This window comes from Heterodontus francisci, chromosome 26 (genome assembly GCF_036365525.1).
Source record: "Heterodontus francisci isolate sHetFra1 chromosome 26, sHetFra1.hap1, whole genome shotgun sequence".
NCBI lineage: Eukaryota > Metazoa > Chordata > Chondrichthyes > Heterodontiformes > Heterodontidae > Heterodontus > Heterodontus francisci.
This window is the reverse complement of record NC_090396.1, coordinates 20378907-20667264: the sequence shown is the minus strand read 5'-3', so window position 1 is coordinate 20667264 and position 288358 is coordinate 20378907. Positions and strand designations below refer to the sequence as shown.

The window sequence follows — 288358 nt, the reverse complement described above, 5'->3', positions numbered from 1 at the left end:
AGTAAGGAGGGATGATATCTTAGAAGGTTCCTCAAATGAGGCCATATGGGTAGAACTTAAAAACAAAAAGGGGGCAATCTGTGAAGCGATTTCTTAAGGTCATTTTCTTGGTGCAGACCGCAAGCGGCAACTTATCGTGGTGGGATTTGCACTCCCGACCTCTGGGTTGTCCAGTACTGTCAACCACTGGGCTACCATACTCTGTGGATTATGATGTATCTAGGTAAATCACTGATAGAAGGAAGCAGGCATCCTAACAAGCCCTGATGTGGCTCCGTGGTGGCGTGCATTCTGCTCCATTCACATTGTGTGGCACCAAGGTTTACTGAGCCCAAAGCACTTGTTTTCCAGCAAAGGTTGATTTCAAACAGCATCTCAGTGTCCTTTTAGTGAACTATCAACAACAAAGCAATGTCCAGCATTTATGAAATCTTCAGTCTTCCAATGAATCCATCACCACAATTTAAATATGAGTCCTCAAAAAAAAAACTTGACAAAAGATATAGAAGCATCTTCATAACAAGAGGAGCAAGTGGAAATAGGTTCTCAATTACCTTGGCGGCACCACCTTGTGAGCATGATCCCAGTACCAGTGAAGCTGGACCAAGAGGTAACCAGAGGGCTGTACCACACTGGAGCTCTGGACAGGCATTGGGGGTACAGAGGAGGTTCCATGTTCCACACTCTGTCAAGCTGTTAATGTTAGAAACGTGGTTGTGGCTCAGTGGGTAACATTCTCGCCTCTGAATCCGAACGTTGTGGGTTCCAGAGACTTGAGCACAAAATTCAGGCTAATGCTCCAGTGCAGAACTGAGGGAGTGCTGCACCAGTGAAGGTGTCGTCTTTCAGATGAGACGTTGTGGTGAGGCCCTGTCTGCCCTCTCAGGTGGATGGAAGATTTCTCATGGCACTGTTTTGAAGCAGAGCAGGGGCAATCTCTCCCATGTCTTGGCCAATATTTATCCTTCAACCGACATCACAAATACATGTTTAGTCATTATCACATTGTTGTTTGTGGCAGCTTGCTGCGCACAAATTAGCTGCCACGTTTCCTACATTACTACAGTGATTAGACTTCAGTGACTATAAAACACTTTGGAACATCCTGAGGTCATGAAAGATCTGCTAGAAATGCAAGTTCTTTTATTTTGTTATTTCTGTCTGTCTTACTTTCTCACTATTACCTTCTATCTTATGTCATTTTATTTTTTCAATCACTCTCTCTCACTTTCACTCTTCTGTTCACTTCTTTTGAGCCTTCCTTTCTCCTTTCCTTTATCCCTTCTTTCCTTCCCCTTTCCCTCTCTCTCCTTTCTCTCTCTTTCCCAACAGCACTGAAGGCTGTTATGGTGGTGAGGTAATGGGAAATGGTCTGGCTCGCTCTCTCTCTTTTCTCTGCACCTTTCTTTGACTGAAGGAGTGTGAATTAAAGGACTCCTATGTCAGTTTATAGTTCCCAGCCCTCTGGCTGACAGATGAACCTTTGAGGACAGAGTAGGCTGTGAGAAGCCCCTGTCAGAACAATGGGCAGCATTTATCCATCTCATTGCAGCTCCAGACTCAGTAACCAAGCTCAAGTCCAGGGATGAAAGTATCAAAGGCGTGGAGCGGGGGTGAGGGTGGGGGGGGAGGGGCCAAGGCCTGTGAGTGACAGCCACAATTAATGAATTGTTAAAGAAAAGAAACAGAATTAACGGTGAGAATTGGCCACAACCTCTGAAATCCTGGTATTCTTTCACAGCACTAACCATGAATGGTTATCACTCTTTCACTGCTAATCAGAAAGGATGAAATATTTTATTCATCAGGTGACAAAGAAGGTTTCAATCTGTAAAAATGTAAAAATGAATCGAATGCATCATTTTCCGACAGGTAAAGCCAGAGAAAGGAATTCTATTCAAACGCTCACCGTCCTGGCATTATGGAGGGGAAGGAGCAGTTAGAGGAAGGACTACTTTGTGCTCAATTGTAGGACCTTCGCAGTCAGACTAGTGCAGTTTGTCTAACTCAACAAAGACCAGGGATCAAACATGAGACCTTGCTGGTCTATATGGGTCAGTATGGCACTGCATAGTTCCTTTACCTTCTGAGGCAATGGGAAAGCATAATAGTTTTCTATTTAAATAAGACCAGGTCAGGAATGTTGTAAGTAAGCACCTTGGGATCTTTTAGTACAGTAAAGGTGCTATATAAATATAAGTTGTTGTTGAACTCTTGGAGATTGTGAGATGCTGCTTAACTTCACTGTTTCATTATTCATTCACCTATTGAGGAAAAAAAAGATTTGCATTTATCGAGCACTTTTAACAACCTCAGGACATTCCTAAGTGCTTTACAGCCTATTAAGTACCTTTGAAGTGTAGTCACTGTTTGTAATGTAGCATATAAGTGGCACACAGCAAGATTCCACAAACAGCAATGTGATCATGGCCAGTTAATCTGTTTCAATGATGTTGGTTGAGAGATAAATATTGGCCAGGAGACTGGGGAGAACTCCTCTGATCTTCGAGTTGTGCTGCAGGATTTTTTACATCCACCTGAGAGGGTATACGGGACCTTGGTTTAACATCTCATCTGAAAGACAGCACCTTTGGCACTGCAGCTCTCCCTCAGTACTGTACTGAAATGTCAGCTCCGATTAATTGCTTTAGTCTCTGACGTGGCACTTGAACCCACAACCTTCTGACTCAGAGGCGGGAGTGCTGCCACTGAGCCATGGCTGACGCCCCAAAGTTGGAATATAGAGGGTGGTGTTTTGAGGCTCCAGCAGTGGAGCCTCACTAGATGCAAGTATAGGTTAAAGATAGGTTTATGACATGATAACCCTGTTTTCTCCAATGTATGCTCACCACTGGTTGCAGGGCCTCTGGAATTTACCACATTGGCTATGCTGGGAAACTTGCAGGTCACTTACAGTGTTCATTCCTAACCAGTCAGTGACTCCAGTCAACAAGAACAAATAAAGCAAGAATTCAGGGACGGGGTCATTTATGCACTTGCAGTGGACACCCGTGCTTGTAGCAGAGCAACAGAGATCCCCCCCCCGCCCCCCGCCTTTATGAGACATTGGAAGTCAGCGCAACAAGATGTCATCTCAGGGTTGGTAAGGGTCAAAGAAAAAAAAGCAACAGCATTTTGTTTTGGTACAAAGTGCCATTGATTCCTCCTGCAATGTTTGGGCCTTCTTAAGGCCCAGAACGGGGCCTGCAGCAGGTCTCAGGTGCTGCTGGGCACATCAGGTAGCAAGCTGGACCTTAATCTTGGGGTGGCCTGGCAGCACCCACCTCACCCAAAAGTCAGATATCAGGGGGCGGGGCAGTCCACAATTTATTGGGGAACCTGTGAGGGGTATAAACCTGATGGCTCCAAGCCCACCCTCTGGCAGGGCTTGTTCCACAATCAACTACTTCTCATCCTCTCACAGACCAAAATTTCCAGCCTTATATTTTTCAGTCTACAGATAAATGTTGCTTATTTGATCTGGCATCAGTGTGAACTCGCCGTATCAAAACAAGCAAGTTCTTTCTATTGAATGCCAGAGAAAATATGCCCCAAAGGCTTGGCAAGAGGCTGCTCTTGGTGCTTGCCACAGCTACATGGCAAGGAAAGAAAATCACTGCACTTATTAAATGAGTAGAAGCATTTTACAGCATGGAAATAAGTACAGACATGACTTGGGGGACAGAAGAGCTGGTCAGATGATCGCCTGTTACAACCTGCAGTTACAACTGCATTAAGATAAAGCAAGAACACTTAAAGCGGTTGGTTTACAATCAGGCAGGATCCACAGAGATAGGCTAGATACTACTGCGGTAATTTGGGTTTGGGTGAAACAAGCATATTGCAGACTTTTGGCCGGCCGCCAAGGCATCTCAAAGGACACCTTCCATGAGGCCTTTTGACTTGTGGCTTTTGCGGTTTGCTGAGTGTGAATGATGGGTTTCTTTTCTGATAAACTTCTGTTTGTGCCGTACTTCTCATAGGGGAGATTTTACATTGATATGGGAGTGCTGGGTAGGATTGTTAATTGGACAAGAAAAAATGGCGGGCCACATTTGATTGTCTCATGACAGAAAACGGACCCACAAAGTCAGGCTTATATAAGTACCTTGAACTTCGAGACACATCACAGGAGTGCAATCAGAAGGAAATTAGCACTGAGTCAAAGAAGAGTTTAGGACAGGAGCGGTGAAGGAAGTGAGGATGGGCAAGGGTCCAGAATTGGACGAGCGCAGAGATCTTGGAGAGTTGTAAGATTGGGAGCAGTGACAGCGATTGGTGAGGCCATGAAAGGATTTGAACACAAGGTTGAGAATTTTCAAATCAAGGTGTTTGGTGACCGGGCACCAATGTAGGTCAGCGAGTGATGGGTGAGTGGGACATGGAGCGAGATAGGATACGCATTCCTCTGGAATTTGTAGCTTTCTGCTTTTGCAGAAAAAAAGTCAAATGTTTTGAATTCCAAAATTGTTTCATTTTAGTGTTTCTTGTTCTTGAGTAGTTGGTTAAATTGTTGTGGTAAAGAGGAGTCTCACCCTCAGGGTCTGTCCCAAGCCACACGAAAAACATTAGTGGCATGAAAAGGCAGTTTGGCCCATAAAAGTTGTTGTTTCTGGTACATTAACTTGCCCATCAGGGTATCCCGTTGAGTAATCTCAATATTTTGTTTGCACAGCCCACCTGCTCGATTAGTTCAAACATTTCTCACTCTTTAAAGAGTAGAGACGATTCTCTTAATATCTGTTTACATTTACTTTACGCTAATTTCCATTGATGTCCTTTGAAGTAATATTTTTGATTTCTTTCATTTACACCATTTTACATGCTCTATAATTCATTGGAATATCTTTTTTAACCACTGTGCACCTTTTCACTGCATTACCTTTTTTCTTCACAGTTCAACTGTTTATATTTTGGGTTAAATTAGAGGGAGTGTCTATTGCTGGATCCCTTTGAAAGAGGGGTGTGTATGTAGTTGGTCCTCATTTAATGCCATTAAACCACCCACTCTGCCCCACCCCATGACAGTGGGAGGTTTAAACATTTAATAACGGGGAATATGTCACCAACTTGTTTCGTACGCATGCGTTTGTTACTGTTTTTATGATGGTGGAGCACCTCATTAACATATTTAAATCAGACTCCCACTGTAAAATCGGGTCGTAAGCCAGGTGGGAAATGGAAGCAAAACATTATAATGTGGTCCTGTTGTTAAATTCAGCAGCACCTCCACATCCCTGGCTTTGCCAGGTTTTCCCCACATTCCTCCCTGTCCCCTGTAAAAATCAGGGCCATAATTTTGGCTTGGATTAATGGCAGAGGGTAGCCAGTCACCCTCAGACAGGGTCAGCGAGCTGTGCTTTCAATTGTTTATTGTAATCTGTCTCCCCCACATTGCCAGGACACCTGTTCCATTGCACCCTCTCTTCGCCAGGTCGAAGATTTAAAGTTAAAATGTCTCCATTTATTTCTTCCGTCTTTTGTTTGCTTTATTCTTGCACCACACTGCCCCTTTCTATCTGTTTATCTCTCACCTTATACCTCATCACTTTCTCCGCATTTCACTGGGTCCCCTCTTTGTTTATTTGTCTCATTTTTGTTTCTCTAGTATTGTTTTGATTGGGCTCTCAGCTCTCTCTCCCCTGCATCCCTCGAGCCTCCATCTCTCGCAATCTACCAGGGGGCTTGGGTGGCAGCTAAGGCCCTCACATGACGCAGGCCCAGCAATGTTCCCACTGTGGCTTCAGTCTTATTTTGCATTGGCCTAAAAATAGGAGCCTTTATGTCAGAAATAACTGAGAACCGCCACAAACAGGACCAGAGGAAACAGTACGTTCCTGACACTAAGCCACGGGGTTACCTCACACACTAAGTATGGCACTGCGGCCTACAAACAGCTGAAACAGAGCAGCCTCTTGGGGTGAGTTTAATCCAGTGGTATCCAGGTTTTCCCTCATGTGCTATTTATCACAGCCCCTTGGGTGTGGGGGGATCAGGTATAAAGCCAAAATCCATGTTCTCATTCATTGGAGTTTCAGCCTGGATTTTGTGCTCAAATCTCTGGAGTGGGGCTAAATTGAACCTATGACCTTTTGACTGGGAAGTGCTACCCATGGAGCCAGGAGAGTAGAGATTATCGTGCTGTCACATGTTGACAGGCGGCACCCTGTTGCAAGTGTGTGTAGTTTCGGAGGTACAGAGCCGTGACGATCTGTGAATTGTGGTCACCTGTTTCAGTCTCTTTGCGTTGTTGTTGAGTTCATTGTTGCTTGACATTGCTTTCATTCCGAGTTGGCCATGGTGCAACGTGTAAGCAGTGCTTCTGGTTAAGTTTTAACTTGTTTTATTTGAAGTGGTGCCAATTCTCCGCTGCGCCCCCACCTTTCCTCCTGCCTCTTCCCCTGCCTCCCTCCCCCTCCCTCCTCCAACCTATCTACCCTGCAGGTTTCAACACAGACTCGATCAGTATTTGAGATCATTACACCTGGTGGCAAGATAATCACTTTACATGAAGCATGTTTGGAAAGGAAGTGATAGTTGTCAGTGGAGATTTGATGTTGCATTGAGAGCTTTGGCACTCCCGGATTCATTTCGATATTAATCATTGGTTTGTAGAACCTTCAGGTGAGACATTGGGCTGAATTTTATGTTCGTGGTGGGTTCTCGACGACAGGCCAGAAAGCGGGGGTGATCCCGCCTCAGCCGTTTGCGGGACCCCTGGCGCCGCATTTTACAGAGCTCAGGCAACTAATGTTGCCATTGGGGCTGCCATCCCTTTAAAGGATTGTTGCTCGCACCTCCCCTCCCTTCCCCCAAGAGCTGCCATTCAGCAGTCTCAGCACTGTGAGTGGTGGCCACTGCTGGGACTGCATCTGGAAGAAAAGGAGGCTGTGGAGAGATGCTACTCTCCTAACCAGGAAAGTGGGGTCTAGGGGTGCCGTGGCCAATCAGGCAGGCCCTGGTGAAGGGGTTGTGGGGGGAGGATGAGGGCAGGGTGGCTGCTGTGGCAGGGGTGGCCATTGCTGCTGGGGGGGCCCCTCCATGGGCTGAAGAGTGCCTGAATTGGAGGGATTTTCAGAAGGCATTTGATTGGTTCAACACAAGAGGCTGCTAGCTAAAGTGGAGGCACATAAGACTGGAGTTAGCCTTGTGGCACAGAGAGAAAGCTGGCCAGGACATGAGGAGAATGTCGGGATAAGAGGGACTTCCTTTGACTGGCAAGGAGGGACAAGTGGTGTCCCTCAGGGCCCGGGGTGCAATCACCAGCTTGCCGCATTATTTGAGAATAAAGAGGGGAACGCCCAAGTTTGCAGATGATGCTAATTTAGGGAAGCCAGGGCGTCACAAAACCGCAGAATGACGTAGATAGAACTGGGCAGAAATATAGCAGAAGGTAATTTAATGTAACAAAATTGCGAGGTTGTAAAATGTGAACGGAGTATAATCAAAATTGTGAAACACAAGGACCGATAGATAAATGTTTTCGCGAAGGAATTATCTGACCTTTCTTTGGGGAATCACCGTCAAGTCATTAATGACTCTGACAGGGCACAAGAAACCCCCAGAAAGAATAATGGGGCGCTGGGCTTCATCACAAGAGGTTTGGAATATAACATTGAAGAAGAACCACCACACTTACACAGAGCACTGGTTAGACTTGAATACTCGGCTCAGTGTTAGACCTCCCACCCCTGGAAAGTTCTGCAGGTCTTGGAGTGAGCTGATTCACTAGGATGGTCCCTGGGATTAAGAGTGTGAAGTATGATGAAAGTTTGAGGAATAGATTATAGACTGCCCAGGAGATGTGGGGGTTAAAGGATGACCTAATTGAGATATTTGGAATAATTCCCTCTAAAATAAGCCCACACCTTCCATTACCTCATCATGGTTGAATGTGTTTGCATCCTGAAACTGTCAGAAGCACAGTCAGCAATTCCTTCTCCTTATTGTAACTTCCCACCTGGCTATTCATTCATTCACTTGCCTGACTGCAATGCTTATTGCTGATGATGGTCTTGTCAACAATGCCCACATCCCAGGAACAAATACAAAGGAAACAGCAGGGGTGGGAAATGGTGAGTAACTTGATGGGCACAAGGCCATTGAAGGAAAAGTGAGAGCACAGTTTAGCAGGCTGACAGCAGCAAAGGAGTAATGAAGGATGGAGGGCCAATGAAGAGGAGTTTCAGCGTGATGAAGTCACCACTAGGCTGTACTGAAGCTGTGATTTCCCAAGGGAAACATTGAGCTCCCAGTCACTGTGCCCATCAGGAAGACAGCAAACTCCTTCGCTCTTTCAGCTGTTGATGAGCTCCTGATCTCGGCTACACTGTTGGGGAGATTCAGAGTTTCCAATCAAAGACATTCTGACAGGGAGGGAGGGATATCAGAGGCCAAGTGCTGCTGGGCCAGGCTGCTACAATCGCTAGCAATTAGCTACAGAATAATATCAACTTGCATTTAAATTGTACCTTTAACATAATAAAACTTCCCAAGGCACTTCATGTAAGTGTTATCAAACAAATTCTGACACCAAGCTACCCAAGGAGATAATAGGACAGTTTTTTTTTTATTTCTTTCATAGGCCAGCATTTATTGCCCAACCCTAAATGCCCTTGAACTGAGTGGCTTGCTGGGCCATTTTAGAGGGCAGGTGAGAGTCAACCGCATTGCTGTGGGTCTGGAATCACATGTAGGCCAGACCAGGTAAGGACGGCAGATTTCCTTCCTTAAAGGACATTAGTGAACCAGACGGGTTTTTACAACAATCGACAATGGTTTCATGGTCACCATTAGACTAGCTTTTTAATTGCAGATTTATTAACTGAATTCAAATTTTCACCATCTGCCATGGTCGGACCCATGTCCATGTCTAGGCCTCCAGATTACTAGTCTAGGCCTCTAGATAACTAGTCCAGTGACATTACCACTACGCCACCACCTCCCCCAATGTGACAAGGTAGGTGCTCAGGAGCGTTTTATAGGAGGAGAGCAAGGCGGAGAGGTTTAGGGAGTGAATTCCAGAGCTTAGGGCCTAGGCAACTGAAGACACGGTGGTCAATGTAAGGATGAAGGAAGTCGGGGATACCAAAGAGCCAGAATTGGGGGAATGCTGAGGGTTTTTTTTTTTAGAGATACAGCACTGAAACAGGCCCTTCGGCCCACCGAGTCTGTGCCGACCATCAACCACCCATTTATACTAATCCTACACTAATCCCGTATTCCTACCACATCCTCACCTGTCCCTATATTTCCCTACCACCTACCTATACTAGGGGCAATTTATAATGGCCAATTAACCTATCAACCAGCAAGTCTTTGGCATGTGGGAGGAAACCGGAGCACCCGGAGGAAACCCACGCAGACATAGGGAGAACTTGCAAACTCCACACAGGCAGTACCCAGAATTGAACTCGGGTCACTGGAGCTGTGAGGCTGCGGTGCTAACCACTGCGCCACTGTGCCGCCCAGTGTTGTAGGACTGGCGGAGGTTACAGCGATCAGGAGGGACAAGGCCACGGAGGAATTTGAACATGAGGATTACAGTTTTAAATTTGAGGCATTGGTGGACGGGCAGCTAATGTAGGTCAGTGAGTGTTGGGTGAACGGGACTTGGGTGCGTGTTCGGACAGAGGCAGCAGTTGTTAATCTGAAGAAAGCAGGGGGCTGAAACTAGGGGATCGCTGATATCGCAACATCACACAAAAGAAACCATTTTTTTTTTAAAGTTCGCATTTGTTGATAATTTTCCACAACAAGCATCATCGCCTGTTTTAACCCAACATCCTTTAAAAACTCAGTACCGTTACAGGATGTATTGTGTTGTAATTTTTGACAGTATTCAAGTCGCTCAGTAAATAGAGGGGGTGTCAGTAACAATGCCAGCTAATTGAGCCTGTGATCTTTCTGTGGTGTTGAGTGAGTGAGTGAGTGAGTGCCAGTGAATGCTGGAAGCTGGGAGAGTTCAGTAGCGAGTGGCTGGGTGTCGGGAACATGTCGACAATTTGTCATTGCACGGTTGGTCTGTGAACAATAAGCCCTGATTAGACCGGTTGGAACAGGAGTTTGCCACGGGAGTGAAGCATGACAGTGGAGGGGTGGGGTGGTTTGTACAGCACCATTGTGAAGAGTGATACCCAACCGCAAGGTGAAGTGGACCTGTGCCCTCAAGGGGTATTTAATTGGGCAGGTTTCCTGATTGTGAGCTGCTTTTGGCAAATTTTTCCCTCCTCTCTTTCAGAGGGCTGAGGAAGAGCTTGGCCAGCCATAACCTGTTCTTTGACATGCCACCTAAATGGGCAATGCCCAGCTGTGTGCCTATATAGTGAGTGGCAGGAGGCTGATCGACTGCCAGGGGCACCACAGCTGAGCCCGATGCTGCACTCTCCAGTAGCAGACACTGGATAATGAACAGGTTGATCTCTCTTCCCGCAACTCAGGAGCACCAAAGACTCCTCAACTGTCGTGCCAGTCAAGATCATTCAACTCAGCACATAATGGACATCTAATTTTACTTGTGCGCATAATCTAGGCTGATGCTGCAGTGCAGTATTAAGGAAGTGCTGCACTGTCGGAGGTGCCATCTTTCGGATGAGACGTCTGCACCTCGCAGGTGGATGCTACAGATCGTACAGTACTATTCGAAGAAGAGCAGGTGATTTCTCCCCAGTGTTCTGGTCAATATTTATTCCTCAACTGACATCTCTAAAACAGATTATCTGAATTTCGTCGTTGTTTGTGGGATCCTGCTGTGTGCACATTGGCTGCCATGTTTCCTACTTTAGCAACTGTGACTACAATTCAAAAGTACTTCACTGGCTGTAAAGCACTTAGAGACATCCTGAGGGTGTGAAAAGCACAGCATGAATGCAAGTCTGGAACTAGGGGTCATAGTCTCAGAATACGGGGTCAGTCATTTAGGACTGAGATGAGGAAAAACTTCTTCACTCCGAGGGTTGTGAATCTTTGGAATTCTCTACCCCAGAGGGCTGTGGATGGTCAGTTGTTAAGATTGAGATTGATAGATTTTTGGGCAGTAAGGGAATCAAAGGATATGGGGATAGTGTGGGAAAGTGGAGGTGAGGCAGAAGATCAGTCATGATCTAATTGAATTGTGGAGCGGGCTCAAGCTATCTTATGGCCTACTCCCATTCTAGTTCTTATGTTCTGTTTTAAATTTGGGATGTTTTTCTTCTGTATGGAGGTGCATTTACCCACTGAGCCATCAGTTTAGCACATCACAGTTTACTCTGAAGTCACACATGCATGATGAAGAAGTGGCTCTTTTAAAACAAACACGCACTCATGTGAAAGGGAGCTTTTTGGCTGCTGTGGAAATCAGTTGGAAAAGTCTCAGCTCCAGGCAGTTTTTACAGGCCCTCAAATCCAGGGGAGTAACTTGTGCTGTGGATCTTATCGAGCAGCCAGTGTAAGGATCGTCGGCTCAGCACTGATAGCAGAATGAGCAACACCTTATGAGACACTGTCTGTGTCTGGGGAGATAAGTACCTGAGTGTGTATAGATGTGCAACAGCAGGACTCATTCTGACATTGTAGCTGAAACTCGCAAGGCAGTTCACGGGGAGAAAGACGTAGAGCAGGCGTGGGTAAGTGGGGAGAGGCGACTGAGGAGCGGACTTTAACAATAGGGAGGGAAGGAGTCAGAGTGAGAGTGCTATGTTGGAGCCATGGCTGACATCTGTTAGCGAAGGGGTACCAGAGAGTATCAGACAGCTGAAGGCTTCCCTAATGGGTGAGCAACGTAACATTGGGAGGCTTGAGGCACAGACTGGGATGTAGGGTTGGAGAGGGTTCCCAGGATTAGGGTGAGACTGTGGATGGATTTTGGATTCAGTGCATCGGGACACAGGCGGTCAGTGGAAAAAGGACAACTTGCATTTATATAGCATGTTTCAGTTCCTCACGGTGTCCCAAAGTACTTTTCGGCCGAGTAGAACTTTTAAAGTGTGGTCACTCTTTTTATGCAAGGGTGGCAGCCAGTTTGAACAGAGCACGATCCCACAAATAGTAGTGTGATAATGACCAGGCAATCTGTTTACGTGATATTGGCTGAGAGATAAATATTGACCAAGACACCGGGGAGAATCCATCCTCTCTTTTTTGAAATAATACTGTGGAAATCCTTCACATCCATCTAACAGGGAAAGATGGGACCTCAGTTCAACATCTCATCTGAAAGACAGCACCTCTGACAATGCAGCACTCCCTCAGTACTGCACTATGTGTCAGCCTGGAGACCTTTTTAGATCACTCACACACCTGAACAGTGTGTAGGAGAAGTTATCAATCCAAGCCTGTACCCAGGAAGTGGCAGAAAATCTTATGCCATGGAGGCTGCTCGCTGACTGCAGATAAGAAGCAGGATCGGCTGCCAGGATGTCTCGCAGAGATCCCGTGATGGGGGAGGGGCGAGTATGGGGCGGTAAAAGCCTAAACCTTCCTCATGAGGTCTGGAGGAGCTCTCCTGCTCATCCTGGCCCTATATGGAGGCCCATTTGGGCCTCTTCCATTCTCAATCCACTTCACTGCTGGGTTAGGCCTGTTGGGAATCTCCATGTTGCTTCACGCTCAGGCTGACTAGGAAAAATTGCAGTTGGTTTCTGATGATGCCAATGAGGACTCTGCCACCTTCTGAGTGGGTGTTCTTGCCGCCTGTTCAGGCAAGCAGGTGAGAAAGCAAACTTGTTAGCTCCTACTAGCTCCAGGCTGGGTAAGTAATTTGGGCAATTTTAACTGCCCATCCGTCTGATTTTGACCAGGTGGTTCGGAGTAGAATCACCTCCTCTATCTATCACTCTATTGCACCATTGTACTTTCTGGACGCTATTTTAGCCCTATGACCATGACTGACCCTTCTCTCTGCTTTATCAACGTACTGAAATTGAGACCCATCACATTGGTCTTCTACTCTGTGGCTCATTTCTTTTTCAGGGCCTGCAGAAGTCATGACCTCCTTTAGACTTCCCTTCCTCTGACAATCTAGACCCAAAGCTGACATGACCTTGTGTCCCTCGCTGCCTGAGTTAGCTCATCTCATCGCTGCGACAGGGGGTATTTCTAACTTTCTGCTGTAGTGCAGGGTGGGTGATTATGGCTCCATTACTTGGTAAACACTTCTTCCCATTTTCATTTCCTTTGAAGTCAATGGAGATAAAAGTAAGGAGAGCTGTTTACTGGGGCAGTCGGGATATAACCCGGTTTACATTGTTGGTAAAGATTAAAAATTCCCGCACTCTGTTTCTCTGTGGTGCTTTCCTGCTGTGGGCCTCGGCCTTTTGATGGGCCTCTTGCTAATATAAAGAATTTAATTCTGATGCGCACGTGAGCAGTTCCTTCCCCATTGTTGCTGATACTGCAGATTCTACCAGGGAGAAGAGTTGCAGCAGCGCTGGTTGTGTAATAAAACTAGGGGCCATAAATATAAGAGCGTCGCTAATAAACCCAATAAAGGATTCAGGAGAAACTTCTTTACTTAGAGAATGGTGAGAATGTGGAACTTGTTACCACATGGAATAGTTGAGGCAAATAGTATTGATGACTTTAAGGGAATGTTAGTTACGTACTTGAGGGAGAAAGGAATAGATACACTGGGGTTTGATGAAATAGGGTAGGATGAGGCTAGTAGGGAACATAAACAGCAGCACAGACTAGTTGGGCTGAATGGCCTGTTTCTGTACTGTAAATTACATGTTGTTCTCTTTAATTCTCTACCACAATGCCCATGTTTGCATCTTGTCCTCACACAGCACTTGAACCCAGCTCACCATTAGAGTACGAGACCGGCAGCTTGTGTTTGAGAAGCCCGACAAGAACATTTCACAATGTGAAGAGGTGCCTGCGTGACCCAGACACATTGATGATGGGTGCCTACCTTGCAGGGCTGCAGGGTTGAATGGAGACAGTCCAGTCCCTTGTTCCGTGTTTGCATACCCAGGCATGCAGCAGCACTTCCATAGCAGCACTGAGAAGCATCCTTTCATCAGAGCCTGGAATGTCGGCAGTGAGCTGCTGGCTGTCTGTCAGAGCATTCATTGCACCGTGGCAACCCGTACTTTGATTCCATTCACACTTTTGCACGTGGTGAAGCTTTCACTACACTCAATGTTCGCTGGGTGTAATATGCTTGCTCCTCAGAATGTGCCTCACAGCATTTATACAACACCTGATCTCAACAGCTGCTTAATTTTAAATGTGCTGTTTAAATGCATCATCGTGGTGTTCAAATCCCTTTAGTACCTCATCCCCACACTCCCCCCAATCTCCGTAACCTCCTCCAGTCCTGTGTGAGTTCTGCGTTTCTTCAGTTCTGGTCTCTCGTGCACCCCAACTTCCTTCATCCCACCATTGGTGGCCCTGCCTTCAGCTGTCCAGACCATAAGCCCTGGAAATCTCTCCCTAGCCTGCTCCACCTCTCACTCCTCCTTGAAGACGTTCCTCTGACCAAGCTACACTGTACTAACGTCTCCTCCTTTGGCCCGCTGTCAGTTGTGTTTTGATAACGCTCCTGTGAACGTCTTTGGCACTTTTTACCAGGTTAAAGGTGCTATATAAATGCAAGTTATTGTTGTAAACATAGTGAACCATCCCAAGGTGTTTCACAGGAGTGTAATCAGACAAAAACTAACATTGAGACAAAGGGGGAGACACTGGGAATGATGACTAAAAGCTTAGTCAAGGAGGTGGGTTTTAAGGAGGGCCTCGAGGGACAGCACGGTGGAGAGGAAGAAGAAAGTGCCTCTCACCCAGTAAATTAAATAGGTTTTGAAATGCGATTACTGTTGTTATGTAGGCAAACAGAGCAGCCCAGTTACACACAGTAAACGTGATGAATGTCCGTTTTAGTTGGCAGTATTGGTTGAGGAAGGAGCATTGGCCAGGGCATCACAAGAAGTGCCTCTTGTTCTTCGAGTAAAGCCATGGGATCTTTTACATCCACCCGTGAGGACAGGCAGGGGCTTTGTTTAATGACTCACTTGAAAGACAGCACCTCCAACAAAGCAGTCTGGATTATGGATTCAGGTCCTGGAATGGGGTTTGAACCCACCACCTCCTGACGCCGAGGCAAGAGTGCTACCCACTGAGACAGGTGGATCACCTTTCCTGCTGCATGCACTGTGTGTTGGATAGTGAAGCATCTAGCTCAGTCAAACAGGGTGCTAGTCTGGAAATACCAAGCAGAGAAAACAGGAAAGCGGCAATCAGTTTAGAAAGGATTAACATATAAAGAAGATTAACTTTTGCAATATAATTCACACACCATTGATAATCTGGAAAGAAGCAGCAAATTAATATAAAATACTGAGAAATTCTTCAATAAGATGATGAGGAATGGCAGAAAGCTTTGAAATGATGAGCAAAATACTGGTGCTTGTTGAGGCCAATTGGTCAAATTTACAGATACCGAAACTGCAAGGCAATGGATTCAGTGAAGGCAGTGAGGAATTAGAGGGAGAGCAGGATAAAATATGCACGTGGGCAGAAGAATAAGCTGAAATGTATTGTATGTAGGAAGGAAGCAGAAACAACTCCATGAATGTCATTGAAATAACCAAAGAAACAGCCCCAAAAAGAGACCCAAGACTCTTAGTAACTTTGATAGTGAACGTGTCCAATTAATGTAAAGCAGCAACTGATAAAGCCAGTGTTAGAGTGTTGAGATGCACAGTCAGAAAATAAGTTGGAGGAAGTCAGGACCAAACTGCACAGTGCTGTGCTCAAGGTACTGGTACTAGTTCTGATCATTGAGCCATGAGGGAGAGATTTGAGATGCTAGTGACAGTACACAAAGGAGCCACTGATCACTGGTGTTGATGAGCTGAGCAATGTGTAAAAGACTGGAGAGACTTGGGCCTTTGATCGTGGGAAGCAGACATAAGTGAGGTGATCTTACAGAGGTCTCCACAATAGCAAATAGAACAGAAAAAGACAAATCCGGAAATTGACTTTCAATGAAACTGCGAGAGCAGGACTGATTCAAATTAGTGAAACGGTAAATTTAGGACTGATCCCGGGAAATTCCTCTTCACACAAAGAGCGATCAACGAGCAGAATAAACTTCTGAGCAGAGTTGTGGAAATGAAAACCCTGGAATCTTTTACAAAAAAACAATTGGAGGCTGTAATCAGGCATCTCTGGCTGGATGAGCTAAGATGGGTGAAATCTTGACTTTTTTTCTTTCTGTTATTTTAGCAGGATTCTGTTAACCTGTTTAATTCTGAATGGGCTAAAATAGCAAAGAGTGTATTTCAGAAGTGTTTGTTCACTAACACCCAATCTGAAGATTCCAAGGCCAGGGAAAATAGATAGCCCTGCTTTGATGAATGAAGACACCAATAAGATGTGCAAGGGCCTCAGACCCACATGCCTGTATTAGTTTGTGACTCTATTTGTCATTGAATTGTCTGTGTGTGTGCTCTGTCTGCAGGTTCTCAGCCTTACACCATGCTGCACTTAGTGGCAGCACGGAGCTCATTTCATTGCTACTGGAAGCCCAGGCGATGGTGGACATCAAGGACAGCAATGGTTAGTATTGTTCATTTGTTTTATATTCTTCTCATCCTCATTTGTAAACACTTCCATGGCTTTGCCTCTCTCTATTCCTGTAACTTCTTCCAACCTTACAACCATCCGAGTTCTCTGCACTCCTGCAATTGTGGGCTCTTGCGCATGCCCAATTTTCATTGCTCCACCATTGATGGCTGTGCCTTCAGCTCCTTCAGCCTGAATCTCTGGAATTCCTTCCCAAAACCACTCCACCTCCTTAAACCTCACATTCATCAAATTTATTGTGCATAAATTGACTCCATTGTTTGTCTACAACAGTAACTGCTGTTACGACCAGGTGAGAAAGGTGTTTAGGGGTCCCTCTCAGCCTTCACCTGGTCTTACCGTAACACAGTTTTATTTTTAAACACACTGTGTTTTTAGCTCCCCCTTGGTGAATCCTTGTTCACCGCTTTCCAATTATAAGACAAAGAAACCAGCACAAACAGGCTTTCTTAGATTTAAAGAAGAAAGGTTGAAATTTATTAAACTTAAACTCTAATTCGGTTAACACCTACAGATACATGATGCGCCCACGCTAGCATGCATACGCGATACACACATGCAAATAGAGACAGAAAAGAGCGGAAGAAAAAATAAAGTGGAAATGTTTGAGGCAATATCTGAGGAGTTTTTGTTACGGTTCTTTGAGATCACTGTGGAGTCCTTGATTGTCGGTAGATCTTGCTTTTCGTTAAGGCCCAGTATTCTTCTTAAATCCTGTTCGCTGTAGGAGACTTTTCTCTCTTGGGGTTCATCTGTCTTCAGTGGATTCAGAGGCTTGTGAGAAAGAGACAGGAGAGAGATCTTCTCAGTCCAGGAGCAAACCGTCTTTTTTTTCACTTCAAATTCTGTGGCTAGCTCAAAAGACCTTGGAACAGCTAGTTAGTCATGTGACCAACTGGTCCAACCAGTCCTGGCCCCTGTGGATTGCATCACCCCAGTAGGCCCTGGAATGCACTTCCCCACCCCCTCACTGTCCGGTGAGTAACATCCATTGTGGGTTGAATATGTCAGGGAATGGTCCTTTGTCTACACAAGCACCGTCTGTTAGTATGCAAATGTTTTTTTCCAGCCACAGCTGATCTGTTCAACAAGTCATTTCCTCGCTCCAGCAACAGTTAAAAATCAAAGTTCAAATGACAAAACCAATGTGCCTCATTCTTGGCAGATGGGGGCCTGGATGAAACTGCATTTAAAAATATTTAATTCATTGGATAGAAGGCACATTGCAACATCTTGTTCTAGCTCTTCACCTTGCTCTCCTCTAAAACCCGCCTACTTAAACAACACCATGCATTTATATAGTGCCTTTAACATGGTATTATGTCCCAAGGCACTTTAAAGGAGTGTTATCAACAAAATTTGACACCAAAGCATGTAGGGAAATATTAGGACAGGTGACCAATGCCTGGTCGAAGAGCCAGGTTTTAAGAAGCATCTTAATGAGTGAAGTGAAGAGGCGGAGAGTTTTAGAGAGGGAATTCCAGAGCTTGGGGCCCAGGCAGCTGAAGGTATGGCCACCAATGGTAGAATGAAGAAAATCGTAGATGCACAAGAGGCCAGAATTGGAGGAGGACAGGGATTTCAGAGGGTTTTAGGGCAGGAGGAAGTTACAGAGATAGGGCAGGGTGAGACCATGAGGTATTTCAAAACAAGAATGAGAATGTTGAGATTGAGGCATCGCCACACAGCGAGCACAGGGGTGAATAGGACTGGATGTGAGTTAAATGCAAGGCAGCAGAGTTTTGTTTGATAATATTCCTGTGAGGCACCTTGGGATGTTTTACTATGTTAGAAGGGCTATAGAAATGCAAGTTATTGCAGTTTTTTTTTGCCTGTTAGATTTTCACCATTGGAGCTGGCTGCTGCACTTCCTCCTGAATCTGGGGGTGCGGGGGTGGGGCGCAGGCGGGGCGGGCGCAGTGCAGTGGGGGGGATGCAGTGACATTTTCTTACTTATATAGGAAGATAGGAAGAGAGTAGACTGTTGAGCCTTGGACCTGCAGCACCATTCAGTTAGATCATGCCTGCTCAGTGACTCAACTCCATTTACCCCCCTTTGATCAATGTCCCTTGATACCCTTACCCAACAAAAGTCTATCAATCTCAGTCTCGAAACTTCTAAATGTCCCAGCTTTCACAGCCTTTTTGGGGGAGTGCGTTCCAGATTTCTACTGGCCTTTGTGTGAAAGAGTGTTCACCCCTGACTGGCCTAGCTCTGATTTTAAGATTGCACTCCCGTGTTCTTACTCTGTTGTTTGCTGACAGTGTGCCTTTGCTTCTGTTTTATGTTCGATGAAGGAATGCGACCCTTGCACTATGCGGCATGGCAGGGGAAGCTGGAGCCTGTGCGTTTGCTCCTTCGCGCGGGAGCGGTGGTGAACTTGGCCTCGCAGGATGGGCAGATCCCATTGCACCTTGCAGCACAGTACGGACATTATGAAGTGGTAAGTAAGAGTTTCCCCTCTGCTCCCACCCTCTAATGTTGTCATTAGGCTTCATTAGCCCAATGGTGCCAACACAACATAGGAAGATCATTCTTGGGCCAATATGGCCGTCTTGTGTTGTGTACTGTCAACTCATCAGCAAAGTTGCTCCCTTCACCATCAGTGTTGGGCATTAAGCACTAGTATTTCACTCTAGTGTGAAGTGATGCATTTAAGGGGAAGCTTGATAAATACATGAGGGAGGAACTAATAGTAAGACATGCAGTTGGGGTGAGATGAAGTAGAGTGCAAGTGTGGAGCATGAGCCCTGGCATAGACCAGTTGGGCCGAATGGCCTGTTTCTGAGCTGTACATTCTGTGCAATTTTAGTGCTGCACTGTTCAAATGCAGGACAGAACCCACCCCAGCAAGTTTGGAATGACACAGACTATAATCTCACTGCTGGGTGATCGTCACACTGCAAGTGCATGTAAATGCTATTTGGACATGGTTGAATGAAATTCATGGATGGGGTGGGACCAAGGGTTTTCAGCCACAAGATCATGGATTCAAATTCCACTGAAGTTCCAACAGCCTTCCGTTCTCTTGAGGCAAATAAATAAGCATGGGAGGACGACGGAGTCCATGTGCAGTCACTGACTATGGCATCAACTGGCCATCCTGCCGCTGGCCCAAGACCACAAGAAGAGAGATTCAGTAGTTGAGGGGGATGGAAGAGGTAGAGATGAAACTGCATCCACAATTGTCTTTCCTTGTTCCCTTCAGACTTTTCTCATTGGAGTTGTCGCCTGGTGAGTGTAGGTTGTGTGAGCTGTGCAGTCTTTTCTTCTAAATTCAGGGTGCCAGTGTTGGATCGGGGGTTTCAGAGGCTGTTTAATATTGTCACTGGGACCATGGGTTTTTCATGAATTCGCCTCACCTTGCCTTCTATCTCCCCCATTTCCTCTGTTCTTGCCTTCGGCCCACAGGTTCGGGCTGGATATGGTTCCATGGGCACAGGCTGCCCTCTGGTACCCCACCATTCTTCATCAGAGGACACCCAGACACTGAGTCTCAGCAGGTGGTTGGAAAATGGGATGGGACGATTGACCCCCAATCCTCAGGCAGTTGATGCACACAAGCACATTCCAACCTTTGCCCCTGGGTAGGGGTCAGATGCAAGAGGCATTGCTGATTGACCTCTCCTTACTCAGGGGCCACTTCATAGCACATTCAGCCATTGCTGACTGAAAACAGTTTACCCAGCATAGATGGTGATTCAGACTCACTGGCTGAATCCCACAACAAACAGGGCACCTAACAACTGGCCTTCATTTTCTTTCCAGAAAGGACGTTCGAATGTGAATGATGTATTATCTGTGTGGTAGAAACGTCAGGCCAGCCTGTTAAAGGATCTGTTGATGCTCTGTGACATTTTTTGGGCCATTCCAGGGGACATACTGCCCTGTGAATGGCTGTCTGTGGCAGACTGGATTCATTTGTGGGGCATCTGATGCCAAAGTTTTCATGGGACAATGATGTCAGGGCGTCGGGATTGTACACTCCACATTACTGGCACAGTGAGGACTTCCTGCAGGCACCGTCCCTTTAAATTTCCACCCCCCAACTCCTCCGAGTAAGGATAAACTCAGGCCTCACACTTATAGTGGGCGAGATTTGAGTGTTTGATGAGAGTTGTTGAGTAATTCTAAAGTTTGTTTTAAATTGCATGCTATTATCAGAACCTCCCAGACAACACAGGGACATGGCCTGCCAGGGCTTGTTTGTTTTGAAATGAAGCTCTGTGTTTAAAGGCGATTGTCGACTTTCATCCAAAGCATGAAAACAAACCTTTCTGTAACCCAAGGTCATGAACGGAAAGGCAGACACTAATTGCACAAGAGGAGAGAGTATAGCAGCTGACGAAATTGTTGGGCAAAGGTGAACAGTGTGATATTCCAAAGAGGGGCAGAGCAATGAGACATCAGGTCCAGGAAAGAACAAGGAAACAGGACTTGGGGCTGCGGATTCAGACCAGAGACACTGCCAGTGTAGGGAGGGAGTGTGGGAACAGATACACTGCCAGTGTAGGGAGAGTGGATCAGGCACACTGCCAGTGTAGGGAGTGTGGGACCAGGGACACTGCCAGTGTAGGGAGTGTGGGACCAGGGACACTGCCAGTGTAGGGAGTGTGGGACCAGGGACACTGCCAGTGTAGGGAGTGTGGGACCAAGGGCACTGCCAGTGTAGGGAGTGTGGGACCAGGAACACTGCGAGTGTAGGGAGTGTGGGACCAGGGACATTGCCAGTGTAGGGAGTGTGTGACCAGGGACACTGCCAGTGTAGGGAGAGTGGGAACAGGGGCACTGCCAGTGTAGGGAGTGTGGGACCAGGAACACTGCGAATGTAGGGAGTGTCGGATCAGAGACACTGCCAGTGTAGGGAGAGTGGGACCAGGGACACTGCGAGTGTAGGGAGAGTGGGAACAGGGGCACTGCCAGTGTAGGGAGTGTGGGACCAGGAACACTGCGAATGTAGGGAGTGTGGGATCAGAGACACTGCCAGTGTAGGGAGTGTGGGACCAGGGACACTGCCAGTGTAGGGAGTGTGGGACCAGGGACACTGCCAGTGTAGGGAGTGTGGGACCAGGGGCACTGCCAGTGTAGGGAGTGTGGGACCAGGAACACTGCGAGTGTAGGGAGTGTGGGACCAGGGACATTGCCAGTGTAGGGAGTGTGTGACCAGGGACACTGCCAGTGTAGAGAGAGTGTGACCAGGGACACTGCCAGTGTAGGGAGAGTGGGACCAGGGACACTGCCAGTGTAGGGAGAGTGGGACCAGGGACACTGCCAGTGTAGGGAGTGTGGGATCAGAGACACTGCCAGTGTAGGGAAGGAGTGTGGGAGTGGGAACAGATACACTGCCAGTATAGGGAAAGTGGATCAGGCACACTGCCAGTGTAGGGAGTGTGAGACCAGGGACACTGCCAGTGTAGGGTGTGGGACCAGGGGCACTGCCAGTGTAGGGAGTGTGGGACCAGGAACACTGCAAGTGCAGGGAGTTTGGGACCAGGGACACTGCCAGTGTAGGGAGTGTGTGACCAGGGACACTGCCAGTGTAGGGAGAGTGGGACCAGGGACACTGCCAGTGTAGCGAGTGTGGGACCAGGGACACTGCCAGTGTAGGCAGAGTGGGACCAGGGACACTGCCAGTGTAGGGAGTGTGGGATCAGAGACACTGCCAGTGTAGGGAAGGAGTGTGGGAGTGGGAACAGATACTCTGCCAGTGTAGGGAGAGTGGATCAGGCACACTGCCAGTGTAGGGAGAGTGGATCAGGCACACTGCCAGTGTAGGGAGAGTGGATCAGGCACACTGCCAGTGTAGGGAGTGTGGGATCAGAGACACTGCCAGTGTAGGGAGAGTGGGACCAGGGACACTGCCAGTGTAGCGAGTGTGGGATCAGGGACACTGCCAGTGCAGGGAGTGTGGGACCAGGGACACTTCCAGTGTAGGGAGGGAGTGTGGGAGTGGGAACAGATACACTGCCAGTGTAGGGAGAGTGGATCAGGCACACTGCCAGTGTAGAGAGTGTGGGACCAGGGACACTGCCAGTGTAGGGAGGCAGTGTGGGAGTGGTAACAGATACACTGCCAGTGTAGGGAGAGTGGATCAGGCACACTGCCAGTGTAAGGAGAGTGGATCAGGCACACTGCCAGTGTAGGGAGTGTGGGACCAGGGACACTGCCAGTGCAGGGAGTGTGGGCCCAGGGACACTTCCAGTGTAGGGAGGGAGTGTGGGAGTGGGAACAGATACACTGCCAGTGTAGGGAGAGTGGATCAGGCACACTGCCAGTGTAGGGAGAGTGGGACGAGGGTCACTGCCAGTGTTGAGTGTGTGGAATCTGGGACGTTGCCAGAGTAGGGAGAGTGGATCTGGGAAACTGCCAGTGTAGGGAGGGTGCGATCATGGACACTGCCAGTGTAGGGAATATGGGATATGGGACACTGCCAGTGTAGGAAGTGTGGGATCTGATACATGGCCAGTATAGGGAGGTTGGGATCAGGGTCATTACCAGTGTAGGCAGAGTGGATCAGGGACACTGCCTGTGTAGGGTGTTTGGATCGGGAACACTGCCATTGTAGAGAGTGTGGGACCAGAAACACTGCCAGTGTAGGGAGGGTGGATTAGGGACACTGCCAGTGTAGGGAGGGTGGGATCAGGCACACTGCCATTGTAGGGAGAGTGGATCAGGCACACTGCCAGTGTAGGGAGTGTGGGACCAGGGACACTGCCAGTGTAGGGAGTGTGGGATCAGAGACACTGCCAATGTAGGGAGGGAGCGTGGGAATGGGAACAGATACACAGCCAGAGTAGGGAGAGTGGATCAGGCACACTGCCAGTGTAGGGAGAGTGGGACGAGGGACACTGCCAGTGTTGAGTGTGTGCATCAGGGACATTGCCAATGTAGGGAGTGTGGAATGTGGGACATTGCCAGTGTAGGGAATATGGGATCAGGGACACTGCCAGTGTAGAAAGTGTGGGATCTGATTGCCAGTGTAGGGAGGGTGGGATTAGGGACATTACCAGTGTAGGGAGAGTGGATCAGGGACATTACCAGTGTAGGGAGAGTGGATCAGGGACACTGCCAGTGTAGGGACTTTGGATCGGGAACACTGCCATTGTAGGGAGTTTGGGACCAGAGACACTGCCAGTGTAGAGAGGGTGGGATCAGGGACACTGCCATTGTAGGGAGGGTGGATTAGAGACACTGCCAGTGTAGGGAGTGTGGGATCAGGGACACTGCTAGTGTTGGGTGTGCGGGATCAGGGATACTGCCAGTGTATGGAGTGTGGGATCAGGGACACTGCCAGTGCAGTGTATGTTGCCTGAGGGACACTGCCAGTGCAGTGTATGTGGGCTCAGGGACACTGCCAGTGCAGTGTATGTTGCCTGAGGGACGCTGCCAGTGCAGTGTATGTGGGATCAGGGACACTGCCAGTGCAGTGTATGTGGGATCAGGGACACTGCCAGTGCAGTGTATGTGGCCTCAGGGACACTGCCAGTGCAGTGTATGTGGGAGCAGGGACACTGCCAGTGCAGTGTATGTTGCCTGAGGGACACTGCCAGTGCAGTGTATGTGGGAGCAGGGACACTGCCAGTGCAGTGTATGTTGTCTGAGGGACACTGCCAGTGCAGTGTATGTGGGATCAGGGACACTGCCAGTGCAGTGTATGTGGGATCAGGGACACTGCCAGTGCAGTGTATGTGGGAGCAGGGACACTGCCAGTGCAGTGTATGTGGGAGCAGGGACACTGCCAGTGCAGTGTATGTTGCCTGAGGGACACTGCCAGTGCAGTGTATGTGGGAGCAGGGACACTGCCAGTGCAGTGTATGTTGCCTGAGGGACACTGCCAGTGCAGTGTATGTGGGAGCAGGGACACTGCCAGTGTGCAGGAGTGTCAGATTCGGGATAGTGCCGGTACATTTAAGTTCCAGAATCAGGGACGCATCATGTTGGGCAGGGCTGAGATGAGCTTCTGACCACATATCAGCACCATTGCAAAGACCACTTGTTTTTACCTCCAACTTTGCTCCTGCCTCAGCTCATCTGCTGCTGAAACCCTCATCCTTGTTACCTCAAGACTTGGCTATTCTAACACAATCCTGGCTGGTCTCCCACATTCTAACCTCCGTAAACTGGAGGTCATTCAAAACTTTGTTATCCGTGTCTCGTTTGCCCTATCGCTCCTTCTGCTCGCTGACCTACAATGGCTCCGAGTTAATCAACGGCTCGGTTTTCAAATTCTCATCCCTGTTTTTAACTCCCTGCATGGCCTCACCCTCCCTATCTCTGTATTCTCCTCCAGCCCCACAGCCCTCCGAGATATCTGCGCTCCTCTAATTCTGGCCTCTTGCAAATCCCTGATTCCCACCATTGGTGGCCGTGCCTTCAGTTGCAGAGGCCCTAAGCTCTACATTTCCCTCCCTAAACCTCGCTTTCCTCCTTTAAGACATTCCTTAAAACCTACCTCTTTGACCCAGCTTTTGGTCATTTGACCTAATATCTCCTTTTGTAGTTCAGTGTCAAATTTTGTTTGAAAGCGCTGATGTGAAGCACCTTGGGACTTTTGCTACATTAAAGGCAGTATATAAATGCAAATATTTATTGTTGTTGTTTGGCTCTAAGCAGTGGGTGGGAATGTCCTATCAGGCCGGCATTGCATTGGTCGGCAGTACCAGTTAGGTGCTATTTGGGAAAATATTGGGATACTCTATCGCCTCAAATCCAATTGCGGAATTTTTAAGCACCTTTTCATTCCTGCGTACACATCAGTCTCACATGGGCTAACGGAAAGGGTTAAACAGGGATACTTCTGCCATTGTTATAAATACAGATCACATTGAGCCACATCAGTACTTGACAGATGGCTGAGGAAACAGCTCAGCTTCAGCGCACTCATTAATCTTCATCGACGTGTTTTGCTCACTTCCAGACCCCTCAGCGCTGGGGAAACAGAACTCTTCGGCTCGCACGCCAGAGTATTTCTAAAGCTCCTCTCGATCTTTCATACCCTGAGGGCCACATCAAGCAAAACATTAAAAAGCAATGATTCCCTCCCTCTCAGGGTTGCAAAAAAACTGAGCCACTCACTGAGTGAAAGCTTCGTCGCCTCACATGGAGCTTCCCTGAGCTGCTCGTGTACACCTCCTACTGTCTGCCTCAAGGACTGCATTGGCAGGGACAAATTGTGACCTGGTTGTTCATGGTTTTTTTTATTTGCTCATTACGCAATCTTTTCCTGTCCTCATAATCCCAAGGATCAACATAAGAAAGCGGGAGAGGATGGCAGGGCCTGGATATTATCAAACGACCAAAAAGAACCTGCATTTCTATAGCACCTTGCCACGAATTCAAAGCATCTCTGATGCCCTCTGCGCAAAGAATCCATCTGCAGCGCAGTGACTGTTGTTATGTACTTAAATACTTAAGTCTATTTTCCTGTCAGCAACTTCCCTTAGGCAGCAAAGAGATGAGTGACCAGGCCGGTCAGAGACTTGAGCACACGATCCAGACTGACACTCCAGGGCAGTAGTGAGGGAGAGTTGCGCTGTCAGAAGTGTCGTCTTTCGGAAAAACGTTAAACCGAGGCCCCATCTGTGTTTGTTGATCTGGATTTTGGAAACCTCATGACACAATTGAAAGAAGAGCAGGGAGCTCTCCCTGGTGTCTTGGCCAATATTTATCCCTCAACATACATCACTAAAACAGATTAACTGGCTGTTCATCTTTTGCTGTTTGTGGCATCTTGCTGTGCCCAGATTAGCTGCCACATCCATCTATATAGTAACAATTGCATTTCACAAGAACTCAGCATTTGTAGACCTTTCTGAGAGACAAGATAAGCAAATGCAAATTTTTCTTCCTTTCATCCAAAGAATAACACCACTGACTATACTGCACTCCTACACTGTTGCATTGGAGTCTGTGATTGGACAATAGCGCACTCCATTGGTGTTGCACTGGAGTCTGTGATTGGACGGTAGGGCACTCCTACACTGTTGCACTGGAGTCTGTGATTGGATGATTGTGCATTCTTTCAGTGTTGCACTGGAGCGTGATTGCACAATACTGTTCTCCTTCAGTTGTGAGTAACTGTGTGCCTCAGTCCTGGGGTGGGACTGAACTTTGACCTCTTGAAGGAAAGACCAGATTGCTACAAACTTTGACAAGCTGGCCAGGAGTTATTAACTGAGTTGTAGATTGTATTTCATTCTCTCATAATCATACCAATCCAAATAAAGACTGTTTAGAAATCTCTCAAGATATGTATGAGATGTGGAAGAGTCCACAAAGCATATTCAAAGGTTTTGATGAGTTTTTTGACTTGCTCAGTAATGGAATTGCAGGTCAGTGCAGTGAATCTGGGAGAAAGGCTGAAACGAAGGATTCTGTTATCTGTGTATAGGGAGGGGAGTCGGGTAGGGGGTTGTCCACCTGGTAATATCAACATTGTCCTTACTTTGTCTCGCAGTCCGAGATGCTTCTACAGCACCAATCCAATCCATGCATCGTAAATAAGGCCAGGAAGACACCACTGGACCTTGCGTGTGAGTTTGGCAGACTGAAGGTAAGATTACTCACTCTGTGTTTATTAACATCTTGTAGTCCTCTGTAAATCAGGACCTTCCATGGATGTCACAGGTCAAGTTGTGGCTCCCATGTCAACTGAAAAATCGGATACTGTTTCACAAATGGGGCAGGTTAAGTAGCTCTAAGAGCACTATTTGGAAGCGACTAAGTATTGTCATCAAGAGGAGTTGCTGTACAAGTGTGGGGATTTGGAGCTAGGATGATGACGCACAATCAGTGTTAGCAAGGAACGCGAGTGGGCATCAGGAATGAGAATTGTGGAGAGAGCGGGCATCGGGATTGGGAAGTACGGAGAGAGCGGGCATCGGGATTGGGACGTGCAGAGAGAGTGGGCATCGGGATTGGGAAATGTGATATTGGGCATAGAGGTCAAGCATGTCTAAAGGTGGGCAGTTCACATCAGGCTCAGTTTTGAGTTTTATTTCCCTGTTGTAGGATTGTCCACAGAATCTTAGAACCTGAAAAGATAGAAAGCTCAATTTTGAGCTACTTTTAATCATGGACATTGATCCCTGTGCTTCAGGTCTCAGTTCAAGATGGATGAATTTTGTTTTTCTTTCAATTTTATCCCCTTCGCTTGACATCATCAGAGTGGCCCAGGAGCAAGGAACACCTTACTCAGGGCTGCTGGGAAAATTGCAATTTTGAAACCAAAAATCAAAGAAATGAAATGAAGCATTTTCACCCTATTTTGCAAGTGGGTTGGCGGCAGGAACACTGAATTTAAGCATTCTCCCTTTGGATTTCACTGTCCCATTAAGTGGCGTACAATCCTGTGAATTCTAATCTAATGTGAACTCCTCAGTGTAAGCTCTCATTTCTAGTGCTCTCTGTACAGAGCACTACACTCCAAGAGTGTATGTCAGGAGTGATTCCAATGCTCCCTGTGGGAAAGCGACATTCCTAAGGAACTGCAAATGGCTGTAGGGCAGCTATTTGCAAAGTCAGGTTAGTTCCTGCTGCTTCTGCAGGATGGGGAGTGCAGGGCTATCCGTAATGCATCACGATTTTTGGCAGACTGCTTTTGCCCATAAACCGCAACGGAGGTCGGCCCCAGGACACTGGTAACAAGTACGGTAACATGGTGACTATGTTACTAGACTAGTACTCCAGAGATCACAAGATCAAATCCCATCATGGCCATTTGAGAGTTTCAGTTCAGTTTTTTAAGACTCAGCTGGCTCACTAGTGTCCTTTAGGGAAGGAAACCTACTGTCCTTACCCAGTCTGGTCTATATGTGACACCAGTCCCACAAGAATGCAGTTGATTCTTAACTGCCCTCTGAAATGATCTAACAAGACACGCTCAGATTGCAGCACAGGAATATAGGAGCAGGAGTAGGCCATTCAGCCCATCGAGCCTGCTCCACCATTCAGTACGATCATGGCTGATCATCAACTTCAATGCCTTTTTCCCACACTATCCTTATATCCCTTTATATCATTGGTGTTTAGAAATTTGTCAATCTCTACTCTAAACATACTCAATGACTGAGCTTCCACAGCCCTCTGAGGTAGAGAATTCCAAAGATTCACAACCCTCTGAGTAAAGAAATTTCTCCGGATCTCTGTCCTAAGTGGCTTCTCCCTTAATTTGAAATTATGTCCCTGGTTCTAGACTCCCCAACCAGAGGAAACATCTAGCTGCATCTACCCTGTCTATCCCTTGAAGTATTTTGTAGGTTTCAATGAGATTACCTCTCATTCTTTGAAACTCTAGAGATTACAGGCCCAGTTTCCCCAATCTCTCTTCATAGGACAGTCCCACTATCCTGGGAACAAGTCTGGTGAACCTTTGTTGCACTCCCGCTATGGCAATAGGTAAGGGGACCAAAACTGTGCACAGTACTCCAGGTGCGGTCTAACTAAGGTTCTATACAATTGAAGCAAAACTTCATTACTCCTGTACTCAAATCCTCTTGCGATAAAGGCTAATGCACAATTAGCCTTCCTAATTGCTTACTGCGCCTGTTAGCTTTCAGTGACTTATTGACAAGGACACCCAGGTCCCTTTGTACATCTACACTTGCTAATCTCTTACCATTTAAGAAATACTCTGCACATCTGTTCCTCCTACCAAAATGGAAAGCCTCACATTTTTCCACATTATGTTCCACCTGCCACGTTCTTGCCCACTCGCTAAGTCTGTCCAAATCCCCTTGAAGCCGCTTTGCATCTTCCTCACAACACACATTCTCACTTAGTTTTGTGTCATCTGCGAACTTGGAAATATTACATTTGGTCCTCACATCCAAAGCATTGATATATATTGTGAACAGCTGGGGCCCAAGTACTGATCCCTGCAGTACCCCACTAGTCACAGCCTGCCATTGCGTTTATTCCTACTCTCTGTTTTCTGCCTGTTAACCAATCCTTAATCCATGCCAGTATATTACCTCCTTTCCCATGTGCTTTAATTTTGCTAACCAACCTCCTGTGGGAGACTTTATCAAAAACCTTCTGCAAATCCAAGTATACCATGCCCACTGACTCCCCTTTATCAATTCTGTTAGTAACATCCTCAGAAAACTCCCAACAGGTTTGTCAAACATGATTTCCCATTCATAAATCCATGTTGACTATGCCCAACCAGATCATTATTATCCAAGTGTTCATTTATCACATCCTTTAGAATAGATTCTTACATTTTCCCAATGACTGATATAAGGCTAACAGGTCTGTTGTTCCCTGTTTTCTCTCTCCATCCCTTCTTAAATAGTGGGATGACATTTGCTACCTTCCAATCTTTAGGAACCGTTCCAGAATCTATAAAATTGTGGAAGATGATCACCAATGCATCCACTATCTCCATAGCTACCTCTTTCAACACTTTGGGATGTAGAATATCAGGTCCTGGGGACTTATCAACCTTCATGCCCATTAATTTCTCCAATGCAACCCTCTTACTAATACTAATTTCCTTCAATTCCTCATTCTCCCTAATCCCTTGGATTTCTAATTCTGGGAGATTTCTTGTATCTTCCTCAGTGAAGACAGACACAAAGTAATCATTTAGCTTCTCTGCCATTTCTCTATTCCCCATTATAAATTCTGCTGACACTGCCTGTAATGGACCCACGTTTGTCTTAGCCAAACTTAGTTTCCTTTTTACATACCTGTAGAAGCTTTTACAGTCTGTTTTTATGTTTTTTGCTAGTTTACATTCATATTCAATTTTCCCATTCTTTATCAGTTTCTTGGTCTTTGCTGTTTTCTAAAATCCTCCCAATCTTCAGGTTTACTACTATTTCTGGCAACTTTATAGGCCTCTTTTCTTTTAATCTTATACAATCATTAATGTCCTTTGTTATCTATGGTTGACTGCCTTTACTTTTGGGGTTTTTGTGCCTTGAAAGAATGTATAGTTGCTGTAAACAATGTACTAATTCTTTGAAGACTATCCATTGTCTATGCACTGTCATACCTTTTAATGTATTTTCCCAATCCACCTCAGCCAATTTGCCCCTCATACCTTCATAATTTCCTTTGTTCAAATTTAACACCCTGGCTTCAGACTGAACTACCTCACTTTCAAACATAATGTAAAATTCTATCCTATTATCAGCAGTTTAAGAAGAAACCCCGCCACCATCTTCTCAGGGCGATTAGGGATGATTAATAAATGCCTGCTTTGCCAGCGATGCCAACAACCCTAGAATGATTTTTTTAAAACTCCTCCCTGAATCTTCGGAACTCTGTCACACTCTGCTCACTTTGTCCAGTGCCCCACAGTCCTGTCCACTGTGGTCCGCCTCATTTAAATTGAGAAGACTGCTGTTCAGTCAGTGTGGTGAGTAGAGGTCACCCTCATTGCTCTGTTGTGAAAGAGGGAATTTTTTTTTTTAAAGGCTGTTCTTGAGGAAATGAGTGTAACTCAAGATAAGGATTTGAATTCCTGCAATGTACTACACTTTCCTGGCGAGCTTGCTTTGAGATTTATCAAAGCAGTAGTCTCAGAGTAGAACTAACTGTCGTTCCTGACAGCAGTCACGAGCAGTTTGAATAAACTGGGTAAATGCTATGGGGATTTCGGCATGGCCAAGATTCCAAGAGAGGCCAGGAGATGAATATTAAAGAGCAATCAAACAAAAGCTCTGATCTAGTGGAATGATTCAGTGCAGTAATACACATAGGCACACACTGTCAGTGTCTGACTGTCAGGCAGTGTTGGATAAGTGAGTGAATTTGACTTCATTTTGACAAATTTAAATAAAGAAGGCGCAATCTTCACAGAATAAATGTGCCTCATACATTTCATCTCTGGCATCACAAGAAAGACTCACAGTGAATGGGATGCACTGCAGTTTTTATATAAAATAGCAAGCAACAAGGTTTTGCTGACAAGACCGTGATGTTTTGACAATGTCATAGCTAAGGTGAATAGTGGAACTGTCTTATAATCTTGATTTTCAGAAAGCTCTTGATAAAAGTTCCACATAAAAGACTTCTAATGAAACCAAAGCCAACAAAATCAAGAGTAGGGAATTGAGACTGGTTCAAGGTGATATTAAAAATAGGAAACGCAGGGTGCTTCTGAGAGGCATAATGGCAGACTGTGGCAAATGTTGAGTGGAGCTCCGCAGAGATTGGTCCTTGATGCCCTAATGTTTTAATCTATGCAAAAATGGCCTGACGAATAAACATCAGATGTTAGTTTGTCAAATTTGCTAATGACATTAAAATAGGGAGAGCATAGGAGGATATAGAACTGGGCAAATCAGAATTTGCTATCTTATTTTTAAAAATTCAATCCCTTATCCCCATCACCATAGCCTGGCAATTTTCCAATGTGGAGCGCCAGAGAACACCAGTACCTAACTAACACAGTAATAATGGCCCATTGTCAAAGTTGACCTGGGAATGGCCTGATCAGTGATGATAATCCAGGAACAATGTGGCCGATGAATAACAGGGGTTGGCCGATCATTGAAGAATTGTTGCATAAACTTGATTTATTCCCTTGATGATAGGAGATTCAAGGGTGATCTGATCAAGGTAGTTAAAATGGTAAAAGAATTCAATATGGTCGATAGAGAGAAACTATTTCCTCTGACGGAAGGGGGGGAATCGCGAATGAGGGGGCGTATTTTAAAAATTAGAGCCAGGCTGTTCAGGAGGGAAATCAGGAAGCACTTTTTCACACCAAGGGTGGTGGAAATCTGGAATTCTCTCCCCCCAAAAAGGCTGTGGATGCTGGGGACAATTGGAACTTTCAAGATGGAGCTCAATAGATTTTTGTTAGGTAAGAGTATCAAGGGTCCAGAGCTAAGGCAAAACGGAGTTGAGGTGAAGATGAGCTGTGATCTAACTGAATGGCGGAGTAGGACCCCGAGGGATCGAATGGTCTACTCCTGTTTCTATTTTCTTAAAATAATCTGGGAGCCACCTGCTATTGACAATTTATTGGGATTGCCATATCACTCCACATCAGCCAGTAATGGATCATCACTGACAAGGTTTGTTAGCGGCATTTGATGAATGTTATCTCTGCAGTGTCTCCAACCTTTCTTATTTCTTCCCACTATCTACTACCATCTCTATTTTATGCATATTGCCGCCCACAAAGCCATTAAAATGAAGTAAAGTTGCATTCCTTGGCCTATCAAACACAGCCTGATTAGGCTGTTATCGGTGTTACAAGGATGGAAGGGGAAGGCATCATCAGCCCATCAAATCCCCATTCTTCCACAGATCAGACACAGTTTTCCCGGTCTCGGATTGTCCCTAGTTTATATCAGTTCCTGGAGCATACCATCAATCTCTGTGAAATGTCTCCATCAAAAGTGATAGATTGAGACACTGGAGTTTAATTCAAACCTTAATCAGGCCTCTATTGACAGCTATCGTACTCTAACCTCTGAGTCGCAAGATTCTGGGTTCAAGTCCCATTCCAGAGTTTGAGCACAAAAGGCAAGGCTGGCACTTCAGTGTAGTACTGAGGGAGTGCTGCACTGTCGGAGGTGCTGTCTTTTGGATGAGACATTAATCTGAGGCCCCATCTGCCTGCTCAGGTGGATGTGGAAGAGTATTTTGAAAATGAGCCCCTGTGTTCTAGCCAATATTTATCTTTCAATCAACACCACAAAAAAAAATTATCTGGTCATTATCACGTTGCTGCCTGTGGGAGCTTGCTGTGCGCAAAAATTAGCTGCCGCCTTTCCTACATTACAATAGTGACTGCACTTCAGAAAGTGCTTCATTGGCTGTAAAATGCTTTGACATGTCCGGTAGTCGAGAAAAGTATTATATAAATACATATCTTTCTTTTCTGATCGTTTCTCTGACCAGTCTCTTTCCACAGATGCCTGTTCAATGCATTCTGCCACACTGGAACCAATTTACTCTGTGCAGTATATAATTGTATGTGTCTAGCAGCCTCCCCACAGCCTTCACTTCTCGTCCTGATAGTTTTTCATCACTCTCATTACTTTTCAAAATGGCACTGACTCACGGCGGACTCTGGTTCCACAGACGCCGAATGTGCCCTGGTAATTTGCCGGAGTTTGTGTGCTCAGTGTGTAGACTGCTCATGCCAGCAGGCTGTCTGACCATGTGTACATCATGACCCAGTCTGACTCATTCCTCAGTCAGGGCACATGTACATTCCTGGAGGTGCCACTGGCTGGCGTTTGTGAGTTGGAATCCTGGTTGGTCTCCCTGTACCATTGAGGGCATCTGTAAGCCTCGGACTGCTGTCAGGAGGCATGCAGTGAACTCGCTGCAGAAAAAGCTCGGGATCTTCTTCATTTCAAGACTTTGTAGAGTATTGCGCAGTACTGAGTCTTTTTGGTTTAACTGCTGGTGCTCAGATACCTCAGGCACATAACTTACTCCCACTGCCCCTCTACTTTTCAACATGGCCTTCGAGTCTCTAGGTTAGGGAGTGGGAGATTATCTAGAATTCTCATCACTGCCCATTGGCTTACGCTAGGAAGTGGCCTTGTGTGGGTATCAGCTGAGATTGGGTTGGGCTGGGGATGTGATGCCACTGCAGTTAAATAGCCCAGTAACATTCGCTGGCAAAGCTCACGGGTGAATAATGCTCACCTGGGGCTAGGTATTGGAGGGCAATTGGGGAATGTCGCACCAGTAAAGGGGCAACCCCAGCAGGAGAGAAGAGTAGGGAAGGAAAGAAGAGAGAGCAACATTGCTCTTTATCTAAATGGTAGTCAACCATTTAGCCCAACACCAAAGAGCATGGCCTGGATCAGACTGAGGTAAATTTACTGGCCTTCCTATGAAAGGCTTGCATTTATATAGCGCCTTTTACAAACTCAGTACATCCCCAAGTGTTTCACAGCCATGAAGTGCTTTTGAGCTGTAGTCACTGTTGCAGTGTATGCAGCAGCCAATTTGTACACAGCAAGCTCCCATAAACGGCAAACACAATCTCTTAATCTGATTTTTAGTGGCATTGGTTTATATATCGACCAGGACTCCAGGAGAACTCCCTTGCTCTTCTTCCAGTTCTGTATTGGAATCATTTACACCAATCTGAGAGGGCAGATGGGGCCTCATCTAAATGACAGTACCTCTGACAGTGTAGCACTCCTTCAGTATTCCACTGGAGTGTTAGCCTAGATCTCATACTTGAGTTCCTGGAATGGGACTTGAACCCACAACCTTCTGGCTTATAGGAGAGAGTACTGCCGCGATGACCATAGAGCACTGTGGCCTTTACAGGGGAATGAGTGAGGGTTAGAATGTCAAGACGTACGGTGGCAAATACTTAAGGAAGAGGTTCTGGGACAGGAAATAGCCGTGACTGACTTTTTAAGCTGGGATCTGGCAGGTTTCAGCTGTGGTGCTGGGGTGAGGCTGATATTGAGCCCGAAAGGCAGCAAAAGGGTTTGGGGAGTGGGGGGGTGGGGGGGGGAGCGTTGGCAGGAGGCTCAGTCCCCATCTTGAGAGAAACATAGCTGTCAGCCCGTCACAGTGGCTGAACTGCCTTCCCAGATGGACGAGAGATCACAGTGACAGGGGAGCAGAGACATTAATCAAAACTCAGTCAGCAATACCATCTGCAAATGCTGACTTAAGCTGCAGATCCCCCAGGTTCCCTTTACCACCTAAATCAGAGGCTTCATTAGCAACAGCTAGGCCCTGTTAGATGTTAAAATTCAGTCAGGCTCCATATTGGATCCAGTCTGGAATCACTGAGCAGGCAGAATCTCTGGAATGGAAGTAGATAATCTTTGGAGGATTTTCAATGGCTCTCACACATTCATCTCTGCTTTGCATTGCTCCCCAGGTTGCTCAGCTTCTGTTAAACAGTAACATGTGCGTCGCCTTGCTGGAGGGTCAGTCCAAAGATAGCACCGATGCCAACTTCACCACACCACTGCATTTGGCTGCAAAGAACGGGCACAAGGATATTATCAGGTATGGGCTTCTTATCTTAATGCCTGCCCTTGTGTTGCTGAACTAGTATGGGAGGCTTCTTGCAACCCCAGTCCTTTGGGGTCAGCGGTTGTGACTGAATCACAGGCTCAAACTCACTCTTACATAGAATTACATTGAATTTACAGCACATAGCCAGGCCATTCAGCCCAGCAGGGCTATTCTGATGTTTATGCTCCACACACACCTCCTCCCACCTTACTTCATCTTGCCCTATTTGTATATCCTCTGCTCTTTTCTCTTGCACGCACTTCCCTAGCTTCCTTAAGCTTTGGAATTCCCTCCCTAAACTACCAACTCCACTCTCTCCCTTTAAGACACTCCTTAAAACCTACCTCATTGGTCAAACTTTTGGTCACCTGGCCTAATATCTCCATTGTTTCAATTTTTGTCTGATAGTGCTCCTGTGAAGCACCTTGGGATGTTTTACTACGTTAAAAGTTGTTGTTCCCCTTGAATGCATCAGTGTTTTTCACCTGAACTACTCCATGTGATAGAAAGTTTTGCATTCCAACTGCTCTGAAAGGGAAACAAGAGAGTGGGGATCCAGAGAGTAGACACATTAATTACTGGCCCCACCCTCCCACCCCGACTCCCGGCTGAATTTCCAGTTGTAGATTGCATCTCTATGCGCAGGGCCAGGATCCTGGCGGTCTGTTCAGCTCAGGGATGCTGAGCGACTGAACGATTGCCCACAGTCCTCACGCTATCTCCACCTTCCCACTGGTCAGTGGGCACCAGGGGAGAAATCGGGATAAGAGGAGATGGTCTCGACACGGCAAATATTAATGTTCTGCTTTTGAATGGAGTTGATACACTTGTTCTCGTAACTTCGTGCCTTTGCTTTGGACAACAGCGTGGATGTTTTGAAGGAATTACAGGTTGGTTGACAGCGTGACAAGCTGAACTCTACATCCGTGGCCGTGGCCACTATTATACCCTACTGCACGGATGGCTGGTCCCATCCGGTTTTTAGGGGCTTCCACATCCCATATGATGAGGAGGGGCCATTTATCTACTGGAGACAAGTATCCCACTGGATGTCAACCCAGAATTCAGAACCAGAGTCTCCACTAGCAGGGACAGTCTGCAGGAGTTTTGGGGATGAGGCGGGGGGTCAGTTGAACACTGCACCTTCTGACTCAGAGACAGGAATGCTACCTCTGAGCCAAAAGCTGGCTCCAGTGAAGTTTGTAACCACTTTTTGTTTGAAATGAGCTTTAGTGCCAAAACTACAGACAGAAACTGCCTGTGGAATTCTTCAATACTTGTGCATTAATATTTATGCAGTGTGAATCTAAGGCAGCGCACTTTGCCTGGATGCCCCAGGGTTAGATACAGAGTAAAGTTCCTGCTACACTCTCCCCATCATACACTCCCAGGGCAGGGACAGCACGGGTTAGATACTTCTGCTGCATTGGATTCGTGGCGCTGGTTTTCTCGGTCAAATCTAGAGATCGGAAAGTGATGGGAGATGTAGAAGGAGCTCGACACTATGCATCTAAAGCCCGAGCACTCAACATTGCAACCACAGTGCTGAGCATCCTTGTCTTCATAATCTTCATTGCGTTGGCATCCGTTGGCATGTTTCAGGTGATGAAAATACAACAACAGCAACAATGCCATGATTCCTTTGGAGGTGGGAAGTGAAGCAAATCAATGATGGCAGTGTCTCACTGTCCTTGGTGGGAGCTGTTATGTGACCAAATTCTTTTCAACATCTTGATGCAGTCTTAGTCTATTATGGCTTCCTTCTATCTATAACGTCTATATAGTGCTGATATGTTTAAAGTATTCATTTCACAGCAATACAGATTTCTTTTCTATAAAATTTGGCCAAGGTGTGACCTTGATTGTATTAATAATGCAATTGATAACAAAAAAAAGGGTTAGATACAGAGTAAAGCTTGCAAGTGCCTGTGTGTGTGTGTGTGTGTGTGTGTGTGTGTGTGTGTGTGTGTGTGTGTGTGTGTGTGTGTGTGTGTGTGTGTGTGTGTGTGTGTAAGTAATCATGATGTGTTAACCTCATTCCCTGCCTGTCAAATCCATCAGTCTGTTTGTTACACCACCACCCCCCCGCCCTCCCACTGCCCCACTGATGTATGGGTCAGAGTGTTAGAGCGATGCACTAAATCACTTGGACAGTGCCCAGAGTGACACCCAATCCCCTGAACAGACATTGATTTTCCCCTCCCTGAGTTTGAGAAGCTGACACAGAACAGGCTACTGAGCTGGGGCTGCCCTCACTGCCAGCCGTCCTCTGTTGTCTGTCAGACGCCTGTATCTGATTGGGGAGCGGCACTGATCTCTCGCAGTGAGTTAAACAGGTCAGTTACCACGCTTCACGCCCAGTTTCCTGGCTGATGAGCCATTAAATTATAAACAGATTTACTGTCGGCCCGACTCCTGACAGTCAGAACATGTCCTCATTCAGCACGCCCTCTGGCTTTCAAATACAACTAGTATTGCAGTCATGAACAGGAATGGTTTCCTCTGGTTGCTATCTGGTGTGAAATCGGACGTGTGCACTTTTTGAGCTGATGAGTTGAGTACAAACAGGGCCCAGTAGGAATCATTCCAACAAATGTCCTGTTACCCAGCACACAGAGTAAGGCTGTTAGCTATCCTGTGTGGCCAATGTATCCTTAAACAGTGAGTCCAAGCATCACAATGCACCGTCCCTGCCTGCTTGATTATCCCCAGTCCCCCTAACTCTCTGCTTCTCGTTGCTGGGTTACAGTTCCATAGAAGCCACCACCTTCCAGTATTTCACCCGCATGCCAACCAAGGTAATGAGTATGTATTAGCTATTTGGCTGTGGAGGGCGTCAAGATGCGCCCTCACCCTGTGTGCCCTTCCCAGCAGTGGGGGTGGGTACTGCATGCCAGTCAGGAGCAAGGGCACTGGCTGATGTTTCTCTTCCTAACTTGGGGGCACGAAGGCCCATTGCAGAGCCTCCTACAACTGCCCTGGGTGGGATCAGCAGAGGCTGTGGGAACTGTGTGACTCACTAGCATTCTAGACAGGGCTGTTACCAACTGTGCCCATTAGATTGAACACTTGGTGTCCCAGGGAGGACGGGCAATGTTTAATGCGCGACAGAGATGGAACTGCCTAATCGGACTCAAAGAGCTCTGCTAGTCCTAAGGGCCAGCATTGAGTGCAGGGCCATTCACTCGCCGTGGAGAAGCTGGGATAACCTCGCCTTGCAGTAATGTTCACTTGTCCTTCATTTGCTGGAGAGCAAGAAACGGCGAGGGAACAGCATTGAAACTCAGCATCCCACTACGAATCAGTGTGAACTGAGAACATTGCCGTCTTTGAGTCAGCAGCTGATGGGTTCAAGCTCCGCTCCCGGACATGAGCAGGTAATCTAGTCTGGCACCTCAGTGCGGTACCGAGGGAGTGCAGCTTTGTCCTTGATATGAAGAGGTCGATGTGAAAGCTCCCACGGCACTATTTCGAAGAAGAGCAGGGGAGTTCTCCCCGGTGTCCTGGCCAATATTTATCCCTTGACTGACATCACATAAAGACAACTCAATTGGTCATTGCTCTCATTTGCTATTTGTGGGATCTTGCTGTGTGCAAATTGGCCACTGAGCTGGCTTCCATAACAAGAGCGACTACATGTCACAGGTAATATTTTTAGATGTGAAACACCTTGGGATGTCCTGAGGATATGGGGTTGAAACTGGTATTTGCCAGGAGTGTGAAATTGGGCTCGGGCTGAATCGGCAACTCCCTCGCTCCACGCCCGATTTTACTTTCCCATTGGCCCTGTCCGGGTGAAGTGACCTTTTGTTGCAGCCAGTTCAGCTGACGTGACACAGATCAATTGAAGTGTGTTCCTTTTATATTAAAGTAGCTTAAAGGATCTGGTAGGGTAGGTAGAGAAAAACAACTTCCTCTGGTGGCAAAGTCCTTAAAATGAGAGCTAGGCTGTTCAGCGGTGATGCCAGGCAGCACTTCTTCACACAAAGGGTAGTGGAAATCTGGAACACTCTCCCTCAAAAAACTGAGATTGGTAGATTTTTTTTTTAAAGTCGAATGGATTCAGGGATATGGAACCAAAAAACCCCATGCATTTATATAGTGCCTTTGATAAGCTCAGGATGTCCGAAAGTGCTCTAAAGCCAATAGAGTACTGTTGAAGTGTGTAGTCACTGTTGTAGGAAGTGCGGCAGTCAATATGTGCACAGAAAGATCCCACAAACAGCAGTACACTAATAGCTGGGTAATCTGGTGGTTGAGGGACAGCTGTTGTCAGGACACCGAGAAGAATTCCTCTGCTCTTCTTCAAAATAGTGCCACAGGATCCCTTTTATCCACCTGACTGTCTGACAGGGCCTTGGTTTAACGCCTCACCCAAAAGGTGGGGGTGGGGGGAGTGAGAGTGGGGTCGGATGCGGTCAGGGTGAGAGTGGGGTCGAAGTAGGGGTGAGGGGTGGTGCTGGGAGTTGGACGGCCTTAGTCCTTGGCTACATCTACCTTCTGCATGCTGGCAGCAGACTCAGTGATCCCGTGGCTGGCCCACTGAACACACAGAGACAGTTTAGTGCATCAGGTGCCCAAAACTGCCCAGTTAAAGACCCAAGTTGGCATTCTGGGATGAATGGAAGGAGGAATCTTGATGTTCCCAATCCTTGCTCTATGGAGAGCGGAGCCAGATGGGTTAAAATAAGCTGGCAGTGGCTGGTAAATCATTACTTTGCCCGAACTTGATTATTTAGTCACAGCAAGGCATAAAACACCTGAGGAATTTTTAAAAGACTGTCTCCAAGGGCTTTCACTCTGTGCTAAGTGTGCTCTTGTTTATTTGCTTCAGGGGAGCTTTAATGGGACTTGTAATATCAGTCATTAACTAGTAATGAGATGAGAGATTCACGACTTTACGGAGGTGTCCCTTTAACCGAGAATGCTGATTAAAATTGCTCCATTCATAATCACCAGATGTCCTATTAATAGAGTGTAGGTTGTGGGTCTGACTGGAGGAGATCGCCCCCTTGTGTATAAAAACCACTCTGCATGCAATAGACACCAGGCACCAATCCTGATATGAGATCACCCTCTATTAGTAGCATTTATCACGCACATTCCACGTCTATGAGGCAGACAATCTGGTTGTTAAACACACTGACAGGGTGCAGATTATCTCCATGTGTTAAACATGTGATGGGGTGTGGATTATCACTGGCTGCTGGTTAAATCCTCGGTTGTTGGAACGAAACTCATTTTCTGGTTTACAGGCAACAATAGTCCCAGAGTTTGGATGTACTGTACTACGGTCAATTTGAAAGGCCAGTGATGCAGGTAGAAAAAGGGAACATGCTAGTGCCACATGGGAACATGTTAGTGCCACACAGGAGCATGTTAGTGTTACGACTTCTCTGCAGGATGCCCTTGCATACACCTTCTTCGGGGTCCCCTTACACTCTGTCTCTGTGGGGACTCCCTGCACCCTCTCCCTGCAGGATCCCCTTGCACTCTCTCTCTTTGGGGTCTCTGAACTCCATCATGATGTAATTCCCCAGATACTAACTCCATGGAGCTCAACAGAGTCCAGTTAACCCTGTCACTCTTTACATTCCAGGTTGTTAATCAAGGCCGGGATTGAAGCAAACAAAGTGGCTAAAACAGGGACAGCTCTGCACGAGGCAGCACTATGTGGAAAAACTGAGGTGGTCCGATTGCTCCTCGACGTAAGTCTGTTTACATAAGGTTAATTCTGGGCGAGGAAAACAAATCAGCAGTGTGTGTCCTGAGTGCAATAACTCTCTTGACAGTTGAGGTCAAAGGAGAGGAGCTCTCAGTCTCCTATCGACTCTCTAAACTCCTGACCTCACTGAATGCTGGCTGTCTCTTTCCTGATGGATTATAGAGTCATTTACGGCACAGAAGAGGCCATTCAGCCCATCGAGTCCATGCCAGCTCTCCACAGAGCTATCCAGTCAGTCCCACACTCGATCGCTGTAGCCCTGCAAGTTTATTTCCTTCAATTGGCCAGACAATTTCCTTTTGAATTCATTGATTGTCTCTGCTTCCACACCCTTGTGGGCAGTGAGTTCCAGGTCATTACCACCTGCTGTGTAAAAATGTTCATATTCCCCTTGCACCTTTTGCCAAAACCTTCAATTGGTGTGCCGTAGTGCTTGTACCTTTTGTTAATGGGAACTGTTTTCTCTTGTCTAAATAATCTAAAGCTGTCATAATCTTCTACACCTCTATCAAATCTCCCCTCAATCTCCTTTGCTCCAGGGAAAACAACCCCAACTTCTCCAACCTAACCTTGTAACTAAAAATCCCCCATCCCTGGAACCATTCTGGTAAATCTCCTCTTCACCCTCAAGGACTCTCACATCTTTCCTAAAGTGTGATGACCAGACCTGGATGCAATACTCTAGTTTTGGTATAACCAGAGCTTTATAATAGTTAGGCATAACTTCCCTGCTTTTGTACTCAATCCCTCTATTTATGAAGCTCAAGATCCCATTTGCTTTACTAACCACTCTTTCAATATGTCCTGCCACCTTCAAAGGGTGATGCGCATGAACCCCCAGGTTTGTCTGTTCGTGCACACTCTTTAGAACCGTGCCATTAATTCTGCATGACCTCTCCCTATTCCTTCTGCCAAATGCATCATCTCACACTTGTCAGTATTAAATTCTATCTGCCACCTCTCAGCCCATTCTGTTTGCCTATCTATGTCCTGTTGCAGGACACTGTCCTGTTTGCCACACCTCCAAGTTTGGTGTCACTGGCAAATTTTGAGTTTCCACTCTGTATTCCAAGATCCAAGTCATTTATACATAGCAAAAAAAGCAGTGGTCCCAGCACTGACCCTAGGGGAACACCACTGTCTGCCATCCTTCAGTCTGAAAAGCAACCATTTACCATGGCTCACTGTTTTATGTCCTTAAGCCAATTTTTTATCCAATTGGACACTGACCCTCCTATTCCATGAGCCACAATTTTGTTAACTAGCTTTGTATGTGGTACCTTATCAAATTCTTTCTTAAAATCCATATAAACAACATCCACCTCATTCCCTTCATCAACCTTCTCTGTTACTTCATCAAAAAATTCAATTAGATTAGTCAAGCATGATCTGCCTTTTACAAATCCATGCTGGCTATCCTTATTTAACTCCAACCTCTTCAAGTGCCTGTTGATTCTGTCTCTGATTATTATTTCTAAAACCTTACTCACCACTGATGTTAAATTAACTGGTGTGTAGTTGCTAAGACTGTCCTCACACCCTTTCTTGAATAAGGGTCTCACATTTGCTGCTCTCCAATCATCTGGCACCTCCCCCATATCCAGGGAAGATTGGAAGATTATGGCAAACTCCTCCGCTATCTCCATCCTCATTTCCTTTAGGATGAGATGTAAAAGCTTCATCGACGGATCACTTCACCTGACTGTAACTCTGCAACTACTTCTAGCCCCACCACGCCCTCCTTCTGTGTTGTCCAGTCCTCTGAATCTGGCCTCTAGTACATCTCCCCTCCCCAATTCCCATGCTCTACTTTTGTCTTTTAGTCACTTCAGCCTTGCTTTCTGGAATTTTTTAAATTCATTCATGGGATGTGGACATCACTGGCTAGGCCAGCATTTATTGCCCATTGAAGACATTTAAGAATCAATCACATTGCTATGGGTTAGGGCACATGTAGGCCAGGCAAGTATGGCAGGATTCCTTCTCCAAAGGACGTTAGTGAAACAGATGGGTTTTTGAAACAACATCGTTTCATGATCACATGGTCACTATTAGACTAACTTTTAATTCAAGTTTCACAGTCTGTTGTGGGATTTGAACCCATGTCCCCAGAGCATTAGCCTCGGCTGCTGGATTGATAGTCCAGTGATATTACCACTATTCTACTGCCTCCCCTTGATCATTAATGAAAGAGGTTGGGTTTTTAAGAAAGATTTGCATTTCTACAGTGTCTTTCAGGACCGCGACATCCCAAAGAACTTTGCAACAACTGAAGAACTTTTGAAGTGTAGTCGCTGTTTTATTGCAGGAAAAACAGCAGCTAATTTTGTGCACAGCAGGATCCCACAAGCAGCAATGTGAGAACGACCAGATCTTCTGCTTTAGTGATGTTGGTTGAGGGATAAATGTTGACCAGGACACTGAGGGAGAACTCTCCTGCTCGTCTTTAAAATCATACTGTAGGAACTTTGATGTCCATTTGAGAGGGCACACAGGGCAGATTTATTATAATTCAGTGTCATAACATGTTCTGGTGGGATTTAAACTCTTGATCACCGGGTTGTTACTCCAGTACCAATCAGTAATGATAATATGTACATAAACCAGAATGTTCGCTACTGTGGTCTGAGATTTTGGCAACTGTGAAACACAAACTATATTTTGTTCAGAAGACTTCTGTGCATTTGTCTCACGCTCTCTACCTTGAGTTCTTCTCTCACCATATTCAGTTTGACTGCTGGGGGGGACGGGTGGGTTGGGGTTCGGCCTCAACATTTATCCCAACTTCTGCCTTGAATCCTCTCTGCAGGCTGGCATTGACGTCAACATCAGGAACACTTACAACCAAACAGCCCTGGACATTGTCAACCAATTCACCACCTCCCAGGCCAGCAAAGAGATCAAGCAACTACTGAGAGGTAAAGAGGGATGGGGGCAGTGCCAGGCGCTGGCAACAAGGGTAGGGGCGCGAAATGAAAAGTGCTGTGCATTTGTTGGGACTGTGCTGCTGCATCTCTCTTCCCCCATCTCTCTCTCTCTCCCTCATCTCTCTCTCTCTCCAGATGATGGGAGTGTGCTGCTGGGATGCAAGGTGTATGCTGCTGGGTTGATGGGAATGGACTGCTGGGATGATGGGAGTGTACTGCTGGGATGATGGGAGTGTACTGCTGGGATGATGGGAGTGTGCTGCTAGGTTGTGGAGAGTGTGCTGCTGGGCTGTTGGGTGTGTTCTGTACAGTTGCCAGCAATTTTCTGCTGGGGTTTTAGAAACCTGCTGGACTCTTAGAGAGTGCTGTTGTTTTGGGTAACAAAGTGAGGACATGTTCCTTCTGTAGTAATGTACAGAACTATAAACAAATAACAGAAATTCATATAAACCATCAAACAAAGGTAGCGGGTAAATCGCGTTAGTACCAACTGTAAATGGTAAGGATTATCTTAACCATTCCAATGGGGGCTGTGCTATAGTGTAGGTGCTCAGTGTGTCGGCAATATTGCACTGCCTATGACTTCATACTGTTTCTCATCATCTGAGACTCTCTTCCTAACAGAAGCCTCTGGAATCCTGCAAGTTCGAGCCCTTAAGGATTATTGGAACATTCACGACCCCACGTCACTCAATATCAGGGCTGGGGATGTTATCATGGTAAGTAAAGCCGTGAGTGTGGTGAGAAAGGAACAGCAGGATTGTTGCAGGTGTAATTACTTGTTAATATGAAAGAGACAATCTAGCCATCAGCCCACATGGTTTGAACAGCAGTGCTGCTGTACTGTGTCATCTGAACCAGAGGAAAGAATGTGTGTGTTTATGATGTTGCTCCACATTGTGACCTGATGAGTGGTTCTCCCCTGTGTATGTTAAAGGGAATAACAGCCCCTGTGCATATTAAAGGGAATAGCAGCCCCTGTGTATATTATAGGGAATAGCAGTTCCTGTGAATATTACAGGAAATAGCAGCGCCTATGTATGTTAAAGGGAATAGCAGCCCCTGTGTATGTTAAAGGGAATAGCAGCCCCTGTGTATATTATAGGGAATAGCAGTTCCTGTGAATATTACAGGAAATAGCAGCCCCTGTGCATGTTAAAGGGAATAGCAGCCCCTGTGTATGTTAAAGGGAATAACAGCCCCTGTGCATATTAAAGGGAATAGCAGCCCCTGTGTATGTTAAAGGGAATAGCAGTTCCTGTGTATATTATATGGAAAAGCAGTTCCTGTGAATATTACAGGGAACAGCAGCCCCTGTTTATGTTAAAGGGAATAGCAGCCCCTGTGTATGGTAAAGGGAAATGCAGTTCCTGTGAATGTTACAGGGAACAGCAGTTCCTGTGAATACTATAGGGAACAGCAGCTCCTGTGTATATTATAGGGAACAGCAGTTCCTGTGAATATTCTAGGGAATCGCAGCCCCTGTGTATATTATGGGGAACAGCAGCTCCGGTGTATATTATAGGGATCACAGCCCCTGTGTATATTATAGGGAATAGTAGTTCCTGTGAAGATTATAGGGAATATCAGCCCCTGTGTATATTTTCGGGAATAGCAGTTCCTGTGAATATTATAGGGAATAGCAGCCCCTGTGTATATTATAGGGAACAGCACCCCCTGTGTATATTATAGGGAATAGCAGTTCCTGTGAATATTAAAGGGAACAGCAGCCCCAGTGTATATTATAGGGAACAGCAGTTCCTGTGAATATTACAGGGAATAGCAGCCCCTGTTTATGTTAAAGGGAACAGCAGCCCCTGTGTATGTTAAAGGGAATAGCAGTTCCTGTGAATATTGCAGGGAATAGCAGCCCCTGTGCATGTTCAAGGGAATAGCAGCCCCTGTGTATGTTAAAGGGAATAGCAGCCCCTGTGTATGTTAAAGGGAATAGCAGCCCCTGTGTATGTTAAACAGAATAGCAGCCCCTGTGTATGTAAGAGGGAATAGCAGTTCCTGTGAATATTACAGGGAACTGCAGCCCCTGTGTATGTGAAAGGGAATAGCAGCCCCTGTGACTTTATAGGGAATAGCAGTTCCTGTGAATATTCTAGGGAACAGCAGCCTCTGTGTATATTATAGGGAATAGCAGCCCCTGTGTATGTTAAAGGGATATCAGCCTCTGTGCATGTTAAAGGGAATAGCAGCCCCTGTGTATATTATAGGGAACAGTGGTTCCTGTGACTATTATAGGGAACAGCAGCCCCTGTGTATATTATCGGGAATAGCAGTTCCTGTGAATATTATAGGGAACAGCAGCCCCAGTGTATATTACAGGGAACAGCAGTTCCTGTGAATATTATAGGGAATAGCAGCCCCTGTGAATATTATAGGGAACAGCAGCCCCAGTGTATATTATAGGGAACAGCAGTTCCTGTGAATATTATAGGGAAGAGCAGCCCCTGTGATTATTATAGAGAACAGCACCCCATGTGTATATTATAGGGAATAGCAGTTCCTGTGAATATTCTAGGGAATCGCAGCCCCTGTGAATGTTAAAAGGAACAGCACCCCCTGTGCATATTATAGGGAATAGCAGTTCCTGTGAATATTATAGGGAACAGCAGCCCCAGTGTATATTATAGGGAACAGCAGTTCCTGTGAATATTATAGGGAACAGCAGTTCCTGTGAATATTATAGGGAATAGCAGTTCCTGTGAATATTCTAGGGAATAGCAGCCCCTGTGTATATTATAGGGAACAGCGCCACCTGTGTATATTATAGGGAATAGCAGTTCCTGTGAATATTATAGGGAATAGCAGTTCCTGTGAATATTATAGGGAACAGCACCCCCTGTGTATATTTTAGGGAATAGCAATTCCTGTGAATATTCTGGGGAACAGCAGCCCCTGTGAATATTATAGGGAATAGCAGTTCCTGCGAATATTGAAGGGAACAGCACCCCCTGTGTATATTATAGGGAATAGCAGTTCCTGCGAATATTGAAGGGAACAGCACCCCCTGTGTATATTATAGGGAATAGCAGTTCCTGCGAATATTGAAGGGAACAGCACCCCCTGTGTATATTATAGGGAATAGCAGTTCCTGTGAATATTATCGGGAACAGCAGCCCCAGTGTATATTATAGGGAACAGCAGTACCTGTGAATATTAAAGGGAACTGCACCCCCTGTGTATATTATAGGGAATAGCAGCCCCTGTGAATATTATAGGGAATAGCAGCCCCTGTGTATATTTTTGGGAATAGCAGTTCCTGTGAATATTATAGGGAATAGCAGCCCCAGTGTATGTTAAAGGGAATAGCAGACCCAGTGTATGTGAAAGGGAAGAGCAGCCCCTGTATATATTATAGGGAACTGCACACCCTGTGTATATTATAGGGAATAGCAGCCCCTGTGAATATTATAGGGAATAGCAGCCCCTGTGTATATTTTCGGGAATAGCAGTTCCTGTGAATATTATAGGGAACAGCAGCCCCAGTGTATATTATAGGGAACAGCTGTTCCTGTGAATATTATAGGGAATAGCAACGCCTGTGTATATTATGGAGAATAGCAGTTCCTGTGAATATTCTAGGGAATAGCAGCCCCTGTGTATATTATAGGGAATAGCAGCCCCTGTGAATATTATAGGGAACAGCACCCTCTGTGTATATTATAGGGAGTAGCAGTTGCTGTGAATATTATAGGGAACAGCACCCCCTGTGTATATTATAGGGAATAGCAGTTCCTGTGAAAATTATAGGCAACAGCAGCCCCAGTGTATATTATAGGGAACAGCAGTACCTGTGAATTTTCCAGGGAATCGCAGCCCCTGTGGATATTATAGGGAACAGCACCCCCTGTGTATATTATAGGGAACAGCAGCTCCGGTGTATATTATAGGGATCACAGCCCCTGTGTATATTATAGGGAATAGTAGTTCCTGTGAAGATTATAGGGAATATCAGCCCCTGTGTATATTTTCGGGAATAGCAGTTCCTGTGAATATTATAGGGAATAGCAGCCCCTGTGTATATTATAGGGAACAGCACCCCCTGTGTATATTATAGGGAATAGCAGTTCCTGTGAATATTAAAGGGAACAGCAGCCCCAGTGTATATTATAGGGAACAGCAGTTCCTGTGAATATTATAGGGAATAGTAGCCCCTGTGAATATTATAGGGAACAGCAGCCCCAGTGTATATTGTAGGGAACAGCAGTTCCTGTGAATATTATAGGGAATAGCAGCCCCCGTGATTATTATAGGGAACAGCACCCCCTGTGAATATTATAGGGAATAGTAGCCCCTGTGAATATTACAGGGAACAGCACCCCCTGTGTATATTATTGGGAACAGCAGTTCCTGTGAATGTTGCAGGGAATAGCAGCCCCTGTGTATATTATAGGGAACACAGCCCCTGTGTATATTATAGGGAATAGTAGTTCCTGTGAATATTATAGGGAATAGCAGCCCCTGTGTATATTTTCGGCAATAGCAGTTCCTGTGAATATTATAGGGAACAGCAGTTCCTGTGAATATTCTAGGGAATAGTAGCCCCTGTGAATATTACAGGGAACAGCAGCCCCAGTGTATATTGTAGGGAACAGCAGTTCCTGTGAATATTATAGGGAATAGCAGTTCCTGTGAATATTCTAGGGAATAGCAGCCCATGTGTATATTATACGGAATAGCAGTTCCTGATAATATTAAGGGAACAGCACCCCCTGTGTATATTATTGGGAACAGCACCCCCTGTGTATATTATTGGGAACAGCACCCCCTGTGTATATTATTGGGAACAGCACCCCCTGTGTATATTATTGGGAACAGCAGTTCCTGTGAATATTATAGGGAATAGCAGCTCCTGTGTATATTATAGGGAACGCAGCCCCTGTGTATATTATAGGGAATAGTAGTTCCTGTGAATATTATAGGGAATAGCAGCCCCTGTGTATATTTTCGGGAATAGCAGTTCCTGTGAATATTATAGGGAATAGCAGCCCCTGTGAATATTATAGGGAACAGCAGTTCCTGTGAATATTATCGGGAATAGCAGCCCCTGTGAATATGAAAGGGAACAGCAGCCCCAGTGTATATTGTAGGGAACAGCACCCCCTGTGTATATTATAAGGAATAGCAGTTCCTGTGAATATTTTAGGCAACAGCACCCCCTGTGTATATTATAGGGAATAGCAGCCCCTGTGAATATTATAGGGAACAGCACCCCTTGTGTACATTATAGGGAATAGCAGTTCCTGTGAATATTATAGGGAACAGCACCCCCTGTGTATATTATAGGGAACAGCAGTTCCTGTCAATATTAGAGGGAACAGCAGCCCCAGTGTATATTATAGGGAACAGCAGTTCCTGTGAATATTATAGGGAATAGTAGCCTATGTGAATATTATAGGGAACAGCAGCCACAGAGTATATTGTAGGGAACAGCAGTTCCTGTGAATATTATAGGGAATAGCAGCCCCCGTGATTATTATAGGGAACAGCACCCCCTGTGTATATTATAGGGAATAGCAGTTCCTGTGAATATTAAAGGGAACAGCAGCCCCAGTGAAAATTATAGGGAACAGCAACTCCTGTGAATATTATAGGGAATAGTAGCCCCTGTGAATATTGCAGGGAACAGCAGCCCCAGTGTATATTGTAGGGAACAGCAGTTCCTGTGAATATTATAGGGAATAGCAGCCCATGTGTATATTATAGGGAATAGCAGTTCCTGTGAATATTAAGGGAACAGCACCCCCTCTGTATATTATTGGGAACAGCAGTTCCTGTGAATATTATAGGGAACACAGCCCCTGTGTATATTGTAGGGAATAGTAGTTCCTGTGAATATTATAGGGAATAGCAGCCCCTGTGTATATTTTCGGGAACAGCAGTTCCTGTGAATATTACAGGGAATAGCAGTTCCTGTGAATATTACAGGGAATAGCAGTTCCTGTGAATATTCCAGGGAATAGCAGCCCATGTGTATATTATAGGGAATAGCAGTTCCTGTGATTATTAAGGGAACAGCACCCCCTGTGTATATTATTGGGAACAGCAGTTCCTGTGAATATTATAGGGAATAGCAGCTCCTGTGTATATGATAGGGAATAGTAGTTCCTGTGAATATTAAAGGGAACAGCAGCCCCAGTGTATATTATAGGGAACAGCAGTTCCTGTGAATATTTTAGGCAACAGCACCCCCTGTGTATATTATAGGGAATAGTAGTTCCTGTGAATATTAAAGGGAACAGCAGCCCCAGTGTATATTATAGGGAACAGCAGTTCCTGTGAATATTTTAGGCAACAGCACCCCCTGTGTATATTATAGGGAATAGCAGCCCCTGTGAATATTATAGGGAACAGCACCCCCTGTGTATATTATAGGGAATAGCAGTTCCTGTGAATATTATAGGGAACAGCACCCCCTGTGTATATTATAGGGAATAGCAGATCCTGTGAATATTATAGGGAACAGCAGCCCCAGTGTATATTATAGGGAACAGCTGTTCCTGTGAATATTATAGGGAATAGCAGCCCCTGTGTATATTATGGGGAATAGCAGTTCCTGTGAATATTCTAGGGAATAGCAGCCCCTATGTATATTATAGGGAACAGCAGTTCCTGTGAATATTTTAGGCAACAGCACCCCCTGTGTATATTATAGGGAATAGCAGCCCCTGTGAATATTATAGGGAACAGCACCCCCTGTGTATATTATAGGGAATAGCAGTTCCTGTGAATATTATAGGGAACAGCACCCCCTGTGTATATTATAGGGAATAGCAGTTCCTGTGAATATTAAAGGGAACAGCAGCCCCAGTGTATATTATAGGGAACAGCTGTTCCTGTGAATATTATAGGGAATAGCAGCCCCTGTGTATATTATGGGGAATAGCAGTTCCTGTGAATATTCTAGGGAATAGCAGCCCCTGTGTATATTATAGGGAATAGCAGCCCCTGTGAATATTATAGGGAACAGCACCTTCTGTGTATATTATAGGGAATAGCAGTTCCTGTGAATATTATAGGGAACAGCACCCCCTGTGTGTATTATAGGGAATAGCAGTTCCTGTGAATATTATAGGGAACAGCAGCCCCAGTGTATATTATAGGGAATAGCAGTTCCTGTGAATATTAAAGGGAACAGCAGCCCCAGTGTATATTATAGGGAACAGCAGTTCCTGTGAATATTATAGGGAATAGAAGCCCCTGTGAATATTATAGGGAACAGCAGCGCCAGAGTATATTGTAGGGAACAGCAGTTCCTGTGAATATTATAGGGAATAGCAGCCCCCGTGATTATTATAGGGAACAGCACCCCCTGTGTATATTATAGGGAATAGCAGTTCCTGTGAATATTAAAGGTAACAGCAGCCCCAGTGAAAATTATAGGGAACAGCAGCTCCTGTGAATATTATAGGGAATAGTAGTCCCTGTGTATATTGTAGGGAACAGCAGCCCCAGTGCATATTGTAGGGAACAGCAGTTCCTGTGAATATTATAGGGAATAGCAGTTCCTGTGAATATTAAGGGAACAGCACCCCCTCTGTATATTATACGGAATAGCAGTTCCTGTGAATATTATACGGAATAGCAGCTCCTGTGTATATTATCGGGAACACAGCCCCTGTGTATATTATAGGGAACAGCACCCCCTGTGTATATTATAGGGAATAGCAGTTCCTGTGAATATTATAGGGAACAGCAGCCCCAGTGAAAATTATAGGGAACAGCAACTCCTGTGAATATTATAGGGAATAGTAGCCCCTGTGAATATTGCAGGGAACAGCAGCCCCAGTGTATATTGTAGGGAACAGCAGTTCCTGTGAATATTATAGGGAATAGCAGCCCATGTGTATATTATAGGGAATAGCAGTTCCTGTGAATATTAAGGGAACTGCACCCCCTCTGTATATTATTGGGAACAGCAGTTCCTGTGAATATTATAGGGAACACAGCCCCTGTGTATATTGTAGGGAATAGTAGTTCCTGTGAATATTATAGGGAATAGCAGCCCCTGTGTATATTTTCGGGAACAGCAGTTCCTGTGAATATTACAGGGAATAGCAGTTCCTGTGAATATTACAGGGAATAGCAGTTCCTGTGAATATTCCAGGGAATAGCAGCCCATGTGTATATTATAGGGAATAGCAGTTCCTGTGATTATTAAGGGAACAGCACCCCCTGTGTATATTATTGGGAACAGCAGTTCCTGTGAATATTATAGGGAATAGCAGCTCCTGTGTATATGATAGGGAATAGTAGTTCCTGTGAATATTAAAGGGAACAGCAGCCCCAGTGTATATTATAGGGAACAGCAGTTCCTGTGAATATTTTAGGCAACAGCACCCCCTGTGTATATTATAGGGAATAGTAGTTCCTGTGAATATTAAAGGGAACAGCACCCCCTGTGTATATTATTGGGAACAGCAGTTCCTGTGAATATTATAGGGAATAGCAGCTCCTGTGTATATGATAGGGAATAGTAGTTCCTGTGAATATTAAAGGGAACAGCAGCCCCAGTGTATATTATAGGGAACAGCAGTTCCTGTGAATATTTTAGGCAACAGCACCCCCAGTGTATATTATAGGGAATAGCAGCCCCTGTGAATATTATAGGGAACAGCACCCCCTGTGTATATTATAGGGAATAGCAGTTCCTGTGAATATTATAGGGAACAGCACCCCCTGTGTATATTATAGGGAATAGCAGATCCTGTGAATATTATAGGGAACAGCAGCCCCAGTGTATATTATAGGGAACAGCTGTTCCTGTGAATATTATAGGGAATAGCAGCCCCTGTGAATATTATAGGGAACAGCACCCCCTGTGTATATTATAGGGAATAGCAGTTCCTGTGAATATTAAAGGGAACAGCACCCCCTGTGTATATTATAGGGAATAGCAGTTCCTGTGAATATTAAAGGGAACAGCAGCCCCAGTGTATATTATAGGGAACAGCTGTTCCTGTGAATATTATAGGGAATAGCAGCCCCTGTGTATATTATGGGGAATAGCAGTTCCTGTGAATATTATAGGGAATAGCAGCCCCTGTGTATATTATGGGGAATAGCAGTTCCTGTGAATATTCTAGGGAATAGCAGCCCCTGTGTATATTATAGGGAATAGCAGCCCCTGTGAATATTATAGGGAACAGCACCTTCTGTGTATATTATAGGGAATAGCAGTTCCTGTGAATATTATAGGGAACAGCACCCCCTGTGTGTATTATAGGGAATAGCAGTTCCTGTGAATATTATAGGGAACAGCAGCCCCAGTGTATATTATAGGGAATAGCAGTTCCTGTGAATATTAAAGGGAACAGCAGCCCCAGTGTATATTATAGGGAACAGCAGTTCCTGTGAATATTATAGGGAATAGAAGCCCCTGTGAATATTATAGGGAACAGCAGCCCCAGAGTATATTGTAGGGAACAGCAGTTCCTGTGAATATTATAGGGAATAGCAGCCCCCGTGATTATTATAGGGAACAGCACCCCCTGTGTATATTATGGGGAATAGCAGTTCCTGTGAATATTAAAGGGAACAGCAGCCCCAGTGAAAATTATAGGGAACAGCAGCTCCTGTGAATATTATAGGGAATAGTAGCCCCTGTGTATATTGTAGGGAACAGCAGCCCCAGTGCATATTGTAGGGAACAGCAGTTCCTGTGAATATTATAGGGAATAGCAGTTCCTGTGAATATTAAGGGAACAGCACCCCCTCTGTATATTATACGGAATAGCAGTTCCTGTGAATATTATACGGAATAGCAGCTCCTGTGTATATTATCGGGAACACAGCCCCTGTGTATATTATAGGGAATAGTAGTTCCTGTGAATATTATAGGGAATAGGAGCCCCTGTGTATATTTTCGGGAACAGCAGTTCCTGTGAATATTGCAGGGAATAGCAGTTCCTGTGAATATTCCAGGGAATAGCAGCCCATGTGTATATTATAGGGAATAGCAGTTCCTGTGATTATTAAGGGAACAGCACCCCCTGTGTATATTATTGGGAACAGCAGTTCCTGTGAATATTATAGGGAATAGCAGCTCCAGTGTATATGATAGGGAACACAGCCCCTGTGTATTTTTTAGGGAATAGTAGTTCCTGTGAATATTAAAGGGAACAGCAGCCCCAGTGTATATTATAGGGAACAGCAGTTCCTGTGAATATTTTAGGCAACAGCACCCCCTGTGTATATTATAGGGAATAGCAGCCCCTGTGAATATTATAGGGAACAGCACCCCCTGTGTATATTATAGGGAATAGCAGTTCCTGTGAATATTATAGGGAACAGCACCCCCTGTGTATATTATAGGGAATAGCAGTTCCTGTGAATATTATAGGGAACAGCTTTTCCTGTGAATATTATAGGGAATAGCAGCCCCTGTGTATATTATGGGGAATAGCAGTTCCTGTGAATATTATAGGGAATAGCAGCCCCTGTGTATATTATGGGGAATAGCAGTTCCTGTGAATATTCTAGGGAATAGCAGCCCCTGTGTATATTATAGGGAATAGCAGCCCCTGTGAATATTATAGGGAACAGCACCTTCTGTGTATATTATAGGGAATAGCAGTTCCTGTGAATATTATAGGGAACAACACCCCCTGTGTGTATTATAGGGAATAGCAGTTCCTGTGAATATTATAGGGAACAGCAGCCCCAGTGTATATTATAGGGAACAGCAGTACCTGTGAAGATTCTAGGGAATCGCAGCCCCTGTGTATATTATAGGGAATAGCAGCCTGTGTGAATATTATAGGGAATAGCAGCCCCTGTGTATATTATAGGGAATATCAGCCCCTGTGTATATTATAGGGAATAGCAGTTCCTGTGAATATTACAGGGAATAGCAGCCCCTGTGTATGTTAAAACGAAAAGCAGCTCCTGTGTATATTATAGGGAACAGCAGCCCCTGTGTATGTTAAAGGCAATAGCAGCCCCTGTGTATATTATGGGGAACAACAGTTCCTGTGAATATTATAGGGAAAAGCAGCCCCTGTGTATATTATAGGGAATAGCAGCCCCTGTGTATGGTAAAGGGAAATGCAGTTCCTGTGAATGTTACAGGGAACAGCAGTTCCTGTGAATACTATAGGGAACAGCAGCTCCTGTGTATATTATAGGGAACAGCAGTTCCTGTGAATATTCTAGGGAATCGCAGCCCCTGTGTATATTATGGGGAACAGCAGCCCCAGTGTATATAATAGGGATCACAGCCCCTGTGTATATTATAGGGAATAGTAGTTCCTGTGAAGATTATAGGGAATATCAGCCCCTGTGTATATTTTCGGGAATAGTAGTTCCTGTGAAGATTATAGGGAATATCAGCCCCTGTGTATATTTTCGGGAATAGCAGTTCCTGTGAATATTATAGGGAATAGCAGCCCCTGTGTATATTATAGGGAACAGCACCCCCTGTGTATATTATAGGGAATAGCAGTTCCTGTGAATATTAAAGGGAACAGCAGCCCCAGTGTATATTATAGGGAACAGCAGTTCCTGTGAATATTATAGGGAATAGTAGCCCCTGTGAATATTATAGGGAACAGCAGCCCCAGTGTATATTGTAGGGAACAGCAGTTCCTGTGAATATTATAGGGAATAGCAGCCCCAGTGTATATTATAGGGAACAGCAGTTCCTGTGAATATTATAGGGAATAGTAGCCCCTGTGAATATTACAGGGAACAGCAGTTCCTGTGAATATTATAGGGAATAGCAGCCCCTGTGATTATTATAGGGAACAGCACCCCCTGTGTATATTATAGGGAACAGCAGTTCCTGTGAATATTATAGGGAATAGTAGCCCCTGTGAATAATACAGGGAACAGCACCCCCTGTGTATATTATTGGGAACAGCAGTTCCTGTGTATATTATAGGGAACACAGCCCCTGTGTATATTATAGGGAATAGTAGTTCCTGTGAATATTATAGGGAATAGCAGCCCCTGTGTATATTTTCGGCAATAGCAGTTCCTGTGAATATTATAGGGAACAGCAGTTCCTGTGAATATTATAGGGAATAGTAGCCCCTGTGAATATTACAGGGAACAGCAGCCCCAGTGTATATTGTAGGGAACAGCAGTTCCTGTGAATGTTATAGGGAATAGCAGTTCCTGTGAATATTATAGGGAACAGCAGCCCCAGTGTATATTATAGGGAACAGCAGTACCTGTGAAGATTCTAGGGAATCGCAGCCCCTGTGTATATTATAGGGAATAGCAGCCTGTGTGAATATTATAGGGAATAGCAGCCCCTGTGTATATTATAGGGAATATCAGCCCCTGTGTATATTATAGGGAATAGCAGTTCCTGTGAATATTACAGGGAATAGCAGCCCCAGTGTATGTTAAAACGAAAAGCAGCCCCTGTGTATATTATAGGGAACAGCAGCCCCTGTGTATGTTAAAGGCAATAGCAGCCCCTGTGTATATTATGGGGAACAACAGTTCCTGTGAATATTATAGGGAAAAGCAGCCCCTGTGTATATTATAGGGAATAGCAGCCCCTGTGTATGGTAAAGGGAAATGCAGTTCCTGTGAATGTTACAGGGAACAGCAGTTCCTGTGAATACTATAGGGAACAGCAGCTCCTGTGTATATTATAGGGAACAGCAGTTCCTGTGAATATTCTAGGGAATCGCAGCCCCTGTGTATATTATGGGGAACAGCAGCTCCGGTGTATATAATAGGGATCACAGCCCCTGTGTATATTATAGGGAATAGTAGTTCCTGTGAAGATTATAGGGAATATCAGCCCCTGTGTATATTTTCGGGAATAGCAGTTCCTGTGAATATTATAGGGAATAGCAGCCCCTGTGTATATTATAGGGAACAGCACCCCCTGTATATATTATAGGGAATAGCAGTTCCTGTGAATATTAAAGGGAACAGCAGCCCCAGTGTATATTATAGGGAACAGCAGTTCCTGTGAATATTATAGGGAATAGTAGCCCCTGTGAATATTATAGGGAACAGCAGCCCCAGTGTATATTGTAGGGAACAGCAGTTCCTGTGAATATTATAGGGAATAGCAGCCCCAGTGTATATTATAGGGAACAGCAGTTCCTGTGAATATTATAGGGAATAGTAGCCCCTGTGAATATTATAGGGAACAGCAGCCCCAGTGTATATTGTAGGGAACAGCAGTTCCTGTGAATATTATAGGGAATAGCAGCCCCAGTGTATATTATAGGGAACAGCAGTTCCTGTGAATATTATAGGGAATAGTAGCCCCTGTGAATATTACAGGGAACAGCAGTTCCTGTGAATATTATAGGGAATAGCAGCCCCTGTGATTATTATAGGGAACAGCACCCCCTGTGTATATTATAGGGAATAGCAGTTCCTGTGAATATTAAAGGGAACAGCAGTTCCTGTGAATATTATAGGGAACAGCAGTTCCTGTGAATATTATAGGGAATAGTAGCCCCTGTGAATATTACAGGGAACAGCACCCCCTGTGTATATTATTGGGAACAGCAGTTCCTGTGTATATTATAGGGAACACAGCCCCTGTGTATATTATAGGGAATAGTAGTTCCTGTGAATACTATAGGGAATAGCAGCCCCTGTGTATATTTTCGGCAATAGCAGTTCCTGTGAATATTATAGGGAACAGCAGTTCCTGTGAATATTATAGGGAATAGTAGCCCCTGTGAATATTACAGGGAACAGCAGCCCCAGTGTATATTGTAGGGAACAGCAGTTCCTGTGAATGTTATAGGGAATAGCAGTTCCTGTGAATATTATAGGGAATATTAGCCCCTGTGAATATTACAGGGAACAGCAGCCCCAGTGTATATTGTAGGGAATAGCAGCTCCTGTGTATATTATAGGGAACGCAGCCCCTGTGTATATTATAAGGAATAGTAGTTCCTGTGAATATTATAGGGAATAGCAGCCCCTGTGTATATTTTCGGGAATAGCAGTTCCTGTGAATATTATAGGGAATAGCAGCCCCTGTGAATATTATAGGGAACAGCAGTTCCTGTGAATATTATAGGGAATAGCAGCCCCTGTGAATATTATAGGGAACAGCAGCCCCTGTGTATATTATAGGGAATAGCAGCCCCTGTGAATATTATAGGGAACAGCACCCCCTGTGTATATTATAGGGAATAGCAGTTCCTGTGAATATTATAGGGAACAGCACCCCCTGTGTATATTATAGGGAATAGCAGTTCCTGTCAATATTATAGGGAACAGCAGCCCCAGTGTATATTATAGGGAACAGCAGTTCCTGTGAATATTATAGGGAATAGTAGCCCCTGTGAATATTATAGGGAACAGCAGCCCCAGAGTATATTGTAGGGAACAGCAGTACCTGTGAATATTATAGGGAATAGCAGCCCCCGTGATTATTATAGGGAACAGCACCCCCTGTGTAGATTATAGGGAATAGCAGTTCCTGTGAATATTAAAGGGAACAGCAGCCCCAGTGAAAATTATAGGGAACAGCAGTTCCTGTGAATATTATAGGGAATAGTAGCCCCTGTGAATATTACAGGGAACAGCAGCCCCAGTGTATATTGTAGGGAACAGCAGTTCCTGTGAATATTATTGGGAACAGCAGTTCCTGTGAATATTATAGGGAATAGCAGCTACTGTGTATATTATAGGGAACACAGCCCCTGTGTAGATTATAGGGAATAGCAGTTCCTGTGAATATTATAGGGAACAGCAGTTCCTGTGAATATTATGGGGAATAGTAGCCCCTGTGAATATTACAGGGAACAGCAGCCCCAGTGTATATTGTAGGGAATAGCAGCCCATGTGTATATTATAGGGAATAGCAGTTCCTGTGAATATTATAGGGAATAGCAGCTCCTGTGTATATTATAGGGAACACAGCCCCTGTGTATATTATAGGGAATAGTAGTTCCTGTGAATATTAAAGGGACAGCAGCCCCAGTGTATATTATGGGGAACAGCAGTTCCTGTGAATATTTTAGGCAACAGCACCCCCTGTGTATATTATAGGGAATAGCAGCCCCTGTGAATATTATAGGGAACAGCACCCCCTGTGTATATTATCAGGAATAGCAGTTCCTGTGAATATTATAGGGAACAGCACCCCCTGTGTATATTATAGGGAATAGCAGTTCCTGTGAATATTTTCGGGAACATGAGCCCCAGTGTATATTATAGGGAACAGCTGTTCCTGTGAATATTATAGGGAATAGCAGCCCCTATGTATATTATAGGGAATAGCAGTTCCTGTGAATATTCTAGGGAATAGCAGCCCCTGTGTATATTATAGGGAATAGCAGCCCCTGTGAATATTATAGGGAACAGCACCTTCTGTGTATATTATAGGGAATAGCAGTTCCTGTGAATATTATAGGGAACAGCACCCCCTGTGTATATTATAGGGAATAGCAGTTCCTGTGAATATTATAGGGAACAGCAGCCCCCGTGTATATTATAGGGAACAGCAGTACCTGTGAAGATTCTAGGGAATCGCAGCCCCTGTGTATATTATAGGGAACAGCAGTTCCTGTGAATATTATAGGGAATAGCAGCCTGTGTGAATATTATAGGGAATAGCAGCCCCTGTGTATATTATAGGGAATAGCAGTTCCTGTGAATATTATAGGGAATAGCAGTTCCTGTGAATATTACAGGGAATAGCAGCCCCTGTGTATGTTGAAGGGAAAAGCAGCCCCTGTGTATATTATAGGGAACAGCAGCCCCTGTGTATGTTAAAGGCAATAGCAGCCCCTGTGTATATTATGGGGAACAACAGTTCCTGTGAATATTATAGGGAAAAGCAGCCCCTGTGTATATTATAGGGAACAGCAGCCCTTGTGTATGTTAAAGGGAATAGAAGCCCCTGTGTATGTTAAAGGGAATAGCAGCCCCTGTGTATGTTAAAGGGAAAAGCAGCCCCTGTGCATGTTAAAGGGAATAGCAGCCCCTGTGCATTTTCAAGGGAATAGCAGCCCCTGTGTATGTTAAAGGGAACAGCAGTTCCTGTGAATGTTATAGGGAATAGCAGCCCCTGTGTATATTATCGGGAACAGCAGTTCCTGTGAATGTTACAGGGAACAGCAGTTCCTGTGAATATTATAGGGAACAGCAGCCTCTGTGTATATTATAGGGAACAGCAGTTCCTGTGAATATTATGGGGAATAGCAGCCCCTGTGTATATTATAGGGAATAGCAGTTCCTGTGAATATTAAAGGGAACAGCAGCCCCAGTGTCTATTATATGGAACAGCAGTTCCTATGAATATTATAGGGAATAGCAGCCCCTGTGTATATTATAGGGAACAGCAGTTCCTGTGAATATTATCGGGAATAGCAGCTCCTGTGAATATTATAGGGAACAGCACCCCCTGTGTATATTATCGGGAATAGCAGTTCCTGTGAATATTATAGGGAACAGCAGCCCCAGTGTATATTATAGGGAACAGCAGTTCCTGTGAATATTATGGGGAATAGCAGCCCCTGTGTATGGTAAAGGGAAAAGCAGCCCCTGTGTATATTATAGGGAACAGCAGCCCCTGTGTATGTTCAAGGCAATAGCAGCCCTTGTGTATATTATAGGGAACAGCAGTTCCTGTGAATATTATAGGGAACAGCAGCCCCTGTGTTTGTTACAGGGAAAAGCAGTTCCTGTGAATGTTAAAGGGAACAGCAGCCCCTGTGTATGTTAAAGGGAATAACAGCCCCTTTGCATGTTAAAGGGAATAGCAGCCCCTGTGTATGTTAAAGGGAAATGCAGTTCCTGTGAATGTTGCAGGGAACAGCAGTTCCTGTGAATATTATAGGGAACAGCAGCCCCTGTGTATATTATAGGGAATAGCAGTTCCTGTGAATATTATAGGGAACAGCAGCTCCTGTGTAGATTATAGGGAACAGCAGTTCCTGTGAATGTTATAGGGAATAGCAGCCCCTGTGTATATTATCGGGAACAGCAGTTCCTGTGAATGTTAGCGGGAACAGCAGTTCCTGTGAATGTTAGCGGGAACAGCAGTTCCTGTGAATATTGTAGGGAACAGCAGCCCCTGTGTATATTATAGGGAATAGCAGCCCCTGTGAATATTATAGGGAACAGAACCCCCTGTGTATATTATAGGGAATAGCAGTTCCTGTGAATATTATAGGGAACAGCAGCCCCTGTGAATATTATAGGGAATAGTAGTTCCTGTGAATATTATAGGGAATAGCAGCTCCTGTGTATATTTTCGGGAACAGCAGTTCCTGTGAATATTGTAGGGAATAGCAGCCCCTGTGAATATTATAGGGAACAGCACCCCCTGTGTATATTATAGGAAATAGCAGTTCCTGTGAATATTATAGGGAACAGCAGCCCCTGTGAATATTATAGGAAATAGCTGCCCCAGTGTATATTATAGGGAACAGCAGTTCCTGTGAATATTATAGGGAATAGCAGCTCCTGTGTATATTATAGGGAACACAGCCCCTATGTATATTATAGGGAATAGTAGTTCCTGTGAATATTATAGGGAATAGCAGCTCCTGTGTATATTTTCGGGAACAGCAGTTCCTGTGAATATTATAGGGAATAGCAGCCCCTGTGAATATTATAGGGAACAGCACCCCCTGTGTATATTATCGGGAATAGCAGTTCCTGTGAATATTATAGGGAACAGCAGCCCCAGTGTATATTACAGGGAACAGCAGTTCCTGTGAATATTATAGGGAATAGCAGCCCCAGTGTATATTATAGGGAACAGCAGTTCCTGTGAATATTATAGGGGATAGCAGCCCCTGTGTATATTATAGGGAATAGCAGTTCCTGTGAATATTCTAGGGAATCGCAGCCCCTGTGTATATTATAGGGAACAGCACCTCCTGTGTATATTATAGGGAATAGCAGTTCCTGTGAATATTATAGGGAACAGCAGCCCCTGTGTATATTATAGGGAATAGCAGTTCCTGTGAATATTATAGGGAACAGCAGCCCCAGTGTATATTATAGGGAACAGCAGCCCCAGTGTATATTATAGGGAACAGCAGTACCTGTGAATATTCTAGGGAATCGCAGCCCCTGTGAATATTATAGGGAACAGCAACCCCTGTGTATATTATAGGGAATAGCAGTTCCTGTGAATATTATAGGGAACAGCACCCCCTGTGTATATTATAGGGAATAGCAGTTCCTGCGAATATTGAAGGGAACTGCACCCCCTGTGTATATTATAGGGAATAGCAGTTCCTGTGAATATTATAGGGAACAGCAGCCCCAGTGAAGATTATAGGGAACAGCAGTACCTGTGAATATTGAAGGGAACAGCAGCCCCAGTGTATATTATAGGGAATAGCAGCCTCAGTGTATATTATAGGGAACAGCAGTTCCTGTGAATGTTACAGGGAACAGCAGTTCCTGTGAATATTATAGGGAACAGCAGCTCCTGTGTATATTTTGGGGAACAGCAGTTCCTGTGTATATTATCGGGAACAGCAGCCCCAGTGTATATTATAGGGAACAGCAGTTCCTGTGAATATTATAGGGAACAGCAGCCCCTGTGTATGTTCAAGGCAATAGCAGCCCCTGTGTATATTATAGGGAACAGCAGTTCCTGTGAATATTATAGGGAACAGCAGCCCCTGTGTTTGTTACAGGGAAAAGCAGTTCCTGTGAATGTTAAAGGGAATAGCAGCCCCTGTGTATGTTAAAGGGAATAACAGCCCCTTTGTATGTTAAAGGGAATAGCAGCCCCTGTGTATGTTAAAGGGAAATGCAGTTCCTGTGAATGTTGCAGGGAACAGCAGTTCCTGTGAATATTATAGGGAACAGCAGCCCCTGTGTATATTATAGGGAATAGCAGTTCCTGTGAATATTATAGGGAACAGCAGCTCCTGTGGAGATTATAGGGAACAGCAGTTCCTGTGAATGTTATAGGGAATAGCAGCCCCTGTGTATATTATAGGGAATAGCAGTTCCTGTGAATATTATAGGGAATAGCAGCCCCAGTGTATATTATAGGGAACAGCAGTTCCTGTGAATATTATAGGGAATAGCAGTTCCTGTGAGTATTATAGGGAATAGCAGCTCCTGTGTATATTATAGGGAACACAGCCCCTGTGTATATTATAGGGAATAGTAGTTCCTGTGAATATTATAGGGAATAGCAGCTCCTGTGTATATTTTCGGGAACAGCAGTTCCTGTGAATATTATAGGGAATAGCAGCCCCTGTGAATTTTATAGGGAACAGCACCCCCTGTGTATATTATCGGGAATAGCAGTTCCGGTGAATATTATAGGGAACAGCAGCCCCAGTGTATATTACAGGGAACAGCAGTTCCTGTGAATATTATAGGGAATAGCAGCCCCTGTGAATATTATAGGGAACAGCAGCCCCAGTGTATATTATAGGGAACAGCAGTTCCTGTGAATATTTTAGGGAAGAGCAGCCCCTGTGATTATTATAGGGAACAGCACCCCATGTGTATATTATAGGGAATAGCAGTTCCTGTGAATATTCTAGGGAATAGCAGCCCATGTGTATATTATAGGGAATAGCAGTTCCTGTGAATATTCTCGGGAATCGCAGCCCCTGTGTATATTAAAAGGAACAGCACCCCCTGTGCATATTATAGGGAACAGCAGTTCCTGTGAATATTATAGGGGATAGCAGCCCCTGTGTATATTATAGGGAATAGCAGTTCCTGTGAATATTATAGGGAATAGCAGTTCCTGTTAATATTATAGGGAATAGCAGTTCCTGTGAATATTATAGGGAACAGCAGTACCTGTGAATATTGAAGGGAACAGCAGCCCCAGTGTATATTATAGGGAATAGCAGCCCCTGTGAATATTATAGGGAATAGCAGCCCCTGTGTATATTTTCGGGAATAGCAGTTCCTGTGAATATTATTGGGAATAGCAGCCCCTGTGTATGTTAAAGGGAATAGCAGCCCCTGTGTATGTTAAAGGGAATAGCAGCCCTTGTATATATTATAGGGAACAGCAGTACCTGTGGACATTATAGGGAACAGCAGTACCTGTGAATATTAAAGGGAACTGCACCCCCTGTGTATATTATAGGGAATAGCAGCCCCTGTGAATATTATAGGGAATAGCAGCCCCTGTGTCTATTTTCGGGAATAGCAGTTCCTGTGAATATTATAGGGAATAGCAGCCCCTGTGTATGTTAAAGGGAACAGCAGCCCCTGTATATATTATAGGGAACAGCAGCCCCTGTGGATATTATAGGGAACAGCAGCCCCTTTGGATATTATAGGGAACAGCAGCCCCTTTGGATATTATAGGGAACAGCAGCCCCTGTGTATATTATAGGGAATAGCAGTTCCTGTGTATATTACGGGAATAGCAGTTCCTGTGAGTATTATTGGGAATAGCAGCCCCTGTGCATATTATGGGGAAAAGCAGTTCCTGTGAATATTATAGGGAATGGCAGCCCCTGTGTATGTTAAAGGGAATAGCAGTCCCTGTATATATTGTCGGGAACAGCAGCCCCTGTGTATATTATAGGGAATAGCACTTCCTGTGAATATTATAGGGAATAGCAGCCCCTGTGTATGTTAAAGGGAATAGCAGCCCCTGTATATATTATAGGGAACAGCAGTTCCTGTGAATATTATAGGGAACAGCAGCCCCTGTGTATATTATCGGGAATAGCAGTTCCTGTGAATATCATAGGGAATAGCAGCCCCTGTGCATATTACAGGGAATAGCAGCCTCTGTGTATATTAAAGGGAATAGCAGCCTCTGTGTATATTAAAGGGAATAGCTGCCCCTGTGAATATTATAGGGAATAGCAGCCCCTGTGTATATTAAAAGGAATAGCAGCCTCTGTGAATATTATAGGGAATAGCAGACCCTGTGTATATTAAAGGAAATAGCAGCCCCTCTGTATACTATAGGGAATAGCAGTTCCTGTGAATATTATAGGGATTAGCAGACCCTGTGTATATTAAAGGGAATAGCAGCCCCTCTGTATATTATAGGGAATAGCAGTTCCTGTGAATATTATAGGGAACAGCAGCCCCTGTGTATATTATAGGAAATAGCAGTTCATGTGAATATTATAGGGAATAGCAGACCCTGTGTATATTAAAGGGAATAGCAGCCCCTCTGTATATTATTGGGAATAGCAGTCCCTGTGCATGTTACAGAGAATAGCAGCCTGTGTGCATATTCTAGAGAATAGCAGTCTCCTCTGTATACTGTAGAGAACAGCAGCACCTGATGTATATTATATATTATGGAAACCACCTGCATATATTGCTGGAAATATCAGAACCTGTGAATATTACAGGTGCTAGCAGAACCTGTTTATGTTACAGAGAATAGCAGACCCAGTGCATACCATAGGGAACACCAGCCCATATGTATACAACAGATAATATATATAGTCGCAGATCCTGCATACTGTAGTTTGATGATTACACTTCCAAGCTGTTATTCTGCTGTATCCCCAGATCCTTCTGTACAGTAAGAGCTGTTAGATTCTATTGACTTTATGATTTGTCCATGTATGTCTGAATGTTTGGTAACTCAGTCTGTTGCTATCTCCCTGTGACAGGTCCTGGAGCAGCATGCTGACGGGCGCTGGAAGGGCCACATTCACGACAGCCAGAAGGGCACGGACCGTGTTGGCTACTTCCCCCCATCCATAGTAGAGGTGATCAGCAGGAGATCAGGTCAGTGGGCTGTTCTGGTGGGTGATCTTCGCCCAAAGAGTAATTGAAATAGGGAACTCTTACCCCAAAATTGTGGATACTGAGGGTCAATTAGTGTTTTCCAGACCAAGAGCAATAGCTTTCTGTTAGGTTAGGGTATCAAGGGATATAGAAGCGATGTGGGTAAATGAGGTTGAGATACAGATCAGTCTTGATCTAATTGAATGGTGGAACAGACTTGAGGGGCTGAATGGCCTCGTCCTGGTCTTATGTTCCCGAAGACACAACTGGGAATGTAAAGGTGAGTAGGTGAGAAACATGTTTTTATATAAAAGGATGTCACGTCAGGCTTTCATGCTCAATTCGTGGGCTTGTGTTGGTCCTCCTCACCGCAGTGTGGTACAGTATTGTTCCAGTGTGTTTGAAGGAAAGATTTTGTCTTGCAATTTTCATTTGTTGAAAAGCTGATTCAGAAGTTTCAGGTATCTTAGTACCCCCACCCCCACCCTCCCCACTCTCACCCTCACCCCCACCCTCCCCACCCTCCCCAACCCCCACCCCCACCCCTACCCTCACCCCCACCCTCACCCTCCCTCACCCCCACCCTCCCCACCCTCCCCCTCACCCCCACCCTCCCCAACCCCCACCCCCACCCCTACCCTCACCCCCACCCTCCCCCACCCTCACCCCCACCCCTACCCTCCCCCTCCCCCCAACCCTCCCCACATCCACACCCTCACCCTCCCCTCCCCACATCCACCCTCACCCTCACCCTCCCCACCCTCACCCTCCGCTCCCCCACCTCCACCCTCACCCTCCCCACCCTCACCCTCCGCATTGGGATTTTATACAGGAATGAATGGTAAGGGGGTTGGTCCTTTGGGATACTACACAAAGGGTGTGAACAGGAGTGGGGAAGGCAGCATTCACACAATTGGAAGGTGCATCAACCGGTGCTGCAGATTTACAGAGTAGGAATAGCAGGAGCCTTGGTCACCTACTCAGTTAATGAGTCACAGTTGTTGAGGATCTAAAATGGAAATGATGAGGAGGTGCTGAAAAATATCTTTTAAAAAAAAAAGGGAATAGGACACGATGAAATAAATGTAACATATCTTCACTAGACAAACAGGCCAAGGCCTTGTTGGACCCTGGCCAAGGGACTGGATGCTAGTTAAAGCCACTGATGCATGGAACAATTTAGCTCACTTCAAAGGTCTGGTCACGAAGCAGATGAAGTTCCCACACTGACAGGCACTGATTAAAAAGTGCTCAGCATAGACAATACTTCCAAGGGAACTGTACTCTGGGGTCAATGGACCGTGCTCTTCAGTGAAAAGGACACTGGTCTGCCTGTGGCCCATGTGAAGTAACGGAGCCTTTTATTCACAGCAGGTCACTAACAAAAGTAATGAGATTACATGGGGGAAGGAGCATTGTGGAGCAGAGGAATGGAGTGCCTCTTGCAGATTTGAAAATGTTTACATATCCAGTCAGGCATGAAAACAGAGGTGAATATTTCCCTGGACACAAAGGCTCTGGGCCTTGCATCTGGGGAATGAGGTTCTCCTCACAACATTAAAGCCATGAAATGTAAATTTGGTGATTACATGTCCCTGAGAAAATGAACTGAGAAGAGGGAGGATAAGGCGGGAATATCTTTGATTTTCCATCCAACCCATCCCCTCCTTGCTCTGCCACTAAGAGTAAAGTTCTACTTTTTCAGCGATGTGTCTTTAATTTCAGGTTGTTTTTTAGGAATTTACAGGTCTTGAAGAGGCCACGTTGCTTTATCTGGGCGATCCCAGAGTTCTTAAAGGGGAAGGAATATCTAAGCCAAGTATATTGTTATAGGGCAAAAGCAAAATACTGCGGACACTGGAAATCTGAAATGGGAAAATGAAATGTTGGAAATACTTGGCAGGCCAGGCAGTATCTGTGGAGAGAGAAACAGAATTAACATTTCAAGTCAATAAGCTTTTACCAAAACTGGAAGATATTACAGATGTAATGGATTATAAGGAAGTATAGAGGCAGCAAAGGGGGGGAACAGGAGGAAAGAAGAAAAAACATGGTATCCTTTGCAAAACTCCCAAAATAGTTTCATTTGTAAAGTGCAGGGTAAACATTGATGAAGGACAGTATAGTTGAATAGGCAGATGAATTAGCTCAGGTCACAAGCTTTAATAAGTGTACAGGAAATTTTCAGCTCGCTAATTGTCTCTTAGACCCCACTAACCTTCCTCATGACAGCACTAAGGAAGGTTTTAAAAGGGGCTCGGTAACTAAGCCACACAACCAATGTGCCCCAGGGTTGATTCGCATTCTGTGGTAAGTTAGCTGATCTTGGAAGGGGAAACTATTTGCGTACTACAGTTGGCCTCAGTGTCTCTGGGTTCCTGCTTTGGATCATTCCTGCTACAACATGCACCCATGTGGTTGTGGGAGAGGCTTGGGTCTGGGCTCAGCTGTGATGCTCTTCATAGTTGAGTAGCCTGCCAACACTTGCATGGAGAGTGGCCACTCGGGTGAGGAACATGTCCAGCACCCATGGAACCATACCCGAGCAAGGCCATTGGTCTTCAGGAGGGGATAGGAGAAAATTGGCAAAGTGACGATATTATAGAGTGTCGTCAGACTGACACCGTGGAGAGTTGAGTAAAGTATAAAAGGCCTGATTGGCTTGTACATTCTTTGTCCATAGCCACCCTCACTCGCCACGCCTCGGTGCCTCCCCATCAACGCCAGGGGTTCCCCAAGACTCACCAGAGTACCTTGACCAGCTCACAAACAGACGATGCTTACCAGCTCTACCAACAGATGTACTCGCAGACGCTGCCCACCCATCGCACCTTCAACCATCCTGGCTTCAGCCGGAACAATCACAACGTGGAGAATAGTGAAACCTCCGCAGGTAAACCGGGGTTCAAGCCAATACGAGGGACCGTGTGATTTTATGTTCTCAAATTGTCTTCAGAAGAACTTTCTGTTCGTACAAACGTAGGAAGGAACCTAGGAACAGGAGGTGGCCATTCAGCCCATCAAGACTATTCTGCTATCCAATTAGGTTATGGCTGATCTGTATCTTAACATCTGCTTTAGTTCTGTAAGTCTTAATACCCTTACTCAACAAGATCTATCAAATTCAGTTTTCAAATTTTCTAATGAGCCCCAGTACCTACAGCTTTTTACGGGAGAAAGTTCCAGATTTCCACTATCCTTTGTGTGAAGAAGTGCATCCTGATATTATCCCTAAACAGCATAGCTTTTAAGGTTACGGCTCCTTGTTCTGGACTCCCCCACCAGACAAAATAGTTACTCTCTCTCTACCCTATCAGATTCTTTAATCATCTTAGGCACCTCAGCTCAATCCAATCACCAGTCTGCAATGAGTAACCGGATCCTAGCCTGATTCTCCTCAGTAACTTCCTGATCTGTGCTTCTGAAGCGAGTTCCCTGGGCCTTCAGGCCGCCGTCATTTTCCATCATTGCGGAAGACCAGTAGCAGTGCTTACTGACGGCATGTCTGAATTGTAGGCCCCGGATGCATTGTGCGAGTTGGAGCCGGCTAATTTGTGTAATATGTTAAACTGATAATGCTTGCTCCGGGAAGGCCTGTGAATTTATGCTTCAGGCTTCGCAGAAAGACACGGGCCTCTGACATTTTCATAGCAAAATGGAGTCTATGGGCAAGTTTTTGTAAATTCTCTATTTTTTGCTGCATCCTCTTTACATTGCAATCTTACTTCCAGCCTTATTACTCAAATTAATGGATTAATAAGATGAAAAGATTTTCAAAAAGCTGCTGGCACATTCCTGTGGTATTGCCCTCGGTGAGTTGGTGAATGAGGTGTTTGGCAATGGACAAGAGAGAAACTTCAGGAACACGCTACAGTGCGCCATCTAATGGCCAGAGCCTGCAACTAGAAGCCTGTGGCACAGAAGGAGGCCATTCAGCCCATCATGTCTGGGCTATCTGTCTGAAAGAGCTATTCAATACTGAGGGTGCATGGCTTTGCCATTGGGGTGTGGCAGCACTGTTTAGGGACAACTCAGGATTTGGTTTAAGGGCTGATCCTTGAGGTGTGAAAATGTATGCCAGAGATTGAAACATAAATGTGAAGAATCTTACCCCACAGAAGGAGGCCATTTGGCCCATCATGTCTGTGCCTTCTCTTTGAAAATCTATCCAATTAGTCCCACTCTTGCTCTTTCCCCGTAACCCTGCATTTTTGTTTTCCTTTTTAAGTATTTATCTCATTCCCTTTTGAAAGTTACTGTTGAATCTGTTTCTACCTCCCTTTCATGAAGTTCAACCCAGATCATCATAACTTATTGTGTAAAAATATTTGCTCCCCTAGTTCCTTTGCCAATTAACTTAAACCTGTGTTCCCTGGTTACTGATGTTCCTGCAGGTAGAAACAGTTACTCCTAATTTACTCTCTCAAAAACCCCTCATAATGTTTGGATTCCTCCACTAAATCTCCCCGTAACCTTCTCTATGGCGAACAGTCCCAGTTTCTCCACTCTCTCCACAATCATGTTCCAGATTATTTGCAAGTAATATCATGGGGGATCAGCTAGCACTCAAGTAATATCTTTTGCGATCAAAATTCCAGAGACTGACCTCAAACTCCTCACAGTTTCCTCTCATTTTAATAGTGGCGACGGTAGTGCTGATCTGTCCAATGGCAGGTTCTCTGCTCATTTCTCCACGCTTGCTGTCCTGCACTTTCCTCTTCAGTTGCTTCGAAGAACCTCCCTTTGTTTCTACTTCCATGAGAAATGAGCAATATGACTCAGGGGTAAAAGTACATGAGGTGGTTTCCCATTGCCTTTCTAATCTGTTCTTTGAAGGAAACACATTCTCTTCCCAGTGGATCCTCCACCGGTAAGCAGCCATTGTCCCCGGGGGTTCGAGCTCTTCTGCCATCATCCCCAAAAATTCGCCGGTTCCGCTGTTGGCCATGGCTCATAACCCAGAGCATGGGACCCTTACCTGGGCCTGAGGCAATTGGCAATAGGGCAGGGGAAACCACCCCCTGAGGTCTCAAATGACCCTGCTATCCTAACTCTCATTTTAATGTTATCCAAATTGATTATGGATCAGTGCGAGGGAAGCCAGTGATCCCAGTCCAATCTACACACTGATATATAAAGTACAGATTGTACATTGTATGAACTGCACACAATATTATATGTAAGTTTGTTATATGTCCTTCAGCAGTAACCTGTTCTCACTATGTGTTCTGGAGGTTTGTGGTGAATTCACGATCCGGCCAATACAGATCATGTGACTTCACCATTCAACAGCTCGTACATTATTGAGCTATCACTCACTGTCGCCATGACGATTGCTCATAACACTTCACTAATGTTAATGGTGGTGCTGTCACAGTCTGCTATTTGCATTTAGTTGTTTGCCTTGTGTACACAAGACGCCTCTCCCACCCACCCCAGCTAGTGAATGCCCAGCGTAACGACTGGAGCTGCAGTCATTGCCACTGATTTTTGTACACGAGGCTCCTGCTGTGTGGAGCTCTGCTGATCCCCCATGGTCCAGATCTGTACAGCAAACAGCCGTAACGACACTGGGAAGCACTCTGTTCGTCCAATTACTGACAGGCTGATTCCACAAGACGCTAGGAGTCACTTTTGGAGGTTGCACACCTGGCGTGAAGTTTTGCTGCCCTTCCCCCTGAGCTCATACTGGGCACCTTCACCTGTCCCAACTTTCCATCCACTAAAATGGATAGACAGAAATACAGTTATGGGGTGAGGGGGAGGGGTGAGTGCCTTAATTCTCAGAAAACGCTCCCAGTGGGTGATGCTCAGACCCCGGAGCGTGATTTTGTAAAATCACCCCTCTGTTTCCGTATATTAACGGTGAATATCTGTACGGATTGATATAAGGCTCTCACTTTTTTGGTGGTTTTAGTTTAGTTTAGAGATACAGCACTGAAACAGGCCCTTCGGCCCACCGAGTCTGTGCCGACCATCAACCTCCCATTTATACTAATCCTACACTAATCCCATATTCCTACCACATCCCCACCTGTCCCTATATTTCCCTACCACATACCTATACTAGGGTCAATTTATAATGGCCAATTTACCTACCAACCTGTAAGTCTTTTGGCTTGTGGGAGGAAACCGGAGCACCCGGAGAAAACCCACGCAGACACAGGGAGAACTTGCAAACTCCACACAGGCAGTACCCAGAATTGAACCCGGGTCACTGGAGCTGTGAGGCTGCGGTGCTAACCACTGCGCCACTGTGCCGCCCTTTAAGAGCCTTTAAGAGTCTTGTGTCAAACATATTTATTTTAGGCTCCATTGAGAAACCTTGGAGAAGGACATTCATTGCCCACAAACCCATTGCTCAACCCTCATTACCCATTGCCCAAGACATCAGAAAGTGGTGGTTAGGAAGACTGGGGGAGGTGAGGTCATAGGTAGGAAGGGGTATGATTCAGCATATGAGCACAAGGTAATTCCAGATGAGGAAAGCCATTCAGCCCATCTTAACACATCCATCTGGAAAGACGATGCAGTCTCTCCATCACTGCATGTGACTATTTCTTAAATTATTCCAGAATCTTCTCATTCAGTACGCTACCTGGAGGCGATGTCGATCATAGTCTTCTGTTAATGTCGAGCCTTTTCTAGTGATGGGCCTGTTTGCAGTGGTTTCGTGTTTTGGTGGCTACGCTGAGCAGTGATCACAACAACAACTTTCATTTATATACCGCCTCTTAACACAGCAAAATGTCCCAAGGCATTTCACAGAAGCGTTGTCAGATGAAATTTGACACTGAGCCACTTAAGGAGATATTAGGACAGGTGACGTGTGGCTTCTATATATCCATTTTTTCCCAAGTCACCAAGGGTTCTGTTGTTTACTGAGCCCAAAGCACAGGTGGTTTTCAAACAACATCTCAAGTGTCCTTTCGGTGAACTTGGTAAAAAAAAAATCCATGGAATCTTTTCAGTATTAACACAAGTCCTCAAAAAAATAAAAATATTCACAAAAAAGGAAGCACTTTCGTAACACACATCCAGTCCAAATTATTTTTTCCTATTTTCAGTAGCTTGCTGCACTTTTTCCCCAAAGAGGGAGTGAGCCCCTGGTCTGTGCATCATCCCTGCTCCCAGTGACAAGCCTTTACCCTGACTGTGACAGGCCAGCAGCCAGTTTTCAGAACTACTGATAAGCAGTTTCTAAGCACTGTTTAAGTGTGAACCTGGGTTAACAACTCCTCTCCTCTCCCATGGGTGTACAACAATAACTTGTATTTATAATATTAGGCCATAAACTCTGGAATTCCCTCCCTAAATGTACCGCCTCTTTCTCCTCCTTTACCTCACTCCTTAAAACTTACCTCATTGAGCAAGCTTTTGGTCACCCATCCTAATAACTCCTTATGTGGCTCACTATCAAATTTAGTTTGATTACACTCCTGTGAAACACCTTAGGACATTATACTGTGTCAATATAAATGAAAGTATTTGCTGTTTATGATAGTTCCTTTAACATAGTAAAATGTCCAAGTCACATCACAGGAGCATATTTGGAGAAAAGTTAGCTCCGAGCCAAAGAAGGAGGCAATGAGGCAGGTGACGAAAGGTTTGGTCACGGAGGTGAGCTTTAAGGACGAGAGAGAAGTAGAGAGGCAGAGAGGTTTAAGGAGGGAAATGCAGAGTGTGGAGTGTAAACGGCTGAAAGCGTGGCAGCCAATGATTGGGCAAAGGGACTAATGGAATCACAAGAGGGCAGAGTTGGAGGAATGCAGAGTTCCCAGGCAGCACGACTGCGATCAGGAGTATCACCAACACAGCAACCCCCCCCCCCCTCCCCTTCTTGCTCCTGCATGTGCAATGCAATACACCCGCTCCATCCAGCTGGAATTCCAACTTTACAATACTGACAGAAAGTAGCAGAATCTTGTTCCACCTGCTGTGCCAAAAAACCCCTCAATAATGTCAAAAGAGCTGGTGGTGTAGAGCCAAAGGGTTTTCTTTAGTTATTTAATCTCTCCTGTTTTCCACCCTATCACACACCTTCCCTTTTGTTCTTTTTCCCACCTTCCCCCCTTTCACTTGCCTAAAATCTACTACATTTCTAACTGTTCCCAGTTCTGGTCACCGACCTGAAACGTTAACTCTGTTTCTCTCTCCACAGATGCTGCCTGACCTGCTGAGCGTTTCCAGCATTTTCTATTATTTCAGATTTCCAGAATCTGCATGGTTTTGCTTTTGTGCCGATAATTTATTTTTTTTATTTTTTTATACAGCACTGAAACAGGCCCTTCAGCCCAACGAGTCTGTGCCGACCAACAACCACCCATTTATACGAATCCTACATTAATCCCATATTCCCTACCACATCCCCACCATTCTCCTACCACCTACCTACAGTAGGGGCAATTTACAATGGCCAATTTACCTATCGACCTGCATGTCTTTGGCTGTGGGAGGAAACCAGAGCACCCGACGGAAACCCACGTGGTCACAGGGAGAACTTGCAAACTCAGCTGTGAGGCTGCGGTGCTAACCACTGCGCCGCCCGTCATTGTTCGCTGATGAGTAGCATGGAGAGAAGTCAAGTAACCTTGATTCTGATTTCTGCTCCATCTAGACCCAATCCCTTGGCCTTTGCTTCCTTAGTTGGCTTCAAATTTATTGAACTGTTTTATATTCTCTCATATGGTTCTTTGATCTATTCTCTCGGTTCTTAAGGTTACCTTGATTATATTCTACCATCTATCTCCAATCAGAAGAGTAATGCAACTCTGTGGGTAGGTGAAGTTACAAAGCCATACAGGTGCCGGGCTTCATTCCCAGTCTGTATTGAATTATCCAGGTGATCCGAGGACACAATAATTGACCTCAGTTCCCCTGGGCTAATGAAGGGAAATAATGCACTTCAGTATCCCTCGCTACAAAGTGAATGTGTGTGTAAATGTTGGCTGAGGGTAGAATTGACATTGGTTGTGATTGTCTTCCATGTTTTAAGCCAGTTCTCAGTATCTGAGGTGGAGAATGGCAAAGAGCTGTCAGGGGACAGTTGCTGCTTGTAAACCAGATCAAGGCAGGAGAGGAGAGAAAATTAAAAATAGAAAACATATTTGGGACTCACGGTGTTTCTGTTTTGCGTCTCCCATGACCTTTTATCTTTTATTCAAGTGAGTATGTTTAACAAGCAAACACTCAGTATGTCGAACAGAATAGAGCCAGTGCAGCACGGGTTGGCCTGTATTTGTTGCCATGGGAACAGTAACAGGCCTCGGGCGCCATCCTGGATGGCCTGTTCCAAGTTTACTCCCATTTCTCTTATGTTAGATGTGGATCTCCTGGCAACCCTTGAAGTCCGGTCTCCTGGCAATCCCTACAACAATGGGAGGCCAACTTTCCAGTGACAGACACAGCCTCTGGTTTGCATCGTTCTTGGTCTGTTAGATTGTTATAATCATGCAGACCCATCCGTTATTCTTATCTATGTTAGGGAAAGGCATGGACCGCATGTATCCAACAGCCCAGCTCTTCACCTCTGCTGAGGATATCTGGGTGCTCAGACAACCAGACTCTGGTAAGCATCATCCATGCCCTCCTGCTTATCCCTGGTCCCATACAACCTGTGGTAGAGCAACCATGAGCATCCCCTTTCCACACACTGCTTCCTGTTGAATGTTAAGAATATTTATTCCTTGCTTCTGCTCACCCTCCGCCCAAAAAACCCTAATGCCAATGTCGTGTCTCAGAGTGGGATTTATTTAATCTGATTCTAATTGCTACCTCCATCCACCCAAGCTCCTGTCTGTCAATCCAGCTTGGATCCATCCCTCTTCTGTATTAACCAAAACCATCCCTGTTTTGGAATCCTTGCCTGTTTCCCATCCGTTCCTCTTGATATTCGTTGATGTTTTCTTATTGAGAAGCATAATAAGAAAGGACCAAGTCCCAAATCTGAGGAGAACACCACTGTTGTAGACAGTAGGAGAGAAGATGAAGCAAAATATATTGGTTCTGAGACCCCCAAGCTTGAGTTGTAAAATCATTTAGATGTTAGGAGGAAGGAAAGCTGGAGGAGTCCTGGGAAAGATTGAGTGAGATGTCGAAGATGTGTCTTGATTTCAACACAGGATGTATGGAGAAGGAAGAAGAATGGAGGGTGAGGCATTTGGATGAACAAGAGCAGAAAGTTCAAAGGACTACTGACCATGGTTCCCACTGTGGCTTCATTCTATCCTCTGAGTGTATTAGACAGAGGCGATCTTGTTGGATGGGTTGTCAGTACCATATTTAGCTGTTTTCCTCCACTGGGCCCTTTCTGCATCACACACTCACACTCCATCTTCTAAAACACATCTTCGAGCTTATGACCCTGGGATCCTTTAGAAGATTGAGCTCCATCTGTCCATTTAAGAAGTCTTCAACTGAGGAAATGCTCAAGTAGGAGTCTTGTAACTCCTGAAAAGGTCCTTATTTGAGAAAGGAAGAGTAGTTTGGACAATGTTATATTCAAACAGGGTTTACTGTATAAATGATTGATATAATTTGTGATCAATGAACACTTCAAAAACTTGCATTTATATAGCGTACTTAGCATGGAAAAATGTCCCAAGATGCATCACAGAGTTGGTCAGCCAAAAATGGATGAGCCAATGAAAAGAGGGGTGACCAAAATGGTCAAAGCGGCTGTTTTAAGGATGGTCTTAAAGGAGGAGTGAGGATGTAGAAAGGGTCGGTGGGGAATTTCACAGCGTAGGGCCTAGGCGGCTGAAAGCAAGGCCACCATTAGTGGGGTGAAGAGAATGGGCTAATGTACAACAACAACAAATTGCATTTATATAACAGCTTCAACATGGAAAAATATCGCAAGGTGCTTCATAGCAGCTTCATCAGACAAAAATAGACCACGATTTTAAAAAGAAAGAATTTCCAGTAATGCAGCACGTTTTCTTATATTCAGAGTTCAATGACTTCCTTCTGGCATGCAGTCCTGGTTGTTTAATGGACAAATTGTGGTGGCCAATTTGCACAAAGAAAGATCCCACAAAATGGCAAAGAGGATGAATGAGCAGTTAATCTGTTTTAGATGTTGGTTGATGGAGGAATATTGACCAGGACACCACAGAGAACACCCCTGGCTCGTTTTCGAATAGTGCCGTGGAATCTTTTACACTCACCTGAGAGGGCAGATGGGCATCCTCATCCAAAAGCCAGCATCTCTGACAGTGCAGCACTCCCTCAGTGTTGAACTGGAGTGTCAGGGTAGATTATGTGTTCAAATCTCTGGAGTGGAGTTTGAACCCATTATGAGACAGAGGGGTGTTCTGGGGAAATTATTCCAGTGTGTTTTGTCTCACATCCTTGCGTCTAAGTGTTAATCACGGGCAACCCTTGTCACTTTGTGCTTTTTGTCACTTATCCTCTTATTCAGCAGGTGACAGGAACAGTGTGGGCAGTACAGGCAGTGTGGGCAGCATTCGCAGTGCTGGCAGTGGGCAAAGTACAGAGAGTGGCAATGGACAGACTGCCACTACCAGCCTGGAGAATGGCAAGGTATGAAAGCACGGTCTGTTCCCCGGTGCCAATTGTGTTATTGCCTGACAGTAAAGTGCTTACACCAGAACAAGGATAGGAACTGGAAAAGGCCGCTTAGTCCAGCAATCCTGCCCCTTTTTTTTGTAGATCCCAACCCCACCTCAGCATATCCCTCAGTCCCTTTTCTCTCTGTCAACCAGAAAGGGGGGAAGGTTCATGCCCTCCCTAATTGTTTTGAGGTTGGCTAACGCAGCTTTGGAGGACACCCTTCATCTTGCTCCCAGGAACCTCTGTCACCCGTCTGTGGCCTTCATGTTGAACCTCAGAGTCTGTACAGTTCCCGACTTGGCTTTCAGACTGGGTATGCCCGTGCTCCCCTGTTCCCAGCTCAGTCCCCTTCCTGCCAACTTGGTCAAACCTCGAGTTTGATCCTCGTGCCCCAACCCCCCACTGTTCCCTAGTCGGCCAATCCCAGCTCTGGCGCTGAACACATCCAGTTGTCTCTTGAACCCACTGCTGCTGCCTGTCTCAATGTGCTGCGTCTCGCACTATTTCAACCCTTCCCGAACCACAAGAGTGTGAAGCAATCTGCTCGGAATCAAACTGCACCAAAAGGCGAGTTTACCAAGTGGCAATTTTGATGCAGGTATGACTATTGCAATGTGGGAGCAAACATCTGAATTCCAGAACATTCCAGAGGCCGGCTCTCCCTCACTCCCCTCTCCTTTCCCCTCCTTCCTTCCCCTCCCTTTCTTCAACCACCCGCACCCCCCCTTCCACCCCATCCCACCCCACACCACTCCTCCGTAAAATGTGGAATCTCACACACACAGGCAATGGAGTTCCCAATCTCAGCTGCATGAGAGCACAGAGCAGGGTCAGTGATATCCCTAAAGGGATATGTTAATACCTCCCCATGGAGCAATCATGTGCATGAGAAGTGTCCTAGAAAGTAATTTCAGAAGACTTGGGTAGAGGCCTAGAAACAGGTGGCCTGTTAGCCCTCTTGCTATGAGTAATTCAGGGCCTAGGATGAGGGGATAGAATACGCCTGACACAAGAGCCATCAACACCCTCATCCTTAGCCAAAATAATACAAGAGTAGGGTAGAATGGTTGAGATATTTTGGTGGTTCTGGGTGTAAAGATGTGCCTGAAACTCCCATCAGCTCAGCAGTTTCATCTACTCTAATATGGATGTGTTTGGTTTATGGTAGGCAGTGCCCCCTGGTGGAGATCAGGCACATCAGCAGGTCTGCATGGGCACAGAAACCCTTGGCAAACAGCTTGACCAGCCTGCAGGTAAGAGCCAGTGTGCACATTTCCTCAATTTCAGTTTACGACTAGGCTCCAGAGCCACTCTTTATCGTGTTATAAATTCACACTTCAGAAAGAGCAGCCAGTGAATTCCTACACACGCGCGCGCACGCGCGCACACACACACACACACACAACACATAGAGAGATATGTCCACACAAGTGTATATACTGGACAATAGAGGGTTATTTGAGGTCACTGGACGGAGCCAGGGCTTTGGAAGAATTGGTTCTTGTTACCTCCCCACTTTTATTTGCTTCTCAGCGCCCACTAGTGGCTAGTGTTAGAGCATCTCTGATCCAGACCTGGGACTGAGCACTCGCCTGGGCTTCTCTATTGGCAGTTCGCATATTGGACAGCATCACTGCTGGAATGTAGGAAACACAGCAGCCAGTTTGTGCACAGCAATTTCCCGCAATCAGCAATGTGATGATGGCCAAATAACCTGTTTTAGTGATGAGTTGAGGGAGGGATAAATATTGGCCTGGTCCCCAGTGAGAACCCGTCTGCTCTTCTTCGATACAGGGCTATAGATATTCTTTTGTCCACCTAAAAGGGCAGGCAATTTAATGTCTCATCTGAACAACAGCACCTCTGACACTGCAGCACTCCCTCAGTACTGCATTGGAGTGTCAGCCTGGATGATGTGCTCAAGTTTCTGAAGTGGGACTTGATCCAACAACCTTCTGATCCAGAGACAGGAGCGTTACCAACTGAACCACAGCTAACACCTAGTATTAAAGAGCTGAATTAAAATGCATACACTCCATATAACAATCATTTCCCCCGCCCCAACTCCCTAACCACAGACAGAAATAAATGTCGCTGTGTTTGTGGATCCAGTCCAGGCATTGTACAATTGACTTATCCTCAGACAGTAATTCTATTTTAAACACAAATCTATTCATGTAAACATCAAAGCATTGTTACCACTTTCATCGTTAAATTAGCCTCCGCACTCGTATGACAGGCTGCGCTGGGACAGGGTGTGTGCGTGCGGTTCCTGGGCATGAGCCAGAGCCTCTCACTGATGGACTTGGTTTAATCATGTGCCAGGGACTCACTGCACTCCACCACACAAAGACCAGCCTTTGGTCCCGTCCTTTGACAGACATTTCCATCTGACAGATTGGAAACTCTGATTAACGGTTGCTAGCTGGGGCTTGTTTCAGAGAGAGAGATATGACCAGTGCACAGAGAGAGAGAGAGTTACCTGTGTTCTCTGTGGTCTTCAGAAATGTAGCTTCAGAGGCATTGTTCCTTCTCTCGACACCTTCATCCGCCATGACCTCGATCATGGAACTTCTTCCTCCTTCTCTGTCTTTCCTCCCTGCCACAGTCCTAGGCTTTCGAAACACAAGCTTGGCATCGCCCAGTCATTGATTTTTGCTTTTGTTCTCTGTTATTCCCAATCTATGCATCTTGCACTCATGCTAGGATTTGGCCCATTTATCTTGTCTTTAAGTCGATTCTCAGGATATGGGCACCATTACTAAGGCTGAGTGTTAGCTGGTGGAAAGCAGGGTGGCGGCCCGCTCTGCCTGTGTTGTCACATTGCTCTTCCACTTACTGGCGAAAGTGCCCTGTGACAGTGAATGTGTGCATAGGGGATGCCGACACTCCAGGATTGGTCTGGAGTCTCCAAGAATTAAAGATTAATCTCCAAAAGTGCTGCTTAGGGCAAAACTCTAGAGGATATTGGAGTTGGGGGAAGGGCTGTTTGAGATGCGGGGTGATTTGCGGTGGGTGGTCCTATGATGAAACCTCCAGGAGTACGTACGTCCAGAGTTGGCAGCACTATGTTCATGCTCAGAGTGAGAGATAGGATATTGACTCCACTCCGTGAAACCTTGTGATCTGGTCCACAATTTGGAGTGGACAATCCAGGTGTTCCATTTTTGAATGGGGCTGTCTGGCCATTTTGAAATTGTAACCCAAGAAAGTCTGATTTATAAAACGAGATTCCGTTTCTCATGCTCATGAACCTCATGCTGTAGAGGTGTTAATTGTTGAACCCTTTGAAGTATTCGATTAATTTTCCTCATCGGTAAAAGTAAACCAGAATTTAAGTCACAATCCCACCCTCTTCCACTCCCCTGTCTCTCTGCTTTTCTCCCTATTCAGCTTTGGATATGGCAGGAAGTGGAGGTACTATGACTGGGTACAAATTGGCATTCTCCAGTCTCAGTGTGAGCACCAGAGGGCTTCTTACCCACAGCCAGGCTGCTGCACTGTCTCGAGTGTGAATACGGTGTCAGTGGAACACAGTTCAGATTTGTTTTGCTGCTGTTGAGTGTTAAAGTGGGAGAGTAGCGGCTGAGGAAAGGGCTCTTTAAACTGCAGTGAACCCTGCAGCACTGTGGAGATTTCTCATTACCAGGATCACTGCTAATTCCTGCAGATCGTGTTTCAAAGATAAAAGACAATTTGAGTCAACAAGTGTGGAACAACCTTCCTTTTGACAACTGATGGTATCACCTGTCCAGGTCTGCATTCCTCCCTCTTACGCTCTCTCTCTCTCTTGAACACAAGTTCACATTTTGCTTGTGAGTCTTGTGAGAGGCAGCATTCAGTGAGGACTGAGCTAAAACACGGAGTCATGGAGAGAATTGCCAGCAATGGTGCTGGGTCGGATACTCGAGCAGTAAAGTAATCCTGGAAGGCAGCATTACAATGATTCGAGGTAGGCTGAGGCACAAACCTTCGTGTTGTTAGAAGATAAGGCCCCCCCCCCCTCCCCATTCATGTTTAAATTTTCATAATGTGAATATTGCCTTTTTAGAATGAATGAAATTTGAGTTAGTTTGTTTTGAGATGCATAAGGAAAGGAGAAAGAAGCTGCAAGATCATTTTTAACCTACCTCTGAGGAACTGAATGTGGATTTACTGCATTGGAGAAAATTTCTTGAAACAAATGTATTTTGTGCTGAGGAGAGAATTACAATGGTGTTTAGGTTGTGCGTTCAATTGGAAATAATTTTTGCAAGTAAAAAGAGGGAAAAAAGCCTGCAAATGCTGAAAATCTGAAGAACAGACAAAACCGCTGGAAATGCACAGCAGATCAGTCAGCAGCTGAAAAGCTGGGTGAGAATTCCAGGGGTGTCTCCTTCCTTAGAACTGTAAAAAGAGGAAGATAAGTGAGCACCATTGAACAGCTGAGCAAAACAAAACCAGAAGGGAACGGTAAACATGAAGTGTCAGGAGTTCTGTCTCTTGTAACAGAGAAGTATTAATGGGTTAAATACTTGGCACATAAACTTTTTAACAAGTTGGAAAGAAATCAAAAGTGGCGGGTGATGGAGGAAGATGATCTCAATGAAGAGAGCTTTGCCCAATGATGAATGAGAGATAGTGGGCAATGTCGATAACACAGAGTGGTGTCTATGGAGTATTCCTGTCAGGTACTGTTATCTCCTCGTCTCCCTGCATTCTGGGCCCTCCCTGACAACAGAGAAAATGGCCTCTTCTCCTCTGAGGAGCTGATGGAGGGTGACCTGGACAGTCTGACTGTATTACTCTCTCTACCGAAGATAGGAGGCAAAGGGCTGGGGTTGGGGGTGGTGGTGGTATGGGTGGGGGCAGGGATGCATCTGCAGTTCAGGAGCTCATTGCATGTGGAACCCTGACCCCAAGCCCAGATGCTGCCATTCTGTGATACCATGCAACAGACACAACTCAGCATAGCAGACACCATGTCCCAACATCTAGCCGAAGTCTCCGTTACTGCTGTGTTCTTATGTTAGCACAGCTCAGAGCTGCACTCCAGGATAAATAGGGTACGTGGGATAGATACATATTAAAGCTCCCTCTACACTGTCCCATTAAACATTCCCAGGGCAGGTACAGCGTGGGTTAGATACAGAATAAAGCTCCCTCTATACCGTCCCATCAAACACTCCCAGGGCAGGCACATAGTGGGTTAGATATAATTTACAACGTACCTTCATCTGAACTTCTGAAGAATGCCTCTTACTGTATAATTGTTGCATTTCATTTCCAGTACTTTCTTTATAGTTCCTTTGAGTGAACCTTCCCATATTATTGGAGTTTGTGCCATATTAGGAACAATTGGGGACTTTGGATTTGTGCCAGTTAGAACTGAATGGAGGCCACCAAATTCATTGCATCTGAAACCCTATCAGGAAGCAGAGAGAATTTCATACTATCAGGTCTGGGGTGGAGTCAAAAACCAGAGTCACTTCTCCAACCCAATGCTGATTTATTTCCACTTTGTTGACAGGGATGCTGAGACATCAAAGCTTCTTGAACTATAAGTCTGGAGAACAAGGATACTCACAACAGTTTATTCACCCTGATCAGCTCCTGGAGGGAAAGGTAACATAATTGGCAAAGTTCACATTGTGGAGTAGCCTATACATCACAGTGATATGTTTTAATGGATGTTCGTGGTGGTTATTGGTGATGAATATTGATAGATGTTAGTGGTGGGTATTGGTGATGAGTATTAATGGATGTTAGTGGTGGATAGTGGTGATGAGTATTAATGGATGTTAGTAGTGAGTATTGGTGATGAGTATTAATGGATGTTAGTGGTGAGTATTGGTGATGAATATTGATAGATGTTAGTGGTGGGTATTGGTGATGAATATTCATAGATGTTAGTGGTGATTATTGGTGATGAGTATTAATGGATGTTAGTGGTGGGTATTGGTGATGAGTATTAATGGATGTTAGTGGTGGGTATTGGTGATGAGTATTAATGGATCTTAGTGGTGGATATTGGTGATGAGTATTAATGGATGTTCGTGGTGGGTATTGGTGATGAGTATTAATGGATTTTAGTGGTGAGTACTAGTGATGAATATTGATAGATGTTAGTGGTGGGTATTAGTGATGAGTATTAATGGATGTTAGTGGTGGATATTGGTGATGAGTATTAATGGATGTTAGTGGTGAGTATTGGTGATGAGTATTAATGGATGTTAGTGGTGGGTATTGGTGATGAGTATTAATGGATTAGTGCTGGGTATTGGTGATGAGTATTAATGGATGTTAGTGGTGGGTATTGGTGATGAGTATTAATGGATTAGTGCTGGGTATTGGTGATGAGTATTAATGGATGTTAGTGGTGGGTATTGGTGATGAGTATTAATGGATGTTAGTGATGGGTATCGGTGATGAGTATTAATGGATGTTAGTGGTGAGTATTGGTGATGAGTATTAATGGATATAATCTGTAATTGATTTTCCCCAAATGCTGGGCTGAGGAAAAAAGGACATAAAATTGTTACACCAAATCTCTGCCCCCTTCTCTCATTTCCCCCTCACCTCCCCACCCTGGAATTCCCCAGGGGCTGAACCTGGTTCCATTGCCTGCCCCCAGATCCTTGCTAATCTGACAGTTGGCAGGGACCTGAGGGCAGGCAGAAGAAACCAAGACATCTTTATTTTTTTTAATCGACCCACTCCCCTCTCAAAGAAGATTTGAACCATATGGGACTTGGGAGCTGCTAATCTCCATCATTAGCCAAAAGTCTTGGTCTTAGAGATCTGGAGCCTCAGTTGTATTCCCAATTACTGGACAATGTTTAGGCTCAAGGCCCATTCAGAGTGTCTGGACCTCCGTTTGGAGTTCCACCAGATGAGCAGCTATGTGATGTAGTGGTTATGTTAGTGGGTTAGTAATCCAGATAACTTCAGTTCATATCCACCATGGCTCAGGAAAATCTACCATACTTTGTTTTAAGGATATTACAGAATAGATAGCTGTGCCCATAGACAGCAGACCAGGAACTGATCAATTGGGAAAACATACCCTGCTCCCATGTCCTACTCTACCCCACCCTGTGGCATGGAACAAGGAAAGAAAAGCTTGCATTTCTAAAGAGCCTTTCGCAACTTCAGGACATCCCAAACCGTTTACAGTTAGTCAAGTACTTTTGAAGTGTATAGGAAAGTGTAGGAAAGGTGACAGCCAATTTGTGCACAGCAAGCTCCCAAAAACAGCCATGTGATAATGACTAGATAATCTATTTTAGTGATGTGAACAGAAAGTGCTGGAAACAGTCAGCAAGTCTGGCAGCATCAGTGTATAGAGAAACAGAGTTAATGTTTCAGGACTGCAACCCTTCATCAGAACTGGCAAAAGTTAGAAATGTAACAGTCTTTGAGCAGGTGAAAGGGAGAGGGGGGAAGAAGAACAAGAAAGAAGGATGAGCAGGGAGAGATTAAATGACAGATGCCATGGAACAGAATGCAAATGGAGTGCTACATAGTTACAGTGAAAGACAAAGCACGAGTCCAGAGAGAGTGCTAATGGCAGAATAATGAAGAATAACAAATAATAATAATAATGAATAACAAAAGCAAAAACAAGTTTAAGGCTCGAACATGGTTAAAAATAAATAATAAAAAAGATATATATATATTTAAATAAATATAAAAAATAATGGGTCTCATGGTCTGAAATGATTGAACTCAATGTTGAGTCCAGAAGTCTGTAGAGTGCCTAATGAGGTGCTGTTCCTTGAGCTTGTGTTGAACGTCACTGGGACACTGCAGCAGGCTAAGAACATAAATGTGGGCATAAGAACAAGGTGTGGTGAATTAAAATGGCAAGCAACCGGAAACTCGGGATCATGCTTGCGGACCAAGTGGAGATGTTCCCATATGCAACCTCACTACATTCTTTTAAATTTCATCTGCAGCCTCTTGAGGGCTAACTCCTGTTAACTATGTGATATTGAGGGAGTTCAGACCTCCGTTCTGCTCCCCCGACATCAGCATGTGGTGATGCAATTCACCTTGCTAGAAAGCCTACTCTCAGCATCCCATTCATGTGCAAGTCACCAGGCTCAAGAAGAGAGAGTCAAGATGGTTCAGCTGGCAAGAGAAAGTATACAGAGACATTAACGAACTTCCAGAATGAGCGTGTAATTGGCAAATTAATTTCATTATAGCTAAGTGTGTGGTGTTACATTTTGGTAGGAGAAACAAGCAGGCCACGTACTCCTTAGAAAATAAGAGTCTAAATGGGGTATAGGAGCGAGGCGATCTGGTGGTACAGATGCAAACATCATTAAAAGTAGAATCGTAGGTTAACAAGACCATAAAAAAATACAGACAAAGCACTGGGGTTCATCTCTAGAGGAATATAATTCAAAAACAGAGATGTTACGTTAAACTTGTATTGAACCTTGGTTAGACCACTAAAACTGTTCACAATTCTGGTCTCCATATTACAAAAAAAATACAGAGCATTGGAGAATAAAGATTTACACGGATGATACCAGAACTGAGAGATTGTAACTATACCAGGATTGGTTTAACAGGCTGGGGCTCTTTTCTCTGAGAGGTAACCTGATTGAAGCCTTTAACATTATGAAAGGGTTTGATAGACATAAAGTAGATGTTTCCATTTGTGGGGAATTCAAGTCTTCGGTGCCTTAAATATAAGATAGCCACTAATAAATTAATAAAAGAATTCAGTAGAAACTTCCTACCCTGAGTAGTTAGAATGAAGGTTTAGAGGGGATTAGAGGCAAAATATTTTCACTGAGGGTGGTTGGAATCTGGAATGCACTGCCTGAAGAGGTGGTAGAGGCAGGAACCCTCACAACATTGAAGAAGTATTTAGATGTGCACTTGAAATGCCATAGCATAGAAAGCTATGGGCCAAATGCTGGAAAATGGGTTTAGAATAGTTAGGTGCTTGATGGCCGGCACAGACACGATGGGCCGAAGGGCCTGTTTCTGTGCTGTATAACTCTATGACTCTAATGTAGAACTCGCCACCACATGGAGTGGTTGACGAAAATAGCATAGATGCATTTAAGGGGAAGCTGGATAAATTCATAAGGGAGAAAGGAATAGAAGGTTAGGGAGGGGGGAGATGAAGTAAGGGTCGTCTGAAGTTGAAGTAAAGAGGCTCGTGTGGAGCATAAACACTGGCATAGAACTTGTTTGCCAAATGGCCTTTTTGTTAAGAGGTTATTTAATCACAATCAATTCAACATTAACCATCTATTGGTGGCTACTTGCTGCCTGAGCCCTACACTGGTTGAAGCCTGAGCTTGTCTTGATTGGTTCAGCCCTTTCCCCTCCCTGTGGAATGCTGGGGTAGGCACATGTGGCCTGTATAAAAAAAAAAGTAAAGAATTTCTTCCACTGGGAATATTGGCGCTTCCCTGGCATCTGTCTCTGGTCTGGTCTTTGTGCAGGAATGTATGGAATGACCAAGAGTCAGATTCTGAAACAACTGTGAGATTGGGGACTTCACCCTCCTACTCTGAGCTGGCCTGAGACCGAGGAAGTGCAGTCGAAGAGGGGGCCGGGGGGGTCCTGCATGTGGAAACCTGGAGCACTGAAACGCACTGCTTTAGTGTGAATCACAACTCATATACACAAGCATATGGACATACTTACACACATACACATATACTTTCACTATTTGCACACAGACATGCATATACACACCACAGACACATTTCTATTGACACATGTATCTATACACACATGCATACAGACATATCTAAATATACACACATTTACCTTTATCTTAAAAATGTGTACCCACACTTACTGTGTTCATCCTTGTCCAGTGGATTTTTTGAATAAAGATTTTGAGTTTTTGAAAACCTTACAAAACCCACTAGACTTGAAGAAGCCACATAGAAATAGGCCAAATCCAAATACTGTCCTTGATTATAATTCTATGGGTCATCCATTGGTCGATAGTGCACTGTGTGAGTGGACTTTAGGAGACGTTGCTGGGAGAGAGCTCAAAACAAAAAGACTGATTATTGAGGCCTACTCACAATCCTCTGCCATCCTGAATCCAATAAATGGCCTCAGAAAAATCCAGTTCTCCCTCTCCAATTTTCTCCACTTTGTTCATGGAGGCCCTGACTCTTGCTGGGCTTTGAATCCACAGTAAGTCTCTCAAGAAGCCATTCTTTGTTCACAAACCTGGACGCTGAGTGTCAGCAAGCTATACTGATGGGGGAGGGGGCATCACTGCTGGACCCGCTCCTGTCCTCACAAGTTCACAAGCATGCACTCTGTCACCAGTTACTGAATGGCACTCAAAGATCACCTGACTGCTCTTTCTTTGCCTCAGGGACTCTAAGGCCGGTGCTAGTGCCACACTTGGCGCCTTAGTTGGCATCAACTAACTCGGAACCGTGCACTCCCCTGACCAACCCGTCGGCAGCCCATATGGGAAAACTGTGAGCAGTACACCCTCCAACAGTACTCGCCAACAAGGGCAAGACATCTCGTCCGCAACTCCAACTTGGAAAATTTACCTCTAACTGTCAATCCTTTATGGGATGTTGTTTTACCTGAAATGATGTTCTCATGTCAGTCAGTAAGAGACAATCAGTCAGGGAGAAGAATTTTTCATGAAACTTTAGCCGTTTCCATTTAAGCAGATTCTTGTCAACTGAACTCTGCAGTTTTATACCATTGTATATTTTTACAGATGTCTCTGTGACTGTACCAGGTGTGGTAACCTTGTTTTGTTTGCACTCCCTGTCTCTGTAGGATGCTGAAGCTATCTTTAACTGGCTGAGTGAATTCCAGCTTCAGCATTACACAGCCAACTTCATCAATGCTGGTTACGATGTGCCGACCATCAGCCGCATGACCCCTGAGGTGAGTACCACTCGGCTGCTTAGCAAGACTCATGATCAAGGCTTTCTCACCCATGCATGCACAAGTATTTTCTTTTGTTTGCACTGAGGAACCTGTGATGAAGGAACAAGGCCCATAGCACTGAGCCTGGCAAGGTTAGGAAGAGGAGAGAATCATGCAGCACAGGAGGAGGCCATTTGGCCCATCATTCTTGTGCTGGTTCTTTGAAAAAGCCATCCAATTAGTTCCCTCTCTCCTACTCTTCCCATTTCCTTTTCAAGTACTTATCCAATTCCTGTTTGAATGTTACTAAGCTGATGGTGGAAATTCATAGCTAGTTGATGTAAGATTTAGATTTTTAAGAAACTGATGATTGTAGGAGGAAGGATGGATTGGAAGGTATGAGAAGTTTCTTAGTTCCTGAGACAAAATAAGGTGAAGTAGGAGACATTGATTGCAACAAAGTAAAGATATGGGGGGAAGAGCATGTAGGGTTAGAGTATTTACATAGAATTACAAAGAATCTACAGCACAGAAGCAGACCATTCGGCCCAACAGCTCCATGACGGTGTTTATGCCCCACACAAGCTTCCTCTCACCCTAATTCATTGAACCAAATCAACATATCCTTCTATTCCTTTCTGCTTCAGGTGTTTATGTAGTTTGCCCTCAAATGTATTTATACTATTCCCCTCACCAACTCCCTGTCATAACGGGTTCCCCAATCTAACGACTTTCTGGGTAAAGAAGATTCTCCTGAAACTCTCGTTGGATTTATTAGTGACTAACGGATATCTATGGCCACTAATTTTTGGTCTCTCCCATAAATCTTCTGTACGTCTACCTTGTTAAACCCTTTCATTATTTTAAAGACCTCTATCAGGTCGCCCGTCAGCCTTCTCTTTTCTTGAGAAAAAAGCCTTAGCCTGTTAAATATTTCCCGATAGCTTTAACCTCTCAGTTCTGATATCACCCTTGTAAATCTGCTTTGCACCTTCTCCAGTGCCTCTATATCCCTTATTATAACATGGAAATCCGAGCTGTGCACAGCACCTCCAAGTGTGGTTGTGTAACTGATTTGTAACTTGAGGAGGAATGAGAGGATTGCTGCGACGATCACTGAACATTGCAACATTGATTAAAGAAAGATGAGAAAATGGGGTTATAGACGGAAAGAGAGGGAGGGGTTGGAGGCTGGACGTAAGAGAGGGACCATCTAGTACTTCTGGGGTGTACGCTGCGGCCATGTGTTAGTGCTGTGTGTCTGTGTGCTAGGCAGCATCACAGGCTGGCAATGCACATGGGCAACCTGCTTATCGGGTCCCTGCCAGTCCCCGTGGGAGTGTACCCCGGGGTGACACTTGCTGCCTCGGCCCGCGTGTCCGCCACGATTGAAAACCACGGGGTGTGGAACCGAGATCCTGCAGTGGGTGGGGTGGATCCTCAGCCTACTCTGTTCAATAGTAAAATCTGGCATGACCCTGTGCACAGGACCTGACAGCAATCGGAGTGACGAAGCCCGGCCATCGAAAGAAGATTTCGACCGAGATCGGCAAACTGAGCATTCCGGAATGGCTTCCCGACTACAAACCGGTGAGTGACCTGCACAGTACCAGGAGCTGATCACCCCCTCCCTCCTGCCTTTCCCACTGTTTTTTTGCTGATTTAATTAAATTATAAAGTGATGTGGTAGCTCCACTATCTGAGTTGGGATTGCCTCATTTATGCAGGAATAGCTCCTTCACCCACACTGCCTCTATACTCAGTACCAGAATATGACGGCTATTTGTGTCTCCCAAAACAGATGCGTGCAGCTGCCTCTTCCAGCTCATGTGATCTTCAATATCCCTCTTTCTAAGTTTTGGTAACCAGGAACTTGCTGTAAATGGGTCTTTGTGTTCTCAACCTTTAGGTCAGTGTGTGTACCAGTGTGGGTTTCCTTTAAATGCAGGAGTAACTCCAGGCAGACTCGTTGTATTTTTTGCACCACAAGATAAGAACGTCAAATGTGATTGGTTGAAATTCATTCCTAAAACAATATTTTTGTTTCTTGCTGTGAAGTTGGTGTTCGTCAAGATAAAGGCAGTCTGTGCTGAGAGATGAGCACATTCCTATCAGGGCACCCAGTGTCAGCTCAACCCTCCCAGCGCAGGTACAGCACGGGTTAGACACAGAGTAAAGCTCCCTCCACACTGTCCCATCAAACACACCAGGGGCAGGTGGCAGTTCACAGGTCCAGGCAGTGGGCCATCGGCAGGTCCATCCACCCTGATTGCCTGCCCCTCTTCCGAGGTTACGTTCGCGCCTGGGTGTCCCGGGAGAAGGAGCATGCTGTGTCCGCCGGTTTGCTTGAGGTCTTCCACGACTGGTGGGCACTGCAGGTGCTGGAGTGCATCATAGATACTGAAAATGACATTTTAATTTGAGTTTTGTTTTATTTACCTGTTTTTAATAAAGTTTATTTATTTAATATACATATAAAGGGAGCCTGAGGAATACCCATAGAAAGGGGCCTGAGGAATAAAGGCCCCCTCGACAAAAATAAAAGGGGCCTGGGGTAAAAGGCTTCCTAAAAAAAACAGGGTTAGATACAGAGTAAAGCTCCCTCTATACTGTCCCCATCAAACACTCCCAGGACAGGTACAGCACGGGGGTTAGATACAGAGTAAAGCTCCCTCTACATTGTCCTTTCAAACTCTCCCCACAGCAGGTGCAGCACAAGCATTGCTAACTGTTCTCTGCTGCCACAGCGGGCCTTAAAAAAAGAAGAAAAAAATGGTTAGATACAGAATAATGTCCCTGACAGACAGGTACAGAGAAACAGATGCACAGAAAGGTGCATGTTTTAGAGGAACAGGCGAGTTTGGACTTATGGGCTGAATCTCATCACGCAAAAACAGGTGGGTTGGGGTCAGGTGGGATGTTCACAGAATCACAGAATTGTTACAGCACAGAAGGAGGCCATTAGGCCCGTCGTGGATGCGCTGGCTCTCCGAAAGAGCAATTTACTCTCCCGCCTTCTCCCCGTAGCCCTGCATATCCTTCCTTTTCAGATAACAGTCCAATTCCCTTTGCAATGAGAAGCTTTTTATGTTGTCTGGTGCAACATAAATGAGATGCCTGGAGTTCAGTTGATTGAAGTTCTCAAACAGGTTTATTAACAGCGAACAAGTAAATACAGTGCAGAGCTAACTATTTACAGGACTTGCCTCTTGGTGTTTCAGTAGAACAAAATGGGTTAGATGCCAGAGTAAAGCTCCCTCTACATTGTTCCATCAAACACTCCTAGAACAGGTACAGCACGGTGTTGGCTGCTGCCTAATTGGAACTGCTGAGTGCAGCAACAAGCTTCAGCTGATAGTGCTGCAGTCAGCTGGAGGAGGTTCTGCTGGAGAAGGAGAGCTGAGGCGAGACTGCTGAGGAGAGAGATACAGCTTTTTTAATAACCACTTTAGTTACAGTGAAGAAAAAGATTTTCAAGATACAAGGCTGTATTTGGAAGTGGGTGGTTGAGCACCAGACTTTGATTTGGACTGCTGGGGGAGATGGAAGAGGCCGGAAGAACAAGGGGTAGGATTGTACAATTGTGCAGGGATCTGTGCAGCTGCATTAAGCATACAGGGAAGCTCACCAACCCCGCACCACCACACCCCCTCCCCCCTCCCCCCGCCCCCTCAATTACCCAGCCTGGGTCAGCTGAAGCTGCCTGGCTAAAGAGACAGAAGGAGGTGAAGACACCTCCCTCAACCAAAAGACCGAAGACCAGGAGTACTGCCAAAGACTATTTAAAGTGTTGTCTGTGCACCACCTTTTGAAGCAAAGTCATCACTCACAGCCTGTCTTTTCCTTTCCTGTGTACCCTCAGTCCCTCACCTAACTTATTAGTTGCTTATTCATTATTTCTTGCAAACCGTTTATTTTTTGTTTGAATTTGCAAGCCTACAATTTGGGGTGGATTTAGCTCTTGAACCCATGGTGAGCTCATCATCACTGTTGACAGAGCCCTTTGATACCTATGCGGCTGCAGCCTCTGTGACTGCCCATGTGGTCCCGTCACCTTTTAAATTAATAACTTCCAGCCATGGGGTAAAGAGCTATGCCCACCCCAACATGTCCATAGAGGCCTGTGTAAAGAGAACGGCCAAGGTTGTCAGCCTCTCGACTATTGTGGCAGCCTCAAAGATGTATGGGAAGGCTGTGTTTTTCCTGAAGACCGAGCGGGCGGTGTCCCTGGCCCTGAGCAAGGTGCTCACTGTGGGCGAGATTTTCCTGCCAGTGGACCCTCTGGGGGCAGCGCCTAATTTTATCAAACGTCCGCCTTTTATTCTCAGTGAGCTCCTCCTCCCTCACCTGCACTATCTGGGGGAAGTGAGGTCGGGGATCACCCCAGTCCCACTCGGTCTTCGGGAGAAAGGCCTCCGGCAGGTCTACTCCTTCCGTCGCCAGTTATTTATGCAGCTGGGGCGGGCAGAGGTCTCAGACGGCCACTTAAATACTTAAAGAGGGGCTGCAACCTCACACACTCCAATAAACATGGAAGACGGACTTGACCAGGCCGCAGAAATTACAGGCAGCCTTGGTGTTTGTGAACCAATTTAAAATCCTTATTGCACAGGACTGCCCTGTGCAGCATCCTCCACCCCAGGATCCTGATGTAAAAGGGGAGGACTCCCGCATAGAGAGACCTTCACCGGGGTTTCCCCTCGCTGCCAGATGGCAACACGGACTGCCGTGGTGTGCCCTGGCGGCAGATGAGGATGAGGAAGTGGAGAGTGTGCAGGAGCAGCCCGTACAGGAAACCACTCCGTGCTGTGTGAATTGGCACGGAGGGCATTTCCGAGAGGCGGCTCCGGTTGTGTGGGACAGGCGTCTGAGGAGGGTTTTGGGACCTGAATGCAATGAGCAGTTCCGGCCAAGCGGGGGTCAGCTTAGCCAGAAGAGCTCCACACTTCTGAGCCCCTTCAACACCCGCAGTGAGGGGCATCCAGGAGCCTTCGGCTACTCTTTCATCTGTCGGTCCGTCCCCGGAGCCGGCCACCCGGACAGCCAGGGCCCACTCCGCCGGTGGGGGAGCGTCCTGACTGGAGGAGACCAGGTTCCAGACTCTGAATAGATCCCGGTAAAAGACAGGCAACCCCCTCAGAGAGGTGCGGCTGACATTTGCCACCGGGAGCTGTGTGTCATCTTGAAGGTAGTGCTCCTAGCGGAAAAAATACGTCACCAGTGCACACCATCTGGGAGGACACTCAACATACAGGTATCTCTGCAGGGTCTGAAGGTGGAGAGTTGCAGCCTGGGTATGGATGCATACCAGCGACTGACGGCAGAAAAGATCTGCTAGCACTTGCACATCCTCCCCATCAGTGACCGTGAGGAGTACATCATCGGCGTAAGCCGAGAGGACAACCAGCGTGCCCGGCCCGCATAGAGCCAAACCTGCCAACCTCCTGTGAAGCAGGCACAGGAATGGTTCCACGCAGATTGTATATAATTGGCCTGACATGGGCCCGAGTCTGAGCGTGTGCAGAGTCCCAACAAGATATTCATGATCCACCTGGGGATTTGCCCCTCGAGAGCTGGTGAACAGTGCCAGTCAGCTCCACCAAGGTGAGTGGAGCCTGCAATCCTTCAGCACCCTCCAGGCTGACCTTCAACATCCCAGAGTACTAAAGGAAGTGGCCCTGGAAATAGTGGATGCATCGGTGGTCATCTTCCAAAATTCTATAGACTCTGGAGCAGTTCCTACAGATTGATGGCAAATGTAACCCCACTATTTAAAAAAGGATGGTGAATAAAAACAGGAAATTAGTAGTGGGGAAAATGCTAGAGTCAATTGTAAAGGATGTGATAGCAGACCTGGAAAGCATAAATGGGATTGGACAAAGTCAGCATGGGTTTACAAAAGGGAAATCATGCTTAACAAATCTACTGGAGTTTTTTGAGGATATAACTATTAGAATAGATAAGGGAGAGCCAGTGGATATGGTGTATTTGGATTTTCAGAAGGCTTTTGATATGGTCCCACATAAGAGATTTGTGTGCCAAATTAAAGCACATGGGATTTTGGGTAATATACTGGCATGGATTGAGAATTGGTTGACAGACAGTAAACAGAGAGTAGGAATAAACGGTTTTTTTTCCAGGTGGCAGGCAGTGACTAGTGGGGTACCGCAGGGATCAGTGTTTGGACCCCAGCTATTCACAATATGTATTAATGACTTGGGTGAGGGAACTAAATGTAACATTTCCAAGTTTGAAGACAACACAAAGCTGGGGGGGGGGGTGGGGGTGGGGGGAATGTGAGCTGTGAGGAGCATGCAAAGAGACTCCAGTGTGATTTGGACAAGTTGGGTGAGTGGGCACATGCATGGTAGATGCAGTCGAATGTGGATAAATGTTAGGTTATCCACTTTGGCTGTAAAAACAGAAAGGCAGATTATTATCTGAACGGTGATAGATTGGGAAAGGGAGAGGTGCAACGAGACCTGGGTGTGCTTGTACAGCAGTTGCTGAAAGCAAGCATTCAGGTGCAGCAAGCAGTTAGGAAGGCAAATGGTGTAAAAACAAGAAATACTTAGCAAGTCTGGCAGCATCTGTGGAGAGAGAAGCAGAGTTAACGTTTCAGGTCAGTGACCCTTCTTCAGAAGGCGAATGGTATGTTGGCCTTCATTGCAAGAGGATTTGAGTACAGGAGCAAGGATGTCTTACTGCAGTTATACAGGGTCTTGGTGAGACCACATCTGGAGTATTGTGTGCAGTTTTGGTCTCCTTATCTGAGGAAGGATGTTCTTGCTATGGAAGGAGTGTAAAGAAGATTTACTAGGCTGATTCCTGAGATGGCAGGATTGACCTATGAGGAGAGATTGGGTCGACTAGGCCTATGTTCACTAGAGTTCCGAAGAATGAGAGGGATCTCTTAGAAACCTATAAAATTCTAACAGGACTAGACAGGCTAGATGCAGGGAGGATGTTCCCGATGGCTGGGAAGTCCAGAACCAGGGGTCACAGTCTCAGGATACAGGGTATGCCATTTAGAATTGAGATGAGGAGAAATTTCTTCACTCAGAGGGTGGTGAACCTGTGGAATTCTCTACCGCAGAAGGCAGTGGAGGCCAAGTCATTAAATATATTCAAGCAGGAGATAGATATATTAATGCCAAAGGGATCAAGGGATATGGGGAGGAAGTGGGAACAGGGTACTGAATGACACGATTAGCCTGATCTTTTTTGAATAGCAGAGCAGGCCTGAAGGGCCGAATGGCCTACTCCTGCTCCTATTTTCTATGTTTCAATGTTTCTTCCCACAAAACTCTGCGTGCGTCCTCATTGGACAGATCCGGAGAGCACAACGCACTGTAAAAGGTAGAGACCAAGAGGCCCATTCCCTCCGGATCCGTGACGGAGGATTCGTCGTCGACTAGCAGCTCAATGAGCTCCTTATGGACACCCCCTCCCACCCCCCCGCCATTTTTCCAGTGAGTAGAAGAAAGGTGAGGCATGGTCCAAATCTTCCAGGATGTGGATCTGCGACCTCACATACGCACCTCGGGACCCTATGAGCTGCAGATCCTTCAGTGCGCCCTTCTTCTCTTTGTACGCCTGGCACACAGCCAGTCCACAGCGGCCTGACCAAGATGGGATACCAAGTTGAACACCTCCCTCTCCATCGCCCGATCTCTGCCTCCCGCCTCTTTGTCTACCCCTTCACATACTCCTGACAGAAGACATGGATGCAAGTCTTGCCCACATCCCACCGTGGCCTCAAGGAGGGGAAGCCCCCTGCTTCCTTCTCCAGTCAGCTCAGAACGAGCGGAGTGAAATCCACCTACACCAGATGATGGTCCAGGCACAGCACCAGCCACCGGAGGCCACTGAGATGCAAGAGATGCGAAATGTAGAGGCAGTCGACTTGGGACCCTTCTCCTCCAGACCTTCAGATGAAGGCGCTGGAGTCGGGATGAAGATTCCGCTAGACGTCCACCAAGTTGAGGGAGCTGATCAGCTCCCTCAACTTCTCCACCTACGCTTGGTTGTGATGGGGACCGGAGCGATCCCTCACCTCGAGGGTACAGTTAAAATCCGCGCCGCCCCCTCCCCTCCCCCTCCACCCGATAGATAGAGCTCAAGAGAGTGGACACTTCTTTAAAAAAGCGCGCTTGCAACGCACTGGGCCTGGGTGTGTACCCGTTCACAAAGCGGAGCGGCACACCACCCAGGCGAATAGCCAGGTGGAACAAGCAGCCCAGCACGAGCTCCTTGACCCCCAACATCTCCGGCTGAAAAGCTAGAGCCAACAAGATAGCCACCCCACTAGAAATAGTGGTGAGGTGACTAATGTAGACCCCACCCTGCCACTCCTGTGTACCAGGTGGTATAGTCTCCCGGAACGATGTGGGTTTCCTGCAGAAAGCCCACCTTTTACCTCCCTTCCCTGAATACTGAGAGATTGTGAATACTACGGAGAGACCCCCAGCTGCTGTTGATGTTGAGGCTGGCTATGGTTATCTTCATGTCAAAAGTACTTTGATCCCGTCACTGACACTTTACTGTGACGAGTGCACCCCTGGAAGAGGAAGAGGGAGACACGGGGGAAGAAGAGCTTTCCACTGAATTAAATGTTCAAAGAGGCGGGAAGCTTTTGAAGGTATCTTGTGCTCACTTTTGCTTACTGTGTTTTGTAGGCGGATCTGTTTGAGTGGCTCAGTGCGATTGGTTTGCCGCAGTACCACAAGAAACTGGTGGATAATGGGTACGACAGCATCAACTTCATAAGCGAGATCACCTGGGAGGATATGCAAGAAATTGGGATTACGCAACTGGGTAAGAGTGACCCTCAAGCTGCCCTTCTGTTGTCTGTAGTCAAAGGTGTGATCCTTGTGTTGATCTCAGTTGAGGGGGCAATGGGACTACACTAATACCCTTGGTGCCCTCTCCCTGGGCTAGGAAGGGTAAAATCTGCCAAGGTTCCTGCTACCAAGTGCAGGTGCACAGGATGAGGATGGCGTACGTTGCTCCTCATGGTCAAATAGTCACCTAGCGCTCACAGTCTACGCTGACATGTAAGGAGTGTTCACCTGGGTGAGGTCCCAGAGTCTGTGGGGGCTATACCCTAGCTTTTTTTATCAGCAGCTTCAGGAAAGGCAGGGAAGAAACTAGAGCGTCAGAGTCTTCTGTTTGAGTCACTTTTTTTGTCTCTGCAGGACATCAGAAGAAGATGATGATTGCCGTGAAGAGGCTTCTGGACGTGCAGAAGGCTTTAAACCAGGCGGAAGTGGAGGCCAAGACTGCGACGCTCAGGCGTAAGGCTCCCAATGCACTGGAGATTGTCACCATTGAGCCGTCTCAGGGTGAGAACGGAGAATGCCAGTCGCCTCAAACACCAAAGATGCTCACCTTCCAGGACAGCGAGCTGAGCCACGAGCTGCAATCTGCCATGTCCAACCCTTGCTACAACTGCCAGGAAGGCCTTGTGATGAAGCAGGTTGGGGCCATCTCCCGGAGTCAGGAGAGCATTGGCATCCGATCCCGAGGATCTGGCCACTCCCAGGAGAACGTGCTTGGGAGGACCAAGACAGACAGCAAGTCCCAAGAAAGCCTTGGCAGCGGAGACGGGAGCAGCAGCAGTGGCAGCAGTGGGAGGACCACCTTGCTTCCCTACCCTAGAGATGCTGCGCCAGTGCACGTTGTTGGGCCAAGTCAGGAAAATGCCAATGGCTTGGGGCACATTGTTGGAGGCAGTCCGAGTAAGGAAAGAAATGTCCCAGATGGGAGAGACTATTACCAGAGGCCAGTGCTACAGAAGGGTGCTCCTGTATCAAACCTGATAAAGACACTGCCTTCTCAATATCCACTTCCTTCATCACCAAATTTCACCCCACCCCATACTCCAAGTAAAGGGAAGACAGTCCAAGCCTCTGTGTACCCACAGTTGCCCATCAAAGGCAAAGTTGCTGCCTTCTCCTCAACACTGGAACGTCCCAAGCTGCAAAGGTCAAAGCCCATGCCCCATTTGCCCTGCAACCAAGGCTTTGTCTACCTACACTCCCATTGCAGCATCACCAATGGAGGTGAGCCAGAGGACGCGCCTCGCCCGAACCCTGTCGTGCTACCAGGCGCTGTGCCAATTATCCGCTATCCAGTGCTAGGCAAGGAACTAAATGGAGACATTTTTAGGCCAAAGAAACGGTCCCAGAGCCTGAACCGTTATGCCATGTCGGACGGCGAGCCCGAAGAGGAAGACACAGGCACCGGGGCCATAAGCTCGTATGCCACGCTCACTCGACGGCCGGGACGCAACCAGACTTCCAAGAGCCAGTGGCCGGCAGACAAAAACATCAATCGCAGCCAGTCATTCGCAATCCGGGGCAAGAGGAAAGGGCCCCCTCCCCCTCCGCCCAAGCGCCTGAGCTCTGTGTCCAACTCACAGGGGCAGGAGTCTGAGCAAGAGCAAGCCTGTGACTCGGCCACCATCCCGTGGAACGCCCCTGACCTGGTAAATGGGTTGCCCGTGCATCAGGAACCTAGTGAAGGAACAGCAAGCAATGGCACGGGAAGCGTGAAGAGCATTGCTGCCAAGCTGGAAATGTCCAGCTCCCCTGGAGGCCAGGCCAAGCCTTTGGCCTTGTTGAAACCTTCCAAAGCGGAGAAGAGGGAGGCTCCTGATATGAAGAGGGAGAACCAGGAGACTATTCTCAAGAACCCCGAACATTATGGAGCTAGCTCTGCGCCAACCAAAGTGGCGCCAAGACCCCTTGAGAAAGTGAGAGACTCCGCCAACCGGCGACGTACCTTCAGCGAGCCAGGAGTCAGCTTAGAGACTGCCGCGATTGGCGAAGTTTACAAACCTGATGTAGAAGAGGCAAAGTCAGATGTTGAGGATGAGCCCAAAGTTGGGAGAGGAGATCTTGAGGCCTCCTCATCCTCTCAGAACAGCTCCAGTGAGTGCATCCCATTTGCAGAGGAGGGGAATCTAACCATAAAACAGCGGCCGAAGCCAAACAGCATCATCAGAGGAGATGCAAACATGGGCTCCGCCGATGTGGACCCTTGCACTGCAGCCACCATCGGTGTGGCTGGGACGTCTGGAGAGGGTGGTGAGGAAAGACAGGGCTATGACCTGCAACTGGGCAATGGGAGAACTGCGGTGACGGACCCAGCTCCCAAACAGCCGGAGCTTCTCGAATTTAACCTGACAGAGTCTGACACGGTCAAACGTAGGCCAAAACCCAAAGAGAAGGAGCTTTTGCAGGCTTCAATTGCCGCACCACAGCACCGTGTGTTGATCCAAGGACCTCGATATGCAGAGGCTCAGGCTGTGCACATTGTGGACTCGGGGCCTCAGGCTGGCCCTCACGTGAAAAGTGATCTAGACGATGATGCCTGCGTTGAGTTCAGGATCGCTGAGATTGAGAGGAGTATCCAGTCCTTAGAGAAGGGGACTAAAAAGACCCTCAAACCTCCGCTTTCTCCCAAACCAGCTCTCGCATATCTACAGCAAACACCCAAACAGACAGGGTCAGTGCCCATTTCCACCAGGCCTCCTTTAACCAGGGGACCAGCCACAGGTAACAGCATTATAAAACATCTAATATGGGGAGTGGGTAATCCTTTTGCCTGGATACAAATCCAGCCTAGATTGATAGAATGAACATCTCCGCTTAGCTCCCCAGTGAATCAGTCGGTGAGCACCCTCTATGATGCGAAGTCATTACAGACCCAAACACTCCACGGCTGAGACTCAGCTGATCTCAATCAGAGCAAAATCATTGGCCTCAGTGCCACTGGGCTAGTTGGCCCCTACTGCACATGTGTGTATGTTGGATAAAAGTAGTCAGGCTGAACTGTGATCCCCTTCGCAGTCTAATAGCCTGCTGACAGTCATTGCCTGAACTCACAGACGAAGAGGGCTCCTTTCATTCCCGCTCCAGAGACTTGAGCACATAATCTCGGCTGACCCGCCAGTGCAGTACTGAGGGAGTGCTGCACTGTCAGGGGAGGCATCTTTCATCTAGCCTCTCAGCTGGATGTAAAAGATCTGACAACTTTGAGGAAGAGAGGGGAGTTCTCCCTGGTGTCCTGGCCCTTAACTGACACCATTATAACAGAACTGGCCATTTGCTGTTTGTGGGATCTTGCTGTGCACAAATTGGCTACTGCTTTTGTCTGGATAGCAAAAGTGATGTATTAAGTACATCATTGTCTGTGTCGTGCTTCGGGATGCCCATTAAAAGGTGCTTTCTTCAACTGTTCCTGCAACTTTGATTTTGAAAAGCAGGCTGTTAATTGTTTTATTATGTCCTATTTTTTCAGAACACTGCCAAAAGCAGCCTCCATTCCCCTCACCGCCTGTCTCCCCAAAGTCGGCACCAGCACGAGGGCTGCCATTTGCCAGTCCTAAAGCCAGCAGGCCTCCACAGGGCGGGATCCTTGCTGCCACGACGCCAGGGTCCTCCTGCCCCGTGCAGCAACTAGGGGCTGCACATGCCTCTGTGTCCGTGGGTCCTGTTGCCGGGAAGGCAGGGCTGGTGGGAGGAGCATTCACAAAGCTTTCAGTGGAGACCCCACAGACTGCCCTGGCTCATCAGCGACTGGAACAGACCAGCACCTCACTGGAGGCAGCTCTTCATGCCGTGGAGCAGAAACTGACTCAGGAAGACAATGGCAATGACGTGTAAGTATAACTATTAATAACAAGGGTCGCATCTCTACTTGGTGGTGTCGTGATTATGTTACTGGACGCGTAATCCATACTAAGATTGGAAAGTAGGGAGAAGAAACAAATCAATAAATAAGACAGCAGGGAGGTAGTTAATGGACTGAATGACCAAGAAACTCCTTAAGAGAAAAATAAGAGATCGTCAGTGAATAAGAAAGGGAAAATAACATGTAGATGGTTCAGAGGGTGAAACGATAGAGCTGAGAGGCCAACAGAAATGAAAAATGGGGAGAAGTTGCCCCATGATGCCCCATGCCAGTGTTTATGCTCCACATGAGCCTCCTCCCCTCCCTCTTCATCTCACCCGATCAATGTATGCTTCTAATCGTTACTCACTCATGTATTTATCTAGCTTCTCCTTAAATGCATCTATGCGATTCACTTAAACCACTGTTTGCGGTAGCATGTTCCTCATTTTAACCACTCTGGGTAAAGAAGTTTCTTCTGAATTTCCTATTGGTTTTATCAATAACTATCTTATATTTATGGTTCCTGGTTTTGGACTTTCCCCACAAGTGGAAATGTTTTGTCTGTGACTACCCGAGCTCCCTGAGTTCTCTCTCCCGGTCATACTGAGATACATGTTTGTCCTTCAGTCATTGGTCCCAATGAAGCACACCTGGAAGCCTGTAACCTGCCTTGTCTCTTTCCAGATGCTGACTGACCCTCTGTACATTTCCAGCACGTATCTTAAGAACATAAATAGGAGCAGGAGTAGACCAAAAGGCTCCTCCAGCCTGCTCTGCTATTCAGTATGAACATGACTGATCATCTACCTCAATTCCAAATTTCTGCCCACTCCCCATATCCCTTGATTCCCTGAGAGACCAATATCTGTTTATCTCAGCCTTATATATATTCAACGATCGAGTATCCACAACCGTCTGGGTTGGACAATTCTGAAGATTCACAACCCTCTGAGTGAAGAAATTTCTCCTCATTTCAGTCCTAAATGATTGGCCCCTTATCCTGAGTCTGTGCCCCATGTTCTAGATTCCTCAGCCAGAGGAAACAACCTCTCCGTGTCTACCCTCTCAAGCCCCTTCAGAATCTTGTATGTTTCAATGAGATCCCCTCTCATTCTTCTAAACTCCATATAGTATAGGCCCAATTTGCTCAGCCTCTCATTATAGGACAACCCTCTCATCCCAGGAACTAGTCCAGTGAACCTTCACTGTACCACCTCCAGTGCAAGTATATCCTTCCTTAAATATGGAGACTAAAACAGCGCACAGTACTCCAGATGTGGTCTCACCAAAGCCCTATATAATTGTGATAAGACTTCCTTATCCTTGTACTCTAATCCCTTTGCAATAAAAGCCAACATGCCATTTGCCTTCCAAATTTCTTTGTGTACCCGGATGCTAACCTTTTGTGTTCTTTGTAAGCCTACCCCCAAATCCCTCTGAACATCAACGTAGAAAGGTGTTCCACCTTTTAAAAAAAATGTTGCTTTTCTATTCTTACTACCAAAGTGAATAACCTCACACTTCCCCACATTATACTCCATCTGTCACCTTGTCACCCACTCTTTGCAGCCTCTTTGTCTCCTCTTCACAGCTGACATTCCCATCAACAACAAACTTAGATAGATTACTCTCTGTCTCGTGTTCTAAGTCATTTATTTAGATTGTAAATAGCTGAGACCCCAGCATTGTTTCTGTCAGTATCTGACCCTCTCTTGTTGCTTTTTTCTTTTCTTTTATACCCCCAGCTCCATTTCGGTGAAGTCTGCTGGCAACATTTTAGACGACATTGGGAGCATGTTCGACGACCTCGCCGATCAGTTGGACGCCATGTTGGACTGAGCCCATGGACCGCTGTTAAAGTCTTGCGGCAAAATGCCGACATTGTCCCTTTATAACCCTGATGGGAATGATCCCAATGCAAAGCTTCATGCCACAGGTCACCCACGGTGTCTGGAGATAGCTCAGTGGGCATCCCATGTCGTAAAGACCGAGGCAGAAGAGAGTATTAAACCAATTGACCTTTGCTGCATCTTATTTTGTAAGAGTGGGTGGGTGAGATGGGTCTTTAAATGCTGCACCCCATGCTGCTGGTGCAAGATGGCTGGCAGCTTTTGAACCCTGCGAGAGCTAACCACTGAACCTGAGAGACTTATATTTATGGCTTTATTTTTTAAACGCGTGTATATATTTCCCCTAATGTCAGCTTCTGCTGATGCTGCAATAAGCACTTAAACAAGTTAAAGCACAAAATGCCGACCCAGGACCCCCAATGGAAGAGAAGATTCTATCTTAGTCACGCTGGGAAAAGATCTTCAAACTACAGTCACAACTGAACTCGAGACACAGCCGACTGTTGCTTCAGCTTGCACAGCACTGGAGCCAATTTATCTTCCAATACCAGCTGGTATCTCGAACAGGCGCACACTCCCAAAGTGGCTGACATTCCCAAAGGCTCGACTTACAACCCAGCACTTTCCTTAAAGTGGACATGACCTGTATTACTTAAAATGTTCCACAGAGTAAAATCTACTCTCTCGAGCCTGATGCTAAAACTTCTACTTTTTAAAACCCCAGGGAGTTTTGTTACTTCAGGGAGCCGACGCGATTGCTGTTTGTACATTTTGGAACATCTTCACACTTTTATTCGGATGAAAACTAATGCTGCAGAAAGTCCAACCAACTTGCCTGAAGCTGAGACTAAACTCATGCCAGCTGGAAGGAGCGTGGCGTGATTTCTGGTAACGCTCTTGCGCAGCGCCTTGGGATATTGTTACTGTAATAAAGGTGCAACATAAGCTGTTGTTGTGAACCAAGGCAGACATATTCCAGAGGCTGTGAACTTATATCTTGTCTGTACTGAGTCCTGGTGCCAAGTCCACTCTCAGGAATTCAGTTTGAGAACCCACGCTGAGGGGGGGGGGTCAGTCTTCTAGTGCATGTTGCCCTGCTATTTCCCAATTATACACGGCCGGACAGTCAAAGCCTCCTGACTACTAGCGTCAATGCAGGAGCTCGCTCCTCATCGGTTTGTGGTGATGGGCGTCCGCTAACTGAACATGGGTGGTATATGACGCCCCCCCCCACGCCCCGTGTTGTGACGCCCTATGTCGTGGATTGACATGAATATATATCTGTTCTGCCACCAGACTAACTGTGACAATCCCTGTAACACCAGTACTCTGAGGGGCAGATCTTGATATTACATATAGCCCAATCGGCATAGGCTTTAGATGCGACATTTACAACAGAAAGGAGGGCACAAATCTGCAGCGACCTCCAGGAAGAATACCATCACTATTTTGAAGAATGTTGTGGTCTTTGGTTGGCACACCAAGTCATTCCCGGTGAACCACTGTTCTTGGACATTCCATTGGACTTTACGATCGGCAGCTGCCATTAATCCCTCCCCTCCCCCCAGAGGAGGGGTGCGTCTTATATTAATATTTAATTCACAGTTCAGTATTTCACAAAGCAATCATGAAATAATTTGTGTACAGACAGCCTGAATCTTGCAACACACAGAGAAAAATATTTTTCTAAAAATGGAGAAATGGCGGAGAGCTGGATATTTAAACCGAATGCAGTGTTGGAAAAACTGGTTCTGTTTATCAACCGGAATCCCAATTTGGTCACAGAATATCAATACGTCCCCTGTAACTACTTCATCTCTATTTTTAGAAGCAGTTTCTGTGCCTTTTCTGGTGTCTCTGTGTCCGTAAGGTGTGTGTGTGTGTGCGTTGTGTGTACTCATGTATGTGTGTCTGTTACTGCATGATGATTGCAGGCTGTTGTGCCAAACTCAATGTGTAAACCCCACTAGTGCAAACTTGGTGTGAATAATTCCAGTGGTACCAAATGTGTTTCTAATGGTAAAAGATACCAGTACCAGCACTGCCCAGAGGGAAAGGAGTCAGGAGCATCGATCTTTGACCAGTAGGGTTTCATTTACCTAACCCCTGTTTTTAAATTCCAGTTTGCTCCTCTCCTCTCAGCTCTCTCTTGTTGATGGGTTTGGTTCCACTGGTTCCCCATCCACTCTTTTTGTTTTATCTAAATGGCCACTCTTCATGCATGTTACACAGTGAGTGTTGGCAGACTGGTCGACAGTGGAGAATGTAGTGGGAGGAACCACCACAATTCAGCCCGAACCTGCTGTCGCCAGCTGTGGGGTTGCATCAGCCCGGTTAAAATTGCTGCCAAAAACGTCCCGCTCCCAGCCTGACTGGGAGGATCCTCATTAATAATGTAAATAATTGGCAAAACAATCAGAGGGAATTGAGAATTTCTTTTACGCAGCGAGTTGTTACAATCTGGAATGTGCTGCCTGAAAACATGGCAGAAGCAGATTCAATAGTAACTTTCAAGAGAGAATTGAAAAGTAGAACTTTGGAGCGCTATGGGGAATGAGCAAAATTAATTGGACAGCTCTTTCAAAGGGCCAGAACAGGCACAATGGGCTGAATGGCTTCTTTCTGTGCTGTATAATTTTCTGCTAATGTAAGCTGGTGTTCCTCGTTTCCTTGGCAGTTCTGCATGTCAACTGCCAAAAGTAGGGTGGAAGACCAGTAGAGATCCTGTGGGGTCGGGTCTATGGTGCTTATGTACAATCGCACAATCAGCAACCTCGAACGAGCTGTGTCATACAATGTAGGCCCGTGCCCAGAATAACCTCCCACCCTCTCTCGCCTCTCTACTGAGTTCCCTCACCTCAGCTGGGAGGGTATAGGAAGAGGGATGATTTACTCCCAGGCTGCTGTCATGCACTTTGTGATTGCTGCATGCAGTGCTGGTGGGTGGGGTGGCCAGATGAGAGACAGTCTCAGCTGCAGGCAGAACAAGAGGTTTGGTTTTGCCAAGAGTGCCCACTTTCCTCCTTGTAATACGTTATGATGTTCCCTTTAGATAAATCCAAAGCAGTAAAGCTCCCCTATATGTTTAGAAGATAATCGCATCTTCCTGCACACTAATAAACCATATGGACCAAAAGACTGTAGATTTTGTTCCTTGTCTAGGGAGCTAACTGGGGGCAGCCATGACTGGTACAGAATCCCTGGGTTAATGAGGGGACAATCAGTGAGCCATCCTGCTCCTCGTAGCTCATCCCTGCTGGAAAGTTGCGAATAGTGGGTGAGGCCAGGTTTGGGCTCAATGATGGTGCCCCTGTTCCCAACCGCCTCACCCCCCCACCCCCACCACCTGCTCCAATAGTCACATCGCCACCAGATCCTCCCCACTTCGCCATTCAGGAAAGTCCATACTAATGGCCAGTTGAGGTGAGGTATTGGAGCACTGCCACTGCATGTGGAACTGGTACCTCAGTACGAGTCAGTGCCTTCAGCAGAGGAGGGGAGAAAATTAGGGGGCAGAAGAGATGAGAATTGGTGTTTGCTGTGCAATAGGTAATGTCACTGCATGAAGCCATTGGTGTTGTTTTGTGTGAGATTTACAGGCAGTTATCAAGTGGAACGGTACCCAAGGTGGCAGCAAACTTCAAACAGAGTCTTTCAACAGAGCTGGGCTTCGAGGATTTAGAACAGATCATTTGTGAGGCAGCTTCATCACAGAGACACATTCTTTGGCACGGCATTGCCATTGACCATTCAACCCAGCGCCATTTAAAAAAATTCTTTCATGGGAGGTGGGCGTTACCGGCAAGGCCAGCATTTGTTGCCCATTCCCAATTGCCCTTGACAACTGAGTAGCTTGCTAGGCCATTTCAGAGGGCAGTTAAGAGTCAACCACATTGCTGTGGGTCTGGAGTCACATGTCGGCCAGACCAGGTAAGGACAGCAGATTTCCTTCCCTAAAGGGCATTAGTGAACCAGATTTTTTTAAATATGGCAATCGATGATAGTTTCATGGCACCATTACCAAGACCACATTTCAATTCCAGATTTTTATTAATTAATTGAATTTAACTTTCACCAGCCACCATGGTGGATTTCTTCCCTGTGAGGGAAGAGGGTGGTCCAATCACTCGATACTCACTGCAAGGGTCTTTTATTTGATATTTCTTAGTGAAATCTTTCTTTGTAATGTTTGTGCTTTACCTGAAATCAGGTGCCTACAGGAGACAAACAGTTGCCATAAATTGCCTATAAGACACATAAACTGTGACCTAGGATACATGTGCTTCAATTACAATTAGGGCACTTGCCCCCCTTCACTCATCCCTCGTCCCCTTTAAGCTGCTACAATGATCAGTGGGAAGTGGTCCCGAATAGAGTAAAACAGAGTCCAATTCTGTATAACCTACCTCAGCTGGTTGAAAAATAATGGGCATTCTCGGCACCCTGGGCTACCAGCTATTCCTGTTTAAAAATAAAAATAGAAAGTGCTGGACATACTCAGCAGGTCAGGCGGCATCTGTGGAGAGAGAAGCAGAGTTAACGTGTCAGGTCTGTGACCTTTCATCAGCTATTCCTGTTTGTTTGCCATTGCAGAGTCCCGTCCAGCCTCCACACTGATGCCCCTGTCAGAAAGACAGACTCGCATTTTTATAGCACTTAGCCTCTCAAAAGCATGTCATGGTCAGTGAAATGCTTGCAGTGTAGTGACTGTAGGCAGCAGTCCTTTTGTTCAGGCTCCCACACAATGTGTTCAATGTAAGTGCCACAACAATAATAGTGTCATCTGCTTCAGAAATCATCCACGTTGTATGATGGCATGTATGCCCACCTGATTAATATTTAACATGCCTGAGCTTTCGGAGTCTGGGCATTACTGTTAGCAACTGGGAAGGGGCAACTTATAAACAGAGCAGCTCACAGTCAGTGAATGTTTGTACACCCAATAACTCCCCTTATATTTGCTGCATTCATAAGGCTTTCTGTCACTCAATGGCCTATACGCAACAACAAACGTGCATTTATACAGTGCCTTTGTATGCCCTCAGGACATCGTAAAGCACTTCACAGCCACGAAATTGCTTTTGAAGTGCGGTCACTGCTGTCTTGTAGGCAAACACGGCATCCACATCTCCACACAGCAAGATCCCATAAACAACAGGGAGATAAATGACCAGATCATTTGACCTTTCCACTCGTCACCGCATCCCTCCTTACGACTGGAGCCGGATCATACTTTACAACTGTGCCCATTGGTAACTGTGTCAAAACTGCCTTTGTTACATTTCCTGTCAGATTTCCATAGCCAGGAGTGAGGAGATGTTCACCTTACCACTAAGACTACCGCCAGGGCTGTAGCATGTATTACTCTATAGGAAATGGGTGGTATGCCCATCAGTGTCCGAGTTCCCTTTGTTCTGCAATGATCAAATCTGAGAGATAGCTGTCTTTGTTTATCCCTTCCAGCTACACCCTATTATGTAATAAAAACTCAGCATAAATCCATGAGAAGGATTTTTAGCATTAGCTAGATTCAATCTAATTCAATTTCAGTGACTTCAAACAGGCTTAATAATTAAACTACATCTGAAAACTGGTCACTGATTCATCCTAAAACTGCTATGTAAGAAAGAGCTTGCATTTCTAACGCCACCAGGATGTCCCAAAGTGCGTTCCATTCAATTAAGTAGTTTTTGAAGTGTAGTCACTGTTGTAATGTAGGGAAATGTGGCAGCAAATTTACACACAGCAAGCTCCCACAAACAGCAATGAGATAATTGCCAGATATATAAGCATTTGTGGTTTGATCAGTCTGTTGCTCTCTATGTCCCTCCACTCATGAAGCACATCAGTTACTCCTGTACCGCCCAGAGCCAGCTAGTGAATAGGATCATACACGGATCGGGTGCAGTAGCCAACTCTCACTGCAGCACTTGCAAACTGGGAGTTTCTGTCCCGCTTGTAAACAAACAACAGATTGTGTAGTATCACCATGGTAATAAACTGTGGGCCACATTGCTAAGTATTACGTCACCATGGTGATATATGGTGTACACCTGATCCAAGCACATTTCCGACTGCAGCAGTAGTGCAGACTTAATGTAAATACCTAACTGCTCCCACCTATGAGAAGATATATATATATTTTTTGAAACTTTTTATTTTTCTCTCCATATAAATGTACCAAATGATCTAGCCAGAGAAACAGTAGCAATAGAGACTGAGGAGATGGAGGCTACACTGGATTTAAGGAGAGATACATTTCTTGTCTGCTGTGAGGTGAATTAGAGATTGTGTACAAAGTTATGGAAAACACCGATTTCTGTCATGACCGACAGCAAAGGGAGAAAAGGCACAATGGGATTGAATTAAGAGACTGTTTTGAGCACTGTAAAAGCTTGATCTGTGTAAATTACAACTTACTGACTTGTGTATTATTGATGCAAATGTGTTCGATAGTTTATTCTGAAATTTCTAACATTCGGTGTGATCAAGCACTGTTTAATTTTTATCTGCTTGGCTGAAACAATGATATAATGTAAGTTATTGTTCAGGATTGAGAAATGAAATCAATGGACCTAAGAATGGTGGCTGATTTCACTTTGGTCTGGATCATTTTACATTTGTTTTGTCTGTACTTGTGTGTGTGTGTGTCCTGAATGCATCATGCAGAAGCAGGTCCACGACAACTGAGCTCCACTTCATGGGCATATAATGGGGAAAAGTCGTTCGGTCCTCGAACAACCTCTAATAGAGCATGTTGTGTGTAGAAGGTGGGTCAGGATATCTGAGGTTCGCAGTGATGCCCAATTATCCACCCCCTCCGTATGGTTCAGTACCTGCCCATGCTCGTTAGCTAAGCTTCCACAAGATGACTTGCTTATTTGGGAGTGATACCAGAGGGTGGGCCAGAATAAGTCAGACCACCAGGGGGGATCTAAGGTGGGGTGAGGGAGACGAGCGTGCTGGTAATTAATGTCATTGAATTTAGCTGCTCTCCACCATCCAAGGATTTTGATACCAGGGGCTTGGTTTTTAATCCGGTCTTAGGAACCCGACACCTGGATAATTTCCAGGTTCCGACCCCGCACCTCCACTGCATCGCTCACACGACACTATTTTTAAATGCAAGAGGTGAGCTCAGCACCCAATTTGAGGTGCTGAGTGCCTCCAGGTGCCACGAGCAGAGGCACTTGGCAGCCATGATGGGGCCTGCTGCTGCCTTGCTGAAGAGAACAGGCAGCTCCTCAGAGGGACAGCACCATATGGCGAAATAGCCAAAACAAAGGTACTGCTCACGTCCCTGCCCAGGATACCGGGGCTCCCAATAAATGTTTGAAAGTAACAGAAACACTTTCCCTTTGCCTCCACAGTGCACCCGACAGCTGTGCACTAACATACACCAGACCATTCAAGTTTGCTGGAATCCCCTTCCAAAATGATGGTACTGACCTCCCCAACCCATTAACAGGCTTCTAAAAGACCCTTAATTGGAAGTGAACCGCTTCTCTGTTCCCCCTCCCCCGCCTTGACATTGAAAGTTGCGGATTGTCCCAAGAGATGACCAACAGGACCACTATCTTCAAATCGCGTCAGCTCTGGTTCCTGACCCCGCGACCCTCTAAAACTTCTATTAGAGCTCCTGCATCCCCATGGAAGTTAAGGGGGATCAATTTTGACTTTTGGCTGACTGCCTGGTGAAGAGGCCTCTGTGACTTCGAAGCCTTTGCCTCATTTAAATTTGACAAGCAAGCTGCCGGGTGCCAAACAGGCCTCTAGGTGCAGTCCCCAGCATTGAGGTCTCGAGATGAGGCAGGGCTTCTTCGCTTCCATGGTCTGTGCAACTGGTCGAACCGTGTAGGCCCATCTACTCGTCAGTTTTGATCAAAAATGGCAAGCAAGGACTTATTTATGCACAGGACCCTGACTTCCATATTAGAAAGGACCTAGTGCCTGAATTAGGTGGGTATTTTGGACCCCCTTTGGTAAGTCAGGCTTGGTATGGCTATTGTAAGGTTGGTTCAGATGCCTGCAACACATTAGCAGTATGATGGAGTACATTACGTACAAAAGGTGCCAGTGACATTGTGGAGGACCATTGATGCTGCATCAGCCTGTCCACCTTGCTGTGGTAACTAATTGGAATACTGCTTGCCTAATGCACTGTTGGGCATCTAGCTGGGAAAGCAATGCTTCCAGAGCTCATGAGGCATGGAGACCAGCTGCTGTTGATGAGATTCCAACACGTAGCTCACTCCTGACTATCTGTTATTCTATATATAAACCACAAAATCCCTCGATTAGATTCCAGCCTGTAACTCACTCTCAAGTATCTGTTACTCTAAATATAAACTACCTGAACATTCCAATTAGATTCCGGTTTGTAAGTCAATCCAGGGAATCCATATTCCAAATATAAACCACCTGAACTCCTCTTGATTAACTTCCAGTCTCTACTTCATTCAATGATATCCGTTAATCTACATATAAACCACCTGAACTCTTTGATTAGATTCCAGCATGCAACTCATTCCCAGATATTCATAATTCCATATATACATCCCGGTGATTAGCTTTGCTGGAGTTCAGGGAGCAAACTGCTCAGCCCTTGTGTAGGAATGATGTGGGTAATACAATAGTAGGCAAGGAAAGGAAAGCGAGAAAGAAGCTTACTGCATATCCTCTAAGAAACACGAGGCAATGAACTTGAATTTCAGCACCATGAACTGGATCTTGGAGTGGGGCATCGCATATGTTCCGTTAGACAGTTTTTTTCCTGCTTCCTTCAGCTCAAAAACGATTTGCATTATAACTTACTGCAAGTTGACATCGCTGTGCTGAGGACAACAGGGATCTTAGTGAACGGCAGGATCAACTGTGTATCTGCTTAACCAATGAGGTTAAGAATTAAGACAAAGAAATGACTGAGCAAGGAACAGCTGTCATCTGACAGCTTCTGGTCTCAACATTGAATTCAACAATCTCAGATCAGAAGCCTGGCCTCATTTTTTCAGACAACAGCTGTTGTTGATGATTCTGTTTTTCCCATTTACACCTCCTCTCGACATATCCTTTGTTTACTTGTCCCATTACCAATCCCTTTTTCCTTGCACTGTCATACCTTTTGCCATCTAATCTCCTGCCTTCAACCCCTACCACAGACCTTCCCTTTTGTTCTTTACTCACCTTTCCCAGCTTCTGTACTTGCTTAAAATCTGTTACTTCTCTAACTTTGTCCAGTTTAAATGTCTATACCCTCATCCTGATTGAGATCAGCCTGGCTTGGCGAATCAGACCTGGGATTCCTTCCCCTTTTTTAAATAAATAAATTGTGCAATTGAGCTGCAAGCCCATAACATAGAACACCCAAGGTTGAGTAAATCAACTATCCTGTATTGTGATCTCCTGATTTCGTGCGCTCTGTGGACGAGAAAAAAGGCAGAGATTTGGTTATTACCGACAAGAGGGGGCTATGAACTGTATTCATCTAGTGGGCCATGTCCCAAGGAAATGGAGCTTGTCCCATTCTCTCTAATGGTCTCCTGGCCGGACTTCCACTTAACATCCTCTATAAACTTAGTCATCCAAAACTCTGCTGCCCATATCCTAACTTGCACCAACCCCTCTCACCCAGCATCTGTGCTGACTGACCATAAATGCCTCCATTTTAAAATCATTATTAGATTAGATTAGAGATACAGCACTGAAACAGGCCCTTCGGCCCACCGAGTCTGTGCCGAACATCAACCACCCATTTATACTAATCCTACACTAATCCCATATTCCTACCAAACATCCCCACCTGTCCCTATATTTCCCTACCACCTACCTATACTAGTGACAATTTATAATGGCCAATTTACCTATCAACCTGCAAGTCTTTTGGCTTGTGGGAGGAAACCGAAGCACCCGGAGAAAACCCACGCAGACACAGGGAGAACTTGCAAACTCCACACAGGCAGTACCCGGAATCGAACCCGGGTCCCTGGAGCTGTGAGGCTGCGGTGCTAACCACTGCGCCGCCCCTTGTGTTCAAATCTCTCTATGGCTTTGTCCTGTTGCCTCCAACTTCTTGTCTGCTAGGTTCATTCTCGGTTCACACTGCTGACACCCGGTCTCCTTAAAAAGGAATGCAAACTGCTTAGATTCATGAGCAGAGAGATTATACAGCAGGAACTGCTTTGGGTGAGGATTACCTCATTCACAAACTATTACTATTAATAGTAAGCACTGTCGATTTATGAATGTTCATTTTTTCAGCCCAGAGCATCTAAAATTGCCACCGTGCTTGGCTGTGCATCTTTGCTCCCCAGTGAAACTGCAGAAAGGCCATTAATTGGACATGGAACAATGAAAATAGGGGATCCTAAGAGACCTGAACTGGAGGAGTGCACAGGTCTTGCAGGGTTGTCGGGATGAAGGAGATTAGAGACAGGGAGCAGCAAGACCATGGAGGGATTTGAGAATAAGGATGAGAATTTTAACATTGAAGCATTGCCAGATTGGGAGACAACTAAGATCAGCAAGCAAAGGGGTAATGAATGACAGCACCTCCACCTGCCTTCGTTGTAAGTGGAAATCGTTATGCATTCAGGCCTCCTACGCTTGTACAGCATTGTAAAATAGAGCCAAGCCTTGTAGCAGGTTGCAACATTTATGATTAAGAGACCCATATAGCCCTCCGCAAATCAAATCAATGAGGCTTCTGAATCAGGATTCTGGCATTAACAAGTCGTGACTGAAGATCTGAGCCAAGGCAAATTGCCATGCTAATCAACAGGAGACCAAACACTACAAAGATGCTATTTATTGCCATTGCAATTTGATTTTACAAGTTACAAGCTTCTATCATAGTAAAATTCAAAAACAAAACGGTAACATTATTAAATATCTCTAAACATTTTACATAATGTACATCATTTATAAAATGCCACTGAATCAAGTTTGTATATGCGGCGTTACTGCATATCAGGCTGGCTCCTGCCCATTATTACCAAATCAAAGCCTTGCTAACCCCTCCAGCATATGGCTGGTACTTAAATGAAAATCAATTGTTGGGACATGCACGTGCAACTTAATGTGGGTCACAAACCCCTCTGCAATTGGATTTGATATGACAGCATGCTGATCTCTGATCCCAATGGGAAAGGCCCACTTTGGAAAACTATGGAGGGAAACAAAGAGTTTGGATACAATCTATTGTTTTTTTTAAAAAAGAGCTATTTTGCAATTGGATTGGCCTTGAAAAAGAAACACCTCCCCTAATTATAACTGGAGGGCAGTTTAAATGTTCAACTTTTGGAGTAGTGAAAACCCACCAAAGGAATAAACCTTGTAATTATTGAGTTGGTCTCCCGAGGATTGCTAATAATTGGCTGGGGGGAGGGGGTGGTCCGCCTAGGCCTTATATTGGAATGGTAAGTCAGATAGGCCAAATAGCATTCCTGATCTGTACTTACCTTTCAGATTAGTGAGAAATTTGTTGACTAATATTCACAAAGCAACATGCCCAATATGCTGGTATCCAATGGAATGAACATTCCAATTAAATGGTGTAAGAGGTTCAGTTCAAACCAACCCATTTAAAAAGAAAATGGAAATTAGAAATGATACGTCAGGGATGTTCTGTCACTAGCACTTCGTACAATATTTACAAACCCTCAATGGGCAAATAGTCATTGCACCAATATTTAATCCATTTTGACTCATTCAAATCTAATAATTTGAATTAAAAATTTGACACAGGAATTTGAATCAATGCCTAGTTTCAGCATCCAAAATCTCCTGGGGATGTTGCACCACCACATATCAGGAGTCTACTACGTAATTAATTGCAATACCAATCATTAAGAACATACTGGCACCAAAACATTGTTCATATAATTAGATACACACATGCAAAAGAGAAAAGACTTTGATTTTGGAAGGGGTGACTGAAGGAAGCAGCTAACATCTCAGGGTGAGGCAATACAGAACTGAAATAACATTTGTGTGAGATGAGAACTGTTTCAACACATGTACCATTTACCACAGAATTTCATTTCAAAGAAAAGCCAGAATAGGTCACCCTGTGGTCCTTAGGCCATAGTCAGCTTCTAACAGTTTAAAACCAGGGCTCTGCATATTGACACAAGAAAGGAGTCCAGCAGTAAATGATCTTCTAATGTGTGCAGTTATAAGTAAGGTGGAACTGCCTTTTCACTTTTCAGATTGTTTTAACATCCCTTGTTGCCCAACAGCAGTATTTATTTTGTGCACCTTTTTATTTAAAACAGTCAAATGCTCTTAATCACCTTTGCTTCTGGGCCAGATTCTGTAATCTGAGGCACTGAGTGTGACGGAACTGCACAATCTCATCCTCTTGTATAAAAAAAAACTAAACAATTTTTACAAAATTTGTTTTCATTGCAAATTATGGTATTTTTAAAGGGCATGTGGAGATAAAACTTTCAATAGGGCAGAAGAGCTACTTCATTTCTTGACCATTATTCTTTGCTGTGACCCTGCTGGGGTCTGAATATTCTCTAATCCCTTTATAGTTTATGAGACAGATAGATCAGCTGTTTAGTGGGGAGCATAATACATTATAACACCAATGTGCTGCACCATGGGAAGGTAGGATGAAGGCTGGCACCCACTATCTTCCTCAGGAGATATCTACTCCAGCTTCAGCAATGTGGGAATGTACCCAGAGATCAGACGCTGTGTTATGGTGCGACAAAACACAGAAGGGGAGTTCATCCTGACTGATTACACAACTCCAAACAACTAGCTTCAAAATATCATTGATTGAGGCTGGAAACAGGCTATACAGAAGGTGCAGTGACACACGAGGGTGAAGTTTCTTACACACACAGACCTCTAAAGTAAAATTTTATTGCATAGTTTAAAACCAAAATGTTATAAGACACTAATTTGCAGGAGACATTTATTATAGGGAGGCACTTCAGCCGGACTTTATGAGTATATCTCAAACTGCAGTCTTTGTGCTACTGTATCAGCAAAGAGTTCTGCTGGGGCTGCCACCAGAATCTGTATCTCAGCAAAAGCCTTTGTCATTTTCCAGCTTACACTGTTGAGACAGTGCACAGACATGTAGTCTCTTAATTCAGGAGGGTTGAGGCTTGTTGGGGGCCCACAAGGATGGCACCCTGCTGGCAGAGTACAATGATGCCAAGTGAAGTGCAGGGCAGCAACAGCCTAAAGCTGTTGGTGTTATTCTCAAGTGGGCTACCAATAATGGCCATATAATTTTCCTCCTTTCCCGATAGGCAAACACTTGGTTCCTGTTGGCCTGTTTACCACCCCCACCACCAATATTGGGTAACTGGAAGCTTCCCACGAGGGCAATTGCATGTTTAAATATCTCATCATTCTGCAGTGTGCTCCACTGAGGCACCTACACACTGCATCAAGGGCCTACAAGGATTTTAAGCCACTTGCCTCAGGCTACAGGACACAAGGATCTGGAACACTGGAGGTTTTTGTGCTGAAGTGATACTAGCATGAATTTGAATTCCAAAGTCTGTCCCACATTTACATCTCAACCTCCCTGTGTGGTCAGAGGCTACCTTTGACCTAAGCTAAACAAAAGGGCAGTTTGGATGATTGCACTTGTCAGAATATCGTCCCTGGCTCCATCTGTGCAGCTGGATTTAAAAGGCAAGCTGTGGGTTTCGTTCATGTCATACTGTGGCTAATCCTGTCTGATCCCAGCAGATTTTACAAGTACATGGGAGTACAATGCGTCAGGTAATCTATTAACTGTGTCCACCTGAAGCAGGGACATTATAGGTCAATCTCCCTCCTATAGGAGTTTCAGCTGGCTGTGGATCCCTTTGGTCAAATGCTGGGTACATCTTGCAAGTGGGCGCCACTCATTCTTTCACCACTTGGCTGGTTGGCATTGCCTCGGCAATGAAGCTTTTAACAAGCTGTTAGAATGTTATCTCCTGAAGATTCTCCAACAATCTTTTGGCACTTCAGGAAAAGCCTGCTGATTTTAGGGTCAGACTTGATTAAACCCTATAGCTATTGCTTCCCCTGAAAGATGTATTAATGAAAATGAGTGGTAAACCCTAAATGTCGATGTCACTATTTCATTTTGGTGCATCCGACACAATGGTTTCCAGTTTGGTACATCACCCTCCCTCCGGAATGAGAGGCAATATCAACGGAGAACCTTGCCACAATCCCCAGCGTCATGTACAAATGGTCGAGCAAACTGAACCGGGGTGGGGGGGGGGGGGGGGGGGGGGCGGCGTGGGTGTGACAGGGTAGGTTGGAACTGCCTCACACTACCCCAGGAGCATCCAGAGGGGATAAGGAAAAAGATGGGCTTCAAAACTAATTGGAACACTTAAAGGGGCATGAAGATAATGCGACAAAATGCCATAAGTACATACTGGGTTTGAATATAAGACTTGGTGAATTCTTACAGGACTGTCACAGAGAATTGATCCGTAATCAAATAATGTCTTGCTTCTAAAACCCAAGCCATCAGTCACAGTGAAGTATAAGTGCAATAGCACGATGGTGCTTTTGTGATGAGTTGATGTGGTTCTTCAAGAAGCAACCAATTTTCCTTTATCACTGAATTGGAGAGCGTTGCGAGACATCTGGTTTGGCACGTGTGTGGGTTTGTGGATTTCACAGGCATTTGTGTAATGCACAAGGTCAAACAAGCATTTGCTGAGCAAGCAGTCAATTACATCTCTTACTTTTTTCTGCTTTCATCACCCTGCTGGATTCAAAACAGCTACCCAAACTTACTGGAATTCACTGACTACAGTGCACATTGGCTAGAAGTAACATTTCACCTACATCAAGTGCTGTATGATCAATCTGTGTCGTTACCATCAACTCTCACGTTTGAACTGCTTTGCATGCTATATGCTGCTAAATCCTACTTCCTTTGAAGTGGAAGAATTCATAGCATAGTTTAATAAGCTATGTGGGCAATAGAGACAGAGTACAAAATCAGATCATGGTGATATTTGCAGACCGCCCACATGCAGTAGCGTACACCTCCTATTGGCACATGTATTGCAGTGACAGCTCTTGCATTGTGCTCACTACATCAGTGCAACTGTTGACATGATTCTTTCTGGAAATATAAAATAGTTTCAAACATTAAACAGTCACAAGCAAATAGAGGCAAGTGGAAGCTGGAGAGGAAAGGGCAGTGATAGTAGGGAAATTTGATCATAATTACAACAGTGTAGAGGCTTATCAGGAGATGCAGGACCCTGAACAGTTAGGAATCAAACAAGTACTTGAAGCCTTGTAGGACAGTGACACAAGATGCCTAACATTTCACACTATTATCGATTTAATGTCAGATGGCCCAAATGCCTATTTCACATTAAACATGATCCTTCAATTACATGTTGCATATCAGAAACTGCAGAGTTTCGATCCTTTAACAATATGGAAAGTCCTCCATCACCTTCATTTTAAACTAGGGATGTAACAAAGCAGAATATGGGTCATTTGTAACCCCTCACAGTAGTGGCCATCCACAACCTCAAACTGAACATCCCCTTTTCTTTAAAGCTTGCTGTGCAGCACAGAGACATGGGGGCTGCTATGGCAATGTGCTTCAAGTTTGTCAAATACTTTGAGCAGCTCATTTTACCCATTGTCTTACAGCCCAGTGTGCATTTTATTCAGGACAGTGTGGAAATATAAAAACCTGCATCAACTGAATAGAAATATTAAAAGCTGCAGTACTAATTCGATACGGTGTTGTGACAGGGAGATGCATCACTTGGGACAAGGGGCTGATGCGTAGATAGCATGGGCAAAATGGGAACAGAGATTTGGCCAGTACCCGGATCAATTAGATGCTGCACAGACGTGACAATAACTAGTAATCCAGTTAATCTGTGCACTCAATTATTTTCATGCAAGGGTTCCTTTAACTGAACAATCACAGTAGGTAAAGCAGGCAACCACTGACCTGGAACATTTACCCCACCTCCATCTCATCCAATATACAATAGTTAATTCGGGTACAATCCACAATACTAGTGCTCCCTCTCAAACAAAATACAATGTCTGGTACTGTACAGACACACATACACCCAGACATGCACACGCGCATTACACCCCCAGTCAGGTGGGTATTCATGGTTGGGCTTGACAAGACAAATTCTGACCTGCACCCTGCATTCTAATGGAGCTACTGACCTAGAGAGATCTTTCCCTTAAAAAGAAATATAAAAAAACACCTCTAAGCAGCTAGCAAATAAGCAGAATTCTCCATGAGTGAGACGCTGCCCAATGGCTACTGACTTGGCTGACGTAGTTCTTCATGATGAGGAGAAACTTAAAAATTGGGGGTGGAGGAAGCTTTGACTCCTGCTCTAAGACACTTTTAATGGCGAAGGTCTCTAAAGTATGAGATTATCACATCACTAAATGTTGCCTGGTGCATGGATTTGGGACTTAAAATCCTCAAACCAGTGAAGACAGTGGAGACCCTAAACCCAAACCCCCTTGGGCAGCTTTCACAATTTGCCTGTGAAGCTACAACCAATGTTAATGCCTTCACTGAAGCAGCAATTCCTCATCCTGTCACTGTGGTGCAACTCCTGGGCTACAGCCCGATGGACACGCATGGTGAAAGGCTGCAATGTTGAAGTAATGCTCTCTCCAGTGACTGGAGGTAGGTATTCAGAATTTACACAGGAGTACATCAACTTAAGTCTTTTTTCCCTTTAGCTTGTGTGCGTTTCCAGGTACCGCTTTCTAAAGCACCGTGTATCTCTGTCCTAGGGTATCTGGTAGAACCCCTCATTTGACACGAGGATGGCAGCTTCCAGTGTGGTTCTGAAGTCTTCATGCAGTAGTCATCCGGTGCTCCTGGGGGCCAGCTCTGACTTGATATCCTGACCAAACTGAAGCCAGTCAAGGAGCTTCCCAGTATTTGTCGATGTAGTTCTCTAACACTGGCTCCAGCTTCAGAACGGAGAATTCATTCCCAGCTTGGTTTCAAACTGTAGCTTTTGCCTCTTCTGGTAACGGTCTCGCACTCTGAAGAAACAGGAGACAAAAGAATTTTTTTTTCTCTCACTTAAAACCTGAATTAATACAGCAATGTGCTAAATTTAACAAAATTGGATTTTAAAATGTGGAAATTAGAAAAAGACCATGCACTGCTTCTTGGGCTAAGCAGTTCACAGTACTGATCACAGAACTACCACACTACACCCCTGAATGGTTACGGAGGTGTCTAAATACCTGCCCACGATTTGTGTACAAGCACACAATCGTTTCAGTCCTAGTGTTGCGGAAAAATGAAAAAGAAGAACTACACGCAGATTTATTTGTCGGGTGTTAACTGCTCTCAGCATCAAGGATCACATCAAATTCTCAAGTTAAAACGGGCAGTAAGCGAGCAGCCGGAGAGCAGGGTGGCGGGGGAGGCGAGGAGTAGGGAACAATCGGCCAGGGGAGAGGCCAGTGGGGCGGGAGAGAGTACCTGATGACGTTTTCCCGCACATGCGGCAAGTAGTCCTGGAAAGATGTAGGCTGTGCATGAGCAGCATCTCACTGAGCGCAGGAGACCGTTTGCACAGCTTGGAGCGCTCTGATGACGTTAGCGGGCCACAGCATTGTCAGGACTCACTTTGACATCAATACAAGTCTGTCTTTCTTCTCTGACATGGACATCACTGCTTGGGTGATCCGTGAGCAGTTTCTCAGAGAAGTGCAAAGCAGGGTTGCCAACTGAGAGATGATCTGGCCTAATTTGTGGAAGGGTTTTATAAAATAAGAGGAGAATGAAAATCTAGAACAAGAGGCACTGATGGTCTTCAGAACAGATTGTGATGAGGGGTGTGACTGGCACAAGTTTGTGATGAAAGATATAGCTGTATTATCTCTGAACGTTTTAAACTCTCGGGTTACGGACATTCTTGGCAATGTCCGGCATTTATTACCCATCCCTAGCTTGATACAACTGATTGGCTTGCTAGGCCACTTCAGTTAAGAATCAACTACACTGATATGAGACTAGAGTCACTTTTAGATCAGACTGGATAACGACGGCAGGTTTCCTTCTCTAAAGGATATTAATGAACTAGTTGTATTTTTATGACAATCCAATCGCTTCATGGTCACTTTTACTGATGTCAGCATTTTAGTTCCAGATTTTTTTTTAAAACTGAATTCAAATTCTCAATTGCCACATAGGGAGTTTGCAATATTCAGGAATGAAAGAGAGAGAGGGCCGCACAGTGGCTAGCACCGCAGCCTCACAGCTCCAGGGACCCGGGTTCGATTCTGGGTACTGCCTGTGTGGAGTTTGCAAGTTCTCCCTGTGACCGCGCGGGTTTTTGCCGGGTGCTCCGGTTTCCTCCCACAGCCAAAGACTTGCAGGTGATAGGTAAATTGGCTGTTGTAAATTGCCCCTTGTGTAGGTAGGTGGTAGGGAATATGGGATTACTGTGGGGTTCGTATAAAAAAAAAACTGGTGGTTGTTGGTCGGCACAGACTCGGTGGGCTGAAGGGCCTGTTTCAGTGCTGTATCTCTAAATAAATAAATAAAAATAAATAAAGTGCCTACTTTTTCACCAAAATATGCTCAAAATCAGACAGGGCAAAGAAAATGTTTTCAATCCTAAAGAAACAGTGAAAGTTATTTTAGCTCTGTATAATGACATGCTCCTGAACTGTGATGAGAGATTATGAAAATTGCCTGCACACAGTATTGGATCCCATCTAGGAATATAACTATTTCAGATCAAGTATTGTGCAATGAGACTGGGTTAATTGCAATGTCATAGTAAAAGATCCACTGGCAAATAGTGATCATAATACAATTGAAGTCCATATTAAGTTTGACATACTCAAATCACAATCAAGAATCTTAAACTTAAAACAAAGCCAATTATGTAGGTATGAGAGCTGGCTAAGGTTGATTTGGTCAATATTTACAGCCATACCTTTTAGTCTAAACAGTGGAAAACATTTGAAGAAACAATTCAAAATGTTCAACAAAAATACATTCCATTAAAAAACAAAAACTCTACGTCATGGATGGATCTCTCTCTGTAAGGAGGTTAAGGACAGTATTAGATTAAAAGAGTAGACTTATAATGTTGCAAAGAACATTATTTTAGTGTTTTAGAAACCAAAGGGCCACCAAAAAGTTGATTAAATGGGGAAAATGTAGAATGAGAGTTAACTAGCCAGGAATATAAAAACAGATTGTAAGAGCTTTTACAAGTAGATAAAAAGGAAGAGAATAGCTAAAGTAAACAATGGTCCCTTAGAAGCAGAGACAGGAAAAATCATGGGGAATGAGGAAACTGCAGAGACATTAAACAAATATTCTGTGTATGTTTTCACAGTAGAAGACAAGTTACACACCAGAAATAGAGGGTAACCTAGGGGATAATAAGAGTGAGGAAATTACAGCAATTAATATCAGCAGAGAAAAAGTACTGGAGAAACTCAAGGAACTAAAATCCGACAAATCCCCAGGGCCTGATGGACTACATCCCAAGGTTCTAAAAGAGACAGCTGCAGAGATAGTGGATGCTGTGGATACGATTTTCCAAAATTCCCTATATTCAGTCCCAGCAGACTAGAAGTTAGCAAATGTATATTCATGAAAGGAGGGAGAGAGAAAACAGGGAACTACAGGCCAGCTAGCCTGACATCAGTCATCGGGAAGTGCTGAAATCTATTATTAAGGAAGTATTAACATAGCACTTAGAAAAGCATATCATGATTTGAACAAAAGGGACATCCTGTTTGACAAATTTATTAGAGTTTTTTGAGGATGTAACTATCAGGGCAGATAAAGGGGAACCAGTAGGTGTAGAATACTTGGATTTCCAAAAGGCATTCGATAAGGTGCCACTCTTGGCATTTCTTCCCAGACGAAGATTTTGGGAAGGTTGTAGTCATCGGTTGCAGGCCAGCTGGTGACTAGTCAGGCCTATCCATGACCGGCAGATTCTCCCACAGCGGATACAAGTGAATGTATAGTTGTCGCTGGCGGCAATTGGATCTATCCTTCTCCTCCATTTCTCTTTCAGGCTGGTTCTTTGCTCAGTCTCAAAGGTGTCTGTAGCCCTTCTGATGTAGCATCTCCAAGAATCACGATCTATGGCCTGCGCTTCCCACTGGCGATGGTCAATGTAGCACACAGAAAGGGACTTCTTCAGGGAGTCCTTGAAAAGTCTGCATGGGGCCCCTCTGTTCCTTTTACCCGTGGTCAGCTCTCCACATAACACGATCTTGGGCAGGCAACTGTCGTCTATCCAGGCAACGTGACCCGCACAACAAAGTTGGCTGTGCAGGAGGATGGCCTCGATGCTGGTGATGTTGGCCGTTTCCAGGACTTCAATGTTTGTGATGCAGTCCTGCCTGCAGATCTTGAGGATGCTGCGGAGTCAGCACTGATGGAAGCGTTCTAGAAGGCATAAATGACGGCCGTATAGGACACATGACTCAGCGCCATACAGAAAGGTGGTGAGGACTATGGCTTTGTACACTTTGACTTGGGTCTGTGCTCTGAGGCATTCGATAAGGTGCCACACAAAAAGGTTATTACAAGATAAGGGCTCATGGAGTTGAGGGTGACATATTATCATGGACAGAGGATTGGTTAATGGACAGGAAGCAGAGAATAGGGATAAATGGGGCATTTTTAAGTTTGTAGGCTGTGACTAGTGAAGTGCCGCAAAGATCAATGCTGGGGAATCAGCTATTTACAATCTATATTAATGACTTAGACGAAGAGACAAAGAGCAATGCATCTAGGTTTGCTAACGGGGAATACAAGCTGTGAGAAGGACGCAGAGGCTGCAAAGAAATATAGACTGGTTAAGTCAGTGAGCAAGAAGGTGGCAGATGGAGTATAATGTGTGAGGTTATTCACTTTGGTCAGAAGAATAGAAAAGCAGAATTTTTTTGAAAAGGCATGAAGCTTGTAAAAGTCGATGTTCGGAGAGACTTGGGTGTATTCGTACAAGGAACACAAAATGTTAGCATGCAGGCACAGCAAGCAATTAGGAAAGCAAATGGCATGCTGGCCTTTATTGCAAGGGGATTGGAGTACAAGAATAAAGAAGTCTTGCTAAAGTTGTACAGGCTTTGGTGAGACCATAACTGGAATACTGTGTGCAATTTTGGTCTTCATATTAAAGGAAGGATATACTTGCAATGGAGGCAGTATAGCGAAGGTTCACTAGATCAGTCCCTGTGATGAGAGGGTTGTCCTGTGATGAGAAGTTGAGTAAATTGGGTCTACGTTCTCTGGAGTTTAGAAGAATGAGAGGCGATCTCATTGAAATTGTCAAGACTCTGAAGGGATTTGACAGGGGAGATACTGAGACATTGTTTTCCCTGGCTGGGGAATCTAAAACAAGGGGGCACACTTTCAGGATAAGGGGCCAATCAATTAGGACTGAGATGAGGAGAAACTTCTTCACTCAAAGGGTTGTGAATCTTTGGAGTTCTCTACCCCAGAGAGTTGTGGATGTGCCATCATTGAACACATTGAAGGCTGAGACAGACTGACTTTTGGTTTCAGGGAATCAAGGGATATGGGGAGCGGGCGGGAAAGTGGAGTTGAAGCCCAAGATCAGCCATGATTATATTGAATGGCGGAGTAGGTTCGACAGGCCATATGGTCTACGTCTGCTCCTATTTCTTATGTTCTTATAAAGGGCCCAAATTGTAGGGCACCATCAAGGTTCAAAGGAATAGCTGAGAAATTGAAGTAAATTCAGCAGCAATTAAATGGTGCCAAACTTGAACACTGATGAAAAGTTTAAGCCCAACCATTAATCTCCATACAGGCACTGGGTGTACTTACAGCGTTTTCTTCCCTAATCAGTTTCAAAAGGCATGAAGATGACTGAGGGGAATGAGAAATTATGAAGGGTCAAGGAGCCAGAAGAATGGGTATAAAAAAGATCAAGTTCTAGAGACGGGAAGAATTAAAAACAAAAGCCCAGGAGCCACCCCAAGATACTGCTATGTTCTGTGGGAGTGGGATTAATCCAGGATTCTGCATCATCCTGTAGTATAAGTGAGGGGTGGGAATGGGACTAAATCAGGACATTGCAGCATCTGATGGTGGACCCAGGGGATCCAAGAAGATCTGTAACGTAATGAATTAATTCTGCAAATAGTCTTAGCTTCACAAAAAGTACTAATGATTTATACTGTAAAATTTGAGTTTTTTTTTAAAGGAACATTCTTAATGAAATGTTCTTGCATAGAAACATCACACCTTCAAGGCAAGCTTTCTTTTACTACAGATTCTGAGAAAGTTCCCAACTTTCTGTGGGAATGAAATTCTGTTGGAATGGCCGTAGGCCAACAACTGGTTTAGGAGGCAGCAGCCTCTTAACTCCTTGTAAGCTTGTGCACTTACCTAATTTCATGTAGCTTGACCACTTCATTGACAAACATCACTAGAATGACAGATAGCAAACCAAGGAGCCAGGAGATCAATGGGATATCCTGCAGGTCAAAGGTCAATGGGGTATCCATATTCTTCCACAGTTTTAAATCCACCACCACCAATATGATTTGGCCCACTATCCTGGAGATTACAAACAAGGGAAACTGGTTCAATAGAAGGCTAAAAGTCAGGCTCAAGTCCATCTGCTCTTTGACAGTCAATGGCAAGACCACTTCACCATGATTTGTACATCTGTAAGATTACATAGGATTTTACAGCACAGAAACAGGCCATTTGCCTACTTCATCTAGCCCTATCAACATGTCCTTCTATTCCTTTCTCCCTCATGTACTTAGCGAGCTTAAATCTAAGCTAGTCGCTTCAGCTACTCCATGTAGCAGCACATTTGACATTCTAATGGGTAAAGAAGTTTCTCCTATACGCCTAATTGAATTTATTAGTGACTATCTTATATTTATGGCTCTGGGTTTTTGACTCCCCATAAGTGGAAACATCTCTATGTCTATTTTATCGAACCCCTTCATAATTTTAAAGACCTTATCAACTGTCCCTGAATACTTTCCCCTTGAATTATTCTCCTCTCAAGACATTAACTCTTGCCAGGTGCCATTCTACGGGAAGTGACCATTTTTTATGCACAGAGCAACATAATGAGCATCAGCAAGCCAGTGGCGTGGAAGCAAACTAGTCTCACCCTGATTTTGTCAACCTACCTACCATGTTTTATGGGCATCACAGGATCAATAGAAATGGGAAACCAAGGTGAGTTTCAGTCCCTTCACTAGCATAGAAGGACATAGGTCAATTGTAGCCCCCATTGTTACCTTGGGGGAGATCAAGGGCAGTAATTAAACCTGGACCCTTCCTGTTACATATGGCTCAATGCCACACTGTACAGCTGCTGGAAAAGCCTGTGAATATACTTTGCAACTTTATTTTAATGTACAATAAGGAACTCTACTTTCCCCCCAACACTTGTGTTGATGCTGAAATCCAACAGCCTTGTGTCACATGCTGTGGGTCTGTGTTTCCAGTGGCCATCTAGAATCGCAATGCTTCTTAAAACACAAAGATTAGACTGACCAAAGGAAAGAGTTGGATAGTTTTAAATTGTATCTCACTCCTGAATCTTAGTATTTAATGTTTTCAACTTGTATTATATGGTATATTATGTAACCTGTTCCAGAAACAAAAAGGAGATAAACCTAAGAGTTTATCATCTTCTGGCAAGATGTTACCCCAGTACAGAAAACAGTTAATGCAAATTAGTTTGTTCATTATTAATGAAAGTTGCTAAGAATACATTCAGATAAATTCTCAGGGTGGAGTGCACTGTTGTATAGCAGTTAAGGCGCAGCAATGGACAGAATGGAGGAAAGTTTTACCTTGCCCTATATGTTGTCTGGGAGTACTGGATGGGTTGTAGAAAGGGGAATCTTCACTCTGCATCTAACCACAGCTACATCTTACCTGGGGTGAGTTCAGATTGTAAAGTGCTCTTATCTGGCGATACTTACACTACAGGTAGAGTGAGGCACCACCATAAGTTGCTGAAGGGACTTTTCCTCCACAGTGTTTTGGATCGATGAACATGGCTGATGGAGATGCATACTGCAACCAAGAAACACTAAATTAGCAACTAATATATCCACTTAGGGCACGATCTACACAAAGTTTATGTACTTGCAGCTGGGGGCAAAAGAACTCCAGATTGGGAAAGATCTCAATTGTAACACAGAACCACTGTCTACTTTCTGCACATTATTGCTGATGCAGTCCGCTCCTGGGCACTATAAAGGTCAAGTAGTTTGATTCATGACTGTGTATGTTATATGGCTAACACCTTAAGATTGTTTGAGGTTTATGATTCCCCACAAACCACTAAGTGGAACAACTAGTAACAGAACCAGAGGGTGGGTAAAGATGAGGGAGATGATCACTTTTGCCCTGCCATTACTATCCAACCTGTGGACATGCAGTTCAGATGCCTGGTACTTTGGTAGAGGTTAGAGGGTAGTCTGCAGCACCCTATCAGAACTAATGGATAGGGGAAGACCAACTAAATAGAGGACACAGGAACCTACAGAAATAACACATGAATGACAGTTGAAAATGAGTTACAAATTAACTCAATTGTACTGCATGGTACATGGGTTTACTCGCTAGGCTTGTAACAATAGGCACAATTGTTATAGAGGGTGGCACTGTGTATTTTGTAGGTGAGCTCTATGTGGTGCAGTATGAGCAGGTTGGCAGCAAAAATAGATGAAGATTTACCGATGGATCAGTTTTAAGATCTCCCGGACATGCGCTAACAATGGATGTACATGTGGATTCGATTTCATTAGTGTACTACTTTCAGAGGACAGAAGAGATAAGGAGAAACTGCTGACAGAAGGGTTCAGAACCAGAGGACACTGATTTAAGGTGATTAGCAAAAGAACTAATTGTAATATGAGAGAAAACTTTCTTAAACAGCAAGTGGAATGCACTACCTGAGTGTTGGTGGCAGATAACAGTTGAGGCTTTCAAAAGGTAACTGGATAAGCACCTGAAGAGAAAACAAATTTGTAGGGCTACAGGGACTAGCTGAGTTGCTCTTGGAGAGAACTGGCAAGGACACGACGGGCTGAATGGCCTCCTTCTGTGGGGTAACCTTTCTACGATTCTATGGTTTACCTGTCTGCCTGCTCCAATGTCTAACTCAAGGCACAAAAATGATAGGGCAGCACTGACAGCAGTTTGCGGAGCAGATTGGGGTTGGGCAACATGACTTCCCAACTACAAGATGATATGTGGGCACCAGCAAAAGGAGGCGAATGAATAAAAACAGAAAAAGTAACTTTTTAAAAAATACACAGAAGATTGTCCATTGCCTGCATTTAGCCAACCTTAACTGTGATGGAATATATTAAAATAACACAGAGGAATTTTCACAAATGAATTACCCAGTGTGTTAACAGGAGTGCAAGGAGGAAAATGAAACTCAATTAAGTTGTCCTAATGTTAGGATAATTCTAGAAAAACAAAGATGTTTGCAGTGCTGTGGGTGTATTCTGTCTATAGGTTTACAAGATGGTAAGCACATTCATTATCGATCATTCTAATGCCCTAATTAACAAGTAATTCTCATAACTTGAAACTTCCTGTAAATAAGTTTGTATCATTATGGTGGGGAGGCAGGCCAGAAGGCATCACCACAGTAAAAGTGGATTGTTAACTGGTGTCTATATACACAGGGAGGTATAAAGCCTAACCATTAAACCAGTCTGTTCAAAAATGGAAAATTGCATAACTCACTCCTAACCTATGCAAAGCATTTTTTTAATAAGCAAAATAAACACTGAGTGTGCGTGATTGCCCTCCCTCTAAACACACTCCTTTTGTGAGCTGCTTGTGGCCAGACGTTGCATTCCGGCTGGGGAGACAGGGCGGTTTACAATTGTCCCCACCCTCTCCAAACCACCACCACTGAGGCTCTAATTTCTGAGCCTGTCAAGCCAGAACTCTTTAGAATCTGTACAGGAGGAATTTTACTGCCTTGCTTGTGCCCTGCTGTCCTCCAACCGTTGAAGCTGCATCAAGTGCACTTAGCATGAACTCAATATTTGGAAGCTACGTTCAAGACAGAAGATGCCAAAGGAAAACATATTTGATCTGAGTCAAGAAAACAAAGGCTGCACACGCCACCTCCCTTTGTGCACTGTCCTGGTTGGAACAGTGAATATACCCCAATTATGGACTGGCGTCTTAACTGCTCAAGATGATTACATAGATTTAATCTGCTAGTAAAAGCCACCCACAGACAGCAGCACTTTTGTCTGAACAAAAGCACCTAAGAAGAGGTAAAACATGCTAAAATTTCTGAGTGATTAAGTGTGCTATGACACAACAATCTGTAAATTGGTCTTTTTTACCCTGCACTCTATTTATAGAAACTTTGATCCAACTTCAGCACCTCTGGGCAAACCAACAGAATTTAGTGGGATTTGCATTAATCTGTGTAAATCTAGATGTCAGTTCACCACTAAACCTCCCTCCTGAACAGGATTTATGCAATCAATGTTCTAACTAGTACTTGAAAAGTTCATTGGGAACATTTTGGCAGAAAATCGCACGTTCCTTTCACCCTCACCTCCGGTTAGATCTCCCTAAGCCACCGGCTTGTGTCCAGCCTCAGGGGAATACCACTGAGAGGATCGGACAGGAATTCACCTGAGTACTTCTTCCCTTATTGGCCCCGAGTTTTTTCTGTTTCTTTTGCTTATCCCAGCAGTTAACCTGACTACGGATGGGAGGTGAGAGGGACTGTCGAGTCGTGAAGTCTGAGGCAGGCTTAATGGACCGTCTGGTCTTTCCTTGCCTGCCTTTTTTTCCCCCCAAAATACACTTTATGCATAAAAATTTGCAAAATACATTACAAAACAGTTCAAAATTCACATTTCAGAAAGTACAATAGAGATCAGAATTCTTCGATACAGAAACATGAGATGCCTCACAACTCAATAAGCTGCCACATAAAAGATTATTGCACAAGATAGGAGCTCACGGTATTGGGGTAATGTATTAGCATGGATTGAGAATTGGTTAACTCACAGAAGACAGAGTTGGGATTAATGGGTCTTTTTCAGGTTGGAAAGACGTAACTGGTGGAGTGCCACAAGGATCAGTCCTAGGGCCTCAATTATTTACTATCTATATTAATGACTTGGAGGAGCAGGCAGAGTGTAATATATCCAAATTTGCTGACGATACAAAAATAGGTGGGAGAGCATGTTGTGATGAGGACATAAGGAATCTGCAAGAGGATATAGATAGGCTGAGTGAGTGGGCAAAAACTTGGCAGATGGAGTTTAATGTAGGAAAGCGTGAGGTCATGCATTTTGGTAGGAATAATCAAAAGGCAGATTATTTAAATGGAGAGAGACTCCAAAAAAGTGCAGCACAGAGGGATCTGGGTGTTCTTGTGCATGAAACACAAAAGTTAGCATGTAGGTGCAGCAAGTAATTAAGGCGGCAAATGGAATTTTAGCCTTTATTGCTAGGGGATTGGAGTTTAAAAATAGGGAAGTCTTATTACAATTGTACAAGGTGTTGGTGAGGCCACACCTGGAGTACTGTGTACATTTTTGGTCCCCATATTTAAGAAAGGATTCACTAGGCTGATCCCTGGGATGAAGGGGTTGACTTATCAAGAACGGCTTAAAAAGGTTAGGCCTTTATTCATTAGAATTTAGACAAATGAGGTGTGGTCTTACTGAACGTACAAAATTCTGAGGGGGCTTGACAAGGTAAGTGTTAAGATGATGTTTCCACTAGTGGGGGAATCTCAAACTAGGGGATATAGTTACAGAAGAAGGGGACACTCATTTAAAACTGAGATGCAAAGGAATTTCTTCTCTCAAGAGGGTAGTGAATGTCTGGAATTCTCTACCCAAGAGAGTTGTGGAGGCCAGATTACTGAAAGTATTTCAAGAGGAGGCAGATAGATCTTTGAAATATCGGGGAGTTGAGGGCTATGAGGAGCTGGCACAAAAGATGAGTTGAGGTCTGGGGCATATCAGCCATGATCTTATTGAATGGCGGGGCAGGCTTGAGGGGGCGAATGGCCTACTCCTGCTCCTATTTCTTGTGTTCTTGCCATTCCATTTTATATGCAATGTACATTGGCATTATATAGCAAAAAACATTTTGGTGCATACAGCCCGAGGGGTTTTTACACAGATTCCAGCTCCTCGGTATACTACGACAGGAGGACCTTACACAGTGGCCTTTCCCCACTGAGACTTTGTGGTGGTTGCCCCAAGCTTTAATGCGACCCTCAGCACATAGTCTTAGACCTTGGAATGTGCCAGTCTGCAACACTCAGTCGTGGACAATTCTCTGCTCTCGAAGACCAGCAAGTTTCGGGCAGACCGAAGTGCGTCCTTCACTGAGTTGATGGTCCTCCAGTAACAGCTGATGTTTATCGCAGTGTACATCCCTAAGAACAGCCCATAGAGTCCTGTGTTACGCAGCTGCTCGGGATGAACCTCAACAAAAACCACTGCATCTCTTCCCACATTCCTGAATGAGATTCTTGCCTGCCAATTTTGTATGTTCAGATATATATTCAGGGCTTCTAGCTGGTGTATTCAGCTCAGTTTCTTTAACCTGCAATGGCTCACATTGTTACCAGGTGACAAGAACAATGACATGAGCCAGCATGGAGTTACAGCACTTGATAGAAATGCATATTCTTACTCTAATACACCACACAACCAACAAACTAAAATCCTGATGTTAAACATGCAAATATGAAGACATCTAAAACCAAATGCATTGTGGATCCAGTGAACAGAAGTGGATTTTGTCACCTTGTCTAACGTATATGTATCAACATGAGACAAGAGTTTTTCAAAGGACTGTCACAGTCCTTGAATAAATGAGTAAAATAGAAGTCCTGCAATTTAAATCAAATCTATTTTTCACGATGAAATATGAATTCTGGGTTTGCAGCGATACCTCCAACATACAAATGGGAACTAATTTCCAGGCCAACGCTTGTTACTTTTAGTTACCCAATAAACCCAGCTGCTCAAGTACAGAAACTCAGCAACATCCAGTGAATGGTAAAGCAACACTCCTTACAATATTGACTCCAGGCAGTTACCAGTTCTGGAAGGAAACTAGATTCTCCTTGTGGCGCCAGAATAGAACAGTGTTATGGACTGGTTTGAGAAACTGGACTATTGCTCTTCCAGAGAACATTTGGCTTCTCTTACCTGTGTGCAGAACAATGAAACAGGCCATCACCTTTTGAGCCAGCAACAAGCCATTGGAATACTTGCCAAACCACATGGGCGCTCCCTCTGCAGAACTAAAACAAAACCACACCATCAGTACATGGCTAAGTGGACTTTCACCCATTTCAACACCCACCCGCCCACCACCCTGCCCCACTGCACAGGGAGAGTGCAACTGCAGTCCAAGGAGCTGTTCCTCCTCGTTAGTGGATGCCTGGCCAACACTAGTAATTGCCCACAGTGGCAGGTTTGAGTTTGGTAACCCTAGATATGGGAACATAAACTGTGAATGAACCCATATCTTGGGTTAGAGCATCTCAGATATATTCTAGCACTTCTGCTTACTTCTAACTGGTACCCTTCAGTCATGCTCACTGCTCATACTGGATCACACTGCTGTATTCTTTTTCTTCACCTGCGGGTGGTGAACTATGCTGATGCGCAATTCCACTAGTACACTTTCGGTACCTTGCTCCAATGGCTATTCTTTATGTATGAGGCTAGAAAGTGTGAGCAGGATTTAGGTCTGGAGGTGGAGGGTCAAATACCACACCTGGTGCTTTCGAGTTGGGAACGGGAACTCATTGACTCTTAATCCTTTCTTAATCCTGGGCTGTTGATGTCACCTATGGAGATGACCTTGATTATGATCAGCACGGACTGGCGATCTCCATACTCGTTATGGCTCAGTGGCAAACCATATGAATTCGGGGGCCGGCTGTATAGACAAGTTTGTGCAGAATTTTTACATTGTTGATGGCTCTGGGATTAACATCCAGGATACGTGTTGCTTGATGATGGACCCAACACTAGCAACTGAGCGTCACCCAATGAATTTACAACCTAATCCCTAACCTATTAGTGAGGAACCACATGGATAGTCACTTGGCATATGTGCGTGTTGATACCAAGAAAATTGTGCAATGCTTTAATGTGCAAATATGCCTTTTGTGTTATGTTCTTGAATGAGCTTTAACTGCTAGTGACAGGCCTGTAGCCACTTGTACTTAATCCTATTGCTGCACAGCTCGAAATAATCCCACCAAACAGAGCCCACATTTTGGAAGGGCAGTATCTGGAATTGTACTTGCCTTTGGGGAGGGGGTTGCAGTGTGGGGGCGGTTCACACACTTCACACATCTTACTATTCTTTACTGAAATCAATGTTGATACGGCAAATATCTTTTGCAATTCAGCCTCCAAATACCCGAGTTAATATTAAAACCATTTTATACACTCAAATCTATTGTGGAAAGTATCTCCCATGTCGAATAGTCAAAACATCTCATCACTGATTGAACAGTGCCACCTATTGGACAATGGCACACTAAACCGCACAGGGCCAGATGAAGACACTGTACAGATCGTATATGTGAAGCATGCCCCAGAACATCAGCAACCTGTTTTTCAATGCCAAGCACAAGAGTTTTTTTTTTAAAGTCAGGTGAAAAAAGGTACAACTTCAACGTTTCCTTACATAGACTTAGATCAGAACTAAAGGTGGGGCATGAGTTTAGAGTGAGGCTATATCAATTCATCTGAAAAATCTTAGCATTTTCCGCTCCATACTATAATTAACCTACAGTTATATATAGTCACTATTTTTATAGTAGAAAATTTTCCCCCACAGAATTAATATGGATTGTTGAGAAATTAACAGGTAATTATGTACGGCTTGTGCACCATTAAATGATGATCACATATTAAACTTGCCACTTGATAACTGATTTGGGTACATTTCAATCTAATTGTATCAATATCCCTGAAAAGGTAAGGCTTTCATTTCAGATGAAACAATATAACACTCAATAAGGTCATGAACCCACCTTTAGTTCGAATATAATGAAGTGTGAAGAGGAGTGACTATAATTCAGCACTTCAGTCTCAACTGAAACACACCCTGATTGTATTGAATGGCAGAGCAGGCTCGATGGGCTGAATGGCCTACTTCTGCGTCTATATTCCTATCCTCACTGTGGAATCCAAAGCCACACATGGGATCCCAGCCTGTGTGTGCCAGGTGGAGTGTTAGGGCTGTAGCCCTATCTTAACTCATGCTCCTTGCAAGGATGGAATTGCCCAACAGTAGGCACAAATCTGGAAGATGTGTCAATCAGAACTGTTATAAAACAGAACTGTTATGAATTATCATCTTGTGCCCATCTGCTTCTTATTCTCCATTTAGCTGGCTGCCAGCAATCTGCTTGCACTCACTGCACCCTGCCCAGACTCCCAAGTTCGAGACAGACCTTGAACATTACATAAATCCTAATAAATTATTTAATGAAGCTGGCACAAGCAAGGAGTCAAATTAGAGTTTTATTTGAAAAAAAAGTTAAGAATGCTGTAAATACACAGCAAGTAAATCAGCACTTCTAAATGGAAAAGTTAGGATAAGTTTTCAAATTCTCAACCTCCCTCCTCTATTTGACAGAGGAGCCAGCATGTTAAATTTTTATTTCATGTTGACTGCTTTTGCACTCTATTTCTTTTTACTGCATTATAGTTTGGAGCCTGGGTACATTTTGCCTTGGAGGATTCACAGCCACTTATTTCAGCCATGGTATTCAACGACGGACACAGTTTGCTGAGATGGAATGCATTTGAATTCTTCAGAAGGGATCTGCACGGAAGCCTTAGTAAACCCTGGATCAATGGGCAGCACTCTCATCTCTCAAATCAGAAGGTTGTGGATTCAAGTCTGACTCCAGAAATTTAAGCACAAAATTTCAGCTGACACTCCGGTTCAGTATGGTATGAGTATGCACAGTTGGTGCAGCCACCTGTCGCACGAGACATTAATCCGAGGCTTTGTCTGCTCTCTCGGGTGGGTGTAAAAGATTCCATGGCACTATTTGATGAGAAGCAGGGGTGTTCTCCCCAATGTTCTGGCCCATATTTATTACCCAATCAACATCCCTAAAACAAGTTATCTAGTCATTATTACATGACTGTGGGGCCTGCATAAATTGGTTGCTGTGTTTCCTACATTACAACAGTAACTACACTCCAAAAGTATGGTACTTAATTGGCTGTAAAGCAATTTGGAATGGCCTGAGATCATGTAAGGTGATATAGAAATGCAAGTCTGTTTTTCGTTGTGCACAGCTGCTCCTGAAGTCAGGAGTGAACCAACCACTTTAACAAATTGCCGCTCACCCTAACTCACCTGTTCATTATAGATGAGCAGTTGGTAATGTTCAAGGAATTGGATTTTTTACAAAATTCCTGCAGCATAAACCCAAAGCAAATGAGGTAGGCAAAAATTGTGATGCTGAACTTGATCAGGAAACACACCAGAAAGTGTTGCTGAGTCTGCAGACAGGAATAAACAGGCAATGTTACAATCGTCTCAAGGATAAGGTGAAATTTACCTGAACAGACTTGTATTAGGATCACTTGTTTCATACTTAAAAAAAAAGAATGATTAGAGTAGGCGATTTGTCACTGTCCGACATCTTACAAATTTTTATCTCATGTAGTGAGACTTCTTACTTACAGGCTGCAATGGTGCATTAATAAAATCTTGGGAATAATTCTGATTTGTAAGTGAAATAGAGCAGCAGCAAATCACTTGCCACAGTCACAACCTGTTTGCTAACCTCTTGTGTGTCTTCCGGTAGTTCTCCTTTTCCTAAAAAAAAACCCTTTTGTTTGCCCTGTTCCTTTGTTTGCATGTCTACATACCATGCATGCCCATATGAACATGGTGAAGGGGCAAGAGGAGCTCATCATGCCCATCCTGGCCAAACAAGGGCATAACGGTGTACACCACAGACTCACCCAATAGCAATGTGGATTCCAGGTCAGGAAACAAGTCTGTGGTCCTTTAGAGATACATGCTGGATAATCCCTCTCCAACTCCCCAAAGCAATCAAGCTGGTGGGCAGTAAACTGTTCTAATCCCAGCTAATCAGTTACTCTCTCCATACAAAAGCAACATACTGTGGATGCTGGATATCTGAAATAAAAACAGAATATGCTGGAACTGCTCAGCAGTCTGGCAGCATCTGTGGAGAGAGAAAAACAGAGTTCCCTACTTCTGATGAAAAGTCACAGACCTGAAATGTGAACTCTGTTTTTCTCTCTCCACAGATGCTGCCAGACCTGCTGAGTAGTTCCAGCATATTCTGTTTTTATTTAACTTATTCTTCCCAATTGGAACTGCCCCTTTTCTTTCAGGAACTTAAGTTCGCTTTTGCAGAACTTTAAGTTAATCCAAGCACACTGCTCCAGAGGATGATGACTGGTGAAATAAGTATTCATTGGTATTTCACCTAGTTCTTTGTATATTAATGTTGTGTGAGCCCCCCTTATCCTACCATCCCTATGCTTCTCAAATAACTTAGGATTTAATTGTGTTAACTATCATTTAAAAAGATCAATGATCAAAATAAGCCAGCATTTCTTTACAGTCAATAGTAATTCGAGAAGTCTAACCTCATAGCTATCAGTTGGAAGGGTAAGTGCCATTCTGGTTATTCCCCACTGTAGGTTCTCCAGAGCCTCAATCCCCATCACGTGCATAGAGCAAAGCTGGAAGCTGGGTCCAATCTTGTTCTCACCCAACATCCAAACATCAGCACAATTTAGTGGTTCACTAGATAACAAGTAGGAGTGGGATGCTGGCTGCTGCTTGCCCCAAGATTAGGGACACTGAAAACTTGTGCAACACTCCACCACTGTCTTCATCGAAATCAAGTGACCTCGCATTGACCAGGGATGGAACCTAGACCTTCTGTGTCAACTCTACACTGGGGGGAGGAGGTTTGTATTTATGAAATTAGCCATCAAGAGAGGTTACACATCCATTTATTTTGGTGCAGCACTCTTACAATGGATTTGACAGGGAAAAAAAACAAAGCTTGAGAAAGTAAAACGCACCATGTTTTGGGCACATGTAGGAAAATGTGTTTTTGTAAGAAATATGGCAGCATTCTTGTGGCACCGCTCCCTGAGTTGGCGATATAGGTGGATCTTTATAAAAGATGTAGTGAGAAGATAGCAGAAAAGTGTTTTGCTGAATGGCTCAATTTCCCAAGAATCAAATCAAAACATTAGAACAGATTTGTGCTGCGGATACATTCTAAAGCATGTGAGCCGTACACAAGATTCTGTAGTATGGAAAATTTATACACAAAGCTAAGTCACAGATAATCATGTTCAATATCACTACATATGACCAACTACATAAATATTCCCTTATTTTTTAATGGGAAATGTTTTCAAGATTGGTAGGTCAATCTCCGAACATAAGGACCAGAGATCTTACACTGTTCCAAGAAATCTCACCTTTTTTGGAATGAATACGAAGTTTTTTCCTGTCGCCACTGTCATCACAGAACTGTCTGGCGGTTTCCCCAAGAGAGAAGCACTGACAACAAAACAAAACTGACAATAAAAGCACAGTTTGGGATAATTACTTTTTTTGCTTGTTTATTTTTACACATTCAACCTCCACTTTCTGAGCACTATTGCTTGCACTTGAGAGTTTGCTGTAATTTTCTTAGCATATGGCACATTTGAAATTTGAAACAATTTTTATCTTGTCTACTATTTTGATCTGTATCATGCGCTAATTCTCAATTGAGGGTGTCAAAAGACTGAAGTTCCCAAAACACTCCAAAATAGTCAGCACTAAGAGTGCATAAAGTGGACATTGCTCGATTTTTTTTTTATTTTAGAGATACAGCACTGAAACAGGCCCTTCGGCCCACCGAGTCTGTGCCGACCAACAACCACCCATTTATTCTAGCCCTGCAGTAATCCCATATTCCCTATCACCTACCTACACTAGGGGCAATTTACAATGGCCAATTTACCTATCAACCTGCAAGTCTTTGGCTGTGGGAGGAAACCGGAGCACCCGGCGAAAACCCACGCGGTCACAGGGAGAGCTTGCAAACTTCGCACAGGCAGCACCCAGAATTGAACCCGGGTCCCTGGAGCTGTGAGGCTGCGGTGCTAACCACTGCGCCACTGTGCCGCCCTCTCTCTGTTTCATTCCCGAATATGGCAAACTCCCTATGTGGAGGAGAGTAAGGAAAACAGTTCACTTCATATCACGGAATGATGCAATAGAGCACAATACCAATTAGCACTGATCGTCAATTTCAACGTCACCATAAATACGTCAATTTACTGATTCTTTGGAATTCTGTTTCTGAATATAGGAAGAGGAGTAGGCCAGTCATCCCTTAAAGCCTGTTCCACCATTCACATAGATCATGGCTTATCTGTATCTCAACTCCATTTACCCGCTTTGGTTCCATGTCCCTTAACACCCTTACCTAACAAAAATCTATCAACTTCAGTTTTGAAATTTCCAAGTGACCCCTAGCCTCAATAATGTTTTGGAAGAGAGCATTCCAGATTTCCATTACCCTTTGTGAAAGGAAGTACTCCCTGATATCACCCCAGAACAGAATAAAAACAGAAAATGCTGGAAATACTCAGCAGGTCTGGCAGCACCTGTGGCGAGAGAAACAGAGTTAATATTTCAGGTCAATGATCTTTCATCAATTCCGACTGAACCGTATAAAATTCTCAGAGGGTTTGACAGGGTAGATGCTGACAGAGTGCTTTCCCTGGCAGGAAAGTTTAGAATATGGGTCATAATCACAGAAAAAGGGGTTGGACTTTTAGGACTGAGATGAGAAATTTCATTTAGTTGTGAATCTTTGGAATTCTCCATCCCAGAGGGCTGTGGTTAATCAGTCAAATGAGCGTATTCAAGATTGAGAATGATAGATGATTGGGCTCTAAGGGATATGGGGATAGAGCAGGAAAGTGTAGATAGACATTCAGCCATGATCTTATTGAATGGCAGAACAGGCTCAATAGGCCGCAAGGCTTACTCCTGTTCCTATTTCTCATGTCTTAAGGCAAACATTCCATTAGCTTGTTAGATTATTTTTTGTACCTGTTCGTTTGCTTTTAGTGATTTCTGTACTTGAACCCCTAAACCTCTCTGGTCCTCCACAGTTCCTAGCTTCTCTCAATTTAGAAAATCCTCTGTTCTGTCTTTCTTTAGGTCCAAAGTGGATGATCCCACACTTGAAGCATCAAACCTGTGCCTACTGGGAGAGCAAAGTATCCCAACAATTCAGTTACTATCCTGCCAAGAGTGCCAAACAATTTTTAGAAAGATCTTGTTTCTTACAGGCCAACATCCAGATTTAGTCTTGGGTGTTCAGCAACTCATCTCAATGCAAAGATGCCATCTGGCATCCTGCTGTGGACCCTGACCTTCAGAAGGTTCCAGCTTATGAGTTGTACTAGTGCCAGTACTGTTCACATGTGCCATCGCACAAAATTACCAGTCAGTAACTTCAGTTCCAAGTGTTAGCCTGCTCAAAATACAATTACGAATTTAATTTATTGAAACACTGAACATTAATCAATACTCTACAGGCCTAACACTAATAGGAGGTTTTCTTGCAGAGGTTATGATTTATGGTTTAAAAGCTGACAATATTTGGAACACTGTGTTAACCACATGGAGGGAAAGCCAAAACACTGCATCAGAAAGCATTCATAATTTGGACTGAAGCAGAGTTTTATGGTGAGCGCTGGGACTAGAGGCCATTAACGTCAGTCATGGCACTGGCTATTGTGCTCTACTGGCTGGAAAAAGCTGGCAAAGGAAAAAATGGGTGGGTGGGATTGTAGGGAAATGATACTCTGATATCACTAGTTGAGTGGCAGCTTGAAATGGCAGGTATAAATGAAGCACTGTTCATCACTACCACGAGCCCAGTGAATTTTATTGCTCAGTTGTTTGTGAGAAATGTACATTAGAGGAAGGTTGTGAAGGATAAAGCCGAGAGAAGCCACAAGTCTTACATAGCATGTCAAAGTCCTTGAGCGATGGAATGTGAATTTACAAAGTAATTAGAAAGAATTGACCAAACAACCTTCTGGGGGGTGACCACGATCTTGCACAATGGACACCTCCTAGGAATCAACATTGCTCAATTTTCAATTTAAAAATCAATCAAAAATTGTTGTAGGCAACAGTGGGGAAAAGCCCCATTTATCAAATGACGTAGATACCCATCTGAGAACCATCAATTGTGCCAGTTAGCGGCACTCAATGCCCAGAATAACTGGCCTGCCAGATCCCATAGTTATCCCCTGCTTAATCAGTTTTCCACATGCCGGGTAGGCAGATGCAGTTCTTTGTAGACAAGTAGATTCTGGGTAAAAGGATAGAAAAAGGAAATACACCCTAAACCAAGCATTTGCCTTTATGAGCCACAAAGGATGACAGGCCATGTAAAAGGTCTCAAACCAACACTCCCATTCATTTTTATACATCAGAGAAATTTCTTCAAAAGATTGTGAATCTTTGGAATTCTCTACCCTAGAGAGTTGTGGATGTTAGTAATTAAGTATATTCAAGGCAGAGGTCGATAGATTTTTGGGTGCTAATAGAATTAAAGGATATGGGGATAGTGTGGGTAGGTGGAGTTGAGGTTGGATATCAGCCATGATTTTATTGAATGGCGCAGCAGGCTCCAAGGGCTGAATGGCATCTCCTATTTCTTATGTTAAGTTTCTGGTATTATCAGAGTGTTTGGTGTTCTGATTTAGGATTCATTCACCAAAGAGGCCACATTGCTAAAACCAGCCCTTTCCAAATCTCCCCGCCCACAAAATCCAAACAAGGCAAGTGCAAAAAATACTGAGACCCTAACTTTCAGGCTCGAGACAATGGAGGCATAGGCCGTATTATTGTTTAACAGGGAAATGTGCAAGTGTTTGAAAGTAAAAATGTAAAATAATATGGGGGTAAGGACAGGGAAATGGCATTCAAGTACATAGCTCCAGTTGAAAAGCCAACATCAGCACTAGCATGATGGGCTGAAAGAATTTCTAGCACTGAAGGAAGTCTATGCTATTAATTTCTGTGACAGAGCACCACGATCCAGCGCACAGTAGGCAGAGAATCGACAATAAAAATCTGCCATGTTAAATTCAGTATTAGAAAAAAAAAGTCTAACTTCAAGGACCACGACAGCTCTAAGCCGGGGTCTCTGAATTACAGCCCATGGACCACAGGCTAGCTCAGAAAGCCCAAGTAAAAGAGTTCCTATTTAACATATTTATATATCTTACTCTAATGGGTTGTCAAGTTTGCATCTCATGACATGCACTTTGGAAGGGTATGTCCTGGGCAGTGCTTGCTCACTAGCAGCAGGATTCTTAATTTAGCTTAGCTTGGGGGAGGGAGCTGCTAATACGTGAATTTGATTACATACCTTAATGCATGATTGATGTTTTGCCTGTACGTGTTTACTTATATCTGGCCACAGGCCGCCAAGCCACACAATAAAATTACCCAAGACGACAAAAAGCTCAGACACTCCGCCTTGAGTAGTGTGCAAGCAAACCAAGCTATGGGCCACAGGCAGTTTCGGCACATCTGACACTTTAATGGATGCAGCTAACGAAAAAAAGACTGCTGTGGTTCATACAACTGACCTGTATCCAGGGAACACATCCCTCTTCTACTGCTCTATCAACTGTTTCTCCAGGTAATTATCCACTGATACAAATCAGTCTAGTCCACACCATGCATTAAACTGTAATTAACAGAGTGAATCAGAGCCTGCAGTGAGATCCAATAAGCTGCTTAATGAGGGGGCTATACCTCTCCCCTGGATGAGAACAGACTGAGCAGAAAGCCATGCTGTCAATGATTATATCCTCCATTTCTAGAGAGTCGGGACCTTGTCACTCCCATTTTAGAGTTTGAACCAGAGTTTGTAATCTAACAGCTTGGAAATTGAACTTTGCTGCTTTAATATTAGGGATGCAGGACTTCAGTTACATGGATGTATTGGAGACATGGTCTCCAGACATGCTCTCTAGAGCGGAGGAAGTTAAGGGGAGGTTTAATAGAGATGTTCACAATCATGAAGGGTTTCGATAGAGTAAATGAGGAGTAAGTTTCCAGTGGCAGAAGAGGACAGAGAAATTAAGGTAATCACAAAAAGGTCCAGTGGTGACAGGATGAGACTTTTTTAACCCCGTGAGTTATGATAACCTGCAATGCACTGCCTAAAAAAGGTTATGAAAGCAGAACCAATAACAACTTTCAAACGAAAATTGGTTAAGTATGTCACGCTCACGGGGAGTGTAGCAATGAAAATATAGAAACTAACCAAAATTTTATAAAACTTAGAACAAATTTAAAAAGATTGGGACATTGGCTGTCAACAAAATGGAGGACAAGACAAATGACTCATACCACCTCCTGTACTGTAATCCACATCCATTGTCTACTAAGACTGAAAACCAATCAACACCATCTGCATGGAAATGAGAGATAATCACAAGGTAATCGTTGAGGAACAAAGCGGGGGTCTTGCCTGTACTGAACTTCAGACATGAAAATCAGGTTGGTCTCTCGTCAGCCACACAGAAAGCCATCTTGAATTCCAGCAAGGGGGACGGGAGAGTGGGATCACAACCACCTCTTAGAACGAGTCTAGCCAAGGGCTGTGGAAAGATCCAGCCTAAACAAGAAGCCCCTACTGCTAATTCTACACTTCAACTTGGTGCAGCAGAGAACCGAAAGTGACTGCCACCTCCAGTCTGAAATCTTAACCACCAGAAATCTACAACACCTCAAAGAATTCAAGACTACCAACACCCAGGCCTGCATCTTTAAAAAAAAAACTGTCCTACTTAGATGATTCAACAGGTTTACCGTAAACCACGAACATCTGACACACCTTGAATTCTTATCTTTTAACTTCCATCTATCTTCGAGAGTGCATGTGGGAGTGAATGCGTGCGTGAGGGGCGTTGCGATCATTTCGGGGAATGAATACTGTCCAACAAAAATAGTTAACCTTCTGCTTTAAACCAACAAGAAAACCTGTCACTGTCTGTTTATTTGGCAACTCATCATTTTAAACAACACAACTGTGGTCAGTTGCCTTACCACCTGTCCGGAACAAGTACTTAAAGGGGAAGGATTTTGTAGGGCCAATGGTAAAGAGCCAGGGGGGAGGAGGGGGTTGGTAGGACTAACTGGATAGTTTTTTTCCCCAAAGAGACACTATGGGCCGAATGTCCTCCTCCTCTACTGTATCATTCCGACTCTATGATTGCAACACAGACTTTGAAGATTCTTTCTGCGGAATTTCTTTTCTCACATCACATTAATCTGCTCCATTTATTCCCGTCAGGAGCAGTCACTTCTAACCTGGTAATGACAGTGAAAACTTATAGCTATGTTTTATTTTGATTGTTGGCAGAGTGTACACTCACCTCAGTAACGGGTAACAGAAGCAGGACAGCCAGAGAACATCGGTGGTGCCGAGTGGTGGAGGCAGCTGAACCAGACAGGCCAAAAACTGCTCAAACACAGAGAGCCCAGTATTAATAAAGGGTCACCATGTCATCCGTCACAGTACAGGCATGACAAAATGCTGTGTACAATTATGCCATCAATACAACTCAGCAGCCAATAATAGGCTTGCAGTTGAAGCATTATGCTCCCAAACAGATGCCCCAATTTCAATCACAGTCCACAACTTTACTCTCAATATTCCTGGACAAGCAGACCAGGAATCTTCACAATGGCACAATGAATCTTTACAGTGATAAACATGGTAGCACTGAGCAATGGTGACCAGAAAAGTTTGAAATACAATCCTGGCACATTGCTAAGTTAGCCCTTTTCAGCTAGAGTAGCAGTGGGGAATGACCTGAAGCAATAGACAAAAATCCCATCATAGTTCCCACTCCTGAGTGACTCTTGCTAGAACACATAAGTACATGGATGTCAGCAAAGGACAGCACCAAACTTAGCTATTAATCCCTCATGGTTGAGCATCTCATCAACACTTACAGTCAAGGCTCACGTCAAAGATGGCTATATGAGTAATGTACAGGATAGAGGTTCTTGGAACTGTCAGACTCGAGATGACGAGTGGTCTGAGGGAGAGGCCAAGAGGAATCCGGCAAAGAGCAAGTGAGCGTGCTCAAGAGTGAAATACAGCACCACCCACCACAATAAATCACATATAAAGGAACAGCCTTACTTTGTATCACCAGTTACCGAAATTTCCAACCTTGTACTCAAGTATTTAAGTAATAGGATGTTTCACAATTTGGAAGCAACATTAAGAGGCGAGAGATCGGATCCCCATGCTAGTTGAATGTGGAAGAATAATTGATTTTCCCACCTGAATGAAGACTAGAGTAAGCTGACATTGTAACAGAAAGAGGAAGCATTTCCTGATTCCATATGTTGTGTGCCGTGCCTGTGGAAAAATGGAAATATCACTGGTTAAATTAAACTGGAACAAGGTTGTGTTGTTTGGGCTATGTCTGTTGCAAGCTACACATAAAAACACCACACACTGCACAAATGTGTCTTGGTATTTTTGCTGTATGGAGAGATCTGTTACTTTGTTTGATCAAGTCTTCACTTGGTGCTGGTTTGTGGAGTAGCACCTGGTAGAATCTAGTGATCTGACTTGATGGGCAATGGTGCTATAGCATAATGTTAAGATTCACTGAATATAAGAGGGTCTATTTTAAACTTGTGCATTTCTAGCATGAAGCCTTGCCCACTGGGTGCACGTATATCTCACATCCCTCAGTCAACAATTTTCCATTGATGAATTTTAATGGATAGAAAATTAAAAGTTGGGTGCCTACAATTTCCTCAATATGCACACCTCGCATGAAAATCCACGCCAAGAAAAAGCTGAAAATTTACAAGTATATTTAGCAAAATGTTACTAGGCCCAAATTTCTTTTTAAAGATTATTCCAACCAGTCTCCTGTTTCTGCTTATCTTCTTTTTTTCTTTGGCCTCCTTATCTCAAAAGACAATGGGTAAGCACCTGGAGGTGGTCAGTGGTTTGTGAAGCAGCGCCTGGAGTGGCTATGAAGGCCAATTCTAGAGTGACAGGCTCTTCCACAGGTGCTGCACAAAAATTTGTTTGTCGGGGCTGTTACACAGTTGGCTCTCCCCTTGTGCCTCTGTCTTTTTTCCTGCCAACTGCCAAGTCTCTTCGACTCGCCACACTTTAGCCCTGCCTTTATGGCTGCTTATACTGCTCACTTAAATAGCCATTTCTATTAATTTACTCTTCCAAACCAAGAAGGACAAAGGCCCACAACACAGGAGGAAAAAATAGAAGATATCAAAGATATAAAGCAATTCTACGGCCTTCTGGGTGAAAAATGTTTGATTTCTCTTAAGCCTAATTTTCCAACTTTTAATGTGCGTTGCCTGGTATTTAAACTGAAGCCCCACAAACAATATCACAGTAACAATTAGACACCTTTCATATTAGATTATAACAATGGAAATACAAAGGGCAAAACTTTTTTTTTCCGACATAACTTGTGACGTACCAAAAGCCATCCTATGCCAAATTGACAAGAGCTCAGGTTATCTGACAGTCTCATACACTGGTTTAATACTTACTAGGACCCAAGTATACAGGGGAACCTCAAATATCCACGGTTCTGTTACCCACCACAATCTGTGCAGACCAAAGCCTTTCACAAGATGCCATCAGTGCACAGCAGCAATTAGACGTCAATCTCTTTCCACACAACATAAGTATACCTCAGAGCTCAAAGAAGATACAAAGCAATGTTATTTTTATTGAACACATTTATATGACTGCGCCCAGGGTTATACTCTACAGTATATACAAGGCCAAATTTTGGGGAAGCCCAATTATCCATGGGAAGGCCCTCCATGGTGCATGATAATGTAGGTGCACCCATGATATCTGATTTAAGTCTTTCTTTTAAAGGACAAAACCTAGACTGAGACTCCAATGCAATACTGAGGGTGTGATACACTACCGGGGGTGCCAGCTTATGGATGAGACATTAAATCGCAGCTAGTCTGCCCTCTTAGGCAGACATAAAAGATCCCAAGGCACTATTCCGAAGAGGAGCAGGGAAATTCTCCCAGTGTTCTGGCCAACATTTCTACCTCAATCAACATCACTAGAACAGATTATCTGGTCATTACCTTGTGTGCATTACAGTGACATTGCACTGCTACATTAACATTTAGCTGTGATTCTTACTGCTGACCATCATCCAGGGGCCTTGCTAGAAGCTGGAAGTCAAGGGGGGACAGGATTGGACTTTGCTGTGATGCCTACCATGTTTGAATACTACACTTCAAAAAAGTACTTGATTGGTTGTGAAGCTTTTTGAGATATCCTGACATTACATAAATGCAAGTGTTTCTATTTCTTTCTTTCAGTTATAGAATTACAATCTTATTAGATTAATATCCTATCTTAAACTACCATCATATTTTAGGACTCTATATACTTATGACAGGTAATCTCAAACTGGTTAAAAGCTCTCGGCCACTAGATGCCAACCATTTTATGTTAACTGTAAACAAAATCTAATTTGATTTGGTTCACTGGAACATCTTCCTGAAGAAAGCCCCTCACAAAGTTAACATTAATGTTCTCAAAGTTAAAACTATTCATCAGCTAAAATACCTCTGTATATATTTAGACAGCACACTGTCGTTGAAGGATCCTGTTACCAAACATCAGTGAGATCACCACCAAAACTGGCACCACTTCAACAACAGGTCGTGCTTTAGGCAGTAAGTAGCAGATTCAGAAGACAATATACTAATCCTGCCTCATTGATTATGGCATGTGAGCCAAAGGCCTCGGTGTGTACACTTTACCAGTCTGCAGTCAGCACACAACTTCAAACAAATGACGAGTGCTGCTGCCCGTATTTTTTTTTGTATGCAAATCCAGCTGCTGCTGCCGTACTGAGCCATACAGGCAAAAGGCCCCAAATCTGATGGCTGAAGTGCGTTGAAGCACCAGTGAGGTGCAAAAGTTACCCTCAGTGCACCTCAACTAGGGAGAAGACTGTGATTCTTACTCCTGACTGTCACCTCTGGGCCCTTGACAGACAGTTCATCATGGTAGAAGTCAGAGGAGGACAGAATTGGGTTTGGTTGTGATGCCCACCATGATTGAATAATCTGTAGGAGCTGGTGCTAAACATTTCCACCACAGTGAAAAGTCTTCTCTTCCTCTCTGACATTCTACAAAATAGACTGCCCAATTTAACTCCGGAAACACACGATCGTTAATTTTCGTAAATAATCTTCACAAGCATAATCCATGCAGCTATGTTGATACAAAATTCCATGTGGGCCACTCCCTGCCTGCATGCATGTGGGTGGCCTGGCTTTTCAGCACAATGAAATGAATACCTAACCAACTATATCAGACATCGATGGTCACTGTAATGACTGCCTTCTTATTGTGTTGGGCCCATTGACCAGAAAAATTAGCCAGCTTGATAAGGGCATCTTCATTCTTCAAATGGAAGCCTTTCCCACACCTCATCTTCAGACTGGTCCCTGGAAAACACGTGCATTATGCAACAAGCATCTGCACCTGTGCTGATACATGACCTGCTGTCCTTCTGATAAAGAGAGACACCCCACCTCTTCAATGGTTGGTTTAGACATGGTGTGCAGTAGCTAACCAGATAGTCCCCTAACCCCCAGATAGTTTAAACATTCAGCCACAACTGTGGGGGCACTGCATGTGGAAATTCTATTTGATGATTGATGTACCAAGGTGGGTAATCGAGCTTTCCCCTTAATTCCACATTCTCGACACTCCTGCTTCACAAAATTTAAAAGGAAGGAGGCTCCTGAAATGAAGCTTTAACATCACATCAGCTCTGTCAAAGAGGCTGTCCCTCTAGAATGAATGTTTGATGAATGTATGAGGTCTACTCCAGGTAACAGTATTTAAGAGATGCCTGGGACGCCAGACTTGGGACAGCTGAACATCCCTGAAATGCTAACAATTTAAAATATATGTAGCCAGCCACTCGGTTCTAATTTGGTTACTAGGTAACTTATGGTTCTAACCACCTGGAACATGCTACCACACAAGGAGTAGTTGTGGCGAATAATATAGATGCATTTAAGGGGAAGCTAGGCAAGTACAAGAGGGAGAAAGGAATAAAAGGTTTTACTGATAGGATGAGATGAAGTAGGGCAAGAGGATCATAAATAAAAGCAAACCTTGTGACCTTGTCCTAATTACACCTTCTCCTTTGTTATCTCTTGCCCCACCCCTGCTTTACTTGCTTATAACCTTTTATATTTCTATTATTTGCTAGTTCTGAAGAAGGGTCACTGACCTGAAACATTAACTCTGCTTCTCTCTCCACAGATGCTGCCAGACATGCTGAGTATTTCCAGCATTTCTTGTTTTTATTATACAAGAGGATCATAAACACTGGCTTAGACATGTTGGGCATAATGGCCTGTTTCTTTGCAGCAAACAATGCAATTCTACATGGTTTGCACGAGACTGGAAAATTTCAGTAATGAGTTTCTTTGGAGTGCTGGTTTTATTCTCATTTTTCTATAATATGCAGTTTACATAGTGCACTCTGTCCTTGTGGGTATATCTCAATAACCTGAGGCAGCAACTATTGGTGCCTCGATCTGGCAACAGACATCTTATACTTTCCAACTGTTACCAAGAATATAGTGTTACAATCCTTCTAGTGCTTGAGATGCTTTGCATTGAAGCAGCCACATTCCATTCACAAATGGATTAACAGTCCAACAAGGATTTTCCAGTTCACTTTCGTTGAGATGCATCCTCAAAAAAATGGCAGCCACAAAAATGAGTAAGAATGTCTGAAAGCACTTCAATAAATTACATCTGAAGTGTATCGACACTGTTGTTATATAAACAAATACAGCAGCCAATTTAATTACAAATAGGAACACAGGAACAGGAGTAGGCCATTCAGCCCCTTCAGCCTGCTCCACCATTTAATTAGGTCATTATTGATATGCACCTTATTGCATTTACCCGCCTTTGCTCCATATCCCGTGATACCCTTACTGAATAAAAATCTATTGATCTCAGTCTTGGAAGCTCCAGTTGTCCTCCAGCATTGGGGAGAGTGTTCCAGATTTCTACTACGCTGTGTGGGGGAAAAAGGGCTTCCTGATTCCACTCCTGAATGACCTGACTAATTTTATTATGTCCCCTCATTCTCAATTCCCTCACCAGAGGAAGCAATTTCTCTATATCTAACGCTATCAATTTTTTTTTAACATTTTAAACACTTCAATCAGATTACCCTCAATTTTATATACTCAAGGGAACAAAAGTTAAATGTAGGCAACAAAAATAACTTCCTCTTTGCCGGGGGAAAATGAACTGATGTGCAGGAGATGGAGTCATGACAGCATTGATAAAATAAACCCTTTGGAAGAGGGCCCAATTCCTACCTTGTGTGCCCAATGTGGAATGAAGATGACAGGAGTGTTTCACAAAATAAAAAAATACATTTTGAAACAGAATTTACTTATCTTCAGCCTTTTGGACATCCCAGTCTCTATCTATTCTAGCATCTCAGCTCAGACAAAGCGGTTGCCTCAGAGATAACTAAGCATGTGATGGCAGTGCAGGTTGGGGCAGATATCTGTCTAGTATTGAGGATTTTTTTTGCTGTGTGCACATACATGCACACAAGCTTGCACACACACCTGCTCGATGAGTTTGATAATGCTGATGCTCTCCTCCTGGTGAAAGGAAATGGAGCAGGGCAGGCTGTTCAAGAGGCCAGATAACTGCAGAGGTGTAAGTTCATCAGAATCAAATGAAACATTGGCACTGGTGGCATAGCCAAAGGTCTCCCAGGAACATCGAGACGGATAGAGTGGATCCAGTGCAACACTATTAACAAAAGAATGTAGTTAAGGAATCTCAAACCAAAGATTGACACTAATAATGACTGTCAAATTTATTTTTGTAGTGTCTGCAGTATGGGAACTCAGCACCACCTATTTCTTCAGGTATAATAGTAACAAAACCATGGGACAGTACCCTTTCCTTAGCTTTCTCCCTTCATCTGGCACAGTGGCGCAGTGGTTAGCACCGCAGCCTCACAGCTCCAGCGACCCGGGTTCAGTTCTGGGTACTGTCTGTGCGGAGTTTGCAAGTTCTCCCTGTGACCGTGTGTGTTTCCGCCGGGTGCTCCGGTTTTGTCCCACAGCCAAAGACTTGCAGGTTGTTAGGTAAATTGGGCATTGTAAATTGCCCCGAGTGTAGGTAGGTGGTAGGAGAATGGTGGGGATGTGATAGGAAACATGGGATTAATGTAGGATTAGTATAAATGGGTGGTTGTTGGGCAGCACAGACTCGGTGGGCCGAAGGGCCTGTTTCAGTGCTGTATCTCTATTTAAAATAAAAAAAAAAATCCCATGGCTGATGCAAACAGAATGCCCTGATCCTGAAGTGTACAACACTGCAAAAGACAGAACATACAACTATGCTGGGAGCTTCCCATTAAGCAGTTTGCAGATTGTTCAGTCTACTTACTCCCTTTCTGTGATTGGTGTTTTTGTGATTCTATTTTTCCCAGTTTTAATAAAGTGTTTGTTTCTCAGTCGTCAGCGAATAGAAAGTGTACGGAATTCTATTCAACTCCAAATGGGATGCAATGATGCTTCAAGATGTGAAAAACTTAATGTCGTGCATGAGCAACAATTTTGTAGACCACAAGCAGAAAGTATATCACTTGCCCTGTCTTGGATAGAAGCGTGCCTCTTGATGTCATACGAGTCCCTTCCTTCTGGGTGCATCGCCTCTTATCTCGGAATTCTTCCACACTAAACAGCCTGAGCACGTGGCCTTTACTCACGAGGAAATGGAGCTACACAGTCTAATCCAATCAGCACATACCACACTTACTTGCTTTTCTTTTAAAGCAAAATTTTGTTGCAGGGATGCCTGTAACAATCAGAATCCTGATCATGTCCTGTCCTTCACAGATGCTGACTGGCTGCTGTGTATTTCCAGCATGTTCCTTTCTAGTTTAGATTCCCAGTTTTCTTTTTAAATTGATACATTTATGTCAATAAACTGACTGCATCCAAATAGGTTGCTGTAAAAATCACATTAACTGACTTAGCACTAAATTTCAGCGAAAAGTGGAATGTTAAATATTCTGTCTTTTGTTCATTGTACACGCATATCTTTATTTTCTTCAGCAGTTCCCACTGCATTACCAAGCCCCCTTTCAAGCAATAGCAGGATTGTGTTATTTGTTTCATGAACTTGTGTCTGATCGGAACCTGCGCATTTGGTCTGACCTGTAACTCCATCCTGCTCTTCATTTAATCACTGTCTGACTTTCTCAAAGAATTCTTCCAATCCAAGTGAAATATTACATTTTAAGAACATCACGTGATTTGGTTTGCTTTTGATGCAATCAATACAGTTAAGGATGCAAACTGTAATACTGTGTGAAAAGACTATAATTTAGCAGTCCAGAAACAAATAGAAAATCTATAAATCAGCTGTAAAAAATCATAAAGGTTACTGGAGGAGTCTGTCCAGCTAACTTGCAATGCTGGTGAGACTGTTCACTGAGCCCATTGTTACTCAGGTCTAAAGGCCTGCTACCCGACCCAAACCCGACGTGTGTCGGGTTCGGGTCGGGCCGCTCTTTGGGCTCAGGTCAGGTTGGGCCGGACACACACAGCAAGATTTGCAAGTAAGTGTTAAAAGTTAAAAACTTAGCTGAGCTGCGAGTCCAGGACGTCAAGCAGGGAAACTGAGTCTGTGCAGTGAGCGTCTCTATGACATTATCATGCTCATGCTGCAGCTTCCTGAAATTTGGGAGTCAGAAGGTAAGTACAGGGAACATTGCGGTGGTCAGGTCGGGCTGGGTCAGGCCATGCAGCTACCGATTGCTTAACAAATAAACTGTGCCAAACATGCACAGAACGGATCCTCACCCAATGTCACTCTGCAGGAAAAGGCAGTTGTTCCTGAAGTTGGCAGAGCTGCCCAGGCAGCAGATCACCTCACCATATTCCTGCATGATCTTCATCATTTCACACATTGCTGGAAAAGGAAGAGCAGCATGCTTGTTAAAAAAAAAACCACCACCAGGGAATTATGCAAGAATGAACACCCTCTAGCCTCATGGTAATTAAGCTTCTTTGCACTCTCCTACTCAAACACATTCTTTCCCAGGACCTCCAAACCATGGAACTCCTCAGCTGACCCCAATCTTTCATTTTCCTACAAATTACATGCTTTTGAAGCTTGGAGTTGTTTAATCACTGGTTTCTGATGGAGTCCTGTGCTGTCAGCTTTGGCCCTTCACCAAAATCAAGATATTTATGAATGAAGCTACAGGGAGGTATGAGGGCAGATGACTTGTGAAACATTATGGAGATAACTTAATCCATGTGTAATGCCATCTCTGGGTCAGGTCTCTAGGGTGTCAATGAACTAAAATTTGCATTAGGAACACAGTAGTAAGAGTAGGCCATTCAGCCTGTTGCGCCTGCTCTGCCATTCAATTAGACCATGGCTGATCATCTACCTCAATGCCACTTTCCCACGCTATCCCCATATTTGTTTCCTCTCTTATGAATTCAAAAAAAAGAGTTGCTTAAATAACGGAGTTGCTGAAATTTCTGGAATTGACGATTTCAATGCACAAGATGCACTGCAGCAACTCACAAGGCTCCTTCGATAGCATCTTCCAAACCCATGACCTCTATGACCTTGAAGGACAAGGGCAGCAGATGCATGGGAACACCACCACCTGCAAGTTTCCCTCCAAGTCACACACCATCCTCAGAACTATATCGCCATTCCTTCATGTCGCTGGGTCAAAATCCTGGAACTCCCTTCCTAACAGCACTGTGGGTGTACCTATACCCCAAGGACTGCAGCAGTTCAAGAAAGCAGCTCACCACCACCTTCTCAAGGGCAATTAGGGATGGGCAATAAATACTGGCTTAGCCAGCGACGCCCACATCCCACAAATGAATAAAAAAGAATGTACAAACACAACTAGACAGGCAACTTACTGACCTGAGGATGCAGCTGTCAAAGTCAGCAGTGGAATCTATAAAGTCGATTTGAAATGCTGTGGTGCATTTCTCCAAGGACGAATTGCTGAGTCAAACCTGTTGCATTTCTGTGACTGACTGCTGGATCCAATCAGGGAGGCCACTCATCCTATTGTGTCTATTCTGGCTCTTTGGAAGAGTTATCCAATTAGTCCCACTCCCCCTCGTCTTTCCCCGGAGCCTTGTAATTTTTTCTTTTCAAGTATTTATTCAATTTCCTTTGAAAATCACGATTGAATCTGCTTCCACCACCCTTTCAGGCAGCACATCCCAGATCATAACACGCTGCATTTAAAAAAAATTCTTATTCCCCAACCCCGGATATTCCGCCAATTATCTTAAATCTGTGTCTACCGTTTATCGACTCAAAGCACAACTCTAGGATCGCAGGTCAATGTATTGCTACTGTGACTAAAAGTGCACAGGTATATAATGGTCACTTACTATCTTGAGTGCAGTCTGTGAACAGAGGAACCAGTAAAGGCACATTATCGATGTTCTGGAGATGAGGTCGTACCTGATGGATTCCTCGTGGCAGTTTAGCCTAAGAAATAGAAAGACAGTGTGTAATTTACATTATTGCTTTTTTTAAATGGATGCGGTATGGTGGCTGCACCGAAGCTATTCTAGCCGTGCCCCAGCTAGCGGACTCAGTCTCAGCAGTACCGCTGTATGGAGGCACAAATCACAGTTCAGATCCTCCGCCACATAGAAAGCAAGTGCATTGCCCCAAGCACCCATGCAGTGATGAGATCTCCTGCAGCCATCGGCAGAGATCTGAAAGCAAGTCACCTGCCAGCCCCCTCAACCAAGAATACAGCTCAACTCAGGAAAACAAATAAAAATAGCTGCAGATCAATCCTCTCCCAGTCTCCTTACAATCTACCTCTGTGGCCGAGCTTGGTCACCTGTCTTAATATCTTTATGTGGTTGGGTGTTAAACTGTTAGGTAACGCTTCTGTGCCTTGGGATGTTTTACATTAAAGACGCTATATACCTGCATACTGCTGTTGCTATTGTTGAAACTGTGTAGTGTAAATTGCGTCAAAGTGGTTTCCCTGGATTCAATCTCAAATCAACAGGGTATATGAGAGGCTATGTGGACTTAGTCTAGTGTTAGTTCATAATAAAATAGTTAAGGTGCAACAGTTATACGTGATTTTATGAACTTGCGAAGCCTCTGTCTTTGCTCCAACCATTACATCTGTGAAGATACATTGAACTAGGGTTTCAGTGCACATCTAAAGTAATAATCTACATAAAGCTGATCACAAATTCAGTGGCTACATATTCAGTCCCGTCACCGAACCTGTATCTTACCCTGTTATGATCTTCCAGAAAGCTGGGCACATCACTGTCTGTTGGCTGAAAACTAATGAGGTCTGAGTGTCTCTCTTCTTCCATTAGCAATGCTCCCTCTGCATCATCCTTCGAATCTACATATGAATAAAGAACACTGACTAAAGTGCAAGGATTCAGCACGGTTGAGTTAACCTCACCAACGTAAGGAGATCAGATGGAGACGCCAGCTAATATCTCATCTGTTTTTATCCTGTTCTATAGAGCTGGTAGCATTGCCTCCCTCACCCAGTAAAAAAAAAATGCTGCTTCAAAGTGGTAGCCCTGAAACTCAATCCTTTGATCAACAGGGTACATTAGAGGCTATCGAATCTCGGGCCAGCACTAGTCAATGATGGTTGGCAGCCAACCTAAGATGAGCAGTTGTTCAACTTCAATGGTTATACACGATTTTATGAGGTTACAAAGCCTCTGCCTTTGAATTTTCAGCAACTATTACTTCTACGAAGATACACTGAACTGAAGTTTGAGTGCTAATCTAAGCTAACAATTTAAAGAATTGATTTGATTACTCTCAAGTCTCTGAAACATAGGCATTGAATGTTGAGCACAGATCACACTTGTTACACACATGGAACAATGCCATGTTCTACAGGCCTCAATAAAATGTAGCATAGTGTCCCCTACCCTGATGAAGGTCATCACGCAGAGAGCCTGTGTGGCTTGGGCTGGATTGTGGGATCTCAGAGCCTGGACCTCCGCTGCACGGCAGCAGAGAGATGTGGCAGTTCCAGCCTGTCTCTAAACCCATCTTCTCTGCAAACACCTGGGCCGAAGAGACAGATTATTAGCAGAAGGTGAATGTTCAGTTGCATCACTTTGCATGAGAAAATAGTTTCCGGGGGGCAGTGCAGCTTAAGATTTGGTTAGGAGTCTGGTCAAAGGGTACAAGAGGATTTCTTTGCCCCACAGGCAAGACAATCACAATTCATAGACAGCTTCACAAGCAGAAACCTATATCACTGTGTTCAGTAAGAAAAAAAGATGATACATGTATATAGTGCCTTTCATCTACTTAGGGCATCCCAAATCACTTTGCAGCTAATCACTAATGCTCACTGTAGTTTTAATGCAGCAGTCAAATTTCACACAGCAGCAACACATGAAATGATGGAGCAGGTGAGCTGTTTTTGGTGGCCTTCGTTGAGAAGTCAATGTTTGGACAAGACACCACTTTCTCTGAATAGAACCATAGGATCTTTCCCCTGAGCAGGGCTTCAGTTTAACGTTCAATCTGAAAGACTCTACCATCAATGTAGCACTTCCTCAGTATTGCGTGAAGTCACTTGAGATTATGTGCTCAAGTCCTGCAGTGAGTTTACTATTTACTAAACTAAAGGTTAGTGAACAGAAAAAAAAAAGGCTAATGGAAAGTTGTCCTTTATCTCAAGGGGGCTGGAATACAAAGAGATGGAAGTTACATTATAGCTATAGAGAGCTCTGGTTAGATGCCATCTGGGGTACTACATTCAGTTCTGGACACTGCACCTCAGGAAGGAGGGGGTGCAGCACAGATTCACCAGAATAATACTGAGCTAAAAGTGTTAAATTATGAGGACAAATGGCATATATTAGGTTTGTATTCCCTTGAATATAAAAGAGTAAAGGTTGATGAAATTAATGTGTTGAAATTGATGATCAAAGGAATTGATGGGCAGATAGAGAGAAACTGTTCCCTCTGGTGGGAGAGACCAGAACAAGGGGGAATAATCCTTAAAATTAGAGCTGGGCCATTCAGGGTGATGTCAAAAAGTATTTCTTTACACAAAGGGTAATGGAAATCTGGAAATCAATCAAAAAAGCTCATGAGACTGGGGTCAATGGAAAATTTCAAAACTGAGATTGATAGACCAAGGCAGCATTAGAGGCAGTTAAGGTAAAGATTAGCCAAGATCTAATTGAATGCGTAACAGGCTAAGGGGGGCTGATTGGTCTAGTCCTATTTCTATGTTCTTAACACACAGTATCTAATAATGCTATTAAAGGTTACGCTTAGAACAAAGTCACCTTTAAATGAGATTAAAATAACGGAAATCTGAAATAGCAAAAGAAATGTCGGAAACAATACTTTATTTTTCATTTTTAATGAGGCTTTCTTCTTAAAACTCTCTCCCATGTCTGCTTTAAGGAAATGTTAGTGCGTTGAACATTAGAAAGAACTCTGCAAAGATAGAGTCAGCATACTCAAAGCGAGTCTCAGCACAGGCGGAATCACTCCCAAATCTGCAATTTTACTTAAATTATTCACTCTCTCCAAAAGTACACCAAGGCGAAAAGCAGATTGAAGACCAATAAAAGCACGTCAATTGTTCTGGTCTCAAAACTGGTCTTGGGCATAACAAGCCAAAGTGAAACGGCAGCTCGTTTTACACCATCCTGATCAACATTGCCATTAACTTCAACAGGCAAGGAAATCAAACAAGTGGGCTGCTGATTTGCTATTGCATGTTTTGCGCTACTGCTGAAGACCAATTTCATCCCCACTTTTTTCAGTCAGTGTTGCACTGCGTATGGAACAAGCACATCTGTTAAGCTGCTCTCTGCTGCTGCCTAGGATATTTTAAATTTACTGTCATGTTTTACAGTTTAAGAGGCAGGTGCCACAAATGCTATTCCAATATATAGTTTTGTAAAAAATATTCCAGCTGCTAAGCATTACCCATTAACAGTGAGTACTGGCATGGATTTTCGAAACGCCTTGATGAGTTCCAGGCATCTATTATTCTATACAATGCAGTCAGCTACATTCAAGCCCAGAAAGCGTGGTTTAAATACTGGGAGCGTTCACACATTCCTCCATCCCAAGTTGGATGGAATGAGTGCGTGTCATGAGCTGGGGAGAAACAGGTGCCTGCAGGCACTGAGTGATTCATGTCTGTTTATCTCTCGCTGAAAGCTGGAAGCTGCGATTGTGCAAACACTTTATAGTAATGTGTGAAGAAAGACACTTTATAAAATTGTTATTCCCCCTTGTTCTGGACTCTCCCACCAGAGGGAATAGATTCTCTATCTGCCCATCAACTCCTTTGATCATCTTAAACACCTCAAGCTTCACTAACGGTCAGTCATGCTGCACTCAAGTCCCAAACATTTCACTGGTGGTTAACGTTATGGTTCCGCTTTATCTCACCCAGTTACAGTTGAAGATCAGAATCTATATACAACTTAAAACAACTGAATTGAGTTCTGTAAAATAGCATTCACAATCCACGGTCCCTCAGCAAAAATGTAAATTCTGTAATAAGGGGTTTCTTTTTTTAAAAAAAAATGTTTTTCAGGACTCATTTAAATTGTGGAAATGGATTCATTTGGAAGCCTGAAGAAATGCTGGACTTCATTTTTTCACTGGGGTCACTGAAAGGACACTTGACTGAAACCACTTACTGGAAGAATCAAGGAGTGCTAAAAACAACCTCTACTGGAGATCACCTGTCTTAAGATAAATAAAAAGGAACTTTGGACTAAGGGGAGATAGAGAAGCCACATATCAAGGTTTATGGAGGTCAGGAGGTTAACTTTGTTTTGGGGTTTGGATTGTTTTCAGTTCAGCCAGGGCGTGGACTGTGTTTGAAATTCAGTTGAAGATCAAACTACCAAGGACTAAACCCCCAGTTCATTTTCCCTGCACCTTTCTAAGGGACCCTGAGTCAGCTCCTCTGTCCTCCTGTCTTTGAGAAAACTCTGTGATTCAAGTGTGTGCTGGCTGAAACCCCTGATGCCACATTTCTCCTGGAAAAACCTGCCAGATTAATTCTCAACGCCGCCTGAAAAGAAGTGCTCCAGAAAGGATCCCAGTCCCCCATCACTGTATACCCGGACGCCACACCAAAAGGGACAACTGACATCTTTCCATATCTTCTCTTTTTTTCTTCAACAATTAGCAAGTACTTGGCCAAAGAATTCTTTTTTTTGTCTTTTTCTTGTAACAGACCTCTGCAGAGAGAATTTCTGTATTTTTTTCAGTGTGCGCACGTTTGTGTGTGGGGGATTTTAAAAGGGAACTTTCATATTTAAATCTATGTGTTAACGTTTTGCTTTGTTACTGAATAAGTCTTGTTTTATAATAAACTGATAATTGGGATACAGGGTAACTTGATAAGGTGGATTCAAAATTGGCTTAGCTATCGGAGACAGAGAGTGATGACAGATGGCTATTTTAATGACTGGAAGCCAGTGTCCAGTGGTGTACCACAGGGATCTCTGCTGGGTCCCCTATTGTTTGTCATTTATATAAACGACATAGATGACTATGTGGGGGGTAGGATCAGTAAGTTCGCGGATGACACAAAGATTGGCCGAGAGGTTAACAGTGAGGTTGAGTGTCTTGGGTTACAGGAAGATATGGACGGGATGATCAAATGGACAGTAAAGTGGCAGATGGAATTTAACCCTGAAAAGTGTGAGGTGATACACTTTGGAAGGAGTAATGTGACACGGAAGTACTCAACGAATGGCCTGACACTGGGAAGTACCGAGGAACAAAGGGACTTTGGCGTGTTTGTCCATAGATCTCTGAAGGCAGAAGGGCAGGTTAATAGGGTGGTGAAAAAGGCATATGGGACACTTGCCTTTATCAATCGAGGCATAGATTACAAAAGCAGGGAGGTCATGTTGGAGTTGTATAGAACTTTGGTAAGGCCGCAGTTGGAGTACTGTGTGCAATTCTGGTCGCCACATTATAGGAAGGATGTGATTGCACTGGAGGGGGTGCAGAGGCGATTCACCAGGATGTTGCCTGGGATGGAATATTTTAAGCTATGAAGAGAGGTTGGATAGGCTTGGGTTGTTTTCGCTGGAGTAGAGAAGACTGAGGGGTGACCTGATTGAGGTGTACAAGATTATGAGGGGCATGGACAGGGTGGATAGGGAGCAGCTGTTCCCCTTAGTTGAAGGGTCAGTTACAAGGGGACACAAGTTTAAGGTGAGGGGCAGGAGGTTTAAGGGGGATTTGAGGAAGAACTTTTTTACCCAGAGGGTGGTGACGGTCTGGAATGCACTGCTTGGGAGGGTGGTAGAGACGGGTTGCCTCACATCCTTTAAAAAGTACCTGGATGAGCACTTGGCACGTCATAACATTCAAGGCTATGGGCCAAGTGCTGGAAAATGGGATTAGACAGGTCAGGTGTCTTTAATGCATCGGTGTAGACTCGATGGGCCGAAGGGCCTCTTCTGCACTGTATTATTCTGTGATTTTGTTGTTTAAAAACCCTGGTTGGTGTAGTTTACTCTGGGATAAAGAGTAGAGCACGTGATTGACTGCATAACTGGGTAAACATTCAAATATATGTTGTAACCTGTGGAGAAGTAGAACTAGAAAAGACAGTGCACTCCTCCTAACTTGGTCTTAATAATTCTGAAATGCGAAGTGACCGTAGGAATGACTGCCTTCAAGCTGCAATGTCACTTCAATTACAGCACAGCAGTAGTTACCCGAGATACCGTGGAGTTTTTGGTCAAAAGCGCAGAAACAGCAACTGCAGACAGTACCTTGCTTTTTAATTCATCTTCCAGGGAGAAGTAGACGAACCTGATGCATGCATTGACAAGCCCATCGATCAGCCGGACTATGTCCAACCGAGCCTGATATTGGGATGAGACCATTCCAATGAAGATCTGTCCACTTAAGGCTTGGATGCAGTCTTCCTTCTCCATCACTTCCACTATTCCCTCTGAAACAACCCAACAGTTTTGATAAGTAAAAAATATGGTTTGCACAACTACTTATCAATAACTTGAGCTCATATATCCTTGAATGTAGTGAAAGATTCAGATATCCTTCAGGGGTAGGGGAAGGGGTCAGAGGTACTAGGTGATGCTTTGCCTGAATGGGTGAAGGGACCAAATTCATAAGGGAATTGAATAAATACTTAAGGGGAAGAAATCTGCAGGGCTGCGGGGCTAATTGAATAGCTCTTTCAAAGATGCACGATGGGCTGAATGGCCTCCTTCTGTGCTGACAGATTCTATGATATCCTTCCCGACACTGGACAGTGACTGCCAGGATGGGTCAACGATCAGGAACGGACAACTGCAACTTCAACATACTGCACAAAGTACTGTGCATCACTGCACTAACTTCTTAAAAATTTGTCAGGATGTGGGCACAGAAGTAGTACAACGATGCACAGTACCTTGTGCAGCACGTTGAAGTTTGTTGAAGTTGCAGTTGTCCGTTCCTGATCGCTGCACCCTCAATACATGCACTGGGCTCATCGAAGGATATCACAGAATGTCAGCATGGAATGAGGCCATTCGGCCCATCGCGGTACTAACTTCTTAAAAATTTGTCAGGATGTGGGCACGGAAGTAGCATTTGTCTCACACAAGTGCCAGCTAATGACCATCTCCAACAAGAGAGAGTCTAACGACCTCCCCTTGACATCCAACTTGATTACTATCATTGAATCCCCCATCAACAACATTCTGGGGTTAGCACTGACCAGAAATGCAACCGGACCAGCCACAAATACAGTGGCTACAAGAGCAGGCCAGAGGCGGAGCATTCTGCAGTGAGTAACTCACGTCCTGATTCTCCATTGCTAAGGCACAAATGGAATACTCTCCATTTGCCTGAACGAGTGCAGCTCCAACACCACTCAGGGAGCTCGACACCATCCAAGACAAAGCAGCCTGGCTGATTAGCACCCCAGCCACAATGTTACAGATTCACTCCCCCCAGCACTGGCACACCACAGCTACAGTGTGTACCATCTACAAGATGCACTGCAGCAACTCGCCAAGGCTTCTTTGGCAGCACCTTCCAAACCAGTGACCTCTACCACCTGGAAGAACAAGAATAACAGCCACATGGGAACACCATCACCTGCTAATTCCCAAGTTACACACCATCCTGACTTGGAAATATATTGCTATTCCTTCATCGTCGCTGGGTCAAAGTCCTTGAACTCCCTATCTCACGCCACTGTGGCTGTACCTACACTACAGTGGTTCAAGAAGGTGGCTCACCACCACCACCTTCTCAAGAGCAACTAGAGTGAGCAATGGTCACATCCCATGAACGAATAAAACAACCTTTCAAGACAAGATTTCTAGATTTTTGATTATCATTTTGTCACGCTCATGAAGGGAACAGTGATGAAATGTGAAATGAACTGGAGGAATTATGAAATAAAAACCAACTGTTGAACTGGACTACAAATGGACACATTTATGCCACACAAATGGAGTAGAGGTCAGGTGACCGCTCCTATACTGTCAATAAACATTTACCTGTTGAAGACGAAAGCCATTATCCACATCTGAATTAGCTTTGGGGAAAACACATTGAAATGTAAAACTGCCATTCCACGCAAACAACTCCTATCTTCAGGAATGGAGCTAACAAATACTGTTGTAGCCAAACTGATTCTGCAGCTAAGACTAAAATAAGTGTGAAGTAGCACCTACTCATCAGAATGGACCACATTCAGATGTTATCATGGAACAATGGTTCCCATATCTGGAACATTGCATGAATCACTCCAGGGGAGACAGCCCTTAGTCACCTGGCCTACACCCAACCTGACAATATTTCTACCTCATGAAGCATCGCTCTGGAGAGAAAGGGGAAGAACAGGAGAACAGCCACACAAGGTATCTTTCAGCAGAACAGCAATGAGACTGTTTCAGCTGAACAGGTGCCGTGCTGACTACATCTAACTACTGCAGCAGAGAAATTGCAAGGTGACTTTGGGATTCCTCATCTGCAAAGGTGAACCAGGAACTTCCCCATCGACTTTGGAAAGAGGCTTAACCACAAGAAGCTTGCAACACTTCACCCTTAAGACAACGAACATCCAGGCCTGCACTGATAAAAGATTACCTCCCGAAAAGCTTCCAACGGTTTTTTTTTAAAAACAACGAACTCCTTTCCCACAATTGGACTCTAACTGCATGCTACTGCTCATAGAATCACAGATGGTTTACAACAAAAAGAGGCCACTTGGCCCATTGTGTTTGCACTGGCCAAAAAACGAGCCACCCAGTCTAATTCCACTTTCTACCATTTGGTCCGTACACCTGCAGGTTACGGCACTTGAGGTACATAAACAGACACCTTTTAAACGAGTTGAGGTTTCTGCCTCTACTACCCTCTCAGGCAGTGAGTTCCAGCCTCCATCACCCGGTGGGTGAAAAGGCTTTTTCTCATCTCCCCTCTAATCTTTCTACCAATCACTTTAAATCCATGCCCCCTCGTCATTGACCTCGCAAAGGTAAATCGGCCCTTCACCTCCACTCTATCCAGGCCCCTCAAATTTTGTACATTTCAAACAGATCTCCCCTCAGCCTTCTCTGTTCCAAGGAGAACAACCCCAGCCTATCCAATCTTTCCCATAGCCTCTTTTTTTCAGTCCCAGCAACATCCTCGTAAATCTCATCTGTACCCTCTCTAGTGCAATTACATCCTTTCTGTAATGAGGTGACCTGAACGACACACAGTACTCAAGTTGTGGCGTAGCCAATGAGTTATACAGTTCCAGCATAACCTCCCTGCTCTTATATTCTATACTTCGGCTAATAAAAGGATTCCATGTGGCTTCTTAACCATGTTGTCAACCTGTCCTGCTACCTTCAGGGATCTGTGGACATTCACTCCAAGGTTCCTCACTTCCTCTACACCTCTCAGTATTCTCCCATTAATTGTGTATTCCTTTGCCTTGTTTGACCTTCCCAAATGCATCATCTCATACTTCTCTGGACTGAATTCCATTTGCCACTTTTCTGCCCACCCGACCAGTCCATCAATATCTTCCTGCAGCCTACAGCTATCCTCCTCGCTATCTACCACATGGCCAAGCTTTGTGTCGTCTGCAAACTTCTTGACCATGCCTCCTACCTCCAAATCGTTAATATACAAGCACAAAAAGCAGGGGACCCAGTACTGAGTGCTGCGTAACACCACTGGAAACTGCCCTCCAGTCGCTAAAACACCTGTCAACAAGTACCCTTTGTTTCCTGTCAGAGAGCCAATTTTGCATCCACCTTGCTACATTTCCCTGGATCCCATGGGCTTTTATTTTTTTTTAACCAGTCTGCCATGTGGGGCCTTGTCAAAAGCCTTATTAAAATCCATGTAGACCACATCAACTGCACTACCCTCATCAATCCTCCTTGTTAATTCTTCAAAAAATTCAATCAAGTTAGTCAAACAAGATCTTTCCTTAACAAATCCATGCTGACTATCCTTGATTAATCTGTGCCTTTCCTTCTAAGTAACAGTTTATTCTGCCTCTCTGAATAGATTCAAATAATTTGCCCACTCTTGAGGTTAGACTGACTGACCTGTAATTATTCGGTCTATCCTTCGCTCCCTTTTCAAGCAGAGGTACAACATTAAAAGTCCTCCAATCCTTTAGCACCACACCTGTATCCAGTAAGGACTGGAAAATGGTCAGACCTTCTGCTATTTCCTCTATTGCTTCTTTTAACAGCCTGGGGTATATTTCATCCAGCCCTGGTGATTTATCAACTTTCAAGGATGTCAATCTCATTAATACTTCCTTTCTCCCTATGCTTATCACATGCAATACTTCACACCCCTTTTCTTTAACTACAATACCTGCATCGTCCCCCTCTTTTGGAAAGACAGCACAAAGCATTCATTAAGAACCATACCAATATCTTCCGCCTCTACACACAGGTTACCTTTTTGGTCTTTTATGGGCCCTACTCTCTCCTTAGTTATCCTCTTATTCTTAATGTATTGATAAAACATCTTTGGGTTCATCTTGATTTTGCTTGCCAATATTCTTTCATGCCCTCTCTTTGTTTTCCTAATTTTGTTTTTGATTTCATCCCTCCACTTTCTACACTCCTCTTGGCTTTCTGTAGTATTGAGTTCTCGGTGTCGGACATAAGCTTTCCATTTCTGCCTTATCTTGCCCTGTAAGCTCCTTTACATCCATGGGGCTCTAGGTTTGGCTGTCTCACCCTTTTTCTTTGTGGGAACATATTTGCTCTGAACCCCTTGAATCTCCCCTTAGAATGCCTCCCACTGTTTTGACCATGATTTACCTTCAAGTATCTGTTTCCAGTCCACTTTCGGTAAATTACTCCTCAGTTTAGTAAAATTGGCCTTGCCCCAATTGAGAACTCTAACTCCTGTTCTATCTCTGTCCTTTTCCATAATTATGTTAAAACTGACTGAATTATGATTACTACCACCAAAATGCTCTCCCACTGCCACTCCTTCCACCTACCCATCTTCATTTCCTAAAACTAAGTCTAAAACTGCACCCTTTCTTGTTGGACTTGCTACATACTGGCCAACAAAGTTCACCTGAATGCACCTCAAGAATTCTGCTCCCTCAATTCCTTTCACATTCAAACTATCCCAGTTAATATTGGGGTAGTTATATCCCCTACTATTACTGCCCTATTGCTTTTGCACTCCTCAGATTTGCCTACATGCCTGCTCTTCTCTCTCCCTCTGACTGCTTGGAGGGTCTATACGACACTCCCAGCAGTGTGATTGTCCTTTTGTTCCTTAGCTCAATCCATACGGCCTCATTTGATGAACCTAACATATCATCCCTCTGCATATGTAATTGTTTCTTTGACCAAAATTGCCACCCCTACCTTTTTTATCTCCCTTTTCATCGCGTCCGAAAACTCTGTAACCAGGACTGTTAAGCTGCCATTGCTGTCCCTGCCTAAGCCATGTTTCTGTAAAGCTATGACATCATACTGCTACGTGTCTGTGCCCTCAGCTTGTCTGCCTTATTTGCTATACTCCTTGCACTGAAATAGATACCCTTGAGCAGTGCCAAACCTTTTCTTTTTAAAATTTTCTAACCTTTGTTTCCTCTGCCTTCCAGACTCATCCGCTAATGTTTAGCCTTCTATTTTCATTTCTAATTTTGTCCCAACTGAGTCTACCCTCAGGTCCCCATCCCCCTGCTAAACTAGTTTAAACTCTCCCCAACAGCACCAGCAAAACATCCCGCAAGGAACTCAGTCCCAGCTCTGTTCAGGTGCAACCCGTCCGGCCTGTAGAGGTCCCATCTCCCCCAGAGCAGGTCCCAATGTCCCAAGAATCTTAAGCCCTCCCTCCTGCAACAACTTTCCAGCCACACATTCATCTGTCCTATCCTTCTATTCCTGTACTCACGCACGGTACTGAGTGTAATCTGGAGATTACTACTTTTGAGGTCCTGCTTGCTAATTTCTTACTTAGCTCAGTAAACTCTTTCTGCAGGACCACATCCCTCTTTCTACCTATGTCGTTGGAACCAACGTGGATCATGACTTCTGGCTGTACACCCTTCCTACTCAGGGTGCTCTGCAGCAGCTCAGTGACATCCTTGATCCTGGCACCAGGGAGGCAACACACCATCCGGGATTCATGTCTCCGGCCACGGAAATGGGTTAATGTCACTGCTGAGATAATGCTAACTGAAAAGTGCATGTTCCAAAATGATGGCATTCAGGTTTGATTCTCTTCTCACAAGACTCCGAATTACTGATCTATCCATGTTTGCCGATGATACGAAAATTGGTGGTGTCATAATAGGTGAAGAGGATAGCCTTAGATTACAGGACGATATAGATGGGCTGGTAAGATGGGCGGAGCAGTGGCAAATGGAATTTAATCCTGAGAAGTGTGGGGTGATGCATTTTGGGAAGATTAACAAGGCAAGGGAATATACAATGGATGGTAGGACCCTAGGAGGTACAGAGAGTCAGACGGACCTTGTGTGCTTGTCCATAGATCACTGAAGGCAGCAGCACAGGTTGATATGATTAGGAAGGCATAAGGGATACTTGCCTTTATTAGCCGAGGCATAGAATATAACAGCAGGGATGCTGGAGCTGTATAAAACGCTAGTTAGGCTACAACTGGAGTACTGAATCACAGAAGGATGTGATTGCACTGGAGACGTTGCAGAAGAGATTCACCAGGACGTTGCCTGGGCTGGACCATTTCAGCTATGAAGAGAGACTGGATAGGCTAGGGTTGTTTTCCTTAGAGCAGAGAAGACTGAGGGGGGACCTGATTTAGGTATACAAAATTAGGGTAGATAGGAAGAAACCTTTTCCCTTAGCGGAGGTGTCAATAACCAGGGGACATAGATTTAACATAAGGGGCAGGAGGTTTAGAGGGGATTTGAGGAAAGATCTTTTCATCCAGAGGGTGGTTGGAATCTGGAAGACACTGCCTGAAGGGGTGGTAGAGGCAGGAACCCTCACAACATTTAAGGTATTTAGATGAGCACTTGAAACGCCATAGCATACAAGGCTACGGACCAAGTTCTGGAAAATGGGATTAGAATATATAGGCTTGAAGGCCGGCACGGGCACGGTGGGCCAAAGGGCCTGTTTCTGTGCTGTACAACTCTATGAGAAGTGCTGGATAGCCACAGGATCTGGGGCAGGAGTGCAGACTGCCCTTCAGTTTGGCAGACCTGGGTGGTTTGGTGGGTGGAGGGAGAAAGCAGAGGTATTATTGTATTAAAAAAAACACTGTTGTGCATTGAATAGGCTAACAAGTGAAGAACAGCTACTTGCACAAATCACCCTGAAACAGCCAGTGGAATCGTAACAATGTAGAAATCAGGAAAGGAGGAAAAAGGCAAAAAACACACATCACAGCAGGAAAAAAAATGCAAACAGCACGAGTAATTTTGTGAAGACTGCAAGTACCATCAGAGCTCCAGCTGTTCCGTCTGCTGCCATGTTTAATGGGTGTGGTCCCTGGTAAGTCATAGGAGGTGAAGATAGCATTCTGACCTGGCACCTGGACCAATTCAATGCATTTCCCATTCAGTTCGGAGGACAGAGTACAGTGCATTGGTTTATAGGCAAAAGCTGAGCAGTACCCGGAGAGACAGGCTCGTTGGTAGAAATCCAGCACTTTTTTCCTATAGCACCAAAACACAATAAGAGATCAATTTACAAAAAATATACATATATTGCAAAGTATCATGATATTAATAAGTCACTTTACAAGAGGTGCTTGTTCAGGACTTGCAACTAGTTAGTCAACAATTGTTGTAAATCCAACATGCATAGGGTTTTTATTTCTAATGAAATGTCCAGTTTTAGTGAACTGCGACCTGGTAACTGGTCAGAGACAGGAAGTCTACACTTTTCTAAAATTCTACTGCAAAAAAATTTGCATTTTCAGAACATTTTTTATATTGAAATATCTCAAAGCCCTTGCAAACTACACAGGTGAAGTCGTGAAAGCGACACTGATGAAAGAAAAAAAAGTTGTTGCAGTTACACAGCAAGTTATCACATCTCTGCCTACTTAATAGCAGGGACTGAACTGTCATAGCAATTCATTCATTGTTTGGTGTGGGATGTCCTGAGGATGTGATAGTCGCTATATAAAGGCTAGCTCTTTCTTTCCCAGAAACCTCCCAAAGACTTTCACACAGTTGGATCTGCAATTTATGTAGTTATGTTTTGTTATGAAACACAGAAAATGGAGTGGCGTTTCCTCCAATTGGTGGGTGAGAAAACAATCGCACTCCCACCACCCCTCCACCACTAACGCCTTGGTATTTGTTATCTACGAAGGGCTTTTGGGGTAGCAATACTGCTTATTAGTGTACTGGTGCTGGTGGGGTGGAAAAGGGACCGCTGGTGCAGCCTTGAGCCAGTTTTTAAAGCAGCTGAAGGCATAAGTGCAAGAACGTCACAAGGAGCAGCAGGGGTGCTGCTGACTGACACCAGGGCCAACGAGAATCAACTGCTGGGCACTGGGGACAAGAAAAATGTTTCAGACTATTTGGAGAGTCTGGCAGAGGCAGTCACACAACCTCCACCACCTCAAGATCTGCCCACAATTTGGAATGAGATTTAATGACCTTACAAAGGTACCTAGGCCAAGTCAAGATTTAGTTGCCACAGCCATATGCTCCACCACTGACAGAACCTTTACTCATCTCCTTACCTGTCATTCTCTGTCAGCACGTGTGTCATGGAAACTCACATATACAAAGTGTCATGGAAGTTTTTAAAGAGAAAAAAAAACTAAGGGGTGCTGTGTACCTTTAAGGCAGAGAGAAGCTTTTAGATTCTCTGGGCACTGTGTGTGCCAGCAGCAAGCCTTTTTCCTAGGCAAAAGCAGGAGAGAAGCCACTTGCTGTACTGTATTGGTTAACTGTGTGTAAAGACTGGCTAGAACCAGTTTGATCTGGAGACCAGTGAAGTGTGCTCCTTTGAAGGAGGAGTTGTCTCTCTCTCAGCAGAAAAATCTACTTTGGTCTACAGGTGTTTCACCTGGAGAGGGAAAATCACCAGAAAACAAATCTTTGTATTGTTGGAGCAAATTCCTTTTTACTTCCAATCTCTAAGAAGTCCTTGCCTCAGGATTGACTTTCTGTTGCCTTTTTATTTCTGGGATTTCTGGAATTCTCAGTAAAGTTTCTACCGATAGACTGCCAATTTAAAAATCCAAATAGACCTGTTGCTATATTCCTTGTTGAAAGAATTATGTAACGCCTGCTGCAACCGAAGTTCTTTGAACGCCTATCCATTATAAACTGTTTGTCGAATTTAGCTGGAGACTTCGAGTGACATATGACTCTGGGACACCTCACTGACCCGGGAACGTAACCCACAAAGACTTACAACCCAGTTATTTATTTATTCCTAAGAAACAGCTCTAATTTAAAACATCATTTGTAAAACCAGTTAACCGTTGGTTTTAAATGTGTGTGTGTGTGTGTGCATGAAGGTTAGGAGAAATATGAAGTTATAAAGACTTTTAGACATTGGTTTATCTCAACAGTGTTAAAGATTTAGTTTATTAATAAATAGTTAATTTGTTGCTGTTTAAAGGTACCTGGTTTGGTCCGTTTTATTCTGAGGGCTAATCAAGTGTTTAATTTGCTAATTTCCAGTAGGTGGGAAAACTTTAATAATATGCTGTGACCTGTGGAGTAATGGGACTGAATTGACAATGCATTATTCCCGCCTCGGTCATAACAGAAGGACAAACACTGCAAAACCTCAGGCACCACCTAGACTCAAAACTAATCAATATACAATGGCTGCCACAAAGGGTAGTGGTTGTGTTTAAGGAGATTTAAAGGGACAATGGACCTCCATCTCTCACTATCATGCACTCATATGGGCAAAAGTATCCAAGCCACTCAAATGCCTTTCACAATGGCATCCCTCCTACTAAATGGAAAAGCTGGACAATAACCAGCGTCAAAGAAATGCAACCATGGGAGGAACACCATTATTGAAACCAAATGAACAGAAGGTCCTGGAAATCATGGGCAGAGATAGGAAAGGCTGTGAGAAATGGTAAGGTATCAAGAAACAGTTGGTAAAACCTTGGAAAGGCTCATCATAAGTGGCATCAGTTTTGTGCTTCCTCAAAGTACTAAGGTGGACCTGTCCCTTCCCTGGACACTAATTCTTCCAGAGAACGCTACTGTGGGCAGCTACACAAGCTCGTCTATGTCTCACATCATTACTGGCCCCTTGCAGGAAGATGTTGGCCACCACAATGAACAACCAAGCACTAGCAGTCAGAATCTGCAGGATGGCGAAAGCCTCAACTGCTGCCACATAGTAGACATGCATAATGCTCAAAAGTAGTTTAAATGACAGGCTCACTCTTCATAGCAAAACCCACTGCAGGCAATTTAGGAATTAGATGATATAGAGAGCTCAGGTGGAGCTATGTCTAAGTTATCAAAAACAAATGGTACAAATAGGTTCAAGAAACAATATGTTTATGGATTAAGGGATATACTGAGGTGGCAGGAAGGTAGGTTGAGATTAAACTGAAAGGGATGGGCATATTGGACATTTTCTTGTTCCTAAAATTATCGAAGGGATGGTTTACACAGATGATGCATAGAAGGGTTAAACCCATGTATGTCAGACACTGCTTTTTAAGCAGCACATTGAGTAATTGGGAAGAACAAACCTATCAGAGCCAGAAAGTGGATAAATATCTGTTCCATCCCAGAAATCTGTGCAGGCCTCCAGGATGAGGTCAGCTGTGCCATGAGACAGCATCTGTACGCTACCTGTGAATGCAAAGAGGAATGTGGTAGAAAGAACTGGCACTCATTCAAATCTTCAATTTTTTGCTATTTAATATGAAAAGAGAAAAGTTGTGCCAGGGTCAAACATTGGACCTTCCAGCAGCACTGGCTTTACTGACTGTGCAATCAGTGAAGAACATGCCAATTGAAAAGTCCAACAAACCAGTTGACTGTTGCTCTCACAGCATAGGAGGCCATTTGACCCTCCCCATTTTCACCATTGGATTACATTCTGGCGATTCACAGGAAGCCATTCATGACCACAGACACACTCCGTTAGGATTGTGCTCATCAATTTATTTTGCTGGTACATGTATTTATAAGATTGCACTTGAAATTATTGCATCATAAATCAATTACATGTTGCACAGCATTATCCACCGTTAGCATTTCCTAAACTTGGTCCTTCTATAGGTCACCTGATTTCAGTCATTTCTGCAACTGTCAGAATACTAAAATCTTCATTTTTAAAAGGCAGTAACTACCATGGACCAAATTTACAGATATTTGTCAATCAATCCCACCACCCCGTCCCATGACAAAGGCTTTAGTAGAAGTAAAGCTCAGAATCTCTCCTTCCACCTGCTTTCAGCTAGTGTGTTGCAAAGGAAAAGCATCTTAAGTACATTATTGAGAAGTCTTGAATTGAGATAGTGTTTTCTAATACATTGTTTAGTACGGTGGCAGGCAGATTCAACTTCCTCTTTTTATCAGCTCATGGGACTATCTCATTTTAAAAAAATTCATTCATGGGATGTGGGCGACGCTGGCCAGGCCAGCATTTATTGCCCATCCCTAATTGCCCTTGAGAAGGTGGTGGTGAGCTGCCTTCTTGACCGCTGCAGTCCATTTGGGGTAGGTATATCCACAGTGCTGTTAGGAAGGGAGTTCCAGGATTTTGACCCAGTGACATAGAGGGAACGGCGATATAGTTCCAAGTCAGGATGGTGTGTGACTTGGAGGGGAACTTGCAGATGGTGGTGTTCCCATGTATTTGCTGCCCTTGTCCTTCCAGTTGGTAGAGGTCGCGGGTTTGGAAGGTGCTGTCCAAGGAGCCTTGGTGCATTGCTGCAGTGCATCTTGTAGATGGTACACACTGCTGCCACTGTGCGTTGGTGGTGGAGGGAGTGAATGTTTGTAGATGGGGTGCCAATCAAGCAGGCTGCTTTGTCCTGGATGGTGTCGAGCTTCCTGAGTGTTGTTGGAGCTGCACCCATCCAGGCAAGTGGAGAGTATTCCATCACACTCCTGACTTGTGTCTTGTAGATGGTGGACAGGCTTTGGGGAATCAGGAGGTGAGTTATTCGCCTCAGGATTCCTAGACTCTGACCTGCTCTTGTAGCCACGGTATTTATATGGCTACTTCAGTTCAGTTTCTGGTCAATGGTAACCCCTAGGATGTTGATAGTGGGGGATTCAGTGTTGGTAATGCTGTTGAATGTCAAGGGGAGATGGTCAGATTCTCTCTTGTTAGAGATGGTCATTGCCTGGCACTTGAGTGGCGCAAATGTTGCTTGCCACTTATCAGCCCAAGCCTGGATATTGTCCAGGTCTTGCTGCATTTCTACACGGACTGCTTCAGTATCTGAGGAGTCACGAATGGTGCTGAACATTGTGCAATCATCTGCGAACATCCCCACTTCTGACCTTATGATTGAAGGAAGGTCATTGATGAAGCAGCTAAAGATGGTTGGGCCCAGGACACTACCCTGAGGAACTCCTGCAGTGATGTCCTGGAGATCAGATGATTGACCTCCAACAACCACAACCATCTTCCTTTGCGCTAGGTATGACTCCAGCCAGCGGAGGGTTTTCCCGCTGATTCCCATTGACCTCAATTTTGCTAGGACTCCTTGATGCCATATTCGGTCAAATGCTGCCTTGATGTCAAGGACAGTCGCTCTCACCTCACCTCTTGAGTTCAGCCCTTTTGTCCATGTTTGAACCAAGGCTGTAATGAGGTCAGGAGCTGAGTTGCCCTGGCGGAACCCAAACGGAGTGTCACTGAGCAGGTTGTTGCTAAGCAAGTGCTGCTTGATGCCACTGTTGATGACACCTTCCATCACTTTACTGATGATAGAGAGTAGGCTGATGGGGCGGTAAATGGCCAGGTTGGATTTGTCCTGCTTTTTGTGTACAGGACATACCTGGGAAATTTTCCACACTGCAGGGTAGATGCCAGTGTTGCAGCTGTACTGGAACAGCTTGGCTAGGGGCACGGCAAGTTCTGGAGCACAGGTCTTCAGTACTATTGCCGGAAAATTGTCAGGGCCCATAGCTTTTGCAGTATCCGGTGCCTTCAGTCGTTTCTTGATATCACGTGGAGTGAATTGAATTGGCTGAAGTCTGGCATCTGTGATGCTGGGGACTTCACGAGGAGGCCGAGATGGATCATCAACTCGGCACTTCTGGCTGAAGATTGTTGCAAATGCTTCAGCCTTATCTTTCGCACTGATGTGCTGGGCTCCCCCATAATTGAGGATGGGGATATTTGTGGAGCCACCTCCTCCAGTTAGTTGTTTAATTATCCTCCACCATTCACGGCTGGATGTGGCAGGACTGCAGAGCTTAGATCTGATCCGTTGGTTATGGGATCGCTTAGCTTTGTCTATCGCATGCTGCTTACGCAGTTTGGCATGCAGATAGTCCTATGTTGCAGCTTCACCAGGTTGACACCTCATTTTGAGGTATGCCTGGTGCTGCTCCTGGCATGCCCTCCTGCACTCTTAATTGAACCAGGGTTGGTCTCCTGGCTTGATGGTAATGGTAGAGTGGGGGATATGCCGGGCCATGAGGTTACAGATTGTGGTCGAGTACAATTCTGCTGCTGCTGATGGCCCACAGCGCCTCATGGATGCCCAGTTTTGCATTGCTAGATCTGTTCGAAATCTATTCCATTTAGCACGGTGATAGTGCCACACAACACGATGGACGGTATCCTCAATGTGAAGGCGGGCCTTTGTCTCCACAAGGACTGTGCGGTGGTCACTCCTACCAATACTGTCATGGACAGAAGCATCTGCAGCAGGCAGATTGGTGAGGACGAAGTCAAGTATGTTTTTCCCTCGTGCTGGTTCCCCCACCACCTGCTGCAGACCCAGTCTAGCAGCTATGTCCTTTAGGACTCAGCCAGCTCAGTCAGTAGTGGTGCTACCGAGCTGCACTTGGTGATGGACATCGAAGTCCCTCACCCAGAGTACATTTTGTGCCCTTGCCACCCTCAGTGCTTCCCTCCAAATGGTGTTCAACATGGTGGAGTACTAAGTCATCAGCTGAGGGAGGGCGGTAGATGGTAATCAGTAGGAGGTTACCTTGCCCATGTTTGACCTGATGCCATGAGACTTCATGGGGTCCAGAGTCGATATTGAGGACTTCCAGGGCAACTCCCTCCCAACTGTATACCACTGTGCCACCACCTCTACTGGGTCTGTCCTGCCGGTCATCCCTGGACATACCCAGGGATAGCGATTGCAGTGTCTGGGACATTGTCTGTAAGGTATGATTCCGTGAGTATGACTATGTCAGGCTGTTGCTTGACTAGTCTGTGGGACAGCTCTCCCAACTTTGGCACAAGCCCCCAGATGTTAGTAAGGAGGACTTTGCAGGGTCAACAGTGCTGGATTTGCAGTTGTCGTTTCCGGTGCCTTGGTCGATGCCGGGTGGTCTGTCCGGTTTAATTCCTTTTTATTAACTTGGTAGCAGTTAGGTACAACTGAGTGGCTTGCTAGGCCATTTCAGAGGGCATGTAAAAGTCAACCACATTGCTGTGGGTCTGGAGTCACATGTAGGCCAGACCAGTTAAGGAAAGCAGATTTCCTTCCTTCGACAATGGTTTCATGGCCATTAGACTAGCTTTTTTTTAAATTCCAGATTTATTAATTAAATTCAAATTCTACTTTCTGCTGTGGTGGGATTCGAAACCATGTCCCCAGAGAAATACTCTGGGTCTCTGGGTTACTAGTCCAGTGATAATACCACTACGCCACCGCCTACCCTTTAAATACCCTTATGTTAGGCTGCATGTAGTTAAGCCACAAGGCCCAGCCAGAATGGAGATGATTGGGCAATCATGATTAATGTTTCAGGTTGATAATCTTTTATAAGCCAGTTCTGATGAAAGGTCATTGACCTGAAACATTTTCTGTCTCCACAGATGCTGTCAGACCTGCTGAGTATTTCCAGCATTTTCTGTTTTTTTTTCAGATTTCCAGCATCAGCAGCATTTTGCTTTCGTCCCCTGTCAATCATACCTGGAGACCACACTGCTGTAAGTAACTGGGATTGATTTTACACACAATTTGCATCAGGTAATAAGCTCCATTCATTGCATTTTTGTTTAAGAGAAATAATCATGTTGTACTTGGGGTACTCTGCTGTAGTTTCAGTAATGAGGTTGGAGACTGCTGCAGTTCATGAGGTTTCTATCGAAATTCTATTGAATAAATGGACTCTGATGTAGTTTATGAGTAAACACAAGTCCCATCCCGTCTCCAACTACAGTGACACAGTAGTGTGAATATTGCCTCCGTTTATATTTCAAAATGTCTTAACAAGCCAGAGGGCAGTGAAAATAAAATAGGTCCTGCCCACTTTAATCTACCCGCACACTGGATTTTCTTTTACCTTTACCATTGTGTTGAGTCTGTCTTTAAGGAACATGGAATGGAAGAGGGTAGGATGTGATACAGCAACTCACTGATCCTTTTGCCAATGATTGTGCGTTTTTTTTTAATCATATGATTATTTGCTGTTCATTTTAAAAATCCCCATTTTTTTTTTAGCCATTAATTCATCCATGTTTTTTCAGCCAATCCTTGTACAGTGATCAAGGAATGTTGGGGAAAGACCACAGTATAGAAAATGGAATCAACCATCAGAAAGGGCATAGAGCAATTACTGTTTTAGTTCTTAAAAGTTTGTTGGCATCAAGTTCAGACACCAATTTTCTCCTCACAGACTCAACCATTCTGGGTTTTAATTCTGAGTGCCGAGAATGATTTGCATCAAGTCACACACAAAGTTCACTTCATTTGATTTGTGAAATGGATGCTGCAGTTGCACATACTTTTTCCAACTTGCAAGATGCAAGACTCAATAATAAGTAGCACAACCAAACTGAAGCAAACAAATACACCTGGACTATGTCTAGCTAGACAGTTTCATACAGCCCTCAAAAGAATCTGATCCTAAATGACATGTAACATGTCTTTTCACTGAAAGTTGTTTGCCATATCTTTGTGGTAGCACTCTCATCTCAGCCAGCAGGTCATGGGTGCAATTCCCACTCCAGTGACTCAAGCACAAAATTTAAGTCGGCACTCTAGTGCAATACTGAGGAATGCTCCACTGCTAGAGGTAGCATGTTTCAGATGGGTCATTAAACCATAGCCCTCTAAAGCAGCCATAAAACATTTCATAGCATTATTTTGAAGAAAAGCATCTGCGTTCTCCCTAGTGTTCCTGGTCGATATTTATCCCTCTACCAACATCACTAAAACAGATTATATGGACATTATTACATCATCGTCTGTGGGACCTTGCTGTGTATCCTACATTACAACAGTGACTACATTTCAAAAGTACTTCATTGGCTGTAAAGTGCTTAGGGCTGTCCTGAGGTTGTGAAATGCTCTATATAAATACAAGTTCTTTCTTGTTTTCAAAACTGCAGTGCACCCAAAATAATACTCACTGGTCAATGTATCTCTCACAAAAAGGCTGATCATGTGACTGAGTGGCGGTCGCCTCTTGGTTACATACAACAGTCGGCGTGGCACTGGCTCTTTGACCATATCTACTGTTGGAAGTTGGTACATGGTCAGATGATTCTCTTGTTTGAAGAGCTCTTTGGCACCAGGAGTAAAGCCTACAAAATAAAAAGTGCCAATTCTAAATAGCAATATTTCCTACTCCATGCTTTTTTTCAGAACAATAAAACTTACCTCATTTCTTAGTCTTTTCTAATGTCTTGCACCTATGGAACTGTGGCCCTTCCCTTTAGCTACTCATTGTTAAAACAAAAATTATTTGGCTCCTTCAGATCCTTCGGGTTTAAACCAAAGTACAACACCGATAACAGCATATAGTTGGTACATGCGCATACAAGATAAATTAGACAAAGAAAAATTAGGAATTATCCAGCATTGTATTACTGGAATTAGTAATCCAGAGGCTTGGACTAATGATTTGGAGACATGAGTTCAAATCCCGTCATGGCAGCTGGGGAATTGAATTCAGTTAATTAAATAAATCTGGAATAAAATGCTAACATCAGTAATAGTGACCATGAAACTACCAGTTTATTGTAAAAACCCATCTGGTTCACTAATGCCTTCAGGGACAGAAATCTGCCATCCTTACCTGGTCTGGCCTATATGTGACTCCAAAGCGACAGCAATGTGGCTGACTCTTAACTGCCCTCTGAAATGGCCTAGCAAGCCACTCAGTTGCACTCAAGGCATCTTCGAAAGGGCAATTAGCTATGGACAATAAATGCTGGCTTTGCCAGTGGCATCCACATCCCATGAATGAATAAAAAAAAAACGGAATTGTAACCTGATCTTGGGGTTTTCCAATAACTTAATCAGCCTTGAAAGTAATGGCTCTTGACATCATTTGAACCCCTTCAACAGTGATTACACTTCAAAACGTACATCATTGGTTGCAAAGCACTTTAGCACATCCCAAGGTCGTGAAAGCACCATCGAGATCCAAGTTCTTTCTTTCAGACATGTTAGTCCTCTAACAGCTCCAAGTTACCTGTATTTTTCTGTGTAATCTGCAACAGGCTAATTTGTAAGCCACCGATACTGTGATGTCTAGATCACAAGATCAGCAGCAGAATGAACTTTTCCTAGTTAATATATTTATCAAAGTAATTTTTTGGGAGATGATTATATCCCACATTACATTAATAAAGAGTATGAAACTTACTGCAGGACTGGCAATTCAAACAGGGCTTTTGATATTGTTATCCTTCTGTGTGGATAAGTGATCTACATGTAATACTAATAAGATTCTATTCAATCCTCTCCATTAAACAGAGGGTCAGCTCTGGGCCAACTACTTCTGTTCACCGCCCCAATGGATTTTTTTGGTACAAATTGTCTATTGGGTACCTGTCAAATATCTGGCAGCCAAGGCTATTTGAATCCAAATTGTTGAATCCAAATTGTTGAACCCAACTGGAGCTTCCTGGACTACACTTCAATTGTACCATCATCAATTCAAGCAGCTGTATGGTGAAAAGAAACCTTCTGCTCTGATTCAATGCAATAGACATTTCATTCAAAGCATTTAACAGAACAGACTGCCAAGTAGAAACTGGTATCCAACAGAACAATTAAGATCCCAAAATTCATATTGCATTGTTGGTTTAGCTCAGATGTTACATCTTAAAATTACCACATGCCATCTTAGCAGTACCAGACTAGACACATACCTATGAGTCTGGCTAATTCACAGAGCCCCCACGGAATGTGGATGGGCACAGCAGTGCCTGACGTCTCCTGCAGGGCAATGTTGGACAAGTGGTCAGAGAAGCGGCACATCTGCTCAGTGACGGTGGAGTAGCACAGGTTAAGGAGGATATTGAGGCCCAGTGGCTTCAGTGAGGAGATGTGAAACTGCCAATTTGAGTCATCAAACTGAATACTGGCGGGGTTCTGCTGATCTTGTGACAGGCTCAGCATTTCCAGGTGGTAATCGCAGATATAATCTTCTGCTTCCAGGCCCAGGTCTTCACCAATACCACTCACCTGTAAACAGTGCAGAATCAGAATCAAATTAATTTGCTCCTTTCGACATGTCCTTTGTGATTTTAAGATTTGCTGTAATATTCATCCATACAAAATTGAAAGACCTTGCATTGACTGTGCAGGGGTACCAGTGGAGACAGATGTAATCCAAACTAGAAGACAGCAATCCACAGACTACAAACCTGCCTTTTGCCAGTTTTCTGTGAAGGGCTACTTAAAAAAAAAAATGACAGTAATACTAACAATACTGTATTATGTTGGTAATGTGACTGAGATTTCTTCAACCAAGGAAGAAAAAAAAAAGACAACTTGGTCTTAAACTCATATTCTCATTAATACATCATAATTCAGTATAATCATAACAATGGTGATGATATAAGGCAGTAAGTGCAGTCTCATCATGAATATTAGTCACTGCAAAGTAATACCCAAAGGGTCCACAGTCCTCACAGTACACTGGACCCTGCTCCGTCCTGGTCCGGTCAACCCATCCTTACAGTATACCTAAATCGTATCCCTCTCATATGTCAGGGGTCTGCCCGTTCCACCCTTGCAATCTAACAGGACTCGTTCCTCCCTCACATTACATCTCAGGTCCGCAAGTCTTTATCGATACATCTGAGGTCCGCCCAATTCCTTCTCACACGACATCCAAGGATTTTTCACTATTCGTCTCGGGTTTGTCTGCTCTTCCCTGCCAATATACCTAGAGTCAAACCGCCACTTCTTTGCAATATTTGCAATGGTTACGACCATCGTCCCTCTTCAATGTACATCCAGTGCCCGTTTCCCACCATCACTCCCTTCCCCAGGCCAATATGCTTGGGGTGCACTACTTACACACAAAACATTTGCTGATCCTGTTGTTACCTGTGTCGAATCATCCTCCCCTCCTTCTGTGTCTTTGCTGAAGCTGACATTGGAACCAGACAGGTGCTTGCACCGTCGATTCTCACTGCGTTTCCTCAGTCGTGGAGTGCTTTCAGTCTTCTCATCTTTGTCCTGTCCGATCTCATTGGTGATGTGTACAAACTCCAGACCAGTGGTGGGCAACAGAGCATCAGCTTCCCTGGGCTAGCCATTATTCAAAGATATAGGTCAGAAAATCACAATGTTCCTTTAAAACAGTATCATAGAATCATACACCACAGGAGATTATTTGGCCGATTGCACATATGCCAGCTCTTCTAAATTAGCTCTTCCAATTAGTTCCACTCTCCTTGCCCTTTTCCTACAACCCTGCAATTTTTTTCCTTCTCAAGTATTTAAAAGTTACTATTGAAAATGTTTCCACCACCCGTTCAAGCAGTGCATTCCAAATCGTCATAACTCACTGCATAAAAAAAACCCACCTCTCATCTCCCCTCTGGCCAACTATCTTAAACCTCTTCCCTCTGAATACCAAACCTCCTACCAGTGGAAACAATTTCTCCCTACTTTATCAAAATCCTCAGTAGTTCTTACCTATGTTGCTGGCAGCATTAGAATGCAAACTTAACTGTGTAAGGCAGAGCAATTATTAATTCTGGACACTGTTCATGAAAATTACACCTGTGAATGCTCTTCTGTGGTGAAAAACACAGGTTTGCACATCCCTACAATGCAATTGGTGCATTTGGAGCCCATCCCACTGAAACATACAGACCAGGTGGTCCAAGGCTTAATCCGCAGTCTGTGCGGAGTTCTCAGCCAGAGTGGTATCATGTTTGCGTTGGGGAGCGAACAGGAGCTGTGCTACGTTGCCCTCTGCTCTCCTGGGCTAATGACAAGAAACATGATCAGGCACAGTCACAAGCTGTCTTGGAATGTGCACACATGTATATGAGATGAAGGCAGGATCTGGCTTGGGTGCCATGTCCCACACGATGAAATGACCTGCCAACAATCACATAGGATGAATGGGTCAACTGGGCGAGATAGTGGAGGGTAACCATTGCCTATGAAATAGTACCCCAGTGAGAGTCAGCCCCCTTTGGAGAGAGTGGAGGTAAAACAGAAGGACCAAATAAAACACTGACTGTATATCACACTGTACAAGAACAAAACAGGATGTGTGACAACACATCTCCATCTTAAGGCACTGTGCAGTGCACTAATCTATCAACTTTTCTGTGCTTTGGCATAAGGAGGATTACAGTTGGGATTTTTAACCACATCAAAACAAATTAAATTCATACTTCCAAAGTCAGTGTGTCGCACAATTAAACAAGAAATCCTGCAGGTTGATATTTTGTTCCCAAGTGTGCGTGCAGATATATCCCTTTGAGAAAGAAAGGCTCTAAAAGAAGGATGAACCATCTGTGGCTAACAAAGGAAATTAAGGATGGTATCAAATTGAAAGTAAAGGCATGCAATGTTGCGAAAATTAGTGGCAGGCCAGAAGATTAGAAAATTTTAGAAGCCAGCTAAGGATGACTAAAAAAGGGGGAGAAAATAGATGAGAGTAAACCAGCAAGAAATATAAAAACAGATTGTAAGAGCTTCTACAAGCATACAAAAAGAGAGTAGCTAAAGTAATGTTGGTGCCTTGGAGGATGAGAATGAGGAATTAATAATGGGAAACAAGGAAATAACAGACGTTGAACAAATATTTTGTATTTGTCTTCACGGTAGAAGACTCTAAAAGCATCCCAAGAATAGTATAAAAATAAGGGGCAAAAAGGAAGGAACTTGAAACAATCACTAGAGGAAAAAAGTACTAGGCAAACTAGTTTAGTTTAGAGATACAGCACTGAAACAGACCCTTCGGCCCACCGAGTCTGTGCCGACCATCAACCACCCATATATACTAATACTACACTAATCCCATATTCCTACCACATCCCCACCTGTCTCTATATTTCCCTACCACCTACCGATACTAGGGGCAATTTATAATGGCCAATTTACCTACCAACCTGCAAGTCTTTTGGCTTGTGGAAGGAAACCGGTGCACCCGGAGAAAACCCACGCAGACACAGGGAGAACTTGCAAACTCCACACAGGCAGTACCCGGAATCGAACCCGGGTCACTGGAGCTGAGGCTGCGGTGCTAACCACTGCGCCACTGTGGGAACTAATGGGATTAATGGCTGACAAGGCCCCTGGAAGCGGATGGCCTGTATTATAGGGTGTTAAAAGGAGTGGTTGCAGAGGTAGTAGATGCATTAGATGTAATCTTCCAAAATTCCCTCGATTCTGGAAAGGTCCCAGCAGATTGGAAACTGGAAATCTATCGTCCCTCTGCAAGAAAGGAGGGAGACAGAAAGCAAGAAACTGTAGGCCAGTTAGCCTACCATCTATCATTGCGAAAATATTGGAATCCATTGTTAAGGAGGTAAATAGCAGGACAATTAGAAAATCATAATACAATTAAGCAGAGTCAACATAGTTTTATGAAAGGGAAATCATGTTTGACAAATCTATTAGAGTTCTTTGAGAATGTAATGAGCAAGGTGGATAAAGGGGAACCAACAGATGTACGGTATTTGTACTTCCAAAAGGCATCTGATAAGGTGCCAACTAAAAGACTACTGCACAAGGTAAGAGCTCATGGTGTTGGGGTAATATATTAGCGTGGGTAATGGCCAGCTAACAGAAAACAAAGTCGTGATAAATGGATCCCTGTAACTAGTGGGATGCTACAGGGATCAGTGCTAGGGTCTCAACTATTCCAATAATGACTAGGATGAAGGCACTTAGTGTATTATAGCCTAATTTTCAGAAGATACAAAGATAGGTAAGAAAGCAAATTGTGAGGAGGATACAAAGAGTCTGTAAAGGGATATAGATAGGTTAAGTGAGTGGGCAAAAATTTGGCAAATGGAATATAATGTAGGAAAATATGAGGTTGTCCACTTTGGCGGGAAGAATAGAAAGAAAATATGATTTAAATGGAGAGAGACTGCAGAATGCTGCGGTACAAAGAGATCTGGGTGTCCTTGTACATGAAACACAAAAATTGAGTATGCAGGTACAGCAAGAAATTAGGAAGGCAAATGGAATGTTGGCCTTTATTGCAAGGGAGATGGAGTATAAAAGTAGGGAGGTCTTGGTACTACTGAATAGGGTGTTGGTGACACTACAGTTTTGGTCTTCTTATTTGAGAGATATATTTGCATTGGAGGCAGTTCAGAGAAAGTTGACTAGGTTAATTCCTGGGATGAAGGAGCTGTCTTATGAGGAAAGGTTTAGCAGGTGGGGCCTATACTCACTGAAGTTTAGAAGAATGAGAGGTTATTGCACTGAAACATACAAGATTCTGAGGGGGCTTGACAGGGTAGATGCTGAGAGGATGTTCCTCCTCGTGGGGGCATCTAGAACTAGGGGACACAGTTTCAGAATAAGGGGTCGCCCATTTAAGATGGAGAGGAGGAGGAATTTCTTCTCGGAGGGTGGTGAATCTTTGGAATTCCCTACCGAGAGCTGTGGAGGCTAAGTCATCAAATATATTCAAGGCTGAGATAGACAGATTCTTGAACTATAGGAGAGTCAAAGGTTATGGCAATAGGCAGGAAAGTGGAGTTGAAGCCAACATCAGATCGGCCATGATATTATTGAATGGCAGACAGGCTCGAAGGGCCGAATGGCCTACTCCCACTCCCATTTCCTATGGTCTTATGCAATATTTTTACACATTTTATTTTACAAAAAGTATACCTACACCTTAAAAATGAAAGAGTATGTTGGGTGGGGTGGATAATTTCTTCCACTGAAGTGAATCTCAAGCACTTCAGAGCATAAAATCCTTCTGCTAACCCTTGCTCCCATGCCTCCATCGCCAATGTCTCCTCATTGGAAAAGGCTGATTTGGATGGTGCAAGTGGCAGGTTATATTTTGGCTGTCTCATTATATTGAGTCAGTATTGACATCCAGCCTGCCCTTAATGCTAATCTGTTCTGACATGATTATGTAAAATTACACAATTTACAGCACAGACCAATTGGCCCAAAATGATCTAGGCTGGTGTTTATACTGCACACAAGCCTTCTTCCACTCACTTCATCTAACTTTATCAGCAGATCCTTCCATTCCTTTTTCTCCTGTTTATCCAACTTCCCCTTATATGCACCTATGCTGTTCACCTCAACCACCCCTTGTGGTAGTAAGTTCCACATTCTAACCACTCCCTGAATAAAGCAGTTTCTCTTTAATTCCTTATTGGATTTATTAATGACTATCTTCTATTTATGATCCCTGATTATGAAGTTCTGTTCTTCAGGGTGCTGAGATAATTTTGCACTCAATTGTGGTACTGATGGTTTTAACGGCAGCCCTGAAACAGATACCTTGTCTATGGCAGACCTTAATAGGTGAATAACAGGAAAAGTTAAGACCCTCACCTCATCCTTCTCTTCTTCCATCTCTGGGTGACAAAAGGACCTCATGGATAAGTCATCTTTCAGATCCTCTAGGCTGTCATGGGGTGGTTCCACACGTCCACTAAAGAACAGAACCGTTTCTGGACTGGGATTGGGCCACGACAGTATTCCTTGCTTATCCACACAGCAGAGCACCTAAACATTCAGAATGACAAGAGAATGCTTTCATGCTAATATATGCTCAATGATACAAGTTGGCTGGCATTCAATTCAAAGCAGCCTGAGGCTGAGGTTAAGGGCTGATTTCATTGTGGTTCTAAGGATTTTGAAAGGAATATATAGAGTAGATAGTAACTTTTTCCATGGGTGGGGTGAGTTTAGTAGAAGGGGACATAACCTTAAAATCAGAGCCAGGTCAGTCAGGAGAGAAGTTAGGAAACACCTCTTCATGAAAAGGGTGCTTGAAGTATGGAACTCTTTTCCCATAAAAAGCAGTAGATGCCAGCTCAATTAATATCAAATTTGAGACCAATAAGATTTTTGCTAGGCAAGGCTATTAAAGGATATGGAGCTATGAAACAGATTAGCTATGATCTCATTGACTGGCAGAATAAGCTTAAGGGGCTGAATGGCCTACTCCTGTTTGTTTTTTCCTGTGATTTCCAACACAGCGAGTTTCTGCTTTCAGCTGCAAGTAACATAAATGCCACATACTCCCACACACTTGCTAAAAAATTATATAGAAAATGGTGTTTGTTACCTGCCCACTCCCTCAAGGAGTACATGAAAGGACTTTACAGAACATAAAAGAGCACAAGCAGCAGCAACAAAAGATAAACCCTTTAATCCTTATTTGACGCACGAGGGCCAGACTAAGATAATATTATTGCTTCATCTGCCTTCCCCCGGTAAACTTGTGTTAGCAGTCATTTTCATCCTTAAAAAGGGCTAAACTTAACAATAAATGATTAACCTGAGTGATTGGTCTCAAGTAATGACTGAAGTATACTGGCCTAATCTTTGAAAAGATAAAATCAGACCATCAAAAAATCAAAGTAACTGACAACTTCAACAGTGCTAAAATGCTAAAGTGGAGGCTTTAATTCAGTAAGAACTTTCCATTAAAGACAACATACAAGAGGTAAAATAGGTCTCAGGAACTCCCCATTCAGAGTTAGATTAGAGATACAGCACTGAAACAGGCCCTTCGGCCCACCGAGTCTGTGCCGACCATCAACCACCCATTTATACTAATCCTACACTAATCCCATATTCCTACCAAACATCCCCACCTGTCCCTATATTTCCCTACCACCTACCTATACTAGTGACAATTTATAATGGCCAATTTACCTACCAACCTGCAAGTCTTTTGGCTCGTGGGAGGAAACCGGAGCACCCGGAGAAAACCCACGCAGACACAGGGAGAACTTGCAAACTCCGCACAGGCAGTACCCAGAATCGAACCCGGGTCCCTGGAGCTGTGAGGCTGCGGTGCTAACCACTGCGCCACTGTGCCGCCCAGTTAACCTTCGCTTAAAATATAAATTGCTGCCATTAAAAAAAATCTCAAAAGCAAAATCAACAAAAACCCAACTAAGGCATGTTGCATGTGTGATGAGAGTTTAATTGCTTGTTCTTGCTGTTCTGATTCCTACACCATGGGTACTGAATAATCTCCAAGAATGGATGGTCCCAGGTTTGTATAGCTCAATAGATTATCTGCTGGTTACAGGGATATCATCTAACACAAGATCTGTTACAGCTAGGGGCTGAACTGGCGAAGAAAACAGAACACTACTATATTCCTCCGACCTTGAGACAGAATAGTTCCTAAGTAAAGCTCAGCCAGTGCTGTAGCTCCAGATCAGCATCAAGGAATGAAATCATAAACAGTAAATGCTGGAAACACTCAGCAGGCCAGGCAGCATTTGTGGAGAAACGGTTAATTTTTCAGCTCGGTGACCTTTTGTCAGAACTGGAAAATGTTGCAGATGTTTTTCAAAGTCTAACATTTTCCGATCTGACGAAAGGTTACTGGACCTGAAAGATCAACTTTCTCTCTCCACAGATGCTGCCTAACCTGAATGTTTCCAACATTTTCTATTTATATTTCAGATTTCCAGATGTTGGACCCAATTGCTGCTTATATTTTGCCTTTGCACGAGGAATAAAATTACGTTCAATTCTAGATTATGCAGTGCAGACACTGTAAAAACAGTTTTACCTGATGCCAGTTAAATGCTCTCTTACAAAATGTGGATGCCTGCAAAGCACTCTTTCACTGAATCTCAAGAACCAAAGATCGACTTTCCATGGTAATTCCAAACCTTTCCATGGTAGTGATATTAAAACACCACCATTAAACTAATATGCAAAACTGATTTTCACAGATTGCAAATAGTTTGCGTACTTCGCACATCTGGCTGAAGAAGGCCCATAATACTTAACTGTTACTAAGGACATGAACTAAAACACTGGATAGCCGAATACTCACTGTAACAGAGCCCAGGTTCTGAAGCAGACTGGAAGTGTAGCACAGAGTAAGAGACCTTCCTCGCAGTAGTGACAGAAAGTGACTCCAGATGCAGAACATCATTTCCTGTCAGAGAAAATCAAGACTTATTGAAATATAGAATAAGCATGGAAAATTGGAGCGATAGCAGACTGGGCTGTAGGCAGCAATTTTTTTACAATAAAAATGGCACATTCTAGTTCATTTTAAACACACATTTCAAAATTGTTGGACCCAATTGCTGCTTATAGGAAAAATACATGGATCTTTGGGTTATATTCAACAGTTCATGCTGGCACTCACCCATTTCCACTTCAATTTAAGATGGCACTCTTCTCTCCTCAGTTCCTGCGGAGTCTTATCTCCCTTCCCCAGCTCACGCTGGTGCTTTCCTCTCCTTCCCTTCGTACTGACCATTTTCCCCTTCAGTTCACTTTAACACTCTTTTCCCCCTCCTTCAATTCATGTTGGCACTGGCCTTCCACTTACCCTCAGGTCATGCTAGCATCCAAATTCTACACTACTCCTTTAGCAAACCTCAGGAGCACAAAGCTACTATGAGAATTTCTACCCACAGCATTCCCTGGGGCAACAATGGCACTACGGAGCACAGTGGGGAAAGGGACATGCATCTTTGCTGCTCCAAGAAACAAAAAAGTGTATTTTCTTGGCTATGGTCCTGACCTGACAGGCACAGCAAAATATACCAGACTGCCTCAATTTTTTGACTCTGAACGAAGAGGGAGAAATTGAAAGACGAAGACTGTGCACAATTTGTCACTCAAAATAATATTTGAAGTCCTGAAGAACCACCCAGATTTTGAGCTTGACATCTTTAATATTTCCCCATCACTACCTCCTGTGTCAAATGCAGAAAAACAATGCAATCTAAGGCAATTGGATAGGTAGTGAGTGTCACATCAAATTATCTTTCATAAACGGTTTTGGTCATGACTTTTTAGTCAAAAATATTTAAACAGTCAAATGCTGAAAACATCAATTGGAGCCGGCACCTATCTGGAATGAATCACTGAACCTAACAGCTGAATCAAAATAAGCACCAAAACACCTAGGTTAATGACTTAATTTTTTAAAAGAGTGAATGTTGCTGACCTCCTTGGTATCACTGGTTGGTAGGAGGTAGAGCCTGACAGTGTGAGGGAGCTGGATTAGTAGAGATGTAGTCAGTAACAGGGAGTTGGCTACCGAGTCTGATATTGAGAGACCACAATTTACAACACTACAGATGAGACAGTCCCCAAGCATTTAGTGGGCACATTCATACTAACACAATTTAGTGAATAGTAAATTCATCGGACTCCCTAATAATCTCATAGCATGAGCAAGTATCACAAAGTATTTGGTCACTTTAGCTTTATTGCAAAACTATTTATTCCAACAGTGTTGAAGGGGCCTTGTGCCAGTGGTCAATGCACTGATGAATCTGTCAACTTTGCTGAGATTAAAGTCTGTACTTTTTAAAGAGGTGGTTAAACTGTGAGGATCTGGTGTGGGGGGGTGGTGGAGAAAAGAGCGGCTGGGTAGTGGTGAACGGATAGTGACCCCGAATCTGGAGTAAACAGTACTGCTAGTAGTCGAATTCCCAATAACTTCCCATTTCATCAGAACTCTTACATGTTGGTTACTGAATTTATTGGGCAAAAAAACTGCTTCACAATGCTCAATTAACATCAGACAGGTAAATTGCACTGCAAACAGCTGATTGAACTGCTCAAAATAATCGACCCACTTAATACAATTTAAGCCACCGCCTATGGCAATTGTCAGTGGTCAGCACCATTTGTCCAATATAGGTGGTTGTCCAGGATAAGTGGGAACAGAGTTAGTGGTGGGGACCATACCATTTGCCTGTGGGATTTAATAATTTCATAAAAGTTAGTTTTTCTATTTAACAAAGCAACAGGAGAAGCTTTGATAAATTCAATTGGCATCATTGCATCACAAAGGTACCGCTGCCCTGCACCCATGTCTCGAGCAATGAAAATGGTGCAGTACTCTTCTTCCAATCCCCACCTCACTTGAGACAATCCCCTTTAAGGGAAGGATGAAAGACACATTATGGGAAATTTTTAAATATGCTTCCTGGTGTGGTGCCTTGATTGCCTGGGAGTTTTTTTTTTTAAGAGATACAGCACTGAAACAGGCTCTTCGGCCCACCGAGTCTGTGCCGACCATCAACCACCCATTTATACTAATCCTACACTAATCCCATATTCCTATCACATTCCCACCTGTCCCTATATTTCCCTACCACCTACCTATACTAGGGGCAATTTATAGTGGCCAATTTACCTATCAACCTGCAAGTCTTTGGCATGTGGGAGGAAACAGGAGCACCCGGAGGAAACCCACACAGACACAAGGAGAACTTGCAAACTCCACACAGGCAGTACCCAGAATTGAACCCGGGTCGCTGGAGCTGTGAGGCTGCGGTGCTAACCACTGCGCCACTGTGCCGCCCAAAATATCAGTAAATATCAGAAAATTCTACAAGTGTAGACCCTGATTACCCACCTATTTTAACCTGCGGAAAATCAAGAGCAGTGCCAATGCAATTTTCAGATTTGAACTGCACAAGTGGAAAATGAACCCAACTATACTTACAGTTGATCCATGGTTAAAGTTACTCCCATTACAAATAGCACTTAAAAACAAAGTTTCAATCTTATTTATCTGCACAACTATTCTCGCCATTTTCCAGTCCTCCAGCCAAGACCACTGTGTGGTGGCAGACTCATTGCTTCACATACCTATGCTCTGCTAGTCAGTTTGTGTTGAATGGGAAACCAAAGCCCACATTTGTAACTGGGTGCCACCAGGTCACATTGCCAGGGGCTTTGCAAAGGACTTAAAGCTGCATTCCCTACCCCAGGCAGCTGTTTGCCAGCAAACTGCCTCAAAGTGCATAAATAACAGCTGCAAAGATAAAACATGGTGAACAATGGCATCAGTCTAAAAAGTTAATTATATTAAAAGCAATTGGAATATAATCAAGGAAATTCACCACAGATCAGACTCTCAATCCAGTCCTTGTAATAATTACATTAAAAATAAAATCACCATGCTGGTGTATTGACAGGTAACAGTAGATGAGTTATCTTCATTCACACTTCTTACACTCCAACTCCACCCCCCCCCCCCCCCCCGCCAGAAAACATGCTTGGCTTGAGAGCAGATCATTCATTAGGATAAAAGAATGAGTGAAAAAAAATAATTGCATCAGATGAATACAGGTACAAAAAGCATATGAAAGGATGGTAGATGGGGCATGATGCAGCTTAAAGTCTATACCTTCGAAGAAACCACTTCAGTGTAGCTGCTGAGGGTGTCCTCGGAGAATTTTGCCAACTGGAAGGAGAGAACAGTCAGTCAAATTCCAATTAGAGCTACTGAATCTACACTTGTAAAACACAAAGTATCAAAAGATTTATTAAGTTCAGAGTATGGAGTCAGGTCGGTATCTCTCAAGATTCCACTGGATTCATCAGCCCCTGCCACAAACACGGCACAATGGGGATCTCCCAGGATGCAGAGACTGGTATGAAAAGGTTGATTTCTCCATGAGGACCACTCTATGCCCTTTCACCAGCTAGATGACAATTTTCACTTTGCCCAATAGGATCAATCCAGCTATCTCCAGATGCAGCATTACCTCCTGAACCCTGCAATTTGCATAACCAACCTCCTCCTTGGAACTTTTCCTCCCTCCCCAATAGCCTCTTCCAGATGCAATTCCATACTGTGTGCCATTCTGACCTCCATCACCAAGGACAGGACAAAAAACCTGAAGGTTAAAACATAGAAAATAGGAGCAGGAGTAGGCCATTTGGCCCTTCGAGTCTGCTCCGCCATTCATTATGATCATGGCTGATCATGCAACTCAGTAACCTGTTCCCGCTTTCCCCCCATATCCTTTGAATATTTGACACGGAACGTGACCTAGGCTAACCAATAAGGAAGAAGGAATGACAGAACCAATGGCATCAGACTTTAAACACCATCACCTGTCATAAAATACAGGGAGACCAATTCAAAAGTCTTATATCATACCTCATACATTCCGCACCCCCATAGCTGACTGCTGGAGAACAGCACACTCCTCCACATGTTCTGGTCATGCCAAGCACTGAACCATTCTCAACAGTCTGGGAGATCACTAGGAACATGATCAGTCCCATGAACTTAGAGGACTCTGCTTTCTGAGCCTGCCCACTGGCGAAAAAGGGCCCTGCGAATCAAGCAGGCTAGTACAACTCTCGCTCCAAAAAGCTGCCTTCCATTCCATGGAGCACGGCAGCCCCACCCACAACAAACACACAGCCTAAATGCATGTGGGACATCTTCCAATCAGAACAAGTGATGCGCGGACTTCACTTAGAATGCAGGAAATGTCAGGCAGTCTGGGAGAACTACTGGAGACAAATTACCCTCCCAGCACACCAATTCACCCAGTGACCAGGAGGGGCACCAACATCAACCAACACAACACTCTCCACTTTCGCCAGCCCCAGAGCCCTAGGTCAAACAAGCTGCCTTGGTAGGCATTACTCTCTGTGTGGGCAGCCTGTTGCAGTGATAAATCCATTCCCCATACCCATAAACAGCAAAGCCAAGATACACAATGACTCGATCAACTACATATGGGAATGTACACAAATAAGTTATGAATGGACATCTAACTATGTAATTTTCTCAAATTTTCTGTATCAATGTAGCCTTAATCATTTAAAAGTTTCATAAATGTACACATATATGTACAGTAACTATGTATTCTGAATATACATTCTTGAGAAGGCAGTTAAAAAAAAGTTTATTTAAAAGTGTTATCGTCGACCGCCCCAGCCAAAGCCCCCAATCAAATCATACGATTCTGACTGTCGTGGGAGAAACGCACTATTAATTCAATCCTGTCCCTCATCAGATTGCCTAACATGTCATTTTAAACTTTCCAAATTAAAGAAAGACCCAGCCAAATTGTACCATCTATTAACCCCCGAATGAGGCTAACCAAACCAGGTGCCTTTAAATCAACAGATTAACTGTTTAATTAGAAAAACTAAATTCTTAGACACTACGAAGATATAAACATTTAAAATGGAAAACATTAGAGTCTTTGCAGATTTACGCTCCTGCCAGATGTGGAACAGTCCAAGGTTGCTTGAAGGCCTCACTGGCATCCGATGGGGGAAAAAAGGTCTAATCCAGAAGTCAAAATTGTTGCTTTCCTTCTCCAGCGATGAATTTCAACAATTAACTTGCAAACATTTTTTAATGAATCAATTTGGCTTTAGAATTTTTGAGGGAGAAAGGATTCTCACAGTCAAACTTCCCTTCCTTCAGTTTAAATTATCAAAGATCTCTGTTTTGGCTTGAATTTTTTAGAATTTTGAGGGAGAATAATAAATAAAGACTAAATTCTCTTCCTTCAGTTTAAATGGTCTGAGAGCTCTCCTTTCAGGTGCTAACACACAGCTGTCTGTCCTCTGTTAGAACAGGCTGTTTCCACTATAAGCCAGTTCAAAATTAAATTGTAACAAATGAATCTCTTGATGCTCAGTCCGAGTGGCTGCATCCAAGGCAACGAGAATGCACCCTTTGACTCGCAGTCTCCGAATGGTTGTATTCCGGGGCAACAAAAATGCATTCTTTGACTCAGCTTCTGCAGCCTGCTGCCTTAAAGCAGTATGGCTCCTTTTCCCAGCCTTAAAGGCACACCGCATTCTTCCCCAAAAAAAACTATAGGATCAGAACCAAAAAAAGCAGCCAGAATGTCGCTCTCCTTTATATTCATCTAATTTGTTGCAGTCCCACATTTCTTAATGGTAGGCAGGAGAAAAACCTTACCAGGCCAACTGGAGCAGCCTTACTGAACTGAGCTAGGACTCTAGCCTCTCCATAGGCTGTGACCAGCACCCACACTACAGGAAAGAGCAAAGGAAGAATAGGCAGTACTCCATTCACCTAAACACAAAAAGTGATCGTTACTACATAATCACTATAACACACGCAGCAAAATGCACCCAACCACCCTCTCCACACACACACACACACACAAACAAACAGGGTAAACTAGGTAAGAAATTAGCAAGCAGGACCTCAAAATAGTAATCTACTGATTGCTCCCAGTACTGTATGCGTGTACAGGAATAGAAGGATAAGACAGATGAATATGTGGCTGGAAGGTTGTTGCAGGAGGGAGGGCTTTAGTTTCTTGGGACATTGGGACGGGGTCTGGGGGAGATGGGACCTGTACAGGCCGGATGGGTTGCACCTGAACAGAGTTCCTTGCGGGAGGTTTTGCTAGTGCTGTTGGGGAGGGTGTAAACTAGTTTGGCAGTGGGATGGGGACCTGAGGGGAGACTCAGTTGGGACAAAAGCAGAAATGAAAATGGAAGGCTGAGCATTAGTGAATGTTTCCTCTGTCTTCCAGACTCAAAGGTTAGAAAATAAAAAAAAGTTTGGCAGTGCTCAAGGGTATCTACTTCAATGCAAGGAGTATAGCAAATAAAGTCGAGCTGAGGGCACAGCTAGACACGTGGCAGTATGATATCATAGCTACTACAGAAGCATGGCTTAGGGAGGGACAGAAATGGCAGCACAACATTCCTGGTTACAAGGTTTTCAGACACGATAGAGGGGGGGATAAAAAAAAAAGGAGGTGGGGGTGGCAATTTTGGTCAAATCAACAATTACAGCTATGAAGAGGGATGATATGTTGGAAGGTTCATCACATGAGGACATATGGATCGAGCTAAGGAACAAAAAAAGGGCAATCACACTGCTGAGAGTGTACTACAGACACCCAAACAGTCAGAGGGAGATAGACGAGCAGATATGTAGGCAAATCTCTAAGAAGTGTGAGAACAGTGGACAGTAATAGTAGGGGATTTTAACTACCCCAATATTAACTGGGATAGTTTTAGTGTGAAAGGAATTGAGGAAGCAGAATTCTTGAGGTACATTCAGGGAAACTTTTTTGGCCAGTATGTAGCAAGTCCAACCAAAGAGGGTGCAGTTTTGGATTTAGTTTTAGGAAACAAAGATGGGCAGGTGGAGAGTAGCAGTGGGAGAGCATTTTGAAGCAGTGATCATAATTCAGTCAGTTTCAACAATTATGGAAAAGGACAAGGATAGAACAGAAGTTAGAGTTCTCAATTGTGGCAAGGTCAATTTTACTAAGCTGAGGAGTGATTTAGCGAAAGTGGACTGGAAACAGCTACTTGAAGGTAAATCATGACACAGCAGTGGGAGGTATTCAAAGGGGAGATTCAAGGGGTTCAGAGTAAATATGTTCCCACAAAGAAAAAGGGTGAGATGGCCAAATCTAGAGCCCCATGGATGACAAGGAGCTTACAGGGTAAGATAAGACAGAAAAGGAAAGCTTATATCCGACACAGAGAACTGAGAGGAGTATAGAAAGTGGAGGAGTGAAATCAAAAAGGAAATTAGGAAAACAAAGAGAGGCCAGGAAAGAATATTGGCAATGCGCTGCCAGAGGATTGGAGGACTGCTAATGCTGTACCTTTTGTTTAAAAAGGGAGCGAGGTATAGACCGAATAATTAGAGTCAGTCTAACCGCAGTAGTAGGCAAATTATTGGAATCAATTGACAAACAGGCACTTAAAAGGACATGGATTAATCAAGGCTAGTCAACATGGATTGGTTAAGGGACGATCTGTCTGACTAACTTGATTGAATTTTTTTGAAGTAACAAGGGGAATTGATGAGGGCAGTGCAGTAGATGTGGTCTACATGGATTTTAGCAAGGCTTTTGACAAGGTCCCACATGGCAGACTGGTTAAAAAACAAAAGCCCATGGGATCCAGGAACAGGTCGCAAGCTGGATACAAAATTAGCTCAGCGTCAGAAAACAAAGGGCGTTTTTGTAACGGAAGGGCTATTTTCAGTGGCGTTCCGCAGGGCTCAGTACTGGGTCCCCTGCTTTTTGTGGTATATGTTAACGATTTGGATGTAAATGTAGGCGACTTGATCAAGAAGTTTGTAGATGACACAAAAATTGGCCTTGTGGTTGATAGCGAGGACAGCTGTAGACTGCAGGAAGATATGAATGGACTGGTCGGGTGGGCAGAGAAGTGGCAAATGGAATTCAACCCGGAGAAGCGCGAAGTGATGCATTTGGGGAGGTCAAACAAGGCAAAGGAATACACGAGTAATGGGAGAATATTGAGAGGTGTAGAGGAAGTGAGGGACCTTGGAGCAAATGTCCACAGATCCCTGAAGGTAGCAGGACAGGTCGACAAGGTGATTAAGGTGGTACATGGAATCCTTTCCTTTATTAGCCGAGGTATAGAATATAAGAGCAAGGAGGTTATGTTGGAACCGTATAAATCATGAGTTAGACCACAACTTGAGTACTGTGTGCAGTTCTGGTCACCTCATTACAGAAAGGATGTAATTGCACTAGAGAGGGTACAGAGAAGATTTACGAGGATGTTGCTAGAACTGGAAAAATGCAGCTATCAGGAAAGATTGGATAGGCTGGGGCTGTTCTCCTTGGAACAGAGAAGGCTGAGAGTAGATCTGATTGAAATGTACAAAATTGTGAGGGGCCTGGATAGAGTGGATGTGAAGGGCTTACCTTAGCAGAGAGATCAGTGACTAGGGGGGCATAGATTTAGAGTGATTGTTAGAATGATTAGAGGGGAGATGAGGAAAGATTGTTTCCACCCAGAGGGTGGTGGGGGGTCTGAAACTCACTGCCTGAAAGGGTAGTAGAGGAAGAAACCCTCAACTCATTTAAAAGCTGCCTGGATATGCACCTCAATGCCGTAACCTGCATGGCTACGGACCAAATGCTGGCAAGTGGGATCAGGCCGGGTGGCTCGTTTTTCAGCTGGCGCAGACATGATGGGCCAAGTAGCCTCTTTTGTGCCGTAAACTTTATGATTCTATGAACACGCACACGCACGCACACAAAAATACACACATCCCATTAGGATTAAAATCAAGAAGTTATTACAAGTTGGAAGTAAGTATCACAGAGTCCAGCTCGACGGAGCACTGCTGCGACAGAGTACGTAACTTGGGGAATTTGGTGAGTGAGGGAAAAAGTGCTGTTCTTGTCTTTTACAAAACAAGGAGTGGTCCAAGTGAGGGAGTGGGAGACAGCGAGACCTGGCAGCAGCAGTGGTGGCTGATAAATCACAGCGGGGAAAAAGTGGACCTTACATGGTGTTTTCCAAAAAAGGAGTGACTTCAGGAGGTAATAGGTAGGTGATTGGTGAGTTTTAAGGGTTTTTTTTCCCCTCTAATCTAGGGTAATCGTTTAAACTAACACCGGGAAACTATAAAGCACTGTATTAAATTTATAGCTTAGATTAATTAATGGAATTCCAAACGGGGCAAGTATAACTAAGTGTATTAATAAAAGTATTAGCAGAACAGATCCAGAGGCATTTTAATTAAAATTAATAGTTTATACAAGGAACTAACTCGATTATAAAAAAGGGAAGAGAAATATTTTTCTTAGATCAAAGATGGGCAGCTGAGACCTATTGCTTGTATTCCGGCACCATGTGGGAACTTCAGGACACATGCATCCTGGGAGAACACGTGTAGGAAGTATCTCCAGCTGCTTCAGCTCGAGCTCAGGATTTCCGAGCTTGAGGGGCAGCTGCAGTCACTGCGGAGCATCGGGGAGCAGGAAAGCTTCCTGGATCATATGCTCCAGGAGAAGGTCACCCCACAGGCAGTGAGCTCAGGATAGTAGATGGGCAGTCAGTGGGAGCAAGAGGGAGGAAGAGGCAGGAAGTGCAGGAGTCTTTGCGGTGTGTCCCACTCTCAAACCGGTACTCAGCTTTGGAGACTAGTGGGAGTGACAACATGTTGAAGGAGTCTGGTCTAGACCATGGCACCAATGGGCAAGCAGATGCACAGGAGGGAACAGCAAAGCGTAGCAATGCCACCTCCTGGAACATACAATCCAGGAAACACTCGGCCTCCCTGATGTTTCGCAGTGACTACAGCTGTCCCTCAAGCTTGGAAACCCTGAGCTCGAGCTCAAGCAGCTGGAGATACTTCCTACATACGTGGTCCCTCAAGAAACATGAAGTGTCCTGAAGTTCCGTTATGGTGCGGGAATTTCAAGCAACAGCTGCTTTAAGAAAAAGATGTCTATTCCCTCTTTTAGAATCTGGTTAGTTCCTTGTTTAAACTATTAATTTTAATTAATGCCTCCACACGTCAGCTCTCACTGTCTTCTGCTCACTCTTAGACCGCTCCTTTTTAAAAAAAAAATCAGAACAGCATCGCCTCCCTCACTGCACCGAATTCCCTCACTCACCAAATTTAGAGGTGAAGAGGTTTTGAGTTTGGAGGCTGGGGACCAGCTTTGCCCTAGCATCATGGATCTCCATCCCTTCTTTCCTCATCTTTGCACTCAGGAAATAAGCATTTTCTCTGGGGCAACGATCAGCAAAATCAGCCCCGAAACATGCTTCAAGAAGTATCCAGTGCTATTCAGCACCTTGTCTGTACCAATCAGCGCCCTTTTTTAAAGAAATCATGGAACTCCTTTGTAATTTTCAAATTTTTCAAAGGGAGACTAAAAGGTTGAAGAAAAGTCAAAGCCTGCAGATTGAAATCCCTGCAGTAAGGCACTGGCCAACTTGTCACCATGTCAAGATTGGTAAACCCCAAGAGTATCACTGCTTTATCTAACAAATGTAAGTGGCTGGACGTCATCATTTTAAGGGTTGTGTCAGCCATTATATCTCCTCACCTCCCACGGACACACACGCACCCAGACACGGACACACAAGAAACATCAGGGCAGCATAGTGAACAATGAATTTGCATTTACATAAAACCTTAAGCAGTCTCCCAGAAACACTTCAAAAATGCTTCACATACAATTAATTACTTTGAACAGCAATGACATATTACGTAGACAAACACGACAGCCATTCTGAGCACAAACAGATCCCACAAACAGCAAGTGAATGATGTGTTGCTCTGTTTCTTGTGTTGTTTGAGGGGAATGTTGACCAGGATATCCTGAGAACTTCATGCTCTCCTCTGATTAGTGTCATGGGAGCTTCAATATTCACCTGAGCTACTGAAACAGAAATTGTAGGGCTCGATTTAATATCTCACTTGAAGACCATGTCTGACAATGCAGTACCTCCTCCTCAATAATGTATTGAGATGTCAGCTTAGCACAGTATGCGCTGATATCCTGGTGGGTGACATTAAATGCTATTGTCCTGCAAAGAGAAACTTGTGCGACTGCTCTGCATTATTATAAGGGCAATGAGCTTACCTGAAGCTGGAAGAAGGTGAACTGCCAGCTGCCAATTCCAGGTGCTTTGAGTGCAAACCGCACAGCATTCGTAATCAGAAACAAAGCCTTAAAAAGGAACAGGCAGAACTGTGGATGATTTCCTTCATGGTCAGTTGGAAACCCCTCAACATATCACACAGCAGGAGATCCTGCACCAGAATCACCTCATCTGATTACCTGCCCAAATTGACTAAAAGCAGTTATTTTGAAGTGCATCCATTTTTAAGCGGGCTATTTGGCAATAGCATTTACTGAATAGTCAGTCACTGAATATTAGCCTGACATCATGATTTATTGTGTAGTCACTCTTCATGGCTTACTTCACATTATCAAAGTCCTCTTTAGCAGTCTCAACATCTGAGAGGTTAAAATCTCGATGTATACTGCAACTAGGGTATCGGCACACTTCTAGAGTAAATTCAGAGCAAAAGCAGAGCGAGACTGCCTTCTCCAGGTTGTGTCCAATTCTGGATTTGCACTGAAATTTTAGCTTTAGATCAAGAGAAACCATATTGGACAATTTCTTGACAATTGTCGTGTAACTGCAGCCTCCTCTAAAAGGGCACCAGGAAAGCCATTTTAAACCTGTTTGTGCAGTGCATAGAAACAGGCCATTTGGCCCAACTGGTCTAGGGCAGTGTTTGTGAACCACACAAGTCTCCGTCCACCCTACTTCATCGAACTTTGTCAGCATATCTTTCTATTCCTTTCTCCCTCATGTGTTTATCTAGCTTCCCCTTAAATGCATCTAAAGTATTTGCCACAGCTACTCCACGTGGTAGTGAGTTCCACATTCTAACCACCCTCCCCCACAAGTTTGAACATTTTGAACTCTATTAAACCCAGCTCTGTTTGCCTGTCTGGAAGATTAAGTAAAGATGTGGCTGCTAGTAATAACTGAAATTAGATCATAAACACACACTGATCTTCGCAAGGTTTTGGATGTGAAAATATTTTTTAAAGATTAACAATCAGGCTATGGCACAAAATAAAACTATCTTATGAATGACATCTCATCAGGTCAGAACTCTTTTTATTAAACAAAAGCAAGTTTCTGTTGATCCTTCGCTGACATCTGGACTGCTTTCCTTGGCTGGGAGAGTGCGACAGTTCAGTTTGCGGCCATCTCCAAGATCTCACCACTGGAGCTCCATGATCAGACAGACCATGACATGCATCAGAAAATTGCTATAAGGTTTCCTCAGTGGAAAAACATACTGAGTATGAAACTGAACTATAAAATCAAGGTGGCCCCTGCTTCAATCTCTCAGCTAAGCAGTCTCGTATAGGAGGCATGAATTCTACACTTGGAAGCGTGAAAAAATACTATCGATCCAGACTCCTGCTCCTGTTCATTTGCCAGAGACCTCAGCTGGAAAATGCAGGTGAATAGGATCAGGCCCAACTTTAATGCTCATGGTGGAACAGCCTGCTGGTTCTAGCTGGTCAGACATGTCTAAAAAAAAAATACTGGAGGATCTGATACTCATGGAAACTGTCCCCAGCAGGATTCAATGTCTATAGAAAAGGAGAAAGATGATGGCAAATGGAATTTAATCCTGAGAAGTGTGAGGTGATGCATTTTGGGAGGACTAACAAGGCAAGGGAATATACAATGGGTGGCAGGACCCGAGGAAGTACTGAGGGTCAGAGAGACCTTGGTGTACTTGTCCATAGATCACTGAAGGCAGCCGCACAGGTAGTTTAGGTGGTTAGGAAGGCATATGGGATACTTGCTTTTATTAGCCGAGGCATAGAATATAACAGCAGGGAGGTTATGATGGAGCTGTATAAAACACTAGTTAGGCCACAGTTGGAGTACTGTGTACAGTTCTGGTCACCACACTATAGGAAGGATGTGATTGCAATGGAGAGGGTGCAGAGGAGATTCACCAGGATGTTGCCTGGGCTGGAGCAGTTCAGCTATGAAGACAGACTGGAAAGGCTAGGGCTGTTTTCCTTAGAGCAGAGAAGGCTGAGGGGAGACCTGATTGAGGTATACAAAATTATGAGGGGCGTAGATAGGGTACATAGGAAGAAACTTTTGCCCTTAGCGGAGGTGTCAATAACCAGGGGGCAAAGATTTAAGGTAAGGTGCAGGAGGTTTAGAGGGGATTTGAGGAAAAAAATTTTTCACCCAGATGGTGGTTGGAATCTGGAACACACTGCCTGAAAGGGTGGTAGAGGCAAGAACCCTCACAACATTTAAGAAGTATTTAGATGACCACTTGAAACGCCATAGCATACAAGGCTATGGGCCAAGTGCTGGAAAATGAGATTAGAATAGACAGGTGCTTGATGGCCGGCACGGACACAATGGCCCGAAGAGCCCGTTTCTGTGCTGTATAACTAAGATTGAGAAAGCAATTTTTTTCTTTTAAGTTTTCTCTGAGACCAGCAAACTTGCTCTCTTCGATTAAAATTTTCCTTTTGGATATACAGTGATCTCGAGGACTCGAGCGTGGGACATGAAATTGTAGCTGCCTCTACAAAAAAAAACTCTTGAGAGGGGAGGGTAAATAATTTCTTATTAATAAATAAGAACAATATGCTGCTGCAGTTGCTCACTTGCAGCATTACTTAAATACACTATTGTGTATGTGTTGGGAGCTTTGTCTGTAAGGAGCTGATGAACCAGTCATTCCAGTACTTATGTGGTCTTCAGACAATTCAGAACCAACTCAACAACTCTGGATCGTAAATATGGATATGAAAATGATTTACCAGAACAAAAGGAACGGTGTATTTCTCCATCGCTGACTGAACCGTGTAACGCTCATTGTCAAGTGCAGTGACAGGCCGAGAAAGTGCTAGGTCCAGACTCCGCCTGAGAAACAGAACAGGACAAGTGTGACTTTTACACAGCAAGACTGATTTTAAAAGGAGGAAACAAAAAGACAACGATTCCACGTAGAGGTCTTCCATTTCCGAGGTGGTTAAGTCAAAGGGGTGGTAGAGGCAGGAAGCAGAAATAGCCAAAGAGTGAGAAGTCCTGCAAAGGGTAATGGAGTATAGACTGATGTAGAACATCAACCTGGCTTGCAATTCAGCCTGATTGATGGAATCACAATCTCCTCTCTGTGGCAGGTGGGAAAGCATGAAACTCTTCACAAAAGCATAATAAAATAAAGTACCACCTTTCCTTAACCTGCGTATTTAATTCGATTAATCATAGGAGACAACTAAATGGGGGTGAGATTTGGGCAAATAAATGTTTGTAATCATCAAGAAAACTTCACACAACCCCAATCATAGAATTACGTACAACACAGAAATAGGCCATCCAGCCCAACTGGTCCATGCTGGTATTTATGCTCCACATAAGCCTCCTCCAAACCCTCTTCATCTCACCATAGGCTGCGCTTGCTGACAACGCTACCACTAGGTGGCGCTGCAGTAGCACATGCGCAAATGCAGCATGTGCCACTAAAACGGCACAGTCCGCTACTTCAGGCAGCTGCCAGGACTAAAGATGGCACTGCTCAAATAATCACATGAAGGCAACCTAACCTAAACACATGACAGCACACAACGGCTGGAGGGAGAGCGCAAGCGAGTGGGTGGACCAGGGCCGGGGGGGTGAGCGGAGCGGCCGGAGAGAGCAGCGAGGGGGGGAGTGGAGTGGCCGGAGAGAGCAGCGGGGGGGCGGGGGGAGCGGAGCTTGATGTATGGGTGAATACCCATTAGCGTTGCATTGCTGTACGCGTAAAGCTCATGCGCATAGGCTGACCAGGCGCGTTGTCCGAAGATGCACACGTCACGCGATGATGTCATCGGCGCATGCGCTAACCAGTCCTGGCAAGTCGGAACGTAGTGCACGCGCAGAGAGCAGGAGACAGTCTGCGCATGTGCGCACCTTGGCACAGCCTGATGATGTCAATGGCCAGCTGCGTCATCAGGAATCACTTTGATCAGCATATCCTTCTATTCCTTTCTCCCTCGTGTTTATCTAGCTTCCCCTTAAATGCATCTATACTATTCACCTCAACCACTCCCTGTGGCAGTGAGTTCCACATTCGCACCACTCTATGGGTAAAGAGGTTTCTCCAGAATTTGCTACTGAATTTATATCTTATACTTACGGCCCCTAGTTTTGGAGTCACCCAAAAGTGGAAACATCTTCTCTACATCTACTATTTCTGTAATCCTGGTATGATAGAAGTGAATCATTTGTAACTTGCTGCCTATTTTGTGACATGATAAAAAAAAACAATCACTATAATTGTAAGGCATTCAATTTATTTTGTCCCCACTTGTCGTCTTTGACTGATTTCTTTCTGAAACACAGCATGTGCATCATGCCCTGCGTTGGGATATTTCTTCGATGGAGAGCAATTTATCATCCTCCTCTAACTGAGGGGCCAATTTTCCCTGCAGGGCTTCAAACATCTCCAGGACTGCCATGACCGAGTCTTCAGCCCTCGCGTGCAAGGCACAGATAAATCTGGCATTCCAGAGACTGGGATGGGCGTTCCCACCGCGAGAGAAGAGATTCTCAGAGACATTCAGGCCCAGGAATCTGGCGGTCTCTTTGAAATTGATGTACAGCAGCCGCGGCTCGTGAATCTCAGACAGGGATGGGACTGTGCGCTTGAGTGGTGGGTGAAAGCATTGCTCCTGTAGCTTTGTTATTTAGACTAAAGACTCACAGTCCCAGATCTGAAAAGAGAGTTGTCTCAAATTAGGACACAATTGGGTTGCTGTAAGTGGTGTCAGCATCTCCTGCCAGGGGGCAGGAGGAGTGGGGTGGGGCCAGGGTGGGAGGGAAGGATTTTTAAAAAAGCAGCCAGGATTCCAGCATCTCACTGCAGGCAAGAGGAAGTTTGTAGATGTTTAGCGAGAACTGGTTAGAGCTCAGCTGCAATGTTTCCTGTGGTCAAAGCAGTTGATTGATACGCACAGTCCAGGCTTTATAGGAAGAATGGGTACTTGAGCCAGGTACAAGTAGGGTTGCCAACTCTGGTCAGATGTATTCTTGGAGATTTCATCACATGACCTCCTGCCAGGAACCACCCTGTGATCACACTCCTCCCATTGGTCCTTTTTCGAGGTATACTGCCTACCCATGCCAATTGGAAAGGAAACAGACTCTTTGGCCCCCAATATTTCTGGGGAGGGATTGGGGAAGAAGTGAGGAAAATCTGTAAAGGCTAGAAAACAGGGGTGCTGGGTGAAATTATAATTTTCTTCTTCCATTTCCTGTCCGGCAGCTGGACAGATTGATAGGCTAGCCAACTGCTGGGCGGGAATACCAGTGGCAGGATACTGTGACCAATGACTGGCAATCGGGAGGGAGAGATTATGCCTTGGTGGATGTGAAGAGGAAAGAGCGCCCGGCAATGGCGCTGAAGGGGTCAGGGCTGGGGGGAGGTGCAGGTCACCGATCACAGCAGTAAAGAGCGGCCAAAAGCTTCCTTGAGGCACCAGGGAGAGCACGTTGGCTCGCAAGGGGTATGATAAAGAGCACTAACCCACTCGAGATGGCAGCTCGCACCTCCATTTCACTGCCAGATTTCCTAAGCCCTTGGAAACTTGCACAGCAGCTGTTAAATTTAAATCAGGCTCCAAACTGCAATTGGGAGCCCTGATTTAATTATTATAATGAAATGTCCCTCTTCTCCAATATGGGTCACATCAACGTGCCACCCACTGCCGTCAAAATGGTAGCAGGCAGGTTACGGATGCATTTCTACATTTTACAATTTTACCCCCACCCACTGACCCTGCCGTAACCTTTCCCACCCATCATCGGGGTGGGGGGGGGGGGCAAAAGAGAATGGGGTTTAATAGAGGCCGTTGCTTTTTTTTTTGCAAAAAAGAGAATGGTTCCAGGGATGTGGAACTTCAGTTACATGGATATGGAGGAGAAGCTGGGGCTGTTCTCCTTGCAGAAGAGAAGACTAACAGGAGATCTGATAGAGTTGTTTATAATCATGAGGAGTCTGAGTTGATAGAGTAGACAGGGAGAAACTGTTCTTGTTGGCGGAAGGATTAAGAACCAGAGGACACCAATTTAAGGTGATTGGCAAAAAAAGCAATGGCAACATGAGGAAAAACTTTTTTTACACAGCAAATTTTTTTTTTGCTCGTGGGTTGTTGACATTGCTGGCTAGGCCAGCATTTATTGCCCATCCCTAATTGCCTTTGAACTGAGTGGCTTGCTAGGCCATTTTAGAGTCAACCACATTGCTGTGGATCTGGAGTCGCACGTGGGCCAGACCAGGTAAGGATGTCAGATATCCTTCCCTAAAGGACATTGGTGAACCAGATGGGCTTTTAGCGTAGTTTCATGGCACCATTACTGAGGCTAGCTTTCAATTCCAGATTTTATTAATTAATTGAATTTGAATTCCACCAGCTGCTGTGCTGGGATTTGAACCTGTGTCCCCAGGGCATTAGCCTGGGTCTCTGGATTCCTAGTCCAGCAACATTACCACTCCATCACCATCTCTCCATATGGCAGATTTCCTTCCCTAAAGGATATTACTGAACCATTGGGGTTTTTTCAACAATCGACAATAGTTTCATGGTCACTATTAGACTAGCTTTTAATTCCTGATTTATTAATTGAATTCAAATTTCACCAACTGTCATGGTGAGATTCGAACCCAAGTCCCCACAGCATTAGCCTGTGCCTCTGGACTACTAGTCCAGTGGCATTACCACTTTGCCACCGCCTTCCACAGTTAGGATAGAGTGGTTAGTGGTTAGGATCTGGAATGCACTGCCCGAGTGTGTGGTGGAGGCAGATTCAAATGAGGCCTTAAAAAGAGAATTGGATAATTATGTGAGAAGAAATATTTGCAGGGCTACCAGGAGAAGGCAGGGGTGTGGAACTAGGTGCTTTTGTCTTTCAGAGAGCTGACGTGGACATGATGGGCCAAATGGCCTCCTCCTTTCCTGTAACAATTCTATGACTCTATCATTGTTACGCCATTGGACTAATCTTGACTGTTAGTGATATAGCCCTTTATCCCCCTCCCATCTCCAATTTTTTTTTTAGAACAAATAAAAGCGTTCAAAGAAAAAAAAAGATATTACAATTTTGTTTATGTCCCTATGATTTATCGCCCGAGTTGTTCATAGCAGTGTCAAGATTTGTCTTCAATTCCTGGAGACTCCAGGACAATGCTGGAGAATTGGCAACCCTCGGTACAAGCAGCCTGTTGGCACCCATGGAACTGCACACCAGCAACAGGAGACACAAAAACGGACAAAAATAAAATCTGGAAGAAAGATGGACCCTGTACAGACCAGCGGGTTGCACCTAAACAGAGCTGGGACAAATCTCCTTGCGGGGCGATTAGCTAGTGCCTATTGGGGAGGGTTTAACCTAACTTGCAAGGACTGTGGAAACCAGGAGGTAATATCAGATAGGAATACCAAGGCACATAGAATATTGGGAGAGACAGGTAGCACTACAGTCGGAAACAGTAAGATATTAGGTGGGGTCAGAGTGAGGGAGAAAGTAATGAAGTCTAAATCAGGATTAATGTGCATGTATGTGAATGCGAGGAGTGTGGTAAATAAGATTGGTGAGTTACAGGTGCAGATTGCCATGTGGAAATATGATAGTGTAGCTATAACAGGAACTTGGTTCAAAGGAGGGCAGGACTGGGTATTAAACATTCTTGGATACAAGGTGTTCAGGAAAGATAGGGGAAAGGAAGGAAAAGGGGAGGGGTGGCAGTTTTGATTAAAGAGAACATTTCAATGCTGGAGAGAGAGGGTGTCCCAGAGGGGTCAAGGACAGAATCTATTTGCCTACAGCCTACAGACAATAAAGATGCAATTACATTGCTCAGCGTAGTTTATAGGTCAACCAGTGGAAAAGATGTAGAGGAACAAATCTGCAAGGAAATTAAAGAGATATGCAAGAATTATAGAGTAGTTATGATGGGGGACTTTAATTACCTCAATATAGACTGAGGAAGTAATAGCGTAAGAGGGGTAAGATTTCCTAGAGTGCGTTCAGGAAAATTTTCTACAGCAGTATGTTTCCAGTCCAACGAGAAATGAAGCACTGTTAGACCTGGTGCTTGGGAATGAGGTGGGCTAAGTGGATGAAGTGTCAGAAGGGGAACATTTGGGGGACAATGATCATTGTATCATAAGGTTTACCTTGACTTGGAAAAGGATAAGGAACAATTCAGAGTAAGAATAATTAACTGGGGGAAAGCCAACTTCAATGGGGTAAGAAAGGATCTGACTCAGACAAATTGGAATCAAAGGTTGGCAGGCAAAACAGTAACTGAACAATGGGCTCCCTTTAAAGAAGATAGCTTAGGAACAGTCAAGGCATATTTCCACAAAGGGGAAAGGCAGGGCAAACAAATCCAGAGGTCCCTGGATGATGAAAGAGATAGCAATTAAGATGAGCAGAAAAAGTGTGTTTATGACAGATGTCAGGTGGATAACACAATTGAGAACCAGGCCGAATATAGAAGATTCAGTGGGGAATTGATAAAGCAAATAAGGGAAGCAAAAACAGTATGAGATGAGACTGGTCACCAACATAAAACGGAATCCAAAAGTCTTCTATGGGCACATAAATAGTAAAAGGGCAGTAAAAGGAGGAGTGGGGCCGGTTAAGGACCAAAAAGGGGATTTACGCATGGAAGCAGGGGACATGGCTGAGGTATTAAATGACTACTGTTGTTACCAAGGAAGATGATGCTGTGCAGGCATGGTGAAAGAGGAGATAGTTCAGACACTTGAAGGGTTTATAATTGATAAGCTGTCTGCACTTAAAGTTGATAAGGAACCAGGACAGGATGAGATGCATCTGAGGATATTGAGGGAAGTGAGAGTGGAAATTGCAGAGGCACTGGCCATAATTTTCCAGTCTTCCTTTAGACTCAGGGGTAGTGCCAAGGACTGGAGAATTGCAAATGTTACACCCTTGTTCAAAAATGATAAGCCCAGCATCTACAAGCCAATCAGTTTAACCTCAGTGGTGGGGAAGCTTCTGGAAGCAATAATTCAGGACAAAATTAATTGTCACTTGGGCAAATGTGGGTTAATTAAGGAAAGCCAGCATGGATTTGTGAAGGGCAAATCATGTTTAACTAATTTGGAGTTTTTTGATGAAGTAACAGAGGGTTGATGCGGGTTACGCTGCTGATGTGGTGTACATGAACTTCTAAAAGGCATTTGATAAAGTGCCGCACAAGAAACTTGTGAACAAAGTTATAACTCATGGAATAAAAGGGACAGTAGCAACATGGATATGAAATTGGCTGAGGGACAGGAAAGAGAGAGTAGTGGTAAATGGATATTTTTCGGACTGGAGGAAGGTTTGTAGTGGTCTTCCCCCGGGATTGGCGTTAGAACCCTTGCTGTTCTGATATGCTATTAATGACCTAGACCTGAGGGTTAGGACAGATAGGGAGCAGGACTAAATTGACTTGCAACCTCATACACATCCCTCTGTAATGCACATTTGACAAAGACCAAAATAACAATGCCCAATGTAACTTCTGTCTGCAGTGCACTACAGATTAACAATTCAAAACATTGCATAGTCCACGTTGCACCTTACCCATAGTTATCTACTGCAAGGTCTAAGGCTTCATGTGTATTTTGTTGTTCAATTCATAATGTTTCCGCTGTAAAGTATTAGTGCACCAATCTATTCGCTGATGTTACATACTGCAGCACTGCACAGAGGTCTATCACATTATTGTACTAAAATGTCTACAAACCCTCTACACCCTGTACCGTACTACATGGTCTAGAATTTTCCATGCCCTGCAGCACCAGCTAGAGCTACTCTACACTTTGCACTGTCTACAGCAACTCTGGTTCTCTGCACCAGTCCAGAGTTCTGTTAAATTCTACGGCACTACATTGCCTAGAACTCCTATGTCCTCTACTATACCAGAGTGACTGCAGCTCCTTTTTACTCATCCGTTTATTAAAGAGGGCACCAGTTTTACCAGTCCTCACAGTTGCCATTTATTCTGGCAATGGAGACCCATCTCTCCTCCAGCGATTTATTTCTTTAACACTTATTTCCAATTAGTCAATTGGCAAGGTTCTAGCTTCTCAGGATTTATCTAGTCAAAGGCTTCTCTCCTGTCCTGTACTTGGCTCTGGTGAATACACCTGTGTGTGTGTACATCCCTCCCGTGTAACACTGTTTTCCTAATATTCGTGCGTGGAACAGGTGACTTGTTTGTACTTGAATAAAATCAGAAGCTTTGTATTTCAACTTGGCTCAGAGCATTTCAGAAATCCAGTCATTAAAAGGACAGACTATGGGCACTGTATCCCCTCTTCATCCCCAATCACCAATAACAGCTTTATTTTGGTAACTTACTCATGATTTCTACATGTACTTTACCATGCTATATTGCCACAGTGCAGTCTACCAATGTCAATTTTACTAAAAACTCCCTTACACACTGATAGAAACATTAAATAGTCAAGTTCTGTGGATAGCTGGCATGGACTCGATTGGCCGAAAGGCCTCCTGTGCCATAAATGACTCTAAATGTAGCTGCCCAGCATCAGCATCAGAGCCAACGCAGTCAGCTATATAAGCTCACTGAAGCGCACCTTACTGCTTGTCCAAATTACAAGACTTTTTATTACCTAGCGCAGCTCAGTGCAGTTCCAGCAATCTTGTTTTGGTTTCTGCGGTTACCTACACCCACAGAAGGCAAATGCGTTCGTTAAAGACAGATCAGTACCAAATATCCAGATATGTAAATGACTGACTAATATAGTGAATTCTGAGGTGCCAATCTGTTAGGGGATGAAACGACATTACCAATCACAAGAAATCTTCAGCTCCTCATACCTGACATTTTCGAGAACTGGGGTCCTCACTACTCTGAACAGTCTGTGCTGTTGAGGAATCTCAGGTCCCTTCTTTCCTTTTCCTCTGGGTGTTGGTGGGGGGGAAAATGGGGGAAACAAGTCGCCAGGCTCCAGTACTATGTGCTCGTCATCCTGTTTCAAGCAGAGAATGATAGAGAAAAAGAGGCTTCATTACTTGATTAAGGCCCACAACAAAATAAAACACTCCACATCAAGTGATATACACTAGCAGCTATGAAGGATCTGGTCATATATCTGCAATGTTGATAAATTTCAATTACAAAAACAAGAATCCCATTTGATCTTTTTAATGCCTTTATATACTTGAATTGAAACCTTTCTTGACCTGTGTATCTGCACATCAAAGTCCCTCTACCTTATTTAAAAATTTAACATTAAAGGTGTATTTCCTTTCCTCCAAAAGTGTATTACTTCACATTTATACAATTAACTATAAAGTATCAGCTGTTTGCCGATCCTATAAGACTATACAAGTCCTTCTGCTGTTTTTCCAAAAACATTGTTACAATTTACTATACATCCAACATGAGTGGAGTCAGGAAATTTCCATATTGTCCTAAATCCAGATTATTTACATGTACATTAAGAATGGCTCTAACACCTGTTGAACATTATTCACCACACCACTCTGCTCTGAAAATCTAGCTTTTACCTTTGCCTCCTGGCCTCCAACTCTCTGTATTTGTGGTCCACATTCTCCTGAAATCCATGTACCATTACTGTTGCCAGAAATCTAAGTGTTACCTTATCCAAAGCTTTTTGAGAATCCATATGAAATGCAACCTCTGCATTTCCTTGATTTATACACAGTGATCAATCCTGGTTCAATAAAGAGTGCAGGAGAGCATGCCAGGATCAGCACCAGGCATACCTAAAAATGAGGTGTCAACCTAGTGAAAGTACAACACAGGACTACTCGCATGCAGAACAGCGGAAGCAGCATGTAATAGAGAGCTAAGCGATCCCACAACCGACAGATCAGATTAAAGCTCTACAGTCCTGCCACACCCAGTCGTGAATGGTGGTGGACAATTAAACAACTAACCAGAGGAAGCAGCTCCATAAACATCTGCATCCTCAATGATGAAGGAGCCCAGCACATCAGTGCAAAAGAAAAGGCTGAAGCATTTGGGATCATCTTCAGTCAGAAGTGCCGAGTGGATGATTCATTTCGGCTTCTTCCTGAGGCCCCCCAGCATCACAGATGCCAGTCTTCAGCCAATTTGATTCACTCCATGTGATATTAAGAAACAACAAAAGGCACTGGATACTGCAAAGGCTATGGGTCCTATCAACATCCCGGCTGCAGCACTAAAGACTTGTGCTGCAGAACTAGCCGCGCCTCTAGCCAAGCTGTTCCAGTACAGCTACAACACTGGCATCTACCTGACAATGTGGAAAATTGCCCAGGTATGTCCTGTACACAAAAAGCAGGACAAATCCAATCTGGTCAATTACCACCCCATCAGACTCCTCTCCATCATCAGCAAAGAAATGGAAGGTGTCGTCGACAGTGCTATCAAGTGCCACTTAAACAGCAACAACCTGCTCACTGATGCTCAGTTTGGTTTCCACCAGGGCCACTCGGCTCCTGACTTCATTGCAGCCTTGGTCCAAACATGGACATAACAGCACAACTCAAGAGGTGAGGCGAGAGCAATTGCCCTCAATATCAAGGCAGCATTTGACCAAGTTTGGCATCAAGGAGTCCAAGCCAAATTAAAGTTAATGGGAATCAGGGGGGAAACTCTCCACTGGTTGGAGTCATACCTAGCGCAATGGAAGATGGTTGTGGTTGTTGGGGGCCAATCATCTCAGCCCCAGGAAACTGTTGCAGAAGTTCCTCAGGGTAGTGTCCTAGGCCCAACCATTTTTAGCTGCTTCATCAATGACCTTCCTTCCATCATAAGGTCAGAAGTGCGGATGTTCAATGACTGCTCAAAGTTCAGTACCATTCACAACTCCTCAGATACTGAAGCGGTCCCTGTCCATGTGCAACAAGACCTGGATAATGTTCAGGCTTAGACTGATAAGTGGCAAGTAACATTCGTGCCATGTAAGTGCCAGGCAATGACGATCTCCAACAAGAGAGAATCTAACCTTCTCCCACTGACATTTAAAGGCATTAGCATTGTTGAATCCCCCCACTATCAACATGCTGGGGCTTACCAATGACCAGAAACTGAACTGGACCAGCCACATAAATATAGTGGCTACAAGAGCAGGTGAAAGGCTGGGAATTCTGCAGCGAATAACCCATCTCCTAACTCTCCAAAGCCTGTCTGCCATCTTCAAGGCACAAGTCAGGAGTGTGATGGAATACTCTCCATTTGACTGGATGAATGCAGCTCCAACAACACTCGGGAAGCTTGGCACCATCCAGGAGGAAGCAGCCCACTTCATCAGGACCCCACCCACCACCATAAACATTCACTCCCTCCAACACGGATGCACAGTGGCAGCAGTGTGTACCATCTACAAGATGCACTGCAGCAACTCACTATCCCTCCTTCGACAGCACCTTCCAAACCTGCAACCTCTTCCACCCAGAAGGAAAAGAGCAGCAGACGCGTGGAACCACCATCACCTGAAAGTTCCCCTCCAAGCCGCACACCATCCTGACCTGGAACTATATTGCCTTTCCTTCACTGTCGCTGGATCAAAATCCTGGAACTCCCTCCCTATTAGCACTGTGGGTGTACCCGCACCAGATGGACGGCAGCAGTTCAAGAAGGTAGCTCATCACCACCTTCTCAAGGGCAATTGCAGACAGGCAACAAATGCTGGCCTTGCCAGCAACTCCCACAGTCCATGAAACAAATGGGAAAAAAATTATTGAAGGAATTCTCTACAGTTGAGCATGACCCGCCTTTCAAAATCCATGCTGTCTGCCTGATTAGCTCCTGGTTCACTAACTGCTTAGTAATTACAATCTGTATTATCGACTTTAGGAGTTTTTAAACATTTGAAATAAGACTAATTAGCCTATAATTTCCTGGCTTATCCCCACCTCCTTTTCTAAAGGAGAATATCGCAATTGCAAGCATCTGACCCAAGTTTCCTTTCCAAAGGACTAGGTTTCCATATTAGTTCGAAGAAAAAACACAATGCTTACCTTAATTCCTCTTAAAGAGGCGAAGGACTCCTGGCCAGGTCGAAGTGCAATGATGTCACCTTCCACTAGTAAACAGACTGGAAGACTGACCAAATGCCCATCTCTATAGGCCCAGTGGAGTGACCAGGATGGAGCAGAGGGCATAAAGAGGTCTGGGTACAATGCATCTTCCCATTTCAGAACCTCATTACCCACAAGTGCTTCTGCAAACATTGACCAAAACAAAAATCAACATTTACAAGAAATCATTTTCTTAATTCAGTTTGTAAATTTTCATGGAGTATGTTGCATGCTTTGACATGACTATGTGGCATAGTGAGTTAACAAGCAACATCTGGGCACTTGCTCAAAAGCTGTCCATCTCAAACATCATCCAATTCTGATGAAAGGTCATCGACCTGAAACATTAATTCGCTTTCTCTCTCCCCTGATACTGCCTGACCTGCTGAGTGTTTCTAGCATCTTCTGCTTCTATGTCATAGGATTTGGCTTTGAAGCCACACAAGGCTAATGGGGTGAAAGTGCTCTTTATCTGCCAGCTGCATACAAAAGTAAGTTACCTGCAGCCTTAACTCAGTTCCTAGCAAACATGGGCAAACGCTACACTGCCTTAAGGTTGGTGTGAACAATGGAGGAATTTCTGATGGCGGAGAGGGTGCTTTTTTAGGGTTTGTAATTGAAGCACACTCGTGTTGTACTTGACCAGAGAGTGCTCGTTAATGTTGCTGAGTGCCTAAAGGGGGAAAACATTCCAACCGCAACATTTCTGTACAGTTATTAAAAATGCAACTTTACAGCATGGAGCCCACTTTCTGTGGTGTTCACAGCCGCTGAGATTTTCAGGTTTTGGTCTGGGCTATAATATATACATGTGCACTGTCTGCAAATACATAACAAAATAAGAAACCTGAAATGCCTTTTTTTTGGGTATTGGCTAATTTCTTGTTGAGTGTATAAATTAGGCCCAGAGCGTGACTGCCAGTTGAGAATGAAGGGTTCACACACAGAAATAAAAGACATGCAAAACTTTCCCCAACTCCCTGCAACATGTACCATGCGAGCTAGCTCTGTGCCTCAGTGCTGTCAGTCATTAACTCTGCCATGCAAATAGACATTCAGGAAGAAAAACTATTGTTTATCTGGCCAAATAGCATTGGTTTCTAAGATATCAGCAAGATAAAAAGTATCACCAATACAGCTCCTGATATCTACACTGGTATACAATGCATTCAGACCTAGTCCTCTGGTGGTTTAGCCAGTAAAGCAATGTGTAACTGAATCATTAAGGCCAGGAGGTCTGAGTTTGACTCAGAACATGTCCAAATTTATTTGACCTCAGCATTACATATGGCCCCAGCAAACCTTGGGGGGGGGGGTGGGGAGAGAATTTAAAAAAGCCATGGTTCCTGTTGTACAAAATTCATCATATTTTTAGCCCATGTCCTTTCAAAGAAACCTCAATCAACAAGCACACCACCTACTGACCGACTGTCAGGCAAATGGGACACAGGTTTGCATGAAATGAACCACTGTGCAGCAAGATGCTTGACGTAGAACAATGAGAAGGATGAGATTCTGACTCCCAGCAGCAGGTTTGTCTGAGCTTCGTCACTTAGTCATGTCTCTTAGGTCACAAACAAAACACAACCCACCAGCTACTGCTGATGAACTGAAGTTAAATATAGTGAATTCAACTCACATGAAAGCATTCCCTCCCAGATTAGTTACAAATGGAATTCAAACTATCGGTTTAGTAATGAGGAAGGAATTTGAGAATAGCCCTTTCCAAATTACAGGCCAATCAAATTCAAATAAACGAATGAACACAAACGTATAAGCAAACAGTTAGATATGAAAGCACCAACTGAAGCTGTTTGGCATGGGGTTTTACAAGCCAGAAAAAGGGCTTGCAAGACACATGTGGCCAATGGCCTGTAGTATGGGTGTCCCAGCATGTCAATCTGACCAAAAATGGTCACAGGAAATGGATAACATTTCTGACTGTTGAATTCAAGATTTTAAGCTTACTCAGAGTCTACGATCTGCGACAAAAGCAAAATACTTCAGATGCTGGAATGCTGAAAGAACAGAAAATGCTGGAAACACTCAGCAAGTCAAGCAGAATCTGTGGGGAGAGGAAAATGGTTCAGGTCCATGATCTTTTTATCAGAACTGGAAGACATTTGAGATGAACAGCTATTAAGCAAGTGTAGAGCCAGAGATAGGCTTGGTGGGGTGAGGGAGGGTGGAGAGAGAGGGGGGAAATTTTCCTTTGTTCTGTTCCTGCCCACCTTTTCCCTGGTTCCCTATTAACTTTAATGCTGCTCATCACTACCATTTTCCAGTTCTGATGAAATGTTACTGACCAGAAACCTTAATTCTCGTTTCTCTCTCCATAGATTCTGCTAGATCTGCAAAGTGGTTCCAGCATTTCGGTTCCATTATCTCTGAGCACATTACAGTGCCTGCTGTTTTTTCATTAGCTTGGGCATTCAGTCCAGCTGAACTAATAAATCCCAGTCTCAACCCGTCAGAAAGATTTGCAGATCTAATAAATATGCGTTTCAAGTTTATTCACCATTCAGCTTGTTGATGATTGCTTGTAGTCTGGCCATGACCTCTCCTTTTTTCAGTTTCCCCTGTCTCTGAATCACATATAGGTTGAGGAAAAGCAGCAGGAACAACACTGCAGCGTTCAGTACTGCGGTGCCCTGACTATCAGAGGAGAGAAGGAAGCACAAGAATTAGCTGTCTGTCATTAATAAACCAAATTATACGAGTTTTGCTGTCCTCAGACTGAAATTTCACAATAAAATTCCACAGAAGACCATCCAGAAATTATGATTATTAAAACATTGTGCTATTTCACGTGTTACTTATATTTTAAATTGAGGATCAACAGATGCACATGGCATCATATGCTGAATGTATAAATAGCACAATTACAATAGGGGTATTCAGTAACATTTTAATCAAAAGCCACAGTCCAATGCAGTGACTTGCTCGGAGGTTACTTTTGCAGGCCTATCGTTTCAATGCTTTTCCCATCTCAACTTTGCAAATTCTTTTCTTTAAAATAAAAACCCTCTGCAGCATCCAGAGCTAGAAAGTTCTGAATTATGACCTGCAAATATTTGAGCAGGTGGTCTACTGAGGATTCCAAGTTAGGGAGGTGTGCCATAAACAGCCAGAAGTGGCCCTGGAACTGCATGAGGAATACAGCACAGTGACCCACATTTTTCATCCTAGATGCTAAGTATCTTTGTTTCACCTCTCGTCTCTACACAGGAGGAAACATATCTGGCTGAAAAGCCACAGAGTTTTAAATCTTCTAAAGAAAGACCATGTTAATTAGTTGTTCTCTGCTTCGGTTTAATGCAGGGCAGTTGCTGCCCTAAGGTAGCCTGGGAAGTCACAGTGGCTAGCACCGCAGCCTCACAGCTCCAGTGACCCGGGTTCGATTCTGGGTACTGCCTGTGCGGAGTTTGCAAGTTCTCCCTGTGACCGCGTGGGTTTCCGCTGGGTGCTCCGGTTTCCTCCCACAGCCAAAGACTTGCAGGTTGATAGGTAAATTGGCCGTTATAAATTGCCCCTAGTATAGGTAGGAGGTAGGGGAATTGAGGGAAGGTGGGGATGTGAGAGGGTAATGGGATTAATGTAGGATTAGTATAAATGGGTGGTTGATGGTCGGCACAGACTCGGTGGGCTGAAGGGCCTGTTTCAGTGCTGTATTTCTAAATAAATAAATAAAATATCCTCCTTAGTGACACATCGATGGCAATATATTGCTGTCAAACCATGTTGCGTTACTGCAGCAGAATTGAGAGAGGGAATTTTATATAAAAAGATTAGCAACCAGGCTGGTCTGTACAGCATAAGATTTAGAAACAGGTTGCAGGGGAAGGGAAGCTGCAAGCCTCTACTAACTATAGATACAGCCTCTTTATAATACATAAGATTGTCAATCAATTCAGATGAACACACTTCCACATCTTTTAAAGACAAACACACAGTTAGCTAGAATGAAAATCAAATTGACAACAGAAAGCATATTTCGATAAATGGACAATCTCCAAACAGACCATCATCCGACCTGCAGCAAAAGTGCAATTTGCTTTCACAATTTTCTTCTGGTTTGGGGTGAAGTTATTTGCAAAACAGTTCAAAAAAGTTTTATTCATCAAGAAATAGGCAAACTAAAGTATTGTACAAAAAAATCTCAGATGCTGCTGACACTACGGGTTGGCACAGTGCTTTATTCCCAAAGTTAACATTCCTCACCTTGATCAGCATAGAACATTTAGATGATTCTACAGTCTCTATCATTAAAAAATATAGAAATAACATGTCCCACACACCGCACAATTCTAAAATCCTTATATTTGCAAATCTCCCACATCACTGCAACAGCAAGGAGCTAAATTTGAAAAGAAAATCCATCACCTTACAGGTGAGAACAGATGTGTTCAGAGCAAACTTATTCTAGGGCTTTGAATATTGTTCAGAAACCAGTCAAGCTTGGTTTTTGAAGTTTGCGATGTAAGTTGGACGCCTCAACTTGATCAGTGTTTTGGAGTTCATACTGGGGTATTCACTAACCTACAGAAAGCACACTCCTGGACATCATCCTGGCTAATCCAGGGTGGTACATGTGTTTGAGAATAACTTGCTGCACTGCATTTTATTCCTAGATCAAAACTGGTTGCTGGTCTCACTAACCCAGTATATTCACACATTAGGTGTTGCTTACCTTCCGTTTGGTTGGCTGCCGTAGCAACACAGCAGTAAAATGGCAGTCAGCAGCATAAGAGCTGCCCCTGGCCAGTGGAAGCTGGAGGATCGGTTGTTGGGGTTCAGGAAGCCCTTAAACCACACTTCCTACAATAAGACCAGTGGAGCAGTCAGATGACCATGGAGAACACACAGAGACACACATCACACTTTTAAGCATTGAACAGAAAAGATTTGCACAGGATACCACTTTATACCAGTTTAGTTTCCACACTTAAGACTTGGGTGAAAATATGTTCAGCAAGTTAAGATCACCAGCAGGACTGGAAATTACAGAATCAGAAACAGCTATACTAGAGCAAAGGGCAGGGAAATCATAGAATCACAGAAAGTTTAAGGCACAGAAAGAGGCCACTTGGCCCATCGTGTCTGTGCCAGCTGAAAAATGATCCACCTATTCTAATTCCATCTTCCAGCATTTGGTCCGTAGCCCTGCAGATTATGGCACTTGAGGTGCCTATCCAGGCTCATTTTGAATGAGTTGAGTGTCTCTGCCTCAACTACCCTTTCAGGCAGCGAGTTCCAGATCATCACCACCCTCTGGGTGAAAATGTTTTTCATCTCCCCTCTAATTTTTCTAACAATCACTTTAAATCTATGCCCCCATGTCACTGACATCCCTGCTAAGGTGAATAGACCCTTCACCTCCACTCTATCCAGACCCCTCAAAATTTTGTACATTTTAATCAAATCTCCCCTCAGCCTTCTCTGTTCTAAGGAGAACAACCCCAGCCTATCCAATCTTTCCTCATAGCTGCATTTTTTCAGTCCTGGCAACATCCTCATAAATCTCCTCTGTACCCTCCCTAGCGCAATTACATCCTTTCTGCAATTAGGTGACCAGAACTGCACACAGTCTCAAGTTGTGGCCTAACCAATGAGTTATACAGTTCCAGCATAACCTCCCTGCTCTTATATTCTATACCTCGGCTAATAAAGGAAAGGGTTCCATATGCCTTCTTAACCACTTTATTGACCTATCCTGCTACCTTCAGGGATCTGTAGACATTCACTCCAAGGATCCTCACTTCCTCTACAATTCTCAGTATTTTCCCATTGATCATGTAGTCTTTTGCCTTGTTTGACCTCCCCAATTGTATCATCTCAAACGTCTCCAGTTTGAATTCCATTTGCCCATCAATATCTTACAGCAGTCTACAGCTATCCTCCTCGCTATCTACCACACGGCCAATCTTTGTGTCGTCTGCAAACTTCTTGATTATGCCCCCTACATTTACGTCCAAATCATTAATATATACCACAAAAAGCAGGGGACCCAGTACTGAGCCCTGCGGAACACCATTGGAAACAGCCCTCCAGTCGCTAAAACACCCATCAACAATTACCCTTTGTTTCCTGCCACTGAGCCAATTTTGTATCCACCTTGCTGCATTTCCCTGGATCCCATGGGATTTTTTTTAACCAGTCTGCCACGTGGGACCTTGTCAAAAGCCTTGCTAAAATCCAAGCAGACCACATCAACTGCATTACCCTCATCTATCTTCCTTGTTACTTCAAAAAATTCGATCAAGAGGTTACACTGACTGGCCTGTAATCATTCGGTCCCTCCCTCGCTCCCTTTTTAAACAGAGGTACGTCAGCAGTTCTCCAATCCTCCAACATTTCATCTGGCACTGAATTAGAATTACACTGAGGAGCAATTTACAACAAGCTTTCCATTACTTTTCTAAATTATCAGGCAAAGATCTGATTTGAGGGACTCAGAGGACATTATCCGCAAGAGTAGTTTGCAAATGTCCTTTGAACTGAGACTGGAGTGATTGGCAGCTTCAATTCATTTTAAGATAACTAATGAAATAGGGCACCTACTCCTAGCCAAGCAAGGAAACTTTCATCTCCACTAACCCCCCATCGCACTAACCCGTCATGGTTGCAACATGACCCGGGACAACATCCCGTCAGCTCATTGCCCAGCCCTTCAAATTGTTTTCACCACTGAGCACAAATTATCTAGTCTGTTGAGATTCATTTGAAAGAGAAAGTAATGCAATGTAACAAGAGTAAAAGGCATCATTCTTCTTTGAAAAATGCAGCACCTTAAGGAATACTAGAACAGAGGGAAGAACTTGCATTCTTGTCAGCGTCGTTTGTACCGCAATTTATAGAATCAATGTTATACTGCGCAGAGGGTAGATGATGGGATATAAAGCGATGCGCACACTATATCTGCTGAAACATGAAACTGGTTTACAGATTACCAATTAGAAAAAATTGTTTTTACTGTAATACATTGAGTGCAAATGCTGACCAGTAACACTATTTTCAAAGCTGGAGTACTGAGGAACTTTCAGAGATTTGTTGCAGAGGAACTGTACAGGACTTCACAGAATACCAGGTCATTTTCAGAGAATAAATTATGGAGGGATTCACCTCTTTCTTGAAGATCGAAGATTATTCATATAAAATTTAGTCCAAGCTAAACATTGTATTCTGGGCAACAAGCATTGGCACCTTGGTTAAAATCATGTTCTCTCGACATCCAAGAGGTTGAGCGTGTGGGGGAAGAGGGTGAGTGTACAGTTAGAGAGCCCTTCTTTCCATCAATTCATGCAGAATTCTAGCAAAAAGCAAGTCAATACTGCAAGGTTTCTCAACAGAAATGTGAATTCATATAGTAGCTTTAATGCAGTTAAAAACTCCCAAGGTACTTCAGAAATGTGTAATCAGACAAAAAACTGGCACCAAGCCAAGGAAGGAGACATCAGGACAGGTGACCAAAACATCGGGCAAACAGGTAGGTTTCAAGGAGTGTCTTGGCAGGGGGTGGTGCGAGACATTTCGGAAGCAAATTCCAGAGCTTAAGGCTTAGGCAGTTGAAGGTACAGCTACCAAAGGTGGGATGAAGGATGTCGCTGATGCACAAGAGGACCAGAAGTGGAGGAATGTAGAGTTCTTAGAGAGTTTCTGGGTGGAGGAGGTTACACGAACTGAAAGGGTTGAGACCATGAAGGGATTTGAATACAAGAATGAGAATTTTAAATTTGAGGCCTCGGTGGACCTGGAGCCAACACAGATTGGTGAGCAAAGGGATGATGGGTGATCAGGACCTGGTGCGAGTTAGGATATGGGCAGCAGAGTTTTGAATGAGCTCAAGTTTAAGGATGGTGGAAGATGGGAGACCAGTCAGGACAGCATTGGAGCAAGTTAAGTCTAGATATAACAAGGCATGTGCGAGTCACTAGAATTTTCATCATGCCTGTACCTTCCAGCAATCCTTCTTTCTCTGTTGCTTCTGGTGCTCTTCCAGGATTACAGTGAGCTGGTTACGTAGCACTGTCAGAGCCTGCCTGGTGGAAAGGCCCAAGTTAGCGACCATCTCATCCTGCAAAATAATAACAGAAAGATTTAGCTAATGCCCTTATTCACTCTGCCAATGGGTAGTTTATTGTACTACCAGAAGGACACCTAAATGAACTAAGTCTCTGCTGGCAACACAGTTATCACTAGGGTTTCAATATGATTGCGATAGTGTGAATTATTTTTATATTATGTACATTTCAACTGTGAAAAATATATAGCAATTCAATTATAGATTCTGTTTGCTAAACTTGGGATATGGCTGCAAAGACAATTATGCAACACTGGGGCGATGTACTGGTGGCTATTGGTCTGTCACAGTAAATCCAATTTCAGGACATAATTCACAGTATTGCACCAAAAGCAAGATGCTCAAAGTAGCCCCACACCCACCCAACCTTGTTCCCGAAGAAAGTTTGTATTGCTTCAAGGTTTATTTGACATTTGTCATTTTCCTGCCATTGTAGACTCTTGAGCAAAGTCTTCCTGTGTGCTCATCAGTGTTAATGTTAATAGAGGTGCAGGAACATGATGCTGTGCATCACCAAGCAGCTCCATTGCAAGGGCTGAGGAGGAGGGGGGTGGTGGGAAGGCTTCAAACCAAGATGAGAAGCACCCAAAAGGAAACCATGTTGTTTGCTTGTGAAGTAGGTTGGCTGGAGGAGTAAGAGCAACTTACTATTTTTCTATTTGTTCTTGGGATGTGTGTACACCTGGCAAGGCGAGCATTTATTGCCCATCTCTAATTGCCCTTGAAAGAGTGGCTTGTTAAGCCGTGTCAGAGGACAGTTAAGAGTCAACCACATTGCTGTGGGTCTGGAGTCACTTGTAGGCTAGACGGGGTAAGGACAGCAGATTTCCTTCTCTAAAGGACATTAGCGAACCAGATAGGTTTTTAATACAATCCAGTAGTTTGATGACTATTAATGAGACCAGCAATTTGTTCCAAATTTATTACTTAATTGAATTCCCCCAGCTACTATGGTGGGACTCCAGTGCATTAGTCCAGGCCTCTGATTACTAGTCCAGCAACAATACCACTATGCTACTGCTCCCTATATGCACCTAGTCAGGCCAGCAATGGGAGAACTGAAGAAAGTGATGGGAGCATCCCATTACACAAAACTTGCACCCCAGCACAGATTTATTTCCAGTACATTTGAGAGAGAGACTGGTGTTTGGATTGGGGCCATTGCTGCTTCCTGAACACAATTCCCAGGCAGCTTTGCAGCTTGAATTCCTGGATAAACGGTTGTAATTAAAAGGGGTCAGTGATCATTTGAGAAGAATTTTCCATGATCTCATGGCACAGCCACACAAAAGCCCAGTTCTAAGGAGCTCAGCAGGACAATCAGATCAATGGTGAAACAAGGCCAGCTCTGTGAGAGACAATCGACACATCACAAATCCTCTGCTATGATCACTCACAGCATCTGTTTGGAACTGTATAATTTCTTCTGGAGAACCTCTTCTTTCTGCGGTTGGCATTCTGTCTTTACTTAATACTACTTTACTTAATGCCAAACGACAAGATGACAAGAGCAGATATTGTGACTATTGAGCAGATATTGTTAGGGCTTCAGAGCATTATTAGCATTTGGTTTAGCACTCGACTTTGCTTCATGCATACTCGGTGAAACACTATATACATATATGTATGTGTATATATATATATATACACACACATACATATATATATAAATACATATATTAAATTATGTTATATATAAAAAACTGCATCATTCTAACTACAGGAATTCTGTCATCAGATTTCATTGTTATTTTACATGCTTGTTAGTCAGTATACATAATTCTTAACTGCATTGGCCTAGTCAGAGAGCTTGTGCTGCTTGCTAATGAGACAGTACTATTCAGAGTTTCTTGTTAAAACTGCTTTAGAAGTTTCCCCAGCTGTCAGTCACGCTGTGACTTACCACTCTACATCCAAGTGAAAAAAAATTTGATCCAAGCAAGACTAGCTCCCAAATCCTTTAATTTACATCAAGAATTAATGAAATAAGTTAAACATTAATTTTCCAGCTTACATCAACAGTAAACTACCAATCTTCATTTCAAATTTAAACAAGATATTGTTTAAAAAATATTCTAATTACTCTTGGCAAAGCACTTGGAGACATTACAAGGCACTATATACATCTAAGTCATTGCTTTTGCGATTATGTGCATCACTTGAGTATTGCTCCAATTTTAATTTTCACCATTTTATTTTCTTACTTCCATTTCTTTTAGATCCATGGTAATTGTGACCAAAAATTAAGTATCATAATAAAGAGAAATAAAAAGTTTGCATTTATATAGCACCTGAGTGTATATTTCTGAACCACCTTAAACCATTTCAAATACTATGAATTGCTTTGAAGTGCAGGGGATATTATGCAGCTAAATGCAGCAGCAATGTTGCATCAGCAAGGTCCTACAATTGCAAATGAGATGACTGACGAGTTAATCTGTCTTTTTGATAGTACTGGTTGAGGGTGGAACATGGGCCAGGACATCAGAAGGACTCCCTATTCTTTAGATAGCATCGTGAGACCTTTAATGTCATCTGAACCACTGAAACAGGAAGATAACACTGGTTTCAAGTCCTGACTGAAGGATGGCAGTTCAACAATGAGGAACTTCCCGCAATACTGCATTTAAGACTCAGCAGATCATCAACTCAACATAGTATGAACCTTAAACTCAACCTCTGAATTTCCTGAACCAGAGATGAGAGCACCACCAACTGAACCAAGCTGACAAAACAATCATTGTGTAACATTAATGTAAAAGTAGACTTTTACACTAGTTGGTTAAGTGACAGTGCATGATTCAGACTGCTCCAGATGTTGCATCAGTAGGCTAACTGGACAGAACCTCTGCAGGATACAGAGCTCTACAATAACAAAGCATATTTTGAGCAGACTGCCTCCCTCAGTCACTACCAGTGCTGGTCTATCTAATGTGAGTTCTCACTAATGGCCCACAACTGAAACTAGATGTTCGCATAGCTTGGGCCAGTACTGCCTCTGAACCTGCATTGTGTGAAGCAGAAGCACTATAGAGTAATGTTATAACTGTTTTTAAATGGAGGAGAGTCACTTGCCACATACATCTTAGAAAGACTTCATAATGCAATTTTACCGTCACTGTAAACTAGTTTCTGCTTTGTAACTATTAAATGTACAACAGTGGAGTCAGGTCCTGAACAAACTCCAAACAGACCTGCTCATGCTGGCAGGTTCACACCACTTGGACTCAACACTGCTTCATGCTAAAAAGTGCTCAGGGAGCCCGAGAATGGAATTGAAAGCTGTGCGTCAAATTTCACAGCCTGAAGGACGGTTGTATGCATGCCTGTCAGCATGCACAAGCTGGACCCTTTTCTATGCAAGAAAGCTCCACATCAGAGGCAGACAGTCTAAATGAGATGTTGCTGAATGGACCAGACACTGCAGTTACTGACCTCAGATCAACAGGTGCAGTAAAAATGCATGTTTAGTAGCAGAGTGGTACACATCTGGTACTAGGTCATCTTCACTTTAAGGGGATAGGAAAAGAATGATACACATCAACTTCAAAGCTACTCTTGTTGGGGGGTGGGAATCAGTGGAGAAATTTGTATTTCCAAAGAAACCAAATGATTTATAAGAATTCCTAAGGTAATCCACTGGTCTACCCTGACTGAGCAGAACTGGGCCAGGGCCATAGCTGGGATGCTTTAAACGGTTTCAGCACTCTGAACACAAACATGGTGAAGAAATTAAACAGGGCTTCCAATCGTGATTACCCAATATTATTCCTCCCACTAGAAAATATGCTTGATGCTTTGATGAATTGTATCAGGCTGGGCTCGGATATCCTCCATGATCGAATACCAAGCGGTTCTGGTTGGGAGTCATACATAAAGAATGGCCAGTTAGGTGAAGTAATGGAGGATAGTTTGTGTCAGTGGATCCTTATCTCAGCACGACACACTTTAGTCGACTGGAAATATTGAATTAAATCATGTACAAAGATACAACTCAGGTTACAGATTTGCTGGGATAATAAACGATGTATGTTGATTACACAGATTTGTAAACAGACTGTCTTATCTCCATGTGTTAAAATGATGGCTGCCTGGGAACTAGTAATAAAACTGTAATTTAATGAAGGAGTCAGATGTTGCTGTAAACCACATAAGCAAAACTCTGGTGATTTATGGCCATCTGAAACTGAGTGTTATATTACCATTCATTAATTTTACTGCAGATCCCAATCTCCTAGTCTCAATAAAATGAGAACAATGTTGTTAACCCTTAGATGGTTGCAGGTCCAGCAACACACCTGTCATTCCAGGCCCAGCTGCTTTTTCAGCTCACGTTGTGATGCTGGAACAAACCCTATTGCAGCAAAACATTTACTCGAATGTCACTTAAGTGTAATGTCAGCCCTCAATAATAAACAATTTAATTGGCGTATCAATTCCTCCCTCTTTTCCACATTCTTTACCTCATTTTTTCTTAAATTACATTTCCCTATCTTTCTATGGTTTATTTCTGTATTTACCTTCTACTCATCTGTCCATTTTGCAGGTGGGAACATTGTTTCTGATTGGCTTAAAACAGAGAGTTGAAGCCATTCAAACACCAGAACAGTGATGAGCAGGGACAATATTCTTCTGACACATAGCTTCACCCGAGACTAGCTAATTTAATCCTTATCCTCTAGTTTTGTAATCAGTGCAAGCCAAACAGCAAGCTCATAGCTACACATTCTGTGCCTTAGCATTGTAAAGTCCAGTGGGGATGAATTTCTTTGACAGCTATGCGGAAGAAAGGACTTGCATTTATGTAGTTCACCATCACATCGGAGAAACATTTCAGAGCACTCCACACACATTAGTTTTGAAATACTGTCACTGCTGGCAAACAGGAGAGCACATTTGTGCATAGCAAGGTCTAAACCAACAATGAGATGAATGACCAGTTGATTTGTTTTGATGGTGTTGGTTGAGGGAGAAATTTAATCATGACACCAGGAGAAAACTCTGCTCAAACTCCTAATAGTTCCATTTTAGGTCCACCAGCACTAACAAATGGTGTCCTTTGGTCTCCCCAGTGATGCGGTCAAGGCCAGAATAACTACCTTTTAATTATAGGCAAGTGCCCTAGAGATGCCCCTAAATATGTGATAAACTTCAAGTCGATGAAAATAAAGTACAGCTCGTAAGTGAGAGATTTTAGTAATACCGGGAGGGATGTGAAACTTTTTTAAAAATTCCTTCAGCATAGTTTCAAGAGAGGGGGAAAAAAACTTGAGCCAAAATTGTCATGCTATCTCCAGACTGTGAGCACTTGGTTACCATTTCGAAGATATTACGGTATAATTTCAACAAAATATCGTTCAGATTGCTTTTACTGTAGCTGAATGGACAAATAAATGCCAAATTTGTCAAACATGAGACTAATTTCCCATAACGATCTCCTACAAAGCTCCAAAAGATCAATTCTCTACCAAATTTCCCCCCTTCCTTAAATGGTTATTCTTCATGTTTTCCCCTAGTTAGGGAGCACTGGCCATTCAACCACAATGAGCATCACAACCCAGCTCTATCCTGTTTGCACTTGACATTCACACACCTACCACCAGAGATCACTATATAGTTTACACGAGCAGTGCAGATGAAACATTTTCTGATCACCATTCTTAAAATGGCACCACCTGGGAGTCAGACTGTGCAGTTACAGACTGACATGATTACATGGGCGGAGTCCATTATAAATGTAAATTTTTAATACAAACAGTTGATGAAAGTATGACAAACGATACAAGTGGGAAAGCAAGGTTTTATAGATAAGGAAGTGCAATATATTTAACAAGGTAATAAATGGCAAAAGGCAGCTGAGTGTGAATAATAAGGTGTTAATCGAAGAGATTCTAATATTAGGAAGCTGGGAGAACACAGCTTATTTAATAAATTTCATATGGTACACCAGGGTTGTCCAACCTTTTCGCATGGGGGGCCACATTACAATTTTTGGCTTATACAGGGGGCCAGTGAGACAATTTCGGAAAGATTAAAGGCACTAAAAATTTATGTTACTATCAAACCAACAAACGTACATTTTTGTAAAGAAGCTTTAAATGAGAAGATTAATTTATTGGCTTACTTTCTCGTCACTATATTGGACAGTGATTTCGAGAGATATCCAGCACTTTGCTGCTTGCACAAGTACGCCCCTCCTCCCTGTCAGAGAGAGAGAGATACAACACTGAAACAGGCCCTTCGGCCCACCGAGTCTGTGCCGACCACCAACCACCCATTTATACTAATCCGACATTAATGCCATATTCCCTACCACATCCCCACATTCCCTGAATTCTCCTACCACCTATGGGGAATTTACAATGGCCAATTTACCTATCAGCCTGCAAGTCTTTGGCTTTGGGAGGAAACCACAGAACCTGGCGGAAACCCATGCGGTCACAGGGAGAACTTGCAAACACCGCACAGGCAGTACCCAGAACTGAACCCAGGTCGCTGGAGCTGTGAGGCTGTGGTGCTAACCACTGCGTCACTGTGCCGCCCACCACCCCCCTCTCTCTCTCCCTGTCCCGCTCCTCCCCTCCTCTCTCCCTCTGTTTGTCCCTCCCCTCCTCTCTCTAGCTGTCTGTCCCACCCCTCCTCCCTCCAGCTGTCTGTCCCACCCCTCCTCTCGCTCTCTCTCTGCCTGTCCCACTCCTCCTCTCTCGCTCTCTCTCTGCCTGTCCCACCCCTCCTCTCTCTCTCTCTGTCCCACCCGTCCTCTCACTCTCTCTCTCTCTGTCTGGCCCACCCCTCCTCTCTCTCTATCTCTCTCTCTCTGACTGGCCCACCCCTCCTCTCTCTCTCTCTCTGTCTGGCCCACCCCTCCTCTCTCTCTATCTCTCTCTCTCTCTCTCACTGTCCCACCCCTCCTCTCTCTCTCTCACTGTCCCACCCCTCCTCTCTCTCTCTCACTGTCCCACCCCTCCTCTCTCTCTCTCACTGTCCCACCCCTCCCCTCTCTCTCTCACTGTCCCACCCCTCCCCTCTCTCTCTCACTGTCCCACCCCTCCCCTCTCTCTCTCACTGTCCCACCCCTCCCCTCTCTCTCTCACTGTCCCACCCCTCCTCTCTCTCTCTCACTGTCCCACCCCTCCTCTCTCTCTCTCACTGTCCCACCCCTCCTCTCTCTCTCTCACTGTCCCACCCCTCCTCTCTCTCTCTCACTGTCCCACCCCTCCTCTCTCTCTCTCACTGTCCCACCCCTCCTCTCTCTCTCTCACTGTCCCACCCCTCCTCTCTCTCTCTCACTGTCCCACCCCTCCTCTCTCTCTCTCACTGTCCCACCCCTCCTCTCTCTCTCTCACTGTCCCACCCCTCCTCTCTCTCTCTCACTGTCCCACCCCTCCTCTCTCTCTCTCTCACTGTCCCACCCCTCCTCTCTCTCTCTCTCACTGTCCCACCCCTCCTCTCTCTCTCTCACTGTCCCACCCCTCCTCTCTCTCTCTCTCACTGTCCCACCCCTCCTCTCTCTCTCTCTCACTGTCCCACCCCTCCTCTCTCTCTCTCACTGTCCCACCCCTCCTCTCTCTCTCTCACTGTCCCACCCCTCCTCTCTCTCTCTCACTGTCCCACCCCTCCTCTCTCTCTCTCACTGTCCCACCCCTCCTCTCTCTCTCTCACTGTCCCACCCCTCCTCTCTCTCTCTCACTGTCCCACCCCTCCTCTCTCTCTCTCACTGTCCCACCCCTCCTCTCTCTCTCTCACTGTCCCACCCCTCCTCTCTCTCTCTCACTGTCCCACCCCTCCTCTCTCTCTCTCACTGTCCCACCCCTCCTCTCTCTCTCACTGTCCCACCCCTCCTCTCTCTCTCTCACTGTCCCACCCCTCCTCTCTCTCTCTCTCACTGTCCCACCCCTCCTCTCTCTCTCTCTCACTGTCCCACCCCTCCTCTCTCTCTCACTGTCCCACCCCTCCTCTCTCTCTCACTGTCCCACCCCTCCTCTCTCTCTCACTGTCCCACCCCTCCTCTCTCTCTCTCTCACTGTCCCACCCCTCCTCTCTCTCTCTCTCACTGTCCCACCCCTCCTCTCTCTCTCTCACTGTCCCACCCCTCCTCTCTCTCTCTCACTGTCCCACCCCTCCTCCCTCTCTCTCACTGTCCCACCCCTCACTCTCTCTCTCACTGTCCCACCCCTCCTCTCTCTCTCTCACTGTCCCACCCCTCCTCTCTCTCTCTCTCTGTCCCACCCCTCCTCTCTCTCTCTCTCTGTCCCACCCCTTCTCTCTCTCTCTCTCACTGTCCCACCCCTTCTCTCTCTCTCTCTCTCTCTCTCACTGTCCCACCCCTTCTCTCTCTCTCTCTCACTGTCCCACCCCTCCTCTCTCTCTCTCTCACTGTCCCACCCCTTCTCTCTCTCTCTCTCTCTCTCACTGTCCCACCCCTCCTCTCTCTCTCTCACTGTCCCACCCCTCCTCCCTCTCTCTCACTGTCCCACCCCTCCTCCCTCTCTCTCACTGTCCCACCCCTTCTCTCTCTCTCTCTCTCTCTCACTGTCCCACCCCTCCTCTCTCTCTTTCTCTCTGCCCCACCCCTCCTCTCTCTCTCTCTCTGTCCCACCCCTTCTCTCTCTCTCTCTCTGTCCCACCCCTTCTCTCTCTCTCTCTCTGTCCCACCCCTTCTCTCTCTCTCTCTCTGTCCCACCCCTTCTCTCTCTCTCTCTCTGTCCCACCCCTTCTCTCTCTCTCTCTCTCTCTGTCCCACCCCTTCTCTCTCTCTCTCTCTCTGTCCCACCCCTCCTCTCTCTCTCTCTCTGTCCCACCCCTCCTCTCTCTCTCTCTCTGTCCCACCCCTCCTCTCTCTCTCTCTCTGTCCCACCCCTCCTCTCTCTCTCTCTCTCTGTCCCACCCCTCCTCTCTCTCTCTCTCTGTCCCATCCCTCCTCTCTCTCTCTCTCTGTCCCACCCCTCCTCTCTCTCTCTCTCTCTGTCCCACCCCTCCTCTCTCTCTCTCTCTCTGTCTGTCTGTCCCACCCCTCCTCTCTCTCTCTCTGTCTGTCTGTCCCACCCCTCCTCTCTCTCTCTCTCTCTGTCCCACCCCTCCTCTCTCTCTCTCTCTGTCCCACCCCTCCTCTCTCTCTCTCTCTCTCTGTCCCACCCCTCCTCCCTCTCTCTCTCTCTGTCCCACCCCTCCTCTCTCTCTCTCTCTCTCTCTCTCTCTGTCCCACCCCTCCTCTCTCTCTCTCTCTCTCTCTCTCTGTCCCACCCCTCCTCTCTCTCTCTCTCTCTCTGTCCCACCCCTCCTCTCTCTCTCTCTGTCCCACCCCTCCTCTCTCTCTCTCTGTCCCACCCCTCCTCTCTCTCTCTCTGTCCCACCCCTCCTCTCTCTCTCTCTCTCTGTCCCACCCCTCCTCTCTCTCTCTCTCTCTGTCCCACCCCTCCTCTCTCTCTCTCTCTCTGTCCCACCCCTCCTCTCTCTCTCTCTCTCTGTCCCACCCCTCCTCTCTCTCTCTCTCTGTCCCACCCCTCCTCTCTCTCTCTCTCTGTCCCACCCCTCCTCTCTCTCTCTCTCTCTGTCCCACCCCTCCTCTCTCTCTCTCTCTCTCTGTCCCACCCCTCCTCTCTCTCTCTTTCTCTCACTGTCCCACCCCTTCTCTCTCTCTCTCTCTCTCTCACTGTCCCACCCCTTCTCTCTCTCTCTCTCTCTCTCTCTCACTGTCCCACCCCTCCTCTCTCTCTTTCTCTCTGCCCCACCCCTCCTCTCTCTCTCTCTCTCTCTGTCCCACCCCTTCTCTCTCTCTCTCTCTGTCCCACCCCTTCTCTCTCTCTCTCTCTCTCTCTCTGTCCCACCCCTCCTCTCTCTCTCTCTCTGTCCCACCCCTCCTCTCTCTCTCTCTCTGTCCCACCCCTCCTCTCTCTCTCTGATTCACCCCTCCTCTCTCTCTCTCTGATTCACCCCTCCTCTCTCTCTCTCTCTCTCTCTCTCTCTGTCTGTCTGTCCCACCCCTCCTCTCTCTCTCTCTCTGTCTGTCTGTCCCACCCCTCCTCTCTCTCTCTCTCTCTCTGTCCCACCCCTCCTCTCTCTCTCTCTCTCTCTCTCTCTGTCCCACCCCTCCTCTCTCTCTCTCTCTCTCTCTGTCCCACCCCTCCTCTCTCTCTCTCTCTCTCTGTCCCACCCCTCCTCCCTCTCTCTCTCTCTCACTGTCCCACCCCTTCTCTCTCTCTCTCTCTCACTGTCCCACCCCTTCTCTCTCTCTCTCTCTCTCTCTCACTGTCCCACCCCTTCTCTCTCTCTCTTTCTCTCTGCCCCACCCCTCCTCTCTCTCTCTCTCTCTCTGTCCCACCCCTTCTCTCTCTCTCTCTCTGTCCCACCCCTCCTCTCTCTCTCTCTCTGTCCCACCCCTCCTCTCTCTCTCTCTCTGTCCCACCCCTCCTCTCTCTCTCTCTCTGTCCCACCCCTCCTCTCTCTCTCTCTCTGTCCCACCCCTCCTCTCTCTCTCTCTCTGTCCCACCCCTCCTCTCTCTCTCTCTCTGTCCCACCCCTCCTCTCTCTCTCTCTCTCTCTGATTCACCCCTCCTCTCTCTCTCTCTCTCTGTCTGTCTGTCCCACCCCTCCTCTCTCTCTCTCTCTCTGTCTGTCTGTCCCACCCCTCCTCCCTCTCTCTCTCTCTGTCCCACCCCTCCTCTCTCTCTCTCTCTCTCTGTCCCACCCCTCCTCTCTCTCTCTCTCTCTCTGTCCCACCCCTCCTCTCTCTCTCTCTCTCTCTGTCCCACCCCTCCTCTCTCTCTCTCTCTCTCTCTCTCTCTGTCCCACCCCTCCTCTCTCTCTCTCTCTCTCTGTCCCACCCCTCCTCTCTCTCTCTCTCTCTCTGTCCCACCCCTCCTCTCTCTCTCTCTCTCTCTCTGTCCCACCCCTCCTCTCTCTCTCTCTCTCTCTCTGTCCCACCCCTCCTCCCTCTCTCTCTCTCTCTCACTGTCCCACCCCTTCTCTCTCTCTCTCTCTCTCACTGTCCCACCCCTTCTCTCTCTCTCTTTCTCTCTGCCCCACCCCTCCTCTCTCTCTCTCTCTCTCTGTCCCACCCCTTCTCTCTCTCTCTCTCTGTCCCACCCCTTCTCTCTCTCTCTCTCTGTCCCACCCCTCCTCTCTCTCTCTCTCTCTGTCCCACCCCTCCTCTCTCTCTCTCTCTCTCTGTCCCACCCCTCCTCTCTCTCTCTCTCAGTCCCACCCCTCCTCTCTCTCTCTCTCTGTCCCACCCCTCCTCTCTCTCTCTCTCTGTCCCACCCCTCCTCTCTCTCTCTCTCTGTCCCACCCCTCCTCTCTCTCTCTCTCTGTCCCACCCCTCCTCTCTCTCTCTCTCTGTCCCACCCCTCCTCTCTCTCTCTCTCTCTCTGATTCACCCCTCCTCTCTCTCTCTCTCTCTCTGTCTGTCTGTCCCACCCCTCCTCTCTCTCTCTCTCTCTGTCTGTCTGTCCCACCCCTCCTCTCTCTCTCTCTCTCTCTCTCTCTCTGTCCCACCCCTCCTCTCTCTCTCTCTCTCTCTGTCCCACCCCTCCTCCCTCTCTCTCTCTCTGTCCCACCCCTCCTCTCTCTCTCTCTCTCTCTCTCTCTCTGTCCCACCCCTCCTCTCTCTCTCTCTCTCTCTCTCTGTCCCACCCCTCCTCTCTCTCTCTCTCTCTGTCCCACCCCTCCTCTCTCTCTCTCTCTGTCCCACCCCTCCTCTCTCTCTCTCTCTCTCTGTCCCACCCCTCCTCTCTCTCTCTCTGTCCCACCCCTCCTCTCTCTCTCTCTCTGTCCCACCCCTCCTCTCTCTCTCTCTCTCTGTCCCACCCCTCCTCTCTCTCTCTCTCTCTCTGTCCCACCCCTCCTCTCTCTCTCTCTCTCTCTGTCCCACCCCTCCTCTCTCTCTCTCTCTCTCTGTCCCACCCCTCCTCTCTCTCTCTTTCTCTCACTGTCCCACCCCTTCTCTCTCTCTCTTTCTCTCACTGTCCCACCCCTTCTCTCTCTCTCTCTCACTGTCCCACCCCTTCTCTCTCTCTCTCTCTCACTGTCCCACCCCTCCTCTCTCTCTCTCTCTCTGCCCCACCCCTCCTCTCTCTCTCTCTCTCTCTGTCCCACCCCTTCTCTCTCTCTCTCTCTCTCTGTCCCACCCCTCCTCTCTCTCTCTGTCCCACCCCTCCTCTCTCTCTCTCTCTCTCTGTCTGTCTGTCCCACCCCTCCTCTCTCTCTCTCTCTCTCTCTGTCTGTCTGTCCCACCCCTCCTCTCTCTCTCTCTCTCTCTGTCTGTCCCACCCCTCCTCTCTCTCTCTCTCTCTGTCCCACCCCTCCTCTCTCTCTCTCTCTCTCTCTGTCCCACCCCTCCTCTCTCTCTCTCTCTCTCTGTCCCACCCCTCCTCTCTCTCTCTCTCTCTCTGTCCCACCCCTCCTCTCTCTCTCTCTGTCCCACCCCTCCTCTCTCTCTCTCTCTCTCTGTCCCACCCCTCCTCTCTCTCTCTCTCTCTGTCCCACCCCTCCTCTCTCTCTCTCTCTCTCTGTCCCACCCCTCCTCCCTCTCTCTCTCTGTCCCACCCATCCTCTCTCTCTCTCTCTGTCCCACCCATCCTCTCTCTCTCTGTCCCACCCATCCTCTCTCTCTCTGTCCCACCCATCCTCTCTCTCTCTCTGTCCCACCCATCCTCTCTCTCTCTCTGTCCCACCCCTCCTCTCTCTCTCTCTGTCCCACCCCTCCTCTCTCTGTCCCACCCCTCCTCTCTCTCTCTCTCTGTCCCACCCCTCCTCTCTCTCTCTCTCTGTCCCACCCCTCCTCTCTCTCTCTCTCTGTCCCACCCCTCCTCTCTCTCTCTCTCTGTCCCACCCCTCCTCTCTCTCTCTCTCTGTCCCACCCCTCCTCTCTCTCTCTCTCTGTCCCACCCCTCCTCTCTCTCTCTCTCTGTCCCACCCCTCCTCTCTCTCTCTCTCTGTCCCACCCCCCTCTCTCTCTCTCTCTGTCCCACCCCTCCTCTCTCTCTCTCTCTCTCTGTCCCACCCCTCCTCTCTCTCTCTCTCTCTGTCCCACCCCTCCTCTCTCTCTCTCTCTCTCTGTCCCACCCCTCCTCTCTCTCTCTCTCTCTCTGTCCCACCCCTCCTCTCTCTCTCTCTCTGTCCCACCCCTCCTCTCTCTCTCTCTCTGTCCCACCCCTCCTCTCTCTCTCTCTCTGTCCCACCCCTCCTCTCTCTCTCTCTCTGTCCCACCCCTCCTCTCTCTCTCTCTCTGTCCCACCCCTCCTCTCTCTCTCTCTCTGTCCCACCCCTCCTCTCTCTCTCTCTCTGTCCCACCCCTCCTCTCTCTCTCTCTCTGTCCCACCCCTCCTCTCTCTCTCTCTCTGTCCCACCCCTCCTCTCTCTCTCTCTCTGTCCCACCCCTCCTCTCTCTCTCTCTCTGTCCCACCCCTCCTCTCTCTCTCTGTCTCTCTGTCCCACCCCTCCTCTCTCTCTCTGTCTCTCTGTCCCACCCCTCCTCTCTCTCTCTGTCTCTCTGTCCCACCCCTCCTCTCTCTCTCTCTCTGATTCACCCCTTCTCTCTCTCTCTCTCTGTCTGTCTGTCCCACCCCTCCTCTCTCTCTCTCTCTCTCTCTCTCTGTCCCACCCCTCCTCTCTCTCTCTCTCTCTCTCTCTCTCTCTCTCTGTCCCACCCCTCCTCTCTCTCTCTCTCTGTCCCACCCCTCCTCTCTCTCTCTCTCTGTCCCACCCCTCCTCTCTCTCTCTCTCTGTCCCACCCCTCCTCTCTCTCTCTCTCTGTCCCACCCCTCCTCTCTCTCTCTCTCTGTCCCACCCCTCCTCTCTCTCTCTCTCTGTCCCACCCCTCCTCTCTCTGACAGTTGCCATGAACGGGACTGCTCAGTACAGCTGCTGTGTTTTGTCAGGTTTTAAAAAAACTTGCCGTCAGTTTCGCAGCTGACAGGTGCTGACATCAGGAACAGCAGCTTCTGAACTTCAGATAGATTCTGGGTTTTCCAGTGGGCTTTTAAAAAAAAGTTGTAATCCACCGGAAAACCGATGTCAGCACCTGTCAGCTGAGAAAGCAACAGCGTGGGTTTTTTTTTTTTAAAAAGCCAGTCTGCAAGAAGAAGCCAGTGTAAAATTTCTCATCTTCAGCCATGGGGCCTAGGCGAGGATGAGGAACAGCCGGGCACTGTTTACATTCGTGGGCCGGATGGAAACCTTTGGCGGATCTAATTCGGGCCCGCAGGCCGTATGTTGGACAACCCTGCAGTAGACCATTGATCCAGTTGTCCTACCTAGTCAACTTCCCTGGAAATTATTTTGATGCATTTCTAAATCAAACGACCAGGAATCCGGCAGACAAGAACATATCCTGCCTCTTTGTGAACACCATCAGTTTCTTGTTCCTTGTGGTTTACTCATGACACTAGTGCTGAAAAGTTTTTTCTCCATCTTTCTATTTTTTTGTGTTGTCTTTATACTTGAACTGCAGCAAGAGACACGGGTCACAAAGTAGCTATCCTCTCCTCATAGCTCTACCCTCTTAGCTGTGGAATTTATTCCCTTTATTTAACTGTTTTACAGCAACAGGACACTGTGAAGGAGGAAGCAATCCAAACTCTTCCCATCTCTCCTGAAGGTACTAACTCATGCTAGGAAATGGTTCCTCAGGCACTGCCAGCCTCTGAAGCTCAGATGGACAGCTGGGAATGTGTTTAAACACTAAACCATCGATAGATCTGGTTGTTGTTCTTAATTCATTTATGGGATACGGAAATCGCTGGCTAGGACAGCATTTATTGCCCATCCCTACCTGCCCTTGAGGTGGTGGTGGTGAGCCGTCTTCTTGAACCGCTGAAGTCCATGTGAGGTAGGTACACCCACAGTGCTGTTAGGAAGGGAGTTCCAGGATTTTGACCCAGTGACAGTGAAGGAACTTTATAATATTTTTGGATCTAATCAGACAATGCAGCATGATAGAGGTTTACAAAGTTATGAGCGGCATGGACAGAGTGGATAGTCAAAAGCTTTTTCCCAGGGTGGAAGAGCCAGTTACTAGGGGACATAGGTTTAAGGTGAGAGGGGCAAAGTTTAGAGGGGATGTGCGAGGCAAGTTTTTTTACACAGAGGGTGCTGAGTGCCTGGAACTTGCTGCCAGGGGAGGTGGTGGAAGCAGATACGATAGCAACGTTTAAGAGACATCTTGACAAATAAATGAATAGGAAGAGAATAGAGGGATATGGGCCCCGGAAGTGCAGAAGGTGTTAGTTTAGGCAGGCATCAAGATTGGCGCAGGCTTGGAGGGCCGAATGGCCTGTTCCTGTGCTGTACTGTTCTTTGTTCATACACACTGTACTACAGCTGGCATAACAAAAGTGAAAGGGCAATAAAAAGAGAGATAATCAAATGACTGGTACTACAATCATTGGGTTTATTTTTAAAAAAACACAAACAGTGCGTATTATACAATGGCTCTTAGACACTGAACTGGGATAATTGAGATGAGGTTATTTAACCAGTGGATCATTGAAAACAGAGAATTTATGGCCCATTGTGTCTGTGCCAGCTGAAAAACTATCCAGCCTAATCCCACTTTCCAGCTCTTGCTCTCTAGCCCTGCAGTTTACAGTACTTCCAAGTGCATATCCAAATATTTTTTTAAAATGCCATGAGGGTTTTTTTCAGGTAGTGAGATTCAGATCTCCACCACCCTCCGGGTGAAAAACCTTCTCAACTCCCCTCTAATCCTTCTACGAATCACTTTAAATCTATGCCCCTGGTTATTGTCCTGTCTGCTAAGGGGAATGGCTCCTTCCTGTCCACTCTATCTAGGCTCTGGAATTTTATATTAAATCCTCCATCAGCCTCCTCTGTTCCAAAGAAAACAACCCCAGTCTATACAATCTTTACTCAGAGCTAAAATTCTCCATTCTTGGCAGCATTCTCATAAATCTCTTCTGTATCTTCTCCAATGCAATCACATCCTTCTTGTACTGACCAGAATTATATACAGTACTCTAGCTGTAGTTTAGCTAGTGTTTAATACAATTTTAACATAACCTCCCTGCACTTATAGTCTGTGCTTGGCTAAAATGGTACCCTGTCTGCCTTCTTAACCACCTTATCTACCTGTCCTGCTACCTTCAGGGGTCTGTGGACATGCACACCAAAGTCCCTCTGTTCCTCTAAACTGCTCAGTATCCTACCATTTACGGTGTATTCCCTTGCCTTGTCTGCCCTCCACAAATGAATTACATCACATTTCTCCAGCTTGAATTCCATTTGCCACATTTCTGCCCACCTGACCAATCCATTGATGTCTTCCTGGAGGTTACAACATCCTCCTTCACCATCAACCATACAACTAATCTTTGTATCATCAGCAAACTTCTTAATCATACCCCTTACATGCAAGCATAAATCATTACTACAATACCACAAAAAACCAGGGACCCAGTACGGAGCTCTGTGGAACCCCACTGGAAACAGCCTTCCAGTCAAACAAAAAATCCCAACAACCATTACCCTTTGCTTCCTGCCACTGAGCCAATTTTAGATCCAACTTGCCACTTGCCCTTGATACCATAGGCTTTACTGATCAGTCTGCCACTTGGGACCTTGTCAAAAGTCTTGCTGAAACACACGTATATTGCATCAAACGTGTTACCCTTATTATCTCCTCAAAAAAAAAATCAAGTCAGTCAGAGATCATCTTCCCTTAACAAATCCATGCTGACTGTCCTTGATTAATTTGTGCTTTTCTAAATGATGGTTTATACCGTGGCTCAGAATTTTTCCCAATAATACGCCCACCAAGGCAACCAACACACAATAGATCCCAATTAACAGACCGGACAGATCAGCTCCATCCTTGACAAACACATTCATAGTGAGTAACTTAAAAAAAAATCTCAATTTTCTGTCTTTTTATCCATTCAAGAAATGAGAGCAGAGCTGGCTGTGCCAGTATTTATTGACCATCCCCAATTGCCCTTGAGAAGGTGGTGGTGAGCTGCCTTCTTGAACTGCTGCAGTCTGTGTGGTGTAATTACCCCTACAGTGCTGTTAGGCAGGGAGTTCCAGAATTTTGACCCAGTGATGATGAAAGGACAACCATCTATTTCCAACTCAGGATAGTGTGCGACTTGGAGGGGAACTTACAGGTGATGGTGTTTCCATGCGCCTGCTGCTCTTGTTCTTCTAGGCTGTAGAAGTTACAGGTTTGGGGGCTCCTGTTGAAGAAGCCTTGGTGAGTTGGTGAGATGCATCTTGTACATGGCACACATTGCTATGGTGGTGCAGGGAGTAAATGTTTAAGGCGGTGGATGGGGTGCCAATCAAGCAGACCCCTTTGTCCTGGATGGCTCAAGTTTCTTGAGTGTTCTTGGAGCTGGACTTATCCAGCCAGTGGAAGGTATTCCATCACATTCCTGACTTGTGCCCTGTAGATGGTGGAAAGTTTCTGATCAATGGTGCCTCCCAGGATGTTGATGGTGGGAGAATTTGATGATGGTAAAGCTATTGAATGCCAAGAGGTGGTGGTTATCCTATCTCTTGTTGGGGATGGTCATTACCAAGCACTTGTGTGGCATGAATGTTACATTCAACTTAGCAGTACAAGTCTGCATGATGTCCAGGTCTTGCTGCATGCAGGCACGGACTGCTCCAGTATCTGAGGAGTTGCAAATGGAAAGGAACACCGTAGAATCATCAGCTAGCATCACCACTTCTGCCCTTATGATGGATGGAAGGTCATTGAAGAAGTACCTGAAGATAGTTGTCCTCACTGTCCTGAGGAACTCCCGCAGTGATGTCCGAGGACTGAGATGACTGATCTTCAACAACCACAACCATTTTTCTTGGCGCTAGGTATGACTCCAACCAGTGGAGAATTTCCCCCTGATTTCCACTGACTTCAAATTTTACAAGGGCTCCTTGATGCCACACTAGGTCAAATGTACAAGTATTCGTAGTCAAAATGGTTTATTATACTATTGGTGGTTCTGACCAAAGATCTTTGCATCCTCAAGTTTCTTTGCAGTTTGTTAATACTTGCTGAATTTTTCATTATGTTGTTTGTTGAAATTATTTGCAAATTCATTATTCCCAATTCTATGAAATCTTTGACAATGGCCACCATCTGCATTTGCTTTAAATATCGTGCAAAATGCGTAGAGGCTTTTATTGTTGATGCCCATGGATATTCCCTGCCCACAAAATATATTACTGGCAGTTACAAAAATTGTCTGGCTTTTTAGTGCACACTCTGCACACTAAAAGATATAATCCAAGAGAAAACTGCTGATGGGTCTCACCTGGTACAACGAGCATCAACCATTTCTATTCCATCTGCTACAAGTTCATCACAAATTGCTGGTGCCTAGCATAGCCTTCCATTTAATATCAGCAGTAAATATCGCACTAACTTTACATATACTGATAAATTCTATTGAAGGGGTCAGGCTAGCCTCCCTCACCTGCCAAGAATGAGGAAAATTAATTTCACCACACGAACATTGATTTTGGACTGTTGCTGAAGAAAGAACTTGCTTTAAAAAACAATTGGTGACTTTGGCTGGAGACAGACATTAACAACAATTAGAGACAATATCAACAGGCAGTACTTCAAAAGGACAAAGGGGCTATTCCCTGCTCCAATTTAATCCACAGTGGACTTTGATTGCCAGACATTGAAGATGGAAAAGCTAACGTTCCAGAATAACCGCTAAGATGGCTGAATACACAAACAGATGTGGTTGGACCAGTTTGGGTCTCACGACTAACTGACTGTTGGAGTTTTCTGAATTTGAACTTCCAACGAGGAATTTAAAATGAGAAAGCTGTTTGCATCTGGACTGGAAAAGAACTCTCTCCTGTCTGCTCTCACCAGCTTTGGAAACAATTGAAGACATATGAACCTCAAGAAAGTAAAGTCTCCCACAGTGAACATGGTTTAAGAAGAATACTGGGCCCCAAGGAAAAGTAAGAGCTGTCTACAATCAAGGTCTCTACGGCGAGCTCAAAGCACAGTAAAAAAAAAAACTCTCTTCAGAGATTGCCTCAAACCTCTCCATTTAATTTTTTTTCTCTTTTCTGTCTCTATGTGTGTATCCGTATGCATGCTAGCTTGGGGCGGTGTACATCCGTAGCTGTTAACTGAATTAGGGTTTTAGTAAGTTTAATAAATTTCACTTTTCTTCTTTAAACTTAAGAAAACCTGGCATGCTCATTTCTTTGCCTTATAATTGGAAAGCTGTGAACTAGGATTCACCAAGACCAGGTGACGACAGTAAAAGACCCCTAGACACCTTTCTCACCTGGTCGTAACAGAAATTTGGCTGCTAGCATCTGGGATTTTACCCACAGACAAACGAATGAAATTGGAAGTGGGAAGCCAAATTGTTCCCAATCAAAAAGAGCAAATATTTGGTTAATATTAAGGTTTTCTTGTGGTTGTGTGTGATTGAAAACGAACATGTCTGCAACTGAAGCTAGTAGTTCCCGAAGCCAGGTTGAAGTAACCTGGGATAAATTAAAAGCACTGTCAATGGAGGAGCTTAGAAAAATTGCTAAGCAGTGTGGGATCACTATACGTGGCAACGTTAAGAAGTCTGAACTCCTAAGGCTAGTGGCCAACCATTTTTCCCTTGAATCTGAAGTAGTAACAGGCTTAGAAGCCAAATCCGACAGGGTATTGTTAACAAAGATACAAATGGAACAGAGGAATCTTGAATTAGAAGAAAGAGAAAAAGAGAGGCAGGAGAGAGAGAAAGAGAGCCTTCCAAAAGGAACTTCAAGAGAAAGAAACATAGGAGAAGGAAAGAGAGGAAAAGAGGAGAGAGAGAAAGAAAGAATATTCCAGAAAGAATCCGAATAGAGCTGAGGTGGCTGGAGTCAACTAGGGGATGACAGAGTAAACCCAATGAAAGCATGGCCAATATGGAGGAGCATAATGCAGGGCTGGGTACAAGATTGCTAAAACTCGCCCAACTAATTCCAAAATTCAATGAGGAAGATGTGGAAGCATTTATTATATCTTTTGAGAAACTGGCAAGGCAGCTAATATGGCCAGCTGAGACCTGGTCTCATTTAATACTAAGCAAACAAACCGGAAATGCCCATGAGGTTTATTCCTTGTTGCCAGATGAGAGTTCATCAAATTATGAACTGACCAAAAATGCTACCCTCGGGGCATATGAATTAGTACCCAAAGCCTATCACCAAAAGTTTAGAACCCTCAAAAAGCAAGCCAATCAAACTTATCTGGAGTTTTAAAGAAGTAAGCAGCTGGCTTTTGACCAGTGCCTGAGGGCTTTAAAAATACATCTCAGCTATGAGACTCTCAGAGAAGTAATCCTGTTCGAGAAATTTTAAAACCCACTCCCATTCTCAATAAAGACCCATGTAGAGGAGCAGCAGGTCCAGAGAACCCGACAAGCGGCCGTTCTGGCCAATGGGTTTGCTTTAATTTATAAGTCGGTTTCCCAGGGGAAAACCTTTCCTAATCACCCTCTCAAATCCGAAAAGGCCAAAGGGTGGGAAGGTGATCGAAGACCAGGCAGTCCTGGGAGAGAAAGGAAAGCAGGAGACACAGGGGGCTCTCCTCCAGCCAAAACGGAAGGTGCTGTGAGCAAGAGTGAGACCTCTGTGCTTCAATTGTAATAAGGCGGGGCATTTAAAAGCTGACTGCTGGAAAACTAAAGGGAAAACCGGTAGGGTTAACCAGGAGACTCCCGCTTAATGAAGAAGGGAACCAGATGCAAAACACAGAACAAGCTGTAGCTTTAACTGCAGTAAGAGTGCAACCCAGGAAGCTTACTACAGCCTGGAAAAGTTAATAGGACTCATGAAGGTTATCGGGTTTGAAGGGAAAATAACCCCATATCCCTCGAGTGGGGTAAGCAAGCCCATAGCAATTCTCAGGGACACAGGGGCCATGAGATCCCTTTTACTGGGAAAAGGCCTGACCTTTCCTCCAAGAGGGTGCAGTGAATGGAACTGGAGGGCAATGTATGCCTGTATCTGTACACTGGGTGCATCTGGAGTGTAACCTAGTTTCAGGACCGGTGACTGTAGGGATTGTCCCTAGTTTGTCTGTGGATGGGGCTGACCTGCTCCTAGATAATGATCTGGCGGGGGATGAAGGTGGTAGCGCCCCCCACCCCCCGCCAGTAGTGAAAGAAAGACTGCAGGTGGTCAGAGAGACAGGGCAGTGGCAGGAGACGGTCCCCTGCAGAGTCCCTGGATGTGTAGTGGATCAGGCCATGATCAAGCCAGCTCCCCCAGAGGGGACTGCATTGGCACTGCAGGCAAATCACCATGAGATCTGCCTATCTGAGACTTTCTTTGGAAAGTTAGGAGACCCAGGGAATGAACTAAATGGATTTTTCCTAGCTGAGGCTCAGTGAGCCGACTCAGTATTGCAAGGGTTAGCACAGACTGCCCAGTCTGAAAGTGAAGCAGAGGGAGTCCCTGATTGTTACTATTTAAATAATATGGTACTGATAAGGAAATGGAGCTCTCCTCACAAACCTGAGGGCAAGGAGTGGACAGTAGCTTACCAGTTAGTGGTGCCACAGAGATACAGGGAGAAATATTAAGAAGGGCACACAAGACTACAGCAGCTGTACATGCCGGTATACGAAAGACCAAAGCCCGCATAAGACAGCAGTTTGACTGGCTAAAACTACACAAAGATGTGGAGGAGTACTGCAGGAGTTTCCACGTGTGCCAGGTTGAGGGGAAACCCCAAACTACAGTGAAACCTGCACCCCTAAGTCCTGTGTTAGGAGGACCCTCCAGCCGAGGGCTAGGGAACTGTAAGGGACCCCAGCCGAGAACAAAAGGGGACAGGCAAGCACGTGGCTGGCAAAAGTTTAGAAAGAGAAGGGGGAAAAAGTGACCAAGAGGGCAGGTTAAAGGAAGTCCGGGAAGAATCCCGGATGAAAACCCCTACTGTCTGGTCAACCAACCCCAAAAAATGTGAAATGTTAGACCCGACATCCTCCTATGTAAATGCAGACTCGAGAAGCACCCCACCAAAGTTGCTAACAGCAGTTACAGGAACCTGCAGAGACAAAGAGAGACCTCTAGGGGGCACAGAAACTGTGAGGGTGATGCCTCACCTAGTGAAGTGCCACAGGAGTGCAGTCAAGTCTGCACAAATACCTGCAGGTAGGAGTGTTCCAGAGAACAATGGGGAGAGTAACAAAAAATCCTCCCTCAAGTCAGAGGAAAAGGGAACCATCCATCCCCTGAAGTCAAAAGTCTTTGCATGACTCAGAGCTCAGGACAGACCTACCCACTACTAACTCTCCTGAGGGAAAAAATGGGGAAATTAAAGCAGCCCTGGGACCCCAAAAAGATCATTTTTAATAAGCTTCAAGATTGGTGAATGAATGGAAATGAATGAGAGAAATGCATGGTTTTTCTTTCGGTATGTTATATTTCTCTCAAACCCTGTAATGAAAGGCATCTTTTTTTCAAATTGCATTTCATTCCCATGGGAGTGCAAGTGTCAGGCAAGCCTCCCCCACCTGCCAAGAATGATAAAAATTAATTTTGTCACATGAACATTGATTTTGGACTGCTGTTGAAGAAAGAACTTGCTTTAAAAAACAATTGGAGACATTGGCTGGGGAGACAACAGACAGTACTTCAAAGCACAAAGGGTCTATTTCCTGCTCCAATTTAATCCACAATGGACTTTTGATTACCAGACATTGAAATTGGGAAGGCTAGCATTCCAGGTTAACTGCCAAGAATATACAGACAGACATAGTCGGACCGGTTTGGGTCGCATGACTGACTGACTGACTGACTGTTGGAGTTTTTTGAATTTGAACTTCCAACAAGGAATTTGAAATGAGAAAGGTTTTTTTCCTCCTGGACTGGAAAAGACCTCTCTCCTGTCTGCTCTCATCTCACTCTCACCAGCTTCGGAAACCACTGAAGACATATGAACCCCAAGAGAGATACGTCTCCTACAGTGAACAAGGTTCAGAAAAATACTGGGCCCCAACGAAAAGCAAGACTACCTACAATCAAGGACCCTACAGCAAGCTCAAAGCACAGTAAAAAAAAAAAACCCTCTTCAGAGATTGCCTCAAACCTCTCTTTTATTTTTCCTCTCTTTTCTATCTCTATTTGCATGTGCATATCATGTATGCATGCTAGTGTGGGGCACGGCATATATCCGGAGGCGTTAACCGAATTAGACTTTAAGTAAGTTTAATAAATTTCACTTTTCTTCTTTAAACGTAAGAAAACCTGATGTGCTCATTTCTTTGCCTTATAATTGGAAAGCTGCGAACTAGGATTCACCAAGCGGGAGCTCAAAACACTGTTTAAAATTAAACCATTACAATAAGACCAGGTGAAGACAGTAAAAGACCCCTAGACACTTTTCTCACCTGGTCGTAACAAATGACTGACATCTAGCGTTGACTATACAAACTATACCAATCACTGCACCCATGAGAAGATTATTTACCATCACTGTTGTGAAAGCTTTTCTGATATTGAATGGCACTACAACAGTTCATTATCTTCAAAGTATTCTGCTCTAAGGAAGACTACAAGCAACACGCTGCACTAGCACCAATACACCCTACTGGTACTGTCCCACACTGGGATTTAGCTGAAATTGCTGGAGATTGATGGCATCCGGAAATTGGCATTGCTATATTGAGAAATTAAAGATTTTGTCAAAAGTTACAAAGATACTAACAGAATCCCTAGTCCATTCCTGGATTGGTATTGGCAGTTGGAACCTCATTCCACAGATCCTCACACCCATTTATACCCCTACAAAATGACCACAACAGCAGCATTTGAAGGTTTCAATCAGGGAACTAGGGCAACATCCCACCATGGGAAGGTTATTCTAGACCAGGCTTGGACTGGTTTTTACTACAGGCCCCCTGTGCAATTAAATCCAGTTCTATCCCTGCAGAAATTACCCTTTTCAAAGGGATAGCCACTTGAAACACGTTGTAGCTATGCTGAAAAGGATAATTACAGATGCATGAGACCATCAGGATGGTGTACCATCAACATTTTTGAGGTGTGATTTGATTTTATCATCTGATGGATCCTTGATTGACGGATAAACGGGCAGCAGAGACTACCTGTTGTCTGTGACATCAAGCAGGTGATTCCAGATCAGGTAAGGGAGAGCTTTTATTCACAAATTTTCATGGTCTGCAAAATATTGGGAAGTTACTGTCCCATCCATAATAGCACAGCACTAAACCAGTTCTTAAACAGGGAACAGTTCATAGTACTAAAATTAGTAGGCTGTTGGGTAAGCCAGCAGCTGGGGCTTCAAGATTTATCCTGAAAGTCCAGGAAACTGACTGACCGTAATAGATGTAAAGGATGCCTACCTTTATGTTGTGATTCATAGGTACCTCAACTTCAGTTTTTAGGGTAGGAGCTACTAATGCAATAGTATATGCTTTCTTTGCTCCTGAGGTGTTTGTGAAATGTCTGTCATTGGAAAGCACCTTAACTCATTGCTTCCACATTTATCTAACAGTTGAGAGATGACTCAGGCAACAGTCCATCATGAGTTGCTCCAGTCTAATGAGCAACCAAGACAAGATGTGATATTCATTAGATGCCTTGTTTACAAGTTGATTCATGCTCAAACCAATTTAGAGTCCTTCAGAGATTGATGTCTTCACAGAAGATCAAAGAGCACAGCAGAATACTGTTTTTGTGTTCTTGGTCTGAATATGGCAGCCATCTTTGGTATTCCAAATACTCAACATTTTAATGAGATCTCTTCAATTAAACCTGCTCTGTCTGCAGCCTCCTTGCAGATTGTTCAGGCAAACTTCTGCTGTGAAGCTGAGGAAATGTTCTCAAGAGTGTCTTGCTAAAGCTACCAACTTCTCAAATGACCCTGGTGATGTACACTTTCCTGTTCAAATGGAGAACCAACTGAGAGGAATGAACGACCTCAGGACCAGTGGACCATTCAAGCTGGTACATCAGGAGGGTTGACTTGTAAACATTGCAGGTTGAATGCAAGTCAACCATGCTCTCAACTCCTTTTTAATCTACTCTCACAAGTGGAAGAACTACGTGCAGGAGTCAAGAACTGTTCAGATTTGAAGTTATCTATTTGTATGTTTCTCTCAAGGACAGAGGATAAGTCAACCTGGAAACTAAAATACCTGCAACATCTTATTGACTTACGATTGGAACCCAGCTTCATGCTTGTTGATATGACTATAAAATTCTAATAAATCCTTGCTTCAAACTCATGTAAAGAACATTCTCTGGGGACAATCTAAGAACTAAATCCAGATAAATGACCTTTGGTACCAACCTGGTATTGTTAGTTAGTTGTACACAAATTATTGCAATCTTTTCTCAGCCTTTGTAATCCAATTGACCTGTCATGAAAGACCACACATTTGATGCTTCTTGTTTCAGCACATCGGTTTAATGACCAGGCACAGGTCACTGATCAGCTTTCTCTAATTGGCACAGTAATGGTGTAGTATGTTGGATACACCCAGGTTTCTTACCAATTTTCTTCCAGGTCAGGAACCTCTTTTATTTTTTCCCTCAAATTGGCGCTAAAAATGGCATTCCTTGGTATAGATTTCTGTAGGTTTCCGGTATACTACTGCAATAAAACTCAATCACAATTATTTGTTTTGCGTTGTCTGAATGGACTTGTAGTGCAAATAGCGGCTTTCATGCAAATATTTTGCATTCCTATCATTTAGCTCCAGGAAATCTTGGTGGTCAGTTGTAGGTCATCCACAGCTTCCTGGATATTGCCAAAAATGTTGTTTGTTCTTTCACGGGATGTGGGCATCACTGGCAATGCCAGCATTTGTTGGCCATCCCAAATTGCCCTTGAGAAGATGGTGGTGAGCCACCTTCTTGAATCGCTGCAGTCCATCTGATGTAGGTACACCCACAGTGCTGTTAGGAAGGAAGTTCCAGGATTTTGACCCAGCGACAGTGAAGGAACGGCGATATAGTTCCAAGTCAGGATGATATATGGCTTGGAGGGGTATTCGCATGTGGTGATGTTTCCATGCATCTGCTACCCTTGTCCTTCTAGGTGGTACAGGTCGTGATTTGGAAGGTGCTGTCAAAGGAGGCTTGGTGAGTTGCTGCAGTGCATCCTGTGGATGGTACACAATGCTACCACTGTGCGCTGGAGGTGGAGAGAGTGAATGTTGAAGGTGGTAGATGGGGTGCCAATCATGTAGGCAGCTTTGTCATGAATGGTGTCGGGCTTCGAGTGCTGTTGAAGCTGCACTCATCCAGGCAAGCGGACAGTATTCCATCACACTCCTCACTTGTGCCTTGTAGATGATGGACAGGCATTGGGGAATCAGGTGGTGAGTTACTCGCCACAGAATTCCCAGCCTTTGACCTGCTCCTGTAGCCACAGTATTTATACAGCTGGTCCATGTAGGTGTCTGGTCAATGGCAACCCCCAGAATGTTGATGGTGGGGGATTCAGCGATTGTAATACCATTGAAAGTTAAGGGGAGATGGTTAGATTCTCTTGTTGGAGATGGTCATTGCCTGGCACTTAAGTGGCGCAAATGTTACTTACCACTTATCAGACCATGACCGAGTGTTATCCAGGTCTTGCGGCATGTGGACAGACTGCTTCAGTATCTGAAGAGTTACAAATGGTACAGAACACTGTGCAATCATCAGCAAACATCCCCACCACTGAAATGGCCTAGCAAGCCTCTCAGTTCACAGGCAATTTGGGATGGACAACAAATACTAGCCTGCCAGCGACACCCACATCCCATGAAAGAATACAAAAAATACAACACTCGGTCAAATGCTGCCTTGATGTCAAGGGCAGTCACTCTCACTTGATCTTTTGAAATTCAGTTCTTTGTCCATGTTTGGACCAAGGCTGCAAGAGGCTGAAGCCAAGTGGCCCTGGCAAAACCCAAACTGAGCATCGGTGAGCAGGTTATTGCTGTGTAAGTGCCACTTGATAGCACTGTTAACAACACCTTCCAATTTGATGATTGAGAGTAGACTAATGAGGCGGTAATTGGTTGGGCTGGATTTGTCCTACTTTTTGTGGACACGACATACCTGGGCAATTTTTCAAATTGTTGGGTTGCTGTGTTACTGCTGCACTGGAACAGCTTGGTGAGGGACGCTGCCAGTTCTGGAGCACACCTTCAGTACTACAGCCGGGATATTGTCAGAGGCCCACAGCCTTTGCTGCAACCAGTGCCTTCAGCTGTTTCTTGGTATTTTATTTATTTTTATTTTATTTAGAGATACAGCACTGAAACAGGCCCTTCAGCCCACCGAGTCTGTGACAACCAAGAACCACCCATTTATACTAACCCTACAGTAATCCCATATTCCCTACCACCTACCTACACTAGGGGCAATTGACAATGGCCAATTTACCTATCACCTGCAAGTCTTTGGTGGTGGGAGGAAACAGAAGCACCCGGCGAAAACCCACGCGGACACAGGGAGAACTTGCAAACTCCACACAGGCAGTACCCAGAATTGAACCCAGGTCCCTGGAGCTGTGAGGCTGCAGTGCTAACCACTGCGCCGCTGTGCCGCCCATATCATGTGGAGTGAATTAAATTGCCTGAAGACTAGCATCTGTGATGCTGGGGACCTCAGGAGGAGGGCGAGATGGCTCATCCACTCGGCACTTCTGGCAGAAGATAGTTGCAAATGCTATAGCCTTGGCTTTTGCATTGATGTGCTATGCTCTCCCATCATTGATGATGGGATGCTTATAGAGCCTCCTCCCGTTAGTTACTTAATTGTCCACCGCCATTCACAACTGGATGTGGCAGGACTACGGAGCTTTGATCTGATCCGTTCAATGTGGCAGCACTTGTCTATCGCATGCTGCTTCTGCTGTTTTGCACATTCACCAGGTTGGCACCTCATTTTAGGAATGCCTGGTGTTGCTCCTGGCATGCTCTCCTGCACTCCTCATTGAACCTGAAAGAGTGTCCATTGATAGCATATGGAGTAATCCACCTATGTTTTCTAAATACTATTTGGATTTAGCAGTAGTTAAAGAAATTTTATTTGGCAGTATTGTTTGGTGGCAGATGTCTTTTCTTCAACATAAAAGGGCTTCCTTGCTCATTGCTTTGAGGTATAACTTAGCCTGTTATTAGTGGCTGTGAAAGATATGATTGAGATTAACCCCCAAAAATGTGCTTGAGGAGTTGAATATGGTGATTACTCATACCCATTCACGGCATTTCAGGCACTATGTTAAATTAATGCCATCTGCAGTTTTAAATGATTTCTGCGTGCAGCCACTCTAACCATGCTGTTCATGGGCCTTCTGCTGCTGCATGCAGCCAGAGAAGCTAGCTCTACTTCAAGGCAGCCTGAACCTCTTAAAGGGAAGATGCACTGTGGTTGCAAGAAGTGACAGTTGAAAAGTAAATCTGGGCTGTGAATCTGTGAGGAATGGCTGAACATGAGAGAGAGCAAGCAAAGATCTCTAACAATGCACTGGAGATCTTGCTGCAAGATCTGAAAAAAAGGAGAGACACCCTGTCTCTGTAAGGGCAGGAGGCCCTCCAGATATTTGTTCATGAGGCAGTGGGAAGTAGTAATGGCAGAGGTCAAGAGTGTAGCTCTAGCAGCATGGAAGCAGTGCAGGAAGAAGTTTAACAATCTGCTAAGAGCTGTCAAGGTGAGCAAGTTCATCTTCAAATGGCATATCCTCCCATTACACCATGAGCCTAAATACAGCAAAGGAGGGCCAAGAAACTGATAAAGGGAGAATAGAATATGAATGTAAACTAGCAAAAAAAACAATAACAGACTGTAAAAGTTTCTATAGGTATGTAAATGGGAAACGTTTGGCTAAGACAAACGTGAATCCATTACAGGCAGTGTCAGGAGAATTTATAATGAGGAATAGAGAAATGGCAGAGAAGCTAAATGATTACTTTGTGTCTGTCTTCACTGAGGAAGATAGAAGACATTTCCCAGAATTAGAGATCCAAAGGACTAGGGAAAATGAGGAATTGAAGGAAATTAGTATTAGTAAGAAGGTTGTATTGGAGAAATTAATGGGGCTGAAGGTTGATAAGTACCCAGGAACTGATATTCTACATCCCAGAGTGCTGAAAGCGGTAGCTATGGAGATCGTGGATGCAATCTTGCAAAATTCTATAGATTCTGGAACGGTTCTTGCAGATTGGAAGGTAGCAAATGTCACCCCATTATTTAAGAAGGGAGGGAGAAAGAAAACAGGGAACTACAGACCTGTTAGCCTTATATCAGTAGAAGGGAAAATGCTTGAATCTATTCTAAAGGATGTGATAAATGAACACTTGGATAATAATGATCTGATTGGGCATTGTCAACATGGATTTATGAATGGGAAATCATGTTTGACGAACCTGTCGGAGTTTTTTTGAGGATGTTACCAACAGAATTGATAAATGGGTCGGTGCATGTAGTGTACTTGGATTTTCAGAAGGCTTTTGATAAAGTACCCCAAAGGAGGTTGGTTAGCAAAATTAAAACACATGGGATAGGAGGTAATATACTAGCATGGATTAAGGATTGGTTAACAGGCAGAAAACAGAGAGTAGGAATAAACAGGTCATTCTTGCGTTGGCAGGCTGTGACTAGTGGGGTACCACAAGGATCGGTACTTGGGCCCCAGCTGTTCACAATATACATCAATGATTTGGATGTGGGGACCAAATGTAATATTTCCAAGTTCGCGGATGACACAAAACTAGGTGGGAATGTGTGTTGTGAGGCAGATGCAAAGCAGCTTCAAGGGGATTTGGACAGACTTGGTGAGTGGGCAAGAACATGGCAGATGGAATATAATGTGGAAAAATGTGAGGTTACCCACTTTGGTAGGAGGAACAGATATGCAGAGTATTTCTTAAATGGTGAGAGATTAGAAAGTGTAGATGTACAAAAGGGACCTGGGTGTCCTTGTCAATAAGTTACTGAAAGCTAGCGTGCAGGTGCAGCAAGCAATTAGGAAAGCTAATGGTATGTTAGCCATTATCACAAGAGGATTTGAGTACAGGAGTAGTGAAGTCTTGCTTCAATTGTATAGAACCTTGGTTGGACCGCAACTGGAGTACTGCGCGCAGTTTTGGTGCCCTTACTTCAGGAAGGATATTATTACCATAGACGGAGTGCAACTAAGGTTCACCAGACATGTTGCCGGGTTGGTGGGACTGTCCTATGAAAAGAGATTGGGGAAAGTGGGCCTGTTTTCTCCAGAGTTTCAGAGAATGAGAGGTGATCTCCTTGAAACCTATAAAATACTTAAAGCGATAGACAGGGTAGATGCAGCTAAGATGTTTCCCCTGGTTGGGGAGTCCAGAACCAGGGGACACAATTTCAAAATAAGGGGGAAGCCACTTAGGACCGAGATGAGAAATTTCTTTACTTAGAGGATTGTGAATTTTTGGAATTCTCTACCCCAGAGGGCTGTGGAAGCTCAGTCATTGAGTGTGTTTAAAGCAAAGATTGACAGATTTCTAAATACCAATGACAAAGGGATATGGCGATAGTGTTGGAAAAAGGCATTGAAGTGGATCATCAGCCATGATTGTATTGAATGGCAGAGCAGGCTTGATGGGTTGAATGGCCTACTCCTGTTCCTAGCCTCATCCGCTGCTCTTCATTTATACCCTCATCATCAACCTACCAGGAAACACCCTCACACAGTTAGCACTGTTGCAGGCCTTGCACCCACAACTCACACACACTGGCAGTTATTCAACCACGACAGCCACATCATCCAAATATATTGCAGGACACTCAATGACACATTTCCTTCTTTCTTGCAGAAGGTAATGCATAACAGGAGGAACCACCAAAGATCTGGAGGAATACAAGCACGCCTGCATGTTTTAACATACACAGGAGACAGTACTGGCCAGCATGGGAAGGGTCATTGAGTAGATTAGATTAGAGATACAGCACTGAAACAGGCCCTTCGGCCCACCGAGTCTGTGCCGAACATCAACCACCCATTTATACTAATCCTATATTCCTACTAAACATCCCCACCTGTCCCTATATTTCCCTACCACCTACCTATACTAGTGACAATTTATAATGGCCAATTTACCTGTCAACCTGCAAGTCTTTTGGCTTGTGGGAGGAAACCGGAGCACCCGGAGAAAACCCACGCAGACACAGGGAGAACTTGCAAACTCCACACAGGCAGTACCCGGAATCGAACCCGGGTCCCTGGAGCTGTGAGGCTGCAGTGCTAACCACTGCGCCACTGTGCCGCCCTGTTGCTGAGGCTGTGGCCACTGGCAAGGATTCATTTCAGATACCCAAGAATTGGAACCTTCCCAGTCAGAGGAAAAGGAAGACGTCAGATGATGAAGTGGCACTATCACACGATCTTACACTCAGAGCAACCAGCTTAGAGACCGAGACTGCGCGCATTTTAGAGGCTAGGATAGCGGAGGGATCTGCACGTGGCGCAACATAAAGCACAAAAGCCAGGATAGGGAGAATAGAAACTCAGGTGCCAGCTAAAGTCACACATTAGGTCAGCTGCAGAGGAGTCAGATGACAGCATCTATGGACCAGGCTACGGAAGGTTGATGGGTGTACATAACCAAATGCATGGTGCACTGGAAAGCTTGCCAGAAAGTCAGCACACAATGTCAAGGGGCATGGAGAGGTCCAGCTCCAACCTGATACAAAGTTTTGCAGAGAGCTTAGAGCCCATCCTTTCCAACATGGAACAAGTGGTCACCTCCATCAGTGCAACCCACCATAATGCAGTGACTGATGGTGAATGTCACAGCTTGCATTGCAGCATAACCAACTTCAATCAAAGGTTTAACTGCTGTTGTGGAAGCTCAGACTGCTGCTATCGTGGCTCCATATACCATTGTTCAAAGGGGCTTCCAGGGCATCATAATAGTCCCATTAATCTGTTCCTCAACACATCAGTAGGTTTGCTGGGATGCTGTCCTGGGAGAGTGGCAGTGGCTCTATGGAACATGAACCTGCTCTCCTCTCTCAGGATAACAGCATTCTTGCTTCCACCCCTGCCACTCTCCCTTGATGTTGCCTTTCAGCCAGCCATCCCGGACTGCTGCAGCCCAGGTGAGATGATGCAGTCAGAATCTGGACCTTCTAGGCACGAGATGCTCAAGGTTACCATCCAAATCCATTTACAAACTCCTCAATTGAAGGCAAGAAGTTTCCACCACCCGTGCTTCAGCCACTGGGGAAGCAACTCTTGTAGGAATTTTAGGATAGGCAAAGGCCCACAGGCACTAAGGGAATGCACAAGGGTAATTCATTATTTTTGTAAGCTTTATGCAATGGAAAATTAGCTTGGAATGTGCATTTTCTGGTGGTTTTTATTTTTGTGTTGTCGGATAGAGGACAATGTGATGGTAAGTGATGGGGAGCAGTAAGGAGCGTGGGACTACTGGTGAAGGGGGAGGTGTGCTTGAAGCTACTAATATCACTCGAATGATTTCATTAGGTAGAGCTTGAGCAGAAATGGGCCGACTACGTTCTAACCTCCCTCTTGTTGCACTTCCTCCTCCACCTTCTCATTCTCCAATTGTCCTCTTGTTTCACTTCCTTCTCCTCCACTTTCACCTCCATCTCCCCTTCCTTGTGCTCCAATTATATATAATCGATAGCAGCTATTCTACCCAGTCATGAACTCTGCACGTACATCTAGACAATAGATCAGATTTTTAAAATGACACTGGATGGGTTTCAGTGAGTTAAATTCTTGCACCAGACCTCAAAACCCCTTATCTTTGTTTACAGCCTTTCAACAAATTTCCCTTGTTTCTGCAGTTAATAGAGTTTGAAACTAATGACCATTCTGGCGATAAAGATATCCTAATAATCAGTGCTCTTTTTACTAATTCTAATAAAGGAGAAAAGAAACTATTCCAGCAAATTTATGAAGCTGCAACCTAGTGGAGCTTTAACATGAAAAATAAAAGGGGATTATACTTAACTATATTTCAGCAAATAACAGGAATTCTCTAGTACGCATGACTACATCTAGGGAGGAACAAGAGATAACTTATTAACTTGGATGTACAGGGCATGATTTCAAAAATTTGCAGATGACAAAACTTGGAAGTATTGTGAATTGAGAGGATAATGATGAGCTTCAAGAGGACAGACAGGCTGGTGGAACGTGCAGACACTTGGCAGATGAAATTTAATGCAGAAAAATGTGAAGTGATGCATTTTAATAGGTAGAATGAGGAAAAGGAATATAAACTAAAGGGCACAATTCTAAAAGGGATGTAGGAACAGAGAGACCTGGGAGTATATGTGCACAATCATTGAAAGTGGCAGGGCATGTTGAGAAAGTAGCTAAAAAGGCGTGCGGGATCCTGAGCTTTATAAATAGATGCACAGAGTACAAAAATAAGGAAGTTACGATGAACTTTTACAAAAAACACTGGCTTAGCCTCAATTGGAGTAGCGTGTCCAATTCTGGGCACCGCATTTTCGGAAGATGCGATGGCTTTAGAGAGGGGGCAGAAAAGATTTATGAGAATGGTTCCAGAGATGAGGGTTATGAGGATAGATTGGAGAAGCTGGGTTGCTCTCCTTAGAGAAGAGAGGCTGAGAGGAGATTTGATAGAGGTGTTCAAAATCATGAGGGGTGTCAATAGAGTGAAACTGTTCTCTTTGGCAGAGAGGTCGAGAACCAGAGGGGACAGATTTAAGGTGATTGGCAAAAGAACCAAAGGAAATTTTTTTTACACAGTGAACCGTTAGGATCTGGATTGCACTGCCTGAGAGCTTGATGGAGGCAGATTCAATTGTGGCTTTCAAAAGGGAATTGGATAAGCAGAAGATAAAAAATGGGCAGGGTTACAGGGAAAGGGTGGGCTAGTGGGACGAGCTGAATTGCTCTTGCAGAGAGCTGGTATGGACGCGAGGGGGCTGAATAGCCTCCTTCTGAGCTATAACCATTCTATTCTATGATTCAGTACTACAGCCAGGATGTTGTCAGGACCCACCACCTTCACTGAATCCAGTGCACTCAGCCATTTCCTGATATTAGGTGCAGTGAATCGAATTGGCTGAAGATAAGCTTCTGTGATGGTGGGGATCTCAGGAGGAGGTTAGAGATGGATCATCCACTCTAGCACTTCTGGCTGAAGATGTTTGCAAACATTCAACCTTTTCTTTTGTAAACACGTGCTGGCTCGACCATCATTAATGATGGGGATGTTCATGAATGCTCCTCCTCCCATTAGTTGGTTAATTGTCCTCCACCATTCATGACTGGACGTGGCAGGACTGCAGATCTCATCCATTGGTTATGGGATCACATTTTTTTAATTCATTCATGGGCATCACTGGCTAGGCCAGCATTTATTGCCCATCCCTAATTGCCCTTGAGAAGGTGGTGGTGAGATGCCTTCTTGGACCGCTGCAATCCATGTGAGGTAAGCACACCCACAGTGCTGTTAGGATTTTTACCCAGCGAAGATGAAGGAACGGCTATATAGTTCCAAGTTAGGTCGACGTGTGGCTTGGAGGGGAACTTGCAGGTGGTGGAAGTTCCCATGCATTTGCTGCCCTTGTCCTTCTAGTTGGTAGAGGTCGCAGGTTTGGAAGGTGCTGTCTAAGGGGTCTTAGTGCGTTGCTGCATAGAGTTATACAGCACAGAAACAGGCCCTTCGGCCCATCGTGTCCGTGCCAGCTATCAAGCACCTAACTATTCTAACCCCATTTTCCAGCACTTGGCCCATAGCCTTGTATGCATTTCAAGTGCTCATCTAAATACTTCTTAAATGTTGTGAGGGTTCCTGCCTCTACCACCTCTTCAGGCAGTGTGTTCCAGATTCCAGTCACCCTCTGGGTGAAACATTTTTTCCTCAAATCCCCTCTAAACCTCCTGCCCCTTACCTTAAATCTATGCCCCCTGGTTAATGACCCCTCCGCTAAGGGTAAAGGTTTCTTCCTATCTAACTTATCAATGCCTCTCATAATGTTGTATACCTCAATCAGGTATATAGCCTTCGCTGCTCTAAGGAAAACAATCCTAGCCTTTTCAGTCTCTCTTCATAGCTGAAATGCTCCAGCCCAGGCAACATCCTGGTGAATCTCCTCTGCACCCTCTCCAGTGCAATCATATCCTTCCTATCATGTGGTGCCCAGAACTGTACACAGTACTCCAGCTGTGGCCTAACTAGTGTTTTATACAACTCCATCATAACTTCTCTGCTCTTATATTCTACGCCTCGGCTGGAAAAGGCAAGTTTCCCATATGCCTTCTCCACCACCTTATCACCTGTGCTGCTGCCTTCAGTGATCTATGGACAAGTACACCAAGGTCCCTCTGTACTTCCTAGGGTCCTACCACCCATTGTATATTCCATTACCCTGTTAGTCCTCCCAAAATGCATCACCTCACACTTCTCAGGATTAAATTCTGTCTGCCCATCTTACTAGCCCATCTATATCGTCCTATAATCTAAGGCTTTCCTCATCACTATTTACGACACCACCAATTTTCGTGTCATCTGCAAACTTACTTATCATACCTTTTATATTCACATCTAAATCATTAACGTACACTACAAACAGCAAGGGTCCCAGCACCAATTCCTGCGTCACAGGCTTCCACTCGCAAAAACAACCCTCGACCATCACACTTTGCCTCCTGCCACTAAGCCAATTTTCAATCCAATTTGCCAAACTGCCCTGGATCCCATGGGCTCTTACCTTCTTAACCAATCTCCCATGTGGGACTTTATCAAAAGCCTTACTGAAGTCCACATGGACTACATCAACTGCTTTACCCTCATCTAAACATCTAGTCAGTGGTGGAGGGAGTGAATGTTTGTAGATGGGGTGCCAATCAAGCGGGCTGCTTTGTCCTGGATGGTGTCGAGCTTCTTGACTGTTGTTGGAGCTGCACCCATCCAGGTAAGTGGAGAGTATTCCATCACACTCCTGACTTGTGCCTTGTAGATGGTGGACTGACTTTGGGGAATCAGGAGGTGAGTTACTCGTCGCAGATTCCTAGCCTCTGACCTGCTCTTGTAGCCATGGTATTTATATGGCAACTCCAGTTCAGTTTCTGGTCAATGGTAGTCCCTAGGATGTTGATAGTGGGGGATTCAGCTATGGCCATGCCATTGAATGTCATGGGGAGATGGTTACGTTTTCTCTTGTTGGAGATAGTCATTGCCTGGCACTTGTGTGGCACGAATGTTACTTGCCACTTATCAGCCCAAGCCTGGACATTGTCCAGGTCTTGCTGCATTTCTAAACGGACTGCTTCAGCATCTGAGGAGTCGCGAATGGTGCTGAACATTGTGCAATCATCAGCGAACATCCCCACTTCTGACCTTATGACTGAAGGAAGGTCATTGATGAAGCAGCTGAAGATGTTTGGGCCTAGGACACTACCCTGAGGAACTCCTGCAGTGATTAACTGGAGCTGAGATGACTGACCTCCAACAACCATCTTCCTTTGTGCTAGGTATGACTCCAGCCAGAGGAGAGTTTTCCCCCTGATTCCCATTGACTTCAGTTTTGCTAGGGCCATACTCAGTCAAATGCTGCCTTGAGGGCAATCACTCTCATTCACCTCTCGAGTTCCATATTTGAACCAGGACTGTAAGGAGGTCAGGAGCTGAATGGCCCTGGCGGAACCCAATATGACCATCACTGAGCAGGTTACTGTTAACCAAGTGTCACTTGATGTCGCTGTTGATGACACCTTACATCATTTTACTGATGATTGAGAGTAGACTGATGGGGTAGTAATTGGCCAGGTTGGACTTGTCCTGCTTTTTGTGGACAGAACATACCTGGGCAACTTTCCACATTGCTGGGTAGATGCCAATGTTGTAGCTGTACTGGAACAGTTTGGCTCTCTCTAGAGCATACTGCTTCGCTGTTTAACATGAACGGTGCAAGTGCCACACAATCTTTCAACTTAATTGCGTTCACTGAACAGTATCGCAACGCTGTAGCTGCAACAACATAAGGCTGAATGAAGGGTGTAAAATGATTGGGTATAATCCACATAAATATTCCATCTCGTGGATAATTATAACAAATTGATGCTTTCGGTTCACTTTTGCAAAACATTAAAAGCAAAGGCAGCCCAGTTCATTGCTAAACTAACCCGTGAAATTGCTACAGTGGGTTTCAGAACTCAAGGATAGACTCAAGGATAGATCTTCCTTCATTTTCACTGTGAATGTCTTTCCTTACCTAAATAATCAACATTCATAGTACAGAGATCATTATGAAGAAAATCGGGCTCAGTTACTACAAAGTATTAGGTACACATTGTTAAAAAAAAATTGTATGGAGCTGTTCACATTTAACTGCTTTTTACAAGGAAACTTATCTATCAGGGAAGGGAATACGGTCCAGGATAAGTGATACAAGCAACTACAACCACACAATGTTTACAGAAAGTGTTAAAGCATGTCTAACTGCTTTTTAGTGGGAGCAATACCTCTTTAAAATATGCATCTAATATCTTAAAATAAGGCAACTTGAACAGCCATTGCTGAACAACCTAATTGTACAGAAGGAACACACAGGATATTCCTGACTGTAACTGCATCATTCTGGTCTCCCCGTTTGGACATAAAGAGCACAAACATACTGACGATATTCCAAAACAGCTTAAAGCTATGGGGAAAACATTTCCACTGACATCCCTGAACCACCACGTCCATCTTAATTCTCAAAAAGAGTTAAGGCAACACTTCACATTACAAAGAAACATGCCATGCCATTACAAGGCATTGAGAGATTAATTCTGCTAAATACAACTTAAATCAACACTCACTTGCATCCGAGTCCATCTCTGGGGCTTTGTTGCAGCTGATTTTAGATCTTTGAAAAGCATCGGGCCCAATGTACGTTGCAGATATAAAGATACCAAAAAGGCGGCTTTCTCGTGTGCTCAGCCAGAACTGCCAGGCAGAGATAGCTCTAGGACCACAAACGTAGCAGCAGGCGTCAACATCTCATGCTGCTCCGGGTCACGTACGTGATGGGCTCCTTACCAGCTACCTAGCATAATGGAACCATCGATAAATTTAGCATACGCAGCACTTTAGCTAGGGGTTTGTCTGCAGCTGAAAATATACTCTTCTGCTGCTCTTCAAAACATTTAACTCTTCGGAAAAGCTCACTCATTAAAAATAGAAATACATTCAGTATTAATTCATGTACAAATTCAAGACTGCTGTATGGGCGAGGGATAGATGAGCAAAGGATATATAATAGGTTTGAATAAAGGAGTCAGACTTTCTCCAATCCCAATTTTAAGTGTCAGGTTAACTCAGTTTGATGAGTCACTTGACAGCATCAGCTGATTATAGGTTCAAACCCCATTCTAGAACACAAGCACATAATCATGTCAGTGTTGTGTCATCAATGAGTGATGCCCAGCACAAGACTTTACAGGCCCTGTCTGTTTCAGTGGATGTTATAGGTCATGACACTATTCGATTAACAGGATGGTGTTTTCCCAGGCATCCTGGTTAACTTCCCCTCCTACATCCAATGCCAAAAAAATCAACTCGCAATTGTTTGTGGGATCTTGCTGTGTGCACAATGACTACACTTCCCTACATAACAGGTATAGTGCTTCCAATTTATTCATTGTATGTGAAACTCCGAACTATTTCTGACAGCATTGATCACACATTGTCTTTAGATAAACTGTTAAAATTTGCCCATGTTTAACTATTTGATAAGACTCAAATTTTAAATAATGAATTCAAGAACAAATATTATCCAAAAATAATTTAAGATGACTCGCTGATCTCCCATAACATTGCATACAGGGAATCAAGACCAAGTGCAGTCTTAAGGCAAAGAGGTGATAAGTGGATGACGGCTCAAAGACATAATTCAGCCCCCATTTTAAAGTCATACATTCTGCCTTTTATTTATATTTTCATTGTAAGCTATGTCCACATTTATAATGCGCACACAAATTTGTTCCGGTGAAATTACACTGTCCTGCTAGTGGTGATGAGGCAGCCGGGCTGACAAACACATCTCAGTTTTTTTTAAGGGGGGGTGGAAGGTGGGGTAAGAGATCAGGTCTCGAAACAGGGGGACAGTCCAAAGTCAGTAAAGTATTTCAGCCAGGAACCCAAAGGCTCATCAGCTGTCTTAGTACAATGGGGAAGTGGGGCAGGAATGGGCCTAGACCAGTTAACTGACTGAGAACACCCAACTGGATTTTAGTAATATCAACGGAGTACTTTAGAATAAACTAGATGATATTGCACATTTATATACATGCTAACTGTAATCGATAATTGACTTGCAAACAGAGCTCACTTCGGTTGTAATTGAGCATTAGGACATGGCATTACTAGTTCTGCACCTGGAGGTGGGTGTGTAGGTGCAGACTGACTCACTGTGTCAGAACACAGATGTAGCTGTTTCTGGTTGCATAACTTTAGGTTACATTTAACACTGTTCAGGTCTGTGACAGCGACAGTACAACCATAATAAATTGTAGGTTCACGTGGACTTTTTTTAATTGGATTTCTCATTGCGTGAGTTTTCAATGTATTTTGACATGGGATGCGATGACCCAAATATGAACTATTACATATAAATTATAGATAAATGTGCATTTAAAGGCTTTTCAGAAATATCATTTGAATGTAAATAAAAATTAGATCCAAGATATAAATCTTTGACAAATATAATTTTTTGGGACGTTTCGGAGCACCATTCCTCGACCTTTCGCACCATTTTCTCCACAATGCTGCTTTGAACTGGCCATTAAAAGGAGAACGAGTATGAGTAAACCACAGGGAGCATCAATCCCAACAATTCTCTACCCTTTCCCCAATGTCCTGTGCAGGTTCGCACTTTCAAAGAACAAGGATGCAAAGACAGCTTGTCACCCATGGCGAAACATGCTGGTATGCTAATATGCTATGCTTCACTGGCATAAAATCAATCAACTGAATGAACATGGTGAGGAGGCCACACTTAGATAACTGTGTGGGGTTTTGGGTACCCCTCATTTCAAAAAAGGGCACCAGGCAGAGCGCAGGAGGAGAGCTGTATGAATTTAATTTTTCACTAAAAAGAAGCAAAGTTAACATTTCAGGTCTGTGACGTTAACTTTGCTTCTCTCTCCACAGAGGCTGCCAGACCTGCTGAGTATTTCCAGAATTTTTTGTTTTTATTTAGGAAAGTTATATGGGTAACTCAGCACATGAACTATAAGCAGCTGCATTTCCAGGATCAAAGGTCCCTCTGGCTTTATTCATGTGATTCTCCCTCACCATCGAGGACCTTTAGCTTTGTATACTCACTTGAATTGCATCAGTTACTTATGAAAAGGATATTTCCCTACTTTGCTTCTTTCAGTAATTGCTTGCAGTAATCCAATATATAGAAAGGTTTGCATTGCAATGGTGCATAAACGTAACCATCTGACCAGAAAGGTCCTATTTACTGGACATGGTGCCTTACTGAACATTAACTTTGTTTCTAACAGGCTAAACCCTGTATGACCTGATTACTAGTCAAATATGCAGGAACTCATCTGATATTAGTGGCTGGTGTGGTGAATCAACTAAAATACTTTTTCCCATAAATTCCTCGGGCTTTCTTTCAAAATTGAATCCCTCAGCTCCTCTGTATCAGGACAAGTATTTCCACATTGATTCAGTTGCCAGGGAGCTGCAGCATGAATTCAAGAAAAATCCGCAGCCTAATTTACTAATGGATTTAAATTGCGCACTGTATCACCCTATACTCATTTAATTTCTGGACCCTTTTCCCATCTTCCCTCTGATTCTTCCTAGGGTACCAGACATCATTAGAACCCCCAGTATTGGGCCCAAGCTGCCATTCTGTATGAGGCAATTCAAGCATGAAGGGCATCACAGTTGAACCTGATCCAGTTCTTATTAAATGTTCACAAATAGACCCTTTTACTGAGACAATTAACTTCCAACAGGATTACCTGCCTAATAGCAAGGGGCAGATACCTTAGCTACTGTTTTTCCCCTTTCAAGAGGCATCGTGGTCAATTATAGCACCCAACTGCTGCACTTGCTTTAATGCTGCTAGTTCAGCACAGATGGAGGGCCAAACAAAATCTTCTGGTCTGAATGATTTGTTAACAGACAGGGTGTGCTACTGCCCATTAGGTTATTACAGGGCTACACTCCTGATGATTCAACAACAACTTGCATTTCTATAGTGTCTTTAATGTTGTAAAATGTCCCAAGGCACTTTGTAAGAGCGATCAGACAAAATTAAGATCGGTGACCAAGAGTTTGGTCAGAGGTAGGTTTTAAGGAGCGACTTAAAGGAGAGAAGAGAGGTAGAGAGGCAGAGAGGTTTAGGAAGCATCCAATGTGACAGCTTAAATAAAAAAATCAAGAGTTTGTGTTGACTCAGGATTACGAAAAAAAAAATGGCTCAAATAATGTACATCTCTCTGCTGTCAGTATTTCAGAACCCTGCTGTTCCATCAGGAGAATTGTGCTTTCTCCCCCCTCACTTTCAAGATTATTGCCTGGCCCGCTTTAGCTATCCATAGATCATTTTACAACCCCCTAGGCTGAGAGCTGCTTTTTGGCTGGCCGGAATACTGCAGCACTGCAGACTGACATCTCTTGAGTTTTCCCATAACCTTGGTGTCTCTCCGCCAATCACATAGCTGAAAGTGGATGCGAGGACCCACAGCTCTGAACTTTGGTGGGTGAGGGGAGGGAGGGGGTGGAATCAGCCAAGCCTCAACACTGCTGCTTCGTCTGCAGTGACTACAGACTGCAGATACTCACCGTCCACATTTGCTCATGTACAGAGGACTCCTGGTGAACTATACATCAGTACAAGCCTGCACATGTCGCCAAGATGGGGAGAAAACCAAACCGACAACTAAAGTTCTTGGAAGTCAGACCCTCTCCACCCTTTCAGGCAAGTGCCTCCATGGCATATGCATGGTGTGAGATTCCTTCCTGCTTTCACAGCCTGACTATTTTAAGACTTTTAAGAGGGGGGGGGATCATGTTTACATGGCAGAAAGTATAGCATACAAGACCCAGACACTTTGCCACTTCAACAACTGCTGTAGTTTTATCAACCACAAAGATTCGCGACAGTTCCGAAGGCGCAATCTTTGCAGAAAAACTGCTCCTGTGAGGGACAATAAAATATCACCGTGGCAGACTCTGTTTCCACATTTATGACTCCTAGCTGATTGTGGTTCGGCCACAAGATACATCAGCCTTGCAAGCTTTGAATTTCAATATTGGCAGCGTGAAAATGGCAACCCTAATCAGCAGGTTGGCCACTGCATTTTCTTTTGAAATGTAGCTCGGAGTTAAGTTTTCCTTCCCTCTCCATTTTAAAAATGGAGGAGTTGCCCAAGTACTTGATAAGACTGTTGCAGAACTGCATTATTCTTACGGAAAAGAAGGTAACTAAGATTAATAGTTCCCACAAAAGCACTTCCTGGTTTTTGTGTTAAGAAGACGTCCATGTAGAAAATAACCCATATTCAGGGCTCTTACAGTTACACGTCTTTCTGTTCAGTCTCTCTAATAACCTGTTGGTCTGCCTATGAGGTTTAACGCCCATTTTACTGGTTATTTATTGCTGCTGAGTTCAGGCTTCAAAACAAAAACAGTCACACCCAGAGGCTGGTTTTAAACTCCACCAGTTGTACTGAACAAGCACATGCCCTACTCCAATGCCTGCATTTCACTTGCTGTGAAGCAAATACTGAACTTGTTATCCCAGCACGTCTTCTCCATTTGCTGCAATGCAATCCTTTTGCCCCAAGTCCGTCACTGTATCTACTCAAGTCATTACAAGGGAGTATTCTTTACTTCCTTCCTGCACATCCACTTCTCCACCTACAGGGGTGGTGGGTCCCCATTTCTATGTCACTCCAGTGTGTCCAATCCACTTTTAGAATGGGATCTCTGCAATGTCTACAATGTCTTCATTTAAGCTCAGGAAGAGCCCCCTAAAGTGATTTTTGGTTCAAAACTCAACAAGTTGTTCTCAATGAGCAAACACTTAATTGACAATATTTGTCCAAGTGCTTCCCTTCCCTTCCCTTATGGATTTCTCATGCATCAGTAGACGACCATGATGGAGATACTAAAAATGAAAGGAACTCCCTCTGTCCTGTGACTCTCAGCCTATTTTTCTGTGCTATACGTCTTTTATAATGCTGTTATAAAATATGACCAAATAAGATTACAGGGCAGAAGGTATGATCTGCTCCAGGTAATAATCTGGCAATGCTAGTCACATGATCACATATGCCTTGGGATCTCCATCACTACCAGGTTCACGTTTATTTGTCAATATATATTAAAAGAAAACAACTAGCATCTCCACATGTCACACCTAGTTACAGGTGCAAAACAGTCTTAAGATGCTGGGTACTCATTAGCTGCAGCCCATCCCAATCTGAAAAGCTCCATGCTCAAACAACAATTAAATTCTGATTGACCAGAGTATCTGTGCTGACATAATAATTCGACTTTGCGGTCTTAAAGGCACACAGCTCCACTGTAGCGGAATAACTCATTCCCATTACATGGTATAACATTCTAGTCCTGATAGAACAGTCGATGTCCGAATTAGCATGAGCTACATTATGAGAGATCCATTACTAATTTAAAACAAAAGTCAGTGGGCATAAGGCAATTATTTGATGGCAGATGTGCCAGCTGCTTAAACTTCACATACACAATTTACAATGTTTTTTGAATGCCTAAGGTTTCTTATTGCCCGATAATGTACTTCTAGCTATTTATTTTTCTCTGCAGAACATTCAGAATGATACAGCCTTTGCTCAGTGGTATTACTCGCTTCTAAGTCAGGTGATCATAGGTTCAAGCCCCACTCAAAGACCTGAGCACATAATCCAGGCTGACACTTGAGTACAGTATGGAGGAAGTGCTGCAATCAGAGGTGCCACCTTTCAGATGAGATCTGAGATGAGGTAGTTCAGTTATGTGGGGACTAGAGAACTTGGGATTATTCTTAAAGCAGAGAAAGTTAAGGGAAGATTAGAATGTACAGCACAAAAACAAGCCATTGGGCCCAGCTAGTCTATGCTGGTGTTTATGCTTCACACGAGCCATTCCTCTCCCCCCACTTTACTTCATTTCATCCTATCAACATATCCTTCTATTCCCTACTCCCTCATGTACTTATCTATCTTCTTACATGCATCTATGTTATTCACCTCAACCAGTCCATATGGGTAGTGAGTTCAACATTCTGATCACTCACTGGGTAAAAAGGTTTCTCCCGAATTCCTTATTAGAATTACTAGTGACTATCTTATATTTTTGTCCCTAGTTTTGGCCTCCCCCACAAGTAGAAACATCTCATCGACATTTACCCTATCAAATCCTTTCATAATCTGAAAGACCTCTAATCTGGTCACTCATCAGCCTTCTCTTTTCTACAGAAAACAGTCTCAGCCTGGTCAGTTTTTCTTTCACCTTCAGTGTTTCTGGTCTCCATAATACAGGAGGATGTAGAATGTGCACAGTACTCCAAGTGTGGTCTCCTGACAAGAGGGTCAATAACCAAAGAAGACAGATTTGAGATAATTGTTAAAAGAACCACAGGGCAGACGGGATTTTAAAAAAACGCAACAAGTTAGGATGATCTGGAATGCACTGCTTTTAAGTGTGGTGGAAGCAGATTCAATAGTAACTCAAAAGGAAATTAAATACTTGTAATGGAAAAAATTGCAGGACCATGGCAAAAAAGCAGGGGAGTGGGAGTAAGCAGATAGTTGTTTCAAAGAGCCATCATGGACATAATGAGCCAAATCGCCTCCTGTAATGTATGATTCTACAATTCTATGACAGAGAGCATAAGGCTAGTATGAATGCGGCTGTTCCAAAATGAAAAGAGTCAATCCTGATGCATCCAGGTTGTGATGAACCAGATTTTGCAGTAGGAATGACAATGGAACTGTCAACATTCAGCATCATTACTCCTCTTAAACTGACAGTAACTTCTGGAGTCCGTACATGCGCAGTTAAATGTGGAAATCCAGAAGTTGCTGTTAATGATTTGACACTTCGCCATAGGAGGGACTGTTGAAGACCCCTAAACTGCAATCATGTGGAAATCACTTAACTGGAGAAAACTTGCCATTTTATATTATTCATCTCACTATAAAAACCCTTGAAAAAGTTAGATCTTGTTGAATCAACTATAACTGGTTTCCTAATGGCATGCTAACTTCATCATTATGGCTAAACACCCTCTAATTTTATATTTGTGGAATGCCAAATTATTTGTGTGCACGCGCATGCACCGCCAACTGCTCCATCTACCAATCAGGTCACCCAATCCAGATGAGATGCATCCTCATTGCTGAGGGAGGCAAGGCCACAGATATGGGAATGGTGCCAGAGGTTTGGAGGATTGTAAAGGTTACACCCTTGCTCAAAAAAGGGGAGAGGGATAAATATAACTAAAGGTCAGAGAGTCTAATGCCAGTGGTGGGAAAATTACCAGAGACCCTTGCCAAGGTCAAAATTAATTCCCATTTAGAGAAGCATAGGTTAATAAAGGACAGTCAGCACAGAGCTGTTAAAGGCAAATTGTGTCTGACTAATCTGATTGACTTCTTTGATGATGTAACAGAAAGGGATAGAACATAGAACAGTACAGCACAGTACAGGCCCTTCGGCCCACGATGTTATGCCGAACCTTTAACCTACTCTAGGATCAAACTACCTACATACCCTTCATACTACTATCATCCATGTACCTATCCAAGAGTCGCTTAAATGTCCCTAATGTATCTGCTTCTACCACCACCGCTGGCAGTGCATTCCATGCACCCACCACTCTCTGTGTAAAGAACCTACCTCTGACATCTCCCCGAAACCTTCCTCCAATCACCTTAAAATTATGCCCTCTGGTGATAGTTCTTTCCACCCTGGGAAAAGGTCTCTGGCTATCCACTCTATCTATGCCTCTCATCATCTTGTACCCCTCTATCAAGTCACCTCTCATCCTTCTTTGCTCCAATGAGAAAAGCCCTAGCTCCCTCAACCTTTCTTCGTAAGACATACCCTCTAGTCCAGGCAGCATCCTGGTAAATCTCCTCTGCACCCTCTCTAAAGCTTCCACATCCTTCCTATAATGAGGCGACCAGAACTGAACACAATATTCCAAGTGTGGTCTAACCAGGGCTTTATAGAGCTGCAGCATAACCTCGCGGCTCTTAAACTCAATCCCCCTGTTAATGAAAGCCAACACACCATAAGCTTTCTTAACAAACTTATCAACTTGGGTGGCAACTTTGAGTGATCTATGGACATGGACCCCAAGATCCCTCTGTTTCTCCACACTACCAAGAATCCTGTCTTTCAGCCTGTATTCTGCATTCAAATTCGACCTTCCAAAATGAATCACTTCACACTTTTCCAGGTTGAACTCCATCTGCCACTTCTCAGCCCAGCTCTGCATCCTGTCAATGTCCCATTGCAACCTACAACAGCCTTCCACACTATCCACAACTCCAGCAACCTTCGTGTCATCAGCAAACTTGCTAACCCAGCCTTCCACTTCCTCATCCAAGTCATTTATAAAAATCACAAAGAGCAGAGGTCCCAGAACAGATCCCTGCGGAACACCACTGGTCACCGAGCTCCAGGCTGAATACTTTCCATCTACCACCACCCTCTGTCTTCTATGGGCCAGCCAATTCTGTATCCAGACAGCCAACTTTCCCTGTATCCCATGCCTCCTTACTTTCTGAATGAGTCTACCATGGGGAACCTTATCAAATGCCTTGCTAAAATCCATATACACCACATCCACTGCTCTTCCTTCATCAACGTGTTTTGTCACATCTTCGAAGAATTCAATAAGGCTTGTGAGGCATGACCTGCCCCTCACAAAGCCATGCTGACTGTCTCTAATCAAACTATGCTTTTCCAAATAATCATAAATCCTGTCTCTCAGAATCCTCTCCAATAATTTACCCACCACTGACGTAAGACTGACTGGTCTATAATTCCCAGGGTTATCCCTATTCCCTTTCTTGAACAAGGGAATAACATTTGTCACCCTCCAATCATCTGGTACTACTCCAGTGGACAGTGAGGACGCAAAGATCATCGCCAAAGGCGCGGCAATCTCTTCCCTCGTTTCCCGTAATATCCTTGGGTATATCCCGTCTGGCCCCGGGGACTTATCTGTCCTCATGTCTTTCAAAATTTCTAGTACATCCTCCCTCTTAACATCAACCTGTTCGAGCATATCAGCCTGTTCCACGCTGTCCTCACAAACGACCAAGTCCCTCTCACGAGTGAATACTGAAGCAAAGTATTCATTTAGGACCTCCCCTACCTCCTCCAACTCCAGGCACAAGTTCCCTCCACTATCCCTGATCGGCCCTACCCTCACTCTGGCCATCCTCTTGTTCCTCACATAAGTGTAGAACGCCTTGGGATTTTCCTTAATCCTACCCGCCAAGACTTTTTCATGTCCCCTTCTAGCTCTCCCAAGTCCATTCTTCAGTTCCTTCTTGGCTACCTTGTAACCCTCTGGAGCCCTGTCTGATCCTTGCTTCTTCAACCTTAAGTAAGCTTCCTTCTTCCTCTTGACTAGCTGTTCCACATCTCTTGTCATCCAAGGTTCCTTCACCCTACCATCCCTTCCTTGCCTCATCAGGACAAACCTATCCAGCAGTCGAAGCAAGTGCTCCCTAAACAAACTCCACATCTCTGTCGTGCATTTCCCTGAGAACATCTGTTCCCAATTTATGCTCCCCAGTTCCTGCCTAACAGCATTGTAATTTCCCCTCCCCCAATTAAATATTTTCCCATCCCGTCTGCTCCTGTCCCTCTCCATGACTATAGTAAAGGTCAGGGAGTTGTGATCACTATCACCGAAATGCTCTCCCACCGAGAGATCTGCCACCTGGCCTGGTTCGTTGCCAAGCACCAAATCCAACATAGCCTCCCCTCTAGTCAGCCTATCTACATATTGAGTCAGGAAACCTTCCTGGACACACCTGACAAAAACTGCTCCATCCAAACTATTTGCACTAAGGAGGTTCCAATCAATATTAGGGAAGTTGAAGTCACCCATGACAACAACCCTGTTACTTCTGCACCTTTCCAAAATCTGCCTCCCAATCTGTTCCTCCGTGTCTCTGTTGCTATTGGGGGGTCTACAGAAAACGCCCAATAAAGTGACTGCTCCTTTCCTGTTTCTGACTTCCACCCATAATGACTCAGTGGACAAACCCTCCTCGACGACCTCCCTTTCTGCAGCTGTGATACTATCCCTGATTAGCAATGCCACTCCCCCACCTCTTTTACCTCCCTCCCTATTCCTTTTGAAACATCTAAACCCCGGAACATCCAACATCCATTCCTGCCCCTGTGATATCCAAGTCTCCGTAATGACCACAACATCGTAGCTCCAAGTACTGATCCATGCTCTAAGTTCATCACCCTTATTCCTGACACTTCTTGCATTAAAATAGACACACTTCAACCCATCATACTGGCTGCAACTTTGCCCTGTCAACTGTCTAACCTTCCTCACAGATTCTCTGCACTCTGTATCTGCCTGTTCAACAGCTACCCCATCCACTGATCCGTAGCTCCGGTTCCCATACCCCTGCCAAACTAGTTTAAACCCTCCCGAAGAGCGCTAGCAAACCTCCCGCCCAGGATATTGGTGCCCCTCCAGTTCAGATGCAACCTGTCCTTCTTGTACAGGTCCCACCTTCCCCAGAAGGTTTCCCAATGATCTACATATCTGAAGCCCTCCCTCCTACACCAGCTCTGTAGCCACGTGTTCATCTGCACTCGCTCTCTGTTTCTAGCCTCACTAGCACATGGCATGGTATCAATCCTGAGATTACTATCCTGATCGTCCTGCCTTTTAGCTTCCAACCTAACTCCCTATATTCGCTTTTCAGGTCCTCATCCCTTTTCCTAGCTATGTCATTGGTACCGATGTGTACCACGACTTCTGGCTGCTCCCCCTCCCCGTTAAGAATCCTGTAGACTCGATCTGAGACATCCCTGACCCTGGCACCCGGGAGGCAACATATCATCCGGGAGTCTCGTTCACGACCACAGAATCTCCTGTCAGTTCCTCTAACCATTGAATATCCTATCACTATCACTCTCCTATTCTCCCCCCTTCCCTTCTGCGCCACAGAGCCAGGCTCAGTGCCAGAGACCTGGCCGCTGTGGCTTTCCCCTGGTAGGTCCCCCCACCCCCCAACCCTATCCAAAACGGTATACTTATTATTGAGGGGAACAGCCACAGGGGATCCCTGCACTGTGCGCCTATTCCCTTTCCCTCCCCTGACGGTCACCCAGCTACCTTTATCCTGTAACTTAGGTGTCACTACTTCCCTATAACTGCTCTCTATCACCCCTTCAGCTGCCTGAATGATCCGAAGTTCATCCAGCTCCAGCTCCCTAACGCAGTCTGAGAGGAGCTGGAGTTGGGTGCACTTCTCACAGGTGAAGTCCCTTCACACACAAGTGGTGACCCTTACCTCCCACATCCTGCAAGACGAGCATGCAACTGCCCTAGCTTCCATCCCCTCTGCTCTAAATTGACACAGAGATTAAGTAAAAATAAAGGAAAACCTTACCTTACCAAACCCTCCACACAAGAGACATTTTTTTTTTGGTTAGAGGAGGAGGACGCGTGGGAGACACTACACGTGTAGTGTTTCGGGTTTAGCCACTGCCCGAATATATAAGTTCACTTACCCAGCAGTCCCCGTGTCCGCCGAATCGCTAGGTAAGTACTTTATAGTGAAACTTACCTTCCCAGCTGCCCCCTGGCTCGCACTCTCACTGCTACCGCTGATCGAAAAGGTTAATGAAGGTAGAAGTGCAGTAGATGTTGTGCAGGTGGATTTTCAAAAGGCATTTGATAAAGCACCATATAAAGTTGTTCAGAAAAAGATGACAGGATTAAATTGACAGTAGTAATTTCTTCTTAGAGCAGAGAAGGATAAGAGGAGATTTGATAGAGATACTGAAAATCATGAAGGGTTGAGATAGAGCAAAAAAACTGTTTCAAATGGCTGAAGGGTCAATGACCAGTGGGCACAGATTTAAGGTGATTTGCAAAAGAACCAGAGGCAGCATGCGTAAACCTTTTTTTACACAACAGGTTAGGATCTGAAATTCAGTGCCTGGGTGGTGGAAAGAGTTTCATTAGTAGCCTTGAAAAGAGAATTTGATCAATACTTGAAGGAGAAAAAATTGCAGGGTTTTGGGTAAAGTGCTAGGAAGTGGGACTAACTGGATTGTTCTTCCAAAGAGCTGGTGCAGATATGATGGGCTGAATTGCCTAATTTGTTGTACTATGCTAACTAGAACGCTGCCCCATATACTTTTTTTCCATAGCGAACTTAGAACACTACTATTGGAAAATTCAACGCAGAGTTTAACAGAAGCAAGTTAATAAAATCATACTTTCTTATCTACCTTACCTAATTAAATCTTACACATCACACTTGAAGACCTTTTTTAAAAAATTGATTCCTGGAAATGTAATCAAAAAGCACTTCAAAACTTAGTTCTGTGTTTCTCAGTATGTCTCTGAAAATAATTCCCCCTTTCCCAGTTTTTTCAGTAGTCATACTGGCTCTCCCTTTGCAGTTCCTCTTTTCTTCCTTTGGTTTGCTCCATCCTTGGTTCAGGAGACTTAGAAGATCCCATGGCACTATTTGCTGAGGAGAAGGGGAATTCTCTCCGGTGTCTTGACCAATATGTATTCCTCAAAACATAAAAAAACTGATTATCCCATTACTGTTCTTGGGAGCTTGCTGTGCACAAATTGCATGCTGCGTTTCCTACATTACAACAATGACTACATTTCAAAAGTATTTCATCGGCTGTAAAGCATTCGGGAATGTCCTGAGGTTGTGAAAAGCACTATATAAATGCAAGTTTTTCTTCCTCATTTCTATGTTATTTTCTTCTCCTGTCCCTCAGTGTTCTTACATATTTCCAGATAGGCTTCTTCTGTTAGGTGCACCCTCCAACACCTCTCATTCTTCCCCCCACCCTGCAGAGATTCATTCCTCTCTCTATTCAGTGTATACCCACACTCCTCTCCTCAAAGGCAAATGAAAAAGACAACACAATATAACTACTAACACAAGAGATAACCATCAAAGGGGCAATAATATATTCATACAACAAGCTTTATTGATACAAGTCCTTAATTTTTCTTGCACACTTTTCACTGAGTTCTGCCATGGAAGATCCATTTGGTGAAGCGATGAGAGAACACCTGATCAATGTCATTCCACACTGCTTCGGCCTTCATCACCCTCACCACCTCATCGCAAAGATGAGGGAGAGATTATGACTTTTGGCAGACATACTGCAGATTACTAAATCAGTATTTGTTTCATAATTTCATTCACATAAAAAACCATGAATTATGATATACAAAATCGTCCTGTGCTTTGCTTACAGTGAGTCAGAGTGATTTCTCTACCAGAACTGGAATATTACAGCAAGTAAAATACAATTACTTAATTGTGCTGTTCAATTAAACGTCCTGTTAAGTCTACAAAGTCTAACTGATGTTAGAGTTCATTGAAAGGCTGGTTTCTACACTGGATTGAGAGCAGTACTGTGGCTTTGTTTGCAGAAAGGTTAATTAACAGTCTGTACATATGCCACTGGTACTTTGTTTGAGAAGAGTTTTACTTCTGTACAATGAAAGCGATTCTTTTGATTCTTTGTGAAAGTGACACAGAGGCTGGCATTGGACACTGTACAACATCTTAAGTGTGACAGACATGATAAGCAAAATGTTATTATCGACATCACTCTCATACATATAGACAACACAAAAACACACAAAGGTGAGTTGTCCAAACCAGAAACTACAGATCCTACAAATGCTAGAAGATTACTACTGCGTATTTATATTTATATCTGTCACCTGAATTGTGTGCCTGGACATTTGCTGGGAGGACATCACACTTCCTAAAGACATTTGGCAGCAGTTTTAAACCATATACTCTGGGAATTGGAAGTGCAGGGGGTCAGTGTAACATGTTTCTTTCACGTCACAAGCATGTTGTTTGAAACTAGGAGCGATACAACATGCTGCCCCAGTGTCTTTAACTGTCCATTGGGACTGAGGGGCCTGGAGTGAATGCATTCCAACACAAATACAGGCTTAATGAACTGTGTACCCGCACACATGCAGTTTTTCCATTGGTTCTTTAAAAGCAAAGCATTCTCACCCCATTGTTCCTGAAAGTGCTCATTTACACTGAGATTACAGCACCAGCCAGCTATCAGTACTTCATCCAAGTAACCATTCTTCATGTATGAACTCACATAGTAGGTGCCTGCAGTTTCAACTATAGGGAAAACAACTTGCATTTATATAGCACCTTTAACATCCCAAGGCACTTCACTGTTGTTTTATCAACTTCTCCTTCCTCGTTTAAGACGCTCCCTTGTTTCACCTGTCCAAGTTTCTCCTTATGTAGCTTGGTATCAAATTTTGTTTGATAATACTCCTGTCAAGCACCTTGGAACATTTTACTTTGTTAAAGGAATGATATAAATGCAGGCTGTTAGGCTCTCGACAGCTGAAGACACAGTGGAGTAATAAAAATTGAGACGTGCAAGAGCCTATTATTAGAGTGGTGCAGATGTCTTGGAAGATTGTGGGCTGGAGAACATTACAGTGATTGGTAAGGGCAAGGTCGTGGAGGGATTTGAAAACAAAGTTGAGAATTTTTAAAATAGAGGCATTGCTTGATTGGGATCCAATGTAGGTCAGCGAGCACAGGGGTGATGGACAAACAAGACTTGGTGCAAATTGAGATACAGGCAGTGCAGTTTTCCATAAGCTAAAGTTTGCAGAAGATGGAAAGTGAACAGCCAAACATGATCCTGCCCTCATGTACTACTATCCAGCCACATGCAATGTGAAGTGATAAGCAGTCAGAACCCACACTGATATTTCCCCTCACCAGCTAAGGTCAAAGTATAGTACTGCTGTACCTGATGTGTTACCACTCACTCACTGAAATAACCTTTCCACAGTTTCATTTTTAGTTTATCCCCCAAGTAGTACCCTCTAATTCTGCTGTTCTGGACAAAGTGAAATAGCAAGTCATGTTCTACGTTATTCAGTCGATTCAAAATCCTAAAAACACCAAACATATCACCTCTTAATTTTCTCTTTTAATGTGAGAGCATGCCCAATTCATGCTATCACTTCTCATAATCTAATCCCTCCATCCCCTCAATTATTCTGGTTGATCTCTATGATATCATCTCAATAGCTGTAATATTCTTCTTTGGTGCTGTGGTGACCAGAACTGTAGTCAGTATTCTAAGTGTGGTCGCACCAAGGATTTAAAAAGTGGCAGATTACCTCACTATTTTGACTCAATACTGACATCTCAAAATATCCCAACACCTGATTTCCTTTACTCACCACCACCAAGCATTGTTGTGTTAGCTTCAATTTATTGTCAATAAGCACCCCCTGAGCTCTTTCATTTTCCAAACACATTACTTCTTTTCATTTAAGTAATCGTTCCTTCCTGGATTTTTTGGCCTTGTGTGAAGAACCACTTGTATTTCTCCACACTGAACTTCATCAGCTACCTGTCTGACCAATTCTCAAGCACGTTCAAATTCTTTATGCAGCATTGCGGTCTACTACTTTGAAGTCTGATGGAATAAGCACCGCTGCTCTGTTACAGCCATAATAGCCTTCAGTGAAGTAAGGTTGAACACTCTATCCAAGTTCTTCTAGAGTCCACAGATTAAAATAACTCTCAACCTCTCACTAATTAGCAGCCAGACATTTAAATTTCTCATGCCTCTTGCTGCTCATTAACATGGGGAATGTCACTGCTAGAAAAAGGAGCACTTCTTAATGTTTTTCCTTCAGGTACCAGCAACAACCACTCCCAGGTCACATATAATAGTTACAGCAGGAAACTCACACTACTTTGCCCAAACAACATACCTTGGCCCCAACCTCAGAATACTGTTTCATACTGCAACAGTGCAATATGTCCAGTTCTCCCCTCGCGCCACCTCCGTCAATTTGTAACAAGTCATGGGGAGTTCCACACTGTGCTCCTCTAGAAACTGGGTTGAAAATACCTCAGACTGAATGCATGGTGGGTCCTTACAAAGCAAACCAATTCCCTCTTCCTAAATCACCCATACTAATGTGGCCACAAGGATGGCTTGAGAGAAAAATTAAATATTAAGTCACTGCATCAGAAAGACTTGTATTTATACAAGTGCCTTTCACAACCTGCTTTACAACTAATGAACTGCTTTCAAACTGTAGTCACTGTTGTAATGTAGGAAATGTGGCAGCCAATTTGCTCACAGCACAAACAGCAATGAAATAAATGACTGGAGCATCTGGTTTAGCTGTTGGTTGAGGGATAAATATTGGCCAGGATACTGAGAGAATTCCCTTGTTCTTTTTAGAAAGTGCCGTGGGATCTTTTACATCCAGCTGAGAGGGCAACGGGGCCTCAGATTAACGTCTCATCCAAAAAGGGTCGTGGGAGTGTAGACAGTTTTACTTTTAATCCAACCTGTGCTCAATGCACTTAGAGCAAAAATGTACTCTCATGTACAAATAGAAAAACATATTTATTTCAACAGCTTCACCTGAACCAGTACCTTCTAATAAGATCAATTATCAGCACTGCCAAAGACATTACTGACAAGCATTAACTGCTGTCTTTCTTCTCTTCCAGTAGCCTCTGGTTCCTCATAAAATTAGTCTCTTGTAATTACCAGTCCATACCTCTTCAATGTTGTTCAATTGCTGAATGTGCCCATTTAACTTAGAAAGTGTCTGCTATCTCCAATGAAATGGTGGCCTCCAGGGGACTTCAATGGTTTCAAATAGTGTTGGGAGATCTTTTTTATTCACCCAAGAGGGCAGATGGGGCCTCAGATTAGCATCTCATCAGAAAAGGGTTGGAGCATGCAGATTCAGTTTTACCTTAACCCCAACCTGTGCCATACTGGATTAGGCACTGCCGTGGGGTCGTGTGTTTGACACCATCTCCCAACAACACAGTTGCGTTTCGCCCCAACTAGAATGAGTTGTGCAGATACGCCCAGCAAAGGAAAACACAAAGAATGATAGGATTTAATATAGAAACAGGCCTCTCAGCCAGCAGCTCTATGCCAGTGTAAATGCTCCACCACTCTTCCTACCCTTTCATCTAACCCACCCTTCCATTCCTTTCTCCCTCATATACTTAGCCAGAAACCCACATCACTGCTTCTTTACTGATGTGTTTATTTAACAGTGAATATCTGGGAATGAGTACAAACATAGTTTCTCATGAGTGTGTTTAGACAATCTCTGACACTAAGCACAAAGTTCAAGCTTTTCATAACCGTTGTCCAAATCCAGTAAGTCACCCTTATGACTCCACAGAATCCTTTATTACATACAGCTAAGAGTTTTGCAAATAATTGTCGTCTCATTCTAAGTCGCCCATTTTTTCCCTACGTTAGCTGATGTAAGAAGGTCCAGTGATCAATGTATTCTGTGGCATAACTTCACGAGAACAGCTTGACTGTAATCACTACAAATTCAGAGTGCTAAACCACTGAGTACAACAGTGAATACGGCATCACAGGAAATGGGCAGAACACACCAACATACATCAACTCTGAACAAAACATCTTAATAGAAAAACAAAAGGACACAATTTTGTACTTTCTCATCAGCCTGCACCATGTCAAACAGACAACATCTTTATACAGCTCATCAGTATTGTAAGAAATGGCAGTGTCAGGGTATATATGGAAACCAGCCAGTACAAAAAAGCATCTGTCTGCATGTGGCCCAGGCATAGGTATCGTATCTCACTTCCCTCTGCTCCTGCAGCATACCTGATCCTAATGCTGATCAACCCAGTAATCATGGACAGCATTTTCAATGACCCTGGGAACCACAAGTTACTCAGAGCCCATTTCACCATCATCCAGGGCTTGAAGCTCAAATCTCCCTGAACCTGCCTCTCCGAGAGTACCAGCAGCCTGCTTCCCCAGGTATCTAGAGCCACCTCGTCCACCCAAGGTATCAGAGGGTACATACCCCACACCCCGCAAAACTGCATTTAATTATCCCTTGGGGTAACCATCCCAGATCCCAACTCTTGCAAACCTACGATCCTTCACTGAACCTGCCACTTTCTCCTGACCTCAGCTCCCTCCTGCCCTCAAAGTTCCATCCCTTTCCCCATCTTTCATGTGCCATTTTCTGTTTAGTTCTATCCCACCCGTGCTGTTCTCCCACTCTCCAGTCCTGTTCCTCCCTCTGCTCTCTCCATCCTGTCTCCCGCAACCTGACCCCACCCCGTCCCAAACATTCCACATACCCCTCTCTCATTGTGCCTCTTCCACCTCTCCTGTTCTTCCCCTAAACCCCGCAAATCCCATTTTGCCCCCAACCTGCCCCATTTTCCCCCACTGCCCCCAAAATTCCCATTTTCCCCTTCTCGACCACCCCCCCGCACCTCCCCCACCACCTCCCCGTTCTCTTCCACCTAGTCCCTCCTCGTTTTCCCCATTCACCCCCAGTCCCTCCCCGTTCTCCTGTCCCCAGTACCCCGCTATTTCCCCTGTTCTCCCTGCGGTTCCCCCTCCACTTGCCCTGTTCTCTCACCCCGGTTCTCCCTACTTCTCCCGCTCTCCACCCCCAGACCCCCCACTTCTCCTGCTCTCCACCCCCAGACCCCCCACTTCTCCTGCTCTCCACCCCCAGACCCCCCACTTCTCCTGCTCTCCACCCCCAGACCCCCCACTTCTCCTGCTCTCCACCCCCAGACGCCCCCCACTCACTACCCCCAGACGCCCCCCACTTCCCCCACTCACTACCCCCAGACGCCCCCCACTTCCCCCACTCACTACCCCCAGACGCTCCCCACTTCCCCCGTTCTCCTCCCCCAGACGCTCCCCACTTCCCCAGTTCTCCTCCCCAGTCCCCCCCTCTACTATTCTCCTCCACCAGACCCCCCTCTCCTGTTCTCCCCAAACCTTCCCCCACTTCCCCTCCCCTAGACACCCCATTTCTCCTGTTCTCATCCCCCAGATCCCCCCAATCCCCTGGTCTCTTCTCCCAGATTCCCCCCATTCCCCTGGTCTCTTCCCCTGGTCTCTTCCTCCAGATCCCCCCCCCACCCAATTCCCCTGTTCTCCTCCCCCAGATCCCCCACTTCCCCTGTTCTCCTCCCCCTGATCCCCCACTTCCCCTGTTCTCCTCCCCCTGATCCCCCACTTCCCGTTCTCCTCTCCCCCCCCCCCCCACTTGCCCCATTCTCCCTCCTGACCTCTCCCATTTCCCCTATTCTGCCTCCCAACCCCCACTGGCACATCCCCTATTCTCCTCCTGATCCCCCACCTCCTCTGTTCTCCCTCCTGACACCCTCCACTTTCCTTATTCGCCCCCCGACCCGCTACTCCCCTTCTTACTTTCCAGTCCACCCGCCCCTGCCTTGCTACCCGCCCCGTCTTGCTGCCCCCCGTTCCCCCGGCTGTCCACCACCTCCCGCTGCCACCTTCCTTATCCCGGGGCCTGATCACTGTGAAAACAAAGAGCGGCTACAAAAACCACCGCGGGCCGTTACCTGGCTCTTGGGCTCCTGCATGTCCATGGTATTGGTGCGGGAGAGGCTGGGCCGGACAGTCCCCGGAACGAAGGCCAAATCTCAAACCGCATCAGGACACAACCGGTTACCGCCTCCGTCACCCGGGATCTGGCCGCCGCACATGCGCACTAGCGCCTGGCCGAGCTGGGGAACACGCATGCGCAGTTCGCCTGACGGTGTGTGCCAAACTGCGCATGCGCAATTTTAGACCCAGTGAGTGCAATACGCATGCGTTGTGCCAGAACATCGATTACCGGAGACATTGGAATGACAGGCCAGTCAGGTTAACATCGGTGGTGGGAAAACTTTTTCAAACGACTGGGGACAGAAGTAATAGTCACTTGGGCAAATGTGGATTAATTAAGGAAAGCCAGCAAGGATTTGTTAAGGGAAAACCGTTTTTCACTAACTTGCTTGAACTTTTTGTTGAGGTAACTGTTGTTGAGGGTGATATGGTTGATGTGGTGTACAGGGATTTCCAAAAAGCATTTGAAGTGCCACATAAGAGGCTTGTCCCCAAAGTTAGAACCCATGGAATGAGCAGCATGATTACAAAATTGGTTGCGTGACAGGTGGGAAGAAAAACAAGGAGAGGAAATATAAATAAAAGGATACAATTCTAAAGGGCATGCAGGAGCAGAGGGACCTGAGGGTATATGTGCACACATCATTGAAGGTTGCAGGTATGTCCGAGGAAACAGTTAGTAAAGCATATGGGATCCTGGGGCTTTATAAATAAAGGCATAGCATACAAAAACAAGGAAGTTGTGATCTCTTCTTTGGCCTCTTTGTCTCGGGAGACAATGGGTAAGCGCCTGGAGGTGGTTTGTGGAGCAGAGCCTGGAGTGGCTATAAAGGCCAATTCTAGAGTGACAGACTCTTCCACAGGTGCTGCAGATAAAATTGGTTGCCGGGGCTGTTAGACAGTTGGCTCTCCCCTTGTGCTTCTGTCTTTTTTCCTGCCAACTGCTAAGTCTCTTCGACTCGCCACACTTTAGCCCCGCCTTTATGGCTGCCCACCAGCTCTGGCAATCCCTGGCAACTGACTCCCACGACTTGTGATCAATGTTACAGGACTTCATGTCGCGTTTGCAGACGTCTTTAAAGCAGAGACATGGACAGCCGGTAGGTCTGATACCAGTGGCGAGCTCGCTGTACAATGTGTCCTTGGGGTTCCTGCCATCCTCCATGCGGCTCACATGGCCAAGCCATCTCAAGCGCCGCTGACTCAGTAGTGTGTATAAGCTGGAGATGTTGGCCGCCTCGAGGACTTCTGTGTTGGAGATGCGGTCCTGCCACTTGATGCCAAGGATTCTCCGGAGGCAGAGAAGATGGAATGAATTGAGACGTCGCTCTTGGCTGACATACGTTGTCCAGGCCTCGCTGCCTTAGAGCAAGGTACTGAGGACACAGGCTTGATACACTCGGACTTTTGTGTTCCGTGTCAGTGTGCCATTTTCCCACACTCTCTTGGCCAGTCTGGACGTAGCAGTGGAAGCCTTTCCCAAGTGCTTGTTGATTTCTGCATCGAGAGACAGGTTGCTGGTGATAGCTGAGCCTAGGTAGGTGAACTCTTGAAGCACTTCTAGAGCGTGGTCGCCGATATTGATGGATGGAGCATTTCTGACGTCCTGTCCCATGATGTTCGTTTTCTTGAGGCTGATGGTTAGGCCAAATTCATTGCAGGCAGCCGCAAACCTGTCAATGAGACTCTGCAGACACTCTTCAGTGTGAGATGTTAATGCAGCATCGTCAGCAAAGAGGAGTTCCCTGATGAGAACTTTCCGTACTTTGGTCTTCGCTCTTAGGCGGCAAGGTTGAACAATCTCCTCTTGTGTGGAGGAAAATTCCTTCTTCTGAAGACTTGAACACGTGTGAGAGCAGCAGGGAGAAGAAAATCCCAAACAGTGTAGGTGCGAGAACAGAGCCCTGTTTCACGCCACTCAGGATAGGAAAGTGGTCTGATGAGGCGCCGCTATGCTGAACTGTGCCTTTCATATTGTCATGGATTGAGGTGCTGATACTTAGTAGCTTTGGTGGACATCCGATCTTTGCTAGTAGTCTGAAGAGACCACGTCTGCTGACGAGGTCAAAGGCTTTGGTGAGATCAGTGAAAGCAACGTAGAGGGGCATCTGTTGTTCGCAGCATTTCTCCTGTAGCTGACGAAGGGAGAACAGCATGTCAATGGTTGATCTCTCTGCTCGAAAGCCACACTGTGCCTCAGGGTAGACGCGCTCGGCCAGCTTCTGGAGCCTGTTTAAAGCGACTCGAGCGAAGACTTTCCCCACTATGCTGAGCAGGGAGATTCCACGGTAGTTGTTGCAGTCACCGCGGTCACCTTTGTTTTTATAGAGGGTGATAATATTGGCATCGCACATGTCCTGTGGTATTGCTCCCTCGTCCCAGCACAGGCAAAGCAGTTCGTAGAGTGCTGAGAGTATGGCAGGCTTAGCACTCTTGATTATTTCAGGGGTAATGCCGTCCTTCCCAGGGGCTTTTCCGCTGGCTAGAGTATCAATGGAATCACTGAGTTCCGATTCTGTTGGCTGTACGTCCAGCTCATCCATGACTGGCAGAGACTGGGCTGCATTGAGGGCGGTCTCAGTGACAACATTCTCCCTGGAGTACAGTTCTAGGTAGTGCTCAACCCACCGGTCCATTTGCTTGCGTTGGTCAGTGATTGTGTCCCCCTGATTTAGATTTGAGGGGGGCGATCTTCTTGATGGTTGGCCCAAAAGCTCTCTTAATGCCATCATACATTCCTCTGATGTTTCCGGTGTCTGAGGCCAGCTGAATATGACTGCATAGGTGTTGCCAGTAGTCATTTGCACAGTGCCTGGCTGTTCTTTGTGCAGCGCTTCTGGCTGTTTTAAGTGCTATGGATGTTAACTCGCTGGGGGCTTTTTTGTAGTTCAGCAGTGCAATGCGCTTAGCGGCTATGAAGTTGTGATAAACCTGTATAAAACACTGGTTCAGCCTTAACTGGAGTCTTATGTTCAGTTTTGTGCCCCACACTTTAGAAGGATGTTAAGGAATTAGAAAGGGTGCAGAAAAGATTCACTAGAATGGTTCCAGGGATGAGGAACTTCTGTTATGTGGATGGGTTGGAAAAGCTGGGTCTGTTCAACTTGGGGAAGAGAAGATTAAAAGGAGATTTGATAGAGGTGTTCAAAATCTTGAGGGGTCTGAACGGAGTAGATAGGAAGAAATTGTCCCCATTGGCCAAATGATCTAGAACCATAGGCCACCGGTTTAAGGTGATTGGCAAAGAAAGCAACAGCAAAAGGGGGAAGAACATTTTCACGCAGCAAATGGATAGGATCTGGAATGCAGTGCCTGAGAGTGTGGTGGAGGCAGATTCAATTGAGGCCTTCAAAAGAGAACTGGATAATTATCTGAAGAAGAAAAAATGCAGGGCTATGGGGAGAAGACAGGAGAGTGCAGAGAGCCAGCATGGACATGATGTATCAAATGGCCTCCTTCTGTGTTGTAACCATTGTATGATTCTGTGAAGAAGAAAACAATTGGATTCAAAAACAGGAAACTGCACTGGGACGAAGAGATAGCAATTCAATAAAACTAGGTAACATTCGTGCCACACAAGTGCCAGGCAATGACCTTCTCCAACAAGAGAGAATCTAACCATCTCCCCTTGACAGTCATTGGCATTACGATAGCTGAATCCCCCACTATCAACATCCTATGGGCTACCATTGACCAGAAACTGAACGGGAGTAACCATATAAATACCGTGGCTACAAAAGCAGGTCAGAGGCTAAGAATCCTGCGACGAATAACTCATTTCCTGACTCCCCAAAGCCTGTCCACCATCTACAAGGCACAAGTCAGGAGTGTGATGGAATACTCTCCACTTGCCTGGATGAGTGCAACTCCAACAACATTCAAGAAGCTCGACACCATCTAGGACAAAGCAGCCCACTTAATTAGCACCCCATCCACAAACATTCACTCCCTCCACCACCGGCGTACAGTGGCAGCAGTGTGTACCATCTACAAGATGCACTGCAGCAACACACCAAGGCTCCTTAGACAGCACCTTCCAAACACGCGACCTCTACCAACTAGAAGAACAAGGGCAGCAAATGCATGGGAACAGCACCACCTGCAAGTTCCCCTCCAAGTCACGCACCATCCTGACTCGCTGTTCCTTCACTGTCGCTGGGTCAAAATCCTGGAACTCCCTTCCTAACAGCGCTGTGGGTGCACCAACCTCACATGGACTGCAGCGGTTCAAGAAGGCAGCTCAACTCCACCTTCTCAAGGGCAATTAGGGATGGGCAATAAATGCTGGCCAAGCCAGCGACGCTCACATCCCATGAATGAATTGAGAAACAGGAGAATCTGGCTCCTGAAAAGTGAATAAGTTGAAAAGTTTGGAGGGAAAATATCATGTAGAATCATAGAATACCTCCAAATAATCTGCACATACATTACCACATATCCGCACGATCACTACAACCACCTTCGTAACTTTGCCCAACTCTATCCCTGCCTCAGCTCAACTGCTGCTAAAACACTCATCCATGCTTTTATTACCTCTAGACTTGGCTATTCCAATGCACTCCTGGCCTGCCTCCCATATTCTACCCTCTGTTGTTACGACCGGGTGAGAATGTGTCTAGGGGTCTTTTTCTGCCTTTACCTGGTCTTATTGTAATAGGATTTTATTTTTAAACACACTGTGTTTTGAGCTGCCCCTTTTTTTATGAATCCTTGTTCACAGCTTTCCAATTATAAGGCAAAGAAACCAACACACCAGGATTTCTCAGGTGTAAAGGAGAAAAGTGAAATTTATTAAATCTCAAACTTAAACTCTAATATGGTTGGCGCCTACGGATATACGACGCGCCCACGCTAGCATGCACATGCGATATACACATGCAAATAGGGACAGAAAAGAGAGGAAAATATAGTAGAGAGGGGTTTGAGGCAATATCAGAAGAGTTTCTTGTTTACTGTGCTTCGAACTCACTTGATTGTAGGTAGTTTCTGCTGTTCGTCGGGGCCCAGTGTTCTTAAACCTAGTTCACGTAGGAGACATTTCTCTCTTTGAGGTTCACATGTTTTCACAAGATTCAGTTCCGTGGGAAAGAGATGGAGGCAGGCTGGACTGGAGAGGTTCTGCTTCAGTTCCAGAAGCACACGGCTTTCTGAGTTCATATTCTGTTTTTCCGCCAGCAGGTGGCATGTGACCGACTGGTTTGACCAGGTCTCTTCTGTGTATTGGGGTAGGGACTGGTTCCTTTGTTCCAACATTGTCTGGTACTATGCAAATGTCTTGCCTGTCAGGGGCTTGCAATTTTAAGTTTTAATGTTTATGTGGCAAAATAATGTATACCTCAGTCTTAGCAGGTGGAGGGCTTGCCTGATACTATAAACTTGAGGTCATCCAAACACTCATACCAATTCCCATTCAATCATTACCCCAGTGCTCGCTGACCTACATTGGTTCCCAGTTAAGCCATGCCTCAGTTAAAATTTGCATGCTTGTCTTCAAATCCTTATATAGCCTCATAGAGTCATTATGTCACAGAAAGAGGCCAGTCGCCTCATCTAGCGCATGCCAGCTTTCTGTAGATGAAACAGTCAGTCCTATTGTGCTTTAGCCCTGCAGCCCTGCAGTTTATTTCCCTCAAGTGCCCAACCAATTTCCTTTTGAAATCATTCATCATCTCCGCTTTCACCACCAGACAGCGAGTTCCAGGTTACTACCATTTGCTGCATAAATAAGTTCTTCCTCACATTCCCCCTGCATCTCTTGCCCAAAACCTGAAATCTGTGTACCCTAGTCCTTGTACCATCCGATAATAGGAACAGCTTTTTTTTGTCTACCTTATTTAAACCTGTCATAATCTTGTACACCTCTATCAAATCTCTCCTCAATCTCCTTTTCTCCAAGGAGAACAACCCCAGCTTTTCCAATCTAACATTGTAGCTAAAATCCCTCATCCCTGCAACCATTTTGGTAAATCTCCTCTGTACCCTTTCAAGGATCTGCACATCCTTCCTAAGGTGTGGTGACCATAAATGGATGGAATACTCTAGTTGTGGTCTAACCAGAGCTTCCCTGCTTCTGTACTTAATACTTTTATTTATGAAGCCCAAGATCCCATATGCTTTGATAGCTACTTTCCAGATATATCCTGCTACCTTCAAAGATCTGTGCACATGAACCCCCAGGTCCCTCTGTGCCTGTACACTCTTTAGAATTGTGCCATTAAGTATATATTGCCTCTCTCTATCCCTTCTGCCAAGGGTCAGTGCTGGGACCACTGCTTTTTCTGATATATATAAGTGACTTGGATATTGGAATAGAGAGTAAAATTTCAAAATTTGCCAAAGATACCAGACTTGGAAGTGTGACAGACAGTGAGGATCCTTCTGCCAAAATGCATCACCTCACACTATTCTGTATTAAATTCCATATGCCACTTGTCTGCCCATTCTGCTAGCCTAAGTATGTCCTGTTGCAGTCGATTGGTATCTTCCTCACTGTCTGCCACACCTCCAAGTTTGGTATCTTCAGCAAATTTTGAAATTTTATTCTCTATTCCAATATCCAAGTAATTTATATATCAAAAAAATCAGTGGTCCTAGCGCTGACCCTTGGGGAACACCACTGTCTGCCATCCTCTTGTCTGAAAAATAACCATTTACCATGACTCGCTGTTTTTATGTCCTTATGCCATTTTTTTTTTATCCAAGCTGACACTGACCCTCCTATTCCATGAGGCTCAATTTTGTTAACCAGCCTTTTTTGTGGTACTTTGCCAAGCTTCTTTAAAATCCATGTAGACAACAACCATGGTTTTCCTAATATAAAAGCAAAATGCTGCGGAAGCTGGAAATCTGAAATAAAAACAAAGTGCTAGAAATACTCAGCAGGTCTGGCTGCATCTGTGGAGAGAAACAGAGTTAACGTTTCAGGCCTGTGACCTTTAGACCTGAAATGTTAACTCTGTTTCTTTCTCCACATATGCTGCCAGACCTGCTGAGCATATCCAGCACTTTCTGTTTTTATTGTCCATTTCTTTCCCTTCATCAACCTTTTCTGTTACTTCATCAAAAAATTCAATTATGTTAGTCAAGCACGATCTGCCTTTTACAAATCTGTGCTGGCTCTCCTTAATTAAATCAAACCTCTCCAAGTGCCTGTTGATTTTTTCCCTGATTATTCTTTCAAAATCCTTACCCACCACTGATTTTAAACTAACTGGCCAGTAGTTACTAGAAATGACCATACACCTTTCTTGAATAAGGATGCCACATTTGCCAGTCTCCAATCATCTGGCACTACTCCCGTATTTAGGAAAGATTGGAAGATTATGGAAAACGCTTCCACTATCTCCACTCCCACATCCTTTGGCAACCTGGGATGCAAGCCATCTGGACCAGGCGACTTATCCACTGGCGTAGCCAGCATTTCCAGTACATGCTGCCTATCAATTTTCCATTACCTCTACCGTCTCCACTTCTACCGATATTTTGTCAGCATCCTCTTAGTAAACACCGAGACAACTACTTATTAAATATTCTAGCCTTGCCCTGCACCTCTAAGCATGTATCACCCACTTTGCCACTCATAGGTTCCACTCCACCTATTTACATGCCGGTAGAAGATTTTTGTGTTCCCTTTTATGTTAACTGTTTTCCTATGCATATATTCTCTCCTTGCCAGTCTTATTTTCCTCTTCATTTCCCCTCTTAACTTATTGTATTTGGCCTGGTTCCCGCTTCAGAAGACATACATCATACACGTTCTTTGTTTAATCATATTCTTTATCTCCCTCATCATCCAAGGAGCCCTGGCATTGACCTCGCCCCTCCCTATCTCTGTAATCTCCTCCAGGTCCACGACCTTCCAACATATCTGCGTTCCTCTAATTCTAGCATCTTCAGCATTCCCAAATTTAATTGCTTCACCATTGGTGGCCATGCCTTCAGCTGCCTTGCCCCTCAGCTCTGGAATTTTCTCCCTAAACCTCTCTGCCTCTACTTCTCTCCTTTAAGGTGTGTTATGTTGCCCACAGAGATCCAAAGATCAAAAGAACCAAATTTACCAATGCCCCTGTTACGCCAATGTGCTTTGTTGAACAATTTTCTTTAATCCACTGACTGGAGATCTGAATTTATTTTTTTTAAAAGACATTTTTAAAAGACAAGCTGCCAGCAAAGTCATCCTTTCAGCTTAAGATGATCACCTAGTTTGCTATACTGTATCCTACATTGTAAAGGACTGTGAGGAGAGAAACACAATGTCTGCTAATTTTGCAGCAAGAACCAAGACCCAGGAAGTTTAAAGGAACTACCAGTTCTCTCAACAAGCAGAGAAATATGGATAATTGCTATGTTTGGATGACTGAGTGACTGTCATGTGACAAGCCCCTCCCCATCTTTGGTTTTAAGCTGGTGTTTTTCTCTGCAGCAGAGGAAAAGCAACTAGACTCTTACATGAGCAGATCCTAAGTGGGGGTCCCTCTTTCTCTCTCTCCATTCCAGCTTGAAAGCTTTCAAATCCTGCTTGTTGACTGACCACCTTTGCAAATTCCGGCTACAATCAGAAACTCCGTTAGAGGAAATCATCCGCATCACTATCTCCAAGAGACTCACCAAACCAGTAATCTACCTTTTCAAACTAAAAGCCTCAGGAACACTGAATTCAGCTAGAAGCCAGCCAAATCACCAAACTGTATACCATTTTTATGGATCCTAACTCAACCAATCTACCTTTCCCCACTCTGTAACCCATTTGTGTGTGTGTAAACTTCCAGAGCGTGTGTGAGTGAAATTTGGCGTGTTGTTTATTATCTTATTCGTTAGCTTTAGGTACAATAAAGTTAACCTCTTTCTTTGTTAACTCAAGAAAACCTGTCCAGTTGGTTCTTGTTATGATAACAAGTAAGTAATCAAGCACCTACTGAATTGGCCAGTGCCTCCACTTTAAGAAAGAATTAAACCTGTTGTGGTCAAATAAGGAGACTTGACCGTAACAGAAATTTGGGGCTTACGTCTGGGATCAAGACAAAAGACAAACGGAAAATTGGAAGCAGGAAACCAAATTGATCCCTAGCAATAATTTAAAAACATCACCACAGGTTTTCTTGTGGTTTTCAGTGCTAGAGTACTGAAATGTCCACATTTGAGGTCAGTACCTTCCTAGAACAGAGTGAAGTAACTTGGGCCAGGTTAAAAGCCCTATCTTGACGAGTTGAGGAATGTAGCTGGGAAGTTAGAGATTACTATCCAAAAGTTAGGAAGCCTGAAATCCTAAAACTTGTGGCCAGCCATTTTATAATTGATACTGAAGAACCAGAGACAGACATAGAATCTGAAAGAGACAAAGTAACATTAGCTAAGATACAACTAGAACAGAGGAGACTAGAATTAGAATTTCAGGACAGAGAGAAAGAGCTTTCCACAGAGGGAAAGTGGATAGAGAATTCCAGGAAAGGAAGAAAGAAAGACAATTCCCGGACTGGAAAGAAGAGAGGGAATTCAAGTTAAGGCAGCTTGAACTGAATAGGGGAAGACTCTAAGTGCCCAGTGAAGGCACCATGATTGAGAGAGTTACCTTTAGCTCAGGACTGGGTGCTGAGCTCTTAAATTTCTCCCAGTTGATACCAAAGTTCAATGAGGGGGATGTGGAAGCATTTTCCATCGTTTTGAAAAGCTTGCAAAACAGTTGAAGTGGCCAGTAGACAGCTGGCCACTGTTATTGCAAAGCAAACTAACAGTAAAAGCCCATGAGGTTTATTCAATGTTGCCTGATGAGAGTTCATCAGATTATGAGATGAGTAAAAATGCTATTCTGAGTGCATACCAGCTAGTACCCGAGGCATACCACCAAAAATTCCGAACCCTCCGAAAGCAGCCGGAACAAACTTACATCCAGTTCAAAAGAGTTAAGTAACTCGCCTTTTTTTTTATTTTTATTTTTTTTTCTTTTTCTTTTTTTTTTCTTCTAAGGTGGCCTTTATACCCCAGGCCCCTTTTAAATTTTTCATGTCGAGGGGGCCTTTATTGCTCAGGCCCCCTTTATATACATACTTATATTTTTAAAATAACTTTATTAAAAACAGAAATAAACAAAAACTCAAATTAAAATGCCATTTTCGGCGTCGACAATGCACTCCAGTCCCTGCGGTGCCCACTGGTCGCGGAAGGCCTCAAGCGTACCGGCGGACACCACATGCTCCTTCTCCAGGGACACCCGGGCGCGAACGTAACCACAGCAGAGGGGCAGGCAATCGGGGAGGACGGAACCCCCGACGGCCCGCAGCCTGGAAGTAACTCGCCTTTGACCCATGGATAATAGAGTCCACCTATGATAATCTCAGAGCAGTGATCCTCTTCGAGGAGTTCAAAAACCCGCTTTCCCTTTCTAAAAGAAACCACGTCGAAGAACAAAAGGTTCCAAGAACCAGGCAGGCAGCAATCCTGGCTGATAATTATACACTTATTCACAAGCCTGTGCCCCAAGGGAAACCCTTCCCTAGTCACCTCCAAAAACCTGAAAAGGATAGAAGGTGGGGTAGTGATAGGATGAACAGCCATGAGTGAGAAGGGAGAGCTGGAAACACAGGTGGCCCTCTTCAGGCCAAAAAGGACAGTGTTGAGAACAAAAGCGATACTCGAAAGCCTGTATGTTTCCATTGTAACAAGGCAGGTCCCATTTGAGCTGACTGCTGGAAATTACGGAGAAAACCCATAGGTTTAGTCAGGGTACACCAGACCAGTGCACGAAAAGGGGCCCTGGTGAAAAGCACAGCAGACCAGGCTGTGGCTTTAACTGCAGCAGTAAAACCCAGGAAACCTACCACTGAGAGTGTGGGAAAACCTAACAAAATCCCTGAGAATTACCAGGATTTTGTGTCCAGAGGAAAAGTGATCCCATACCCTTCGAGTGAAGTGAGTAAGCCCATAGTCATACTTGGGCATACAGGGGCCACCCAATCCCTTCTGCTGGGAAAAGGCATGACCTTTCCCCAGAGAGTTCATTGAATGCTAGAGTGCTAGTACGTGGTATCAGAGAAAAGTATATGTCCATACCTTTATACTGAGTGCACCTGGAGTGTGACCTTGTTTCAGGACCGGTAACCATGGGGATTGTCCCCAGTTTACCTATGGATGGTGTCGACCTGCTCCTGGGTAATGATCTGGCAGGGGCGAAGGTGGTAGCTTCCCCCAGTAGCTTTAAGAGACCGAAAGAGATCAGGGAGACAGAGCAGTTAAAAGGACCCTGGCATTTTTCCTGACTATGTGGTGATCCAGTCCATGGCCAAACAAGCTCCATCAGAGGAGGCTGAACTGGC

The 288358-nt window shown here is 44.7% G+C and overlaps 2 protein-coding genes across 6 annotated transcripts in view; one reads left to right on the top strand and one right to left on the bottom strand.

The window, feature by feature from the left end:
- Window positions 1–109391, top strand: part of LOC137384217 (caskin-2-like) — a 276988-nt gene extending 167597 nt beyond the window's left edge. For 2 of the 4 annotated variants that reach the window (XM_068057896.1, XM_068057899.1), the window contains exons 3-20: window positions 16445–16542; window positions 18868–19013; window positions 27027–27122; window positions 35397–35527; window positions 41136–41244; window positions 44071–44179; window positions 44813–44907; window positions 65722–65839; window positions 68523–68732; window positions 77262–77383; window positions 78582–78666; window positions 82923–83017; window positions 88187–88297; window positions 89768–89869; window positions 96958–97096; window positions 97477–99840; window positions 100586–100946; window positions 102706–109391. In XM_068057896.1, coding sequence (XP_067913997.1) covers window positions 16445–16542; window positions 18868–19013; window positions 27027–27122; window positions 35397–35527; window positions 41136–41244; window positions 44071–44179; window positions 44813–44907; window positions 65722–65839; window positions 68523–68732; window positions 77262–77383; window positions 78582–78666; window positions 82923–83017; window positions 88187–88297; window positions 89768–89869; window positions 96958–97096; window positions 97477–99840; window positions 100586–100946; window positions 102706–102799 — 4585 coding nt within the window. In that variant the 3' untranslated portion in view covers window positions 102800–109391. The remainder of the gene's footprint in view (window positions 1–16444; window positions 16543–18867; window positions 19014–27026; window positions 27123–35396; window positions 35528–41135; window positions 41245–44070; window positions 44180–44812; window positions 44908–65721; window positions 65840–68522; window positions 68733–77261; window positions 77384–78581; window positions 78667–82922; window positions 83018–88186; window positions 88298–89767; window positions 89870–96957; window positions 97097–97476; window positions 99841–100585; window positions 100947–102705) is intronic. The other 2 variants (XM_068057898.1, XM_068057900.1) reach the window with 2 other exon arrangements.
- Window positions 109392–116878: 7487 nt separating this feature from the next.
- On the bottom strand, window positions 116879–277145 carry tmem94 (transmembrane protein 94). Of its 2 annotated transcripts, XM_068057894.1 has the most exons (32): window positions 277004–277145; window positions 257150–257376; window positions 219241–219360; window positions 215977–216104; window positions 213805–213941; window positions 211227–211429; window positions 208071–208222; window positions 199991–200093; window positions 197246–197332; window positions 191809–191925; window positions 189256–189312; window positions 185926–186030; window positions 183450–183623; window positions 178998–179201; window positions 177812–178127; window positions 176063–176236; window positions 170250–170352; window positions 166997–167214; window positions 159842–160023; window positions 154982–155120; window positions 154316–154431; window positions 153440–153539; window positions 151865–151973; window positions 149609–149798; window positions 144246–144323; window positions 143326–143411; window positions 137335–137416; window positions 135212–135357; window positions 132022–132116; window positions 126775–126868; window positions 125207–125377; window positions 116879–119844 (listed from the first exon to the last, which is right to left on the bottom strand). In XM_068057894.1, exons 2-32 carry the CDS (start codon window positions 257207–257209, stop codon window positions 119772–119774), a joined length of 4119 nt encoding a protein of 1372 aa, XP_067913995.1. In that variant the 5' UTR covers window positions 257210–257376; window positions 277004–277145; the 3' UTR covers window positions 116879–119771. The 2 variants fall into 2 exon arrangements, with proteins under 2 accessions (XP_067913995.1, XP_067913996.1); XM_068057895.1 differs by lacking the exon at window positions 257150–257376.
- Between the last annotated feature and the right edge of the window lie 11213 nt (window positions 277146–288358).

Bases quoted from the DNA above. Each gene is read 5' to 3' on its own strand.
- tmem94 (XM_068057894.1), bottom strand. From the start codon at position 257,209: ATGCTTTTCAAAGATCTAAAATCAGCTGCAACAAAGCCCCAGAGATGG. The intron at 170,353-176,062 runs GTGAGTATTATT...TTGCATTCACAG, and splicing joins TGTGAGAGATACATTGACCA to GTAGCGTACAGATGCTGTCT. The intron at 132,117-135,211 runs GTGAGTTAGGGT...GTTTTGTTTTAG, and splicing joins TGCTCATCTATAATGAACAG to TTCTGCAGAGGGAGCGCCCA.